A 244,164-nucleotide genomic window follows, 5' to 3' on the forward strand; every position below is an offset into this window, starting at 1 on the left:
TGGACCTGATTGCTTCACTGCTTTAGAATGTATGATGAAGGGACAATCGATGTGTTATTTCTAGTTTTCTATTAATAAATGTAACATTGTTCCATGATGATCAAGTTCTACAAATCTTACACTTGAGTTTTCGTATTTAAATATGATTCTGTTTGATTGTTAGAAGTAATGATAGTCCGATGAACGAAACGAATAGTGCATAATCATCCAAACTTCTGTAGTATGCACCAATCGGTCATTCAATCCTGGTATATTTTGCAGACAACTCCAATTTCAATATATTCCAGTTTGTTGCCTGATAGTCTAGTAGCGAACATTTAAACTTAGTTTTGAAATGTGATTTCCAAACATCTTGTATAATTTTTGTCAGTGAGTGCTATCTGTGGACAGACTAATCACTCGTGTCTGTCGAAACTATCGGACAGTCAGACACTTGTGGCTTTAATCGAGAGTAATGTGTCTAAACACACTGTTCTATGTGTTCTGAAATATTCTCAAGCACTCAGTATGTGGTATTCATTAGCGTTGAACGTGATAAGGACTAGATGTTGAATTTTTCCCACTTATCCTATAACATTCAAAATGAATTTACATAGTGAACGAGGAGTGTGACTGGCGAGTAGAGTGACACTGATAATAATAGTAATAATAATAATATTAATAATGATAATAATAATAATAGTAGTAGGTTATCAGTCTGAATTGATGATAAGGAATTTTCTTCCTTCTGTCAGTCGAACATGAAATATTCCTATTCACTGTATTGTATGCCATTCCCACACTTCTCAGTACATAGAATCGATTGTTGTGTGTTTCCACACTGAGGGAATACTGGTAGTTACTGGATGATCAATGAATTGGTAACAACTCAAATATATCCGGAAACATTGTTAGTGTTGACATGCAGTGTAATAAATACACCTTATGTTTGCTACACAAAAGCAGGAAATGCTAGAACTGCTTTGCCCTCTAATACCAATAATTTCTTCTTATTTCTTCAAGAGTTTACATTCGAGTGTAGTGGAGACACCGATCGGATTACTGGTAGGTAAATTGCATTATAGATGAAGAAATCTGGTTAAATAAGTGCTTTGAAATGCACCGTTCGCACTGATTCTCCAGACTTCAGATAACTAGCTTGTTCTAAAATACCAATCTGTATTTTACTTTCCCGGATGCAAAATACACCTTAGTAAGCAAACTAGAGTGGAACTCTGAATAAATCATCAGATTACGCCGGAAATGAAAGACTAATGTGAGGTGAAATTTCACTGACATATCTACAGTTAACAAGAGTTTATGGTAATTTACTGTCGAGCAGAATAATGAAGGTTTGCGTAAATGATAATCGAAATTACTGGTTGAGTTTATTTGTTACTTTTTCACTGTCCAAGTGATGTGTTTCATCCAACACTGTCAGTCATTTTCGCGATCATTAGGTAGGTGAGTACTGCATATCAGAGTGTCATTCTTCATACGTGTACGATTTTGAAGATTTGAAAGTGAGTTAGTCGTCAAAATTTTCACTGTTCAATGAATTAATAGGTCAATTTAAATGAAGTATAATATAACATTAATTGTAGTTAGATGAATACGAATAAATCTTGAAAATGTGTAGTTTGACCATTTGCACTGTATCAAGCTGAATTGATGGGTCCCGGAGAAACAGCGATCCGTAATATATCACTCGTCAAGTACATGTTGTCTGAAAATTAAAAAGCAAAATGCAAGTCATTCCATGTTGAACTTGGTTCTAGATCCAGATTCATTGAAATTTGTTTTTCTACTACACATTTTTTAAAGTAATGTCAAAATCAAATCCAAATAACCTGAATATTTTCACCAGAGTAGAGGACGGCATTTGTTCACTTGATCAACTCAACACTCTTCATGATCAACCATTCTTACAAATAAAAATCAGATGAACAATACGCTCACAACTTCAAAACTAATTACTAAATTCCCACAAAATGATTCAATTGAAGGATTCTTCATGGCAGGTTTCATGGACTGAACAATATGTAACATTTCACAGTCATTGTCCACTTCCATACAAACGAGCATTGACAAAGTGCCTGTTCAGTCAAATTAACCATATCCGTACATTTAGTACTGGTGGAGATGAGGTAGTTTCTTTCACAAAATAATGCACTGATAGAGAAAAGTTATTCCTCAAAGTTTGTCAGTCGATGGAATGGTTAGATTAGAGTAAGATGAGATCAACTACACTTTCACCACCCTAAATGCTTATCCACAACATCCCATCACTCTGAGGTGTGTTCTTGTTCCGAAATAAATATCCACGTCACTTGTCGACAAATTGTACTATGTAGTACTATCCATCATCATTGAAATGCGAAATCCATGCTTCACCAGGAAGCTTAGTATCGTGAAATCGATTGAGTGATTTCTCACTGTGTTCACCGATTTCCATGTCTGTTGCGACATACATGCACAGAGAGGAATAATCGTGACCCACAAGTTAAGGTGGCTGTGCATGTAACAAAACAATTGAGAAACAAGTGAAATCGAATAAGTTATTAAGAGCACATGACCAATACCCATATTCCTCAATTGCTAATCATATACATGTAATAAAACATTAGATTGACGCTAAACTATTTCTCATATAACATTTCGCTGAGCATATACCACCCATTTCCCACTCATGTCCACTCACATCATTACCTTCAACTCTACTGTGAAAAACAAACAAAATAGTTCAAACAGCATCAAATTCTCTTTCGTTCCCTTCTTCCTCCTCTTCTACCTCTTCAATATTGCAACATGAGCAATTTACTTCAACTTCCATGTGGTGTGTAGACTCTTCACATTGTCATGAATAAATTCAGTTGATCGACTTCAGGTTCCCATGTGTTAATATTTTTCATAGTGCAGTCCAATTAGGACAGATCAAATTGTCAATACAACTATTGTCTGTAATACTGCTATAAAAGTGATAAATTTCCAAACTTTTTGTTCTTTTGTTTAGTTAAGCTACTTGTATGTACACTGGGTGTGTGATTTTCAATATCTATTTATTAATGTTTCTGACATTTCTGAGACTTTTGTTCAGTTCGATAAAGATGTAATGTGTGTGTTTATGAATTTATTTGACGAATTATTGACGTTTTATGTGCCATCTGTTGTTATATTTGTCAAATGTAATTCTGTATTAGTGGAGGATATGATATAGAATGTGAAATTCTTTGTTTATAATATTATGCATTTGTAATACTTATAATGCACCAGATGTTTGATAATCCTTTCAGCTCATAAAATTCAACATTGTGCATTTGAGATTTCCTTCAACTTCTTGTTATATTCACAGTTATATAATATATCCTTGTGGGTCAGGGTAATTTTACACTAGTTTTCAGGAGAACCAGACATCATCCGGACTTTCATGTGACAACCAAAACAGTACAGCTCAACCCCGTTTAGGGGAACCAGACACCGTATAGGCTTTAACGCTACAATCTGAATAGTACAGCTCAATCCTGTAGCGCAACCACACAGGTACCAAGCATCCTGGTGGACCATTCAACTTCTTGTAGCTATATAAAATAGACTACTTATAAACCTTTTTATAACTATCAGTTGCATCAAACTCCACAAAAGATATGTTTCAAAGCAAGAGTTAAATACTAAAAACAAAACATTTTACTGCAATCAGATACCTGAAAGAAAGGGGAGAGATTTGGGAAATCAGTGAGGAACAACAGCAATGGTTGATGTGCTGTGTGTACACTAAGTACTATTGAGTAACAAAAAAGATACAGTTATCTTCTAATAAAATCAATGAAAATTACATTAACTTTCGTGACAGAATATCAATATATGGAAAGCAGGTAGTTCGAGGACAATACGATTTTATGTAAGGTAAAAAACGTTTTATAAGGTTTTTTAATTACTACATTGACAGATCGTTACCATAAGCTGCTGGAACTTAATATTCCTACTTTAAACATTGAAAGTGTATCTAACCACAAGATTTACCTTATTAGGTTTGCATAAACATGTTTATTAAATACCATTTTGTTGTACCAGTGAATTTTGTGAAATAAGTGGTTAGAAAAGCAGTTGGAATATAATTTAAATTTTTTAGAATCATTTTACCATGTCTAAAATACATTCACGAAATATCATTGTGTTTGGCGATTCAGTAGTCTGTTTTGAAAGTTGCTAATAGTTCAGGTGAAACGTTACTACTAAACTACATAAGAAAATTGTCCAATCCATGCAATACATTCTTGAATTGATTCGATAAAGCAAACAGCTTTTGTGGTTTGTGGCGGTCGGTATTTGGTATAATTCTTAAACTTCGTATACTGCTCTCCCTGATAACCGTTACTAGATAACGCTCAACAGTGTATAAATCAGGAGACGATGCGTTGATTACGTTTATCATCGCACGACACATAGATCACTAGAACCAAGAGCAAGCGGGCGAGTGAGTGAGCCGAATAAACAGGAATAAAATGTACATGTATATATACATAGGAAAATGAATGCGACGTCGAATCATTTAAGCGACTAACATTAAAGCTAGCAGAATGATTATATGAGTAGGCCGTAAACAATTCTCAAGTATATATGTTTGTACAAGCGCAACAATAATAAAGGTACAATGATATAGATAAACTGTTGTTGTACGAATGACTCTGTCTGTTAAATAAGTTAATAAATGGTCTGAAACAAATTAAATGTGAACAAACTCAAATGTATGTGAGCTGCTATATATTCTAACCAGTCAGCCTACAATAAATATAAAACTTATTTTATCATACCTAACAAGCTAATTAGATGGTACGATAATTTTTAAGGATATATATTGATTCGTTGGTTTCTCAAATATGTGGTAAATAGGGTGGACGCGAACTTATTGGTTTCACCCTTCTTTTTCAATTTATTGTATTCTATGAAGTTAACCTCTCAGTTTCTATATATTTCGTTTCTCTCTTATTTCATCACAGAGTCGTTTGCAACTAATAGTTTGTAATTTAAATAAGTCTTTGAGTACTAGATTCAATTTACTATTACCGGTTATCACGATATTAGTATCATCACTATTTTTAAACTTAATCTAAGGAATAATGATATACGTGAACAAACACTCTAACATCATAGATCATTATACAGCTTCTGTGAATTTAACACTCAGTTCGCCGTTTACAGTACTCTGTACAGCACTCCTAGACGTCAACTGTCAAACGATTCACAGTGAGAATGAATATACGCAAAAAAAGATTTTGATTTGAAATCTAGCGAAACCAAGCAACATTGTTGGGAAAAATTATATGTGAACCAATCATTACCATGTAATCACTAACATAACAGATCTAGGCCCATGGAATCTACTTTTTTCGAGTAAAAGTTTTTGAAAGTGAAATTCTATGTGGTGTACATCTTGATTTTCAACAGTAGGAGTGTTATATCTGACGTTCCTTTCATTACTGATTTCATCCGGATTACAGCTGATTATCCTCTCACCAGAAATCACCGGTCATATTTCCATGTATCTGACATAATAAAAGAGCTTATATATTCGCGTCACACTACTGTTCAACAAATTTTAACTTCAATAAAGCATTTGTCTCATTCATTTTTGTCAATTTTCAATTATCCACGATCATATTGGGTTTCCAAATCACGAAGCTTTGGATTATTTTGATCATTTCGAAATTTCCGTATAATATTCTACCTAATAATAATATTGATCACTGTAAGGGTGACCATAGAAAGTCAGAGATGAGTGCACAGATATATTGTTTTAGTATAGGATTTTATTGTCTATTCAACTCGAAAAAATCAGGTTTCCCATTAACAGAATAAGCTCCACATAAATAGCTCAGGTGTTACCGTAAGATACGTAAAAGTATAATACAGAAAAAGTTTAGTAAAATTTATAATTGACTGGTCACTGGATAGTGACCAATGTCATGTATGACAGGTCCTTCTTAGTGTAGATTGAATTCTATCGATTAAACTGCAGTGTGACCATTAGTCGCGACCCTGATAGCTCTATGTTAACGTCTCTGACTGTGAAACTGAGTGATACGGGATCGAATTCATCAGGGAACTCTAGTCACCTCAAGATTGCAGGTACACACTTTGTAAACAAGTGCTAGATATCATGAGATTTAGATCTAGGGTTTCCTTTCGATTACCTCCAACCATCACTTTCATGTTCAATAAAATGATAAATTAAATTTTCGCTATTTTATCAACAAAACAAATTTACAGTTCAATATACTATTTACATTTCCAGTGATAAATATTACTTAGGAATATGTTATTTCCATTACATAACAATATTCCGTTTATTTTTACGATATATCTAATGAGAGTATATCACAAACTATTACATAGTAATTTCTTTGAATAATGGAAAGTTATTACATAATAACATTCAATGAAATACATTCTAATGTGAAGCTGAGTAGTATCAAGAAATGTGTAAAAATTTCAAAATGGTTAATAAGTTTGTGATGATGTAGTTTAATCAGATGAAGTAACAATAATAAAAATGATAATAAGAGGAGACAAGAGAATAGGATTATTGTTTGTATGGACTAAGGTCTAACTATGGTAATAAAAAACACTGAATTTTCAGATCATCTAACTTAATACATTGAATATGAAAGCAATGATGGAGACTAATGAACTTTATGGACGTATATATTTTTAAAAATTAAAGATGTATCCAAGGAAGGGAGAACTTTATCATGAAATAATAGATAATATGGATTATTGAGATGAGACAACTCGTCTTTAGTAACTAAGTAGATTTTATGCAAATGAATAGTTATAAATTTGGTATGATAGATCCGACTCTCGGTAACTTCAAAATGCTCACAAGAATTTTACGATACTCATGTATTCGAGTTATATAAATAACGTTGTTGAAAACTACTTGCAGTGATACTAGGTTCTATAAAATGTCTCCTATGAATAATGTTACCAGATACATGTATCATGCTACAATTGGATTATTTATGATAGCATTAAATACATTTATAAAGTAGCTCACACTACATGGTATTGATGACAAAAAGATAAAGAATAAAATATATAGGAGAATGATGTTTCCTGACAAGTTCTTTCGACTGCATTCTGTTTTTTCTCCTACAAATCGATGTCGTTTACGAAGTTATAGATATATTTTGGTAAACAACACAAGACGTCCCATACTAGGATGAAGCGACCGTTCAGTGCTTCCAGATTTTCCATGGTGGTCTAGCTTCAATAAACTCATGAATTCAACTATTGAAATTAGTATGACATCCACAAAAACCCCTTCTCATACTAATCAACATATGCTCACTAGTGAATGGCTTCAAGAGGTATTTCCTGGAGTTCTAGTGAGAAGCAGTGACCACTGGAGTTCAACTGGATCTGTTGTGAGACAGTAGTTCACTAAAGACAATGGTGGATGTGTTGCTCAATTTCGTATATTAGTTGTAGTTGGACATTAACAATATTGGATGCCGGTTCAGTGGTCTGAAGGTTAAACTTTCGCGTGCGAGACTGATAGGTCCTGGGTCCGAATCTCGCGAAACTGGATCTCGGATGCTCGCTGCTGAGGAGTCCCACAGTAGGACAAAACGGTCGTCCAATGCTTCCAGGTTTTCCATATTGATCTAGCTTCAACTGACTCATGAATTCAACTATTAAAAATAATTTTTATTTTGAAATCTCTTTTAATTCATTTAAATAACAGTTTGTATTCAATATAGTAGGCAGGCTTGAAATGTAACTGGCATCTTTCAATATGTACATCCTGAGAGCATTGTCATGATGAAATGATTAGGTCATAAATTATTGGTCAATTAAACTCTGTAGCTTATTGGATAATTTATTGAGTGTTGAACATCGAAAAAATTGGCTTTCAATCCAAGATTGAATTTAAACATCACAGATTGGGTATATTCAAGAAAAACATTAGAAATAAGTACAAAATAAGGACGTAGATTTTAGAGAAATCCATATCCCATATTAAAGTGAAACAGAGCAAGTTAAGAAATATCATAAACACTGATAAATAAATATTGAAAATCACACACCCAGTGTACATACAAGTAGCTTAACTAAACAAAAGAACAAAAAGTTTGGAAATTTATCACTTTTATAGCAGTATTACAGACAATAGTTGTATTGACAATTTGATCTGTCCTAATTGGACTGCACTATGAAAAATATTAACACATGGGAACCTGAAGTCGATCAACTGAATTTATTCATGACAATGTGAAGAGTCTACACACCACATGGAAGTTGAAGTAAATTGCTCATGTTGCAATATTGAAGAGGTAGAAGAGGAGGAAGAAGGGAACGAAAGAGAATTTGATGCTGTTTGAACTATTTTGTTTGTTTTTCACAGTAGAGTTGAAGGTAATGATGTGAGTGGACATGAGTGGGAAATGGGTGGTATATGCTCAGCGAAATGTTATATGAGAAATAGTTTAGCGTCAATCTAATGTTTTATTACATGTATATGATTAGCAATTGAGGAATATGGGTATTGGTCATGTGCTCTTAATAACTTATTCGATTTCACTTGTTTCTCAATTGTTTTGTTACATGCACAGCCACCTTAACTTGTGGGTCACGATTATTCCTCTCTGTGCATGTATGTCGCAACAGACATGGAAATCGGTGAACACAGTGAGAAATCACTCAATCGATTTCACGATACTAAGCTTCCTGGTGAAGCATGGATTTCGCATTTCAATGATGATGGATAGTACTACATAGTACAATTTGTCGACAAGTGACGTGGATATTTATTTCGGAACAAGAACACACCTCAGAGTGATGGGATGTTGTGGATAAGCATTTAGGGTGGTGAAAGTGTAGTTGATCTCATCTTACTCTAATCTAACCATTCCATCGACTGACAAACTTTGAGGAATAACTTTTCTCTATCAGTGCATTATTTTGTGAAAGAAACTACCTCATCTCCACCAGTACTAAATGTACGGATATGGTTAATTTGACTGAACAGGCACTTTGTCAATGCTCGTTTGTATGGAAGTGGACAATGACTGTGAAATGTTACATATTGTTCAGTCCATGAAACCTGCCATGAAGAATCCTTCAATTGAATCATTTTGTGGGAATTTAGTAATTAGTTTTGAAGTTGTGAGCGTATTGTTCATCTGATTTTTATTTGTAAGAATGGTTGATCATGAAGAGTGTTGAGTTGATCAAGTGAACAAATGCCGTCCTCTACTCTGGTGAAAATATTCAGGTTATTTGGATTTGATTTTGACATTACTTCAAAAAAGTTAGTAGTCGAATCATAATTCACGAAATAATCGTATTGCGGTAATATTATGCATCTCTTTTAATTTGTAGCAATCATATTTTATCACTTATTTATATACGTTTATTAAATTTTTATTGATGATATTAATAATACAATTTATATGGTAAATTTGTCTTGTTATGTCTGCGGACGACTGTCTACGCAGATTAATGAAGTGGAAATTGTTTTTGTGGGAGTTCTTCAGATTTATCTCTTTTTATGTGATGAGAATTAATGTAATAAATCTTTTTTTACGAAAATGTTCAGTGTGTCATTAAGAAGCTTATTCGTCCTAGGAACCCTCCTTAACGAGCTCACTTTGAATATGCGGAATCGGTTTACGTGTATAAAACTTGTTACAGTCCTAAAACGTTTAGTCGACATATGAATATGTAATGGGCAAATGAGTTTAATATGATCAGAACACTTTCTAATGAGAATCTTATCTTGGTCTTCAATAAGCTGAAGAACTGTTGAGATCCAGGAAATATTAAACAATGATGTTGTTTTATTTATGAGAATCCTCAGAATTAAAGGAAAATATGATCACACGATATCTTAGTCATCAACACACATCACACTAAATATATACCTTTTATATTTATTGTATAGTCGAAGAAACAGTATTAAAACATGAAAATTAGAAGGAAAGGCTGAAAATTTATGTATGAGAAAGTTTACATCAGTATTTGTTTGGAGTGAACTGATGTAGTAGTCATTATGATAGGTTTGAAAATACTATGAAAAACATGAAACATCAGAATATTTTGACATCGTCTTAAATGAAAGCCACTATTTATGCTAATACGCAACACGGATGAAGTCAAACAAATAATTTCGTGAGAATTCAATTTAAACACAGGAATATAAATGCAGATACAGTTTGTAGTTAGTCGTTATACATCGTTAACATATAGAATTAGGATATATTAGCTTCGAGAGAAAATTCTCGGAGTTCTGGTGAGAAGCCGTGACCAGTGGAGCTAATCCTTGTCAGGTAGAAACAGGTGTCTACCTCATTGCAATGGAAGATGGTCGCGTAATTTCATGGATTGGTTGAGGTTAGACATTAAGACCATTGGATGCCGGCTCAGTGGTCTAGTTGGTTAAGCGCCTGACGCGAGACTAGTAGGTCCTGGGTTCGAGTCTCTCGAGGTGAGAGATCGTAGCTGCGCACGACTGAGGAGTCCCATACTAGGACAAAAAGGCGGTCCAGTGCTTTCAGACTTTTCATGGTGATCTAGCTTCAAATGACTCGTGACTTCAATCAAAAACTTACCAATCTCCACAACACCTAAACTGATATAGTAAAGTAGTCTAATCGCATCTTAACGAAGTGACCTGACACTGTTGTGAATAACAAATACCCATCTAATTATTCGGTGCATGCCACTTATCATTTTGTAAGGTTTTTTAACTAAAATTCTCTTACATGTCACCAACTCACTCCCCTTCGTTATCCATGATATCAGAGAAATCATTCAATATATTTAGTATTGGGTAGTTTGTGGTAAATAAGATTGACGATTTTGTATTAAACATCAGTGAGCGATGAAGTAAACTCGGAATGTTTTTACTACTGTATACAAGTTGATTTCATTCAGAATTAGACCAACAAATTATTTCTACTACATTTGGAACTTTTTCATCATGGCCTTTTAATTTACTCTTTCATGACTATTGTGGATACTCAGTAATGATCAATAATAAATTATGATCCATTTATCTATGAATATAATAACCAATGATGGCAACCCAATGATCGCTGCAATCACTGTTCAGATTGAATGAATTACTTTCCAAATTTACTAAGCCTCACACTCTGTTACATATAAAATAATAAAATATACATAATTTTCAGTGTTGTGGATTGATTGAGGTTAAGCACAGACACCGTCGGATGCCGGCAGAGAGTTTAAAATGCTAACAGTCAAATGCAGTGCACGCGATTCGAATAATGTGGGGCTCCTACAGTTAGATGTACGTACATCCCAGTGTTATTATTCATTCCTTTGTGTAAAGACAGTTCCGTACACTTCAAATAATATGACTATTATATCATTTCAATAAGTTCTAACCAACTTTCAATGGTTTAGAATTTAAATAAGCAATAAATACCAGAGGTTGATATTTTAGAACAAGCTAGTTATCTGAAGTCTGGAGAATCAGTGCGAACGGTGCATTTCAAAGCACTTATTTAACCAGATTTCTTCATCTATAATGCAATTTACCTACCAGTAATCCGATCGGTGTCTCCACTACACTCGAATGTAAACTCTTAAAGAAATAAGAAGAAATTATTGGTATTAGAGGGCAAAGCAGTTCTAGCATTTCCTGCTTTTGTGTAGCAAACATAAGGTGTATTTATTACACTGCATGTCAACACTAACAATGTTTCCGGATATATTTGAGTTGTTACCAATTCATTGATCATCCAGTAACTACCAGTATTCCCTCAGTGTGGAAACACACAACAATCGATTCTATGTACTGAGAAGTGTGGGAATGGCATACAATACAGTGAATAGGAATATTTCATGTTCGACTGACAGAAGGAAGAAAATTCCTTATCATCAATTCAGACTGATAACCTACTACTATTATTATTATTATCATTATTAATATTATTATTATTACTATTATTATCAGTGTCACTCTACTCGCCAGTCACACTCCTCGTTCACTATGTAAATTCATTTTGAATGTTATAGGATAAGTGGGAAAAATTCAACATCTAGTCCTTATCACGTTCAACGCTAATGAATACCACATACTGAGTGCTTGAGAATATTTCAGAACACATAGAACAGTGTGTTTAGACACATTACTCTCGATTAAAGCCACAAGTGTCTGACTGTCCGATAGTTTCGACAGACACGAGTGATTAGTCTGTCCACAGATAGCACTCACTGACAAAAATTATACAAGATGTTTGGAAATCACATTTCAAAACTAAGTTTAAATGTTCGCTACTAGACTATCAGGCAACAAACTGGAATATATTGAAATTGGAGTTGTCTGCAAAATATACCAGGATTGAATGACCGATTGGTGCATACTACAGAAGTTTGGATGATTATGCACTATTCATTTCGTTCATCGGACTATCATTACTTCTAACAATCAAACAGAATCATATTTAAATACGAAAACTCAAGTGTAAGATTTGTAGAACTTGATCATCATGGAACAATGTTACATTTATTAATAGAAAACTAGAAATAACACATCGATTGTCCCTTCATCATACATTCTAAAGCAGTGAAGCAATCAGGTCCAGTATGATTCCACCCTGATCAGCTTGCGGCTTCTCAACTTTGGTCGCTACTACTGATCCGTTTGTCGACGACGTCTTCCTACCCTGTCCTAATCGTCTCCCTAAATGAAAACAAAAATAATAATTTACGGATTCACAAAATACAATAATAAAATATTTTGATGAGCACGATTCATGAAACCAAAATACTGGTTACATGAGAGAAAATGATACAATCAAAATATAATAACGATTCTTCGACAAATTGAGTTGTGTGAATCATACCTGGTTTCTGCAGCTTTCCACTTGGTTTGGAAATTTTCTTTGATGCTACACTTTTTGGTGTAGTGGCATCATCTAGAAGGAACGAATTAGTGTAAATTCACACATCGTGATCCACCTTTTGTGTCAGCCTCGATCTCGTTTAGTATCGTGTATAAACACATGCAAATGAAGAGTACCTATATTTCGCAAATAGTGTTATGCATTCAATCACTTCTCACCTTGATTGCGTTCATTGCCGGTGTACAATTATGACGACTGTTCAAAGTAATATGTGTGTATTTATATACATGAGTGCAGTGAAGTGAGAACAGGAACGAATGAATTGGAGCAGATTGGCACGTGTCCATCGATTTGTTGGCAATAAACTGTCAGCTGTCACACAATATTACGGTCATGTGTTCCAATCGATTTCTACTGTGGTCGAAATAAGGAACTGTAGCTTCCGTAGTAGGTGTCAAAGTGGATAAGTTAGTGGATTGGAAATTTCAGATACGGATTGATATTGATATTCTGTATTGTGCTTTGTCTATAAACGTGTCACTGATATTCAATAGCAAAATACATCATTCGAGTCACGTTTGATATTTGTAGTGAGTGTTCATGTGGTGAGTATGAGTCCGCGTTGCAAAGTCACTGCGTCGTTAGTCGGATGACGAGAATGTCATCCATCTGTGATAAGATGAGCCGCACATTTACATCCTAAATTAAATCAGATAATTTGTCACACGCCGTTATAATGCTAGTTCACAATTTACCGATGTTGCTTCTCACGACTTATCATTCACCCGTTAATGTTTTCTCAAAGTCACAATTTCGTGAAACGTCCTCTATTATCACTTTTCAATTCAGAAACTTGTATTCATATGAAAATCCCGACTTCAGTGTAGAATGTCAATATTTTCTCTATCTATGAAAGTGATGTGTGTTGAAATGTTGACAAAAATATCTCTACTGAATGTGATTTTGTTAACAGTCAGCCTCATTTATGGAAACGATCTGTTTCACTTACATCGATTTTCCATTCATTATTATTCACATAATGATGAATTGAAATATAGATAGTGAAGACTGAATGGTGAATTCTGAATTTGTATTGATGTGTTGTTATCATATGCGAGCACACTGCACTCCCTCAAATTCAATTGAGTGAACTGGAATTATTCGAGACTATTTTGACACACTGAATCGTACCTCAATCTGATGCAATAATAACATAAATTGAGAGAGACCAATTTCATGGTGTGATGACTTGAATGATGTATTTCCCTAGTGAATATCAGTGACACGATAATAGTCAAAACACAAAACATAATATTAATGTTATTCAGTATTTGACAAATTATCTGATCAAGAATTATCGTGGACAGTCAGGATTCAGTGAGAACTATGTTTGAATTTGAGTTGAGACACACATAGTTTGAAATTGAATACAACAGTTAGTGAACACAACGGTTGAACCACATGAAAACAACAACAATTGCAAGAAGTGAAAAATTGTGCTTTCCAATACCAATAGTTTGTTCTCATCTTGTTCACAGTTTACATACAAGCGTAGTGCAGACGGCGATTGGATTACTGAAGAGTGAATTGTATCATAGAAGAAGAAATCTGACTAAGTCTGTACTTTGAAAGGCATCAGCTGCATTGATTTCCTAGACTTCAGTTATCTTGCTTAATTTAGGATGTCAATGTGTGACTTATTTTATCAGAGATGGATGACATTCTCGTCATCCGACTAACGATTCAGTAACTTTGCAACGTAGATTTATAATCACCTCAATTTATTAGAGATTTCATTACTATATTTTGGTTGTATCGTTTTCTCGTGTGTAATGAGTGTTTTGGTTTCATGAATCGTTTTCATCAAAATAGGTTACCATTGCATTTTGTGAATTCGTAGATTATTATTTTCGTCTTCATTTATGAAGATCATTAGCAATGGTTATGAATAAGTCGTCGACAAACCAACCAGTAGAAGCGATCGAAATTGAGAAAGCGAAATCTGATCAGAGTGGGATCATACTGGACCTGATCGGTGCACTGCTTCAGATGTATGATGCAGGGTCAATTTACGTGTAATTTGCTTTATTCGAATAATGAATGCATCGTCTTTCCATGAATTTGGTCTTCTTATTCAGAGGTTTTGATATTGAATATAGCTGAAATTTTTTAAAGATGTTTCCTTAGATTATTTTGACGAATCGGTTCAAATTTCCCTTAAATGTATTTGTTTCTTTCTGTCATATTGTGTCAAGATGTTTTGGTCTACTATGTGTTTTGATCTTTTGGTCATTGATATTCTCTGCATATTTGCCTCTATTACTTCTTATGAATGTCCCTACATCTTAAACTGTTTAAAATAATCTCTCTTATTTAGCTACACTAAACACTTGTCTGTTAGCAGGTAATCAAATATTATACAGTATCATGCAATTGATATAGCTTTCAGAGTTAAGTGTTTCGCCTATAAATCGTTTCAAATATTTCGGTTAGCCATCTGCTGAATCTGTGAACTTAAATAACCAAAATAGACCTTAATTTTGTAACTATATATATGTATTGGGAATTGACTTTTTAAATGATAAGTATTTGTATCAAATAGAAAAGTAACTCATTATCTTTTGTACATGTAATCCATCGTACGGAATATTCAAATCATGTTAAATTTATTATATTGGCAAATCAAACATGTACAATAATATACACCATGATACACTACTTTCCATATCTTAACTATTGAAATCATTGAGATTTATATAATTTCAACAGTTGAGATCATGAGTCAGTTGAAGCTAGACCACCATGGAAAACCTGGAAGTACAGTACGGCGGTTTCGTCCAATTGTGGGACTCCTCAGTAGTACTCACCTACGACCCCGCCTCGTGGGATTCGAACTCAGGAACTATCAGTAGGTCGCCGGACGCTTAACCAACTAGACCACTTAGCTGGCCATCATCCCACGGTGTTTATGTCGAACATCAACTAATTCACGAAATTGAACGACACATTCACTATTGTCATCAGTGAGTTACTACCACACAACTAACTTGGCTGAATTCCATTGGTCACTGCTTCTCACTAGACGCACACTGGGTGTGCACTGCTGAGGAGTCCCACAATGGGACGAAACGACCGTCCAGTTCTTACAGGTTTTCCATGGTGGTCTAGCTTCAATTGACTCATGATCTCACCTGTTGAAATTACTAAAATCTTCACAAAAGCTCTTCTAATATTTATATTATTACTTACATTTAGACATCATATTTATTTATCAGTTACTATTCAACCTTATTTTTATATTATTATTATGTTACTTTTTAATATTAATGTAGTTGCACATTGCTAATGTGAAACCACCACCACCCTCCACCCCCCGAAAAAAAGGGAAAAGAAATCAATTTCTATTATTCTACTCCTCAATTATTATTTCCTCCTTATTCAATGTCATGAAAGTTTATTAATTTCGCATTAACTTATCACATTTTAGTACATTCAATCATTTTTTGTTGTTACATGTTTACATTGATTATAATGATTATTAAAACTATTAATTGCTACTAGTACTACTACTAATAATAATATTAGTAATAATAATTTCATTTCATTACTATGCAAAGAGAAAAAAATTTTAAAAAATAATAATTCCCATTCCCTAACTTCAATCAATTAATTGATAAAATTAGAAAAAAATATTTTTTCCTTCAAATATCCGTTTCATCTTAATTATTTAAAGGAGAAAAATTTTTTTATTATTTTTTTGTTTTTTTTCGTTTTTTTCTTTTTTCTTGTTTTTTTCTTCAAATAACAAATATAAAAATGTATTTCATATTGTACATCATAAATACTACAATTAAAGTGCATAATGATAATTCATTTTTACATCGAAAATGATTATTTATTTATATTAAGTGCATAATTACCAATATATATGTGACTATTATCTATTATTGTAATGAATGTATCCTCTTTCAAGTGTATTTATTTGTTACAATCATGGTATGCTTTCTCTCTATTCAGTAAAGTACAATACAATACAATAAAGAATGAATTGGCTTCATGTATATTTCTTTATTGTTTTATTCTATTCATCAATCTATTGTAAAAAAGATTATAATACTTATGAAACTGATGAAGAAGAAGATAATAAACGATTTAATTATTTAGATAAATCATTAAAAGAAGATATGATGAGTGAAGATGGTTCATATTATGGTTCAAATGATAATGAAGGACAACAATCAGAGAATAATGGACAAGGATCTGATAATACAGAAAATAATTATAATACAAAGTATGAAGATGGAAATGAAGAAACAGAAAATAATTCAGGTAATTCTGATTCGAATGAATCGGAAAAATATTCTGATAATGAGAATTATGGTTCAACATATCAAAATGATTATGATTCCAATTCTAATGATGAGGATAATAATAATAATAATAATAATAATAATAATGATAATGGTGATGGTAATAATGGTAATAATAATAATAATGATGATTATACTAGTAGTAATAATAATGGTGATGATAATGATGAAAACAGTTATAATAGAAAGAAATATTTGAAAAACTTGTTGAAAAAGAGACAATACAAACAAAACGAGAAGAAATACTCTTCTGATGAATCAGATGACACTAGTTATAATGATGATTACAATAAACCAAATCGTGACAATCGTTACAATAATAATAATGGTGAGGGGAATTCGGATGACTACAATGAATATAAAAGTAAAACGAAAAAAGGACCACGAAAAAATAAATATAGGAGAGAATCAGATGAAACAGACGAAAATGATGCTAATAATGATGATTCATACAAAAAATATTCAACGAGTAATACACGGGATAAATATCCATCAAGGAAAAAAAAACCTAATGGTAAACGTAACGAATACTATAACAATGCTGATGGTTATAATGACGAGGATGAGGATGATGGTAAAAATAAAGAAAACAATGATAATTATAGGAAAAAATCTAAAAAACCAACTAGACGAAGGAAAAAATACACAACGAATAATGATGATAATGGTAATGAGGATAATGATAATGGGGAAAATGAATATCGAAGAAAATATAAGCCAGTCTATAGGCGGAAAAAAAGGAATTCAAAGAGAACTAACTATAGACGTAAAAACTACGAGTCAGATACCGAAGAGTATGTTCCACAGAAGAGAAGTCGTAAAACGAATTCTTATAAACGTAAATATGATAATGACAATGGAAAAGATGATGGTAATGATGATAATTATTATTAAGCAAATGACAGCAGACAGTAATAAATCAGATATCATAATAACATATTTAGTATTAAAAATGATCTTTTGATCAAAATGATAAGTAATTACTTCCAGTTTGTTTTTCTTGTTGTTGTTGTTGATAAGAGCAGCGTAGTAAAGACCTTTTACTCCAGGACATATTTAATTCAATATACTCTAAGCAAATTAATAAACTTATTATGTAACAATATTCATCAGCTGCTGTACACTTTTTAATTTTACCCAGTAATCATGTTATAAATTTGAGGTAGGAGAAAAGCAATAGACAACAATAATAATAATTACTCGTCTGTTTTGTTTCAATAGGACTTAATAGTTAATACTACCTCGTCTTCATTTGGTACTACTTAACAATACACATTGAGGTTAAGTAAATATCAGTATATATGTTGATAAGAAGTACTCTACTCATAATTTTCTAGGTTATTATACATGTATATATGAACTGTATTCAAGCTTCAATTGTTCTTGTGTACATAAATAAATGAGTTTCAGATTGTATTTGACTAGAAATATGAACTTCACTAATTATTTATTGATTGTTTCTATTAGTCATTCACTTACAGATATTTAAGATCTCTAATTAAAGGAAGAGTTAGGAAATTAGTTTGCGGTATTACGATTACAATAGTTATTCAGGCGAGACTCTAATTTATGGACGACTTTTGAACGAGTCTTAAGTGACCTTGAGAAATATTAGTCAATCAGCACACAGTCAGTATAGGGTAAAAATATATTATATAAAATCAAGGAAATAAAGTGGATACACTTCTTATACGTGGTTCAAAAACTTGTCAAGGTTATAAAGATGTTCAGAGATTCTGAAATCGTAATGCATGCAGAAGAGGAAGTCATCCATATGGCTACAGAATAGTCGGCCTCAGAAGCCATGATAAAGTCTTAAAAACTCTTTCAGCCTCGACCACATAGTTTCAATATTGTTTATGTGCACTCCGGTTGTGGAGTACACAAAATGCTACTTTTGGATAACGACACGATGCACATAACCAAGCCTATGTAGGAGTCTGTACTCTTTCCAATCATCCGTATATATTATAGTACCTGGCTGCAGCTAGTGTTCCTGGTGCTTTTATTATCCAGTTCACAATAATTTGCCTTAGTTAGGAATTATATATGGGGTTTTCATCACGAACTGACATCAGCTATAATGCCAGAAATTTATTTAGCCAAATGGATGAAAGGCTTTCGCGTTAAAATCAGAGATCTATTATCCTATACCTGATTAATTTGTCCACAAATTATAGTCTCGCCGTTTTATTTGTTATAGCCGCTCAATTATCACGTTTTGTACAAGATTCCTTGTGAACCGATCGTACGTTAGCCTTAAGCACTTAAGTTGGCGCCGTAACCTTGTAATCTCTAAAACGCTTCTGATTGACTCGTCCATAAACTAGAGTATCGCCGTTATTCAAACGTTAGAAATACTATAAAGGAGAATTTCACTGATTAAATTTGAATAGACTATTTGATAAGCACATACTTTTTGATAAAACAAAACAAAGAATAATGTGATAGATTTGGAAATGATTTGAAATGCCTGACATGTTGTTGAGAAATTAAAGAAAAAACAAAGGATTAGTGTAAACACAAAGATCTTCATGGGTTTTCTACATGGATGGTTATACAGTGTTTGTCTGCTTTTTTTCCAAAAATCTAATCTTAACGAGAACATGATCATGTTTAATATCCCATTTGAAATATTTACTGAATTAACTTAAATCATAATCATCATAAATATTATCTGCTAGTGGTTATTTATTCTCTAAAGAAGTGGCTTAAACTAAGTCACGAAACGTCGGAAAACTAATATTTCTTGTTATTAGGATAATACAAATATATTATTTATTTATCTGTTAGTGGGTTTTCCTTTAAATATTAAAGCAATCAGGACATAAGCAAAGATAGATAGTAGTTAGCAGTGGAATCCAGGACGCATGTTTCGTCCTATTTAAAACTCGTCAGCTGCATGTACCTGTAGGATATAATTCCATCCATCAACAACGATAAGAAGCTTAAAAACTACTAGTATGTTACTAGTATTTACAATTAAATTACTTAGTTTACCTATACATTATTCAAAAATCACTAAATCATGACTAAGAAATTGCATCAGAGTAGATTACATAAAAAGATTATTGTTTAGAGTGAATAAGGTCAAATTGTTAGTTGTCATTTCTAGTTAAATATAAATTTAATATCAGCCATCATATTTAGTCGGTCCATCAAAACGTTCTAAAAAATATATTGGAAAACTGTACTGTAATTTGCTGAAAATTCCTGGAATTCTGAATTTGAATTTAAACTGCGTTCCCAGTGATAGTGTAACAATGTTGAGAGTAGTGAATCAATTTCTCACTTCATGAAACTATCTATTTTTATTCTAGAATTCTTTAGTTGAAAGACTATTGATAATTATCCACAGAAAAACGTTTTTGTGGATATAGTCTTTTACTAATTGAGTTTATGAGTCAACTGAAACTAGACAACCATGAAAAACCTGGAAGCACTGGACGGCCGTTTTGTCCTAGTGTGGGACTACACAGCAGTGCGCATTCACGATGCCACCCCGCGGGGTTCGAACCCAGAACCTATCGGTCTTGCGCGTGAACGCTTGACCTCTAGACCAGTGAGCCGGTCAGCATCCAACGGTGTTAATGTCTAACTTCTACTAATCCGCGAAATTGAGCTACCATCCACCACTGTCTTCAGTGAGTTACTATCTCACAATAAATAAAGTATATCATGGATTACGATTACTAGTTTGCCTAAGGTTACTCGAATGTAACAGTCATAATTGCACTGTAAGAGATCGTGCGTATTCTGACGACATATATAAAAAACTGTCGAAACCATAATGCTAACCAGTCCTACTGGATCCACTTCTTCTATTGGTTGCTGAGCCTTTTATTTATATTTAGATTCCTGTGCTTTATGAATAAACAATGCAAAAGTAAAAACAAAACGAAAAACAGCTGTAAGTATTGACTGTTTATACTTATAAGCAAAGATGGTTAGTGGCTAGCAGTGGAATCCAGGATACACGTTCCGTCCTATTCAATACTCGTCAGTCGGATGTACCTGCATTTCAGAGCTGATGTTCACTATAGGACTCGAACCCAGTACCGTTCGCCTCAAACGCCATCGTGTTATCCACTTAGCTACTGAGTCCTGATAGCCACTTCCTTGTGCAATGGGGTGAAGTTTAATTCACTTGATATTGTTTTACTTAAATCTTCCCATTGATGTTTTACATAACTTTGTATAAATATAACATAAAAATCGACAATTATGTCACTATACATTTTGCACTTGTAATCCGTAATATCTTACAGAGTTCATTGATTAAATTTAATACAATAATAATATGAATACTTATTAAAAATAAAAATATCCTTTGTACACCCCCTAGATTTACAGTGTGTATTGTATATCATTGATTAAGAAAATTCCATCTATCAAAAAAAAGAGAAAAAGAAAAAAAAGAAAAGCAAACGACATACTAGATGGTGTATTAAGTAATATAGAACTTGCTCATTATGAATAACAGAAGATATAACTATCCACTTGTGGAGAGAACATTGCCTCGATATTGTCCTTATTCACAAGCATTCCAAGCAAAGATGGATAGTGGCTAGCAGTGGAATCATGGACGGACGTTTCGCCCAGTTGGGGCTCGTCAGATGGATGTATCTGCATTTGAGTTGATGTTATATATATGTTATAATCGGTCGTCCCAAGTGTTGTGCCGGAAAAACGCTGATCACTTATACTCGGAACGAGGGACCTCGGCAATTCCCACGATGTGAAAGTAAGAACACAAAGACTAGTATAAGTGAAGATTTATTAGCCCCAAAACATTATGACGACGACGAATCGAATCTAGTCTAAAATACACTGGTTTATATATTGATTGTACACCCATTTTGATTAATAATTAGGATTACATCACATACTCAGTTATAACAAATCACTTACTAAGCATAGTTCATGTCAAGTGAATGCAAGAATATCGTATATTATACAGAAGAAAATATCATACTAGAGAAACAATCAAATACTACACTGAATGATCCTCATGTTGAATCAAAACGGATGTAATATTGAATAAAACTCATAATGAGTAATTCAATCGAAAATTGACTTTTCTTTCCATCATATCAAGCCATAATTAATCTACTGGGTATAACTCGGGTCCTAACAATATATATGAGTATACTCTTTATTTCAATTAGTTAGAGGATTAAAATACAAGTTTGGATTTCATGTAGTATAATTCACGAATAAAGGGAAAAAAAAACTGTGAAACCTGAGGATAATATTTTGACTTCGTATTTGTATACAAAATTCAATGTAAATTACTGTATGCACTTGATTATAATGACCTGCATAAATCTAGAAGTATAAATATATAGTCGAATTTCGAGACAAACAGGTTTATACTTGACTTGTTATATGAATAATACAATTATATATTCCATATTTATTCGCTCACACAATAGTCTAGATGGTTAAAGCGTTTCCTAGTCTGTTTGAAAATAACAAATATTCACAAGGGCTGGTTATAAAAATCCAAATCATATGTTTATAACATTGTAGTTTAAAGACTTGCTGGACGCTGTTAGACAAGCACGTCTTACGTTTGACTTAGTATTAGGTCTTAGGTAACGGTTATAAAGGTTCTCAAAACTAGAAGCAGATAAATTCTTTATGATATTATGTTAATTGACTTATCAGTTTGTGAAAATCTGGAAAATTTACTGATTGAAATTCCAAGAAAGAAGTAACTACATACGGCATGAAAATATTTGTGCCCTAGTCAGTGATCATTAGATTACAGATTCATTTAGTATAGTTTGGGCTTTGTAATATTTTCAGTTGATATTAACCAGTTACTTAAATCACTTTTAAGTAGTTAACTTTAACTCTAGTTTAAGATAGAAAACAGTTTTACGTGGATGAATCGGAGTGAACTGTCAAAGGTTTACTATCTCTCATTGTGCACATACTACTGATATTAAAAATTTTTCTTAGGCAGATTTGATGTAACGAGATCTTAGTTAGAGATGTAGTAGATAATCCAAATTGTATCAACATGACTTTAAAAATCGAATTTTAATGATTGATGACACACGTTAGAGATCAGTGAATTTGATTGGAATACATATAAATGAGTCGATATGCCAGTTATAAACAAATAAATTTACCCTTAATTTAAGATTCGGAATATAAAATAAAGTTTCGACAAACCATCCTATGCTTGACAAAAGATGAGAAGGGTCCTATAAATAAGCAAAAGTGGTTCAATATAAAAATCATCACTTTAAACATACTAGCAATACTTAATTTTGTAAGTTTAAGCCCTCTATCAAAAGTAAAGAATCTTTTGCTTTGAATCACAAGTATGAACTATGTTTTGATTTGTAAAACACATATTGAGATATCAGAAGTGATTTAACCACCTTCTCGGAACTTGTACTGAAACTCTGAAGGCAAATACTACATATCAAGCAATTATTTTTTCATACTTTAATACATTGAGACACAAAGACGTAAATACAAAATAAGCCTATTCCGAAATCAATCTTGAATTTACTTGTAATCTAAGAATTACAATTTAGTATATGATTAGTTTCGGTTAATTTCACCTTATTCATTTTCTTGTCTGTACTCGTCATGTATAATATCTCGTGGTTTCCCTTCCTCAAGTATTAAATATCGCTTTCCTTTTTCAATGACTTCATTCACCTTGATGATTGTACAAAGCTAAGACGAGATCCTACACTGAAACGAATATATTTCTTCCATACCTAGTTTTGATATTTTACTTTTTATACTACTTAGTAATTATAAAGTAGCTTCATTCCATTACTACGCATTGAAAGTCGCACTGCTTGTCAATTGGCTGCTGTAGCTGTCTTCAGTTTGCTTACATAACTACATCTCATAGCTTCATACTCCCTTATAACTATAAATAAAACACGGCATTCTGGATTCAGAGAATGTTACTTATTAACGCTACGTGAGCACTTATGTGTAGTCCGCTCCTATGACGTCTTGACACTTTTAAATTTTCATCTACATATCATGTTAATGAATGTAAATCCATGTAAGATAGATCAAATGATTTCACGAATCTGTAGTTTTGTTTAGGGATGAGGAGTAATAATTTTTTATGCATTTAAACAAGTTTTTTCTGACGAATGGCCAGAAATTCATGCAAAACCGAATTCACAAGTAAACAATGAGTTCTTCTTTACTGAAGTTATAGTCGATAACAGTAAAGTGTCTTTGATATAACGGAGGTTTAATTCAATTTTTCGATAACCTCCTTCAGAAACCCATCTTTTAATTTTGCTGGAAATAAATAAGATAAGATAGAGCAATAGCGTGATCTTGTAGAGTCTAGTTTCATGTAAAGCCGACATGGGTTATTCTAGCTATAAGAAATTCTCTCTTGAGTTACACTTTGACCTTGTTAATTATTCGCTTATCAAACTTGACTGTTTTTATGTGAGTGCATGTGTGTGCATTGCTTATCCTACTCATCACATGTCTGTAGCTTATTTTTGTTTGACTATAAATATATATTCAAACGTGGTTAAATTGAGTTGACTCACAGGCCTTCTCCACCGTGCATCATTTCATTTCGGTTCTCTCGCTCCTCTTTGGTCTCTTCGCATTGTTTCTTTGATCGTCTGTCTGGATCAATAGTTGTGTGAAAGATACCTATTCGAGATGCATTCTTGTATTTGACCTGTTTAATTTCGTTGTTCACTAACACGATTAAAGTCGATAATTACTTACAAGGAAAGCTAGGATGTGTATTTCAAGATGTTGATAACAATCAGAAACAATCTAACTGAAGTCAGATATAGGGTCACTAAAATCTTAAATCTATATCACCAATTTCTTTATAGTTTATATTACTGAAGATAAACGAACATTCAATGCATATCATTAGGACCAGGAATTTCAACAGTGATTTGTTGTCCTGATTTTTTAATACTCTAGGTAAACTAAAAATTTACATCTAGAGATATTATATGTTACCACATTGAGTTCACATATCCTTCATTCAGTTGTTTGCAAACTTCTAATTTAAACTTGTGGTAATTCGATAATGATTACTTATTTTAATTCACATCATGAAATGAAACGTCGGAAATCAAATTTTTCTACTCTTTAAAATACTACCAACATATTATTATCATGACATTTGTCATTTATTTTTGGAGATTAATTTGTGGGGCCCGTAATGTTGTCGTCGTTTAGATCGAACAATGTTGTCGAAAGGGCTCTCCACTTTAGTGGCCCGAGATCTGACTAATTCGATCGTGTGAATGATTGTTATCGACTTAAATCGCGTTAGTCAATAACGAAATTAAATAAGTCAAATAACGAGAACAGACTTTTGAGTACATATATTTTGTATATGAAGCGAATGGAATAGAGAGAAGAGAAACGACGCGGAGTGGAGATGGCTAGTAAGCCAACTCCCATTTAACCAAGCGTTAATCAATAGTTATGGCTACACAAAGTAAGTTACAGACATGTGATGAGTAGTGGGATAAGAAGTGTACACACATCTACGCTCATATAAAAACAGTTAAGTGAATAAATAACAAGGTCAGAATGTGACTCAAGTAGAATGAATAGAATGGGCTTTCCGAAAGCTAGAATAAGGTATATGGGTTTAACATAATAAGTGACACTACAAATTTGTCTAACAAGGTGATTCGGAACGTTCATCGCTAGCAATCACTTGTATTAGATCCTCGGACAGGATCTGTTTTATTTTTCCTTTTTGTTTAAAGATTTTCTCTTTACAACTAGAATCCTATTAAGTCTTATTTAAACAGTGTACGATAAGTGAAATATGTTGGGTAGGCTTCCGGAGAACTTCAACTGAGCCTCCAGAGGCCCAAAAGGAGCCGAAGGGTCCTAGCCAATCAGAGTATGATGGAACGTTCGAGAATTCCAGCGTGGCGTGCTACTATTGGTCGGTAGCATAATATGTCGTTAACGCATCGACTGAAAAATGATGTTTATTTAACAGACGCCAACATCTATAAATACCCATGATTTTCTGTACAAAAATGAACTTTGGGATAAAGTATTTTCTCTCATACTTGTGTCTTCTCTCTGGTGTACAAGTCGCTGTGTAGTTCTAGACTGCGGGTTACCAGAATAGCTTAGGAAAACGAATATAGCGTTTGATCGACAAGACTAAACAAAATAATTTCAATCAACTTATTCAGTTATTATTATCATGATTATTATTCTTACTACTAATAACTTTGAAATTTTAAACCGTTATCTCAATTGACTAATGTGAAAACTTATCAAAACTCATAATTCATTAGATAAGCTTGAAAAATATTATTTACGTCAACCAAGTCGCAGTAGTTCCATTTTCTTCATTAAATATAAACTCTCCAACTTAGAATTTACATATATACTTTAGACTATACGGAGACAATGTAAGAATCTAGTCTCCAAGTTATGATAAATTAGGCTTTTTAGTTTCTAAACTATATTGTGTTGATGATTTCATTTAATTATATTCTTATTTAAAACAAAAAGATGTAACAGGGTTAAAATCATCATATACGTTGTTAAAAGATTTTGTTTCTTTTCTATTGCAGGACAACCAAGAATAAATGCTTTAGAAGAAGAAGAAGAAGAAGAGCAAGCCCTGAATGCACTAAACTTATAGGATGACTCATAAGACCGTTTTGTAAACTAGCTCTCCTTTCTGTACATAACCCGCGAGTTTTAATTTTCAAATAAACGACTGGTGGTCTCCATTCCGTGTTCTCTCTGTGGTGTGAAGTGCTCAATTAACATTGTGTGTGTTGTGGCTTTAGGTATTACCGCTTTCCAGTGACTGCTGATTACGCGTGTTACAAAGGTACAGAATCTTTATTAATCAACATAACCTTTATACAACAGTCACATTGTTATGATTTTCACAGAAATGTTTTTTTATAAAAATCTTTAATATTTATTTCTTTATTCAATTAGTAAACAATCGATAGAAAAGTAAACAATAAAGAAGAGAGAAAGTTTAATTTGATTATCGTATAAAATTTAGTTTATTTCCAAAATTATATATATATATATATATATATATATATATATATATATATATACAGAGAGAGAGAAAGGGAGGGGGTAGGAAAAGAGAGAGCACTATTGAGGTTCGAACTTAATTATTAACCACCCCTTTTAGTATTATTGAATAATAGAGTAGAATTGATATTTTATATCATAAAAACAATTTAATATTGTAACTATCGTGTTTATTGATTTTTTAAAATCGATTTAACACCTTTATATTCAGTTGTCTACGCATAATTTTGAAAAAATGTTTCATAAAATCTTTAGTTTCCAATTAAATTTATTAATTTATTTAGTATGCATTGTTTTAATGTCTGGTGTATTCAATGTACAAGGTAAGTTGATAACTTTAATTTTGTATATTCAGCTGCAAAGTATATAACTGTTCTCTTTTTCTGAATGATGAGAAGTATAGGTTTATCATATTTTTTGTTGCCATTAATAAGACTTATGTGAATTTCTGAGATTTTTGGTTAGAAAAAGTGAAAGAATTGAGCGAAGAAAAATTTTCTTTTCGACGAAGTCATTTATTTAAGCTATACATTCATATTTATAGTTCTATAGACTATTAATCTAAATTCTCATCATTCCTTGACCCTACTTCCTTTTAGTGGTATGTTTCGGGTTCTTTTTTCCTTATTTTAATCTGATTATTATTGATTTTTTTAAATTATTGTTTTGCAATTTTTTGACGCTAATCATTTATTATTATTCGATGCTGGCTTAGTGGTCTAGAGGTTAAGCGCTTGCGCGCGAGACCGATAGGCGGGATCGTGGATGCGCACTGCTGAAGAGTCCCATACTAGGACAAAACGGCGGTTCAGTGATTCCAGGTTTTCTATAGTGGTCTAACTTCAATTGACTCATGCTCTGAATTATTGAAATTATTATTATTACCGTTAAACAAATTTTCTTATTATTCAGTTTATATTATTATGACCTTTATATTTGTCGTTTTTCTTCATATCTGAAGGGGTTTTGTGAAAAATTTTAGTGATTTTATAGTTAAATTCATGAGTCATAGAAAACGTGGAATTACTAGATGGCCGTTTCGTACTAATATGGGACTCCTCAGTAGTGCACATCTTCTTATCTGTCAATTGGACAATTATCTGACCCATAAATTCTTGCTAATCCCTTGATTAGTACATAACCTCATTTGATAACAAGAGTTTTGAATCAATTTATGATGCAAATATTTCTATTCTACTATAGGCATATATTTTCCATATAACTATAAATACGAATGTACAATTTAAGTAAGTGATTTCGTCGAAAAGAAATTTTTTTCGCTGAATTCTCTTATTTTTATTCAATGACACTATGGGTTATTTTTAATGTTTGAAATTATCTCTGATCCTTCTGATCTTTCTGTAACTTGTTAATATATCCAATGTTTCACTCTGGAATATAACTCTAACATTTAAAGTTGAGATACATTACTTTGTTTAAAGAATCGGATTTATTTATTTATTCCTTATTTCTATTTCTTCGTAAGTAAGTGGGAAAATCTATCTTATCTTGATATTTTGAAATAATGATAACGAACACTGTAGCATAAAATGAATTCTTATTGTTACGTACAACGATCTGTCGATCCGTTAACATACAGGAGAGAACGTGTCTCAAACTAGGCTATGGCCTTAACATGGTAGGCTTACTAGCTTGATATGTTGGCTAGAAATGAGTGAGTTCGAATTGAGACTACCGGTCCAAGGCAGAGAGATGAAAACTATCATCAGATTAATTGATAAGCGATAGAGAGAAAAACGAGTCAACTAGAACGAATACCAGTTATCTCACAGGTTTTTTGTATCAAAAATTTTTTCATCTCGTTCTCTTCAATGAAATGATTAGTTTCAAAATGATGATTACGTAAATTTCTGATATATTTGATCAGATGTTCCTTGAGAATTAAAATCATTTGTAGAAATATTAAAAACCAATGAAGACTGTACGCCAATTTATTGTTTGTTAAACCCGTTCGGAAAAAAATGCATGTACAACTACTTAAAACAGAGCAGACACACAATTCTTATTTCTTAACTTTGTCACTAAACACTTTCATGCTTAAGTTGCTATAACTAGAACGATTTTAATGTATAATGATTTATATCGGAAAGGGGTTTTTGTGGATATTTTAGTAATTTAATAGTTGAGATCATGAGTCAGTTGAAGTTAGACTACCATGAGAAACCTGGAAGCACTAGACGGTTGTTTCGTCATTCATTTTCGTAAATTATTTGGAGTTAGACATTAACACCGTTGGATGCCGACCGGCTCAGGGGTCTAAAGATTAAGCGTTCGTGCGCAAGACAGACAGGTCGTGGATTCGAATCCCGCGAATCAGGATCGTGAATGCTCACTGCTGAGGAGTCGCACAATAGGACGAACCAGCCGTCCAATGCTTTCAGGTTTCTCATGGTAGTCCAACTTCAACTGACTCATGATCTCAACTATTAAATTAGTATAAATATTTGTTAGAGAATAATATTAAATTCTATAGAAAAATTTATTACAATAATGTATCAGATGAAAAATGGATATTATGGAAATGAACTAGAAGGTAATATGAAAGTAGTTTAGATAAAGATTTATGCAATTTAAAGTCTAGATAGTTTGGTTAAAATGTTAAGCAATTCATATCTCTTCAAATTTCAGGCTAGACTATATTTCTAACAAATGTGTTTTTAGTACATTGGCAATGTTAAACTAGGTAGCCGATTTTACTAGATCCGTTCATTTAATGTATTGAACTGAAAAGAAGAGAATACTTCAAAATAAACTAATATTAGTTCGTCGAATAGTGTATCTTAGAAAACGACTGAATGATTCAAAATCCAAGACGTTTTTATGAAAATCCCGTTAGGATATTAATGTTTGACTAGTTGGAATAATGTAGGCTTTTTCATGATATTTACATAATGGAATATTATATCATTTTTCAACAGGGAATTTCATTAGTTCTTCTTTATTTCTCTAGGTATAAGATTACTGAAGACACGTGGAGACGACAGTGAGTTTGTCATTCTATATGGTTCATTAAATATCTAATGAAAGTTATAGCAAATGTTATAATTCACTTGAGTATCATTATGTTTATATAATGATGAAGTCAATTTCATACTATATAATTAGAAGTCCAAAAACTTTGTTAATGAAAGACAATGTCTCCAATACCGTTTTCATGTAGTATTCTTTAAACTGTTCATATAATTACAGGAATGAAATTAAAATCAAATTTATTTTGTATATTTAGTAATGTAGACAGGTCAAAGTATATAAAATGCTACACTAGTCTACTAACTTTCCATGGTAAAAGATTATCTAACATTTAAGATTAGCCAGAAAATTGTATTAATTGAGGTTAAATATAGTATCCAGTATTCACAGTAAAATCTTGCAGTCTATGTTTTATGTCCTTAGCTTATACGATTATCGCGAAATACGATTGCCAATTTATATACACTGACTTATATGACCAAACTAACAATGCATACATCAGTATAGTTAGCCTAGAGTTCTTTTTAGTTCTTTTTCACTTAGCTCTGCCTGTTGGGTCCAGAATGCCAATCCCAAACTCTGCGATAAGAATCATATATTTCAAGCATACTGGGTTTATGCAAAAATAAATCAAACCATATTACACCATAAAATAAGAAATAAAAATTGTACAAGATCAAAATAAAAGTAGCTAAAATTGTGAGAAACTGTGACTAATAGATTGATATCACCTTGAGAATAACAATACCAAATACGTCGAGTCAAAGCTTATAATGAAAGGGATATGAATATACATATAATATAGTTACTTAATAGTCATGCAATAATAATATTATTGTTTGGATATAACACTATATGTAAACTTAAGCTTGACCGAATCATTCTATTCATGTCAGTTAAATATCGTAGGAAGTTTTGGAATTCCACTTACTTTGCTCTAAGATCTCTAAGATCTAGCTACATTGATTCTTCACTCAGGTTGTCTGCAAAAATATATTGCAAAGCCTTTGAGGAATTAACTAATGTTTTATGGGACCTAGATATACAATGAATAGTGGTTTTTAGTAGAAATGAGCCATTCTAAGGTCATAAAAATAAGTAATTTGACTAAAAACAAAAACACCAAGTATGTAAAACCAGCATATGCATTTGGTTCTTTTATTGCACTCATCGCCTAATGGGGACATCTCCACTGACTGACAGACGGAAATTGTTTATCCATAATAATTACTTGAAAATGTAACTAGAAATTATCCACAGCTATGTGATTTGTTGATTGATCAGTATTAATATAGATAATTAAGGTTTTAAAAAGATAATCTGTTAGATCCCGACGAGAGTTATGAATGGTACCTTTTGTGAACTATTTATGGACTAATACTACACGTATATTTTATTATATAATTGTTAAGTAACTAAAATATTCATATTCTTGTTTCTCTTATTATAAGCATTATTTTGACCTATGAACTATTATTCTACCATTTACCATTCTTGAATTCTGCCCAGTCTATTCATTAGTCTCCCATATTCATAGCCACTTTTGACTAGATCTTGTATAGATGTCGTTTTCTATTTTGTGGTACGATGTGGTCTGCTTGGTTTGTATATAAAAACCCAGTATGTTTGAAATACATGATTCATATCGCAGAGGCTGAGACTGATGTACTGGACTTAACAGACAAGCTTAGGCTGGAAGAAGAACAGATAATTCACTGTTCACATGACTACAAGTTATGACATAATCCATGACTGAAATTATTACGGGTAATCATAAAATGTTTATTTACGCTTATATTATCTTTTGAAACACAATATATATGTATTTCGATTTGCAAAGATTTTTAAACGTTTACTTAGATTTCAACTGACTGATTGATTGATTCTCAATATTATCTAATGCGTTTTTTCTTGAAAGTTCTTCATATTTAAATGTAAATAAAACTGAATTCATAGTATAGTGTCAATCGTTCATGCTCAAAAACTAAGGCCTCATATTCCAGTCTAGCGTTTAGGACTGTGTGTGTCTGTTTAAAGGAATCTCATACTGTGACGAAACTGTAGCCTTGTGCTACCACGTTTTAAATCAGTTTATGATCTCAATGAAAAACTAGATTTATTTGTAATCATTATATGGTAAACAATAATGTTGAAATAGATTTTGGTCGTTAATGATTTAAACTATTCACTTTCATTCAATAATTTTAACAAAAAGATAATTATGGCAACACTTTTAGTGAGGGACGAACCAATCACGTATAAAAGAACAGGTCTCAGATTTTTGGCGCGAAATTCACACATCCATTAGGATAAATAAAGTTTTTGCATAATTCCTCATAATTCGAATTCCTCACATTGGTTTATAACACTCATTTGGTCCTAGTTATTAAGTGGACGCTCTCAAGGTTAGTTTATCGTCGCTCGAAGGTCGTTCATAAATTATGGTCTCACTATAATTATTATCAAGTAGTTTAAACATTTTGAATTAATAAATATTTCTGTTGATCAATATACTTAGCAAACAATCCTAGCATGAAAAAAACATTTATTATTTTTTTAAAATTATATTCCACTTTTTTATTGAAATTAATGTCAAACCGAAGGTCCTGAGTTCGAATCCTGTGGGCATGACCGCCCAAGCTCACTTTTGAGGAGTCTTATCCTAGGACGAAACGGCCATCCAATGCTTCCAGGTTTTCAATGACGGTCTAAGATCAATTGATTCATGATCTCAAACAAAAAAATTAACAACTTTCACAACCTCATACTGATATATCATTTTTTATTGATTCCAGATAATGAAATTGAAGATGATTTTGAAAAAATTATTGATATGATAGACAAGGAAAAATTTGGTCCTTCAGATGAAACAGGTATTTAAAGTCATAATAACTCATGTGTGAGTACTAATATTATTCAACACTTATCGGCATTTAATTTATGGGGCTATATTATAGTGTGTGTGCTACTGATGTCGACAGATATAAGTAGTATGTATCATGAATCGAAAGTGAAATGTTTCGAGGCACAAGACTAAGACGATTGAAGAAAAGAAAACAAGAACAAAGAATGATTAGTATGGAAATGAAAGAACGATGAAGTCTGAGTCGATTGATCAACATTTTGCAAATGAAATATTTACTTAATAGTTCTCAGATTTTACTAAGAAATTCTGTAATTTATGTGTTAAAATACATTCGATTGTCTCTACATGTTCACTACGATGCAACTATGACATAATAAATGAAAATTGGTTGCCTGTTCAAACATTTAAGTCACTTATACTCCAATTGGTTATTTTAATAAAATAATTATGAATCTCGGTTGTATTTACTTTAGCAATATCGTGAAAGTCATGAAATGTGTTACTATGTTTAAAAATTGAAAAGTTCAAACCTGAACATTACATTTATTGGTATAGTTTCCACAACATTTCCCCATTTTAAAAATTCAGGGAAATTTCTTGCATTGAATAATTGATGAAGGGCAAATAGTTATGTAAATGAACTGATTGTCAATTCTGGTCAATGAAGATGAGTGTAAGATATTAATTATTAAAGAAAAACATATTTCGAATAATCACAGTTCAGAATGTACGTTAATCAAAAATCTATTATGATCCTGGACAATCAATGTCAACAATTCCTCCATGTAACATCATTTTTCATGATGAATAAAGTTACTTTGTAAGCCTTGTTTAGAAATGTGAAGTAATTTTAATTAGGATCATGAATCGATCAATGTTAGGCCACTATTGAAAATCTGTAAGCATCTGACGGTTGTTTCATTTTAGTATGGGACTCTTTATCAGTGTGCACCCACGATCCCACATGCAGGACTCGAAACCAGGTTATTCGATCTCGCGCGAGGATGTTTAACCTCCCGACTAATGAGCCGGTATCAAACGGTGTTATAGTTTAACTTCAACCAATCCACGATATTATACGACGATTTCAACAATCTCCACAACCTTATATGGATGAAATAATTTATCAGTCTTTAAGTTTGGGTGAATTTCGTTTTACAAAATCAGCTCTTCACATTTTATAGGTTGATAGTTGACAGAAAGAGACAACTGGTTGGATCCCAAGGTGGGGAATAATATTTTTTACAGTTTAATGCTTAAATGAACACTAAATTTGTTGACACCTGTTGTTTGAACTTAATCTATAACTGCATAACTAGTTTCAAGGAGAAAAAAGAACAATTTTCTTGTTTATTTCAGATCCTCCAGGTTGGGAATCGGATACCAGATATGAAAAAGAAATACGCATTGGTAAAGTGAAGAAAGGAGGAAAATTGGGACCAGGTAAATTTTAAATTGTTGTATTATCAAAATGAGTCTATTTGTAACCATATCTCATGTAGCTAAAATCATAATTACTACAATTACTGATATAATACAGGAGATAATTATACTGTCTACCTACATCTAAAGTATCTGAATGAAAAATTGTTGAAATTAGTACATTCCAAACAGTTAATCCAATAGTGATTAGTCAAGTGCTGTGTTTCATATTCAATGAAGTTTTAAGTGTCAGCATTTCACCTAACAGTTAGGAAAAAAACATTTACAAGTTAGATTAAAGTCCTTCAAACACTAATTCTTTAAATACTATAATGAATTCCACTGCTTCAACAATAAAATACAGAAATGTCTGAAGACAAAATGAACTACAAGCCAACATCAGTAAATAGATAGTCTCTTTAACTCGTTAATATGTTATCATTTACCTCAATTTTAGCACACGAAAGAATATGAATGTGAATAGTCAGTGGTCTTATATGTTCTTTCTTTATACGATACAACTATACCATAAACTGAGAATCTCTATGCTTTTTCATATGAGTCTTAAAGTCAGTATATAGTGATGATGGACAGTCGTGTAAAAAATCTCCAGTTAGCACGACATTATCTCCTAGACGCGCTTTGCTGACATTGACTATACTTTTCTGGATCTGGGCTACATTCCTTCAGAATTTAGGTAAGGATTACTTAAAGAAACTCTGCCTGGAGCCCCTGTAGGGTTACTACCGGTCCCAAGCCCAGATAAAGAAGGAGGGTTGGGTATGTGATTAACGGCTTCATTCCGCAGAAAACTAGCTCGCTAAAAAACGTTAACCAAAAAAGAAAGAGTTCAAACCATTTATACTCTGCCCTGGCAGTTAGAAGGTCTTCACTACTCAAAGAGATTATCACCGCAGTTTAATATAATTTTGCTGAAATCTGATCTGAAACAACAGAAAAAACTTTTAATTATATCTATCTCCACTTTATCGATTGATGTTATACCATAGTCAGCAAAGCTGGGATTTTTACTGATATAAATTTTCAAATAACCAGGATAGAAAGCAATTTTAAACGATGAATAATGATCTCACATTGACAAAAAAATAGATATTGAAACAGTCCGAACATACAAATAGATTCACCTGTTAATTAAATGCCTTACGTTCAGCTAGAAGAAATAGTTTCCGAAATCCTATAATAACCAGATATCAACAATCCAGTGACTTGGGACTAGTTAAACAGGACCAAATGTATCCAACAAATACGAGTTGCTGATTATGAGTAGCATTGAAATAAAGTGGAATACATGGTCAAAATTCAGTGAAATAATGCAGTACATATAACGTTCATAATATGTGAGGATTGGTATGCAAGTTAAGTGGATTATAATCTTTATTCTCCTCACTGGTACTCATCACTTTTTCCCTCGGGGCTGTGATGATGTCCTAGTACCTGGTCCGAAGTAGGTGATTTTCCCAAAGGAAACACTTTTCCAACCTTTAATCTGAAGATCTAATATATTAAGCATCTGAGTAACGTGCGACAATGCCGTCGCATGAAAGTTAATCACCTGAATACGTACATACGCAGCGTTGATTCTTAATCAACTACATCTCTTAAACAAATCTTCCGTGATAGTCGATCAAATTTAACCATTGTAAATCAAATGAATAATATCATAAGTAAATGTATTCACTGAGCACGCTGAAGAATATAAAAGAGACTATACTTTATGGACGGGCCCATCAGAAGCGTTTGAGGTAATTCAAGGTCATGACGCCAATTTCAGTACCTGATGCTCACGCACGATCGGTTTAGAGAGGATTTTAGAGAAGACGTGATAAGTGAGTGGCTACAACAAATGGGATTACTGAGAAGTTCCGTTATTTGTGACTGTGGTAATGAAATGACTGCTGTACCATATGCAGACTACCGTGATGAGATTGTCTTTCTAGGTTGTTTATGTTAAAGGAAGACGCCTGCTAGAACAGGAACTTTCTTCGCTCGATCCTGATTGGAACTAAAACAAATCATGATAGTTGTTGTGAATCGGTTAATAAAAGCACCAGTAACGCTGGCTGTAACATTTGCAGAAGTTACTGAAGCTTCAGCCGTTCAGTGGTATGAGTATTGTAGAGATATATGTGCCATAAAAATGACAGGCTTACACGAGTCGCTTGGAGAATCGTTGAAATAGACGAATCAGTAGTCAGGAAGCGAAAATTTAACAGAGGACGTAGTATTAAAAAGGACTGAGTAGCACTTCCATAAACATACTTCATAGGTCCTTAAAATTTAGGACGGGTCAACCCAAAATGGAAACTTCCAACTGGTCAGAACCCGACAGGCAATGAGAGGTCGTCCATAAATTATAGTCACGCCAACTTCATTGTGAACTGATGAAAGAACTGTTTGTCTTATTAGCTGATATTTCATGAGCTGTCTTTATTTCAATAATTGTTTCTATAAATCTAAACTTCTCAATTAGTTAAAAACATTGTGATTTCAATGAATTTCATTTGGTGTCATTATCATGAAATATGAACTTACTTTTTCTTTATTTCAAAAAAGGTAAACATATAGAGCGTGTAATATTAAAGAAGAAGAAACCTTTCGGTAAAAATGATTCTAAACCAGGTGATATTTTTATATTGTTCGTAGTTTTTCTTTTAAATCTATGACTGAAGCACTAAATATTTATGTATTGGAATAGCTTCCTTATTGTAATAAAACGATGACAGTATTTTAGATAAGATTTATCTAAGAAATAAAACCTCAGTTGATTGGTCACTTGGTGGTGATAATTGTCATGCATATTAGGTTCTTCTTAGTGAAGATCGAATACTATCGACCAAGTTGCGATGTGGCCACTTGTCTAGGTGAATCGACATTGCGTGCATTATGTTGAGATAAGATGGTGATTGGAGATAGTCAACAGGAAACCCTAGACCAAGGTTTCGTGCTACTTGGCATTCGTCAGCAAGGTATACCTGTAATCTTGAAGGAACTGATGTTCCCTGACGGATTCCATCACGTGTCACCCAGCTTAACAGTCAGAGACCTTACTATTGGACTAACCTCAGTGTTAGCAAAACGAAAATTTGAGATTAAATAAGTACAGAATGTCTTAGTAAAATCTGAGAACCATGCAGCAAATAGTTCATTTAAGAAATGTCCATCAACCATCTCAGATTTTATTGTTCCTTCCTTTCCATAACTATAACTCTCTGTTCCCGTTCTTTACTATTCGATCATTTCAACTTTCTACTACCAAGATTTCCACTTTTGATTGATGTTACATACTGTTTATATCTATCTACATAAGCAGCACACACCACAATACTTCCTGAGAAAGTAGTAAAGTAAAGCATGATCACACAGTGATTTAGTAAAATGAGAAAATCACATCTCCGATACATCGTTTGCACATATTTTTTCAATCGTTTCTTATGAGAATAATTGTCCCTTCATTCATGCCCTTATCTTGATTGCTTTCAATTTCCTTCTCTTTTATCTCTACTTTAATCTTCTCAAACTTTTGCTCGTATACATTCCACTGTCTACTAGTATTACATGCTACTTATATATGAAAACATAAGTAGTATACATTACACTTACTTATTTACACCTGTTACTACTAATGGAGCATAGGCCACCGACCAGCATTCTCCAACTCACTCTGTCCTGGGCCTTCTTTTCTAGTTCCATCCAATTCTTGTTCATTTTTCTCATGTCTATCTCCATTTCTCGGCGTAATATGTTCTTTGGTCTTCCTCTTTTCCTTTGGCCTTCAGGATTTGATGTGAGGGATTGTCTTGTGACGCAGTTGGGTGCTTTCCTTAATGTGTGTCCTGTCCACTTCAAGCTCTTCTTCCTGATTTTTTCCTCCGCTGGGATCTGGTTTGTTCTCTCCCACAGTACGTTGTTGCTAATAGTGTCCGGCCAACGGATCTGAAGTATTTTGTGTAGACAACTGTTAATAAACACCTTTATTTTCTGTATGATGGCTTTCGTAGTTCTCCAGGTTTCCACCCCATACAGTAGAACTGTCTTGACATTTGTATTGAAAATCCTGACCTTGGTGTTGGTTGACAGTTGCTTTGAGTTCCAGATGTTCCTCAGTTGTAAATATGCTGCTCTTGCCTTGCCGATCCGCGCCTTCACATTTGCATCAGATCCACCGTGTTCATCAATGATGCTTCCCAAATATGTAAAGATTTTTACATCTTCCAAATCGTCTCCATCAATTTTGATTGGATTGGTGCATGCTGTGTTGTATCGGAGAATCCTGCCTTTCCCTTTGTGTATATTGAGACCTATTGTTGCTGAGGCTGCTGCCACACTGTTCGTCTTCTCCTGCATTTGTTGTTGCGTTTGGGACAGAAGGGCCAGATCATCTGCGAAGTCTAGATCATCCAACTGCATCCTAGGTGTCCATTGTATCCCATGCTTTCTTTTAGATGTTGACGTCTTCATGATCCAGTCGATCACCAGGAGAAAGAGAAAGGGTGAGAGTAAGCAACCTTGTCCGACACCGGTCTTTATTTCGAACGACTTTGTCAACTGTCCTCCATGCACCATTTTGCAGTGCAATCCATCATATGAATTTTGTATGATATTGACTGTCTTCTGAGGCACGCCGTAGTGTCGAAGAAGTTTCCATAGTGTTGTTCTGTCCACGCCATCAAATGCTTTTTCGTAGTCAATGAAGTTGATGTAGAGTGATGAATTCCATTCAATTGATTGTTCCACAATGATCCGTAGTCATAAACATTTCTCCTCATGTACATACGGTCGCATACATATGTTTATATAATAAACACAGCAAGATATAATGGAATTCGTTAAAAACTGAGTCTACGTTATAGCAACCAATTTCGATTGTGGTTAATTTTGGTTAATCCCGTTTATTAACTTAACAGACAATGTTATTTGAACAGTAACAATTCGCATAATTCTTTGTACCATTATGATCACTAGAACAAGTGAAAGACTAGCTAAAATGTCGATTGTTTAAATACCACTTGGTGATTCATCCTCCTCTCCATGTATGTATATACTCAAATCCTATTTTTAGTCCTTGCTTTGCCTTGCTGCGCCCTTATGCGATTTGACTATAAATTTGCCTATGTAATTGTTTGCATATACTTATTCACCTTTCCGCTTCGAATTCGCTCGGTGTGCTTATAGCTTTTTGATCTGCACTATCCGGTAACAAACTGTAGTTGCTGCTTCTCATTGCCTTTTGATTTAAAACACCATTGAGATTTATATTATAACTATTATCGAGGTGATCGATTAACGAAGCAAAGCCACTACAATATAAAATATACACTGTCATTTTAGTAACAATAATTTAGATATTATTAAACATCTGTTCAAGTTGGCTGTGATATTTTTCACTTGAAATACAATGAATAACTATTTTTTTAACTATATGTATATCAGGTTTCTCAGATTGGGAATATACAGAGGAAGATGAGAGAGAACTATTCGTCAAGGAATAATCAACTATAAGAGATTTCATGTAAGTATTGTTAAAATATAATATAAAGTTAGTAAACTAACAAAATCTATTTTTTTTACGAACCAGGTCTTATTATTATATTCTACAATGCATAGTGTTGAATTGATGATTTTTTGACGAGACTATGATTTATGGACTAAGCAATCACGTATAAGATAACACGTCTCGGATTTTCGGCGCGAATTTCACTCATCCATTTGGTCAAATTGCGTTTTGACATTATACTTGATGTCATTTCGTGATGAAAACCTTACCTCTGATTCCAAACCTTAACCATCAACTGTAAATCATAATTCGGATTCCTCACACCGGTTTATAACACACAATTGGTCTTAGTTATTAGGTGGACATTCTCAAGGTTAGCTTGGCGTCTCTCAAAGATCGTCCATAAATTATAGTCTCACCGATTTTTTTAGAAAAACTATAAAAGTGTATAGAAGAAAATTCATATCTACTTCATGTCGATATGTGCCATCTTGTGACATGCTTATGTTTCGATGAGTTATTGTCACAAGATTTATAACTAAGTATTCTGATTGATTTTTCTCAAAATGGATCCTGACCATTTAACTTAGTAGTAAATGATGTTAGGGTTGAATGTCTAGATTCATTAAAATTTATATAACTCAGCATTTATTATAATGTCATAAATACATCTACTCAATGTATACTAGACACAATCATTATTTTTATACTTCCGAATTCATTTACATACGGCAGTTTAGATTTATCAGCTTATATAATTCACTTTATTATAAAATTGTATAAACCGTGTTTAGGTTGAACTGTAAGACAGTATGTTTGTATTCTACATTCACAAAAACTATGGTATGAGATAGTAGTATTGTGGTATGAGCTACATATATCCACATAAGTAGTACATAACGATAGTTAGGAATCGAATGTATTTCAATAGAAGATCGGAAAGGAAAGAACGGGAAAGGGGAATTAAATGATATGAAAATGCAGGAATAATGAGATCTAAGACGATGGACTGATATTTGCAAAAGAAAAAGTTGGAGACAATTGATTGATATTTTGCAAATAGTGTATTTACTGTATGGCTTTCAGATTTTCGTAAGATGTTCTGTAATTTCGTGTCCAAATACATTCGATCGTCCTCACTTGTGTTCTTGTTCACTACAGTATCAGCAAGTGTATGGATCTTCATTTCGGTGTTCTACATTTAAAAAAGGTTTTATTAGATAATCGATTTTACGAAGTGATTATCCTTAGAGAATGAAGTTACCTGCATGTTCACTAATTACTAGATAATATCGTTCAACGACATGAAGATCTAAGGTTATATCAGTGTGGTATTATTAGTGTGCAACACTTTATATATGTATTTGAAAGCTAACTTCTATTTGTCTATTTATAGTGTATATTTAAAATAAGGGTGACTCTTCTCATAAGTTATAATTGAACATCCAGCACTATTTCTACCGATAAAACCTGGAAAGAATAAGAAGAAAGATTCTAGAAGAATAGTATGTATTACTTTTATTTCGTTAGTTCTCATCAGCTGCTTACAACTTGTGATATTTAAGGGTCATAATTATATAATTGGTTTAAATTACTGAACATATTCAATAACTCAATGAAAGGTTGACAAGAACCCCTTTCATGTTACCGCCAACTGTACTTATAAATTTACGTGTACCTGCCAAAGCAGCTACATTGATTGAACAGAAAGGAGAGCATATCTAAGACTTTTCTAAATATATTCTAAAAAGACTTGTTTCTGTGTCTTCGATATAACTTCCAAACAAATCCTTTCATATAAGTCATTTCAATCCGTTATTTAATAATGATTTTAAATACCACAGGTTGTCAGCAGCTGACGAGAACCAAACGAAGTAAAATGAATTCATACTATTCTACTAGAATCTTTATACTTACTCTTTTCATAATGGTAAACGGAACTATGTATATATGAGATATTCACATTATAATAAGTTTACAAACTATCATATACAACACTAAAAACTAGTTAAACAGAATAGAATTGAATATGAAAAATGTGCCATAAAATAAAGTACTATGGAAATATGAAGTAACTTTGCCAAAAAAAGTACACAACTACCTTTAAAATTAGAATGAAGATAAAAAGAGAAAAACTGTATTCTGTCATCTTCATAGAACAGCATATTCTATAGACATTTTATGTATAGATAGTAAATTCTTAGTTGAAATGAGATATATACCATAAAAGAAGATATTGAGAAATAAAAAAGTTAAACTATTCAACAATAGTGATAACCATTCTTTTTCCTATATATTCAAAACATAATTTATTCTACCCTAATATACTATGTAATAGCTCCGCCTGGAGTCACTCCGAGGGCTACTGCTGGTTCCAAGACAGAATAAAGGAGGAGAATTAGGCATGGGGTTAGCGACCCCATCCCGTAGAAAAGTAACTCGCTAAAAATACCGCTAACCAGAAAAAGTTATTCAAACCATTTAAAATCTACCTTGAGATTTAGAAGGTTTTCATTTGGAAGAGTTATGACGCCTCATGGTGAAAGCCGAGTTCCTTCGGAAGTCACGAGGCTGATGCCCCTTCTGAAAACCAGAACAATCAATAATTTAAGTACATGAAATGCTCGTACAGTGTGAGAGGTTGGGAGAGTCTTCTAAATTGCCGCAGAAATGAAGACATATCATGTAATAAAATTGTCTAATTGTTAACAGTTTTACAAAAATTCAAAATAAAATAGATTATAATGTAATAATGAATTGTCTAAATGAAACTGGTTAAGTGATCATTTGGAAATCGAATTATTGTACTTTAATGACACATGTAGGTTTTTATTATTATGATATTTTTTTGAATTTGTATTATGGGTTGGTAATGATGCATTTAAATACCACAGGTTGCAAGAAGCTGACGAGAACCAAACGAAGTAAAATGAATTCATACTATTCTGCTAGAATCTTTATACTTACTCTTTTTATAATGATAAATGGAACTATGTATATATGAGATAGAATTTGGCATCTTTGTTTTGTTTTGTTTTAATGTTTTAGAGAATGAAGAGAATACAAGATGAGAATCCTACATGATATTTAATGAAAGAAGATAACATTTAATGAGTTATTTGAATATAAGTTAACTTTATTAGTATTTTTTTCTTTATTATCCTAATTCATTTTCCCCTGAATTATTGAATTTATGGTAAAATGTAATCTTATTATTGTCATATAGTTTTTCTGTTCATGTTTTGATCTGGGCACCCAGACAGTATCATAGCCTACACACGAATCAAGTGATTTATGTGGAACATATGTATTCGGTGCCCCTTTGTATCATAATATATGTGTTTGAATAAATAATAAATAATAATAAACAAATTTATAAACTACTGACAGAGATTTACTTAGGTATGTGTATAGGTTAGACTGGTAATTTGTATTATCTATAATTAAGTAGTAACTTATGAAAAGCCTAATTAAATGATTCAGTAGTTCAACACATGACACCAATCACCAACTAAGAATTATATAAGGTGCTGTTCTGCATATAGAATCCTTCACATACCTGGGAAGCATCATCGATGAACAAGGAGGTTAAGATGCAGACGTAAAGGCGAGGATTGGCAAAGCAAGGGTCGCATTCCTACAATTGAAGAACATATGGAACTCAAAACAACTTTCAACCAATATCAAAGTGAGAATCTTCAATACCAACGTCAAGGCAGTTCTACCGTATGGAGCTGAAACTTGAAGAACTACAACAACCACCCTCAAGAAGGTACAAGTATTCATAAATAGCTCTCTACGCAAGATACTCGACATCCATTGACCGGATACCATCAGCAACAGCGTTCTATGGGAGAGAACAAATCAGCTTCTAGCTGAAGAGGAAATTGGTAAAAGATGACGGTAATGGATAGGACATGCATTGCTCAAATCATCAAACTGAATCATGAGACAAGCCCTAACTTGTAATCGTGAAGGGAAGCGGAAAAGAGGAAGGCCAAAGAACACGGCGTCGGAAAATAGAAGCAGATATGAAAAGGATGAATAACAACTGGAAGGAGCTGGAAAGGATTCCCCAGGACAGGTTTGGATGGAGAATACTTGTTAGTGGCCTATGCTCCTTCACGAGGAGTAATAGGCGTAAGTAAGTAAGTAAGCTATTCTGCATATACATTTTGTGTAAAGGATATAATTCGCTGATTTAAAGACTGAATAAATGATAAATTATCGAAATGGAATTTAGTTTAGATATCTTAGTCTATGTTAATTCGAACAATTTTGTGTTGTTCAAAACCGCTTAATTTTGCCATCGTTGCTTACCTATCCGAAGGACATCAGATCATTAGAAGTCTATTAACTTAAAAGTTTTTGAATTCTCTTAGTTCTTTGAAACTCATTTTGATATAGTTAATGTATGAATAATTCTTAGTAAAAGTGTTATTGGAGGGTCCAAATGTTCGAGTGCTCACGTTGTACGCAGTATAATCAGAATCTAAGCTCTAGATATAACAACTGGATACCGAGTCAACTTATCAGGATGTCATTTACCTTTGACCAAGTTGAAGAAAAACGTTACGAACAGTTACAGATTCGTATTCTTGAAGCTCTAACCCAACAAATGAACCCAAATCAAAAGGGGATTACAGATGATCCGTTCAAATCCCATGTCGACCACATCTTTAATTTCATCCATGAATTTCATTTTTTTGGTTGGCTGGCGTTACATTTGAATCGTGGTTCAAGAAATACAAAGATGTGTTCAAAGTCGACCTAGAAAAATTTGATAATGCCGCAAAGGTCAGAGTACTGCTGCACAAACTTAGCACGGCTGAACATGAACGCTACATTCCTTGACAGTTGTCGATTCGTGCATCATGTTTGGCCACCGTATCGTTATCCCCAGAAATCTTCGACACCAAGTCATTAAGCAGTTCCACAGCGGGCACCCGGCGATAGGCAAAATAAAGTTACTAACTTGGAGCTACGCATTTTGGTCATCAATGGATCGTGATATAAAACAAGAATGCCGAAGTTGTTGGTCCTGTCTAGAGGTCGCAAATAATCCGACTGGAGCTGAACCACAAACATGAACAATACTGGACGGACCTTGACAAAGAATACACGCTGATTTCACCGGTCCAATACAAGGCAGAAATTACTTGGTTGTTGTCGATGCTTTCACAAAATGGCCAGAAGTGTATGACACACAACAAAAAGATTGCCAGGATTGTTTGCTTGTTTCGGGTTTCCAGAGATCTTGGTGACTGACAACGGCACCCAGTTTATGTTATCTGCTTTTAAACGCTTTTGCAGTGAAAATAGCATATCGCATCTACAGTCTCTTCCGTACCATCCTGATAGGACCCGAGAAACATGATAAATGGTAACTTTGAGATCGTTTTATGGACCAATACTAAACGTATTTTTCTATTGTATAATTATTAAGTAACTAAGCTATACATATTCATATTCCTCTTAACATAAACTCTATTTTGACCCATAAATTATTATTATACGTTTTACCATTCTTGAGTTATATCCAGTTTATTAATTACTACCTCCCTCATTCACAGCCACATCTGGCTAATCCTTGTACAAATGTTTTTTTATATTTTATTGGTACGTTGTGGTCTGCTTGATTGGTATATAAACAGAGTATGTTTGAAATACATGATTCAAATCGCAGAGGCTGAGATTGGCGTTCTGGACTTAACTGGCTGGGCTAGGCGGAAGACATGACCAATCAGGACTCTAGGATGCTCATACGGGTTTACGCGTCAATGTTCCTATCGATAAGTCACTGCTCTCTAATCGGCGGTCACAAGTTATAACACATCCTCAGTCGAATGAAAAAACAGAAGGATTACTGAAGAGGATACGATGAAAAGAGCTCTGGTCAGAGGGGGAGGAGAGGGTTTCCCAGAACAAGTAGTTAGTAAATTCCTGATGTCTTACAGGGTTATCCCCAATCCGGAAGTGCCAGAAGGAGAGTAACCATCTGAGTGTATGTTCGAAAGGAAAATTCGGATGGTCACAGTATTTTTCCGCCCAGTAAGACAGATAAACCTACGAACGAGTATCGTACGGTCACTTGCAGTTTCCAAGTGGGTGGAAGGGTACTTGTAAAGTCGTATCAAAATAGTAGGAAGTGGGAACCAGGTATTATAGAACGTCAGATTGGAAACGTACTGTACCTAATCCGAAGAAATGTCGGAACGTGTATAAGACACATTAGTTAAATTTAAAGGGTTGGCCAAAAATTGATCACACAGTGCCGGCTCTCATTTCAAATGCTCAAGGATTCATATCGAGGAAGCCCTAAGGAGAACGAATGTAAAAAAGATAAAAGACAAAAGGGCAAAGTGGCACACCCTTCAAGGTTGATGGACAGCAAGAGGAATGAGGTAACCAAGTTCCAATTGGAACCGAGGAGGCTCTAAGAAGCTCAAATAACGCAGAAGATATTCCATCCAATCATCTTTAGAAGGTATACATCAGAATCTATACGCGTAGCTTCCCTTTTGAACAAATACTAAAACCCCCTGTATTCGGATTAGATGACTATAATAATTATTTCGTTTTTACTGATAAACTATCAATACCTGCTAGTTTTGTACCATATTTGACACTGTTTGGAATAGCATTCCTTTCACTTGTCTTCTGTCTTCTCATTTGCAACTTGGAAAGTTCTACCGTTCGGCTGCTCACGTTGTACGCGGTATAGTAAGAATCTAAGCTGTAGATATAACAGTTATGAGTGGCTAACATGTGATAAAATTACATAATACAGTTGTTTGACAAAATCTCTAATGAAAAGAGTATACTGTCAGGTATTATTTTTATTATAGATAACAGCCATTACAATGTTGAAAACTCTTGTTAAATATATCAAGTTGTTTAATCGCACACGAGAATATCAGACTCCCAAATAATGATCTCATCAAGAAAGCAGTGCTGTGATTACATAAAAATTTGCAAGATAGTTACGAATTTCAATTTTGATACCTGTGCCGTTAAACCCACGAGTGTATGTAGAAGGGAAACACGTTCCTTGAAATAATTACAATAAAATAATTTCAATAGTTGAGGTCATGAGTCAATTGAAGTTAGACCATCATGGAAAACCTGGAAGCACAGGATTAGTTGAAGCTAGACATTAACACCGGTGAATGCGGGCTCACTGGTCTAGTGGTTAAGTGCTCGCAGCGAGACTGATAGGTCCTAGTTTCGTATTTCGCGAGGCGGGATCGTGGATGCGCACTTCTGAGGAGTCCCACAATAGGACGAAACGGCCGTCCAGTGCTTCCAGGTTTTCCATGGTGATCTAGTTTCAATTGACTAATGATCTCAACTAGTGAAATTATTATATTATCCACAAAAACCCTTCTGAAATAAAATAATTTACACGATACAATAGATAGTATGAATAACAACAGGTAAATGTGTTCAAAGTCAAAGATCGAAAAGACAGCTGAGAACATGAATAAAGCAAACACTTACACACATAAACATTCACTGAATGTAAAAAAATACTGAAAATTAAAATTGTTTACTGCATATGATCTAGTAGTATAATGTCACATATGAAAAGATTATCGATTAGGATCGAATGTGGGTCAGACGCATAGATTGAATAATCAACAAAAGAAGTAATCACTCAGTATTTTTGCAAAGAGAGTACCAAGCAATTTCTTATCATACATAATAAATTCCATTTTAAAAGCTTTCTTTTCTATAAACAAAAGCTTAGACAGCCCTATTTAGTTCTATCTGCCTGAACTCACGAAAAAGACTAAACTTACTCAGCTGTCAAAAATTTTGGAATTTAAAATGGCATATCATATTTCAGTTTTCAAATCGACATCATATTATTCAATTATTTACTTTTACCAAGCATCAGGAACCTAATAAATTCAGTTAATTCTCTTGGTATTTGGATTACACCCGGTTGCACAAGCAAGTGGCTATCAGGACTCAGTAGCTAAGTGAACAACGCGATGGCATTTGAAGGGAACAGTACTGGGTTCAAATCCCAGGATGAACATCAACTCTGAGATGCAGATAAATCCAGCTGACGAGTGTTGAATAGGACGAAACGCGCGTCATGGATTCCTCAGCTAGCCACTATCCATCTTTACTCAATTAATTCTGTTAAACGTGATCCAGAATACCAAATCATTCCAACTGATCGTTCGGTACATTTTCAATCTTATTAAAAAATTATATATGCGGTTGTGGTATATATGTTTTGAATACTTCTTTCATAGTGCCATTATTTAAAGAACTGAACAAGATTATTTAAATATAAAACTGCTGAGAAATAAAGATATATAAGTTATCAGTATAGGGTTGCGGAGATTGTTGAGTTTTAATTAAGACCATGGATCAATCAATGTTAAAACATCATTGAAAACTTGGAAGCACTGGGCGGCTGCTTCTTTTTTGGGATGGGACTGCTCAGCAGTACGCTTCCGTGATCCCACACATGGGACCGATGAACGATTAACCTCTAGATCACTGAGTCGTCATTCAACAGTGTTAATGTCTAATTTTAACCACGACGACCATCTTCCATTGTCCAGCAATTTATTTTCCCGATTTTAGCTTATTTTTCAAAGTATTTAGAACGATTATTCTCAAATGATGACGCTGAATTAAATCGAGTTAGTTTGTTGGATTTTATCTCTTATCCAACAGATGTGTATTACAATATGTATTACAAATGTAAACCAGACGGTTTAAAGTCAAATGTTTCACTTCTCACTATTTATTACTAATTTTACAGAAGCTTTATGCAAGTTCAAAAATTCAAATCAACCAATCTCTAAGTTTTAATTTAATTATTAGCTAAATTTGTTGGATGAACTTCTTATCAAACACTATGAACTAAAAAGGTTAGAGTTCCAAATGATCAGCATAATTTGACCTTATTCAACTTTCATTTGTAAATACATTTTCGAAAATAGTTTTATATACATAATCTATTATTATTGTAGTTAGGGGTGGCCAAACCAGAAAGTGGCATCAGTGCTTGAAGTCACTAACTTCTAGTCTGAACCATGTTGGTAGATTCAGACTACTTGGTTGGAGTCCACGCGACTATCGTAACCAATGGTTGGAGACTCTGGGTGACATGGCTCAGAATCGGTCACATTGGCGAAGATGTATATGTAGTGTCAGTTATTATGCCAAGCCCATATACCTTATTCTAGCTTTCGGACATCCCATTTTATTCATTCTACTCAAGCCATACTTTGACCTTGTTATTTATTAGCTTATCAATCTAGACTGTTTTTATATGAGCGTATATGTGTGTGCCCTTCTTATCCCATTAATCACATGTCTGTAGCTTTATTTTGTCTAACTATAAATATTGAGTAACGCTTGACAAAGATGGAGTTGTCTTCCCAGCCATCTTTCATACGTGTCATTTTGCTTTACTGTTTCATTCGCTTCATGTACAAAATATATGTATTCTCCAGTCAATTCTCGTTATTCGACATATTTAATTCCGTTATTGACTAACGCGATTAAAGTCGACGATGATATACGAGAATAGGCGATAGCAAACATCCATACGATCTAAATAGGAATCAGATCCATGGGCTACTAAAATGGTGAGCCCTTCAACGAATATCGTCAATCTAAATGAGGACAAAATGAAACTACGGGCCTCCACTAAATATACACTCCTTGTCCTCCCTTAAACTAAGAGACTAAAATCGCTTCATATCTTTCCTTCTTTACCATGTCCTTACATAAAATCTTTCATTTATATATGACACCATTGAGTTAACTGCTTCCATGAATCCAGTGTTCGTCTTGCTGTACTAATGGGGTGTGTCAACTTGGAACGATGAATGTATGTGTCTGGTCCTACGTTGTAGCTGACAGACTGACTGAACGAAAACACAACTAGGGTCAATCGAATGTATTTGAACACACAAATTGTTTTCACATCAATCACTCTCTATTCTCGTTCTTTATTCTTTGATCTTCTTAATCTTCTGTCACCAGACATTTCACTTTTTGTTGATGATACATACTACTTATATCTGTCGACATCAGTAGCACACACCACATTATGACTATTATTGAATTAGAAGATGAAAGTATTTTATTTTGATCTCATTAGTTGAACATTATTGCGTAATGTGAACATAGATCACAGTACCATTAATAACCTAGAGATATTCATGTATTCTTTTAGTTACCATATTAATTTGTTAATCAATAAAACATGTATACTACCTTTCATTTTTATTTATTACCAACCGTTTAAACAAACCGCTTAAATAAAACATTAATACAGATTTCTTTTAAATGATAACTTTAATTTGAAAACTATTAAGAGAAAATATTGAAGATTTAAAACGTTATTTTTCCGTGATTTTCTTCATGTGAAAAACACTTGTGTACACCATAATATTGTTTTTTCTGTTTTCCTTCTTGTGTATCTCTTCTAGTTCTTATAAAAAGCTGGATCGTCTAGTGTTTGTTCAGAAAGAAAAAAAAACAGATGAGTAAAGTATGACTGCTCTGAGTTACATAGATTAATTCTATGTAAGAAAAATTAAAATTATCTTATAGATTATATCTATGCCGCCTTACCGTATACGCATGCTTGTATGTGTTCAAGAGGACCAAACATTTTAAACTGTATGGTATGAGGATAAACTGTTATTTTAATACTGAATAATTTGCCTACACTCTTTTATAAACGTACCTTCTATGATTGTGTACGTATTTACGAAAATTGCCCGCTTCTTTACCAAAGCACTAATCGTTTAAAACTATCGATATAGTACATAAATGAAATGACTTATTCATTTATATGAAATAATTAGAATAGTAATTATTGTTCCTTCCGTTTCCCCCCCCCATTGATCCTTGACTGCTGGTTGCATCACATAAGTTGTGTACTTGAAACAAATCTGTCTTATTGCTATATTTCACCTTCTGAAGATCAAATAATGTTTAGAGCTATCGTAGTAACACTTATCAAAGTTATTAGTAAACCAAGAATAGAATAAGCTCTCCAGAAGTGAAGATAAGTTTAAATAATATGCATTAGTTTTAGGTTTTCCATGCTCATCTAGTTTACAAAAATTTTGATTTTATTTAATCAAATAAATACTAAAAACAATCTCCTGTAAAATGACTATGAACTAGACACTCATTGAAATGAAAACAATGGTTTTAATAGACTTATCATTGCCATAAATCAGTTAGGAGTTTGTCTTTACAATGTGCTAATATATCTTAGTTTTAAGACTGTTAATAGTTATTATAATTTAATTATACAATAAATTGAAAACGGTTTAAGAGTTTATAGATTAATGAACCAAATCATCCCGGCCATTGTTGCTACCTTGATGTGGTGGTAGGACTTGCCTATCGTGACGAAGCAACCGAGTTACACTGGCTGGAACAACCGTTCCTCAAGGTCCTACCATGTCAGATAGCTCGGTTGAAGAGCGGTAAGACTAAAAGCAACAAACCCAAGGTCCGAAGGCGAAGTCGTACTGCTGACTGTACAGAGGTGTGACAGCAGTAAGGTGTCTCCTTCAGACAACCAGCATGACAGCGATGCTGCCTTCCCACAAGGAGGGGTGGGGTTAGAAAAGGTCGACCCTAAAAGTGCACACCTCACCTTATCCCATGGATATCCGTCTCCGGCGATAAGGTCTCAACAGGTACGGAGCTAACACAGAAATTACTCATAAAAAGGTCGTGTGTGACCGACCTCAAGCAGTTGTTCCTTGAGCACTACGGTCACGCTCTCAGGTCACTAAGACCACCTCTAATCCGATTTCCTTTTTAGGTACCTCCAGAAGAACCCTTCCACGGTGTGGGCAACCAGGAAGTGATAACCGCCCTCATACCTCCAACAGCACTCAAGACAACTGAACCAAATCATTGAGGTTTTATTTGATAAATATTGAGTACTTAACTTTAGAATTATTTACAAATGAGTTATAACAGTAGAGATATTTTATATAAAAACGATTGTTTCCATCAGAAGGGGTCTCGTGGAGATCATAGGAATTTCAGTAGTTGAAATCATGAGTCAATTGAAGCTAAACAACAGGTGAGGAGTCCCACAATAGGACGAAACGGCCGTCCAGTGCTTCCAGGTTTTTCATGGCGGTCTGGTTTCAGTTGACTTATGATCTTAACTATTGGGATTATTTCTATACTTTAACAAGCCAAACAAAAAAGATTCAGTTTAAAACTACTTAGTTAAAATCATTCTTTTATATTATTTGCATAAAATAACAATAGCACATATATATTTGAAAAGAAGGTTTGTAGTGGTTACTGAACTTTCAAGATAAGTTTCACTTTAGAGTAACTCTAGTTAGACAACTAGTTAGATAAGACTAGAAAGAACTGAAGGACTGTTTAGTTCCAATATCAGATTCCTTATCAGTTCAAATCAATTATGACGTCAAAAATTGTTTCAAGTACCTAAAAGCCTCATCTTTAGAAAATTACATCAAGACGATTGTATCAGTTTCAATTAGATTCGGTATGTGTTATAGAAAAACTCATAAATGGATCAACATAATGAAAGATTCAATCTTTAATTGATTCATATAATAATCATTTCATAATGTGTTATAAAGATATTAGTTTGTGAACAACAATATATCTTAATAGACCGACATTCTAACTGTTTATGTTGTCAGGCAGAATTTTAATAGTCCTAGGGTTTATAAACAAAAAGGTACAAGTATTTGCAAATAGGTGTCTATGGAAGATACTAAATGTTTTTTGGCCGGATACCATCAGTAACAGCCTACTGTAAGAGAGAACAAACCAACTTCGAAATGAAGAGAAAATTTGGCAAAGACCTTGGAAGTAAATAGGGTACACATTTAGGAAATCAATAAAATGCATCATTAGGCAAGCGCTATTTTGGAATCCTGAAGGAAAGAGGAAAATAGGAAGGCTAAATAACATACTTCATAGGGAATCGGAATCAGACATTAATATAAAGAATGGCAACTAAAAAAACTGGAAAGGATTACCCAGGACAGGGTTGAATGGAGAATGTTGGTGGTCGGTCTATGCTCCTCCACGAGGAGTAACAGGCGTAAGTAAGTAAGTAAGTAAGTAAGTAAGTAAGTAAGTAAGTAAGTAAGTAAGTAAGTAAGTAAGTAAGTAAGTAAGTAACTTCAAGTGAATTCTTTCAATCCGTACATCGTTTTATATTTTATAGCCGACAAAATAGCATGTAATACATTTTAAACTTACTAATGATAAAGGAACTATTAATAAATTATATGATGAAGAATAACGTAAATTACTTGACTTCCGAACTTGTTTAGGTAATTTTATTGAAACCTCTTCACCAATTTTTTTGCCTATTATTATAAGAAAGATAAATAGTTTTATATTAAAATAGATAATATAGGAGAAATTGTAAACCTTTTTTTCTCATTTACCTTGTCCCTGAAAAACATTATTACATAATATATTGTATTAAGATCTGTTAATTGCAATTTACCAAAGCTGGCTGTCCCGTGCTTTCTGGTTTTCGATGGTGGTCTAGCATCAATTGACTTATGAATTCAGTTTTTAAATTACTACAATCTCCACGAAATCCCCCTTCTGATTGTATTCATCATATGCTCACTAGTGACTGTTTCCAAGAGTTATTACCTGAAGTTCTAGTGAGAAGCCGTGACCAGTGAATTTCGATCGGGTTTGTTGTGAGATTGTAATTCACTGAAGACGATGGTAAACGGTGGCGCAATTTCGTGGATCGGCTGAAGTTAGACATTAACGCTGTTGGATGCCGGATCAGTGGTCTAGACGTTAAGTGTTTGCTGAAGAGACCGTTAAGTGCTGGGTTCAAATCCCGCAAGGTGAGATCGTGGATGCGCACAGACTAGGAGCCCCATACTAGTATGAGACGGCCCTCCAGTGCTTCCAGGTTTCCCATCTTGATCTAGCTTCAATTGGCTCATGAATTTAACTATTAAATTGCCTATTGATAACTTTTAGTAATGACAAACTAAATTGTAATAAATATTCAATTAACAAAATAAAACCTTTTGGTTTGTAAATAGTGTAAAAATTACCTTTCTTTTTGCGTCCAATTCTGATTTCTCTTTGAAAGTCTCGTTCATACTCTAGTGAAAATAAAATTTACATAAGCAATAATAAAAAAAATCGACAAGCCTATAATTTATAGACAAATCAATCACGTATAAAATAACAGGTCTCGGATTTTGGTGCGAAATTCACTCATCCATTTGGATAAATAGAGTTTTGACATCATAGCTGATGTCAGTTTGTAATGAAAACCATAAATCTAATTACTAGCCTTAACCATCAACTGTAAATCATAATTCTAATTCCTCACACAAATTTATAACCCTCATTTGGTTCTGGTTAATAAGTGAATACTCTCAATGTCACTTTAGCATCACTCAAAGGTCGTCCATAATTTATATTCTCGCCAAAATATCAGTATAATCTGGTGGTACTTAATAAAATGTAGAACTAACTAAGCATAATTTCTTGTTGGAAGATAGTATGTACTTTTACAGTTCTAACTCTATTTGTATAAAGGCATAGCTCAGAAGAAAGATTTAGGTGTTATTATATTATTCATAATTTTTTCTGATTAGCGTTTTTCTAGCGAGTTGGTTTTCTACGGGACGGGGTCGCTAACCCTATACTCAACCCTCCTCCCTTATCCAGGCTTGGGACCAGCAGTAGCCCCAGAGAGGCTCCAGGCCTATGCTCTATTGAGAGTAGCAGGCGTAAACAAAACATTAAACAAACATATTATTCATAATCAGTGTTCGAATAGGGAAATTTCCATCGACCATTTTTTTAGATTATCATCAGTGTTTCCTTCAAAAATAAATGAGCTATTTTATTTACGTCACTTGTAACTAAAATGTGATAATTTTAGTAGTTAATACCTTTCGCAACCTATTTATTCTAATCTCCATTATGAACTACGACCAAGGGTTATTACCTGAAGTTCTAGTGAGAAGCCGTGACTAGTCGATTTCGATCGGGTCTGTTGTGAGATAGTAACTCACTGAAGACAATGGTAGACGGTGGCGCAATTTCGTGGATTGGCTGTAGAGTAATGTGTTCTTTTGTGAATCAACGGATATATTTTCTTTATATTCATTCTGTTTTTAATATTTTAGCATAGATTGTTTTCAGTAGAATTCATATATTTGTCTATATACATTGATTATTATATTCAACGTTGTATCATGAAGCTTTTTGATGTATTCACTCATTAATGTTTATGTGTGTATCATACTTAAGTAAATTTCAAAAATATTTCATTGCTCACCTGGACCTTCATCATCATCTTCTTCTTTAGGCTTTTTAGTATGTTTCTCCTGTATTGGTTTCTCATCCTCTTCATCTTCTTCCTTTTCTAAATTAAAAATAATCATAATTATATATATAGTGTTGTTCATTGTTTAAAGTAATCCACAATTTCAATCGTTGTGATCATGAGTCAATTGAAGTTAGACCACCATGGAAAACCTGGAAGCATGGTGGTCTAGCTTCAATTGACTCATGATCTCAACTATTGAAATCACTACAGTCTCCACAAAACCCCTTCTGATACCAGTCCATAGTTGCTTATTTTTCGTATAAATGAAATGTTTCTTTAATTTGTGATCATTGCTGTCACCAGACAGCGTTAGTGTTTTACTTCAGAAGTTTTCGTATCTAGTGAATAGCACAAAAATCTAAGTTATTATATGTTCGACAAGTTTATTTATGTCTTAATAAACTAAATGTGTATCAGCTCAAAAAGTTATCATATTGAATGGAAAATTATTTTGGTACATCTAATGCAAATAACTCAATTTTATTTTAATTAAGATCATCAATTTTCTTTTTTGAATGATTACAATGTGGTATATGCTACTGATCTCGACAGATATAAGTAGTATGTATCATCACTCGAAAGTGAAATGCCTCGAGGCACAATGTTAAGAAGATCGATGAAAGTAGAATGAGAACATAGAGTGATTGGCGTGGAAACGAGGGTACAATGAAGTCTGAGACGATTGATTGAAATTTTGCAAATGAAGTATATACTGTATGGCTTTCAGATTTTACTAATATTTCCTGTAACTTGTGTGTTCAAATACATTGGATTGATCCCACTTGTTTTCTCGTTCACTACAACAACATAGGTCTTGTTATCAACTTCTTATTGCCATAGACTATTATGACATTCATTTAACTAACAAACAAAATTTCTATTATCAGTTTAGGTGTTGTGGAGATTGTTAAGTTTTTGATTGAAATCATGAGTCAGTTGAAGCTAAATCCCCATGGAAAACCTGGAATCATTGTACAGCCGTTTCGTCCTAGTACGGAACTCGTCAGAAGTGCGCATCCACGGTCGCTCACCCCGCGAGATTCGAACCCAGAACCTATCAGTCTCGCGTCAGGCGTTTAACTAACTAGACCACTGAGCCGAAATGTCTTACCTCAGCCAATCCACGAAGTTGCGCGACCATCTTCCATTGTACCGAGATAGACCCCTGTTTCTACCCTACACGGATTAGCACCACGGGTCATGGCTTCTCACCAGGAGTCCCTTAATGGGACGAAACGGCCGTCCAGTGCTTCCAGGTTTTCCATGGTGGTTAAGCTTCAATCGACTCACGATTTCAATCAAAAATTTCTATTCCCTGATCTGTTATATTAATTATGTTAATTAAATATGTTTAACTTAAAGCATATACAAGACAAAAGATGATTCCATAAAGAAAGACATCAAATATGTCTTATTGTTATTGAGAAATAAATTGACGAATAAATACATAGCCAAATGAACACAGTAACTTAACAATAATCAAAAATGATATAGTTCATTACAAAGAATTATTCACATTCAATAGATATTTTCATATTTGTGGCAAACTTTCAACAACTAGATTATTACACAATCAATCATAAAGATAATCGATTGTTGAAGAAAGCAATACAAAATTGTAACTGGGTAATTTGTTAATTAAATGATCACATAACAATGATCAAATATTATTACTGTTGAAGTCATCTATTGTTATAATTTAGTTGATTTTATAAGTCATAAATCTTTTCGATATATACTTATTAATTTCATTTACCTGGTGTCGTTCTTGTAACTCTTCTATCAACTTTAACTTCTGCTCTTGACTTTCGAGTTGTTTCTTCTGGAAACATTGAAACAAACAATTATATTTTCAATTAATTCTTTCTAGTTATTACTTTAATATATATATATATATATATATATATATATATATATATATATTAATTGAAAAGATCATGAGTTCATTTAAACTAAACCACCATGGAAAACCTAGACGGCCGTTTCTTCTCAGTTAGGGACTCCTCATCAGTGCTCATCTATGATCTCGCCTTTCGAGATTCAAGCATATCGGTCTCGCGTGCGAACGCTTAACCCCCCACTAATTTATTTAATAAGACTTGAGGCTTGATAGTTGTAATAATATCTAGTGATCAGTTAATATTTGTAACTAGATTGGTGTTATTATAATGTCAAGCATACTTGTAATGCAGAAAAATGTTTCAACTGCAATCATTAACAAACATGTTCCCAAGGGATAATTTTCTTGAAATAACGATGAAATACATCAAAACTGAATGAATCTTAGCTGAAAAACACCTCGAACGATTAGAATATTTCAGATCAAGATTTCTTTTATCTATAGTAAGTTGTGTACTACTTTACATACTGAGATGAGTGTAAAATAAGAAACTTCCAAATTTTTGATAGATGTAAAAGTATTCAGAAGCAAAATGCGAGAATTTGAATTCTCTTATCATTTAGAGTGTATTTTAGGTTAAATAGGTTATGCTTCCATATAAAGACGAAACTTCTCAGTCATAAGACATAAACTACAAACAATATTCAGATATATTTGTCTTTTCATGACTTCAAATAAACAAATACATTTTATGAACCCTAGAACGATTCAACTTATTGGAAACCTGTTCATGTAATATTTTGTATGAGATCTTAAAATACATCAGACAAAAAAGATTTATTCAGGACTAAAATGATATTGCTTCTGAATAGTTCATCGAAAAATATATCAAAACAAATCTGTTTCATAAACAAAGATGGATATTGGGTAGCAATGGGATCCAGGAAGCGATTTTCATCCTATTCAAGGCTCGTCAGCTGGATGTACTTGCATTTCAGAGTTGATGTTCACTCTGGGACTCAAACTCAGTAACGTTCGCTTCAAACACCATCAAATTTTCCATTTATCTACTGAATCTGTTTCAAAATATGACAATATCATGAAAATTTCCCATCACTTGTTTAATTATCAAGACTTTAGGTTGAAACTTTTCAATGTATCAGTTCTCTTCAAAGTTTTCAATAAAATTCAGGCAAATAATGATATTTTACTAGCTATTAACTTAAAAAATCAACAGGAGAGTGCTGGTTGGCGGCCTATGCTCCTTCACGAGGAGTAACAGGCGTAACTAAGTAATTTTAATTAAATATTTTGATTTGCCGAACCAATAGTAATTGAAAAACTCAAATCTGATTTATGTATCCACATAAAGAGATAATAACCAACTTATCATTACTTTGATAAATTCACAGCTTGGACTAATATCACCAGAAACCATTACCTTTTTTGTTATTATCATTATTATTATTTTATTATCAGTGTGAGGTTGTAGAAATAGTTGATTCCTTAATTCAGATCATGAATCGACCAATATTAGAGCACCATTGAAAACCTTGAAGAAGTGGATAGTCGTTTCGTCCTAGTACGAGACTCTTCAGCAGTGCGTAATTAATTAGTAGATATTTTGTTATGAAGTCTTTGCCAAACTAATTCTTGTACACCGAAATCATCGGTTTCTTCAATTAATTCAATTCTTTGATCTTAGATAAACTTTTTAAATTTTGTATAACTACTATGTTACACTTCAGTTTCGAATTCTAGTTAGTTTCCTCATCATTTTTTTATATCTTCTATATCTATATTTAAATGATATGAAACTTATGTAAACTTTTATCAACCTTTTTTCTCCTCACACATTCATCTTATTTGTTCTTGAACTTTATTTAATTTTTACCTCAACCCTCATATTTTGTGGATTCTATCTTCAAGTGACCTTACACTTACTCGTGTACAGATATGTATGTTCAACCAGGTCTGTTGGGAGATAACAACTCATTGAAGACAGTGGTGTACGGTGGCGCAACTTCGTGGATTGGTTGAAATTAGACATTAACACCGTTGGATGCCGGCTCAGTGGTATAGTGGTTAAGTGCTTGCGCGCGAAGCCAGTAGATCCTGGGTTCGAAACCCGCGTGGTGCGGGATCGTGGATGCGAGCTGCTGAGGAGTCCCATGCTAGGACGGAACGGCCGTCCAGTGCTTCCAGGTTTTCCATGGTGGTCTAGCTTCAGTCGACTCATGATTTCAACCTGTGAGTTATGTATATAGTCATTATTTATAATCTTCATTATTCTAATATAATTCATCATCAATGTTGATTGCTTCATATCATATGATTATCTCGATGTTACAATTTAGTATACATATATATGGTTGTGATCAACTAATGGTAAACCATTATGTAAAGGCAAGCAACTGTATCAAAATTGTACGATATTTTTTATACATATAGGACGTACCTGTCGGAGGCACTGTAAAGAAATTTAGTTAACGCAAGAAAAAAAACGATATTATCTTAACAAAGAAGGTATTTCTACAAGTTTATGTCATTAAAACAATTGAACTCAGTAATGGCCAATACTTGACAGCTATAATGAAAAATTGTGTTTTCCTATTAATATACTTATTTCCACAAACAATTGAAGGGCGGTAATATAATATGGACATACAAATATATATGGTGATTATGTACAGTCATAATAAATTACAATCACTTGAATACTATTATATTCTAGTGAAGATTAAATTGCAGTTAACTTTTGAAACCTAGTAATGGACTAATATTATCTATATATTTTTATTGTATAACTCGATTATGCACATCTATATTCCTCTTATTATAAGCTTCATTTCGACTTACAGACTATTATTAGACGACTTATTGTTCCTAAATTATGTTTAGTTTATTGATTACAGTTTCTTACATTCATAGCCACTATTTGCACAAATTTTATTTCCTATATTATGGTGTGATGTGGTCTATTTGGCTGGTATATAAACTAATTATGTTTGAAATAGATGATTCGCATAGTGGAAGATGTTATTGCCGTTCTGAACTCAACTGGAAAAGCTAGGAGAATAAAAGGACCAATAAGGATGACAAGTTGTTCATACAAGTCGAAAGTCATTGGTTTGGCACAGTATTAATATTGTATAAGTGACATTTCGATTAGCGAATAAATCAGGTGATAATTAACCAGACTTAAAGTCATAACCAATATCATCAACTTTATGATTAAAACTTTCACTGAAATTAAAAATAATGTTCCTCATTGATATTTGCCACACTTTTCTAAGCTTTACTATTTGTTAATTATTTTTAATTTCATCCCTTGAATGTCTAAATTCTAACGTTCAAACTCTAGCGAATGAAGGAAAATTCTATTCTATAAATACTTGCTCATGAACTATGTAAATAATTTATAAATTTTAATAGTTGAATTCACGAGTCAATTGAAGCTAGACCACAATGGAAAACCTGAAAGCACTGGACGGTCGTTTCATTCTAGTATGGGACTCCTAGGCTGTGCTCATCCACGGTCCTATCTCGGGAGACTCGAACCCAGGCCCTAGCAGTCCTGATTATAATCATCATATGTTCACTAGTGAATGGCTTCAAGAGGTATTTACTGGAGTTCTAGTAAGAAACAGTGGCCAGTGAAGTTCAACTGGGTCTGTTGTGAGATAGTAACTCACTGAAGACAATGGTGGAGATTGATAGGTTCCGGATTCGAATCTTGCGACGCGGTAAGGTGAGTTCTCACTATTGAGAAGTCGCAAACTAAGATGAAACGGTGGTCCAGTGCTTCTAGGTTTTCCATGGTGATCAAGCTCTGACTGACTCATGAATTTAACTATTAAAATTATTATAATATCCGCAAAATCCCCTCTGATTATAATTTATAAATTACTAAGTACGTAATTAAGCTGAATCGGGGGAAATGGTAATCAAATGATTGGAGATTAAAAAATCAGATTAATTAATGGAGTTTATGATTGGTGATGAATGTTAATCATTCCATTTTAAAGAAAGTATCCATACGAAAGTGTATTTTTTAATTAAAGAGGTTTTGTAAGGACATATTTTACATATTACGTAATGTATAAAAGAAAAATATTATTTACTCAGTTGGACAGTAATAGGACTTACCTTTACGTGGTGCTTTAGTAATTTTTATAGTACGTGGTATTATGGTTTCTTCACTCTCGATTTCTGTAAAAACTTCCCATCCTTTTTCTAAAATAACGGAAAATAAATTAAGACATCGATTAGTTTCATCCAACCATATACTGGTAATTCTGTATGATTATCCTGTACCATCATGTTAACCTTTGAAATGATTTGATTCATGTAAAATAGTAGTAAATACTGATAGATATATGATAAATATCATCCTAGTTATTAAAAGATCAGAGTTGACTATCATAGAGTGGCTATACTCAAATATATGGACATTTGGACTTTGATGAAATGATAGCACGTCATCTGAAGTAGGACTTGAAATTATTGAGTGTGATTACGTATAAAACTGTAAAATGATACTAAAGAAAATTCCTCAAGTAACCATTTAAGTCCTAAACGTTAATGGAAAGATTCAAACAACCAAAACAGAATGAATAAAAACTTCACCCCATTACACAAGCTAGTGACTAACTGGACTCGGTAGCTAAGTGGATGACATACTGGCTTTTGGAGTGAACGTTAATGGGTTTGAATCCTGGAGTGAACATCAGTTCTAAGATGCAGGTGCATACAGCCGATGAGTCATAAGTAGGACGAAACGCACGTCATGTATTCTACTGCTAGCCACCATTTATTTCTGCTTACATTGTTCTTTATATTTTGACAGTTCTCCAATTAATGTTTATTTGTGATGAAAATTAACCTTATGTTGTAGATGATTACTTTCTAATACTAGCTAGATTACGAGAAAAAGAACGTAGAACTATTTGAGCAATATGAAAACAAACATATCAATTTATTACATTTCACCTTGAGGTACTGTGAACTGCATTGTTCTTTCTTGTTTGCCTCCAGTTCCAGAAATATTGTACTCTTTTATTGTATTCCAGTCACTCCAATCTATTTAATTCAGAATATATCTGGTGAAATTCATTTTACCCGTCTCTTCTTCCACAAATGAACTATTTTCGTCACCACCACTTTTAACCTTTAGCCTACCTTTATCGCAAACATAAATAATAAAATATTAAGTAAATGTTGCAGTTTATATTTCATAAATAGTTTTATGTATATGACATTGTTGATTAACGATAACAATCAAATCTATTATACAACTCGTTATGATAATTAACATTAAAGAGTATAAATTAAGAATGGCGTGGTGAATGTTATGTATGCTTATCGACATAAATAGTGTGTAACAATAATCGGAAGTGAAAAACTTGGCAGCAGTAGGCTATGAAGGTTGACTTGATAACAACAGGATCGGAATTCGAAAGAATCATACAGAATGTGAAAGACAAGTGATATGAATTTGAAAATGAAGTATTTTAGTGTATAGTTCCCATATTTTACCAAGATATTCTGTTTTTTCGTGTTAAAATGCATTGGTTATCCCCCACTTGTGTTCCCGTTCAAAACAGTACTGGTGTGGTGTATGCTACTTATATTGACAGATATAAGTAGTATGTACCACTAATTACAAGTGAAAAGTCTGACAGCAGACGATTAAGAAGATCGTATTAAGGACAACAGGAATGTAAACAGGATGTAACTGTAATAATAAAAAGAATGGAGGAACGATAAAGTTAGTAAGAGACAATTGGTAGATCATGTGCAAATGAAGTTTTTAATGTACGGTCTTCATATTTTAGCAAGACATTCTGTTCGAAAATGTTGGTCTTTATTTTCTACTAACATTTTACCGATCATTGTATAAGTGTAAGGTTTTAAAGTCACATTCAAAGTTGATCGATCACTTCAGATTGAATGCAGTACTGGGAAAATTATATCATCGTTTAAATGTGCTATTGTATAATGGTTGATTGAACTGTTGTATGATTTTACTTCGTAATTTGTTTAAAGATAATAACGATGGAGTAATCTGAAAGTAGATGATAATCCTTAGAGTAAATAAATTCTAGCTTTTATCTCAAATTTCTTTAATCAAATATTTTATTTGTATATTCAAAATCTTTAAAATATTCTAACAGTAAATCCAATCAATAATACTTTACTTGATATGAACACCAGATTGAAGTCTATCATCGTTTAACCCTGATAACAGCAGATGACGATAGTTTTATAGAAAACTAATAGTAGCTTTAAATTCACATAGTATTGTTTACTTGAATCGTCTCATTCATATTTGGCACTGCAATTGATCAGTCTGTTATTAGCATATGTGCATACTCTGTGTATTGCTTCGATATTGGCTATCAGGACTCAGTAGCTAAATGGATAAGGTGATAGCGTTTGAAATGAACGGCACTGGGTTCGAGTCCCAGAGTGAACATCAACCCTGAGCTGTAGGCACACCTAGTTGACGAGTCTCAAATAGGATGAAATGCGCGTCTTGGATTCCACTGCTAGCCACTATTCCTCTTTGCTTATAACAGTAGCGAGTGAAATAGAATGACATTTTTAGTTTAAGTATGGATTAAAAACTTGTGAACAATCGGTTATTTTAGTCAAAAGAATATATTACAAATGGAAAATAGAACATAAAAGATATTTTTATCAAATTTCTTACCTGCAGTAACATAAAGATCAGAATTCAAAAGTGTATAAATAAGGCATATCCATAGTAACCACTGGAATAAGTTGTAGATAGTATGCATTATTATCAAATGAATACCAAAAATGCTTTTTTTGCTACTTATTCACCATGGTTTATATACCATGATTTTCTTTTCTATTAATTGACTGTCAAATCGATTCCCTGTTGATCGAATGTGTTGGCAGTTAAGTTTTAGAAACAGTTTAACCTTATGTATAAGCATTGAAAGCTGTCCATATAGTTCTGTCATTTTGTAAATTATATTAATTTATCAACTTTTGACCATTTAGTCGATTTGACGATTGATTAAAAGAATTATACATTATTATGTCATTCCATGCATGGTGACTACATTATCCTAAAAGCATTGGAGTAATTTTCACCGTTATTTTTTGTTGTTGTTGGTAATTTGGATTGTACTATTCAACAAATCTATTTAGGGAAATAGTCAGTTCTAGTCATTAAATGAGAAGTATTCATAAGCATAGTTATTCTTAATGTTCAGTGGAGATTGTCATATAATACACAATCAAGTATTCATAGATCATGAATGCTTAAGCATTCAACTATCGCAAAAAGCACGGTAAATATTCGATCACTTATGTTATATTACCAACTTCTGTCACTTTGGTGTTGTCATTTTCGATTGACAATGATGAAGAAAGACCATTTAATGAAGTACTTTGACTTTATAACTAGAAGTTTCCACTAAGATTTCTTAGTGAACGAATTTGAAGCTGGGTACTGATAGCTACAATAATATAATAGTTATTTTTTAAAGGATTATTCATTTGTGAACAATTCTTCTAGCTGACTTATCAATATATTTCAAGCTTAACTCCTAACAACAAACAAAAGTGTTATTACCCCACTTCACTGATGTTGGAAACCATATAGGATATAAAAATCATAGTGTATAAATAATTCAGAGTTATTACTTCTTTTCAAATATCAACTGTCACTGTTTAACATCAAGAAAGAATAAGATTTATGAATATTTCAAAACTGATCCTCCAGTGAGTTTGTTAGTTCGATGTAATTACAATGTAATAAAACAAAATTGTGATCCTTCAGCTTGAGTTAATAAGTCACCGCTTCATTTGACATCAAAAGATATCTTATTCTGGTTTGATATCGATCTCTCATCCTTCTGATCTTTCTGTAACTTGTTAATATATCCAATGTTTCACTCTGGAATATGACTTCAACATTTAAAGTTCCGATACATTACTTTGTTTAAAGAATCAAACTTATTTATTTATTTCTTTTCGTAAGTAAATGGGAACATCTATCTTATCTTGATGTTATGAAATAACGTTAACGAACACTGTAGCGTAAAATGAATTCTTATTGTTACGTCCTACGATCTGTCGACCCAATAACATACAGGAGGGAACTTGTCTCAATCTAAGCTATGATCTTGACACAGTAGGCTTACTAGCTTGATATGATGGCTAGAAATGAGTGAGTTCGAATTGAGACTACCGTCCTGAGCAGAGAGATGAAAATTATCACCTGATTAATTGACAAGTGATAGAGAGAAAAAAGATGGGTCAACTAGAACAAATACTATTTATCTCACGGTTATTTTTGTATCAAAAATCTTCTCGTTCCGTTTTGTCCAATGAATCGATTAGTTTCAAAATGGTAATTACCAGTTATCATTTTCTGAAATGTGATATAAAATGTAAATACTCCTAGAGTGATCACCTGTTCTCCAAACTACGAAAGTAATTGACTTATCAAGTACTAGCTATCAGAAATAATGAAAGGGCGACATTATTCCATTAAGCGGTTCGTGATTCTTATTTTCATAAACACCAGGAGGATGCCTCAAACACCGTTGACGATATCCGCGGCACCTGAGCTTAATATCAAAGCCCTCACTTCTACAGATGAAGAAATGGCAAGAATCCAACTGGACCTTCGGTCTTGTGCGCGAACGTTTAACCTCCAGTCTAGGACGAAACAGCCGTCCACTGTCTTCAGGTTTTCAATGATGGTCTAATATTGATTCATTCATAATATCAACTAATCACTTGATCAAGTTACTCATCAGTAAACTGCATGGCATATAATAGACAGTAATGAATAAGCGAACACTAATTTCTCCTATTTCAAATAATGAAAATGTTTCGTTTTCATTATGAAATTAAGCTGAAAAATTAAGATAATGATTCAGTCTTACTGCATACTTATAAAACACTTACTATTGACATTACGTGAAATAAATCTAACCATACACTTCACAAGCGCAATCACAGATTCACACTATTACATATACAGATAAGTTTTCTTATCATAATTATATGCTAGTCAACTATTTAAATTAGACAATATATAGTTGAAAACTACTTATTTAACTATGGACTACTATACTCATGAATACAATATTTCATTCATTGTCGAAACCTTTTCAAAGCGAAACGAAACACATCCATTTTATTGAAAATTACCATTTGCAAGTAACCCCTATAGATAAATATTCTTTGGTTCTTTCTCTTAAATTATTATTCATTTACAAAAGTGTAAACTGTTATTCATTCACCGTTCTTTGACGTTAAACGTGGTCTTGTAACAGTGATTTCTTCATATGTTTACACACATACAAAGACCATTACTAGCTCAAATGATGTGTTAAAATAATACATGGAAACGCTAAAATGGAAATCTGATTTCTTTTTATTTATAGTATGGTATAGTATAGTACGATAGTCTAATAGAATTGATGTGCCTTTTATTCAGAAGTTACAATTCGATATCAAAACACGGATAGAACAGTCTGACAGAAGTTTGTTGTAAACTAGAATTCAAATGTGAAAATGCAAATTTTGACGTCCAGTCAAGCAAACGTATGCTACTTTGATTTCACCTAATCAGATTACAGTGATGCATAATTTACAAGCACAATTTACAAATTATTATAGACAAAAATATGTTTGTTAATTATTACATGGGTTCACACTTTCGAAAACAAGTTAACCAATTACTTATTTTTAAATAATTAAATAATTAGTATCAGAAGGGGGTTTTTGGGAATATTGTAGTAGTTGAGATCATGAGTCAATTAAAGCTAGACCACCATGTGAAACCTGGAAGCACTGGACGGCTGTTTCGTTCTACTGCTCACTGCTAAGGAGTCCCACAATAGGATGAAACGGCATTCCAGGGCTTCCAGGTTTCCACGATGGTCTAGCTTTAATGGGCTCATGATCTGAACTATTAAAATTAAATAATTATAAACTGAATGGAATTCTTCAATTGGACACACAACCAAAATAAAGATGTAAACAATGACAGGTTAAAAGACAATCTGTAACCAATCTACATCGAGGTCTATAGAACAAGCTGTGAGCCATATGTGGAGAAATTGTGCTGATGGTTTCGTTCAGAATAACGATGAAAAATCCACGATCAAACCTTCCTGCTCAAAGAACAAAACTCCATCGAAATCCTTTTAAATCTACATTTCAGTATTATCTTAAAACAACCGCTAATATTGAATTCTATGAAATTATTTTTCTTCACAATACATACATAATTTATTTCAGCCTGGAGCGTCTCCGGGGCTACTGCCGGTTCTAAGCCCGGATAAAAGAGGAGGGTTGAGGATAGAGAAAGCGATTCCATCCCATAGAAAACTAACTCGCTAAAAGAACGCTAATCAGAAAGATAATTTTCAAGTATTTAGTACTATTATTTTACACACATAACTTCCAATTCCACTTGGTAGTATAATTAAACGAAAAAGATGGTTTACACAGAAGATATACGCAGATCGGTTATTAATTACAAAAACAATAAATATATATCTATTATAACAGTGACAAAATCATAATACCAATATTGTTTTTAATAGTACAGTTAACTATTGATCATAATGATATGATAAACTAAAAACAGTTGGATAATATGGTTGAATTTCAAACACTTTTGAAGTTTTAGTTAAAATAACACAGTTGATAATGGTGAAAACAATAGGATTTACATAAATGAATGATGGATAAGTGTGAATATTAAAGATAAAGTATGTATGATGAATATTTAAAACGATATCAGTCAAAAACGGTGGTGTGGTTGTGGTACGGTGTTCCAGCCATTTAAGGTTGGTAAAGCCTTATCTGGTAAAGTTGGTGTGATTTATCTGGAATTGGACTCAATATTGTCAAGGCTCATAAACCCACCGCGTGGATGTGATTGGTTGAAGATATCGTTAACCCTGTGTCCTGGCACACAGCCACCATATGGGAAGTAGGGTATTGTCAGAAGATATACTTACCCTGGACTAGTATAGGCTGTATGCATACCGGTAATACACAAGTTTTCACCCATGTATCCCATGGAATACACATAGTTATATTCGCACATCTGGAAGGGTAAATGGTCACCTTTCCCTTAGAAACGTGTTTTCCACCACAGACTACCACGTACACATTATAAGCATATCACTAGTACTAAGACTTTTGCCACAACACTTCATGACGCACACATAAGCATAGGCAGTCTTTTGGGGAGATTGGTAGTTACCTCTTCCTAGTGTTTGCTACCATATTATGTCTTCAACTTGAAAAATTAGGCCGCTGATTTTGTTAGACATAATGCAGACACTTTTTCGGCTAACGTTTCTTTTTGCGAGGCCACGAGCGCACCCATTACATATACCTCAATATATGAAATACATAAGCAGAGACTCATGCAATTTGTCCACATTATCATATACATCGGGCATCCCGCAAGAGTTAGTGAGCCTCAAGTTATAACTCAATTAATCCAGTTTTTATAACAGAGTGGTGAATTAATCGAATCATCATAGACCGTCCAAGTTAGCTAGCAAGGTTTTCCCTACTACTCAGCAGTGCCGCGAAGAGGCCTTAGGTCAAATTTTTCTGCCATCGATCAAAAACAACGTATTTTAAAAAAACGTTGTAGCATAGATGGTTAATGGCTAGCAGTGCAGTCCACGACGCGCGTTTCGTCCTATTCAACACTCGTCAGCTGGATGTACCTGCATCTCGGAAGTGATGTTCACTTTAAAACTCGAACCCAGTGCTGTTCGCTTCATTTAACTAATGACTCTTGATAGCCACTTGCTTGTGCAATCGGATGAAGTTTAAATTCACTTGGTATTATCTACTTGAATCTTCCCATTGATATTTGGGACTGCAATTGATCAGTCTCTTATTGGCATATGTGTATACTGTGTGTATTGCCTCGATATTGTTTTAATTGTCTTAATCAAAGTCATTGGTTAAAATTAGATCACCTAACTAGTGACCAGTAAGACAAATTTTATTTTTATTTACAAAGGTTATATCTGGGAGGACAAATAGCCACATTACTCTACAAAAGGTTACAAACTACAAGTGTTATATCTGATGGTTATTCAATATGTTTTATTCAAATATACCATATGACTTTTTTAATCAATTAAATGGATATCTATGTTACTACCTAATGTTTCAGTACTACTGTATATCATTAACTTAGTTCACGACATTCACTTCTCCATGGAAATTGACTTAAACTCAAAAATTGATTAAATGCAACTATACCCATATAATCCATAATAATAATAATCATAATCATAATGTTAATACATGATTAAATAACATAAATCCAGTTTATACAATCGACATCTTTGACATAGAATCATTTATTCATTAAATCTAAGATAAATCTAAGATTATAAATAGTAGGTTTATACACAAACTATTCATAACCCTTCATAACCAAGTAATCCACAAATAAATAATCATAGCTGACAAAACATCATCAGCAACAACAGAAAAGAAGAACAAGAAAACACTTTACCAAGTCACATTTTCTTTCAACTAGAATATGAGATTATCCTTCGTAATTTGCATTACGGTGTATTCTGTAATCGGTATCATCTCAGGTAACTACTATGAACGGTCTCTTTTTTCAGTTTTAAACTGTTATCAACTAAAGTAACCTCAGGTTACTTCATATAAATTACTTTTAATTATTTATTTGATCATTGAATAGGAATATATCCTAATTGAATTAAATCTTTCTAATTGCTATAATCATTAAATCACGTCCATAGTAATTATTGTGATAAAATGTATTCTGTTCAAGTTTAAAAAAGATTTCAATTTGAGATAAATTACAGTTTGGTTGCTATTTACATTTCGGTTACGTTGTAACTAAGTAGAGTTATGGTATAACGCTAGTGGATGGTAATGGAATAATGAATTACAACATTATACAACGTTATTAACAATAAATAAATCTGTGTAATTTACAAATTAAATTATTATGTTTATATCTGTTAGTACAGTCAGATGACCTAGTTATTCTATCCCATACACATCAACAAATTGAGATAAAGACAACCAGTGTAATAGTAGTCTCTGAATTAGTAGGCTTCAACATATACAAAGGGAAAGGCAAAATCCTCAAATATAACACGGAGAACATCAATCGAATCACATTTGATAGAGAAGCTATCAAAGAGCTGGAAACTCTCATGTACCTGAGTAGCATCATTGATGTGCAAGGAGGATCTGATGCAGATGTAATGGGAAGGATTAGCAAAGCATGGGTAGCATTCTTACAGTTGAAGAACACATGAAACCCGAAACAACTGATAGCTGAAACTTGGGGAACTAACACAACCGTCATTAAAAGGGTATGTTTACACAAGATACTCCAGATCAGTTAGCCAGATACCATTAACAATGGCCTACTGTGACAAGGAACAAATCAACTTGCAGCTGAAGAGGAAATTACGGGAAGACATTACAGGTGGATAGGACATACATTGATGAAACCACCAAAGTTCATGACGTGACAAACTCTAACTTGCAATCCCGAAGGGAAGAGGAAAAGAGGTAATCCAACGAACAGTGATTGGAAGAATACGTGGAAAGAATCAATAGAAACTGAAAACAACTGTAGTGTTGCTAAGGACAGAGCTGGATGATGAATGCTGATAGTCGGCTTATGCTCCTCCACGAGGGGTAACAAGAGTAAGCAAGTGAGTACAGCCAAGAAAGAAATAATTCTATGGAGATTATAGTTTGCTTAGAAAATAATTCATAATTTATGGTTTTATGTTAATCTATTACTTTCATTATAAATGCAGTCTTATTATTTCACAAAAGTAATACGAGACAACGCATCGACAACTGCTACTTCAACACTGCCCATCATTTCATGTAGGAATTCTTATTTTCAAACAATATTATTGGTGCCAATGCATGTTGAAAAGTGTAAAATACGACAATATTAGCAGGAGGTATGCATATATATTGTGAGAAGCCACGAAGCGTTTACATGTACATAACCTTCAATTGTCCATTTGCATCTTTTGGTGTGTTCTACCATCTGAATTTTCTTCTTGTCTGGTCTTTAAGTGTTCCGTCACCGCCGTACTTTTAATACGCCGAAACTTTTCACTCCGTCTGATAATCATTACAACCGTAATAATGCGTTCTACAACACATTACTTGTAAACATCCTCGTGGGTAGTAGTATCTACTACAGTAGTTTATAAAAATTGTAATGATAACACAAATTAGAAAATCGCTTGTTATATCTATACAAATACTGAATAAATATATTGAATAATGAATGGTACTGGATGACAAATGAAAATAGGTAAACCTTTATATTTTATAAAACATACAAGAGCTTCTCAATCTTTCTTATGAATGTTATTTTTATATTTAATTGTCATCTTTAAACTGTGTTTATTTTTCACTCTTTTTCTTAATCATAGTGACGAAGATTGATGCACAGACGACTACTACTAAAAAACCACCTGCCTCATCAGGTAAAAGTTATTAAACACATAGTAACAAGATATTTTAAACCAAAAAATCTTATATTAATGTGATTCATAAATAAATAATACGTTAAAGAGGAAGAATATATTTGTACAATCTCAGCCAATGAATTCGAAGTAAATTCAACTTTCAGCCTGTCAATCTGATCCAATCTTTTTCATGGAAAGCTTGTACCAGATTGCCAGGCAAAACGTTTGATTTGCTTTGAATTCATTCTCTGAAATTTTACAAATATATTCTTCCTCGTTAATGTCTCACATCAACTCGGTGCCCAAATACTGTGAAGTTATTCGATCAAATTTAGACGAAAGTTCTTATTTAAATAATACATTATTTACATCCATTGGCGGAAAACATTCATTCCTGGATATAAAATTCACTTGATGACAATAGTTGACTTACTATTGAACCTCTCTTCGTTTTGTTTCTTTCTTGTAAAACAGCAGTCCTCATAATTTTTTATTTTATTGATTAATGTAAAAATATAATGACAAAGAATGTATGAACGAACAATTATTGGGATACTTTACAAAGACTACAATAAGGCATGTTTGTGCATATGTGTCAAAGTGGTTGGGAAAACCAGTCACCAAATCTATAAACAACGTTATTCTTTCTCACATTGTTAGATAATGAACATCATATTAAAATAAATGACATCTTCCCTGTTTCATATCAAGTTCCTAACAACCTATCTAAAGGAGCTAGATTATGTCACATCTACATAGCTGAATCCATCCAGATCAACTCCAGGAAATCTAACTTATGTATCCAGAAGAGATATATCTAGCCTCTATGTTTACGTTAATCTACGACTAAATCACCAGATGTCTAAACTTCTTATCCCCCTTCTAAATTCATTTTGTGTTTATATCTTTCTTAACCTACAGATTCCTCTTTCCCAAGTCAAATGAATTTTTTGTCATAATTATATCGATGATTCCTCTCTTATTATATATTATATTCACACAACGTTATTATTATTACCTACATTAATGAGGCCATTTATTTTATTTGTTTATTTGAACACACAAATATTAGTACAAAGCGGCACTAATTACATATGCTCCACACAAACGATTCGATTTGTATGGACTGTGATGCTGCTCGGGTGCCAAGATGGAAGCAAATGGTTTTCTTAGGGGGTCACATCCGGAGCTTTCGACATAAAGATCCAATCCAAAAGGCAGTGCAGCAACATCAGGAGATGAAATCCCGTAGTATTCGGTGACCAACAACAGGTTCATACGCCATTTTTTCACTCAGGATCTTAGAGCCCATGTACACCATTGGATTGTAATCAAAGTTTTCCAACTCCACTGAGTGGACCCTCCATATCCACTAACCCGGTTAAAGCGCCGGATATTCGCTTTCCGTCCTCCTAATTTCGTAAATAATACGTCCGTCGCGAGATGGCAGTGAGTAGGACTTCCCTGGCAGTGGTTATTTACTCGTCACCATGTGAGAGCGTTTCAAAAAAGAGAGCGGACTCTCCCCACTCTCGGTCGTACCAAAGCATTTGAGGACTAATTCTCTTACTATACATTTTATTCACATGACTTATTGTATTACTGTAATATAACTTGACACATTTTTGCGAATCATTCTGATAATTATGAAATAACTTTTCCAATTTAAGTACTTATGTCATAACAGATGTAAAAGTTCAGTACTTTCAAAATATAACATTGTCAGATTCATTAATGCATAGCTTATTTTGGCCTTTGTAAAATATCATAATAGTTATAACTGTAGAGTCTGATGATGAAAACAATTGTTCACATAAATATTCTTTGGTTTTTTTAAACTGCTAAAAATATGATTTTGTGAAAAGTTCTGATCTCAATTTTACTATTAAACTTACCTGTTATTTATCTTTTTGGCTTTTTTTTATAAAAGGAAAGGGCACCGGATCTTTAACGACTGATAAATCGGGAAGATACATTTATTCAGGTAGGATTTATCAATAATTGATAGTTCAACTATGTTGGGTATGAGACAGTTATTTACCACAAGGAATAGAAGATAGTCTTGATATATCGTGATTTAGTTTAGGTTAGAAGTATATACCATTACATACTGTTTTTGATATATCTGAGTTCATTGTTTTCGCACACGATCGAAGGTCGTAGATTGGATTCCAAAAGGTAGTATCGTGGATACTCAATACCGAAGAGTTCCATACTAGGAGGAAGCAGTTGTTTAGTGCTTCCATGTCTTAATTGACAGTCTAGCTATAGTAAATTTAAGGTATACACTATGACTACTGTTGTAAACGGGAATCATCATATCTATATTTGTACCATAGAATGGAGTGAATGGGAAACCGAGTTTGAATACGAAGCAGAAAGAGAGAAAAGCAAAAGAAAATCATCAACTGAAGAACCAGGTAAAACAGGAAAATACATCTTTTTCTTATTCCAGTCTCATGTATTTGTAGTTTTACACATTTTTTTACTGCTACATGTATTATATATTCAATTGTTTCTTAATAGAATGGGAAATTATCACAGAAATTTTGACAGAAAAGATTAAGAAAAAGACTGAAATCGGTAAGCTTTTGAATGATTAAGATGAATCACCATATTAAGAAAATAAACTTCAATAAATTACTATCTAATAAACAATTAAAACTAATTTCAGAATAATGTGAATGATCATATTCTAATACTTGTATGATATCAATTACCTGTGAACTAGTCAACAATTAGTATTTAATAATTATTACCATTCATCTTAACTCTCCAGTATACGTACAAATCAATGCACTTCTGAATAAAATGTTATATATATATATATAACACCATTGGATGCCGGCTCAGTGGTCTAGTTGGTCAAGCGCCTGGCGCGAGACTGATAGGTCCTGGGTTCGAATCTCGCGAGGTGTGGGATCGTGGATGCGCACTGCTGAGGAGCCCCATGCTAGAACGAAACAGCTGTCCAGTGCTTCCAGGTTTTCCATGTTGTTCTAGCTTCAATTGACTCATGATTTCAATCGGTGAAATTTCTAAAATCTCCACAAACCCCTTCTGATAATGATCATCTGCTCACTAGTGACTGACTTCAAGAGATAGTCCTGCAGTTCTAGTGAGAAGCCGTTACCAGTGTGAGAAATTAGAATTATGATTTACAGTTGATGGTTAAGGTTAGATATTAGATTTCGGGTTTTCATCACGAATTGATATCAGCTATAATGTCAAAACTCTATTTATCCGCATGAATGAGTGGATTTCACGCCAAACTCTGAGATCTGTTATTTTATGCTTGATTGATTCGTCCATAAATTATAGTCTCGCCGAAATAACTTCATCTGAGTAAATAAAATAAGGTATAAACTTATGTACAAACGGTGCTAGACAATAGAACAAATGAAAATCATTTAGAATCAATTATCAATAATCAAAGACTGAATACATAAAGAATAATATGATAACTAATAAAGTAAAAATCAAGATATTAAGAATATCAGAAGGGGTTTTTGTGGTTATCATAGTATTTTAATAGTTGAAATCATAAGTCAATTAAAACTAGACAACTATGGAAAACCTGGAAGCACTGAACAGACGTTTCGTTCTACCATGAAACTCCTCGGTTAATAAAAACATGTTCAGTGTAAAACATAGTCATTAATATTGTTTTAAAAGACAAACTAAATATTAAATAAACATAAAAACAAATATTTTTTAGAAATAATCAGTAAATTAGAGACAAATCATACGAAAGTACAATTAAAAATAGTTTATTTAAAGCAGTATAAAAGCAGTTAAACGTTTCTTTCACAGTTGAATTCATCTAGAAGTACTGAACGACTCAATGGTCTAAAGATCGACCGTCCATCCATGAAACCTAAGGTCCTGAATTCGAGTTTTGTGTTCGACTACCTTAGACGCACATTGTTAAAGAGTCCCATACTAGGACAACTCTGGTGTTTATTATTTCCAGGTTCTTAATAGTGATCTAGCTTAGATGAACTCATGAATTCAATTGTAAGAATACTACAGTCTCCACAAATTCTCATACTGAAAAAACTTTTTCTTGATAAATCCAACTAAAATCTAGCAATAACTTAATCTTGGATTTACATTATTATCTTAGAGACTATAAAAAGAAATCACAAAGAAGGAAGTTGAAACAGGCATAATTTATATAACCACAATCATTACACATTTTTACACGCACAGCTTTGATCTACACATATGTAGATTGATAAACATTCACTTTTTAGAACTGAACTATTTATTTAAATTGTCTTACGTAGTGTATTGTTTCATAAAGAATTAAAGGGGGGATCATCAATTGTTTGATTAGAAACAGTTAAATAGTAACTATATGATGTTTCAATCATTACAATTTTTGTTTCTCAATTAACAAATAATGTTCAGTATAATTAAGAAATGATAGAAATTAATGATTAAACTGTTAATTGCTTTGAGTTAAACAGAAATACACAATCCCAGTATTTACATAGTAAACATTATGAATATGAAGTCTAACTATTGAATACTTTATCATTAATTGATGTTAAAGTATGTAATTTTAATGTTTCAATTGATTTGCTTTCGTAGAAGAAGAAATCACGAAAAAAGGAGGCAAAACTGATCCGAAGACGAAAACAGAAATTGGTATGGTAGTATATTTTAGATTCTAAGCATAATTGGGTGATGGTTAATGATGAAGCACAAAACGTGCGCGTTATTCTACTTGTAAATCCTAGTGCTATTGTTCAGACTGGAACTTAAACTCAATACCTATAACTTTAAATGGTTAGAGTGTTATTCATTTTGCTACTGTGTCCAGAGAGGTATTGTGTTGAGCAATCGGAATAAATTTTAATTTATTTGTAATTACAATTGCAATCTTTTAGTTGGTGTCAAGGTTATCCAGCTGGCGAGTCCAAAATGGCATGAAGCATGTATCTTATATAACACAATTGTACACTATACAAATTTGCTTGAAGTGTTTGTAGCTTAATGAGAATATAGTGACAATCTGATCTAGATTTATATTTGTCAAAGAAGACCAATGAAAATTTAGTTACTAACATCAACAGGAAGATCCAAAGAACAATGAGAAGACGGAGTTGATCTGAAAAATGTGATGTATTTGTGCTATACATTTCGAACAATCTAGTCACACATATACTTGCCAAGTCATTTTATGAAAAGTAAGAAAGGTCGATTAAATGAAAGTTCAAGTAAGAAAGTAACAAAGAGGAGAGAAACAATTTTACTTCGTATAGAAAGAATAAGAAATTGTGGAGTTATCCTAGGCTATAGAATAACTTAAGTATTATCAAGATAAATTCAATGTAACGACAAATTGTCTTTGTACACTTAAGGTGTACTTTCATGTAATTGACCTTTATTAATTTTCATATAAAATGAACTAGATTGTTCGAAATGTATAGCGCAAATACATCACATTTTTCAGATCAACTACGTCTTCACATTGTTCTAACGGAATTTATAAAAGGGACTAATTGCTTCAGACTCAAATAACCCTTACAAATAAATTGATATTTGAAATTAATTGTGTTCAACATCTTATTAGATGTTGTTGATGAAGAACTCCGATTATTTCACTTGTGTGTGTGTGTTTTGAATGCAAACCAGGCATGATGGACACGATCAATGCTGAACTGAAACTAACTATCACAGAAAACTTAGCTATATCGAGAGTATTTAAATAACCTATACGTCTATTCACAATAGTCAAATCGTTTATCCGAAAACTAAGTAACCAATGTATTCCATTAGTAAAGTAAACAAGTCAAGCAGCTGTGTATGTATAATGTTACACAGTTGAGCTCTCAATAACTACCTTTAAGTTATACTATTCATAAAACGATTCATATTACAATAAGTATCGTTTAACAGGTTGACTTTATAGTTAAAAATCTTTTTACGCATCGATTATTACTGTAATGTAAATTCATATATGTATCTACTGATTAGTTCCATATTATGTTGAATAGCAAGTATTGGGAAATTAATCCTTATTATCCTAAATATACGAAATAATATTCACTTCTGTAAAAATAAAATTACGTAAAGTATAAGTCATAGTCTATGTATTAAATCTGAGGATTGATTAGCTTATTCATAATTGTAACTGAATTATGTGATTTCATTTTACCAATGAGCTTACATTAATTTCATAGAGACCATAGAAGAAATTACGAAGAGAGGTGGAAGAGGTCCGAGGACGAGAACTGAAATAGGTAATGAATTCTCTTATACATATTGTTCTTATTGTATTGTTTGTAAGTAAATAAATAATAATTGTAGTGTAATTAGCTGTTCGAAAACTTCCTTAGTTCTCATTCATTCCTGTATAGATGCATTTTAAGTTAATCAGTTGTTAGCTAGACTCTGTATTAAAAACGAGGGGGTTTCAAAATCTCGCACAAAAGTTTAAGACATACAGGCTTCAATAAGTCACACCTAAATCATCGATAGTTTTCTAATAAATTTAAACGAACTGATAGACTATAAGATAATCATCAATTCTTATAATTTTTATAGAGACGATTGAAGAAATCGAGAAGAAGAAAGGTGGAACAATCCCAAAAAAGACAGTAGAAATAGGTAATGAAGTATGTATGATAATTCTGCTGTTAACACAACTGCTCTCCAATTTCCTTTCAATTCTCATTATTTTAATCTTTCATTGGTACGCATTTCACTTTCGATTGCTTCTACATACTACCTAACTTTGCCAGCATATATAACATACACCGCATAATGAACTTCTAACTCATTACTATTGTAGAGAAAATATTAGTAAACTGACCATATTCACTATTGGTTTCGTTTAAAACTGTACAACTTTTACATTAAAAATAATTGAGAAATAGATCTAATCACTAAACTTGAATTTACAATGAATTTTTGGCGAAGATTTATCACACTCAAGTTTGTAATTTGTGATCAGTTTTGATCATAATCATGAACACCATATCAATTATGTTGTTTTATCTATACCTCAGAAACGATCGAAGAGACGAAGAAGAGAGAAGGTGGAACAGTCCCGAAAAAGACAATAGAAATCGGTAATGATAATATGCATGCTTAACCGATATTCTCTCAATCATGTCTTGATAAATTCGTTATTTATCATTTATGTTTTACTTTGTATTATAGAAACAATAGAAGAGACGAGGAAGAGAGGAGGTGGAACAATCCCGAAAAAGACAGTAGAAATAGGTAATGATAAGTGTATGCTTAACCGATATTCTCTCAATCATATCTTGATAAATTCATTATTTTCATACAAGCTTCAGTGACAAGTACTTTCTGTGTGCTCATATCTTTTTGTGTTCTCAATTAGTAGACTAGGATTAATGAAGGATCTAATGATAGTAATATTGAAGTCAATAAGTTAGAATGAAATCAATATGCTTGAAATGTTTTAGAAATTGTTTTGATTATTAGACTCTTAACTGTCGGTTAAGACCAACTGATAAGTAATAGTTGATATTATTTTAATTGTATATACACAAATGACTTTTCTCTTTATTACTTCTAAAATTAAAAAAAAATTCCCATGTTGTGATTTAGAACAACATATATAAGCGGTCAATATCGTTTTCGATTAGATCTTCATCAGGAGATGTACCTGTTCATGTTCTACGTGATAGACTGACTAGAGTAGTTAAGAGAATGTTTTATGCAGCCAATATCTGTCTATTGTACTCGACCCTATCTATGGTAAACCCTCAACTAGAGGATAAGTTACCTGTTTATGTTACTTCTAAGTGTATCTACGAATTCAGCTGTCTCTGTGGAGAAAGCTATTTTGACGCACTACCAGACAACTGAGCCAAAGAGTTAGTGAACAACTCACTTCGTCGTTTGGAAAAGTTACTGTCAAGACAATACGCAGCTCGATTCTATCACACTTGATCGATAGCGGTCATGTAGTAGGCAGAAATAAGTCATTTGAAGTTATTTATCGTATTCCTACCAGTTTTCCTTATGGGATTCGATCTTGTCAGTTACATACAGCAAAAGCCATAGGAATTTCAGCCAACAACCCAAGACTTTGTGTTCATAAGAAATTTGTAACGCCTTTATCTCTCCCTCGATCTTAATAAATGATTTTATTAATCATTATCCACACTCCTTCTTCGTTTATTTTTCTTCACACCTTCTCAACGTTTTCTTTTTTTCTAAAATATACGTTTCACTGTCCAATTATCTGAACACTTCTTATAACGTAATCTTTGGATTTTTATGAATGGTAATTCAGTGTCCATATTTTTCAAATCATTGACCTATTTCCGACTATGTGACATTGATTCAAGCCTTTATGATTCTTATCATTACTAGTAAACTTGTCATCATACTACCAATTTGTGCTTTTCACTTATCATGTTTATTTATGTAATTTATTCCACTGTTATGATTGACTTATAAACTTCCTTGATTGTAAGCAACGATGGATAGTGGTGAGCAGTGGAATCCAGTATGTGCGTTTCGTCCTATTTGCGACTAGTCAGCTGGATGTATCTACATGTCAGAGTTGAGAAAACAGTAGTAAACTGACCATATTCACTATTGGTTTCGTTTAAAACTGTACAACTTTTACATTAAAAATAATTGAGAAATAGATCTAATCACTAAACTTGAATTTACAATGAATTTTTGGCGAAGATTTATCACACTCAAGTTTGTAATTTGTGATCAGTTTTGATCATAATCATGAACACCATATCAATTATGTTGTTTTATCTATACCTCAGAAACGATCGAAGAGACGAAGAAGAGAGAAGGTGGAACAGTCCCGAAAAAGACAATAGAAATCGGTAATGATAATATGCATGCTTAACCGATATTCTCTCAATCATGTCTTGATAAATTCGTTATTTATCATTTATGTTTTACTTTGTATTATAGAAACAATAGAAGAGACGAGGAAGAGAGGAGGTGGAACAATCCCGAAAAAGACAGTAGAAATAGGTAATGATAAGTGTATGCTTAACCGATATTCTCTCAATCATGTCTTGATAAATTCGTTATTTATCATTTATGTTTTACTTTGTATTATAGAAACAATAGAAGAGACGAGGAAGAGAGGAGGTGGAACAATCCCGAAAAAGACAGTAGAAATAGGTAATGATAAGTGTATGCTTAACCGATATTCTCTCAATCATGTCTTGATAAATTCGTTATTTATCATTTATGTTTTTCTTCATATCACAGAAACAATAGAAGAGACGAAGAAGAGAGATGGTGGAACAGTCCCGAAAAAGACAATAGAAATCGGTAATGATAATATGTATCCCTAAACGAAGTTTTTTCAATCATGCCTTTCTGTGTTGTTCGATGAATACCATATTTATATGAAAAATGATAACTGAGTTCTCATATACTCATTTTTGTGTTCTCGATTAGTACACTAGGATTAATGAAGAATCAAATGATAGTGATATTGAAATCAATAAGTTAGAATGAAATCAATATGCTTGAAATGTTTTAGAAATTGTTTTGATTATTAGACTCTTAACTGTCGGTTAAGACCAACTGATAAGTAATAGTTGATATTATTTTAATTGTATATACACAAATGACTTTTCTCTTTATTACTTTTTGAAATAACTATGACCTCTATTTCCTTCTATGAAAAAAATTGTTCGTTGTATATATGTATATAATGAAGGAGAAAGTAATCAAGAGAAATGTAATGGACAGTGGTTTTGGTAGATATTGTGGTAATTTCAATAGTTGAGATCATGGGTCAGTTAAAATTAGATGGGCATGGAAAACCTGGACGCACTGGATAACTGTTTTATCCCATTATGTAATGATTGATAGCAACATTAATCATTATTCATTTGTATGGTGTTTCAGTTGCTCTATCACACACTCAATAACACCATATCAATTATATTTTTTTACTTATACCATAGAAACAATAGAAGAGACGAAGAAGAGAGAAGGTGGAACAGTCCCGAAAAAGACAATAGAAATCGGTAATGATAATATGCATGCTTAACCGATATTCTCTCAATCATGTCTTGATAAATTCGTTATTTATCATTTATGTTTTACTTTGTATCACAGAAACAATAGAAGAGACGAAGAAGAGAGATGGTGGAACAGTCCCGAGAAAGACAATAGAAATAGGTAGTAACCTATCAATTGGTAAAATTTTTGGAGCTTATTATATTCATTAAGTTTTAAGTTTTTACTAAATATGAATAAACACATTTACTGACAAAAGAAATCTTATTGATGTAAAGACTACAGAGGTTAATCTTCCTAAATTGTACTTTGTCACAATTTTACAACATCTTGATTGTGGTATTGATTTATTTTTCAGAAACAGAAGATATTTTGAAAAAGAGAGGAGGAGGAATTCCTAGAAAAATAATAGAAATAGGTAATAAAGTGTATTAATGCATTGAATATATCCTCAAGCATAGTATAATAATGATTTACTATTTCATTGTATTTTATGACTGACATCTTGACAACAATGTTAAGGATCTTATGAAGTACATGAATTGTCTGTGATCCCCTATTGTCAAAAGCAATAACATAAAGCAAAATATATGATCATATAATAATTCGATTCTTGATTTGTTTATTTGTATGTCAGAGACAGAAGAAACAAAGAAACGAGGTGGAACAGGACCAAGAAAGACAATAGAGATAGGTAACGACATGTACTATATAAACAGATCGTTTTTTTTAATGAAGATCTCTTTCATCTATTTTCAGTCACATATCAAAATCTTTTGGGGGTTTATTACTCCATATATTTGAAGATGATACACATCGACATCTGTTGTTTTTATTGTCATGCTCATCAGTCAGAATGACATCAGCGAAATTAAATAAATAGAATACATAACTCCAGTTCACATATTCAATGGAATACAATTTGGAGATATTTCTTTTTATTATTAGATGTATTTGTTATTTACTGTGGAAATAAGGCATTACACGTATTGAAGTAATTTAAACCTGATTCTGTCAAAGTTTACCAATACACACTGTCAGTAAATTCCAATGGAATGTTTTCACATTACACCCACTCTGATCATTTTATTTAATTTTTCAGAAACGGAAGTGGAAACCACAAAAAGGAAGGGTATACCGATTCCAATCTAAAAATTCACACCCCTATATTTTATCGAATGTTATTTTTCAATAATTTGGGCTGATGTATCAACTCCTATGAGACAAGCACTCTTTATCAGAGATGCTACGTCGTTAAAACACAAGAATTCAGTGATTTGACTATTTCCTTATCTGAGATTATAAACTGATGATATTTAAAGCTCCTTATTTACCAGGCTAATCAATAGATCCCTATATCTTTTGGAACGATATTTTCTTAGTTGAAAATGATCAACAGAAATATACATTTGTGTAGCGGAACCTTTATAACTAAACAATTAATAGAAAATTTATCTTATTTACTATAATTCATGAATGATTTTAGTATTAAAGTTTCTAATTAAGTATGACTTTTATTCATTTTTCAGAAACTGTAGTAGAAGATACGAAGAAAGGAGCCCCACGTATACCAAGAAGAATAGGGATAGGTAAGATCAAACTTTTATTTTACTTTCTTAATGCTTCTTTCTATCTCCTTTTATGGTTGCTCAACTTGACTCCTAATTGCATTTTTGGGTAATTTTCTTGTTTTATTATATATTACATTGATTTATGTATGTATCGCTTCTCTCCATGTTGAATGGAGAGATAAATTTTAAAATTGTGGAAATCTTTTCAATCTGTCAATAATTATATTACTAATTCACTATGATTAAATACTAGTCCAGAATATATTTCAAGCTATACAATATGTTCGAGTCCTGTATACGGTATTGTGGATGCGTACTACTGATGAGTCCCATACATGAATGAAATCGCCATCCAGTGTTTCCAGGTTTTCAATGGTAGTCTAGCTTACATCAACTCGTGAATTCAACTTGTAAAATCATTTTAATGTGTTTAATATTAGTCTTTGACATAATATTGTATATAATAATTTACTTATTTGGTGCATTGTTTATCTTTTATATTTTCATTTCTTATAGAAACTGTAGTGGAAACAATTAAAAAGGGAGTTCCACGTATTCCAAAACGTAGAATTGGAATAGGTAATCAGATATTTCTCGCATTAGTTTTGTTTCTTCTTCCTCTGAATTTATTCCAATTTCGAGTGTTAATTTACTATACATCTGATTGATAATATTTTATTTGAACAAAACCAAATATTCAATTAACAACAGTAATATAATTCATTACTATTATTATCCACACTGATTGTAATAAACAACTTTCTCATCACTAAAGTGCACTATTATTACATTGTTTCTATGTTTGTTTTTCTTTTGTTTGCATATTCGACTGTCATTTTCGTATTGCCTTAATTCACAAGTATTCCAAGCAAAGATGTATAGTGGCTAAGTAGATAACGCGATGGCGTTTGAAACGAACGATACTAAGTTCAAGTCCTAGAGTGATTATCAACTCTGAGCTGCAGGTACATTCAGCTGACTAGTCCCAAACAGGATAAAATGCACGTCTTGGATTCTACTGTTAGCCACTATCCATCTTTAATCCTTCGATTGTTCCCATAAAATAATATTCGCTGTTTTTATATGAATGTAAACTGAATTCTAACTAAGAGTTTGTATAAGTTATATACTTCTCTTAACCAATACAACATTAAAAATATTTTGTTATATTGAAATTGTTTCTGTTCATTCCTTTTTTCATTGTTAATTTATTTTCTTTACACAGAAACTGTAGTGGATACAAGAAAGAGAAAGAAGAAAATAGGTGATGGTTCAAGTCATTATTATTATAGTCACTGAACAAATATTAAGATTTATATTTTATTGAAATTCATTTACATATTGATTTCTATTTGCATGATACTAGATTTTGATGGAGTTTTGTTCTCTGAGCTGGATGGTTTGGTCGTGGAGCTTTGATCGTCCTTCTGAACGACATCATCAGACTTCTATCTGACGTTTTTGCTGATGATGTCGTCTAGAAGAAAGATGAAAGCTCCACGACCAAACCATCCAGCTCAGAGAACAAAACTCCATCAAAATCATCCACTTGAGCTACAAATCTTCTCCACCATCTCAATATGATACTAGTAAAATTTTTGTTCCTTTATTAAATATGATTCATGTAATTAATTGGTTTGTACTGATTATGTATAGATAAGCTGAAAAGAAAAAACGATAAAATGGATACCAGTTAACACGAATAATCAAATGGATACAAAGTTATCTATCGCTTCACATCTTTCTTTCTACGAACTAAATCTTTCTTCCTGTAATATATTCTTAGATGCAATCTTTCTTTTATATATTACCACCACTGAATTAACTACTTATATGGGTCCGGTGTTGATCTTGTTGTGTTAATGAGGTATGGCGATTTGGACCGATGCACATATGTACCTGGTCCTGCGTTGTAGCTAATTGACTGACAGAATTTTATTTTGTATGTGGTTGTGTAACACATTTTTTTTCATATTTTTAGATAAAGTTGTAGACACAGTCAAAGTTTTATTCCGACCACCAAAACGAAAACCAGTAGTCATGCGTAGAGGTAGTATTTCTTAATATATAATTTTATTTTAAATTATTCATACGAATATGTATGATTTATCGGTGAGATGCCACAGTGATCTCGAGAGTGTTCATCTAATAACGAGGACCAAAGGAGGGTTATCAACTAGCGTGGGGAATTAGAATTATGATTTACAGTTGATAGTTAGAGTTAAGAATTAGATTTCGGGTTTTCATCACAAACTGACATCAGCTATGATGTCAAAACTCTATTTATTCAAATGAATGAGTGAATTTTGTGCCAAAATCCAAGAACTGTTATCTCAAGTCTGATTGGTTCGTTCATATATTATAGTCCCACCGATTTATCTCTTAAAATGACTTTTTTACTTTTAAAGAAAATAAGCACACTGAGAAACTTTGAATTTCGGTATTTTATTAGTAGATTTTTTTATAAATAATCATCCTCTAATGTTTCATATATGATCTCAATGATACAACAACAAAAACGTAAGTATAAATACACTGAGATCCAATTTTCCTCATAGTTTAATCTAGAATAATACGGCACAACTTCTAAATTACTAATACTGAATGATTACAGCCTAGTTAAGCGCCTGGTGTAAGACTGATAGGTCTTGCATTCGAATCCCGTGAAGCGGGGTCGTGGATGCGCACTGCTGAGGAGCCCCACAATAGGATGAAACGGTCATCCAGTGCTTCCAGGTTTTCCATGAAGGTCTAGCTTCAATTGATTCATGATCTCAACTATTGAGATCACTACAATCTCCACAAAACCCCTTCTGATACTTATATATATTTGTTAATTTTCAATCAATTTAGGAAGCTCTAATAACTTTCTTAAAATACAAAGAATTGGTTTACTAAACCGGTTATTTTGAAATATAATTCACAATGGAACAGGAGTCAAACGACAAACTATCATTCTTGGATGTATTAATCACTAGAACTGATTCAGGGAAACTGGAGACTAAAGTATATAGGAAGTTAACCCACACAGATCAAATTCTCAACTACAGTAGCAACAACCCAAAAGCTCACAAAATCAACTGAGTACAAACTTTGTTCAAGAGGGCGAAGAAACATTGCAACACACTGGCAGCACGAGAAAATGAAGAGAAATACCTGAAGACCCTCTTTCGAAAGAAATGCTACCCAATCAACTTCATCAAAAAACACCAGCTTCATGCATCATCAGAAACAAATTCAAGTACAGAAATCAACAAACGGATCACCCTACCATGCATAAAAGGCATATCAGAAACTACGACAATGATGAAACCCTATGGAATAGGTGTTGCAAACAAACCAATATAATCACTACAATCACCCCTATGGAAACTAAAGGATGAAATGATAAAAGAAAAAAACCAAACATCGTCTACAAAACAAATTGTGCCAACTTTAAAAAATGCGACATCGTACAAAGTGGACGCCCTCTTTATCTTCGCTTGCATGAACACCAATTAGCGTTCAAACGCCATGACATGTCCTCAAATGTATCAATGCACGTGAACTACTGCAGACAAACATTCGACTGGAAGAAAATGTGGAAATTTTAGATAGAGGCAATTCCAAAAAGACCAGATAATTTTTAGAAGCTTGGCACTCAGGTCAATCAGTAATCAAAAAGCACGTTGAAATCGATCCAATTAATCAACCAATCAGGAAAATTATAGACAAATATTGGACCAAAAATCAAACCGATGGGAGACGCAACCACGGCAAAGAAGTAAACAATGACAAGTTTAAGATCAACAAGAACCAATCAACATCGAAGTCTACAGGACAAGCTGTGAACGACATGTGGAGAGATTCGAACACTTCACTTCTATCTGAAGTTTATGTTGATGATGTCGTTTGGAAGAACGATGAAAGCTCCACGACCAAACCATCCAGCTCAGAGAACAAAACTCCATCAGAACCTTAATGTAATAAGTGGAAACTAATCCCTTCAATGTTACTGACTCGTTTTCACTCATCACTAATATAAGTAACTTAAATCTCTACAAAACTATAAAATACAGAGCCAAAATCGAAAACTTACACATAAATTAACAAGATGAGCAAGCTATTATTAAGAGAAACTGAACACAGATATTATATACTTAGCATTCGACTTAGAACAGTGGTTCACATAGTGATTTTCTGTTTCACTCAATTGGATACAATTGCCCATAAACTGAATTGTAGATTTATGAATTGACATCTTTTTAACTAATCGCTGTATATCTGTCTGTTTACTTGATTTTTAGGTGGGGGTATTAAGGTACATGTTGGAGGGAGAAGGCGATGTGGTGGTGGCATTAGAATACGTCGAGGAGGATGTTGTAGAGTTGGTGGAGGCTGTAGGGCTCGTGGATGTTGCCGAGTTCGTGCATGCTGCAGGACTCGCACATGTCGCCGTGCTGGTGGATGTTGTCGCGTTGGTGGGTGCTGCCGAGCTCGTTGCTGGAGTGGCAACTTATAAGGACTGTTATTTTCTACACATCATTCAATGGAGTTCCGTTGTTCATATATATGCTACATATAATTGTTATTTAAATAATTTGTAGCGGTTTTGAGTTACTGATTAATAAAGCAACAATTCATTTTAAAGTACTTGGAGCTTTTTTATCTGATAAAATAATAAAATATCCAAAATGGAAATCAACGAATTTAGTGGTTACCAGTATAGATCGGAACCCTTGATCATCCTGAAAGAAATCAATCCACAAAATGACCATAATAGTTATAAACTGGATACCACAATATGTGGATAAATACATATTAGAACTTAACATTCCTCAGTAACTTTCTTACGACAATCAACAACATTATCACTGATCACTGAGTTATTAAAAATCTTTTGGAACACTTATTAGATGATCTAATGTAATACAGAGCTATTTCGTAAACTTACTACAATCTCGCATATTAGCTTGCCGTTTGCTATGAAATCTAATTAAAAAGAAAAGTTAAAGAAACATATCCCTCCATATACACCGATTATGCACACTAGTCCCACCCTGCACAGTTTGAGACCACCTTGTTAGGCTTGGGACTAGTGCAATTTTCGTTATGACTGATGACGATATCCCAGACAATTAGGATATGCTTATTTCTCGTGAAAGTATTTATGATGTCCATGAAGATAGATGAAACAATGAGGGTCGAAATCCATTTTAAAGAACAGACAAAGAAAATTGTGTTTATCAACGAAATATGATTGAGAGGCAGGATACCATGAGAAAATAGGAACATATTGTTTGCATATAAATGAAGCAGATGTATGATCCTTTTGTGTATTTGTTCGCATGTGTGTGTGTTTGGTTGTGGAAATTCTCTTCACGTATGGATTTGATATGAAAATAAACCTTTGTTTCGGTTCCTTCACTGCAATATTCTGTTTGCGTCTTCACTCCAAGTAAAATTATTATTATTCATTTAACATACAATTTTGTTTTGCTTATTGTACTACTATTACAATTAAAAGTATTTGGAAGCAGTATGTTAACCATTAATACACAGGACTGTTCTATTCGTACTCTGGTAGTCACGTATGGACCAGTATTCAAGTCAAAGAGAATTATGTGAGCAAAGTCCAGAGTAATGTATTCGGAATTCAAAGCAAGAGTGGAATAGCATACAAAGGAATCATTGTTGTATACAAATATCACGTTTACCTTATTCGTTGGCTTCTACTAAGTTCATTTTGTTTCCACGGCTGCTATACTGACTCTTTGATTCTCAACTATTGCCACGTGAAATTATGGGAATAAATTACTTTATAATGGTAATATAATATTTCCAGGTTGTTGGGAGTGTTTCACTTTTTAATTAAAAGGTAACTCACATTCATTCTACGTGGATTAACTAATAGATTTTGTACTGAATTCATGAACTGATCTAAGTTGCACCATAACTGGAAACCTGGAAGAACTAGACGGTATTTTTTATCGCAGTATGGGTCCCCTTAACAGGACACATCCACTAGCCCTCATGCGGAATCAAACCCAAGAACTCCAACCTCACCTGCAAACGCTTAATCTGTAGACCAATAGGCTGGCATCCAACTGTGTTAATTCTTAACCTCAATCAATTCACAACATTTAGTGTCTAACGTTTAACTAGAAATTATAAGAAATCTATATGACAAAAATTTGAAAGCTAAAACGAACAATCTATTACTTGCGCTAAAATATATACTTGGTAAGGAAAATGATAATGTCAGAGGTGGATTATTTTTTTTCTAAATAAAACAAGTAGAAACAACAGGTTTTCTTGGAAATCAGATTGGGGAAATAAAGAGACTGTGTGATTTCCAGGGATGATTTAAGGTGAAATTATAGCAATATTTGTGGAGTCCTGGAATCCAGTTCATATGATCTTCAATAACTTAGCGCAGACTAACTTCAGAAAAAACCTTTAGAGGTACTGACAGGAAATATTTTCCAATACAAAAACGTTGGAGAGAGATTTTTTGAAGTCATAGTGACATTTACCATCACTATGATTTTTCATAATATCCAATAATGTTTTTGTTCAGTAGCACCATGAAACATGTTTTTGACTTGTAATACTTTATGAATACCCAAAGCAGTTGTAAGCAGTAACAACACAACAGGTTGGACGTACATGCTGGGAGCTATTATTGTAACGGTTTCCGAATACACCTGTTTATATTATCTTTTAATCTTTTACATTGTTTACATCATTAACAGAAACTCTCAAATTGCCATGGTCAAAAACGTTTGCGCTAGATTTCAATGAGAGGTTTTACAATATATGACATACTGATAAATCTCTATGTTGCTTGAGAATGTTCAAGTTCTCCTTGTTTAAAGGGCATATATTTACACTAAGTGAACAAGAATACAATCGGTAAAATTTTCTGACTATCCAAGTGTGATAATCAAGAGTATTTGAATTATAGTATGAACTAAGAATCCCAGAAATAACGTCTGTCCGGCATTGTATTGGGTAAAAACTCTGTTATCTAGAATGCAGTCATTAGTATTAGAATTGACAACCGAAATCGGAACAGACTAACCTGCTTCCTGGGATTGTGTAATCAGCGTGTCGGTTGTGTACTGAAACCGCTGATACCTAGAATTTGAACCACAGACTTTTAGACTATCCTCCCCCACGAAATAATGTTGTATCTTTATATCTCCAATTTATGAATGATGTGGCTTCATTCAAAACATATTTCTCACATTGACTAGAGTAAACATTAGAAGTGACTTCGTGATAAGGATAAACAGCAGTTGATATGAAATCATCCGAATTGTAATTAAAATCGAGCTCATTTAGTACTCGTGCTTCACATTGAACAAGTTTCCCACAAGAAACAAATGCATTATGAGAACAAATAATATTTGGTATGACATCAAGATTTGACTCTTTTGAAATAGTTTCCTCGGATTTATTAAACATGTCATTGCAGAGTCAAGGATCATTAGAAAACTCAGCATCCATCAAAACCACATCAGCTTTTTTATCATGACTAGGTCAATTTAACATATTTTCCTCAGATTTGCAAGGAATTTCGTCAGAAATAAGTGAATGATTAGGAAAAACCATATCTGGTTTTATAACATGAAAAATCTGATAAGTCGATTGATTAGAAACTGTTGTCTCGCAAGAATTCTGAGTTTCATTGAACTCTGAACTGCTATATGACTCTACACTGTCTTTTGAAATCGTTGATAAAGATAAATGATCATTATAAATACTCAACTTAATAGGATCAGTACTACAAGAATTAATATTAAGTGCAACAAGATGGACATTAGTATTACAGACTGACTGAATATGTCCAACATCATCACATTTAAAGCACTTAGAATCACGAAATTTACAGAAGGTAAAAGAGTGGAACTTGCCACAGGACAAACATTGACTAAACCTATGCCCATCTTCATGAGCTGCATCGCAACTCCTCAATGAATTATCTGCATAACCTTGAGTATGCACTGGTTTGGGTTGACATAATGCATTGGAATTTTTTATATCCTCATGAATCATTTTACGAAATCTTGTATACTTTGTATACTTAACATATTCTAGGAGTAGTTCCTTGAGAGCTGTATAAGGAAGCGGAATAGGCTTCTCCGGTAAAGTAAGAGTTTTTAATAAGCTATATGCCTCTTTTCCGGTGGATGTGAGGAAATGTGCTATAGTATTAACATCCTCATCATCTTCCTTGGTCATAGCCCAGATTTTGAACCTTTCAAAGTAATCCTCAAAGGCATCGAAATCTGAATACATATCCACCAATTCCATCACAGGCTCCATCGCGATGCCAATGTGATAATCAAGAGTATTTGAATTATAGTATGAACTAAGAATTCCAGAAATAACGTAATCGGATCAAGAAGTACTAGATAACCACAAAGGAATGTACTGTATTTAGAATTCGAAATCAAGCATTAAACAAGTACAATGGTGTCATTAGTTCATTCAAACACCAAAGTTAAGTGGGGCTGGTCGATTCAAGAGTTCCTTGAAGTGTTCTACTCACCTGTTTCGTTGCTCTTCAATGTTGGTGAGTACCTTGCCTTCCTTGCTTTTCACTGGTCTTTCTGGTTTAAGTTGATTTCCAGAGAGTTTCTTTGTTATGTCATACAGTTCTCTCATGTTCCATTCTCTTGCAGCCTCTTCCACATATTTACGTTTGTCGGTTCTGATGCTCCGCTTCACTTTTTTGTTTACCTCTGTGTATTCAGCTTGTGCCTTGGCTTTTTCTGCTCTTGTTCGACTGGTATTGATTGCTGCTTTCTTGTTCCTCCTTTCTTGAATCTTATCCAGTGTATAAACAGTGACCCATTCCTTGCGATGGTGCTTCTTGTGGCCCAGAACCTCATGACATGTTGAAGTGATTGCCTCTTTGATCCCCCTCCAGTTGCTCCCCATAGTAGTTCCTTCTCCATTGAGTAGATCATGAAAGGCCTGGAATTTATTGCTGAGGGCTATCTTGGATTCGTTGTGTCTGTCAGTATCCCGAAGAAAAGCCGCATTGAACTTTTGTGATATTGTCCGCCCCGTTGTCCAGTACTTCTTGAGTTTCAATTTCATCTTGGCGACCAGCAAGTGATGACCTGGTGCTATATTAGCTCCTCTCTTGCTTTTCACATCCTCCATTGTCCTCCTGAACCTTTTGTTGATGCAGATATTGTTGATCTGGTTTGTGATCCGGTGAAGTCCATGTGATTTCGTGAATGCGTTTATGTGGGAATAGATGGTGTCGTCTATGACCGGTTTATTGAAGGCACATAGGTTTGCAAACCTCCCATCATTTTTGTTCCTTTCTCACAGTCCGTGTCGTCTCATGATGTCTTCATATTCAGTGTTGTCCGTTCCAAACTTGGCATTGAAATCTCCCATCAGAATGGTCAGGTCGTTTGTTGGGCACTTCTCGACGATTGACTGCAGCCTATTGTAGAATTAATCTTTAGCGTCTCCATTGTAGTCGTTGGTAGGCAGTTTTCATCAGGTGTCGTCATAACTCTTCCGAATGAAGACCTACTGGCTCCCAGGGCAGAGTTCAAATGGTTTGATAAATTTTTCTGGTTAGCGTTTTTTCAGAGACTCAGTGTTCTACGGAATGGGGTCGCTAACCGCATGCCCAACCCTCCTCCTTTATCCTGTCTAGGGACTGGTAGTAGCGCCCGAAGGGACTCCGGGCGGAGTTAAATAGTTAATATAGGTGATCTGTTTTTAGTATCGATCGAGCTAGTAAATAATGAGAATTGTTCAATATAACATTACGATAATACATGTGAGCATTATTCAAAGGATTAATAGAATAATGGGTTTACTCAAATATAACCGATCGAGAAAGTTAATGCGGAAATACGGATTAACAACACTAGGTTGCGTTTCTTTAGTTGGGCTTACCAATGGTCTACTATGATACTAGTACTGCTCTAATAATAGACCTAATCCTATAATTGTAGATTTGTCATGAAATAACTGCCTAATCTCTAAGATCTTACGAGGAAGTCACATCATCCTATACACCAAATTACCACATCATAACAATTACCGACATATGATAGAGAACAAACTTAGGCTAGAGATAGAACAATATATTTAATACAGATAAAAGATATAAGGTAACATTCAGAAGGGACCATACGATCAACTGTCATTCATTCAACTCATTGTCCCGGCCTTTTCTATCGTTGGGCATTTCTCCGCGTTAAATATTGAGTATCTGTTTTCCGAGTAGTCTCGTGTTCAGCCTTGAGGATTATTTGGTTATGGTCCAATGACACTACAACTTCTCCTGGCCCGTATATGGTCCATTCCGCCAAACTGACGGAAGCAGCTTCAATCGTGACAACACCGCTTATCGTGACGCTCTCACATTCTCTGAGACGAGGTAGGGTACCAGAAAAGCAGGCACTGGCTCACGTCAGACTGATCTTTAAAAAACACCGACGTAGCGAACCTTGAAGCAACAGTCATTCTTGTATGACCGACCAGCTGACCGTGGGGAACAGACGGATAACTATCTTTGATCACAAGGGGAAGGCTAATGTCAAATACTTTGACTTCTGACATCTTTTGACAGGGTCAACCAAATATGTCTTAACAATGGGCCCGAACGATTAGGTTGATTTCTCTAAGGTTATGAAATGTCATAGTGGGCCCTCCAGGGTTCAGTGCCAGGACCCGCTTTTTTCGTTGATATTAATAACCCTCCATAACAAGTATAGTCGGATTTGTTACTTTTAGTTAGTGATGTGAAGCTCTGTAGAAAAGTTTGCAATGAGGATTATAAGCCTGCACTTAAGGAGGATCTGACTCAACTTCAAAGTTGTACGGGCAACAATGGGATTACCTTAAACATTTCAAAGTGTAAAGCAGTATATCTAGCATGTTGCAGACTACGAATAAACCAGGTAAATCCTTTCCAAAGGTATCCTAAGTTGAAAAGGATATGTCTTACGCTAACTGCGTAGAAGAACTTTCCACCTGATCTTCAACACTTTCATTCGACCTCATCTAGTGTATAGATACATAGTATTTCTTTTCCTCCACTCCAAAAGGATAAGGACACATCAGAACATATCCACTGGCGAGTCACGATATCAGATCGAGGACTCAAAATCAAACCTTATGAAGAAAGCATCAAATCACTGAACCTTTACTTATTTGAGTATAGGCTACCTAGAGGTGACCTTCTAACGACTAACAGCATCACCTTAAACACTTATTTAAGCTCAATCACAATACAAACCTTAGGGGTAACACTTTGAAACTGGAGACACAACACGGAGGAACGGACTATAGGCACACCTACTCCTTAAGAGTGGAATTTGTTGCTGACCGAGCAAGTCCAAGAGACTTCCCAGGAGTCCGATGAGAGAAAACTTGGCATATTATTGGGGAACAAGGACAGCGTTTCACTATGATTTACTATTTTCCTTTCCCATCTACCGTTAAATATACATAGGTTCTTACCTAGCAGGATCGGTGATCCACTGTCACTAGACACGGAATCCTGCCCAGCGATTTCCTATTCTGTTTCCCTTAAAACCATTTGAAACGATTTAAAATAATTTACTAAGTATTTTCGTGGAAACTATTTCAGATTTCGCAGTTTTGTTTTTCCATTTAGAATACCTGATAACATTTATGACCTTGATTGCTGTTATAAGCGGAGAACTTTCAAAACTCGACATATGTAGGCACTCGTAAACAAATGGTTAAGGGGATTGCTGTCCTTTTTGAATATGAAACGCCAAAACTTGTACAGATTTCCAACATTAGAATTGGAGTTACTCAACGCCTACTTCAATTGGTTATTCTTATATATGTCGTTTGGTAAATTGTTATTAAAACTTATGGTTGTTTATTTAAAACAGCTGGGTTATGATTTATGAGAAGGGATATCAAGAGAATGATATAGCTAAAAGTGCGGTCACGACTAAAGTAAAAGGTGTCGGCTTTACAAACTTTTCGCATATCCCGGGGATCGGGATACGGAGTTGGGACGTGGCGGATTATATAGTACCGCCTTTGGAAAATAATGCACTGTTTGTGATCACCAACTTGGTTAAAACTGAACGTCAGTCACTTTCCAAGTGCCCAGAGGTAGTTTCTTTGGCATAATACATTTTCTAGAGTTCATGGGTCCCCGAGGCAGCTTGTTATAAAGACTCAGACTGTAAACCCTACTTTATTACCCATCTTGGCAATGGTAAGTTGGTAGTGACATCCATATTTATCCTTTAAACTGATTTTGACGTTCAAAATTATCATATATTGCTGTATAAAGTTAGAACTTCAATCATTAAACACAGTCTTTATCTGTTACATAAGATCTAGAAGCGCTTTAACTTAAATTTACTTCTATCATTTTAGTATTTATTTATTAAATGATTCCCTAGCTAGTTCATGGATTTTTACGAATCATTTTGATCTCTGGCTGAATTGTGGTTAGCAGGACTGTCGAGGAGTTCTGATTTTTATCAAATATCACAAAACATATATTTTATTGGACTGGTATCTAGATTGTTAGGTTCTTGTCAAATCTGAATTTTCAAATCACTTGGACAGCGTTTTAAAATTTTCTTCGAACAAGTTTTTGGAGACACTTCAATCATCAGGTCGTAATTGTGTATCAGTTTTAAATCAATAATCAGTTGATTGGAGGTTCTATAATTTATGATTACTATTCTAGCCATACTAAACCATATCAGTTAGGATAACATGTTAGAGCATTCATTTCAACTAAAATTTCATTAAGTCCACCTGTTTTTACATATATTGTCTTCAATAATGATTTGATCCGCATCACCTTGTGTCTTAGAATAAAATATTCTCTAGGTTAAACTGATATAATACCTTGTTTTAACTGTCAAAATCAAGACTCCATTTCAATCCATGAAAAAATATGATATCCCTCCAATAGAAGTTGTTCAGAATTAAATATCAGTTGAATCAACATTTACAGAAAGATTCCGCACTTGAACACAATTTTATGTTTTTTCGCATCTCTAAATTCTTCTTTACATATACCTTTCATGGGTTAGGCAGTTATAAAAGCAAGTAATATATTTCTCAGTTAGCTTTACGGAGTTCATGGTGCTGTATCTGCGACTAAACCACTGAATGTAAGGATATTTGACTTTAACAACTGGTAGTTTGTTAAAATTAAACTGTGGGATGTAAACAAGCACAAACAAAAAATGAAAAACTATTGTCTCGATCTTAACGAGTTACCCAGATTGATCTGAATACGCTATGCTGGAAAATGTTTGTTTAACAATATGAATTGGAAGCAATTATTTGAAGCTTGTAGTCTACGCTAAAAATGACAAATAAAAACCCATATTAATGTTTATAGATACTTTGGAATAAGGTCTTTTTAATTTGTTTAATTTTTTTACGACAGTTTTCGTCCGTTTGTCAATTTTATATAGGACAGAACTTATGATATCATTTACTAGTTTCGTAAAATAAGAGACTTACTTACATTCGATTGTTTGCTCTTCAATACGCTGTTATTACTACCTAATTACTAATTTTTCTTGAAATATTCCGCAGTACAGTACTTCCGTTGAGACTTTAATACAGCTATTCGTTGATAAAGAACTGTCTGTTTAGCAATTTAAAATACTTCGCTTTCTCTCATTTAAAAACAAAATTTTGTCAGATTATGATCATTCAAAAAAATTAAAATACAACAGATTTATCAATCTGTATCTGATTTTTCATGATTGTCTTTTGTTACAGTTATTACTAATAATTTATTACAAACGACTGCACGAAACATGAGTTTAACAAGCTCATAACTGTTTGTATACTCAATATTTAGTAGAATGAAAAACCTTCTCTTATAGAATTGCCATTTTGGACTTATCTTCAGTTTTATTTTGGTGTCCCAACAACTAGGCACCTTTCCACTTATTACAATCCAAATATTAAAATTAAGTACGGAATAAAGATAATTTGTCAGTCTAAAATTCATATTTAATTATGGATATATCGAATTAAAATAAACATCCTAAGTTTCACGCTATTTCCTAGTCATCAATTTTAAGATGCTTATAAAAATGTTTTATAGCATATGCTTACAGTAATTTCATGTACATAAATTCAGTTAATAATATGTTATTAGCATCGACCTTTCATAATTTCATAATTAATTATAGAAACTATGAGTTTTCCCTTGTTATCGAGTTTGATTATTTCATACCTTGGGCTCTTGAATAAATTAAATACCATGTAATAGAATTTTTAAAGATCATATCTAAAAATGAGTTACCTGTTTTCAGATAAATTATCTTCACGCTGAAAATAATTCTAAAATGTCCGTTCAGTGGTACTTGCCACAATTTCATGCTCATTAAATATAAGACTACAAAATACAGTAAGCTTTATTAAATGTAATTGCAGACATTATCTATCAACTTTAGCAGTATAAATATGTCGTCAGACTTTAACATCAATAGTTACGAAGTGTTAAGTAAATTTGACATCTGAATAATACCATGTAACATTGTTTGAAGGTAAACAAGTTTTTGAAACATGGTTTAGTTGGTAACTGCGTTCATAATTGAAACGATATAAAGATCTTTTTTTTCCTGGAAATTCTGTCTTAAAGTCAATCATTTTATATATTTTGATTGCCCAATCAATTTCATTTAGACACTGAAACATTTACATATTGTTGATATCATTCTATCTTTTTTATTTGTAAGGACAAATGAATTTGCAAAAACGTTTCTAGGTCTGTAGGTTTCAATTCGCATTCTTAATATACGTCGTTAGTGGTAGTCTAGATTTTATTTAAAATACTTATGAACATTAAATTCACTTGGTGTTATTTTACTTGTATCTTCCCATTGTTATTTAGGACTGCAATTGATCAGTCTCATGTTGGCATAAGTGCATCCTGTGCGGATTGCCTCGATATAGCCTTAAGTCACAAGCTTTCTAAGCAAAGATGGACAGTGGCTAGCGGTGGAATCCAGGACGCGCGTTACGTCCTATTTGGGACTCGTCAGCTGGATGCATTCCAGAGTTGATGTTATACAAAATGAGAATTATTTTATTGATTACTTACTTACGCCTGTTACTCCCAATGGAGCATAGGCCGCCGACTAGCATTCTCCAACCCACTCGGTCCTGGGCCTTCTTTTCTAGTTCCATCCAATTCTTGTTCGTTTTTCTCATGTCTATCTGCATTTCCCGGCGTAATGTGTTCTTTGGTCTTCCTCTTTTCCTTTGGCCTTGAGGATTCCATGTGAGGGCTTGTCTTGTGACGCAGTTGGGTGCTTTCCTCAATGTGTGTTCTATCCACTTCCAGCGCTTCTTCCTGATTTTTTCCTCTGCTGAGATCTGGTTTGTTCTCTCCCACAGTTGGTTGTTGCTAGCAGTGTCCGGCCAACGGATTCGAAGTATTTTGTGTAGATAACTGTTAATAAACACCTGTATCTTCTGGATTATGGCTTTCGTAGTCCTTCAAGTTTCCGCCTCATACAGTAGAACTGTCTTGACATTTGTATTGAAAATCCTGACCTTGGTGTTGGTTGACAGTTGCTTTGAGTTCCAGATGTTCCTCAGTTGTAAATATGCTGCTCTTGCCTTGCCGATCCGCGCCTTCACATTTGCATCAGATCCACCGTGTTCATCAATGATGCTTCCCAGATATGTAAAGATTTTTACATCTTCCAAATCGTCTCCGTCAATTGTGACTGGATTGGTGCATGCTGTGTTGTGTCGGAGAATCCAGCTTTTCCCTTTGTGTATATTGAGACCTACTGCTGCTGAGGCTGCTGTTACACTGTTCGTCTTCTCCTGCATTTGTTGTTGCGTTTGGGACAGAAGGGCCAGATCATCTGCGAAGTCTAGATCGTCCAACTGCATCCTAGATGTCCGTTGTATCCAACGTTTTCCTTCAGATGTTGACGTCTTCATGATCCAGTCGATCACCAGGAGAAAGAGAAAGGGTGAGAGTAAGCAACCTTGCCTGACACCGGTCTTTATTTCGAACGAGTTTGTCAACTGTCCTCCATGCAAAATTTTGGCAATGTAATCCACTATATGAATTTTGTATGATATTGACTATCTTCTGAGGCACGCCGTGGTGTCGAAAAAGCTTCCATAGTGTTGTTCTGTCCATGCTGTCAAATGGCTTTTCGTAGTCAATGAAGTTGATGTAGAGTGATGAATTCCATTCAATTGATTGTTCCACAATGATCCGTAGAGTTGCGATTTGGTCTGTACACGATCTATCCTTACGGAATCCTGCCTGTTGGTCACGAAGTTGGGCGTCTACGCAGTCCTTCATCCTGTTTAACAATACCCTGTTGAAGACTTCCCGGTATTGAGAGAAGAGTGATGCCCCTGTAGTTATCACACTTGCTGAGATCGCCTTTCTTCGGTATTTTGATCAGGAGTCCTTCTTTCCAGTCTTTTGGTACTTGTTCCTCATCCCAAATTTTATTGAAGAGAATGTGGAGTATCCTTGCAGTTGCCGCTACGTCTGCTTTTAGTGCCTCTGCTGGAATGTTGTCCGGTCCTGCTGCTTTGCCACTCTCGATTTGCCTGATGGCCATGCTGATTTCTTCAATTGTTGGTGGGCCAACATCGATTGGGAGGTCCGTGAGTGCTGCTTCGATGTTGGGTGGGTTCAGTGGAGCTGGTCGATTCAAGAGTTCCTTGAAGTGTTCTACTCACCTGTTTCGTTGCTCTTCAATGTTGGTGAGTACCTTGCCTTCCTTGCTTTTCACTGGTCTTTCTGGTTTAAGTTGATTTCCAGAGAGTTTCTTTGTTATGTCATACAGTTCTCTCATGTTCCATTCTCTTGCAGCCTCTTCCACATATTTACGTTTGTCGGTTCTGATGCTCCGCTTCACTTGTTTGTTTACCTCTGTGTATTCAGCTTGTGCCTTGGCTTTTTCTGCTCTTGTTCGACTGGTATTGATTGCTGCTTTCTTGTTCCTCCTTTCTTGAATCTTATCCAGTGTATAAACAGTGACCCATTCCTTGCGATGGTGCTTCTTGTGGCCCAGAACCTCATGACATGTTGAAGTGATTGCCTCTTTGATCCCCCTCCAGTTGCTCCCCATAGTAGTTCCTTCTCCATTGAGTAGATCATGAAAGGCCTGGAATTTATTGCTGAGGGCTATCTTGGATTCGTTGTGTCTGTCAGTATCCCGAAGAAAAGCCGCATTGAACTTTTGTGATATTGTCCGCCCCGTTGTCCAGTACTTCTTGAGTTTCAATTTCATCTTGGCGACCAGCAAGTGATGACCTGGTGCTATATTAGCTCCTCTCTTGCTTTTCACATCCTCCATTGTCCTCCTGAACCTTTTGTTGATGCAGATATTGTTGATCTGGTTTGTGATCCGGTGAAGTCCATGTGATTTCGTGAATGCGTTTATGTGGGAATAGATGGTGTCGTCTATGACCGGTTTATTGAAGGCACATAGGTTTGCAAACCTCCCATCATTTTTGTTCCTTTCTCACAGTCCGTGTCGTCTCATGATGTCTTCATATCCAGTGTTGTCCGTTCCAAACTTGGCATTGAAATCTCCCATCAGAATGGTCAGGTCGTTTGTTGGGCACTTCTCGACGATTGACTGCAGCCTATTGTAGAATTAATCTTTAGCGTCTTCATTGTAGTCGTTGGTAGGCGCATAACATTAAATGATGTTCATTGAAATGCCCTCGTTTTTTGTTTTGAAGGAGGCTTTGATGATGCTTGGTCCATGAGATTCCCATCGTATAAGTGCCTTTTGTGTTTGTTGGGACAGCATCAATGCAACTCTTTGTGTATGTTGGGCATTTTCTTCATCATGGCCGGAATATAACAGAAGCTCCCTTGAAGCTAGTCGTTGTTGTCCAACTTGCGTCCAACGTGTTTCACTGATCCCATGCACCTCTAAGTTGTATCCCCTCATTTCTGCAGCAATTTGAAAGACTCTCCCGGTCTCCCACATTGTACGAGTATTCCACATACCTAAGTAAGTGGTTGCTCTGGTTGTCAGAAGGGGCATCGGCCTCGTAATATCCGAAGGAATTCGTCTTTCATCATGAGGCGTCATAGTTCTTCCAAATGAAGACCTTTTGACTCCCAGGGCAGAGTTTAAAAGGTTGGAATAATTTTTCTGGTTAGCGTTTTTTTATCGAGTTAGTTTTCTACGGGATGGTGTCTCTAACCCCATGCCCAACCCCCCTTCTTTATCCGGGCTTGGGACCGGCAGTAGCCCTTGGAGGGACTCCAGGCGGAGTTTTTATTAATTAGATTGAAGTATCATTTCAATTAATGAACTATTTAACAATTTCGGACTGTGTATATAATATTTCAATAATTATTTGTCATTGTGTTTTGTTCATTTAGAAAACGATTGTAACTTAGATATTTTAACCCATTCATTGTCTATTCTCTGTTCAGGTGCTCATACAGGCAAATGTATCATTAAACCAGGGAATGATATTGGATCATGTGAAATATATTCTTGGTGTCCATTAGAAAATGATACTTTACCGCTTGGTAAAAAATCATATTTATTCCCAATGGTTTATAATTACACACTACTTATCAAAAATGATATAAATTTTGAAAAATTCGGTATACATCGGTAAGTTGTATCAAATAAGAAAAATAGTATTGAATGTTTTGTTTCAAAGAATTTATTAAGTGTTTTCGATAATTAGACAAATCTTTTTTTCCTTTTAACACTACTGTATCTTTTTGTCACAGAATGTCTACGTTAATCATTTTCAACAATCTTATTACTATCTGTTAGTTACTAAACTTATTCTGAACACGTTTCTGATATAGTCTTCAGTTTGATTCAGTCACAATGTACCCTACCTAACCCTTAGCCGACCATCGATGTGCTGTGAGAAGACAAAGAACTTGTGAGTAGCTGGGTCGCTAGATCTAATTATATATGTACACAAATCCAGTTACTGGACCGATTCAGACAATATGTGTGAGGTGACCTTGACCATACCACAAATTTGCTAACTCACAATAGCTAGGCAACAACTTAATTTTTCAATTACCACATGATGTTTGCGATAACAACTTATTTTTTGCATTTGCCTTGCCTGTCATCTCAGACTCCTGTAAAAATTTCCCCCTTTGTATTCAGCTAAGTTATGGCTACATGAAGTTCCATATTGTTCACATTTAAGTCTCAATTCAACATCCTAACAGTTTGCTGTATCATACACTTTCAATTATCTAAAGTATGTGGTGAAAAAAACATTGACATTAGTTACTGTGCTTTTGTCATTATTTTTAAACCGTCTTTAACATTTTAAACCGTTTCGTGGTCGAAGTACCATTTGCTGGTAAGGATCATTTATGTTTCGAAGGCTGATATGTTGATAACATGTGATATTAAAGTCATAATTATATGTTATAAATTAGGAAAGATATTTAAACTTTAGATGTTTCACTCAAATGAGCAAAAATCCCAAGCAGATCATCAAAAGTGATACTTTCACAATGGTTTTTCTCAGCATCTTATGAATTGACTTCATAGACTGAGTTTGATTTTTAAATCAAAATTAAATAAATGAATATTTGAAGTCTTAGAGAAAAGAGAAGCTCATATAATAAATATAAAGGTTTTCTAAAATCACTGGGTACTGATTTTATTACTTACCACATACAAATTACTTAATCAACACACTAAGTAGTTTATACAACAAGAGAAATAGAATAAAGTAAACCAGAAGTTAGTTATAAATTACCTAATGAATAATTTCTAATGAATAAATAGAATGTTAAGTAAACAACTTAAAAACCTCACTCCTTGAAATCATGAGTCAGTTGAAGCTAGATCACCATTGAAAACCTGGAAGCACTGGACGGCCGTTTCGTCCTAGTATGGGACTTCTCAGCAGTGCGCATCCACAAAACCCCACCCCGCGAGATTCGAACCCAGGACCTATCAGTCTCGCGCCAGGCGCTTAACCAACTAGACCACTGGGCCGGTGGGCATCCAACGATGTTAATGTCTAACTTCAACCAATCCACGAAATTGCGCCACCGTACACCATTGTCTTCAGTGAGTTGATATCTCACAACAGACCTGGTTGAACTCCACTGGTAACGTCTTCTCACTAGAACTCCAGGAGTATCTCTTGAAGTCAGTCACCAGTGAGCAGATGACGAAACGGCCGTCCAGTGCTTCCAGGTTTTCCATGGTGGTCTAGCTTCAATTGACTCATGATTTCAATCTGTGAAATTTCTAAAATCTCCACAAACCCCTTCTGATAATTTAAAAATCGTTTCATTCTGACAAAACAAAGTATTTGATAATTATACTTATCGACCTGATCAATTTATTGTTGCCTTACGATATCACTTAGAAGAGATGTTTAACGGAACTCTTTCTTTGTCTGTATATTTGTTATATTTCTCTCTTATTACAACCCAGCTATTCCTACTGTTTACTATTCTTGAACACCAATTTACTCGACAAGTCCCCATATCAGAGCACAGTTGGATAGGAAAGAGATTATTTTCTAAGTAACAAGCTTAGATGCGAGTAGGAAGCACAATAGGAAAAAAGTTAGTATATTTATAGCTTTTACATGAGAAGATCCTATAGTGTCCTCCAAGTATCGACTCATAACATTAGGAAACTAGTCAATAATCTTTATTCACTTAATTCGGTTCCAGTAATAAGACAGTATTAACAGTTATCATTAAAATAGCTTAATTCACAACTGATTACACAAAATGAATATTTGTTTAATAGTTGAATTCATTAGTCAGTTAAAGCTAGACCAACATGGAAAAGCTGAGAGCACTGGACGACCGTTTCGTTCTAGTATGAAACTGTTCAGCAGTGTGTATCCATGATTCCACTTTGCGAGTTTTGAACCCAAAACCTGTCGGACTCGTGAGCAAATGCTTAACCTCTAGACCACTGAGCCGGTTGGCATCGAACGGTGTTAATGTTTAACTTCAACCAATACATGAATATATTTGTTTTTAGTCAAACAATTAACAAACAATCGTTCAGTGCTTCCAGGTTTTCCATTGTATTCTAGCTTCAATCAACTAATGAATTCAACTGTTAAAATTATTATAATATCCAAAAAAACCCACTCTGATTATAAAAGTATACATTTTTCATTATTTATTAAAGTAATTCTCATTAAGTTTTAGTTAGGGTGACACTATAATTTATAGACGACCAATGACAGACGCTAAACTGACCTTCAGAGTGTCCACCTAATAACTAGGATCAAATGAGGGTTATAAGCCAATGTGAGGAATTAGAATTATAATTTACAATTAATGAATAGAGTAAGGAATTAGATTTCGGGTTTCATCATGAATTGACATCAGCCATCATGCCAAAACTCTACTTAACCAAATGGATGAGTGGATTTCGCGTCAGAATCTGAGAATTGTTATCTTATACGTGATTGGTTCATCCATAAATTATAATCTTGCCTTAGTTAGTTCTTCTACATCACTATCTTTGTCTATCCTAAACCATTAAATTTGATTCAATATGTCTACTTTTTATTGCTTTCAACGTTATAGATATTATAATTGAATGCATTTTATTTTTAACTCTATCTACTTAATTAATATGAATATTTGTTAGTATTTGAATGAATAGTTTGGTAGGAATTGAGCGCCAGATGTATAACAGGTATTATGTGTAAATATTATATTTGAAATCATCTCAATAATTGTAATGTAAATAATTTTAAAGTTTCGTCCAGTGATGTTGTATGAACTTCTTCAGAGAACTGCCACAGAATTTATACCGTTTAACAAGCAAACAAATCTTCACTGAAAGCTTATCTAATGATATTCAGGTGTTGATTTTATCAAGTAAGAAGATATTGGTCAATAAGATGTGAATAATATGCAAAAGAATGAATGAGTGTGTATGTATAGGTTTATGTTATTAATAGTTGAAGTTTATTACATAAATTCAGTTTCTGTCTATTATCAATTACACGCAAATCATTTTGTTTACTTCAATAAAAAATTTAATCTCAGTGGTTTAATGTCATGAGTATCCATTCGTCTCTTCACATTTTACATAAACTTTGAAGATAAAAAAAACTATTGATTTGTACTATCATTTTCAATAAACAAAATGATCAACATGTATTTAAAGCTACTAGGTTCTTTGATAAATTTCGATAGTGTAATAGGAAGATGAAGATTATCAGAACTATTGAAGTCTTAACCATACGAAAATTCAACCCCCCCCCCATGTATTCAAAGAACAGTTTGTTTACACCTTAAACCTAACCTAGTAATATTAGCTTATTATCCAGAATGATGAGGTTTCAAATTGCTTTCACATTATTATTTTTTTAATTATCCTTGTCTCCTTTTACCCTCCATTTCTAGACTAGTTGACCTTTTATTTTTATAATATAAATGTTCTTAACAAGTACATTATGTATGATCAAATTGTTCGAAATATATTGCGCTAATATATCATTACATAGTTCTGATAATCTTCGTCTTCTTATTACACTATCGAAAGTAATACATGTTTGATGATAGACAGAGACTGAATTTATCCAATAAATTTTAGAACAACATATATAAGTAAACAATATTGTTTTCGATTAGATCCTCATCAGGCTATACGCTAATATACAGTAATATTTATATGCATATATGAAATTATTAAACCAATGAAGTCAGTTTATTGAGTGAATAATAACAGTGGAATAGATTACAAAAATAAGTGAAAAGTACAAATTAGTACTGTGATGATAGGTGTACTAGTTGTAATAAGAATAATAAAGGCTTAAATCAATGTTACATAATGGGAAACAGGTCAATGATTAGAAAAAAAATATAGACACCGAATTAACATTCAAAAAAATTATAAGATTAAGTAATAAGTGTTCAGGTAATTGGACAGTGAAACGTATATTTGAGAAAAAAAGAAAATGGTAGGAGGGGATGAAGAAAAATAATAAACGACGAGGGAGTATGGAAAATAATGATAAAGTTTAGCTATTAACAACATAAATCTATACATACATATTCATTCATTCATTTTCATATTCTAAACGTTCCACACTATTGATATCTTACTAATCCCCTAATTGACAATATTAACATTTGAATATGAATTAATAAGTGTTTATTGATGATTTGTTTGCTTGTTAAACGGTATAAATTCTGTGGCAGTTCTCTGAAGAAGTTCATACAACATCACTGGACGAAACTTTAAAATTATTTACATTACAATTATTGAGATGATTTCAAATATAATATTTACACATAATACCTGTTATACATCTGGCGCTCAATTCCTACCAAACTATTCATTCAAATACTAACAAATATTCATATTAATTAAGTAGATAGAGTTAAAAATAAAATGCATTCAATTATAATATCTATAACGTTGAAAGCAATAAAAAGTAGACATATTGAATCAAATTTAATGGTTTAGGATAGACAAAGATAGTGATGTAGAAGAACTAACTAAGGCAAGATTATAATTTATGGATGAACCAATCACGTATAAGATAACAATTCTCAGATTCTGACGCGAAATCCACTCATCCATTTGGTTAAGTAGAGTTTTGGCATGATGGCTGATGTCAATTCATGATGAAACCCGAAATCTAATTCCTTACTCTATTCATTAATTGTAAATTATAATTCTAATTCCTCACATTGGCTTATAACCCTCATTTGATCCTAGTTATTAGGTGGACACTCTGAAGGTCAGTTTAGCGTCTGTCATTGGTCGTCTATAAATTATAGTGTCACCCTAACTAAAACTTAATGAGAATTACTTTAATAAATAATGAAAAATGTATACTTTTATAATCAGAGTGGGTTTTTTTGGATATTATAATAATTTTAACAGTTGAATTCATTAGTTGATTGAAGCTAGAATACAATGGAAAACCTGGAAGCAGTGCGCATTCACGATCCTGTCTCACGAGATTCGAACTCAGGACCTATCAGTCTCGCGCGCGAACGCTTAACCACTTGACCACTGAGTCGGCATCCAACGGTGCTAATGTCCAACTTCAACCAATCGACGAAGTTGTGCAACCATCCATCATTGTCGTCAGTAAATCACTATCACAGGACAAACCCGGTTGATCTCCACTGGTCACCAGAACTATAGGTAATACCTATTGGAGACCGTCACTAGTTAGCACGTAATGATAATAATCACAAAGGGGTTTTGTGGAGATTGTAGTAATTTTAATAGTTGAATTCATGGGTCATTTGAAGCTGGAATTACTTTTATCCTTTGAAGATAGAAGTGATTGATAATAACTCAACACGTAAGAAAACTATGCTGACAATAATAAAATGTATAATGAAAATTCTAGCATGTAAATACAGAGAAAAAGGATATAACTTTACACAAAAGTACTTCTTATCGAACTTCATATTTATGTTACTATAAAATTTATAAAGTATTATGGATTTGTATAGCGTATATATTATATTTAAATAACAAAGCCAAAAGCATAAAACCCACAGTTGCGGTTGCAAATGCCCTGGTACAGCCGAGAATGGGAAGAGTTATCTCGCCCTCTCGAAATCCTTTCACATGGCCACGTACATGCAACCATTACCAGGAAAGTCCTACTCACTACCCTCTTCCAGCAGACGTGTTCTTTACGAAATTGAGAGGACGAAAAGCCAATGTCCAGTGCTTTAATCGGGTTGGTGAACACGGAGGGTCCACTAAGGAGAGTTGGAAAACCCTAGTTTCAAACCAATGGTGCACATGGGCACCAGGATCCTGAAGGAACAAATGACGTATGAACTAGATGTTGATCACCTTCTACCTGACGTTGCTCCACTGCCTTGTGGGTCATCCCTTTAGGTCGAAGGCTCTGGGTGTGGCCCCCTAAAAAAACCACCCGCTTCTGTTTGGGAACTCGGACAGTATCCTAGCCCTCACACAAATCGAATGATTTATGTGGCGCATATCTATTTGATGCCTACTTGTACCAGTGTTTATGTATTTAAGTAAATAAGTAAATTAAATAATCTGAGGTGTAGTTAATATGTGCTGAAATCTAATCTCAATACTCTACAACGGTATCATGGATTGTTGTTATTTAGATTAGTAAGACCTAATAAGGAGTGATGAATGCGAAGTGAATGAAACAAGATCAGAAAACAAAACGCCTGAGCTACAAATCTTCTCCACCATCTCGTGCATTGGGTAGATTAATAATGTTTAACCAATAATAATAATAATAGTAATAATAATAATGCAAGGATTTGTGAATAAAGATAACAGTGACAATTACAATGAACTACGAAAAGTCGTAAGTACAATAGTCAAATTAGGTCATTCAATAGCTAAGATTACTATTGATTAGTTGGCTTTGATGTTGGCCAGGGAAGGAGGAATGGTTGAAGATATTTCTTTTGTATGCATAGCTCAGATTTCTTCATCCGGGTGTCTACTCCTTCAACCGTTTAAAGGACTTTAAGTTTGACAAGCCTTGGTAAGAAATTACTGACCCTATAAATAATTTGAAAGGCTTGGATTATACTGGCACTATTACCAGTTCGTACTAAATGGGCCAATATCTAGCTGTTCACTTTCTTCACCAAACCTTTACTTAGCCACTCTGGAAGGTGTTCTCAAGCACGAACATGTAGATTCCTAGGACTTCCACCAATATAACTTGCTCCACAGAAGCTGTCGAACTGATAAATACAAAATGAGGTGGTCATTGTAGGTGATTCATTATTTAGCCTCGATGTCACCCTATCTGACCCATATTTATTCGGATCATGTATCTTAAAGCTTCACTTCACATATATGCAAATTCAATTTAACATTCTATATGAGTCATATTAACATTAACAATTATATTGTATTTTGTTTAACAACCCTAAATTCACATGCTTTAACTTTGAACGATATACTTTACCCTTAACCTGACCATTTTCCGGTTTATTAATTTGGATTATATATGAATTGTAGAACCTGAAGAGAATTTATTGAAAAAAATATTCTCCATTCAAAGATTGGTCTTTTAATTTTATTAGTAAATTGAATAACTTAACTTTCATTGACATGAGATTGTATTTTTATTCGTTACATTAATAAATAGAATGTTTTCATTGAACTATTGTATTGAACGAGATTTCAGGTGGGGAAAACCATACATTAAATACATTTTCTATACATCTTCCTTCAGTTGTACTTTACATACTTCATGATTCTTCCTTGTTCTGTTGTTAATAGACTTACTGTTCTATTTATATTGTATTTTCTTTATTTTAATCTTTTGTTGACAAGTGTTCCATACTACTTAAATATGTCAGCATAAGCAACATACACCAGAGTATTATTTATTTACGCCAAGTCTTTTGATAATGGCGAGACTCTAATTTGGGGACGACCTTTGAACGAATCTTAAATGACCTTGACAATTATTAGCCAATCAGAAGACAGTTAGTATAAAGTGAAAATATAAGAAAGTAATGAATTACAGTGGATATTCTTCTTTTACATGATTTAAAAACTTGTTAAGGTTTGATGAAGGTTCAGAGGTACTGAATTCATAATGCAAAAGATATAGAAACTCGTCCATAAGGTTAGTGTTTAGAGTTAGGGTTAGGTTACGGTTAGGGTTTAGGGTTAGGGTTTGGGTGCTAACATACGATCAGTTTACAACGGATTTTAGGGAAGAGGTGTTTATCGAGAGGCTACGACCTTTACCCTAACCCTGTCCTAACCCTAACCCTATGGTTGTACTTTTTTTCCAGATGAACTCACTATATGGGGTTTCATAATGTTATTCTACATTCAAATTATGGTAATACATTGTATTAATCTTATGCAAGAAATACTTTGAATCGAAAAACAAAAAAGAATTTGTTTATTCATAATAATTAATTTTTTTCTTTAATTCTAGACGAAACATTCAAAACTGGGCATCCAAAAAATTCCTTCGTACATGTTTATACAATAAAACTGATCCAGAAAATCGATTTTGTCCAATATTTCAGTTTGGTACTATATTTGAAGAAGCTAATGTAGACCAATCAATATTTATTAGTGTGAGCGATGTATGATTATTTATTATTAAAGTACATTGTTTTCAGTACTATAGAGATATTACTCTAAACTATTTATCAGTATAGGGGTTGTGGAGATTGGTAAGTTTCGATTGAAATCATGAATCGATTAATGTTAGACCACCATTGAAAACCTGAAAGCATTGATCGTCCGTTTCGTCATATTGAGAGACTCCTCAGGAGCGCATATCAAAGATCCCGCCGCACGAGCTTCAAACCCAGGATCTGCCGGTCTCGCACAAGAACACTGAATCTCAGTGGTCTAGATGTTAGGCGTTCGTGCGCGAGACTGAAGGGTATGGGTTCGAATACCGCGAGCTGCATCGTGGATGTGCACTGCTGAGGAGTTCCACAATAGGACGAAACGGGCGTCCAGTGCTTCTAGGTTTTACATGGTGATCTAGCTTCAGTTGACTCATGATCTCAACCATTAAAATATTATTTCTGCTTGAATTCTACTACAAATTGGATATTGAATTTCAATTTTTAAACAAACAAAAATACTTGGAATCACTACGATAGAAATTTATTCATGTGTGAAATAAGTATTTAATAATTTTTATTTTTTACTTTAATATCTGGGTAATATTTACTTGTCTCCAAGTGATTATTTAAAATGTCAATTTAATTTAGCTTAAATTTACTATAAACTATTAGTTATGATATTTTAAACAGCTTCATTCATTCATAAATTGAAATTAAGCCAGGAGAACAAGATTTACAGAATAATAGGAATTCATAATATTTCAAGGCTACACATTCAATGAAACCGGTTCAATTTTACATTAGTAATTTTATTGTAAAACATTTTATATACTGTAATCAATGACGTTTAATTTAAAACAACGGTATGTTTGAATATCTGGGGTACTTGTTCCTGCCATTTAGATATTTCAACAAGTTACATCTTTTTTGTTTGTTTGTCTTAACACATCATTATGTCTATTAATCGCATAACCTTTTCAAATGACTTTATGGAAAGTTTACGACTTTTCATCATACACGTTACAGAAACGCCCAATCAAGGATATTGTGGTTGCTGACGATATGTATCGAAAAGAATATACATTATTTAGATATTGATTCCTGACGATTCCTGCCAACATCTGACTGGTGACCACTTAATACTTATTGCCAGGATCAATCAAGAAATATAAAACAGAAACTTGCTGAAATACTTTGTGCTGACCATTCTATACTATACCGAAAATATATTGAATAAAGCTAATAATAATAATAATAATAATAATAATAATAATAATAATAATAATAATAATAAATGAAACATAAGGAAATAACATATCTAATAAAATAGTTAAGATCGATCAGCATTTATATTATTGAAGATGAAGCCATATAAGGAAATCGTTAAAATTATTAGCGATATTGTGGTGTGGGTTACTTATATTCACACAAGTGGTATATAACGGTGGTTAGACATAGGATGTATTTCAGTAGAAGGTCGATAAAGAAAGAACGGAAACGGAACGCAGTTGGTATGAAAACGTATGAACAATGAAATCTGAGACATTGAATTGATGTTTGCGACAGGAACAGTGAAGTTTGAGATGATGAATTGATATTTTGCAAATTAACGACTAACTATGATGATTCTCAGATTTTATTGCGATGCTCTGTCCCCACTCGTGCTCTTGTTCACTACAATTTTAAAAAGACAATGAATAAAAACAAATTATCAACAAATGAGTAACAAATCAAGGTATCTAGTTTATATAAAATTCAAAGTAACATCTTGGATGAATATCAGGGGAATTTATTTTTAAGTTATGACATAATTAATAAAGAGATTATGTACTTGATAAAACGTTAGAGTAACATAACTGTTTTACTATGGTAATAAGAGATTCATTACATTCACTTTCTGTATACAAAGTTAGGTCGAAAGAACTTGATGGAAATGTTTTCAAAGTGAAATAAAGTGGTGTTCACTGCTTGTTGATAATTTTAAGGGCTTCTGTTATGTTTACACTGTTTCTACTGTCCATAAAGTGTTTAGTGATTACACTTGTACAAAGTATAAAACATAAAAATAGTTATGATAATAAATATTTCAGGCTCTTCAGATCGTGATCATATAGCTATTAGTGTAGTGAACGAGAACACCAGTGGTGAACGACCAAATGTAAATGTATTTTATTAAAAAACTACAGAATGTCTTGGTAAAATCTGAGAACTATGGAGTAAATACTTTATTTGCAAAATGTCAATCAGTTGTCTCAGACTTGATTGTTCCTTCGTTTCCACACCAACCACTCTCTGTTCTCGTTCTTTTCTCTTCACTTTTCCTAATCTTCTGCCACCAGGCATTTCGCTTTTGATTGGTGATACATACTGCTTCTATATGTCGATATCCGTAGCACACCACATTAGTACTAAAGAAAGAATGAATGAATGAAAAAGATGCAATTGCATAAAAGTGGTTAGTCTGTTAGCGATAATGGATTTTTTGGTAGATGATAATTCGTTAAGGTGTTTAAAGAGATAGTTTAACTTTTTTCCAATGAAAGTAAGACTTTTGACTAAAACAGGTTTGGTGATAACAATAAGCTAATAAAGAAGGAACGAATTGAGCGAAGAAATTTCTTTTCAATTAATTTTTAATCATGGCTCTACACTGATATATATACGTTTTACAATAATAATATAATACTCATCGAGTGGATACGTTACGTAATAATTACATAATGACATTTAAATGAACATTGATTAGTTGGAAGAAAGAGGATTATTAATATTCAAAGTGATCAAGAAGTTGCTAAGTTGCGTAATGTAAGAAACAAAGAAGGAACAGAATTTTAACGGATGGTCAATAGGATGGTAGTTACGTAAGAATCAAGAGATGAATGTTGAGAAGTTATTAAATTCAAAAGCAACAGAAATAAAAAAAGTGGGAGAAGTATGAAAAATAGTTCTTTTGAAGGAAATCTTAAACTGATGGCCAGGGCAGGGAAAGTGGTTGTACGAATCTCTTTTGAATGCAAAGGTCAGGTTTGTGAACATGGATTGCGATGGCTTCCGCAATGTGCAAGAGGCGCACTCGTAAACCATGTGGCAAATTAGATGGGATATTGTAGATAACCTAAAAAGCTTTATTCAATTCGACTTGATGACCTGTGTCAACCAAGTGAGAGAGAATAGAACTTTTAATCACTTTCACCTGTCCTTTGTTTAACCACGACGGATGATGTTCAATAATGCGATGACGGATTTACCGAATTGTACGCCCAATATAACTGGCTCCACAGGAGCAGTTGAAACGATAGATACACATAGATTTGGAGAATTCAGGCAGTCTGTCTTTGTTGACTGTTCTTATTTTGGGATAGTTGTAGAAAATGGCATTTAATCTGGCAGCATTAAATGTTTTTTGTACGGCTCTTCTTAGTTTCTGAGTCAAGATTTCTTCAATGGTGTCATTTATGAATAGTACCTTCTTATGGACGGTGGGTATCTTTGTCCTTGTTTTCTTCTCCATCATATGTTTGTCGATGAATTTCATGGGATACCCATTCATACTAAGTAGGTTTCGAATATTATTCAATTCTTCTTCGATGGTGTCTTCAGAGCAAATCATTCTAGCCCGATGTGTCAAGATTTTTATCAAGTTCCTTTTGTATCTGATTGGAACTGCACTATAGAAATGAGTGTATTGTCCTGCTGCAGATTTTCTGTGTACCCCTCTTTTTAAAGTTCCGTCTGCTCTTCTTTTTAGTTGGACATCTAGAAATGATATGCTGTCGTTCTGTTCGTCTTCTGATGTAAAATTAATTGATGGATGAACGTTATTAAATGTATTAAGTAAATTGTCCTTATCATTTTCTTTTTCTAGTACTATGAAGGTGTCGTCTATATAGCGATAATAAGTTGGTAAATGGCTAATTATGCTTTTAAGTGGTCCGTTTTCCAGTTTTGCAAGGAAAATATCAGCCAGTAGAGGGCCCAATGGTGATCCCATGGCAACTCCATCTAGCTGTCTATAGTATTCGTTGTCAAATCTGAATTGTGCATTCATTGTGCATCTGAGAATTAACTGTTTTATCGCGGATGCTGGAATCGGGGTTTCTATGCGTCTCTCTGTTAGTTCATTGCAAATAAAATCAACTGTTTCTTGTAGTGGAATGTTAGTGAATAAAGATGATACATCAAGTGATAACATGAAATTATTCTTGACTGATAGATTTTTTATGTTCTCAACAAATTCAAAGGAATCCTTGACACTATGCTTGACAATTTCTTTGTGTAAGCTAATAGAGTCACTTCCATATATAACTAAACTTCCAGAAAATGTGGTAATCGTTGTTATTCAATTCAATGGTAGTTTACATAAGAACACATATGGTGTTTGCAGTGCAAAACCAATTTGGAGCATACTTTGTATGAAAGTAATAAAATCTATAGCATAATCAGGAAGTTAGAAGGTGGTATCATACTAGATGTTGGAGAAGATTTGTAGCTCAGGCGGATGATTTTAATGGAGTTTTGTTCTCTAAGCTGGATGGTTTGGTCATGAAGCTTTCATCGTTATTCTGAACGATATCATCAGAACATACCATCCAGCTCAACAAGCAAGACTTCATCAAAACTAGACAAATAATTAATTAATTATTAATGGTTCATATCGTACGTCATATTTACTATGACATTTGAAATTTTCTCCGAATTAATAAATTAAATAAATCCTTATGCAGCTCTAAGTTATCTCTGTACGATACATTATTAGAAATTCCATCAAACTAACCATTGTGATGAATATCAAACCACCTTTGAAAACCTGAAAGCACTGGCCGACCGTTTCTTCCTAGTATCGGACTCCTCAACAGTGAGCATCCATGATCTCGTCCGCAAGATTTGAACCCAGGTTTTTCATGGTGATCTAACTTTAATTGACTCATTATAGATTTTAATTTTTTAGTCGCAAGTTTTAATACTGTTACATCTAGAGCTTATATTCTTGGTATAACGCGAATAACTTGAGCACTAGAACGCTAGAACCCTTCCAAGTTGCAATGAGAAGACAAAAGACTAGTGAAACGAATGTTATTCCAGACAGTGTCAAATTATGGTACAAAACTGTCAGGTATTTATGGTCTTTCGTTAAAACGAAATCATGATTGTAGCTAACCAATCCGCACACAGGGGGTTATCAGCATTGACCAATCGGGAAGCTACACGTAGAGATTCTAGGATATTCTTCCAAAAGATGATTGGATGGGATATCTTCGGCTTTTTCCGAGCTTCTTACAGCTTCCTCGAGTTCACCTGTGGACCATCCTCACAAATACAAATAAAAAACTGATTTCAAAATTCTATTATGAAATGAATAACAGTAATATAATAGAAATTTTTATACATTTTTCAAAATATCAGCAGTCATATACTTACTATCCTCTTCTAGTTCCTTCTTTATTTAAATAGTTTACCATTATTAAAGTCATATTAGATGAATTTTTCTTAATTTTTATGATATCATTAGCTCTTGATAATTTTGTCCTCTTTGTTGACTAACTTTAAAAAACTCCCTTGAATTCTAGGTAAAATACTATGATATACAAACTTCAACTATTCATTTGGTATTGTTTGCTTGTATCTTCCTACTGTTATTTAGGATTACAATTAATCAGTCTCTTGTTGGCATATCTGCATCTTGTTTTCGAACTTCCTTGATATTGTCTGGTATCCCAGAGTTGATGTTTAGTTCGAGACTTGAACCCAACACCTTCCACTTCAAACACTATCGGGTTATCCACTAAGCTACTGAGTCCTAATGGCTGCCTGCTTGTGCAAGCAGGATTCATATATATCCAGCTGACGAATCCCGAATAGGATGAAACAAACGTCCTGGATACCACTGCTAGTCATTATCCATCTTTACCTATAAAACTTCAACTTTGTTAACAGCGAAAGAAATATATATAATTACATAATAATCTTAATATCATTGTATTGCCAATGTGTAGCTTCAACTTATCATTAATGCTATGGATTGTTAGTTTAATTCTGTATTGATTTGTAAGTGTACATCATAAACGAGTCTACAGAAAAAAACGTTTACTGCTGGTTAGTTTTCATTAATTTTCAGGATAATATCAGTTTTTGATGAGGATCACCATTTGAAGGAGTCTATCAAATCAAATGTTTAAGAAGCCTATATTGACACTTTTGTTAATTCATTATTAGAACAACATATATAAATGAACAATATTGTTTTCGATTAGATCCTTATCAGGCTTTACTCTAATATACAGTAATATTTATATGCATATACAAAATTATCAGAAGGCGTTTGTGGAGATCTTAAAAATTGAAATCATGAGTCAGTTGAAGCTAGACCACCATGGAAAACCTGGAAGCACTGGACGGCCGTTTCGTCCTAGTATGGGACTCCTCAGCAGTGCGCATCCACGATCCCGCACCCCACGAAACTCGTACCCAGGACATATCAGTCTCGCGCCAGGCGCCCAACCAACTAGACTACTGAGCCGGCACCCAATAGTGTTAATGTCTACTCGAAATTATTAAACCAATCAAGTCAGTTTATTGAGTGAATGATGACAGTGGAATAGATTACATAAATAAATATAGTAACTGAAAAGTACAAATTGATGCTGTAATGACAGGTGTACTAGTTGTAATAAGATTAATAAAGGCTTGTAAATGCTCAAATAACATAAGATTATGTAAAAAGAAGTATTCAGATAATTATACAATGAAGCGTATATATTTGAAAAACAGAAAACAGATATGAGGGATTGGAGAAAAATAAACAAACAGATAGTATATAAAATAATAAGATCGTAAGGGAGATAAAGTTTTACAAATTTCCTTATTGTTTACATTGTTACTCAACTATGAAGAATATTGTCTAGTTAAATGAAAATTACTTTTAAGTCAAACTCATTAAATTATAAATTACATTATAAGCAAAGATGGATAGTGGCTAGTAGTGGAATTCAGGATGCAAGTTTCATCTTATTGAACACTCGTCAGCCGGATACACTTGCATATCAGAGTTGATGTTCACTGTGAGGCTCAAACCCAGTACCGTTTGCTTCAAATGCTATCACGTTATTCCCTTGGTTACTGAGTCTTGATAGCCACTTACTTATGCAATAGTTTCAAAATATAAAAAAATTAATAATGTTCAAAGTTGAATTTCCACAAATATCGTTTATTAAACCTTCGTTTAAAACTTCCTAAACGATACTTGTTTTTTAATTTATTTAAAAAATGTCGTGGATTCGAATATCGCGAGGTGGAATCGTAAATGCACACTGCTGACGAGTCCCATACTAGAATGAAACAGCCATCCAGTGCTTCCAGGTTTTTCATGGTGATCTAGCTTTGATCAACTAATTGACTCAACTATTCAATTACTAAAATATATTTATATTAAAATGAAATAGTCATTACTTTTGTGTATTAAATGTTCAAGATGAATCAATGTCTTGGGCAATAGTCACTTATTCTTAAAGTTCCAACATGAAGTAATAATAACGTTCAGCTTCAATTAACTATATCATTACGTTTTTTTCATTTGAATTGTCATCTATATTAGTAATCTCATTGCAATTAAGTATGTTTTACTCATACTTATTGTCAGTATTTACCTATTACGTAATAACTTGTTTCTAGTCTTTTGGGCTTTTGTTACTAGAAACTTTGTAGAATATCCTTTTACATACGCTATACGTGTATTTATAATATATCATTTAAACTATTACAATCATTTTCACCTTCTCTATACCATACTGATGTGCGATCATAACAACTTTCAATTGAACTCTTTCATGTAAGTAACTGAAATCCATTTTATCGATATTACAAGTTGTAAACAACTAACAATAATATCAGATGAGTTTTGTGGGTATTATAGTAATTTTAATGGTTAAGATCATGAGTCAATTGAAGCTAGACCACCTTGAAAAACCTGGAAGCACTGGACGGCCGTTTCGTCCTAGTATGGGACTCCTCAGCAGTGCACATCCACGACCTCGCCCCCCGCGAGATTCAATTCTAGGACAATAACTAAACAAAATAAAATTTCTAATTTGTTTCTAAAGTAAATTATTTTAAACTCACTTGGTATTGTTTTACTTATATCTTTTCAATGTTATGTATAACTGCAATTGATCAGTCTCTTATTGGTACATCCTGTGCGGATTGCCTCGATAGAACCTTAAATCACAAACTTTTTAAGTAAAGATGAATAGTGGCTAGCAGTGGAATCCAAGAATTCAGCACCATTCGCTTCAAATGCCACCGCGTTATCCACTTAGATAGTGAGTCTTGAAGCTAACGGCAGTGGGTTCGAGTCCCATGGTGAACACCATCTCTGAGATGCAGATACATCTAACTGAAGAATCTTGAATAGGATTCCACTGCTAGCCACTATCTATCTTTGCTTAAATTATTCAAATTGTTTTAAATAGTAAAACGGAAGATTTTTAAAATTTCCTTTTCAAACAAAACGCATATTGTTTGTTGAGTACTTGGTAAATCTATTTTTTCAAACCAATTCTATGTTAAATATTCTGATCTTTTTCTTTTCTTCTAAGATTGAATATATTTCATGTAAGTACAATAATATTTCTTTGAAGGATGTAGCAAAGTTTAACGGTCATCTTGCAAAAGTACATTTCGTATTTTGAAATTGTAGTACATTTTATTTATAGAAAAAACATATTGAATGTTTTAAATAGTTGACATTTCAGCTAATAAGTTATAATGGTTTCTTATTTTCTACTGAATCTTTCTTAAGGCTAAGTGTTTAAATCATGTCAGCTTGACCACTTTAGTGACCTTATATCTGATTTCTGTTTGATAGTTTCTGATTGTTATTGAAATATACATGTCACCAATGATCGTATATCATTATCGACTGAAATCGCGTTGGTAAATAACGGAATCGAATAAGTTAAATACGAGAATGGATATCGAATACATACATGTTGTACACTCATTGATCTGAGTAGACAATCAGAGGAATGAAGCGAAGAGAAGATAGCGATGCGAAATGACACGTAGTGGAGAAGAGGTGTGAGCCAACTCGATTCAATCAATTGTTGATCAATATTTATATTCACACAAAACTAAGCTACAGATATGTGATCAGTAAGATCAAATGTACACACACATACACCCATATAAAAAAGTCAAGGTTGATAAGTGAATAATTGACAAGGACAAAATGTGACTGAAGTAGAATGAATAAATTGGCCTGTGCAGAAACTGGAATAAGTTTAGATGAACTCCAGATAGTAACCGACACCACAAATGTATTCAATGAGTCTCAAAAGCGGAATAATTGTAAAATGTTAACTGAGATGCTTTTATGCAGTATAGTAATATATATTATCACATTTAAATTTATCTTGGTCCTTTACATAGAATGACATTGTCAAAAGAAATGTTGAAACCTTGTGAATGTTTGATAACAGATTGACGTTAGTTTTTGATGCCTCAACATTGTGAACTCGCCAATAAACAGATGATAAGAATGATCAGATTTCGATCTCTAGGTGAGGATGCTATTCTCCTACCATAAAATTATCAACAGTTATACAACTGATATCTTTCTTTAATTAAAGCTAGTATGAATAAATGTTCTATTCACACTAACATATGTCAGCTACATGTATAACATAATGACATCTCGTTTTTGATAGGTTTGTTCATTGAGAGATAGCAACTCTTTTTTTCTAGAACCGTTTAATTATAGATTTATTGGCTTTGATAGTTCGATCATATTTACCAATGTGTGTCGAATTTATTTCGAAAAAAAATGTTTGTTCCATTCATATTCTTTCACAGATCTCTCAACTCATTAACTTTGTGATGTTGCTATTCGTTTGTGATGTTATACATCTGTGAGTAACCATGCTATAAACTACACCTTAAATATATACTAATCTGTTCGGTATGACTTTAAAATTAACGGACGTAAAAGTCGGCTAGTTTGTAATGTCCTTTTATAAATTCATAGTCGGTTCGACTGTTATTTATAGTGATACAGTAAGTCTGTCACTGATAATTCTGCTATTCGCTTTATTGCGTTATGCATCCACATAAAACTCATTGCTTTTTTTTAGAAAAAAAACTTGAATTTTGACAGTCAATTCTGAATAGTGGAAAGTGGAAGTTTTTAGTTTGATTTTAATGTATTTCTGATGATTCGAAACAGATAAACTAAAGGACTGTGTATTTTAATTCTTTGCTGATATTGTAAAAGATTTTAAATTGATTATGTAGAGTAATGAACACACTAGGAGATAATCAGTTATCAGTTTGGGCTTGTGAAAATTGTTGAATTTTGTTAAAATCATGAATCAATCCACGTTAGGCCACCGTTGAAAACTTGAAAGCACTGAACGGTCGTTCTGTCCTAGTATGGGACTCCTCAGTTATGCCCAACGACGATACCACACTTGGAATTTGAATCCCCAACCTTCAATCTTGTTGGTCTAAAGTTGATTGATTCACAATTTTAATGAGATAATAGTTAGCTGAATATTTCTCACTTCAAAAAAACATTAGTACAGAATAAAAGTATAATCATTTTAAAAGTCTCTTTTTGAACGATAAATCAAGCACTATTTTGTTTGATATCATTGTAGTAAAATTACTTATACACTTATAGTTACCATGTTGAATAGATAAGTGCATCGGGATTTAATAAATAATGCTTACCAAATTTACGCTTCGAAAACAAGTTTAAATAACAAGATCTGAATGTATTCTATTGTGTAATGAACGAATCATATGAATGCTAAGGAATCTATGATATCATAAAACTCAATCATAAATACTATTAAACGAAAGTGATTGAAACACGAATTCTCAAAAATATTCTTGAAAGATATCTATAACTCAGTGGTCTAGTGGTTAAGCACTCATGCATGAGACTGATAGGTCCTGCTTTCGAATCCTGCTAGGTGGGATCGTGGATGCGCACTTCTGAGAAGTCCCACGGTAGAACGAAACGGTCGTACAGTGCTTTTAGGTTTTCCATGGTGGTCTAGCTTCAATTGACTAATGATCTCAACTATATATATATATATAAATGTTTTTGACGAAGTTTTGTTCTCTGAGCAGTATGGTTTAGTCGTGGAGCTTCCATCGTTCTTCTGAACGACATCATCAGCAAAAACTTCAGATAGGAGTGAAGTGTTCGAATTTCTCCATATGCGTTTCACAGCTTGTTCCGTACACCTCGACGTTGATTGGTTCACGTTGATCTTAAACCTGTCCTTGTTTACTTCGTTTTTTGGTTGTATCTCCGATTGGTTTGATTTTTGTTCCTATGTTTGTGCATAATTAGTATATGAGTGTTACGGAGATTGTTCTTTGCACCATGGATTGATCTTAGCTGTTAAAATCCAGGATGAACTAGATAACTATTTCGACCTAGTACGGGATTCATCATCATCCACCTGAGCTACACATCTTCTCTACCATCTCTGAATTAAATGTTTCATTATGGAGAGCAATGATCATGTCACATAAATCACATTCAAATAAGTTGGAATTAACAAGTTTCCGTTTCATATTTCTTGATCGATCTTGACGATAAGTATTCAGTGATCACCAATTAGATGTTAACAGTTGAAGAATCGACATTTGATTAATGTTCATTCTTTTCAATGTATATTTCCAACCACCACCATGTCTATGATTATATTTGTTTTTGCAATTTGTACAGCGAAAAGTTGTAAACTTTTCATAAACTCACCTGAATAGATTGTGCGATCAGTAAACATATTGATGTATTAAAATAAACTCCAACAGTTGAGATCATGAGTCAACTGAAGCTAGACCACCATGGAAAAACTGGAAGCACTGGACGGCCATTTCGTCCTATTGTGCGACTTGTTAAAATATCTAAATGGCAGGGACAGATAGCCTAGATATTCGAACAGTCCACCAGTTTGATAATCATTGAATGGTATGAAAAACGTGAGACAACTATTTTGTCCTAGTCTGAAATGTTTTACCAAGTTTACATCTATGATCTTATTAATTAACATGCATTGAAAATGGTATCAGTTGGCAACTGTTTCAATATCTTACATTCGCTAGCATTTTTATATTTTATTAGTGAAAAATTATGCAATAGTTTCAAAATCAATAACTAATGTAATTGTATCTGAAAAACTAATTGTTGTCGAGAGAAAAAACTAACTTTACATTATAAGTCTTTTTTTACAATAGATCCATAATAAATCTTACGTTTTTTGGCTAACGTTTTTTTAGCAAGTTAGTTTTCTACGGGATGGAGTCGCTAATCCTTCTCCTTTATCCGGTGTTGGGACCGGCGGTAGCCCAAGACGGTTTCCAGGCGGAGTTATGAATCGTTTATTGTTTAAATGTATTATAATAAGATTCCAATACATTTTTGTTTTCTCTTATTACTATTTAGTAGAACTGTATACATTCATCTCAACTATGTGAATAAATATGTTCTTATCAGGTTCTACTGTTATACATCTAAACTGATAATCCGAAAGAATAGATAATCCTAAAGTAAATCCATCGTTTAAAATAATAGGTTATGAATTTAGAATTCTTAAAAAAAATTTAAGGAATGCATTTACTTTGAATCTAGCCATCAAATGTGCATGTTGTAACTCTGTGTTATCCGGTCATTATACCCCCAGTGTAATTCGTTATATCTACCTAAATATGTTATTCGGCTTTTTCTATTCAGATTTAAACATGATTTCTTCTAAAACTATTTAGACATTGTCTTTCAAAGCATCAAACAGACAATGGTTTAGATATAACAATCAGAATTTAAAGATTAACAAATTAAGCAAAGATGAATAACGGCTAGCAGTGGAACCTAGGATGCGCATTTCGTCGTATTAAAGACTCGTCAGCTGGCTGTACCTGCATCTCAGAGTTGATATTCACTCTGGCACTCGAACCCAGTATCGTTTGCTTCAAATGCCATCGCGTTATTCACTTAGCTACTGAGATACAAGTAAACATCAAGTGAATTAAAAATCTAGTTTAAATATTCTATGAAATACGATGCATAACTTACTAACAATTAGATATCTACAATTCGATCTCGTACTGCTATATTTTTTTATTTATAACAAAAAACAAATTCATGAATATATCAAATGAGCCAGCTGTACTGGTTCTGAACATGAGCTAAACTTTGAGTAGACTAGATTTGAACATCAAAAAACATTATCATCATTTCAAGTATAAATTCCAATAGTCACAAATTATACAGTTTCTAAGGGAATTTTTTAAAAAATAATAAATTTAATTTACATTTTTAGTGGCCCGGTATCTTGACACCAATTAGATTGAACAATGTTGTCGACGGGCTTACCACTTTGACAGCCCTATATCTGACTCCAATGAGATGGTATGTTGATCACTATTGAAATATACATGTTGCCAATCCTCATATATAATCATCGACTTGAATCGTGTTAGTGAATAACGGAATTAAATAAGCCAAATACAAAAATGGATTTTGAATATGTATAATTCATGTACTCATTGATTTGAACAGACAATCAGGAAGACGAAACAAAGAGGGAAGATCGAAGCAAATTGAGGAAGGCAAGTGAGCTACTCAAGTGATGAGTCCGATGACGAAGAACCTAACGCAGTGAACTATCAGTATAGGGGTTGTGGAGATTGTTAAGTTTTTGATTGAGATCATGAATCAATTGATGTTAGACTACCGTTGGAAACCTGGAAGCACTGGATGGCCGTTTCGTCCTAGTATGGGACTCTTCAGCAGTGCACATCCACGATCCCACTCCCTGCGAGATTCGAACCCAGGACCTATCGGTCCCGCGCCAGGCCCTTAACAAACTAGACCACTGAGCCGGCATCCAATGGGTTCATGATATCAATCAAAAACTTAACAATCTCCACAACCCCTATACTGATAATTAACATGTGCTCACTAGTGACTAGCTTCGTGAGGGAATTCTCGGGGTTCTAGTGAGAAGCCGTGACCAGTGGAGTTAATCCTTGTCGGGTAGAGACAGGTATCTACCTCAGCACAATGGAAGTTGGTCGCGCAATTACGTGGATTGGTTGATGTTAGACACTAACACCATTGGATGCCGGCTCAGTGGTCTAGTTTGTTAAGGGCCTGGCGCGAGACCGATAGGTCCCCGGTTCGAATCTCGCAGGGAGCTGGATCGTGGATGCGCACTGCTGAAGAGTCCCATACTAGGACGAAACGGCCGTCCAGTGCTTCCAGGTTTCCGGCAGTGAACTATGTTGATGAATAGCCTGTGCAGTACGACATGGACATGCTCAAGTAGTATTATCTTATCGACACTTTGTCCTCTTGACACTTCTACTCACTGATCTATCTGGTGGATGGTTTCCATTATGAATCAAAGAATTATCATTGTTTCCTTATCACATTAATGTTACATGATCATCTAACGTGGAATAATTATTTTTATTCCTACTGACATTGAATTATGACATTCACGCAATCATGTTACTAACGGAATAAATTATAATTTTATGAACACTCCACATTATGACATTCGAAACGATCAAATTGGAGTCAGATAAAGGGCCACTAAACATTGTGTAGTTTTTTTTTTAAAGAAATAAATCATATAGACAATAACACTCCTGATAAAATGAATAAATTATCACCATTCGAATTGATCATATAATGTAGTAATGTAATGTAATGCTCTTTTAAGAAAGAAAATGTTGTTTGGTAGATGTATATTTTACCTAAAATCTTTGCCTATTAGACAAAACAACAGACATTATTGCATGTGATAAATACAGGTTTACAAAAAGAAAGTGTTGACAAATGTTTTAAAAGGTAAAACGATCAAATTTATACTGGTTATGTTTGAAAAATATTCAAGACAATTTTTTTCAGTGTTTTCTATTGAACTAATCGAAATTTATCGATTGTTAACATTGTTGCTGGGTTACTAGTTTTTGTATGAAAGATAAAAAGAAAAGGTTTTCAACAATACAAAATTAATATCAGAAGGGTGGTTTTGTGAAGATTTTAGTAATTTTATGTTTGAATTCATGAGTCGATTGAAATTAGAACATCGTAGAAAAATTGGATGCAGTGGACGGCCATTTGGTCCTAGAATGGGAGTTTTCCGCAGTGGGGATCAACAATCCCACCTCATGAGATTCGAATTCAACTATAAAATTACTAAAGTCTCCACAAAACCCCCTTTTGATAATAATGATCATGTGTTCACTAGTAACTGGTTTCAAGTGGTATTTCCTGGAGTTCTAGTGAGAAGCAGTGACCAGTGGAATTCAACCGAGTCGGTTATGAGATAGTAACTCACTGATGACAATGGTTTACAATGGCTCAATTTGGTGGATTAGTTGAATTTAGATATTAACACCGTTGAATGCCGACCGGCTCAGTGGTCTAGAGGTTAAGCGTCCGCGCGCGATACCGATAGGTCCTGGGTTCGAATCTTGCGACGTTGGATCATGGATGCGCACTCCTGAGACGCTTCATACTAGGATGAAACAGTCGTCCAGTGCTTCCAAGTTTTCCATGGTGGTCTGGCTTCAATTGATTCATAAATTCCACTAGAAAAATACAAAATTATCTTGAAAGGGATTACAAACATTCATAAATATTATTACTGTAAAATTTTATTTATTCACAATGAATAAACTTGTTTTCCATTACACACCATATATACAGTTGAATAGAAAATTTGTTTTAACTAATAAGTGAATATTGATCTATAGTTGCATAACTAAACTGGTATTATTTATTTACTAACCTTATAAACTAAACTTGTTTTGTCTATCACAATCTCATAGGGATATAATCTACTTGGCATGTGTGTTAATTTGCAAACCGTTGATTTGCGTAGTATTTTTTTTCTAATATGTTGTTGATTCATTCCATAGGTTTAATATTTTGCATAACTTTTGATTAGACTGATTAAATCATTGTCATTTCCTTCGAAATAATCGTCGGTTTAAATGGTTTCCATCATATATATGAAGGTAATGGAAAATGATTGTGTAATATTGTGAATTAGTTGAAGTTGGACATTAAAGTCTTTGGATGCCGTCTCAGTGGTCTAGTTGTTAAGTGTTTGCTCATGAAACCGATAGTCTTGAGTTTGAGTCCCCTATGTGGAATCGTGGATATGCACTGCTGAGGAGTCCCGTATTACGACAAAGTGGCCTCCAGATTTTTAATGGTGGTCTAAAATTGATCGGTTTATGATAATCTTTCGTTACGCGGAACATTTTTGGTTACTTTTAAAAATATTATTAGTAGCGTTTTCCCAATGACATAAGATCAATACTCAGAAGTCATGTAGAGAATTTACTACAAGTTCTTTTGGATTCAGTGAAATAAACGAATATTTTGAAACACTCAGGGTCACTTATTTGTATAAATCTCATGAGAAGCATTAGTATATACATTTGTATATTGTGCGTGGTTTAAGACTGAATAAACTGTTATATTGGAGTAACGATTCTGATTTCGTGAAATTAAATAAGTCTTACTACTCTTGTATCTTCAGTTAATGATATGATAAATTTTTGTGCTTAAGTTTGCTTTCAGAAACTGCAGATCTATTCTCGGCTCTTTGTCAATGTTTCACTGTTTTCCAAACGTTTCTGTGGGGTGAATAAACGCTTAATACAGATAGTAACAAGGTTTAGATAAAAAAAAGTTAAAAGTAATATAAAAAAGTACTAACTTCTGAACCAACGAAAAACTCTCTAGTTTTCAAGTTTTCAGTATTAAACACTTGATGTTAGATACTTGGACGTTAAATATCAGCCAGTTTTGATATAACATACTATATCGATCCAGTACTCTATGTAGCTCGATATCTAATGCACTTAATATAGATATGAGATAGTTTGAGATAGTTGAAGCAAAAACCTAAACCTTGCTTTCGTGATATTTTGTATTTGCTAACACTGGGTACCTGCACTACGAAATTAAGAAGTCATTTGAGTAATATTTTTATAATTAAAGATAGTTATTCCAGGTTAAATTCTTAAGTCAATATAAACTAGTCATAGATCAATACTTAGTTCACGATCTTACAAAAAAACATTTAATGAACTGGAATAATTGAAATACTCATAACTATTAAATGACTGATTAACTAATCATTGGACTTAAGCTACTTATTTTCCAAAATTTACAAGTCACTGATTACATAATACTTTATTTAGGAACATTTAACTATGGGTTAACATTTACTGAATGACTTTCGATTTAACTTATGGTTTAATTTATACTATTAATTAACTTAAAATTAGATCTAAAACCTTGATCTAATTATGATTAATTAGTTAAATTAGACTACTTAAGTAAGTGGGTTAATCTAGTTAACTAGAATAAGAAATCCTGTATTTTTTTTTTAAATAAATAAATTGTACCTGAAGTTTGTGCTGATGATGTTGTTCAGAAGAACGATGAAAGGTCCACGACTAAACTATCAAGCTTAGAGTACAAAACTCTATCCAAATCATTGAATAACAGTAGATTGTATTGTCTAATTTACATTTGACATCTATTTTAAAATGGTTAAATAGATTTTAACTCTTTCAAATTGTCATTTGTTTTACATGATCTGAACACTTTTATTGTATTATAGAGAAAAAAAAACAAAGGAGACATATTTCACTACAATAATTATGAGTTGCTAACATTTCCAAAAGCGTTTTCATATCAAATAATGGAGGTATATAGAATTAATATCATTCATCCATTGTAATAATTATAAAGCGGATATAATGTTTTTTTATTGGAAAGAAAGTAGAATAAATGAAATGTAGATAGAAATGGAATCCAACACTATCGTTTCGTGCTATTTGGTACTCGCCAACTGGAAGTACCTACATCTCAGAGTTATTATCCAACCCGATACATTTGACTTTAAATATCAATAAGTTATCCACTTAACTACTGAGAACAGATAGCTACTCACCTGTACCATGTTCTATGAATTTTTAAATGTAAATTGAAATGATTTGAACAATCATTTTATTGATATTTTGACTGAAATTTGATCCAATCATATTTCATTTATTCTACATTGACTTCTGTTATAATGTCTATATCGAGACAATTCACCTAGAATAGACATATGCCAACGGTGACTGATAAATATCATAAATATCAACAACGGGATAGTCTAAACTATTTCAAATTGAAATTTATTTGGTATTGCTTACTTGAAACTTCTCATTGATGTTTAGGATTGTAATTGATCAGTCTCTTATTGACATATGTACATACTGTGCGTATTGTCTTGATATTGCCTTAAGTCACAAGCATTATAAGCAAAGATTGATAGTAGCTAGCAGTGGAATCTAGAGTGATCACTAACTCCGAGATGCAGGTACATCCAACTGACGAGTGTTGAATAGGACAAAACGCGCGTCCTGGATTCCACTGCTAAGCACTATCCATCTTTGCTTATAATGCTTGTGAATTAAGGAAATATCGACGCAATACACACAGTGTGCACATACACCAATAAGAGACTGATCAATGGCAATCCTGAACATCAAAGGAATGATTCAAATAAAACAATATCAAGTGAATTAAACTTCACATCATTACACAAGCAAAGTGGCTCTCAGGTCTCAGTAGTTAAGTGGATGACGCGTTGGCATTTGAAGTAAACGTTACTGAGTTCGAGTCCCAGAGTGAAAATCAACTTTGAGTAGCAGGTACATCCAGCTGACACGTTTTGAATAGGACGAAACGTGCATCTTGAATTCCACTACTAGCCACTATTCATCTTTGCTTATTTCAAATTGAATTTGTAATTAGAATTACGGTTTTTTTTTCAAAAAACTTTGATACATTGATATTTTCTGTAAAATTTGTTATCTTGTATTAGATTTACTTTCCATTACTGAATTACCATTGTTGTTTTGTGTTTGTTTTCTTTTAAGGCGCTAAACTACTGAATTCTTCTTCTTTATTCTGTTTAGTTTAAAGGTTCTTTTAAAATCTTTTTAAATAAACCTAAAGAATACCTTTATTTATATAGATGTAATACAAATTAGAGTATGTAATGGTGTCCAAATAAATGATGATTTTTATTGAAGGTACTACTTAGTTTCATATTTCTCATGTTCTTTGTCACCAGTGTTAATTGTTTTACTTAACAAAACAAATTTTTTTTCATTATTCAACTACTGTTTAACGGAAATAGTTAGGGATTATTTAATAAATTTAATCATATATGTCACCAAGGTATTCATTTCCGTGTAATAAAGTTTATTATCCCGTTAATATGATGAAATAACAATGTGTATTGTTAATTCTTCAATTTCAACAGCTGAGATCATGAGTCAGTTGAAGCTAGATCACCATGGAAAATCTGGAAGCACTGGGTGGCTGTTTGGTTCTATTGTGAGACTCCTCCACAGTGCTCACCCACGCCCCCACCCCACGAGATTCGAACTCAGGACCTATCCCTCTGGCGCTCACGAGGAGTCCTATAATAGAACGAAACGGCCATCCAGTGCTTCCAGAGTTTCTATGGTGATCTAGCTTCAATCGACTCATGATCTCAACTGTTGAAATCATTATAATATCCACAAAAACCTCTTCTGAACAAGATAGTTGTTCCTAATTTTACTATAAAAACTATTACATAATTGAAATATCATACAAATGTTTCTTGAAATATTCGATAAGATGTTTCATTTGACCTGTTAGGTAACTTAATTTATTGTTTAAGTAAATTAAATTTCTTTTTACTGAATAATTTACGAGTTTCTGCCATTATTTATGTAGTTTTCTTCAAGTTACTAAAAGTATTGTCCGACTACAAATAAAACAATAGTTTAACCTCAAAATGTTGACCATTCTTTTTATTCACAACAATCAATCTATGAAGAGATTACTGTTTAGATCCGTATTCCACTTATTGACGAACTATGTCTTGTACTTAAAAAAACAAACATTTGAAGTCAAATTTCATACGACACTGAACAAACTATACATGATGTGTATAATTTTCCATTTGTATTTATACAAATTCAGTATCATTTAAGTAACAACTGTCTAGTCTAAGTTAATATAAATGCTAGAGCTAATAAACTTATGTAAGTAAAACGGTAACACTAATTTAGTTCAGATTAAAAACGTGCTATCATTATTAGGTTGTAGAGATTGTTGAGTTTCATTAAGATCATGAACCGATCAATGTTAGATCATTTTTTTGTTAGTGTTTAACTTCAGTCAATTCACGATATTGAGCGACCACGTTCCATTGTCTTAGTTGGATGCCGGTTCAATGGTTTCGAGGATATGAGTTGGCGCGCGAGATCAAATGTCCTGAATTAAAATCACGAGTGCGTTGTCATGGATGTGCACATCTGAAGAGTTCAGCACTAAAAATGAAACCACTGTTCAGTACTACCAGGTTTTCATTGACGGTCTGGCAGTGACTGATTCTTAATCTCAAAAGAGCATGCTAAAATGAGTGTTCGTGGTCATTAGTTTAGCTTAAAAACGAATTTTTACGACGGATTACTCGTTAGAAACCACGAAGCATTAAACTGTTTATGCAGATTGTTCTTGGACACTCACCAATAATACCTGAAAATCCTGACTGTGATTCCGTATAAAGTCATGGTTGTGCATTTCTTATCAATTCAAAAACAATACAAAATAAATGTTTTTTGTTTGTTTGCAATTAAACAAGTCTGTAAAGCAAAATATTTGCAAACTATTGATCTTTTGTATCATGCGAATGTTAAAATCAACTAACTTGGTCATTTTATGGAAACATTTCTAAACTATTGTTACTAGTCTGAAATTGTTTTGAACACTTAAATACTATTTGTCTTAGTACAACAATCAGATCAATAAATTTATGTATGTAATTTGCTAATAAACCTCACATAACAAATTACGTAACACTGTATCATTTATCTAATGAAATATCTATTCTGAACTAGAAAATATATTCAGATAACAAATAATTTCCTAATCAGAGAAGTGTTTTTGTGAATATTATAGTAATTTAATAGTTGAATTCATGAGTTGATTAAAACTAGATCATCATAGAAAACTTGGAAGCACTGGACGGCCGTTTCGTCCCAGCGTGAAACTCCTCAGCATTACGCATCCACGATCCTGCCTCACGAGATTCGAACCCAAGACCTTGTTGGTCTTACGCGTGAGCGCTTAATCATTAGACTACTGAGCCGGTCGGCATCTAACAGTGTTAATGTCTAACTCCAACCAATCCATTTTATTTTAAATTAATAATTCAATATGATAACTAATTTTTGAATAATCAAACTGCTAAGATAGACTATGCGTTGAATAGATTGGATTTATTATTATAATCATAGAAAAATTGTACATTCAATTAAATAGAACCCTTTGTTAAGAACAATAATTATGTTGTATTCTACCTTTAATATAATTATTTATAATAGATTGTAAAGAACAAAATGTAGATACTTTGCTGCTTGATTACATTATGGCATGATAAATGTAGAAATCTTATTAAGTACAGTAATGTTTAGATAAATAGGTGACATATTTATGTTAATAAGTAAATCATATGAAAGCTTCTTTACTAAACAGTTTTAAATATATAAGAGAGACTAATCAGTTGCAGTGCTAAACATCAATGGGAAGATTCAAGTAAAAGCAATACCAAGTAAGTTAAACTTCACCCCATTACACAAGCAAGTAGCTATCAGGTCTCAGTAGTTAAGTGGATAACGATATGGCATTTAAAGCGAATGTTACTAGGTTCGAGTCCCAGAGTGAACATCAACTCTGAGAAGCAAGTACATTTAGCTGACGAGTGTTGGATAGGACGAAAGATGTGTCCTGGATTCCACTGATAGCCACTGTCCATCTTTGCTTATAGTAGTTCAAACTGCTCAATTTAAAAAAAGTGATTTCTAAGAAATTTACAATTAGTAATACTTAACTAAATAACTAATTCGTCACTTAACATTATACATTTATGAATATTTTATATATTCTAGTCAAATTTTCAGTAAAGAGGTTTGTGAAGACTACTGAATATTATTGTTATCACAAATTGAATTATGTTAAACATCCACTGCAAACCGGAAAGAAGTGAATAACTGTCTCATCCTAGTATGTGACTTCACAGCAGCATGCTTACAGGTTTATAGGTTGTGATACTGGTTGACCGTTTAAGCAGTTACCTTAAAATTTAGTGTTTACTTTAAAATTCAGCAGGATAAATTTGACTTAGGTCTTCAGACTATTCATCCTTTTGTAATCCTGTGGTCTACATATAATTGAAGCTTTATGTAAAGTCAACGATGAACTGGGTTTTATAGTAATATCACTCTCATTTCTCTGAGGCAATAAACAGGACTTTCGTAACATTATTTCTTGAAGTTACCTCATAAGCTGAAAAACGACTGTGGTTATTTCTCTCTGACAATACACCTCAATACTAAACTTAAATCGACAAATCAGTTTTATCAAGCCAAATAGGCAGCAAGAAATTCTAATGATGGCTCAAATCTGACTGAGTTATTTCAACGCAAGTTATCTTCCTAAATGGGTTTAAAATTACGACGTTTTTTCCGGTAAAGCTGAGTTTTTATTATCATATGCCCATATAATGAAGTTGTTTAAATTTAAAAAAAATACTATGGACAGTAATTATTTACGTTTGTTTGTCTAAACATTTTAAAGTGAGAACTCCTTCAAATATGTATATGTACCGCAAAAGCTTCATTTTGGGTGCCCGGGCAGTATCCTAGCCCTCACACAAATTAAATGGTTTGCGTGACATATATATATTCAGTACTTCCTTATACCAATCCTTATGCGTTTAAATCAATCAATAAAATTTACCATTAACTGAATTTTTGTTCATTCATAAATGAACATTTCGTTGTTTTATCAATAAAATCTTATTGTTCACTGGAGAATAAAGTTTCCAGTTAGTTAGTATGTGATTGCAAGTTATTATTCATTAAACTTTTACTACAGATTGAATCATACAAATAAACATGTTACTTCAATTTTTACAATTCTGAATAGTTTTTTTTGATGGATAAATAAAACATCATATAACATGTTCACTTCTGCTTTATACAAACAAAAAAACAGAGCTTACGAGTTTTAAAATCAGCTTCTTGTACATTAACTTTCCAAGTTACGTGTTATATTAGTATTGGCTTTGTTCGCAATATATACTAAATCTGTCAATTGTTTATTTTAACTAAACAAACATTAGTCACTTTTAATATTAGTTTGTAATTGAGAACATGAACCAATCAATGTTAGGCCATCACTGAAAACCTAGAAGCACTAGACGGTCATTTCATCCCAGTACGGGACTCTTCAGTAGTGTGCATCCACAATCTTGCATACGTGGTTCAAACCTACGGCCTTCGGTCCCGCAATCTGGATCGTGGATGTGCACTACTGAAGAGTCGCAATTGATTGATCACTGGGTGTTGATCAATGTCATGTGTGTCAAGTACTTATTTAGTGCAGATCGAATGCCATCGACCGTGTTGCAATGTGGCCACTAGTCTAGGTGACTCGACACTGTGTGCACTATATATTGAGATTAGATGATGGTTGGAGGTAGCCGACAGGAAACCCTGGACCCGGATTTCGTGCTACTTGGCACTCGTCAGCAAGGTGTACCTGTAATCTTGAGGAAACTGGTGTTCCCTAGCGGATTCGATCCCCTGTCACCCAGATTCACAGTCAGAGTGCCGAGTCACCTAGACTGGTGGCCACATTGCAACATGGTCGATGACATTCGATCTGCACTAAATAAGGATTTGACATACATGACATTGATCACCACCCAGTGATCAATCAATTATGATTACATCTCAGTCCTACAGGAGGTCGGTCGCCGCCCGGATAGCTCAGTGGTAACGTCTCTGACTGTGATGCTGGGTGACACGGGATCGAGTCTGCCAGGAAGCACCAGTTTCCTCAAGATTACAGGTACATCTTGCTGACGAGTGCCAAGTAGCACGGAACACGGGTCCAAAGTTTTCTGTCGACTACCTCCAACCACCATCTAATCTCACTACTGAAGAGTCCCATACTAGGATGAAACGGTCGTCTAGTGCTTCAACGGTGGTTTAACATTGATCAGTTCATGTTCTCGATCGTAATTCAACAATCTGCAACATCATTTTGATTGTAAGACTTTATATAACATAAATACAACATCAATACACGAATAAAAAATTCACAGTTACGAATAAATAACAGCTGGTTATAATGATCATTACAAAATAAATAGTTATTGTAAGCTACACTAAAGTCTTAGTCTTAATTATGCCTTCATTTAAGATATGAATGATTTTATTGTCTCAGATTTATAAGCTGACGTTTAAACAGCTGGTCATTTATTTTGTTTGGTCTTTCATCAAACTTGATAATTAAGTTTAGTACTTAATATCTACAATTAACTTACTTTTATATGAAATTCAGACCTATAAACTTTAAAACATGATAAACTTTGTCGGACTAACGATGAAAAATGGTGTGACAGTCAAACTTAAATTTGATCAAATGAGGACCAACTCAAGATAACTGGGATCTAACTACGCGATTACAAAGCTTATGGTTTCACCTTCGATTCATAACAGTATCGATGTTGAACGTTTCTAAACAGTTCCAAACTATTGTGAAATAGCTTTTTTCAGTTTACTTAGGTTTCCACTGGTTGTCTGTTCGAAATCAGTTTATTTATATTCTTAAAAATGATAGTTTTTCTATCATTCGTCTTTTCTCATACAATAATGGACAGAATTTATGTTTTTTGGTAAAACAGAAAATTTATGTTAATAATGAGATCGAGTTCATGAACCAATTAATGTTAGACCACCACTGAAAAACCTGGACGCACTGGACGACCGTTTCGTCCTATTGTGGAACTCCTCAGCAGTGCGCATCGTGGATTGGTTGATGTTAGACACTAACACCATTGGATGCCGGCTCAATGGTCCAGTAGGTTAAGCGTTCGCACCTGAGACTGGAGGCCTTGTGTTTGAATCCCGCGAGCGGGATCATGCATGCGCACTGCTGAGGGGTCCCACAATAGGACGAAACGACCATCCAGTGCGTCCAGGTTTCCAACGGTGGTTTAACATCAATCGGTTCATGATCTCAATCAAAACTTAATAATCTCCACAACCTCTCTAATAATAATGAGATCATTGTTAAAATGACGGTTATATTATTTGAAATTCTATCATAAACACATTCAGCAGAAATTCTGATCTACCGATCAACAAGTAAACATTTAATTACTCGTAAGCAAACACTCAGTCAAAGCAACCACTTGAAATAAAATTAAAAATAGTTTACAGCCATTTAAATTACAATTAAGGTGATGAGAATAAAAGCTGGTTTACTAGGTTGAAGTGAAACGTGAAAATCATACTTCTGCATATGGTTAGTTGTGTTATTTAGGGAAATAATGAAGAATTCAGAATCAAAACTTTTGACTTAAAAAATATAATAACACCATAAACTTTCGGTTATTTGAAATATCAATGTGATTAAGATTGATAAGTTCTATTTTGTCACAACTGAACTGATGGCTCTTACAAAGGCCTAATTAAACGAATCTTAAAAGTAATGTAATATAATTTTTACTGAAGTATTGCTATAACTTGTGGACTTGTGTCCTATTAATATATAACGTAATGATACCGCCAATTAGAGAGTAGTGAATTATCGAACGGACCAATGATGTATAAACGGTCCTTCTCCCTGCCTAGCTCTGCCTGTTTAGTCCAGAACACCAATCCCAACCTCCGCAATATGAATCATGTATTTTAAACATACTAGGTTTATACACAAACCAAACAAACCACGTCGAACCACAAAATAGATAATAACATTTGTACAAGTTTTAGCCAAAAGTGGCTATGAATGTGGGAGATAGTAGTTGATAAACTGGATATAAATCAAGAGTGGTAAATCGTATGATAATAGTTCGTAGGTCAAAATAAAGGTTTTAATAAGCGAAACATGAATATGAATAGTTTAGTTACTTAACAATTGCACAATTAGAGAACACGTATAGTATTAACCCATAAATCGATCCCAACAGTTACCATTCATTATTCTCACCGGGATATAACAATTATATTCTACCATTCAACACATAACGGTATATCAACTTGTATATATTAGATACTTTTCTTGGCACCACTAAACATATATTAAACAGAGAGCTTGTTTTCAGTTCTATAAAGAACAACTCCATCATAAACCACATAACTGACGTTGTTTTCTTAACTTTAAAAAATATACACATACCAGTATACTGGCTAGTAAACTGACTTTAATTCTGTTAATCTCCATTACCAAAGTTTTTTATCTGTTCGCCTTAAAATATTTAAAGTTTTACTACTTGACTGGTTCGAATATGAATGTTCAATATTTCTAGCATAAACCATTTACACAATCGATTGACCACTGGCTGATAATCAATGTCATGTGTGATCGAATGCTATCGACCAGGTTGTAATGTGGCCACTAGTCTAGTTGACTCGACATTGTGTACAGTATATTGAGATAAAATGGTGGTTGGAGGTAGTCAACAAGAAACCTTGGACCCAAGTTTCGTGCTATTTGACACTCATCAGTAAGGTATACCTATTATTTTGAGACAACTGATGCTCCCTGACGGATTCGATCCCATGTTACCCGTGTTCAAAGTTTGCAGTTGACTACCTCCAACCACCATCTTATATAGACCATTTGCAATATAATAAAAACAAACGAAGAACTATACATCAAAACTATCATTTAATCCAATAAATAATTATGAGAATTAGCTAGAAAGTTTTGATGGTATATCATCATTAGAAACGATTCAATCATAACTTGTAATTAAATATGAACAACTACATTAGGATAAATGATACTAATAACAATCTAAACCAAACATTTATTCAGTTGTCGTTGTTGTTTTTTATGTTCTAAATTAATATGAGACTAGAAGAATGAATGTATAAAAGAGTTGGTTCTTATTAGTTTGTGTATTTAGTTTGTTTGATAGTAATCATAGCTTGTCAACAACAAAAAAGCGCAGAAATTCCATATCAATTATTCTACTTTTAAATAGTTAAGTAAATATGACCACTTAGTAAATTAATAATGATTACAGTACTTACGTCCTACGTTGTAGCCGACTGACTGACTAAGTGAGTGAGTTCACTTGATTAGCATTTTGTAAACTTCTACCTAATATTAACTTTGTATTAGTTAGGATCATTAATGTGACTGTACTAAAAAAAACAAGGGGGTTTATTAGTATAGGGGTTGTGGAGATTATTAAGTTTTGATTGAGATCATGAACCGATTGATGTTAAACCACCGTTGGAAACCTGTAAGCACTGGACAGCCGTTTCGTCCTGTTGTGGGACTCCTCAGCAGTGCACATCCACGAACCCGCTCGCGGGATTCAAACCCAGGGCCTTCAGTAACGCGCATGAACGCTTAACCTATTGAACCACTGAGCCGGCATCCAGTGGTGTTAATGTCTAACTTCAACCAGTCCACGAAATCGCGTGACCATTTTCCATTGTACTGAGGTAGATATCTGTCTCTACCCGACATGGATTAGCCCCACTGGTCACTAGTGAGCACATGTTAATTACTAGTATTGGGGTTGTCGAAATTATTTAGTTTTTGACTGAGATCATGAACCGATTGATGAGGTTTCCAAAGGTGGTCTAACATCAATCGGTTCATAATCTCAATCATAAACAAAAGGGTTTGTTTGACATTATGATAAAAATGAAAATTTTCATTGTTTTTTTTTCATATACTCGTTGAACGAAATTATTCAACTATTCACATGTATTGCATCAACCAAAAGTATCGTGATACTCATTCATCTTTATATTAGTCCAATCAATGAACTGGATTTCCAATATAAGAATACCTTTGTTACAGTATTACAGATGTAAAATAATGCGAAATTGAAAATCATTAATATTGTGACTTATTCATAACTAAACAAATGGTCTAAATAATTTTTTTCTGGTTAGTGGGATAGAGTCTCTAACCCCATGTCCAACCCTTCTCCTTTATCCGGGCTTGGAACTGGAAGTAGCCCCCGAGGGGCTCCAGGCGGTGTTACTTATTCATAACTACTTATTTCAAATATTTGTTAAGAATAACATGGTTTTAACGGTGATAATATAATTTATGGACGAACTAGGTCTCAGATTTTGGCGCTCAATCCACTCATCCATTTGGCTAAATAAAGTTTTGGCATTATAGCTTATGTCAGTTTGAGATGAAAACCCTAAATCTAATTCCCAACGTTAACCATCAACTGTAAATCATAATTCTAACTCCTCATATTGGCTTGTAACCCTCATTTGGTCCTAGTTATTAAGTGGACACTCTCAAGGTTAGTCTAGCGTCGCTCAAAGGTCGTCAATAAATTATAGTTTCGCCGTTTTCACATACCAATCTTTAATTGACTTAGAATATTTACTTTTTACATTTGAACAAATTTCATTTTTAAGCAGGAAATTTCAATGACAGCTGTCTTTCTGTAAACAGGATAAAGGAAGTGTTATCACATTCATATAAATGTAGGTCAAAATTTATCAATGTGTCAGTCACAAAAAATTTTTAAACTTGAACTTACTCATCATCTCGGTATGCCTAACATTTAGAAATACGGTATCGGTTACTATGTTAAGCTCATACAACCAAACTATGAAAGTCATTAAATCAATAATTAAAAGATTCTAAAAAGGGGTATAGTTTCTCAATGAACAAATCTATCAAAAACGAGATGTCATTATGTTATACATGTAGCTAACATATGTTAGTGTGAATAGAACATTTATTCATACTAGCTTTAATTAAAGAAAGATATCAGTTGTATAACTGTTGATAATTTTATGGTAGGAGAATAGCATCCTCACCTAGAGATCGAAATCTGATCATTCTTATCATCTGTTTATTGGCGAGTTCACAATGTTGAGGCATCAAAAACTAACGTCAATCTGTTATCAAACATTCACAAGGTTTCAACATTTCTTTTGACAATGTCATTCTATGTAAAGGACCAAGATAAATTTAAATGTGATAATATATATTACAATGCAGCATAAAAGCATCTCAGTTAACATTTTACAATTATTCCGCTTTTGAGACTCATTGAATACATTTGTGGTGTCGGTTACTATCTGGAGTTCATCTAAACTTATTCCAGTTTCTGCACAGGCCAATTTATTCATTCTACTTCAGTCACATTTTGTCCCTGTTAATTATTCACTTATCAATCCTGACTGTTTTAATACGAACTTGTGTGTGTACATTTTATCATACTCATTACATATCTGTAGCTTATTTTTGTATGACTAAAAATATTGAATAACACTTGATTGAATCGAGTTGGCTAACACGTCTTCTCCAGTGTGTGTCATTTCGCATCGCTTTCTTCTCTTCACTTCGTTCCTCTGATTGTCTGTACAGACCAATGAGTATATAACATGTATGTATTCGATATCCATTCTCGTATTTAACTTATTCGATTCCGTTATTCACCAACGCGAGTTCAGTCGATAATGAGCATTGGTGACATGTATATCTCAATAACAATCAGAAACGATCAAACAGGAGTCATATCTCGAGCCACTAAAGTGGTGAATCCATCGATAACATCGTCCGATTTAATTGACGTCAAAATGAAGGGCTCCACTAAAACAGGTAAACGATATTTTGGATAGTGTTACATATATTACGAATATGTGTAATTAAGCTTAAACACCAAAATATATCTATTTAATCCCTGGTATTTTAGAATGTCCAGTAATTGAAATATAAACCCTATTCATCTGTATATTCACTAAGAAGCATCCTTAGTACATAAATTAGCTTTTGTTTTTGATGAAAAATCATAAATATACATTGTACCAAAAAGGTTTCTAGTTTGCAAACAAGTATCACTTTAATTCTTTTCTCTTAACATGTCTATGTAAGCTGTGATTTAACCAGTTGACATTTAATACATCCGTTTGCATATGAACAACAATAGTAGAATTTTGGCTCATATTTTTCATTTAAAAAGAAAATCAAAATAATAAGCATATCTAAGCAAAGGTGGATAGTGGCCAGCAGTGGAATCCAGGACGCGCTTTTCGTCTTATTCACGACTTGTCAGCTGGATGTACCTGCATCTCAGAGTTGATGATCACTCTGGATTCCACTGCTAGTCATTATCCATCTTTGCTTATAATACTTGTGACTGAAGGTAATATCGAGGCAATACGCACAATATGTACATATGTCAATAAGAGACTGATCAATTACAATCCTAAACATCCATGGGAAGATTCAAGTAAACTATACCAAGTGAATTTAAGCATATTTATTTATTTTTTCACTTACGAAGGTAACTACTCTCTTTTTTATTATTTAACGAAAATATTAAGTAACTACACAATAATTGCATTTTTAAAATCATTCTATTTACATGGAAAACTATATGTTCACAATGTGTTTTTCACTGAAGTGGCTTTTTTTTACAAAAATAAAATATGCCGAAATCTGACAATATAGGTATTTCCAACAATTGGCAAAATTTACAAAAGATTAGAACCAATTAATTAAATGACATTTAAAATACATTATTTTATTATAAGAAGTGTTCAATATTAATTAAAGGTCAACTAAACTTACTTTGCTAATCGGCTTCGGATGCCCTAGTACGCCAGAATTTCTGGCGTCTTAATCGGGTTTGCGGATATGGAGAGCCGCCTAGGGAAGTTGAAAAACCTTGATTCCAAACCAATGGTGCACATGGGCTTCAATATCCTGTAGGAATAAATAGCGTATGAACCTATTGTTGGTCACCGGCTACCATGGGCATGCATCTCCTTACGTGGCTTCACTGCCTTATGGATCAGACCTTCAGGTCGAAGGCTTCGGGTGTGACCCCCTAAGAAAATCACCTACATCGGACTAGGGACCCAGGCAGTATCACAACTCAAACACAAATCCAGTGACTTGTTTGCCGCATATGTATTCGAAGCCCCTTTGTACTAATATTCATGTGTTCAAATGAATCTAAATAAATAATACCTTGCTAATCAAAGAAAAGGATATTTTGTTTTATTGTAGTTTAAGGAAGCATTATGAAACATACATTTCACAGGTTCATTCATTATCATAAACTTAACTGAAAGCTTTGTAAATCATCGCTTATACAATGCCAAGTCAATTCAGAAATTAAAACTAGCTAAAATATTTATTAAAATGTTTTGTGATTTAATGGATTATTCTTTTTATAAGTTATTTCAATACAGACTCATCTTAGTTATTCCTATTGAAGATCTGATTCAACCTTTTAAAGTCATTTAGATACGAGAATATGCACAAAGCGCTATACTGATATTATGTATAACTTATTATTCAAACTCTTAGTAACAGAAAAAGAATGGAGAACGAACAAACTCACTTAACTCAAGGTACTAAATAATCTTTGAATTATTTTGTGGTTAGCGTTTTTTAGCTAACCAGATTCTTCAATACAACATAACATACACCAATCAAATCACACTTGATGGTGAAGCTTTGAAAGATGTGAAAAGCTTTACATATCTGCGCAGCATTATTGATAAACACGATGGGTCTGATGCAGATGTGAAGGTGTGGATCAGCAAAGCAAGAGCAGCATATCTACAATTAAAGAATATCTGGAACTCAAAACAACTGTCAACCAACACCAGTCAGAATTTTCAATACAAATATCAAAACAGTTCTACTGTATGGGGCGGAAACTTGAAGAACTACGAAAGCCATCATCCAGAAGATACAAGTGTTTATTAACAGTTGCCTACTCAAACTACATCGCATCCGTTGGCCAGACACTATTAGCAAGAACCTACTATGGGAGAGAACAAACCAGATACCACTGGAGGAAGAAATCAGGAAGAATCATTGGAAATGGACAGGACACACATTGAGGAAAGCACCCAACTGCGTCACAAGACAAGCCTCCACCTGGAATTCCGAAGGCCAAAAGAAAAGAGGAAGATCAAAGAACACAAACGGAGACAGACATGAGAAGAATGAACAACAATTGGATAGAACTAGTAAGGAAGGCCCAGGACAGAATCGGCTGAAGAATGTTAGTCAGTGGCCTATGCTCCATTGGGGGTAACAGGTGTAAGTTAGTAAAAACACTTCAAATTAATTGATTATTTTGACAGTTTTGTATGATAAAAGTAAGATACATTTTATAGCATCTTGAAACGATAACTTTCTACTTTTATTTCTTTTGAATTCATGACAATACTACTATCATTCGTTATGTGGTTTGTCTACTCAATATCTTATTTAAAGCTTACAGATTTAATAAAAAATGTGTATATGTTTTGTTTCTTAAAAATAATTATGGTGAATAATCAATCTATGATAAAAGGCTTACTATAGATATATTCGAAACCTTATTTTTATAGTAAAAAAAATCGAGGATAATAAACCGTTCGACTTCCCATAGAATAAATGGCTTAAGAAAAATAATTATAAACCTGGTGGTTTAAACTGATTATAATTAGCATAACATCTGGGGTGAAGAAGAAGAAGATGATGATGATGATGATGATGATGATGATGATGATGATGAGGAGGAGGAGGAGGAGGAGGAAGAGGAAGAGGAAGAAGAAGAAGAACAACAACAACAAACATATTTTGTAACACAGTAAATTACTAAAGAATTTTAGATCACAGTGGTCAGTAATCAGCTATACATTACTTTCAAGTACACAGTACGCATGTACACAGTAAAGTATAGATAAATCAATATATAGTCAAGATAATCAGTAATTTATTATCTATTAAATGATATTAATGTATATTTAAATAAACCATATATCATTAATTATAAATTATGGGTTTATGGAAATTAACATTTCTATAGGTTACTATAACTATGAATCTTATCATCGCGGTTCTTTGATTTTGGTGTGTGTTTTTTATCAGTATGGGGGTTGTAGAGATTATTACGTTTTTGATTAATATCATGAACTGATTGATACTTACCATGTGCTCACTAGTGACTAGCTTCGTGAGGGAATTCTCGGAGTTCTAGTGAGAAGCCGTGACCAGTGGAGCTAATCCGTATCGGGTAGAGACAGATATCTACCTCAGTACAATGGAAAATGGTCACGCGATTTCGTGGACTGGTTGAAGTTAGACATTAACACCACTGGATGCCGGCTCAGTGGTTCAATAGGTTAAGCGTTCATGCGCGTTACTGAAGGCCGTGGGTTTGAATCCCGCGAGCGGGTTCGTGGATGTGCACTGCTGAGGAGTCCCACAACAGGACGAAACGGCTGTCCAGTGCTTACAGGTCTTTTTTATCTCTTTCAGATTTATGATTGAATATTAACATGTAAATGTAAATATATATTTGTTTATTAGCAGATAGTTATGTTTTCTTATAGTTAATGTTCAAAATTAGACAATTGAAAGATATAAATTCTTACGTATGATAATCATACATGTTAAAAATATTATTAAGTATCTATATAGTAGTTTGATAGGTCTATGGTTTGACTTTTAAAAAGATAAGTAATAGATTTCAACCCTAGTTTGCATATAAAGTGAAATTTAGGTACATTCAATTGATGGATAATAAACAGGACAAAACGAGAGTTTTACATTCCATTGTTAACTACAATTCGGATAGATGCATTGTACTCACTTGAAATTGTTTACTTGAATCTTCTCATTAATGTTGAGGATTGTAATTTATCAGTCCCTTATTGGCATGTGTGCATACTGTGTGTATTGCATCATTGTTTTTAGTCATAACCGTTTTAAGCAAAGATGGACAATGACTTGCAGTGGAATCCAGAATGCGCGTTTCGTCCTATTTGTAAGCAATACCAAATGAATTTAAAATCCCCCTGTTTCACAAGCAAGTGGCTATCAGGACTCATTAGCTAAATGGATAAAGCATGGCGTTTAAGGCGGACGTTACTGAGTTCAAGTTGCAGAGTGAACAACAAGTCTGGAATGCAGGTACTTCCAGGCGACAAGTCTCGAATAGGATGAAACGCGCATCCTGGATTGCACTGCTAGTCACTATCCATCTTTGCTTAAAATGCTTGTGAATTAAGGCAATATCAAGACAATACACACAGTATGCACATATGCTAATAAGAGACTGATTAACTGCAGTCCTGAACAACAATACCAAATAGATTTGACACTAATTAGTTTTATCTTAGTGCACTAAGTGTAATATTATCAATCAACGTTTTTGATATTTTTCACTCAACTATCTAAACAGTGAAAAAATTTACCAGTTTTATAGAATAATATGAAAGTTAAGATCATCATTTATTCAACAATAAAACATAAGATGCAACAAACAATGACTCAAAGCTAAAACACAAGTTTATAAAAACTTATTTGAAAGTATAATTTTTTTTATCAGGAGGGGGTTTTGTGAAGATATTTTAGTTATAGTTGAATTCATGAGTCAGTTGAACATAGATCACCATGGAAAACCTGGAAACACTGGACGACCGTTTCGTCCTAGTATGGGACTCCTCAGCAGCGCACATCCATGGTCCCATCCCGCGATATTCAAACCCAGGACATATAGATCTCACGCGTGAACGCTTAAACTCTAGACCACTGAGCCAGTCGGCACCCAACGGTGTTAATATTTAACTAAAACCAATCCACGAAATTGAGACTGATAGGTCCTGGGTTCATGAGATCATGGATGCCCACTTCTGAGGAGCCCCATTCTCAGACGAAACAGTCGTCCAGCGCTTTCAGGTTTTTCATAGTAGTCTAGCTTCAATTGACTCATGAATTCAACTATTCAAACGACTATCGAATTGAAAGTCTCCTAAAATAACGATTTGTTATTTTCAAAAACAAAAATTGTAAATCAAATATTTTAGTAAAACTTCATTCAGTTTAGTCAATACACCATATTCTTTTCCTGATTCCCAGAGGAAACTTAGTATAATAAATCATAAATGTATACGTTAGTTTCTTTTGTAACCTTTCTTTCAAATATCACCATTAAATTATACAATGATCTTCTTATCTGATATTTCAAGATTATTATGAAATACGATAGTGTTAGTTTACTAGTATAAGAGTAGTTGGCAAATATAGACTATTATAACTTTTGTAAACTGTTTATTATCCAATGAATATGTATTACATAATGTGAGTAAATAATTAGACGAAACTATTAAATTGATATATTTAATAATAAGAATAAAATGCAACTTTTTTAAAATTCTAAGGTCAATCTGAGGTAAATTACTGCATCAAATCGTTCATAATCAAGTATGTAGTAATAAACAAATAAGTGAAATCAGGAGTCAATTGAAGCTAGACCACCATGGAAAACATGGAAGCACTGGACGGCCGTTTCATCCTAGTATGGGACTCCTCAGCAATGTGTACCCATGATCCTGTCCCGCGAGATTCGAACCCAGGACCTATCAGTCTCGTGCGCGAACGCCTAACCTCTAGACCGGCATTCAACGGTGTTAACGACCAACTTCAACCAAACCATGGCGGATACCATCTCAAAGGTTAAGATTTCGTGCATGAGACTAAGAGTCATGGGTTCGAATCCCATGTGCAACATCATGAAAGCACACTTCAAAGGAGTCTCATACTATGACGAAATAGCTCTCCAGTACTTCTAGGTTTTCCTACGTTATCTAACATTGTTCCATTCATAATATCCATTTTAGTTTTTATTTTATTCTGTTCAATTTAATTAGATTGTACTTATTTTAAGAGAAAGTAAAGTAACATTTTTAACTATTCATAGTGTTTAGAGACTTTACTGGCTGATGATATGAACTACATATACATAAATGGTGGTCTACCTTCAATTGACTCATGATTTCAACTTTTGGAATTACTACAATCTCCACAAAACTTCTGATAATAATCAACATATGCTCACTTGTGACAGTCTCCAATACGCATTTCCTGGAGTTCTAGTGACCAATGGAGATCAGCCGAGTCTGTTGTGAGATAGTGATTGACTGAAGATAATAATGGACGGTGGCACAATTTTGTGGATTGGTTGAAGTTAAACATTATCACCGCTGAATGCTGACTGGCTCAGTGGTCTAGTGGTTAAGCGCTCGCGGGTGATATAAATAGGTCCTGAGTTCGAATCTCGTGGGGGGCGGGATGGTGGATGTACATTGTTTAGGAGTCCCATACTAAAACGAAACGGCCGTCCAGTGTTTCTAGGTTTTCCATGGTGATCTAGCTTCAGTTGGCTCGTGAATTGAACTATTAAAATTACTAAAATCTCCACAAAACCCTTTCTGATATATATATATATATATATTAAAATTGCTGACTTTAAATTATCGTTTTTTTATTGTTCAAAGCTGAACAACGTTATGTTTCAAAATTCAAGTGATCTATTCATTATTATCTCTTCATACCTGACTTCAAAAGTCATCACTGCATCATAGATGCAATGTTAATATGTAGGTATTCATTGTGACAACATCTTTATAAAACGATATTTTTTTCTAAAAATAAAATTAATCTGTCCATTTTTTTTCCAATATACTTTTCAAACTACTATCTTCTTTCAACTCCCAGGGCAAAGTTTAAATGGTTTAACTTGTTTCATCTGGTTAACGTTTTTTTTGTTGTTTTGGTTTAGCAAGATTTTTTTCTACGGGATTGGGTTGCCGACTCCTATGCCTGATCCTTCTCCTTTACCCAAACTTGAGATCAACAATAACTGTAGAAGAACTATAAATGGAGTTATACTTTTCAAAGATTAAAATTTATTGAATTCGATTAGCTTTCATTATTATGAATCCGCTAGAGAATAGTAATAGCGTTGAAAATGAGTACATGAAACCATCAAACAATAATAAACCGCCAATTAAAAAATTAATTAAGTTATGAAATATTATATTTATAATTAAACCAATTGTTCTACAGAAAATTGAACATTCAATAAAATAATTAAATTCAATAATATAAATATATAAATATATATAACCTACCGATTATACTACTTATTACAATACTACTAATATGAATTATAAATATTTACCAACAGGAAGTCAGCATTTAATTATAATTATTGTTTTGTATAATATCGAATAATCCAATGATATTTATTACCCTATAATTAATGCTCCAGAATCTAATCAGTAATACTATTTACATGATATCAACTAATCTATATAAAATATGCATAATCAAAGAAATACCATACATTGATATGATTATTCATTTGAAATCATTCTTTTCAGTATTTAGTCTTAATATAAAACTTTCATTTGACAAAATACAATTCCGATTAGTCTGTATAATAATAATAATAGTAATTATTATTATTATTACTAACGTATTATCAAATCTGATTGTTACTTCCTGTCTGAGTAAATGAATTATTATCAGAAAGGGATTTTGTGGAGATTTTAGTAATTTTATAGTTAAATTCATAAGTCAACTGTTGTAAGATAGTAACTCACTGAAGAGACAATGGTGGACAGTGGCTCAATTTAGTGGATGAAAAGAAATTAGACATTAATACCGTTGTTGGTCTAGTGATTAAGCGTTCGCGCACGAAACTAATAAGTCCTCGGTTTGAATCCCGAGATGCAATATGATAGATGTACACTGCTGAGGAGTCGCACAATAGGAAAAATGGCCATCCAGTGCTTCTAGGTTTTCCGTGGTGATCTAGCTTCAACTGACTCATGTATTCATCTATAAATCAATTATTCGTAAAATATAAAATCTTCTAAAAATAAGCGAAATTTAAATGTTCCATTGTACTCACACAAAATTAGTTAGAAACATTTGAAACAATGATTTCGTTTACACTATGATACTTATTCGTTTAAACATTGATTTAAACAATCCGATAAGATCAATCTCTTCTATATGTGGTCAAAAAATAAAGGTATACTTTATTACTATATTACTCCATTGAAAATTTTCAAATGTTGACCACAAAGAAAGTATAACGTCTTTTTTTATCCTAAGATCAAAACAGAATAAATAATACACTAGTCTACCGTGATGATTTGTAAGGAAAAACAATTTATCAGAATGGGGGTTTTTAAAGATCATATTAGTTTTTTAATAGGTGAATTCATGAATCGATTTAAGCTAGATCATCGTTAAAAATCTGAAAGCAGTAAACGGCCGTTTCGTTTCAGTATGGGACTCCTCAATAGTGCTTATTGACGACCCTACACACGGGATTTAAACTAAATCACTAGGGGCCAGTTTCAAGATAGATTTCCTGAAGTTCTAGTAAGATGCTGTGACTAATAGAGTTTAACTGTCTGTTGTTAGGCAGTTACTCTCTGAAAACAATGATGGACGGTTGTGAAAAAAAGTGGATTGATTGAAGTTACACATTAACACCGTTGGATTGGTCTAGAGGTCAAGTGTTTGCACGTGATACAAAAGGTGTTGGGTTGGAGTACTGCGTGCGGCATTTTGTATGCGCACTGTTGAGCAGTCCCGTATTATGGCGGAATGACCATACAGCATTTCCAGGTTATCAATGGTGGTCTAGCCTAAATCAATTCATGAATTCAAATAGTGAAAAATTATTTTAATTATCTAAACAAATATATTCCCCCCCCCCCGCCCTCACCCCGCAAAATAAATTACTCAATTACTCTTCATTGTATCAAAATGTATTTATGAATCTAATTTTTTTCTCGACTTTCTCTTCCACAATTTCATAACTTCATCTTGAAGAATATCCTAACTCAATTGATCTACGTTAGGAAAATGTCAGAATATATTTCTTCATAAAATAAATAATCATGGTTACGTATAACATGATATCAGTTAGACGTAATAAGAAAACACCATGATAAGAAGAGAAGAAATCAGTTACCATGTCAGGAGAAAATCAATAAGTGTAGCCTTTATAATCATACTTAAGATATAGTTCCTAATTGATTGAATTGAACAAGGGTAACAAAGATGATAAGCATTTTAAATTATTATTCTAATCATTGAACAATGTTTCAAAATGAAACAATACTGACTATTAAATTACTTACATTCAAGTAGACAACTGGGATAATCATCAGATTTTTTAATCATTTCCCTGAAAATGATTTTAACAAGTTATCTGTGTGACAAATTCAATATTTTAAATATTTGTACTAGATTGCGTTTTGTGGATATTATAGTAATCTAAATGGTTGAGATTATGAGTCAGTTGAAGCAAGAACACATTGGAAAAACTGGGAACACTGGACGGCCGTTTCGTCCTATTGTGCGACTTCTTAGCAATGATCTTCCATGATCCAGTTAGCGCATACATGATTCCACCTGGCGAGATTCGAACTCAGGAACTATCGGTCTCACTCGCGGACGCCTAACCTCTAGATCACTGAGTCGGTCACCATTCAGCTGTTTTAATGTCTAACTTCAACCAATTCACAAAATCGAGTGGCACATCCATCATTGTTTTCAATGAGTTACCATCTCATAACAGACCCCGTTGATCTCCACTGGTCACTGCTTCTCACTAGAACTCCAGGAAATACATCTTGAAGACTGTCACTAGTGAGCATATGTTGATTCATATCAGAAGGGGTATTGTGGATATTATTGTAATTTTAATAGTTGGATTCATGAATCAATTGGAGCTAGAGCAATAGTGAAGAATCTCTGCTATCTCTTCTATGCGTTTACTAAATCTAATGAGTTAAAAGCGAATCAATACATAGACGAAGATTATGGAGGAACAAACTCTATTTTTATCAATCACCGATAATTTTTGGTTGAAGTTAGACATTAACACCGTTGGATGCCGACCTACTCAGTGGTCTAGAGGTTATGCGTTCACGCGCGAGACTGACAGGTCCTGACTTCGAATCACACCAGGTGGGATCGTGTATGCCCACTGCTGAGAAGTCCCGTTCCATGACGTAACGGCCGTCCAGTGTTTCTAGGTTTTTCATAGTGGTCTAGCTTCATTTGACTCATGAATTCAAGTATTAAAATTTTTATAATATCCACAATACCCCTTCTGATATGAATCAACATATGCTCGCTAGTGACGGTCTCCAAGAGGTATTTCCTGGAGTTCTAGTAAGAAGTAGTGACCAGTGGAGTTCAACCGGGTCTGTTCTGAAATTTTAAATATTAATTGAAGTTATCACTTTTTTTGATAGATGTAAATTTGAATAAATAATGATTTATGTAAGAAATGGGATTAATTAGATATGAATTTCCAATTTACTAATCATTATAACCTTTTTTTTATTCATTTCACTTGTGAAATTTTATTTTCAAATTCTAACTGGTAACAAATAGAAAGAAAAGTATTTACTAAAGTAGCATTTTATCGAGTCATTCGTGTAAGTAATATAATTGTTATAGAAATAGGTTATCTGTTATTTGATTTAAACGAAACTTTTGTTTGTTAATAAATAGATGAATATAATGATAATGGTGTGTGACTAAATGATGGCTACTGATAAGACCGTAACATTGACTTGGTCCCGCTCCCCAAATGATTATTACTTAGAGATAAAATCACTAACCAGATTTGTAGGTCATTTATTCTTCACTCAATACAAACCTGAGTGTTAGACCTAATCTTAGAGCATTGTATCAGTAACAGATGATTGTTTGAATAATTGCATCATACAGCAAATCTACTGTTATTACGAAAAGAAATCAAAGCTATCCGTGATTACGTTGGTTCGAACGAACATTAATTAAAGTTTAATTCATTTTGTATTGGTTGTTTGAATCTTCTCATTGATGTTTAGGACTGAAAGTGATCAGTTTCTTATTGACATATGTATGTCCTGTGCAGATTGCCTCGATATTGCCAGGACGCGCGTCATGGATTCCACTGCTAGCCACCATCTATTTCTGCTTATATTGATTAAAGTTCCTCACAGAACATTTGATTAAAAACAAACAGATCTAAGTATCTATTGCACAAAGCGAACTGCTCTTCAGAGTTATCATAGACAGAAGGATATTTATAGGTCACTCAAATAATACTGACAAAAAATCCAACTGAACAACAATTGTTTCTTTATTCTATAGTTATCATCTATGAAGCTGCCAAGTTTCTTTATGCCTACACTTATCTTTTTCTAGATCTGAATGATTTTTTTCTTTAACACTTCATGTAAACTATGATAATATATCTATTCTACATAAATTGCCAACAATACTCATCATACCCACTGTCAATTTTTCTAATAACAGGGTGGTGTAATCGGGATTGATATCGATTGGAAATGTGATCTTGATTGGGATGTTCAATATTGTAATCCAACTTATTCATTTCGACGATTAGATGATGCAAATGCTAAAATAGCTTCAGGATTTAATTTTCGGTAAATTTAGTTTGTGTAAATTGACTTGTTCATGTTCACGATATCTGTTCTATAATAATAACAATTATTATTATTATTATTATTATTATTATTATTATTATTATTATTAGCCAACAATACTTCCAGTCAACATACATAATGGGTTATCTATATCTTGTACAATAAATTCATTTCACCTTATCTGACCTTTTATACTTTCCTTTTTTTATAACAGATTAGGAGGGTACTTGATCATTTTTCTAAAAAAAAGTATTTTTAGTTAATTGACCGATTAGAAGTAAATATGAACGTATTTCAGCATATATCCGTTCAATATACAATCATTAATATTTTTCTGGGGAATTTTAATTCTCACTCTGAGAATAGATCATCCGTTTCTTTTTAAAAAAAAACAATGATAACACCAAGACTATTGTTTATTGATTGGTTAAAATAAGTTTATCTTGAAGTACTTACTTATCCCTCATTGGGGAGCATAGGCCACCCACTAGTACTGTTCATCCAACCCTGTCCTGAGTAATCCTTTCCTGTTGTTTCCAGTTGCTATTCATCCTTTTCATATGTGCTTCCATTTCCCGATGTAGGGTGTTCTTCGGCCTTCCTCTTTACCTTGTATATAAAAATTTGAGCAGAATTATTATTATTATTATTATTATTATTACAAGCTTTATTCAATATTATATTTTTGGTACAATATAGAATTCTCAGCACAAAGTATTTCCACAAGTTTCCGTTTCTTACTTCTTGGCCAATTCTGACGATAAATATTGAGTGATCGCCAGTTAGATGTTAGCAGTTCAGTAAATGAACATCTGAATAATGTATATTCTTTTCCCTGCATATTGCCAGAGACCATATTATCTCTTATTGGTCTTTTTGTAACTTTGACAACGAAAGGTTGTACACTTTTCAGAAATGCGCCAGGATAGATTATGCGGTCAGTAGACATAATGACATATTAAAGCAAACAAAAATAGATAACTTGTTGAAATATCTAAATGGCAGGAACAGGTAGCCCAGATGCTCAAGCAGGCCGCCTTACATGAATTCATCTTATTTCGTTAGATTATCATCGACTACTATTAATCTATACAATATTTTAAAATCAGAATTCACATAGAAATTCACATATTTTATTGGACTGAAAGTAATTAAAAGGGAATGTACATTTTTATGAAGGAGTTAAGATATCGATAATATTAATGAAATTTTAAAGAAATATTACTTCAGATAAATACAGTATCAGAGAGAAAGTTCTAGAGCATCAACCTAATAACTAATCATTAAAGCTGATGACGTAACGAAGTAACTGAATATAAGTTAATGTTAGTAAAGAATAACAAAAGGTAATGTTAACCAATTAGAAATAAATGAGTTTTTCAAAAGAAACTTCGAAAATGATGAAATTAAACTATACGAAAGAGTTGGGGATAAAAAGAATGATATAACAATGTGAATATAATTTTCCATGGGAAAGAAAAATGTATCACTATTGCTTTTATAACATATTTGTCGAATTTCCAAAGCTTGATATCTATGCTTTCAGTAAACTTCAGAAGATTGGAGTTTAATTTTGTATGAATCAATTTGCAATTTAACATTTCTAAGTAGTTAACTTTATTAAACTGTTATATACACATCAGTATAGGGTTATAGAGATTGATGAGTTTTAATCGAGATCATAAATCGATCAATGTTAGATTACCATTAAAAACCTGGAAGCACTGGACGGTCATTTTGCCATAGTATGAGACACTTCGGCAGTGCGTATACACGATTCCACATGCACGATTTGAACCCATGACATTCTGTCTCGTGAGTAAACACCTAACTTCAACCAATCTACGATAATGCACGGCCATCTTCGATTGTCTTTGGATAGTAACCGTCTCACACCTGACAAGACTGAGCTCCACTTGTCACGGTTCCTCACTATAACTCCGATAATTACCTCTTAAAGTCAATAACTAGTGGATTGGTTGAGGTTATACAATAACAAAGTTAAGTCTCGGCTCAGTGGTGTAGAGGTTAAGCGTTTTCACGCGAAAGATAAGGTCCTGGGTTCGAACCTTGAATGCAGGATCGTGGATGATCACTGACGAGGAATCCTATACTAGGGCAAAACTGCCACCCGGTACTTCGAGGTTTTTAATAGTGGTCTAACATTGATTCGTTCATGATCTCTATTATGTACATAGTTTAAAACGTTTGGTATTAATAACATTTCATATGAGATTTTATATAAGTAGATTTCAAAATAAACAAAAACAAATGTTACAAGCTATCGTAATCAAGTTTATTGAATGACTAAGTGTTCGTAAGTTATAATATCGGCTGTTGAACATGACTAACATTATCTCTCTTCGGAAAAAAACTTGGAGTTGTCATTCATTCAATTTCACTTTTTAATCTAGAAATTTTATTATGTTTAAACATCTAATGATTTACAGTGAATGTAGATCAATCAAGTAGCGAATTTCTAAAGAATTATTCTTCTGTAATGCATAGGTTTATTGTTAACTGTTTTACTGAAATAGGCGTAAAATATATTCGATGTTATCTAAAACAAACTGGTATTAGTTCCTAGTAAGACGATTGATTTTATTTTTATCCGAGAAACATGATTTACTTGTATTATAGTGAAGAGCATCTATAAGTCTGCCTGATCGTGTATAACCTCAAATAAATAATAATGGATGCTAACTCCATTCACTAATATCTATGGAAAACACCATTGAAACTTAAAAGCACTGGACTACAATTTCATTCTATTATGAAACTAAATAAAAACTCCAACGTGTCTAGTGTAGAGAAGATACTCACCGAAGACAGTGGACAACAGTCGCATAATAACATGGATTGATTGAAGTTGGATTTGTATTCAATTGAGCCATGACTCGGTCATCTAGAGGTTAAACGTCTGCATACAAGACCGAAGGTTCTGTATTCAATCCACGGTGATGAAGCCATAGATACCTACATCTAAGAAGTCCCATACTGGAACAAAACAGCTATACAGTGCTTTTAGGTTTTCAATGATTGTCTAACTTATAGTGACTTTGATTTCAGTAAAATTAAACCAACGAAAATCGATTATTACTATTATTATTGCTATTGTTATTATTACTATTATTATTATTATTATTATTATTATTATTATTATTATTATTATTATGGTTAACTGATGTATTCACCATCTTTATATGTTTATTTAAATGAATATGATCATTGTGATTGATAAACATAGTCTAATTCTATTTTTCGAGCTTACAATAACATGTAACATTGAAATATAAACAAATTATACGAATTACGTCAGATGTAAAATGAATTTACCCAACAAAATAAACAGTGAATAATAAAAAGATGAATTCATGGAATTTAATTTCTAAGACTTCATTTGGAAATGTATTATTTTAGCCTACCACAGACAATTATTTGGTACGTAATAATGTTTGATTACATATGTAATCACTTTAAATTAATTCATCCCTATAGGAAAAATAAATAAATAACAGTCTTTTATTCACTTGGTATTCCTTGGCTTGTATCTTCTCATTGAGGTTTAAAACTGCAATTGATCAGTCTGTTATTGGCATATATGCATACTGTGTGTATGCCTCGATATTGCCTTAATTCACAAGCTTTTTGTAAGCAATGATGGATAGTGGCTACCAGTGGAATCCAGGATGCGCGTTTCGTCCTATTCGAGACTCGTCAACTGGATGTACCTGCATCTCAGAGTTGATGTTCACTCTGGGACTCGAACCCAGTACCATTCGCTTCAAACGCCATCTCACTATTCACTTAGCTACTGAGTCCTGATATCCACTTGCTTGTGCAATGGGGTGAACTTAAATTCAGATACATCCAGCTGACGAGTCCCAGATAGAACGAAACGCGCATCCTGGATTCCACTGCCAGCCACTATTCATCATTGCTTACAAAACAGACCTTTATTACTGTAAGTAGACAACAAATGGTTTCATTATTTTGTAGAATAATTTGAATGTAATCTTTAAATAAGAAAAATATATGAATGCTTTTAACTAACAAAAATCTCATAGGTGTAAAGATTATTAGAGATTGTAATATTTCAACAATTGAATTCAAGTTGAATTCATCTCCGCAATTCCCCATACTAATAATCATGTACTCATTGATGATTAGTGGATCGTCTAAATTTCTAGCAAGAAGTTATGACCAGTGAAGTACAATCCATGTCAAGTGGATACAATTATCCACTTTCGACAATGGGTGAAAGGTTTCGTAAGATCATGAATCGATCGAAATTAAACATTAACAACTTTTTGATGGAGTTTTTTTCTCTGAGCTGAATGGTTTAGTATTGGAGCTTTCATCGTTCTTCTAAACAATATCATCAATACAAACTTCGGGTAGAAGTCATCATCCACCTAAGCTACAAATCTTCGACGTTTATAGATTCAGGCTCAATAGTCTAGAGATTAAGTGATTACGCGCGAAACTGCAGATCCCAGGTGTAGATATTTACGCGGCTGAAGAGTCCCACACTAGGACGAAACGGCTGTATAATGCTTCCAGGTTTTCATTAATAGTCTAGCTTAGATCAACTAATAAATTCAATTGTTTAAAAAACTTTTATTAAACTGTATCATATGATCTTGTCTGCAATTTTGTTATTGTAAAGCATTCACTATTTATCACTAATTATTTTATATTTACTAACAATAAAATAAAAGTAGTAAAATATTATTGATAAATTGAATATTGAATAATTCGTGTTTTAATTAGATTTTTCTTTACAAAAGAAAAAAACAACTTAAACAAAAAAAAATTGTAAAACCTTTTTTCTCTCGTTTTCTTTTTTCTTTTTACTTCATCTCAGAATTTTATTAAATTATGTCACTATTCGAAAAAAAACGGTGTTACTAGGGGAGATGAAAATGTTAGTTTCTTTTCTTTTCTTTTTTTAAAAAGAATATCTTAGTCAAAAAATCTTACAAATTTATTTGGAGGACATATGACTTGTAGGGTAGGGAGAGAGAGAGTGAGAGAATAAAGTAATTTCTTCCTAGATTATAGTCTGTATTATAATTGAAATTAATTTATTAAGAAAATTATTTATTTCACTAAAGACATTTCAATTATTAATAATGGGATTTGTGAAGATTGTAGTATTTTCAATGTTGAATTCACGAGTTGATCTAAGTTAAAGTGTGGTGTGGGTTACTTATATCCAAATAGGTAGTATATAACGGTGGTCAGGTATAGAATGTATTTCAGTAGAAAGTCGATAAAGAAAAAACGGAAACGCAACGCATTTAGTATGAAAAAGTACTGAGACTGAAATCTGAGACAATGGATTGATGTTTGCGACAGGAACAATCAAGTTTGAGATGATGGATTGGTATTTTGCAAATTAACGATTTATTATAGGATTATCAGATTTTATTGAGATGCTCTGTAATTTTGTGTTCAAATACATTCGATTGTCCCCAATCGTGTTCTGTACACTACAAGACCACCATTGAAAATTTAGAAATATTAGATAGTCGTTTCGTCCTAGTATGAGATTTCTTAGCAGTGAGCATTTATGATTTTGTACAAGAGACTTGAATTCAACACTTTTGGTCCTGTACTAGGATGGAAAGGTTATCTAATGTTTTCAGGTTTTCAATGATGGTCTAACTTAGATATCGACTCGTGAATTCAACCTTGAAAATTTCTAAGGTAATCTAATATATTCAGATAATATGATCGTCCTGGAAAACAATACTGAATGTAATGAATAACCTTTGAAAGTTAATGATTTTAGTTATATAATCAAATGTTTTTTATGAACATCATCTCTACCTGTGTTGGGGACGATAGATCCCCAAAACTCATATTTTGTAATCTTATCATATCGATTAACTTATCGATTAAATGTTTAAATATTTGAATGGCTGTCGATTGATCAACTTATTGATTAATGTTTAAAAACATTTTACCATGACAATATCGATTATAAATATTCGTATAAATACGCTTGACTTGTATGCCTGATTGACCTGACCTGGTATCTACTGGTTGCCTGTAGAATACAATTCTACGTCTTACCAAGACTTCTTGATCGAGTTAGATGAGTCGAGGACAACGGACCAGAATAGCCTATCGAGTCTCTGAATCCTTGATCCTTCGTTCTGTTCCGAATAAGCCGAATCAGTAGTAGAGCATTCAAACTTTATAAACATAACAACCTGGTAGAGCTAGTAGTTAATCATAACTGATGTCCAAATTAGATTTCAGTAAAAATAATAATAACATTTTAAAAATTGTGTATTTAATTTTAGAATTGCATTGATCAATAGCTCATTTTTTCGACCTCAATATTACGCAACAATTATACCTTATTATTAGTAATACATGATATTATTCCTAACATAGTTAAACTCTATTAGTCACAATCTCTCTTTTCAGAATTCATCTTATAAGTAGTCTGTGGTTTGTAAAGAATTAATAAATTAATAAATTTTAATAATCAAATTCATAAGTCACTTATAACTAGACCACCATAGAAAACTCCGCCTGGAGTCACTCCGGGGGTTACTGCCGGTCCCAAGCCCGGATAAAGGAGGAGGGTTGGGCATGGGGTTAGCGTCCCCATCCCGTAGAAAACTAACTAGCTAAAAAAACGCAAACCAGAAAAATTATTCCAACCTTTTAAACTCTGCCTTGGGAGTCAAAAGGTCTTCATTTGGAAGAACTATGACGCCTCATGATGAAAGACGAATTCCTTCGGATATTACGAGGCCGATGCCCCTTCTGACAACCAGAGCAACCACTTACTTAGGTACATGGAATGTTCGTGCAATGAGGCGAAAGTAAGTAAGTAACCATAGAAAACCTTGAAGCACTGGATGGCCATTCCGTCCTAGTATGAAACACCCGAACAGTGTACATCCGCGATCCCACCTCGTGAGTTTCTATATAATTCTATATAATATTAATTTTATACTATATTTCTGATATACATTCATTATCCCTCTCATCCATGATAAATTACAATTCATTTATTAATTATATAATACTGATTAAAGATTGTCATTATAAAAACAAAACAAAAAAACACAACAGAAATCCATTAACATTAATCACAATTTGGGGATCAGAAAAAATAAATCAATAAAAACAACTGTCATTCTAGAAACAAAAAAAACGAAAGAAAAAAGCCTCAGAATGTATGTCTAGAATAATACAGACGATCTCCCTGTTTGAATAAATAAATCCAAAGAATATACAACATTCATACCCTTTTTTTTCTTCTTCCAGTCCTATACGTAAGTTACACTGAGTTGTGTTCTAGGAAAGAAGAAGAAAACAAACAAACAGAGAACCAACAGAGACAAAGATTGAAAATTATCATACTGTCATGATTAACCTCAACAAATTATATGTGATAACTTTTCACTGATAAAATTAATGTAATTATTATGAATTACATAGTTATGTCATGTGTATAACTGATATTCAAATAATAATATATGCATATTAGAATGAAAAGTAATTAAGTATAATTAGAGAAGAATTTTGTAGATAATATAGTGATTAAATTGTTGAATTGATGAATCAATTAAAGCTAGACCACCATGGAAAATCTGAAAGCATTCGAAGACCGTTTCGTCCTAGTGTGCGACTCCTCAGCAGAGTGTAATCATGATCTTACCCTCGGGATTCGAACCCAGGACTTATAGGTTTCGCGCGTGAACGCTTAACCGCTAGACCACTGTGCCAGTCGGCATCCAACAGCTTGACGGTTTAACTTCAACCAATCCACGAAATTGGGACGGATAAGTGCTGGGTTCGAATCTCGCGAAGCGGGATCATGGGTGCACACTGTTGAAGAGTCCAATACTAGGATGAAACGACCGTCCAGTGTTTCAAGGTTTTCCATGGTGGTCTAGTTTCAACTGACTCATGGATTCAATCATTAAATTAAGTAATCATCTGGATAAAAAAAATCCACATATTTTTTGCTACGTTTAAAGAGTTAACGATATTACCCAAACCGGTGAGCGTAACTAAAGTCAGCAACATAACAACAGGAAAAGCTAAAGTAATCATTCAGTTACAGCCCTTATAACTATAGAGGAAGAAGGTCAAGTTCAGCGGAGATAAAAATGTTGTAGTGTCGGATACTAAGTTAAGCCTATATAACTTACTCTAGCTTCTGCACACGCCACTTTATTGAGTCACGTTTCGACCTTGTTATTTATCCACTTACCAATCCTGACTTTTTATATGGGTGTATGTGTGTGTGTACATTTTATCATACTCATCAAATATCTGTAGCTTATTTTTGTGTGACTATAAATATCGATTAACACTTGATTGAGTCGAGTTGGCTCACACTTCTTCTCCACTACGTGTCATTTCGCTTCGCTATCTTCTCTTCGCTTCATTTCTCTGATTGTCTCCTCAGATCAATGAGTGTACAACATGTACGTATTCGACATCCACTCTCGTATTTCACCTATTTAGTTCCGTTATTCACCAACGCTATTTAAGACGATGATTATATATGAGGACATGCGATATATATATCTCAAACACAATCAACCGTATTATCTAACTGGACTCAGATGCCGGGCCATTGAATTTTATTCCACAAGCACTCGGAAGCACGAACGAAGAAGCGCACAGATTAAGCGTATATATATATATATATATATATATATATATATATATATATATATATATATATATATATAATGAATAGGTAGTAGAATAAATAGTTTCACATAGAATAATTCCGTTATATTATATATAAATAGTTCCATTTAATTAGTTTGTAACTAATTAATTCCATCCTGAAAGAAGTAAAATAGAATTACAGTCTTATTGATGATTTTCACTTATCTACATACCATTTGTATTATGTTTGTTAAAAATACTGAAATCTTTGACTACTTGCATACTGTTTGGTTTGTATATCTTGATTTAGATTATATGTAATTAGTTCATTTCATCATTTCAAATTATGTATAAATGAATGGAATGAATTTATTATATTTTATTGTTACAGCATCCGCAACTAATGAAATAAGTTATGTAATTCGAAAGTTCAATAAATATAGGATGGATGAATTATCAAAGAATAGTAGAATATTTTAATAGTTGAATTCATGAGTCAATTGAAAACATGGATACACTGGGTGCCAGTTTCGTATTAGTATGGGACTCCTCAACAGTGCGCACACATGACTCTGTACGCAGGACTGCAACCCATCACCTTCGATTTCGCATGCGAACACTTAACCTCTAAACCACTGAGCAGGCGTCCAACGCTGTTAATGTCTAACTTCAACCAGTTCATGGAATTGCGCCACCGCGGATGCGCACTGCTGAGAAGTCCCATATTAGAACGAAACGGCCTTCCGGTGCTTCCACGTTTTCCATAGTGGTCTGGCTTCAGTCGTCTCACGAATTCAACTATTAAATCACTAAAATCTCCAAAAACCCGCTTTTGATGTTATTATCAATAGTTTAGAACTTTTCACATGTAAAACTGTTACAATTGACTGTTGACGTTATATATTTTCATTATGTAGAAAATTCGCAAATATTTATCATTAAGTCCTCTACTTGATTACGGCAGATTTAGATATTACAAAAAATGGCACTCAAACGCGTAGAACCCCACAGTTGCCAAACAACAGACGGAGGATGCAAGGGTAGTGATTATTGGGTAAGAATCAAAAATGTACAGAAAAACATAGGGATTTATCGTTACCATTATTTTTGGCTATAATATCATTGTAATCCAGTCAACCCTCATGCAGGCAAGTTATGCAACCGTCCAATCGTAGCATGTCACATTATTAAGTTTCTGACTGGACGGAATCTCCTCATTTTTAATCGATTAACGGTCTTTAGATTTCTGAATATATAAAAGTGAACGGAGATTTATTCTACCAATTGTATAAGATATAAAATATTTATCAAAAGTCGCTTGATTTTCAACAGTTTGTCCATTGACTTCAGTTTATACTGACACGTCGTCCTATTTTAGACTCGTCAGCTTGATGTGTCTGTATCCCGGCGTTTAAATTATTTCCTGGACTTAAACCTAGAAACATCTAGCTGACAAACCTCAAATATAATGAAACGCATGCCCTGGCTTCTACTGCTAGTCACTTTTCATCTATTTTTATATTAACTTGTGTCGTAATGGCCATGTCGAAGCTTTCCTCACAAGATGCATAAATGCCAGATGAGACTAATCGATTGTAGTCCTGAATATCAATGGGAAAATTTAAATAACCAATACATATGAATTCACTTTAAACTACTTTTTTTAAACAATTTCATCAATCAGCTAGAAAATTATTCAGAATCCGTTTCAGTGTTGTGTTCGTGTGACTATGTACATGTATTTTTATGAACAACAAGAAGTTTAGCCACTTTTTTTCCCTTAGCAATTAACAAATTTACCTAAACATATGTTGACATGTGGTTTTAAGCCAGATTTCTAAAGCACAATATAAAGACAGTAATTGATTTTACTGACATGGGAGAAGTTGTAAAAAAACCCAATAACCTTGACCTAATAAATGTAAAAGAATGTGATAATCAAATAATTTGAATAATGATTGGTTCTGTGAAATTATTGAATGAAAGTTGTTTTTATTGAAGTGAATTTTATATCTTCAACATTTGTTTCATTTTCAAGTATAAACAGGATTTATGACTGATCAAGTAACTGATCTACAAACCTGAACGTTATTATGATAGTTACCAATAGTCACCCATTTATAGCATTATCTATACACTTATTAAAAAAAATACCATTTATCTTGGCCTAATTTCGTGTAACCTTCTCGTTTATAAATGACTGATGATTGATACATTATGTGGGACTAATATTTGTCGATCGATATTCATCAAGACATATCGTTAGATGAGTAAAATATGAACACTCTCTAGTGCATTATAAATTGTGTAATAACAAATGCTGTTCACTATGTAATAGCAGTCAAATATCCCATTTTTTTTAAAGCTGATCCAATTCAAACGGTTAAGTTGTAGTACGTTCATTAGTCTATATGACTGATCATTGAGTTCATCTTGTTTTGATGATAATTAAATGGAAGTAATTATCAGATAGATCCATACCTAGGTCGACAAAATTTCATCAACACCTTAAATATCACTCATTACATTACATTACAAAGTAAGCAGTAAATTTTTTTATTCGCGAATATTGTCGAGTAAGAAAAAATACCATATGACATAATCAAATTATAATTTCCGTATTGGAAATGTTGAAATCATTGTTTGTTTCAATGGTTGAGATCATGAGTCAATTCAAGCTAGACCATCATGGGAAACCTGGATGCACTGGACAGCCGTTTTGTCCTATTATGGGTCTACTCAACAGTGCACATCTACGATCCCGCGCGCGAACACTTAACCTCTAGACCATTGAGCTGGTGACTAACGGTGTTCATGTCTAACTTCAACCAACCCATTTTATCGAGGTCCTGGGTTCGAATCTCGCGGGGTGCGGGATCGTGGATGCGTACTGCTGAGGAGGTCCGCGTGACTATCGTAACCAATGGTTGGGGACTCTTGGTGACATGGCTCAGAATCGATCACAATGGCGTCGGTGTATACACTCCCTGTCTTCCCTTAAACTAAGAGATTAAAATCGCTTCATATCTTTCCTTCTACGAACCAATTCTTTCTTCTTGTACTATATCTCTATATGCAATCTTTCTCTTATATATTACTACCTTTGACCTAACCACTGCTATGAATCCGGTGTTCATCTTGTCGTGCTGATGCGGTATGGCAACCTGGACCGATGCACATATGTGCCTGGTCCTACGTTGTAGCTGACTGACTGCTGAGGAGTCCCACACTAGGACGAAACGGCCATCTAGTGCTTCCAGGTTTTCTATGGTGGTATAGCTTCAATTGACTCATGATTTCAATCAGTGAAATTTCCAAAAATCTTCACAAAACCCCTTCTGATAAACTTAAGGACATTCGTTATGTGTGACACAATACTATAGTTTTGTGATTTTAAGTGTTAAAAATCTAACAACTACTTTATCGGTCTCATTAGGATCCTATTTGACAAATCAATGTTCAAAAAAGAACTTAACATTAAGTTTGACTAGTATTACCCATTTAAACTTACTAATATGGAAACTGATAAGATACCATATAGTCGAATATTAACTCATTGAAAAAATCAATGAAAAAGAATAGTTAAAAACAATGGCATTCTAGAATATTTGAAGACATTAACTATATGTAATCATCAGAAATCAATTTGAGGTATTATAACTTACATTATTTGATAAATGGAATACACCCATTAAGATATTATATAAGAAAAATTAGTTCATCGAAGAGTTCTCTTCTCGTCAAATTCATTTTCAAAGTGGTACAATCGCTTTGAAACAAAGATGGATAGGGGTTAGCAGTGGAATTCAAGACACATGTTTCGTCCTATTTGGGACTCGTCAACTGGATGTACCTTCATTCCAGAGTTGATGTTCATTCTGGGACTCGAGCCCAGTACTCTTCGCTTCAAACGTCACCGCGTTATCCACTTAGCTACTGAGTCCTGATAGACAATTGCTTGTGCAATGAGCGTGAAGTTTAAATTCACTTGGTGTTGTTTTACTTGTACACCCAGCTGAAGAGTCGAAAATAGGACGAAACACGCGTCCTGGATTCTACTGTTAGCCACTATCTATATTTCCTTATATGCCAACATGAGACTGATCAACTGCAGTCCTAAATAACAATGGGAAGATACAAGTAAAAAAACACCAAGTGAATCTCTTCGAAAATCAATTCACCGAAAAGAGAACTCTTCGTTAAATTAATCTTTTTTATTATTTAATAAGACACTTAGAACTTTACTATGAAACCTATTTTTATTAGTATAAAATTCAACAATCCGATATGATGACATTTATTAAACATTAAAATATTCTATGTGATTTGGAAAGAATGTAATGTACAATCCTGTAAAGAATTCTTTACCACCCAGATGGTTTTACAATTTAGACGAGTAAAAGACATCCGACACAATTAGTCTCTTTGATAAATTACGATAATACAATAAAAAGACGAAGGTTATTTATCAGAGTTATGTGATATATTTGCGCAATACATTTCGAACAATCTGATCACACATATACTTGTTAAGATATTTTGTATGAAAAATAAAGGTTAACTAGACAAATTAGAAGGATAAAGGAAGCAAAACTAATAATGAAATACACAAGAACAGTATTTAGACCACGCTGGATAACAAATCAGTATTACTAAAATAGGTTAAGTGTAAGAACGAAATGTTTTTGAACACATAAAGGAGGTTTTGGTTTTTGTATATTCAGGGCTTCAATGTACCTTAATATAAGCCGTTGAAAGCTTATGCGCAAAACTATAAAAGCTGACCGGATATCAATCTTATGACCGGTTTCAACCAAATGTTTCACAATGAAGATTTCTGTTTATCCTGTCATCCTATTTGATCATTGGAATCCATTTGTTTTTTGCAGCCGTTTAGGTATGTGTTCATCCTCATTTACGTGCAGCTCATGATTGCTCCTCCTTATGTACGTGTTACTGCACACACATCTAAATTGATAGACGCAGTGGGGTGTGTAACAATTGCTTACATACTGTTTTTGGGTTTGTGGTGAAACATAGACCTTGAATTTCCAATAATGATGAGTTGGGCTGCATAAAATATCTTATTGATTGCTAATTTAAGTCTCCGTTACAACATGAGACCGTTTGAGTCAATTCTAAATGTTAAAGTAATGTAGGCTCGCCTTTTGCGTGCCAAAGACGTCATAGGTCTCATCGTATTGCAATCTTCTCAACGGCTTATAAACTTCAGTGGATAGTCGTTATTCATTAATATTTCCCTTAAGAGCTTCATATCTCCTTCAATAGTATCACTAGTACAAATATGACTGATCCTACTGAATAGGACTTTTATTAACCCACGTTCGTAATGGATTGGAAAATGACTATGAAAATTAAGATTTTATCCTATTTGTGTCATCTTTATATATACAGAAAGTGTGACGAGACCATAGTCTCTCCTACTGATCAGTATATCTAGAAAAGGAAGCTGATTATTCCTCTCTTCTTCACACTTAAATGAAATATGCTTTTGACTTGTGTTGAGTTCATTTAAAAAGCTGTTCACATCTTCACTCTTATCACTTATGATTATGATCCCATTCACATACCGCTTATACAGACACACCTTTCGAATTGAGTCTTCAGCTAGATTTTCCACATATACCAACAATGATCCTAAAGAGCTACCCATAACTACGCCATCAATCTGTCTAAAATCCCCACCCTCAAAAGTGAAATTCACATTGTCCGCATATAATAATAACAATAATAAATCTTTAAGAGCTTTTTCAGAAAATGGTAATGAAAGGTTATTTAACGAGGTATAATCACACAACATATTGATAGTCTCCTTAAAAGGTACATTTGTAGATACTGTTTACATCAAAGGAGCAGATTGTTTTAGCTTTTCTATTCATATCCATTAACTACTTAATTAATCCAAATAACTCTTTCAAAGAATACTTACATACTTGATTTCGGATATGGTTTAATACTTTTGTCAACTATTTTGCAAGATTACATATAGTTAATCAACATATTGATAGAATTGAATGTAAAGGGTTATTGGGCTTATGAATTTTGTTGTTGTTCATATAAATTAGGATACATTAAACCCATAAATTTTAATAAATGAAATTCCTCTTCATTATTAACATTCATTAAATTCGAATTGATTTTCCTTTCTAATTTATATAAATCATCAGAGTCACTTTCAGCCATAAATTTGCTTTCATCACTGAGAATGGATTCCATTTTGACGAATAAACAATACAATAGAGGATAAATTAGTGACATATCTATCAGAATTGATTGGGAATGCATTAAAATGAATATTATTATTATCATTACTACTATTATTATTATTATTATTATAACAGCAAAATTTTTCTACCTTTTTTCTGATCTCTTCTCCCGTTTTCAAAATAACATTGATGAGATTGATATAACAAATTATAGACATTTCTATCAGATGGGTTTTGTGGATATTATAGTAATTTCAATGGTTAAGAACGGCCGTCCAGTGCTTGCAGGTTTTCCATGATGGTCTAGCTTCAACTGACTCATGATCTTAACCGTTGAAATTATAGACATTTCTGTTAATTCAGGCAAATGCATGAGTATACAGTTCGAATTAAATTGGTCAATTTATCATGGCAATTATCTATATAGAATATTATCAGTTGAATAAGATTTGGAATATTTGTTTGTCATTTTACATGAACATAAATTCTTACAAAGCTGATTCGGAAATATGTGACAACCGTAACAACAATGCTTCATTAAAACTTTTTTTTAGAAAAAATACTTCATTTCTACAGAATCTATCACAATTTATTTTTTTTTAAAACCAGTGAAACTGAAAGGATAGTTATTACTACACTCTTTATCTGCTGGTTCTCTTTAAAAGATTCATTTATACAGTAGAATTGGTCGAATTCATGAGTCGATTAAAGCTATATAACCATAGAAAACCTGGAAGCACTCGATGGCCGTTTCGTTCGAGTATGGGACTCAGCAGTGTTGATTGGTTGAAGTTTGACATTAACACCATAGGACACCGGTTCAGTGGTCTAGAGGTTAAGTATGCGTGCACGAGACCGAAGATCTTGAGTTCGATTCCCGTGGGTGGGATCGTGGATGAGCACTTCTGAGGAGTCCCACACTAAAACGAAACAGCCGTCTAATGCTTTCAAGTTTTCCATGGTGATCTCGCTTTGATCACCTTATGAATTCAACTACCAAAATCACTACAATCTCTACAAAATCTCATTTCTGACAGTAGAATTAACTAGGATTGTAGTTCATTATGTCATCTATATTAACATTTTTTTCTCTTTTTTACTATTGAAATAATTCCTTTTTTAAGCGAATTTTCATGTTCTTTTGTGTTTTCTCTTAGCCAAAAAAGCTCATCTTCACCAATAAAATAATAAATTAAATATCACAGATTGAAATCATGAGTCAATTGAAGCCAGATCACCATGGAAAACCTGGAAGCACTGGACGGCCGTTTCGTTCTAGTATGGGACTCCTCAGCAGCGCGCACCCACGATTCCGCACCCCGCGAGATTCGAACCCAGGACCTCTCAGTCTCTAGCTTCAATTGACTCATGATTTCAATCTGTCAAATTTCTAAAATCTCCACAAACCCCTTCTGATAAAATCCAATATCATTAAAAACTTATGCAATAAAATAAACTTCTATTCAATTAAAAGTGGATAGACTTTTTATAAGTAGTAATACCTGTATATGACTTTTACTTAAATCTTACAAATGCAATTAAATATAATAGTCTATAATGACACTACAATCTAATTCATACAGTTGCAAATATATCCTGTGGACCAGATATTGTTCAGGCTTGTATACAACCTGAACAAGATATCTCAACCATGTGACGTGCAACTACACAGTCCTAAGATCCCTAGCGAAATAATGACTGTATGATAGACATTAATATACAATTTAATCTGAATGGCAATAAAGATTTATATGAAAAACTCTATGAAATTAAAACTATTAACATCAAGATATTAAAGATTGAATTAAATAAACCATATTCTCAAATTGATAACATTTAGGATACTTGAATTAATGAAGCGATTGCCATTAATCATTAGTCTATTACAGGTACGTTAAGATGGTATTGTAGTAATCGATAAAAAAAAATAGAAGAACATGGATCATGTTTAACTCACGTTTCAAAAATATAAATTTTCTATTACCATTAACTTATCTTTTGATATCAGTTCAAACACTTTCGATCTAATCACTAGAGTATGTAAGCATTATTACATTAATAAACAACTTCAACATAACAACAAGATGATTAAGGTAAGTAAAGCAATATTTGAAAATATTTTTCGAATTATAGATTAACAAAACACAAACATTGTTCATATTAGGAAAGTTTTGCTGTATTAACTATTTCAGAATTTGATCAAATCATTTAATTCATTTTTGTATTGATTGTTTGAATCTTCTCATTGAGTGAATATCAACTTCGTGATGTAGGAACAACATCCAGCTGACAAGTTCCAAATAGAACATAACGCGAGTCCTGCATTCCACTACTAGCCACCATCCATCTCTACTTATTGATTACATTGTTTCTCTTTTCTTTTAAACTACTACCCCCACAACAAAATCATACGGTTTTAAGTCAAACAATTAAAAAAAACCTGTTTAATGATAAGTCGACGGCTGATATTGATAATGTCTTGATGTATTAAAGTTAATATTCCTAACAAAAATAAATAAATAAAACTTTATGAATCTTTTACCAGACACCAACTATCAATCTCCTGTACCCAAACGAAACTATATATATGATAATCTATCATACTTTGCTAAAATCACCATTTTTTTAAAAAAAACGAATTTTTTATAGTTCTTCTTCAAGTCACAAATCGTTTCCCACATTCCATTGTTATTTCGACCTAGATACATTTTCCCATGACTTCTTCAAGTGAATCCATCAAATTAAATATGTCAAAAGAAAAAGAAATTATCCTATTCATATTTTGAAATAATAATAATAAGATCCTCAGTGGGTTACGTACAAATAATTAGATTAATTCTCTGTGGATAATATATGATCATATTACTCACTATAATAATTTATACGATATTATTATTAGTTAGCCTAGTTTACCCAATTTATTATTTTTTTAAAATACAAATTTCAATAGTTGAGATAATGAGCCAATTAAAGCTAGACCACCATGGAAAATATAGAAGCACTGGACGGCCGTTCCATCATATTGTGGGACTCCTCAGCAGTGCACATCCACGATCCCGCAGCGCAAGATTCGAACCCAGGATCTGGTGGTCTTGCGTGCGGACGCTTAACCGCTAGACCACTCAGCCGGTCGACATCCAACGGTGTTAATGTCTAACTTCAACCGAAAATTATCAGTGATTGTTACAAATAGAATTTATCCTTCTGTAATCTTCGTCTATGTATTGATTCGCTTTTAACTAATTAAACGCACAGAAAAAATAGCAGAGATTCTCCACCAGTGCTCTAGCTTCAATTGACTCATGATCTCAACTATTAAATTTACCATAATATCCACAAAACGCAATCTAGTACAAATATTTAAAACATTGAATTTGTCACACAGATAACTTGTTAAAATCATTTTCAGGGAAATGATTAAAAAATCTGATGATTATCCCAGTTGTCTACTTGAATGTAAGTAATTTAATAGTCAGTATTGTTTCATTTTGAAACATTGTTCAATGATTAGAATAATAGTTTAAAATGATTATCATCTTTGTTACCCTTGTTCAGTCCAATCAATTCGGAACTATATCTTAAGTATGATTATGGTATCTATAATTATTGATTTTCTTCTGACATGTTGATTGATTTCTTCTCTTCTTAACATTGTGTTTCCTTATTACATCTAACTGATATCGAGTTATACATAACGATGATTATTTATTTTATGAAGAAATATATTCTGATATCTTCGTAAAGTTGATCAAATGAGTTAGGATATTCTTCAAGATGAAGTTATGAAATTGTGGAAGAGAAACTCGAAAAGAAAGTTGGATTCATAAATACATTTTGATACAATGAAGAGTAATTGAGTAATTTATTTTGCGGGGTGAGGGCGGGGGGGGGAATATATTTGTTTCGATAATTAAAATAATTCCTTAATAGTTGGATTCATGAATTGATCTAGGCTAGACCACCATTGAAAATCTGGAAATACTGGATTACATTTTCGTCCTATTGTAGGACTCCTCAGTTCTTCCAGGTTTTCCATGGTGATCTAGCTTCAATTGACTCATAATTTCAAGCATTGTAATTACTACAATATCCTCTAAATCGCCTTCTTTAATATTACATAAATTTCTACATAAGGTTTCTGGAAATCAAATAAATTAGTTTTATACCGTAATCATTTTGGTTAGTTTCTGATCATCTTCAAAATTGATCAAACAAATCAATTGAGAGAGAGCTTCTGAAATAAATAATTTATAAATTTACAAACTAATTTAATTTATCTGGTTAACTTCGATTGTTACATTTTTTTCTAGACTTCATGACATACTTGATTATGACGTGGTATTTAATGCAATTAGTCCCTTTGATAAATTTCGTATACTAACGTTTATTGAGGCCTTAGCTATACGAACATTCAACCCCCCCTCTATGTATTCAAAAAACAGTTTTTTCTCACCTTAAACCTACCCTGGTACTATTATCTTATTATCCATAATGATGAGGTTTCAAATTGTTTTCACATTATTATTCTCTTTATTATCCTTGTTACCTGTTACCCTCCATTTCTAGTCTAGTTGACCTTTTATTCTTCAGATGTAAATGTTCTTAACAAGTACATTATGTGTGATCAGACTAATCGAAATGTGTTGCGCTAATATCCCATCACATAGTTCTGATAATCTTCGTCTTTTTATTGCACTATCGAGATGTGGTATTTGTTTCACGATCCCTTTTTATGCTCAGTATCAAAAATTAAAAAAAAAAACATAATCTTTGAATCAAATTATATTTAATTCTGTCAAATACAAATTTATTAATTTTATTTAAAATGGGTTATATTTTTCGAAAATAGTCTAATAACATTCTAACGTTATTTTCTAATCTTATAGAAATAATCATAATCAAACTAATCTCTCTGTGTTCTGTTATGAGGTTATGTGATTAATTTAAGATAAAAAGAAAGATTATTTCATTCAGAGAGGGGTTTTGTGAATATGATCGTAATTTTAATAGTTGAATTCATGAGTTAATTCGAGTTAAACCACCATAGAAAACCTGGAAGCACTGAACCACGGTTTCATCCTAGTATGGGACTCCTCAGCAGTGTGCATCCACGATCCTGTCCCGCGAGATTCGAAGCCAAGACTTATCAGTCTCAATTCTGTGGATTAGTTTAGGCTAGACATTAACACCGTTGGATGCCAACTGGCTCAGTTGTCTAGTGGTTAAGCGTTCGCGCTCGAGACTAATAGGTCTCGGGTTCGAATTTCGAGGGGCGGGATCGTGGATGCGCACTGTTGACGAGTCCCATACTAGGATAAAACCGGCTTCCAGTACATCCAGGTTTTTCATGATGGTCTAGCTTCAGTTGACCCATGAATTCAGTATATATATGTGACGATAACGTTAACAGCAGAATTTCGGTCATCTCTACTGACTAGAAACATTCTAGTTCAAAGAGAGTAATTTGAATATATTTATGATGCCACGACATAGTGCGACACCTGATATTGTGGTATTGTGGTGTATGTTACTTATGTCGACAAACACAAGTAGTATGTAACGCTGATCAGAAGTGGAGTACTTAGCAGCAGAAAATTGTGAAGATCAAATTGAAGAGAACGGGAATGTAAACTGAGAATAATTTTATTAGAAATGAAAGAACGACGAAGTTTGAAACAATTGGTGGAAGATTTGAAAATGAGGTATTTAATGTATGGTTTTTCAACTTTTATGAAAGAACCCTGCAATATTATATTGAATAATAAATTTCTTCTGCCCACCTGAGTGTTCATTCACTGCAGTATGACAACAAGCATAAGACTCAAATCAAAACATTTAATCGATTAAATCCAACTACCTAACACTAAACATAATACATCATAATGACAGGTAACTCCGTATGAGTTTAAACGAAATCATTGAACATGAGATTAGTTATTACCATGTAGCTCATCACTTGTAATTATCCTGTATAAAGAAAATCTAGGTTCTTGTAAGAGCATTTAATCATTTTCAATTGCGATCATGAACTGATTAATGTTAGACCACCTAGAAGTACTGGACGTCCGTTTCGTAATAGTATAGAACTCCTCAGCATTGATCGGTTCATAATCTCAATAAAAACAACTCCACAATCCTACACTGATAGTTAGTCTTATTTGTTTTTACTAAATTTTACTTGTAAAATAATTTGGTTTAATTCAGCTTTGATTAAATGTTCAATAGAACGTGATCTAATAAATTACAATGTCCATTTTAACTTTATTCAGTTTTAATGTTCTAACTTCATTCCTTTTATGTTTATAGTTAATATAAATGTAAACCAAACCCTTACAATGTATCTTTCATATGTGCATGATGAGTTTAATCATTCATTTGGGCATTTTAATTAATTAAATTATACTATTCTTTCTTATAGTTAAAGGAATAATAAAAGTGATTAATTATAACCTGTTCTGTTTGTTAATAAAACTTGGCTGAAATTTTCTAATTTTATGTGTATACATCATTGTTAGACTTTTTTTTGGTACATACAAAAACGCAGCCTACTTGAATATCTGGGCTACTTGTTCCTACCATTTAGATATTTCAAAAAGTTATCTGTTTTCTTGTTTGTTTGCCTGTTTGTTTGTTTTAACACATTATTATGCCTATTAATCACATAACCTATTCAGGTATGTTTGTGAAACGTTTATGACATTTCGTTGTACAAGTTACAAAAGAGCCCAATCACAAACATCTTGGTTGCTGGCAATATGCATCGAAAACAATCTATATTATTTAGATGTCGATTGACTGGGCTGCTAACTGCTAACTGATGATCACTCAATATTTAACTCAAGGGTCGATCAATAAATATGAAACGGAAACTTGTTGAAATATTCTGTGCTGAGAATTCTATATTGTAGGAAAAATATAGTACTGAATAAAGCCACCAATAATAATAATAATATTGCCTAATTTTGTGCTTTTATTCAAAAGCTTCAATTGGTCCATTAGTGATGATCAATAAAAAAATAAATACTGAACATAGTATAGTCAATCAATTCAAAAAAGCTAACTGTTTGAATATTGAATACCTTAATATGAAAATTCTACTTGTAAACAACACTATTCATTTGAGACACTCCTAAGTTTTGACTGGGATCATGAACCGATCAATGTTAGATCACTATTGAAAACCTGGAAGTATGTGATGTCAGTTTCGTCCTAGTATACGACTTCTCAACAGTGCTCATCCAAGATTCCTAAGTGTCATTTTTTCGTATAAATATGTACACTCTAACTCCTTAAGTAATTATTTGTTTCAGTACTGTTGGTTTCAAATCAATGTTATGTTTCTGCATATTATTATTATTACTATTATTGGTTAAACATCATTATTAATCTCCCCTATACATGATTCATTCACTTCACATTCATCCCTCCTTATTATATCTTACTAATTTTCCACACAATATGGTCTTCCACTAAATATTTGATCGAATTATAATTGCACTATTATTCACCTCACCCTATCTGACCCATATTTATTCGGATCATGGATCTTAAATTTTCACTTCACATATACGCAGATTAAAGCTAACATTCTATATGAGTCGTATCAGCATTAAGAATTTTATTGTATTTTAAGCAAAGATGGATAGTGGCTACCAGTGGAATCCAGGACGCGCGTTTCTTCCTATTCAACACTGATCAGTCGGATGTACCTGCATCTCAGAGTTGATGTTCACTCTAGGGCTCGAACCCAATACCGTTTGCTTCAAACGCCATCGCACTATTCACTTAGCTACTGAGTCCTGATATCCACTTGCTTGTGCAATGGAGGTGGAGTTTAAATTCACTTGGTATTGCTTTTACTTGAATCTTCCCATTTATGTTTAGTGCTGCAATTGATCAGTTTCTTATTGGCATACATACATACTATGCGTATTGCCTCGATATTCCCTTAATTTATAAGCATTATAAGCAAAGATGGATAGTGACTAGCAGTGGAATCCAGGATGCGCGTTTCATCCTATTCAATACTAGTCAGCTGGATGTACCTGTATCTCAGAGTTGATGTTCACTCTAGGACTCGAACCCAGTACCGTTTGCTTAATTACGCACAGTATGCACATATTAATAAGAAAATATATCTTTAAGTAATGAGAAATCAACATTGCCAGTTATTTGTACAAATTTATTTTATTATTCTGTCTAGCGTTTCTATTTTGTATTAGTTTAAACTAGTGGATATTGCGGAGAAGAAAAAGAAATTAAGTGTCAACATTCCCTTCCTGACAACAATTTATCTGGTATCTTTTTATAAAATTAAAACAAATAAGAAAAAACAATCTTTATACAACTATGTTGACAATGTGTGTTAATGTGTAATTAAATAATACTGATATTATTACTGTCTAGGTGATAGATTAAAATAATGATAAATTAATAACTGATTAAAATGTCACTTTTATATAACTTTCTATATATGAAAATCATCAATAGTTACAATTACTGGGAAAAGAAGAAATAGAGGTTGTAGCGTAAGAAGTTGTGATATATATAAAATACTTTCGCAGATTGTATTTGTGTTTTCATGGCATAGTAACACTTGTGTTTTCGAAAAAAAAGAATTGAGAACAGATAAAAATTTAATCAATCGCAATTATTTGGTAACCTATCATCTATGATCGCATAAGGCATAAACAGTTTAAAAGAAACTATAAATTAACTTATATATCAGTATGAGGTTGTGAAGATTGTTGAGTTAAGATTGATATCATGAATGGATCAATGTTATACAACCATTATAAAACTGGGAGCACTGGATGGCTTTCTCGTTCTAGTACAGTGAACATCCAAGATCTCGTACACGTCACTCGAACCAAAAATCTTCAGTCTCGTGCATGATCGTTTAAACTCCAGACCACTTAGCTGGCATCCAACGGTGTAGGATGTGCACTGTTAAAGAGTCCTATACTAGGATGAAATGGCCGTTCAGTGCTTCCAGGATTTTATCGGCAATTTAACATTGATCCATTCATGATATCAATCTTAACTCATATATGACAAACCTTTAGCTTAAATAATACAAAAATTTAGAAAAATAAATGTAAGAATGTAAGTTATTGTATAGTTAAACTTGAAATACCCTAACCTAAAGGTATTTCAAAGTCTATTAGCGTTATTTACACTGTACATATTAATTTCACTTAGAAGTAGTTAGATTTATTAATTTTAAACTTTCTAGCAGAATAGCATGAATTCATTTTTATTTCGTAGGTTCTCGTCAGCTGCTTATAACCTGTGATATTTAAAATTATAATAATGGGTTTAAATTACTTCCATGAAAGAGTTTGGTTGGAAATTATATTGAAGACATATTCGTATAGTATAGCAAGGGTGTAAATGAAATTAATAGACTATATATTGTGAATATATACCTTATATGAAAGAACATTCTACAACATTGATTGTGACAACAGTTCAAACGGCTAGAAACAAGTGATCACATAATGAATAAATAAGACTATAGTGAGTAGAGCTCAGTTGATAAAATAAGATTATTAATTTGGAAGATAGTTGAAATAAAAACCCAATGATGCAATGAATGTGAAAAAAAGTTTAAAGAAAAATAAAAAAATTTAAGATGTAGCGAAAGACTATTTGTCACCAAGGCAAGGAAAGATTAATAACCATCTCCTTTTGAACACATAATTCGGATTTTTGACACCTGATGGCAACCGCTTCAGCAAACTTTAGAAGACTGGAGTTTGGCTGCTTACTTATCACCTTAAACGTTTGCAAGGTCTTTTATCAAGGAGATGTTTGGTGATTGCACTGTTCAAAGTTTTTCTTTACCTTGTTCTGAGACTTTTTGGAACATATTCAAAAATGAATTGTAATTTTTAATATCACAGTTTGTAAGCAACTGACAAGAATCTACGAAATAGGAATGAATTCATGGTATTCTGCTAGAATCTTTGTTCTTGCTCTTTTCAAAATGATAAAAGGAACTATATGTGTGAAATTTCAATCTTGACTATAAAATTCGTAAGATTTGCATTTATTACGTTTTTTCAGTCCTTATGATTGAATGTATTGGATACTTCAAATATCCTGGTATTTCAACCTTCCTAATATGATGTGCTAAGATAGACAACTGTTTTGAATACAATTGCAACCAAATAAAATGATTTAATGATTAAAATATATTTTAAAAAAGCTTACGTATTATTGAAAATGATTTATTATTAAATGTATACTTCAGTTATAAACGTTTATTCATGTTTTTGATTGAAATCACGAGTCAGTTGAAGCTAGACCACCATGGAAAACCTAAAAGTACTGGATGGCCGTTTCGTCCTAGTATAGGACTCCTCAGCAATGCGCATCCACGATCCTACACCCCGCGAGATTCGAATCCAGGACCTACCAGTCTCGCGCCAGGCGCTTAACCAACTAGACTATAGTTACTCATGTGGCTTACTACAACCTATATTCACCTTTTTTTCAATGGTTCTAGATAAACTTCATAGTTTCGGGATAAAGTATTAGATAGAATTATTTTAGTAGCAAATACTATGCATACATTATGTATTTCATTTAGTTACAAATCAATCATATCAGTTTATCAACTATTTCTAATGTTGTACTGATATGAAAAAGTAAGAAAAGGTTACTGGAATTTTCTCTGTTAGAAAATGATTCATTAAACTGTTTTTATTTCAAAGTTTTCCAATGAATAGTTCCTGATAAAGTTTCCCAATTTCATGTTCTGATATGAAGAATCTAATGGAACAGTATACTTTGTTATTAGTCAATCCGGTAAATAAATATAAATGGCCATACTTTTTCTGAGTTACTAATCACTGTATCCATTGTTAAGGCAACATCTTTTTCTTCAGTGAGAACTATCTGAGAGAAAGGGGGAATAAATAACTGTATTTGTTGTACATTTGTATTGTATTGTATCAAACTACTTAGATGTATAGCTTTATTTATTTCTACATACAGAGAATTCAGTGTTAGAAAATTATCATCGTTTTCCACAAAGATAATTCATTTATTATATCTTGTTTAAAAAATCCCATCTAAGACAATTCTCAATCTACGGTATAATCATTTGATTTCTATTTGGTGTAATCTATATTTTCAGGAATCATCATCTCCTGTATCAATCGATGTATCCACAAAATAGATGTTGCAAATCGTATTCAAATATTAAAAAATCACTCTAGTTACGTATTGAATCATATTTATACTGAGTAAAGAATGACCAACTATGTTAACGTTTGATAAGGATATGTATGACTCAATTAAACTGTTCATAGAGTATAACAGAAATTTCCATTAATTATTCAATAACTCAGTATATTTGCTTACATACTTATAACAGGGGAAATAAATAATTTATAAGTTTTTCATCAATGTACTTGTTATTTGAAGTTTTAGAATGATTGAATTAGAATAGATGTCACAATATGTATCTATGAGTTAATTTACAGATAATTAAACTTTAGTTTGAAATTATTATTTTTTCTTCAGTAACAAAAGTAAACCATTTATTTCATTGTAATCACGAACCGATTGAAGTTGGACCACCATTGAAAATCTGAAGGAACTAGATAGCCGTTTTATCCTCGTATAGAACTTCTAATAAGTGTAGATTCTTTACCCTACCATTAAAAACTGTACCCAGATCCAAGACCTTCAGTATCGCATACGAACACTTAACTTCTAGACCACTGAGCTTGGATCCAATGATGTATGGGTTTAACTCCAATAAATTCTTGACATCAAGTGGCCATCTTCTACTGCCTGAAATGGAAATCTGTCTCATACTAGACATGGTTGAACATAACTAGTCACGATTTTTCACCAGAACTCTGGAAATTCCCTCTCAAAGCCAATCGTTAGTGAGGATATGATGATTATCAATATGGGGTTATAAAAAAATCTCATTCTATTTCAGGGGCTATTATCACCTGAAGAAACATTAGGGTGTAATGTTTAAAAAGAAACTCTAGTTAATTTCTAACATTAATCATTAGACTCATGGTACTGTACCTGCTCTCGATATCTTCAAAATATATTATAGCAAAAGACCGTATGACAACTCCGTATGACATACTTTCTACTCGTTTATTTTCAATTATCAATTTATTGTTATTCTAAGTTACTTTTGTTTAATCTGGTTGACGTTTTTTGGAAAGATTTTTTTTCTACGGGATGTGGTTGCTGACCCCATGCCCAATCCTCCCTCTTTACCCGGACTTCGGACCGGCAGTAACGCTAGAAGAGCTAAAGGCGGAGTTAGAGCTGCAAGCGAACAAACGCAGATGAAGACAACTAGTGTAGCAGCATCCTCTGTATTAATAGGCCTCAGTATATAAAAAGAAAAAAGTAGGATCCTCAAATACAACACGGAGAACATCAATCCAATCGCACTTGTTGGAGAAACTCTGGAAGATGTGAAATCTTTCACGTACCTGGGAAGCATCATTGATGAACAAAGAAGATTGGAAGCAGACGTAAAGGAGAGGATTGGCAAAGCAAGGGCCACATTCCTGCAGTTGAAGAATATATGTAACTCAAAACAACTGTCAGTCAACATGAAAGGCACGATCTTCAATACGAAAGTCAAGACAGTCCTACCGTACAGAGATGAAACGTGGAGAACTACTACAACCATCAATAAGAAGGTACAAGTATTTATAAACTGTTGTTTACGCAGCATACTCAATATCCGTTGACCGGATACCATCAAAAACAACCTTCTGTGGGAGAGGACAAATCAGCTCCCAGATAAAGAGGAAATTAGGAAAAAACATTGGAAGTGAATAGGACATACATTAAGAAAATCACAAAACTGCATCACGAGACAAGCCCTAACTTGGAGTCCTGAAGGGAAGCGGGAAAAAGGAAGACCAAAGGACACAATACGTCAGGAAATGGAAGCAGAAATAAAAAGAATCAATAGCAACTGGAAAGGATCGCCCAGGACAGGTTTGGATGGAGAGTGCTGCTAGGAGGCCTATGTTACTCTACAAGGAGTAACAGGTGTAAGTAAGTAAGTAAAGTTTTCATTTATAAAATATTTAAACCACTCTCTGTATGAGCAGATTGTTCGACTCAATGTAACATAAATAAATCAGATTTTTCACGTTAAATCCATCTTCTTATTGCTCTATCATAATATTAAAATGCCTTAAAAAATTTTGTGTATTATTCACTGTTCAGTATGTTGTTTTTTATTTAGTTATTTCCAAATATGAACTTTATCGTTTTGTTTTGCTAATTACTGATGTTACTACATCAACCGGTGAAATTCCTTTTGACCTACATTAGATAGACCTAAAAGTATTATTATTATTATCATTATTGTTATTTTCACTATATCATTTCCTGTTTTAACACATCCGGTAGGTAAATATTTACGTAAACATATGAGCATATATAATAATATAACTAAACTCCCCGTAAAGTACGACTTTTGTCGTACGCCTCTTAACCGAAAAACTATCAATGTATAGTAACCTTGAATGAAAGCAAAAAATGTATACTAACATGAAGTATTCAATTACTGTCTATTTATTCATCTATATTATCTTATATCTTTTATTATATTAGAAAAATGAAATGACATTTACACCGCAAAGGATTAATATGACTTTCAAGCTGGTTTCAGAGAATATTTCCTTCCGCTCACATTAGGACCATACGGAAATCCATATATAATTCACCTGTTCAATGACTTTTGTCATTTTTCCTACATTTTACGCCAAGATAACCAACTACATCACTGGCAATTCTCAAAAGGAGAGATAGTGAACAGAATTTGAAAAGAAAAAAAAAACTAAAGACAAACACAAGCTCTTTGCTTATCCCTTTCAATCACCGGACATTTAAATAAACCTGTTTCTTTACAGTCTGTCGATAGCAAACATTCTGTCTCATAAAGAGAAAACACATATGAAGTGATGTACAAGCTTAATGTGTAGCGAACTAAGCCGATGATAAACTGGTTTGATAACATCAATGAGACTGCATCATATGGACGACGTTTGAGCGACGTTAAAGTGACCTTGAGAAAACAGACCAACTTACTGTGGTCAAAAGAGAGTTATGATTCGCATGAACAATTTGGTTTAGGATTCAAAGTTGAAAGTTAGGGTTAGGAATTGAAGTAAGAGTTTTCACCGGGAACAAATATCAAATATAATTGCAAAATACTACTTAGCCATATGGATGAATATATTTCGTACCAAAATTCATGACTTGTTATCTTTGATTTTCTGGGTTCGTTCATAAATTATGGTTTCGTCAATACTACTTCACTGACTAATTTTAACATGAATAATTCAAAGTCAAGCGTGTGACCCTAAAATGCATCTTTCACCGTTTATTTCCTAAAGATCTATAGAAACTTAAAATCAATACGCAAGGATTTATGGAGATTGGAATTTTCATGATTTAAATCATGAACTGATCTCGAAAGCTTTGTAGCATCGAACAACTGTTTCATTTAAATATAAGAGTTCCTAGCAGTGCGCTTCCACAACGTCGTCCCAAGAAATAGAATCTAGGGCCGTCAGTTTGGCAAGTGAACACTCAAGATCTACTCGGAATCCGACAGAGTTCAACCATGTCAAGTGTAAGACGGTTACCTTTATGAGGCAATTAATGAAGATGGTTCAGTATTGTGAATTAATTTAACTTAAACATCCACGCCATTAGATGCTGAACCAGTGGTCTAGATTCTTTGTGGTGGCGTCGATGATGTTGACAAGACGAAACAGCTGTTCAGTATTTTCGGTTTTTCAAAGGTAGTTTCATTAAAAATCAGTTAGGTATTAAGAAGTCTATGTTTGCATCAAAAATACCTCCTACTAAAATATATCATTAAAAGGTATAATCTATAATTCGATAACATAGATGCTAACTGGTGGACTTCTCTGATTAAACCAGAATGATCTATATATTCAGAAAACTTTCTTTTTATTTGAATACAATTTATTATTTTTATGTCAAGTCACTCTCCAAATTATTTTCTCATATTGTCTGTGAACTACTTACACAAATTGTTTATCTGATGTATAATTTACCACAGACCTACGGTAAACTAATTAGATCCGATTACCTCAAAAATAAATAAGTGTTTTGGTTTGATTCTTATCTTTATGTTGACTTAAGTCATTTAGCTAATTACATCTGTTTTATTAAACAAATCTGTTTAATCATGATTATTTTACACTTTCTTCCAACGGTTTATAAAGCACCGAATAGGTTTTAAAAATTATAAAAATGGCTGTTTTGTCAATAAGGGGTACGGAAATGCAGATACTTCTTCTAAAACTTTGAGTACTTGTGCAACCGATGAATGGTAACTGCTAGGAATCATTTATGGACCATTATTATATACACTCTTATTGGATAACTACTAAGTAACTATATGATACGTATAATAATGATCCTTTTATTATGGGCTTCCACTTGATCTATTGATTACTACTATATGACTTACTATTCTTAATTTATGTCTAATTTATTAGCTACAGTCTCCTAAACTCAGCCGATTTTGGGCTTGATATTTAATGGTATAATGAGGTCTGGTTGCTTGTACAACCAAATATGTCCGAAATATATAATTGATACGGTGGAAACTGAGATTGTGTTCTAGACTCAAACGGACAGGGCTAGGCAAGAAGAACCAATAAGGACTCAGAGTTGACTCTAGACTGCTCATACTGGTTAACGTGTCATTGATTTGGCATAGTGCCAAAGTCGTATAAGTTAGTGTTTTGATCGGCGATATAGTCACGCAATAATTGACGGGCTATAAGACATAACAAATAGTTAATGTTGATTCTAACTATTGTTATTTGTCAAAGTTTATGAAATCAATAAGTGAAGAAACCAAAACGAAACAAATTCTATGTCATATTGAATGTCTAAACTAATCATCATTTTATTCTATATTTTATTTTTATACTTCATTTTGTAGTTATGCTCATTTTTATAGTGAAAATGGAACTAACTATCGAGATTTGATAAAAGCTTATGGTATAAGATTTGTTATTCACGTTAGCGGTGAAGCTGGTAAATTTCATCTTCTCCCATTGACAATGAATATTGGTTCAGGTTTAGCTTTACTCGGTTTGGTAAGTAATTTTAAATAATGAAATATACATAATGTTTTATGGGCTTTAATAACTAGTGGTTTATATATTTTTTTAATGATAATAATGTTAAATAGCTTGTGAAAAAACTTTTATGGCTTTAGCATCGTTTATCGTTATCATGTGTTAAGGTCATGAATTGTAATTTTTCCAATACGCTTTGTTCAGTATTTCGTCTACGGCTTTCTTCCAGACTTAATCAATTACATGTCTGGTCTTCACTATCAGGATTGAACAAACCCTAGCTGAGCTCTTATAGGTCTGTTATACTCTCTCCTTTCTCTATCCTATACCATAGATCCAAAAATTTAGCAGTCAGTTCCTATTAAACCCAACTCAATTACACTAACTGCATAACAAAGCTATAAACGGGAAACAATGAAGTTATAGGCCCGTAATAAATCAATAATAATGTAGAAAAAGTTTAACATACAATAACAGTTCATGTATCACCGGAAAGCTTACAAGCAGGCGAATACAAAGAAACACAGAAATTCAAGTATTTATAAATTAAAGAATAGAAATATAAACACAATAATCTTAAGTAGGACAGTTCTGGTAGTTCATCTTTCCCAGGACTTATCTCGTGATAACAAAAATGTATTTAAACAAAGTGTAAATGCGGAAAATGTATTTGAAATAATTTCAGTGACTGAAGTTTAAATAATCCCGACATATCGTTCAACAAACATATCTGGGCTTACACAGAATAATTTTTTTTTCGATTGCATACTATTACTTTCACTATTTTGTTTATTCTCAAACCGAGTTTATCCAATCAAATTAGAACTTAAATTAAGTAGTAATAAAGTAAAATCACATTACAACAGTTGAGATCATGAGTCAATTGAAACTAGACCACCATGGAAAACCTGAAAGCATTGGACGGCCGTTTCGTCCTATTGTGAGACTATTCAGCAGTGCGCATCATATTACATTGTTTCATATGAATGAAAGGGAACCTGGGCAAATAAATCAGGATACATTTTACCTGTAATAAATATTGACTTGTAGTTATTTTTTTAACAATTAATCCCTTTGATAAATTTGAATAATCCAATGAGAAGACGAAGGTTATCAAACTTACGGGATCTATTTACGTGATATATATTCGATATAATATTTTTGGTGCAATATAGGATTCTCTGCACAAAGTATTTCAATAAGTTTCCGTTTGTTATTTCTTGATCGATCCTGACGATAACTATTGAGTGATCGCTAGTTAGATGTTATCAGGAATCGACATTTGAATAATCTATATTGTTTTGGATGCATGTTGCCAGCCACCACGCTGTCTCTGATTCTAATTTGTTGTAACTTGTATAGCGAAAAGTCGTAAACATTTCATCTGAATAGATTATGAGATTAATAGACATAATTATGTGTTAAAACGAACAAAAAAACAGATAACTTGTTGAAATATCTAGATGGCAAGAACAGGTAGCACAAATACTCAAGCAGGCCGCCAATATATGATTACTTATTCACCCCTGCTATTCCCAATGGAGCATAAGCCGCCGATCAGCATTCTCCAACCCACTCCGTCCTGGGCCTTCGTTTCTAGTTCTATCCAATTGTTGTTCATTCTTCTCATGTCTGTCTCCATTTCGCGGCATATTGTGTTCGTTGGTCTTCCTCTCCTCCTTTGGCCATCGGGATTCCATGTGAGGGATTGCCTTGTGACGCAGTTGGGTGCTTTCCTCAATGTGTGTCCTATCCACTTGCTCTGCTGATATCTGGTTTGTTCTCTATCACATTAGGTTGTTACCGATAGTGTCTGGTCAACGGATCCGAAGTATTTAGCGTAGACAACTGTTAATAAACACTTGTATCTTCTGGATGAAAATAATACATTTCGAATAATCTGATCAGACAGTATATTTATTCACAATATTAATAAATGAGAAAAAAATGAACAATTCAATAAATTAGAAGGTAAAAGAAGACAAAATTAATAACAAAGTACACAACAACAACATGAAAACATAAATTATCATATAAATCAGTATTATCAGGATAGTAGGGTAAAGGTAACAACAAATTGTTTTTGAACAAATCAAAGAGATTTCAGTTTTCATATAATCAATGAACACATTTATAGAACACTACAAAAACCTTATTTAATATCAGCCTTATAACCGGTCACAACTAAATGTTTCATAACGTAGGAAAATATTTGTCTATCCAAGTAATTTTGTATTGTCAATAACCAATTCAATGGAAAATCAGTATGAATAAGAGGTCATATTTATGTTAGTAGTATGATTGGTCAGGTTAGATTTACATATTATTTACAAAATTATCAAATTGTGATCGAGGAGATTTGTGTAACCTTGACAAAGTCAAACTTTATTATTATTATTATTATTATTATTATTATTATTATTATTATTATTATTACTAAGATTTTACACAGTACTATAAAGAAAGAAGCCCAAAAACTAATGTCACCCATCCAATAAGCGCTCACAAACAACATTTTAAACGATTGGTTACTAAATATTACAGATAACGAATATTAGGAAAATACAAATGTAGATATTTACACAGAACTACTACTACTACCACCATTATTACTATTATTATTATTACTACTAAATGTATAATGTATATCATTTTGTATAAAACTTAGACTACATTAATACAGAAGATTTATTTTATTTATTTAAATACAAAGAGGCACCGAATACATATGCGTCACACAAGTCACTTGATTTGTGTGTGGGCTGTGATACTGTACGGGTGCCCAAACCGCAGCAGGTGGTTTTCACGGGGCACCACTCTCGGAGCCTTCGATTTAAAGGTTTGATCTGCAAGGCAACGGAGCAACATCAGGAGATGCAGTCCCATGGTAGCCGGTGACCAATAATTGGTGCATAAGCCATTTGTTCTTTCAGAAAACTGGAGCCCATGTGTACCATTGGTTTGGAATCAGGGTTTTTAGTGGCCCGTGGATCTGACTCCAAGATCGTACGAATGATTGCTATCGCCTATTCTCGTATACAATCGTCGACTTAAATCGCGTTAGCCAATAACGGAATTAAATAAGTCGAATAACGAAAATTGATTTGTGAATACATATATTTTGTATATGAAGCGAATGAAACAGAGCAAAGCAAAATGACACGCAGTGAGTTGGCTTCCCAGCCATCTTCCCGACGTGATTCGAACATCGTCCGATCTAAACGACGACAAAACTACGGGCCTCCACAGGTTTTCCAACTCCCGTAGATGGATCCTCCTTATCCACTAACCCGGTTTAAGAGCCGGACATTCGCTTTCCATCCTCTCAATTTCGTAATATAAAAGAACCCTATACCAAATGATTTTTATAAAAGCAAAGAATAATACAGAATAGAAAACGTACAAACATTAAGATAAAATGTAATTTTGTACATGTTTATCTCCATCTAACATTTAGTTAATTACTGAAATTTTTGTCATATCATTAACAATATTTACTAACTACATACAATATGGAACACATTGGAATGTAAAACAATTAGTCCCTTTAATGAATTTCGATAGTATAATAAGAAAACGAAAATTATCAAAACTGTGATGCTATGTTAGCGCAATGCGTTTCGAACAATCTGATCATACATATATATACGTGATCAGATTATTCGGAATGTATTGCGCTAATATATCAACACATAGTTTTGATAATCTTCGTCTTCTTCTTACACTATCGAAACATAGTAATGTATTAAGAAAAATTAACATTTATTATTAATCATTCATTGTTCTAATTAGTTTTAAAAATATTCAATAAAATTACCTCCGATCTTTTTAAAAACTCTATTTTAATCCATTTCATTTTTAAAGTTATAAAAGTGTTACTAAGGAAAATATTCTCAATATTCATATAATACACAAAAGAAAGTGTTTTTAAGTGTGTGTGTGTGTGTGTGCTTTTTTACGTCTTATCCTGATATATAGATCTATCTCTATGCCGTATAACTGTAGCAACAATAAAAACAACAACGACAACAAGAACAACAAAAATAATAACAAAAAACACTGTTCTAGTAAATTTCTGTAGGATCTATTTTTTTTCCTTTAAGATTCGATTATGAAATCACTGGAAATATTAATCATAACTTTTTTGTCGATAATACAACAAGTAAATTAGAAGTAAGGGGTTAGTTAATAAAAGAAAAATACTACAGATTTAATTGTTCATTACTAATGTCCATTTGGAAATTGATTTATAATTATTATTGCCTATTACCTTGATTATACTTCATATTAGTTGATAATATACAATTTCTATTTATATTATGTTTTAGGCGCCAACTGTCTGTGACATAATCGCATTAAATCTTTTAAGATCAAGAGATATTTATCAACGTGCAAAATTTGAAACAATTGCTGAAGAACAAGCTCATTTATCTAGTCGTCGTGCTGATAAAGCACAACGTAAAAAATATGGTTTATCTAAACGGAATACAGATACAGTAAATGAAAATTCAGATGAAAATGGTAAAATTATACAATGGAAAGATGATCAAGAATTTATAGTAAATGATACACAAACTATACATTCATCAACATAATCACTGAATAATTGTAAATTCAAATGGAACGGTACGTTTTTGTTGTTGTTGTTGTTTTTTCTCTCTGAAATGGTTTCACTCATCGTACATGAAACTGTTGCACATTGAATGACTATGTAATTGAAGCTATGAAGTAAGAAAGAAATGGTTATATATATATATATATATATATATATATATATATATATATATATATATATATATATATATAGGATCATTTCCTTCAATATTCATTCATATCTCTTTTATTGTTATTCACTCGTACATATTTGACGTTATTTCAAATTATATCTTAGCTTCTTTAACTATTGGTGGTTATGCTTTTGGTTTTTTAGAACTTCCAATGTGATAAATGACAATCGTTTACATTTTTAATATCTACATTCATATTTCTTTACAAACTATTACTAACATAAAGCAAAAGGATTAACATACATGAAAAGTTATATCATACTTCTAGATCTGTTGTAAATGTTTACAAATTTTCATTAATTATTGTCATTTGTCTGCTTTGAATGTGTTCCCTTTTGTTTTGTCTTGTTCTTTTGTTTTTCTTTTCTGTTTTGTATTCAACAATTTCTATTCGGTTATCTGTTTTCATTTATAATAAATTAATGTATTTCATTCCTGTTAGAAATTATTTGTTGAAAATGAACAACATTGCATTTCCCTCAGCAACCACCATCCACCCCCACCCCGAAAAAAACACAACGAAAACAAAAATGGATCCATTTCATCAGAATGTGAAAATATTCAAATATCAATTGGTTACTATCATCTTAAGAAATGATGTCCATTTAGCGAGCGGAAAAATGGATTTTGAAAACAACCAGTATTTTCACATTTATATACTTCAATTTAAAGTTATTGAGAAACTTTTTTTCTTAAATGATAAACCAACAAATTGGAACTACTCATTTGGAACTTTCACTACGTTCATTTTGATGTAACTTTATTCTGTTTGTTTGGTGAAAGAATATAATTTGTGATGTTTTTCTCTCTCCCTCTCTCTTTCTCTCTTAATTCCTTAGTCTTTTTTTATTATAAAATTATTTTACAAACATTATCTATGATAATCTTAATGTATTATGCATTTGTCAAAAGTACACATCTGTGAATTATTATAAGTATATATACATAGTCTAAATCATGAAATAATCTTAGCTAGAACACTACTGAAAACCTGAAAACTTTGGACGGACGTTTCATCCTCGTATGAGACTCTTAAAAAGTGAACATCCAGGAATCTACCACGGGGAATCGAACCTAGAACTTTCGGTCTGTCATGCAAATGTTTGACCTTTGGACCACTAATCTGATATCTGATGTTGTGAGTGTCCAGCTTAAATCAACTCATGATATTGCACAACCTTCATCTATCGTTTACAGTAAATAACAATATCACATCTGATATGGTTGAACTCTATTGGTCACAGCTTCATACTAGATTTCCTGGAGTTGCATCTTGAAACTAGTGAGCACATGATTATTTTGAGTATATATGTATATGTTACGTGTTTTCTATATATAATTCCTATTCGAAAAAAAAATATTTTTGATTTATTTTGATCAGTAGCTGGGGCATATTTGCATAATCCAGTCCAAACTGATAGGTGATAACTTCTCTGGATGGAACAGTATGTAATATCGCTATGAATCCAGCGGAATTATCGGCTGTAACATAAACGTACGTATACCTTGCTAAAGAATACTAGATAGTACGAATTTAACTTGACGATTTCTTATCGACTGATATCATCCGTTTAACGTGGATTTCCTTTCGTGAAACATTTGCTTGGTTAAAAAAGCGCTATTTTTAGAATTTAATGGATGTCATACATTGAGGAAAAAGAGGAAAATTCCGTAAATCTTTAATAACCAATTTTATCCACACTGAATACAATTATTTAAAATCGTATGTAGGTAACTTCTGCAGAAAAATGATTACATAACACTCAATAAAAAATTTACAGTAAATATCATTAGACAATGTAGCACACAAATGAACTGAAAACAAACAGTGAATATAACTGAAATATCTAACATACAACATCAGTGATTATTATCAGAAAGACGTTTTTGTGGATATTATAGTAATTTTAATAGTTGAGTTCATGAGTCAATTGAAGCTAGATCGCCATGAAAAATCATGTAATCGCCGGATGGCCGTTTCGTGGGACTCCTCAGCAGTGCACATCCACGATCCCACCTGACGAGATTCGAACACAGGACCTATCGGTCTCACGCGCGGACGCTTAGCCTCTACACCACTGAGACAGTCGGCATCCAACAGTGTTAATGTCTGATTTCAACCAAAAATTATCGATGGTTGATACAATTAGGATTTATTCTTTTGTAATCTTTATCTATGTATTGATTCGCTTCTAACAAATTAGGCTTAGTAAATGCATAGAAAAGATACGAGAGATTCTTCACTAGTTGAGGAATATTTTCACAGCTTTTCTTAAATTTTGTATATTAACGCCCATGGGACCATTATTCCAGTAGTGTGTAACTTTTAGAGGGCAATACGAAGTCTCTGCAACAGCTTTTTTCTGTATAACACAAATTAAACGATCGGCATACACGCATCGTGAGAGATGAATTGGATTAATTAATTGACTAATATAAATTAATGGAATTTATTAAGCACGTACATATAAAAGGATGCGAGTGAGTCATCAAACACGTTAGGAGTGAAAAAAGTATATGGGTGGGCTGTAACAAGTGACCAATCACATCTATTTATGTACGCGTGCGAACATATTATGTAGACGAATATCCTTAAAACATCTGTGGCTTAAATTTATTATTCATATACGCCCCCGCGACGATAAAAACTTTTTCACCCCTTTCCCCTTTTGCACTCCTCGAACTTGTTGTTTAATAAAGAGGAAGAATGGTATTTGTAAAATCTCAACGAAAGAATTTGAAGTAAATCCAGCGTATCACCTGGCAATCTGGTCCAAGCTATTTCGGCACCCAAATATTGTGAAACTATTCGTTCAAATTTAGATGAAAGTTCTTATATAGCGACTCACGTGCAAATGGGTTTATTCTCATTTAACTCAGTTAAGCCCTTTTGCTAACTTATTTAGCGGACAAAGCCATCCGCACTATAACAATTTATTGTACCCTTATTATTATTTTGTGCTTGTATGAAATACGCATACTTGAATATTGCTTACGGCCTACGCATTTATTCACTCTGCTAGTCTCACTACTAACCGCTTATTTGATTCGATTACTCATTAATTTCACATGCTATATATATGTCCACGTTATTCATATGGTTGACTGCTTTCTCGCTCGCTTGATTGTACTCGATTACTTACATTCGCTCAGGCGCTCGCTTGCCTGTTTGCCATTCGACACAACTCTTAATGCTCGTTTAATGCATCTGTAATTTTGGACATCTGTGTGTGTGGTCTCGAAATAAACGTAATCAACGCTTCGTATTCGCCTTCTGAATAATATACCGTTGGGGTTAAATAGGACGATAATCAAGACGAATTGTATACGAAGTTTAAGGGATATATCGAATACCGACCACCACATAATTGGCGATCCCGACGCGCGAACACGAAACAATCTTAAACGACATAATCCAATTCCTAAAATCCAACGTATTCGATTACAATTGTAACTATCATTTGGATTATAATTATAACTGTGGATTTATTATCTCATTATTCTAATTATACGTACATTATCTCACAAACATTATAGAACATAACGATAATATTCATAATAAACAACGATATTTTTACAAACAATTGATATTTTGGTGCAATTTAGTAAGTCCGTTCTTTGTTATAAATTGTACCATTTGTTTTTATCATTGTTTTTATCGACTCACTTTTCTCTGTGACATTCGCATTATATTCGTGTACTTTTTGATCTTTATAAATATGTCTTTAAGTAACGATACAATAGAACTTTCCCAAACGCCGTCCGTGAGGTCCATTAATGTAACTATTCCTCCTTTTAAGGTCACAGATCCTCAACTTTGGTTTATCAGACTTGAACATTACTTTGTAGCTAATCGTGTTCATACACAGCGAGATAAATTTGGCCACGCGAGCTCGCTACTTCCAGATGAAGTAGCAGATAATGTACGAGAGATTTTAATCAAGCCAGACATAGAAAAGCCATACGACGCATTAAAACAGGCAGTGATTAAAGCCGTCTCATTAAGCGACCGGCAAGCCATCGAACAACTTCTCAGTCAAGTGCAGATAGGAGATAGGACTCCATCTCAACTAAAAAACTACATGAGAAGCATAATCGATGACAGAAAAGTAGATAAAAACATATTTTATCAGTTGTGGTTACGACGACTTCCAGCGAACGTGCAGCAGATCCTTGCGGTTGAGGACAGCGATGTCGATATAGACAACATCGCTAAAATAGCCGATAGGATTTATGAGAGAATGAAACAAACGAGTCCGCAAAGGCATAGTACCACAATAGATGGACGAATCGATGCATTACAAAAGGAGATTAATGTTTTATGCCACAAGCTGACGAAACTAAATCAGAGCGATACGCAAAGAGGATGGTCACGAAGTAGATCAAGGGAAAGAAGTCGATCACGTTCTAGGAGACGCTCAGCTCCTACAATATGTTGGTACCATCAAACTTTCGGCGATAAAGCTCGAAACTGTAGATCACCATGTAAATTCAAACGAACACACCGATTTTCGATAACCGCCGCAACAACTACAACAGCTCCTAGAAACAGTCGTTTATTTTACGTTCAGGATAGAGTAACAGGCGCTCAATTCTTAGTGGATACGGGAGCAGAAGTAAGCGTTGTGCCTCCAGTAAGTAACGAAACACGAAATATCGATACAGCGCTAACGCTTAAGGCAGCAAATAAATCCGATATAAAAACATATGGCAAGCGAAAAGTAACCTTGAATTTCGGTCGTACTACCTCATTCCGCTGGGAATTCATTATCGCAGATGTATCCGTACCTATAATTGGTATTGATTTCTTAAAGAATTTTGACTTACTAGTGGATACCCGACGAAACCGGCTCATGAACGGCGACCATTCAGTAGTGATAAGAGGAGTGACGACTGATCACGCATCCATGAATTTAGTAGTGTCAAAAGACAAAAGCGAGCCATATAGATCGCTTCTAAACGAGTATGCCGATCTGACTGACGAAGATATCATACGATAACAGAGATCTTAAACATACGGTACAGCACCATATTATAACGAAAGGTCCACCGACTAAATCAAGACCACGAAGGCTAGACCCGAAAAGGTTGAATGTCGCGAAACGAGAGTTCGAAAAGTTAACGAAGCTTGGTATCATAAGACCTAATAGTCCCTGGGCGTCCCCATTGCATATGGTTTCGAAGAAGAATGGGGAAATCAGGCCATGCGGAGACTATAGAGCCCTTAACAAGCAAACGATAGCAGACAGATATCCGATACCACATATCCACGACATTACTACCAATATGGAAGGTGCCACGATATTTTCGAAAATCGATCTCGTTCGAGCTTATTACCATATTCCCGTAGCGGCAGAAGATATATCTAAAACGGCTATAACTACTCCATTTGGGTTATTTGAGTTTTTGCGAATGCCCTTCGGATTAACTAATGCAGCCCAAACCTTCCAAAGATTCATCGATCAGGTCGTCAGGGGTTTGACAGGAGTTCACGCATATATCGATGATATACTAGTAGCTAGCTCTACCAGGGAAGAACATCTACGACAGTTGTTTACGAAACTTCAAGAACATGGCGTCACTATTAACGTGGAAAAGTGTGAATTTGGGAAGGAATCATTGCAATTCCTAGGTCATATGATAAATTCACATGGTATCATGCCAGTTCCGACAGAAGTTGCTGCTATTCGTAATTATCCGTTGCCCGATTCACAAAGAAAATTACGAAGATTCTTGGGGCTAATAAACTATTATAGACGATTTATCCCAAACTGCGCAGCAATATTACAGCCATTGACGGACGCCTTGCGAGGACATACTCGAACATTCCGTCTGTCAGCGGACGCTATACAGGCTTTTGAGAACGCTAAGCGAGCGCTAAACGAGAAGATGATGTTGGTACGACGAAAGAACGAAGCACCATTAGCAGTAATGACAGACGCATCGAACTTAGCAGTAGGAGCCGTTTTGCAGCAGTTAGTAAACGGTGCATGGGAGCCACTTTCATTTTTCTCGAAAAGATTAAATCCTACCCAAACGAGATATAGTACGTTTGGAAGAGAATTATTAGCAATCTACTTAGCAATAAAACACTTCCGTCATATGGTCGAAGGCATAAGTTTTACCGTCTATACAGACCACAAACCACTAACGAAAGCATTAAGCGCAAAGCAAGACAATTATTCCCCGAGAGAGATCCGACAACTAGAGTTCATTTCACAGTTCACGTCCGACATACAGTACGTTAAAGGACAAGAAAACGATGTGGCCGACGCATTGTCACGAGCAACGATAAGCACACTTATGGCAAGTGGAATTGATTATAACGGTCTAGCAAAGTTGCAGGAGAGAGACATCGAGCTAAATAAACTCAGATCCGGTGGTTCAACATCATTCGTACTCGAAGAGGTGCAGTTTGATAACACGAAAGTAGTTTGCGATACATCAACAGGCCGACCGCGACCATTTATCCCGAAAACGTTGCGACACAAAATATTCGAAAGCATGCACAACATGTCGCACCCAGGAATAAAAGCCACGATAAAGCTGATTAGTGAACGATTCGTATGGACAAACATGAATCACGATGTACGTAATTGGACACAAGCATGCATGAAGTGCCAAAAAGTCAAGGTACATCGTCATACTAGCTCTGCAGTAGGTCCGTTTTCGCACCCAGACACTAGATTTGAACATATATACATCGATATTGTAGGACCACTGCCCGTTTCAAATGGATACAGCTATATCTTTACATGCATCGATAGGTTTACACGATGGCCGGTAGCAGTGCCGATAAAAGACACCTCAGCTGAAACGGTAGCTAAAACCCTAGTTGAAAATTGGATTTCTTACTACGGTGTACCAACGATTATCACAACTGATAGAGGAGCACAATTCGAAAGTCGACTCTTTCAGCAGCTTACAGAACTCCTCGGTATTAAACGAATCCGAACGACGTCGTACCATCCAATGGCAAACGGAATGGTCGAACGCCTACATAGGCAATTAAAAGCGTCCCTTACAGCCGTCATCGTTAACAACGATTGGTCTAATAAACTTCCTCTAGTAATGCTAGCCCTAAGAGCAACAATTAAACAAGACATGGGGTGTTGTCCAGCCGAGTTAGTATACGGAACTACTCTGCGATTACCCGGAGAATTTTTCACTTCAAGTAGAAATGTCCCGACTGATGTAACCGGCTATGTGCAACGCCTGAGAAAGCACATGAGCGATTTAAAAATAACACCTCCCAGACCACAACAACGACGGGTATTCATACCACAGGAACTGCATAACAGCTCTCACGTATTCATCAGAAGAGATAAAATACAACCACCTCTTCAATCGAGTTACGATGGCCCATTTAAAGTGATAGAGAGGACAAATAAAACGGTCACCATAGAAAAAGCTGGGAAGACAGATGTAATTAGCATCGATCGAGTAAAGCCAGCTTTCATCGATAGCGATAATCAATCAACAAGTACAGACTCATCTAAGATGGTCACACCAGCGAAACATGAGTCCCAAAAATCAACAACGTTAACGCAACAAAAAGACAAGACTCCGATAACAACAAGATCCGGCCGCAGAGTAAGATGGCCCCAACAATATGTCGCTACGATTTTTTATTAATGATCTTCTACTATTTTAAATATTAATTATAACTTCATCTTAATTTTGTATAAGCCATTTTTTTTTCAAACAATTGAAACTACCCTATTCAGTCTACTATTTTTTTTATGCAAACATAGACATTTTCCATATATCTTTGTTTGCAGGGGGGAGCTATTATAGCGACTCACGTGCAAATGGGTTTATTCTCATTTAACTCAGTTAAGCCCTTTTGCTAACTTATTTAGCGGACAAAGCCATCCGCACTATAACAATTTATTGTACCCTTATTATTATTTTGTGCTTGTATGAAATACGCATACTTGAATATTGCTTACGGCCTACGCATTTATTCACTCTGCTAGTCTCACTACTAACCGCTTATTTGATTCGATTACTCATTAATTTCACATGCTATATATATGTCCACGTTATTCATATGGTTGACTGCTTTCTCGCTCGCTTGATTGTACTCGATTACTTACATTCGCTCAGGCGCTCGCTTGCCTGTTTGCCATTCGACACAACTCTTAATGCTCGTTTAATGCATCTGTAATTTTGGACATCTGTGTGTGTGGTCTCGAAATAAACGTAATCAACGCTTCGTATTCGCCTTCTGAATAATATACCGTTGGGGTTAAATAGGACGATAATCAAGACGAATTGTATACGAAGTTTAAGGGATATATCGAATACCGACCACCACACTTATTTATTGTTTTTCAATAGTATTAATAATTTTAAAAGTGATGTAATTGAGACATTAAAGAGGAAGAATGTATTTGTAAGATCTCAGAGAAAGAATTTCAAGTAAATCCAACGTTTCGCCTGGCAATCTGGTCCAAGCTTTTCCATAGAAAATATGATATAATTGGTTGGCTTATATTAAACTGACTGTGGATTTTTTTTGCACTTCTATTGATAAATGAGGGTATGACCATCAATAAATAGGCTTAGACTACAATTTATGGACGAACCAATGAGATCAAGGATAACAAGTCATGAATTTTGGTACAAAACCCATTCATCTATATGGTTAAATAGCGCTTTAGTATTTTAGCTGATGTCAGTTCGTGATGCGAACCGTAAATGTAATTCTTAATCCTAACTTCCAATTCTAAATCACAAACTTAATTCTCCATACGAAATCTAACCCTTTTATGACCACAGGAAGTTGACATATTTTCTCACGATCACTTTAGCGTCGCTCAATTGTCGTCCATATATTATTAGTCTCCCCATACTTTGTGATTGGTTTTAGTGTTATAGAAATACGTGCTCACTTTGTCCAGGTGAACATTATTTTTCGCTAAAATGATCATTTAGTTAATTATAAATCATTACACAGATTGAAATCATAATTCAATTGAAGCTAGACCACCATGGAAAATCTGAGAGCACTGGACGGCCGTTTCATCCTAGTATGGGACTCCTCAGCAGTGCGCACACACGATCCCACACCCCACGAGATTCAAACCCAGGACCTATCAGTCTCGCACCAGGCACTTAACCAACTAGACCACTGAGCCGGCATCCAATGGTGTTAATGTCTAACTTCAACCAGTCCACAAAGTTGCGCCATCGCATACCATTGTCTTGGCTCAGTGGTCTAGTTGGTTAAGCGCCTGGCGCGGGACTGATAGGTTTTGGGTTCGAATCTCGCGGGGTATGGGATCGTGTGTACTAAACAATATGTAAAACGTGTAGTAAAAAAATAAATACTAACGGGATGGCCATTTTAACATAGTATGAGACTCGCCAGTAGTGCTCATCCACAATCCCACACACGGGACTCGAATCGATTTCGCGCGCCAACGCTTAACCTTGGGTTGGCACGTCACAGACGGTGGCCTATCCGAGAACGGCGAGCAACAGTCAGGATGCAGGTTGACCCCAGGAAAGCCCGCTATTAAAGGGGAGGAGTGTTGGGGACGATAGATCCCCAAACTCATATTTTTAAATTTTATCTTATCGATCATCGAATCGATTAAATGCTAGATATTTTTATTGGGGTCAATTCATGAACTATCGATTAAAGGCGCAAATAGGTCAATTGATGAACTATCGATTAAATGTACAAATAGGTCAATTGATGAACTATCGATTAAATGTTCAAATAGCAGTCAATTGTTGATTAATGTTCAAAAATCTTCCATGACAATATCAATTGTAAATATTTGTATAAATACGCTTGACTTGTATGCTTGATCTGATCGGCCTGCCTGACTTGTTATCTGCTGTTGTCTGTAGAATACACTTTCTACACCTTACCCAGACTTCTTGATCGAGTTAGCAGAGTTGGGGACAACGGACCAGAATAGGCTATCGAGTCGCTGAATCATTGATCCTTCGTTCGTTCGAGTAAGACGCATCAGTAATCGCATTCAAGCAATAACGAAGCATAACAAATTGGCGACGGTGGTTTTGAATTATGGACCCTGCCAAACTTGAACTGTTACTTGAACAGCAGCTAAAATTGATGCAAATGTTAATGGAGACCAAGGTTACGCCTCCCTTACAGCCAAGCACGTCTAGTTCAACCACGGCACCATCAGTAGATGGCATCGCAAATAGCATAGCTGAATTTCATTACGATCCTGATTCTAATGTTACTTTTGAGATGTGGTTCAGGCGATATGAAGATCTATTTAAATTTGATTTCGCCAATCAAGATGATGCTTGGAAAGTGCGGCTGCTACTTCGTAAACTGGGTGCAAATGAGCTGGACAAGTATTGCAATCTGATCTTGCCGTTGAACCCACGTGACCGATCATTTGCAGACACAGTTCAAACATTAATCCAACATTTCGGCGATAACTCGTCACTGTTTAATACTCGTTATCGTTGCTTGAAGCTAACTATGAACGAAGATGATGATTTTCTTACGCATGTGGGCGTCGTCAACCGCGAATGCGAACGCTTCCGGTTAAAGTCCTTGACTGAAGATCAGTTTAAGGCCCTGATACTTATTTGCAGCCTACAGCACCAAACGTTCAGTGACTTACGAACAAGGCTATTAAGTCGTTTAGATCAAGAGCCAAAACTCACCCTGAACGATATAGCTAATGAATATCAACGTCTCATCAATCTACAACGAGACACTTCTATGGTCCAGAATGGTGGGTCTAGCCGATTTGAAGTACGAGCGGTGCAACAGACACCTCACAAAAACAAACACGTCCCCGCTTCATCCAGTCCATCTCACTCCAGCTCTAGACGACAGACTAAAGCAACTCCTCCTGCTCCTTGCTGGCAATGTGGTGCATGGCGCTACGTTCGAAACTGCCCATTTAATCAACATCGATGCAAGAAGTGTAAGGTTATTGGTCATAGGGATGGTTTTTGTCTGACGAAGATGACTCCAAGTCAATCAAGAAATACCAAAAAGACCCTTCCTAGATCCCGCACCAATTCATTGAGCTTAGTATCTTCGTGTCAAAGCTCATCACCAAGTCAGAGAAAATTTATTACTGTTAACATTAATGGGCATTCATCTAAATTACAAATAGATACAGCATCAGATGTCACTATCCTTTCTCGTAAGACTTGGATCAAAATGGGCAGCCCAAACTTGCAGCATACAACGCAAAAGCCTCGTACTGCGTGTGGTAACTACCTTCACCTGCTAGGACAAATGGAATGTACAGTCACTTTCCGTGATTTGGCATTTGTTGGGGTATGCTACATAACGCCAGCTGACCTAAATTTGCTCGGGTTAGATTGGTTCGACCACTTAAATTTAGCTGATGTCCCGTTTGGATACCATATGCAACCTGGTATCACAACCCCAACTACGACAACAACCACACGACTTGGAAGCTTATACGAGGAACCTAATGACGCAGTTTTCGACTATTTTCCAACCTGGATTGGGTCGCTGCTCTGCCATGAAAGCAACACTTCGATTGAAAACTGGGGCTAAGCCTGTTTTTCGCCCAAAGAGACCTGTCCCTTATGCAACATTACAAACAGTAGATGAAGAGTTGAACCGCCTTCAACAACAAGGAGTTATCACTCCCGTTTCCTACTCTGCATGGGCAGCACCTATTGTGGTTATTAAGAAGGCCAACGGCACGATACGTATATGTGCTGACTTTTCAACAGGTCTCAATGCAGCTCTAGAACAACATCATTATCCCCTGCCTGTTCCCGCAGACCTATTTACCATGCTGAATGGGGGAAGATTTTTCGCTAAGCTGGATCTAGCTGATGCTTATTTGCAAGTGGAAGTAGATGAAGCATCAAGAGAGCTGTTAACTATCAATACTCATCGTGGTTTGTTCCAGTATAACCGTCTACCTTTCGGAGTCAAAACTGCACCATCTATTTTCCAGCAACTAATGGATACCATCCTATCAGGTATCTCGGGAGTCGCGGCTTATTTGGATGACATTTTAATTGTAGCAACGACATTAGAACAGCTACGAGAACGCACGACATTGGTACTGCAACGCATCAGTGACAACGGTTTCCGGTTACGCCTAGAGAAATGCCAGTTTTATTTGCAGTCGGTAAAATACTTGGGGTTCATTTTCGATGCCGACGGCCGCAGGCCGGATCCTGAGAATATCCGAGCTATCAAACTGATGCCAACTCCTACTAATGTCTCGTCACTACGTTCCTTCCTGGGACTTGTCAGCTATTACTCAGCGTTCGTTCCATCGATGCATGATATTCGCGCCCCACTGAATAGCTTACTGCAGAAGAACAGCTCTTGGAACTGGACTAAACAGTGTGACGCTGCCTTTTGTAAACTGAAGTCCATTATTAGTTCGGAATTGCTGTTGACACACTACGATCCAGCCATGCCGATCATCGTAGCTGCAGACGCTTCCGCCTATGGCCTAGGCGCTGTTATCTCCCATCAGTTCCCGGATGCATCGGAAAAAGCCGTTATGCATGCTGCCCGCACACTAACCCCAGCAGAAAAAAAATACAGCCAGATAGAAAAAGAAGCGCTTGCACTTGTGTTTGCTGTGCGCCGTTTCCACAAGTTCCTGTACGGTCGGAGATTCACGCTTCTCACAGATCACAAGCCTTTACTCGCAATATTCGGGTCGAAATCTGGCATTCCAGCTCATTCAGCAAATCGCCTTCAGAGATGGGCTTTAGCACTCTTGGGGTATGATTTCGAGATCCAGTACCGACGCACTCAACAATTCGGTCAGGCGGATGCCTTATCACGACTCATTAGTGACCAGTTGGCGGCTGAGGAAAACACGGTAATCGCATCTCTGCTAGCGGAAGACCACGCCGAATGTTATCTGATGACCGCAATACGAACTTTGCCGGTATCTGCAGTGGACATACAAAATGCTTCTAAGAGCGACCCCATCATCAAGAGAACTATGAGCTATGTCACCAACGGTTGGCCGACTAAGAAGTTTGATGGTGATATAAAACAGCTGTATCAGCGGCGGGATTCTCTATGCATTGTGAACGACTGCTTGATGTTCGGAGAGAGAGTGGTTGTGCCAGAATCCCTTCGTGCAAAAGTGCTGAAACAGTTCCACCTTGGTCATCCGGGGGTTAGACGAATGAAATCCATAGCCAGGAGTCATGCGTATTGGCCGCTAATGGATCAACATATAACAGAATTGGTTGGGAAATGTATGCGGTGTCAGCAAGCGGCAAAAATGAACGCCAAAGTTCCACCAGTTTCATGGCCACAACCTGATCATCCTTGGTCCAGAATACACGTCGACTTTGCAGGCCCGATTAACGGAACCATGTATCTAGTTGTAGTCGACGCCCTTTCGAAATGGCCTGAAATCAACCCTATCATACCGCCAACGACAACTAAAACAATACAGATCCTCACAGAAATTTTCTCCCGAAATGGTATACCAGATGCCATTGTATCTGATAATGGTTCACAGTTTACCTCAAGCCAATTCCAGTCATTCTGTCAACGACTAGCCATAAAGCACTTACGCTCACCACCATACCACCCGCAGTCGAATGGGCAAGCAGAAAGGTTTGTGGATACGTTCAAAAGAGCCTTGGCTAAAACAAAAGGGGAGGGGACGCCAGCAGACGCGTTGCAAAATTTCTTATACGTGTATCGAACAACACCAAATGAGACGTTGCCTGAGCGAAAGTCCCCAGCAGAGATCCTAATGGGAAGAAGACTGAAAACGATCCACAGTCTGATGCATCCAAGTAATGCACCGACACCAGTACGGACAAAGTTTGAAAAGCAATCCACGTACGAAGTGGGATGTCCGGTGTTTGCCCGTGATTACAGACCGACCCATAGTCCATGGACAGAAGCGCGAGTGGTCAGAAGAATTGGTCGAGTCATGTACGAAGTAGAGGTAGGCAGCGACAGGTGGCAACGCCATCGGAATCAGTTACGCAAACGGTTAGCACCAGACTGCCCATCAACAGAATCAAGTATTCCTCTTGACATCCTGCTAGACACATTCAACTTACTGGCAAACCCACCAAAAGAAAAACCTCAACAACAAGCTGAAACACGTCACAGACGGTGGCCTATCCGAGAACGGCGAGCAACAGTCAGGATGCAGGTTGACCCCAGGAAAGCCCGCTATTAAAGGGGGAGGAGTGTTGGGGACGATAGATCCCCAAACTCATATTTTTAAATTTTATCTTATCGATCATCGAATCGATTAAATGCTAGATATTTTTATTGGGGTCAATTCATGAACTATCGATTAAAGGCGCAAATAGGTCAATTGATGAACTATCGATTAAATGTACAAATAGGTCAATTGATGAACTATCGATTAAATGTTCAAATAGCAGTCAATTGTTGATTAATGTTCAAAAATCTTCCATGACAATATCGATTGTAAATATTTGTATAAATACGCTTGACTTGTATGCTTGATCTGATCGGCCTGCCTGACTTGTTATCTGCTGTTGTCTGTAGAATACACTTTCTACACCTTACCCAGACTTCTTGATCGAGTTAGCAGAGTTGGGGACAACGGACCAGAATAGGCTATCGAGTCGCTGAATCATTGATCCTTCGTTCGTTCGAGTAAGACGCATCAGTAATCGCATTCAAGCAATAACGAAGCATAACACACTTAACCAACTAGACCACTGAGCCGGCATCCAATGGTGTTAATGTCTAACTTCAACCAGTCCACAAAGTTGCGCCATCGCATACCATTGTCTTGGCTCAGTGGTCTAGTTGGTTAAGCGCCTGGCGCGGGACTGATAGGTTTTGGGTTCGAATCTCGCGGGGTATGGGATCGTGTGTACTAAACAATATGTAAAACATGTAGTAAAAAAATAAATACTAACGGGATGGCCATTTTAACATAGTATGAGACTCGCCAGTAGTGCTCATCCACAATCCCACACACGGGACTCGAATCGATTTCGCGCGCCAACGCTTAACCTTGGGTTGGCATCCAAGGGTGTTAATGTGTGATGAGGAAACTCATACTAGGAAGAATCGGTCATCCAATGTTTCTAGATTTACAGTGATGGTCTAACTTACATAGACCCATGAATTCAGCTATTAAAATCACCACAATCTCCACAAACAGCCATTCTAATAATAATGTAAAAGTAAATCACTAATAATAATTATTGTCATTAGTTAAAATAATGTCTTAAGCTGTATACAATCAGTAATGATCTCAATGAGACGATATTCAAGTAAGTGACTTATGATTTTTGCAATTTAACATGTTATGCAATTAAATAAGATGAAATGAAAGTATTCGTTATCCACTAGTTTTTATTCAATGAACATTGTATGTTATCTATGGATAGTGTGTGAATTAATAGATGTTTATTTTAATCATAACAAAACCACAGTGTTTAAACAAACATGTTCATACAAAAAAGGTCGTGATGTTAGGTTTTTTGCGGAAATGGAGTGAATGGTGTGATAATTATCATCTATTTAACTGAATTAAAGATAACTGGAAAGAATGTAAAAGTGTGAGTAAACTTTACCTTGACAAATTATCTTTAATATATGGATATTGTGAAGTAATAATTAACAAATAATAATAAGGGATTTGAAGGTTTAATGTATGTGGTGAACCTAATTAGTTTACAGAAGTATCCAAGTGGAATTGTAAAGTTAGTTGAGTTGTATTTATAAACCATTATTCTCTTTCCTGTTATGAATGTACCTAGTTAGTTCACTGAAAACTTTGTTTACCGTAAAGTTGACCAAATTATGAATGGTAACCTCAAAAATACTAAACAAAATTATGTAGCTCATCAGGAGAATATTTTTTGGACAGGTTGATAGTTATTGTAATAAGTTTGCAAGCGAATAAGAAGTTTGATGTATATTTTTCCGACTATAATAGTTAAGTTTATTTTTATAATTAATCTGGTAATAGAACTTTTAGTCTAAATATTTTAGTGTATTAAGTCTTTGAAATATTTTTAACGAAATTAATGGTAAACTTCTAGGAATCTCACTGGAAATGATGATGACTTTAAAGCCTTGTATTTTCAAGGGTATTTTGTCACGATATATACTCTTTATTAACAGCAAATGTAAATTGTACATAAGTGAAACGACATTAAAAACCCATCCATTAATTTCCAGATTTAAAGGTTAAGTGTAATAAGAAAGAAAATTATGTTATGGTAACGAATTTCTAAATCAATGTAACATAATATTGTTTCGATTGCAGCAACAATACTAACCATAGGACTGGTAGTAGATAAATAGAATGTATAGTCAAATCATAATCCAATGGGTATTGAGTTAAGTAAACAAACTTTATATATATACAAGTGGAGTTCTTGGATATTCTCTTCTGTTGTACCATATATTTATCACCCAACTTTATAAAGTAGGAACAAAAATCAAACCAATGGGAGACACAACCAAAACAAAGGAGTAAACAATGACAAATTTAAGGTCAATAAGAACCAATCAACGTCAAGATGTGCAGAACAAGCTGTGAAACACATATGGAGAAATTCGAACACTTCACTTCTATCTGAAGTTTGTGCTGATGATGTCGTTCAGAAGAACGATGAAAGCTCCACGACCAAACCATCCAGTTCATAGAACAAAACTCCATCAAAATCATCCGCCTGAGCTACAAATCTTCTCCACCATCTCAGTAGTTTAACGTACTCCACATTTTTTTTAATTTAAAGGAAGTATGAACGGACAATATTTGGTTCCCATTTAGTATCAAGAATAATACTAGATTGTTATGGCCCCGTCGCCAGTTGTTATGACCTTGAATCGCTTTTACCCCGTCGATACTTTGTTACGACTTGACGTTGATCTGTCTATTCTAGATTATGACCTCGGCGCAATAGACTGAGCGGCTTAACCTTGAGGCTAATACGCGTGAGTTCGAGATGGGGTAGAGAGAGAACTATTCTAGAACCTGATTGGTTGGCAAGCACGCAAGTGAGAGAAGACAAGACAGTTGGAACACTGAATTTTCTGAATTCTCAGAATTCGGATCAGTGCAAAAATGTACATGAATAAATAAGTGAATATCCTGACCACAACGTACGATAATTTGGAAAAATACAATTATGCCCGAAACTGGGAATTAGGGTAGAAAATAAGATGCAAAATATTATGTTTAAATTACAATATTTTCTGAACAAAAAAGGGTATGAAGTGAATGATACATAGAACGAAAGCTCATGTTTTGTAGAATAAAATAGGGACAAAAATAAATATGTGTTTTACAAGGTTTGAATAAAATGAAATAACGTCCCAAGAGAATAGCTTTCGTAGTTGTCTGGGCTTCTTATTTCCCTATTCACAACATAGATAATAACAAACGATTAATGGAAAGTAAAGATAATTTGTTTTAAAGTACTTTCGCCTAATAATAACATGTAATATAGACATTAATCAGACGTGATATAGATGACCTTCGATTTGTTTGCGTTTACAAAAGTAATATATTTCGTTGACTTTATTTGAAGTGAGCATGATTTACCAAAAGAAATCAACATTTTATATATAAAGAAACATATTTTCGCACAATTCTGTAAAGATACAATTGTGTTGAGCCATAATCTTAATAATATGGATGTTGGTTACTTTTTATCAAGTAGATGTTATTCACTGAGCCGGTATCCAGAAGTGTTAATTTCTAACTTCAATCGATTCACAGTATTGGGCGATTACCTTTCATTGTCTTTACGCTTGACATGGTCAAACGCCATTCATCAAGGCTACTCACTAGGAATCCAGGAACTAATGCTTGAAACTAGTCACAAGTGATCACATGATAATTGTCAATAGAGGGCTATGGAAATTGTTAAGCTTCATTGGAATCATGAAATGATCAATTTTAAACGACCATTGAAAACCTGGGAACACTAGATGTAAGCTCAGTGGTCTAGAGGTTAAGCATCCGCACGCGAGACCATAGGTGCTGGGTTCGATTCCCGAGTGCGGTGTCTAATTGATGGCCGTATCACGTGATATAATTAATCAGGCATAAAGACATAACAGATTCAATAATTCATTTATAAAGAACTAGTAGGTCAATCAGAACTATTTAATATTCATGTAATATATTCTGAAAATAGTAATTACAGAATTCATGCCAGTTTACAGTCATGATCAACTTGATATGGCTAGTAATATTAAATGAAGAGAACAGATATGTGACATTAGATTGTTTTAAGTGTTCTAGTTCAAAATTTTTTTAGTGTATTTTTCACATGTATTGCAGCAATGAAAGATATCAGCCCGGAACTTTTAATTCTCTTTAAGTGAACATCCTGTTGATGTGTGATCGGTGGATTTCAGGTCACTTCCTGCGCCATAGCGAATCGATTCTAATCATATATAACGAGAAAATAAAACGGAAACAGAGGGCACAGAACAACAAAAGCAATAATTACTATGATAGGTTAGCCAGATCTACCATAATACATATCCTGGGCTACTTTATGATATACTGTTTGTGTTAGATATTATTCAAATTGGTCAAGGTTGCCAGTAAAGTGACAGCAGGTAGGTAGGTTTACTTAGTGGGGTCAGTAATAAAAACAATTAAACATTTAGAGTTCCTATGATTTCACTTGTCGAATGGGATATACTTACGAGTGTAAGCACATTTAGGACATTTTCATGGGACAAGTAAACATCGATTCATTTATTTGAACACAGATATTGGTACAAAGGGGCGCCGAATACATATGCGTCACACAAGTCACTTGAATTTTGCATGGACTATGATACTGCCCGAACCGAAGAATAGGAGTTCATTTCATAGACAGATTATGGTAAATTATCCCAGTCTGGAAAATTTACTGGTAAAATAATTCATATGGAGAAAAGATTTAGAATGAGATTATTCCACCAGTGACAAAGAGTTACGGATGCCGTAACTAGGAGTTTCTTCGTACTGAATTGCTTTATTGGATATAAAAGGTAGCTTATAAAGTATTTTGAATAAAAAGATTAGATTTAGTTTGAGCCTCCCTTTCCAGTTCAAGTTAATTGCATCTGAACTTACAATTTAAGTTACAATTAGTCCCAAGAATAAGAAATGTATATTGTCTTTGAATGGATTCCAGCTTTAATTGATCCTTTATGTGAACGCTACTAAGAATAAACTTTCAGTATCCTAGAACTTGTCGAACTCACTTTTTACATTAAAATACGTGATTCGTTGTCATGGAGGTTATGTATATACACTTTTCATATGCAAATTTGACAATATGAATTCAAAAAATGTTGTAGCATTTGACTAGAGGAAGAAAATTTCGTTCCAATATTAAAATCTATTTCTAAATATCTTTTTCTTGTTTCTACTGTCATAACAATAATAAAATGACACTTCTGATCTGTTCTATAATCAAAAACGGTTACTATTGAGTAAATTGTCATTAACTACGCCTGCAGCCCTTCTAGGGTTACTGCTGATCTTAAGACCAGGTAAAGGAAGAGAGTTGGGCATGGGGTCAGCAAGCTCACCCCGTAGACAAAAACCTTGTTCCAAAAACGCTAGCCAGAAAAAAATAATTTAAACCATTTAAACTCTTCCCTGGGAGTTGACAAATATTCATTTAGAAGGATAATGATGCCCCATGATGAAAGGCGAGATTCTTCGGAAGTCAGGAGGCCGAGAACCCTTCTAGCAATTAATCGATTTGCAAGCCGGATATACCTGCTGGTGCTCATACCAAAACATGAACCCAGTTCTATAATCTCTTTTAAAGAGATCATTATTGGTAGATAAATGATATATATTTTTAAGAAATATTAAAGATTTCTGAAAACTATATTTCAGACGGTGTACTCCCAGCTTCTCATAGACTGATTCTTATGTTTTTGCGATTGAATGTCGGATTTTTGAAAATTACACTTTCTCTATCTAGAGTTAACCAACCATATACAGCTTGTAAAATCCCTGTTGATTGAAGTCTTAGTATATGGATCTGGATGACCCGCTTGGCTTACTATAACAGTACTGTAGTCATTTTGTTTGTTGTAAAATTATTACCTCAGTTAAACCATTAGGTGGTTTTAAGTGACTAATTCTTCAGTTCATTGTAACAGCAACCGAACTCTTGTTTGCTTGCATTAACAGAACGCTGGTAATTACTGAACCTAGGATACCCTTTAGAGGTTATTCGCTGACTTTGACTTCTAAACGTAATGAATTGTTAACTGTTTTTCTTAGCAGACTAGTTCTTTTTATATTGCTATGAATTCACTTCAGGATATTCAAAAACCAGAATACCAGTTATGTTGGGAGAGTGTATTCTTAATAATTAATTAAACCCACATGCATACGATGGATAAGCATACCGGAAAGCGAAGAATGTATGCGTATTTTACGGGCGCTAATACGTGAGTAAAATTACTGTGTGTTAAGATGAAGACATGCGTTCAGTCAAACTGACATATACACATATACATACTGTGTCGAATGATTTCATGGATTATGTAGACTCTAAATGGGAGATTTGCGATCAAAGTTCAAGCTGACAGAGTTTTAAATAACTGTTGTCCTAGTCACATACAAAACAGCTGCATTAGGGATGAAAAACTTCCCACATTGAATTTCTATAGTTTACACCAAAATGAGATAAAATTTCTTAAAAGCAAATGAATTTTTTATTAAACAAGTGGGCGGATAGACTATTATAACTATAACTAGACTTTATAATCCTTCATTTTAAAACAACTTGAATAAAACCATTTTGAGAGGTTATATAACTTTTATTAACAATTATCATTGGTGAGGAGTATTATTTCTTTATGAATGAATACGTTTCTCATCGTATGCTTCAAGATGGACCTGTTGGTTTACTTTCTGTTTGATTCAGCTCCAAAGTCACATGTCAAGTGATTGGGGAAATCACCAGGATGTTCTGCTCAACCAGGTCCCACGTGGCTCTTTTCAAACAGAACATATCTACGATCTTGGGGGTACTGATGCTCTTTATTGCATTTGGATTTGGGTTACCCAGTGTTAAATTTAGAGACGTTAACACTAATTGCTTATTGTGAAGTGAACCAAAATGTTTGTTTTATCCTTTGCATTGATTGTTTAGTATCGATCAAGTTCTATTTTAGCAGTATATGTTCTTCTTTAACCTGCTTTATAATAAAAATTATGAAGAATCGGTGATTTAAATCAACTGTTTCCAAAAATGAACCACATCAGTACAATAACAATTTGTTACCTATAAGAATAAGCTACATGATCCTTTTCATTTTATGCTTTATACTTAATAAAACCATCATTAAAACTTATTGAATCCAGTTTTCCAATTTGGTATCTTGTAGCATGCGTACTAATTGTTTCATACTTATATTCCAAAGTACCTTGTCGTTTGAAGGCACTCGAATCTTTTAAAAAAATGTTTTATGATTAGATATTGTACTTTTTGGGTGAATTGTTAGTGATAATATATATAAAACGATTCATTTGTGACGTATTCTTTTCATTTACCTTACCGAACAACAAATTGGGAGAAACTACAATGAATGTGAAAATTACCAGTAAATACATGGTAATTACACAAAAATGTATCCTAAAATGAGTTCGATAATTTGCCATGCATTTACTAATAATGCAACATTTTATTTACATCTAACAGGGGCAGAATGTCTACATGACACTCAAAACTTCATGTTCGGGACATTGTGAATGCTATGATTTACACCTAAAATACAAAACATTAATTGGCAAATTAACAGCAAACATTTTTTAACGATAGAAATTCTAAGTTGTCCCGTAACTAGGTACTTATATTACTGTCAACATTATGATAGAAATGAAAGTGTTATTTAGGTAAATTAATAAAGATGTATTACTGATTATCAATAATATGGACGGCAATATTCTGTATCAGGCAAACGATTAGTTAAGTTAATTACCGTAGTAAACAAACATCTATTAGACTACTTTACTTAGAGGGAGGGAAAATATTAATATGTTTAATACTGATTGTACGTAACGCTGTGGAGTAAACTCGTCCTATCCCACAAGTTATGCGAGTTGACGAAAGTCAGTCGAGCTTTCTGCTAATGTTTAATTTCAAGTAATCCATGACACTGCGAGACCATCTTCCATTATTTTCGTTGGATGCATGCTCGGTGGTCAGGAAGTTAACTGTTCGCGCTGGGTTCGAGTTCTCCATAGAGGTCGTGGATACTCACTGCTGACGAGCCCCATACTATGACGAAACGGCCGTCTAGTGCTTCAAGGCTCTCAATGGTGGTCTAGCATTGATTAGTTTATGATTTCAATGATACTCAAAAACCTCCACGACCCTATACTAAGAATGTCTTGTTCAGTCAATGAGGTGGTACCGTCATATGGTAAAGCCTTATGACATGCTTTCGTAATAATATTTAACTACAGTACGATGTGTAGTGCCTGCACAGCGCTCAACAAAAACTGTCATTTGTGCCCTGTTTACATAAATGAGAGGATCAAGCGCAGGGAGAATATAAGTTGCTCAGGAAATAACTACTTCTCAGTTCACAAGTCGTTATTGTATTATATTTTTCGCAGAAGGATTGAGTCCAAAGTTGGGTTAATTAATAGAATTAGTGTAAAAACCTCAGAATAAGACATGTGCATTAGTGAAGTTGATTGTAGTCGAAAGACAAATATTCTGATAAGCACAACGTTTAAAACTACAATGAAAAACGAATGAATAGCCAATTACTACTGACATTTATTCTTACCGGAATAAACAAAACTAGTTGTTTATACAGGATTGTAGCTACATTGAGATACTTTAAAAGAAACATCTCTATTTGCCCTTTTATGGTCATAACTTTAACAAATACACGCAAACATATAAATATAACTAGACATGGAGTGGACAAAACAATTATTTTATCTAGATTTACTGAACAGATAATGTAGTGAACCGACGCTGTTTTGAAGACATGAAATCCCGATCAGATGAAATTCCACAATAGCTAATCCATAAATTAAGTTCGAATATCTTATGCATAGAGAAATAACAACTGATTCAAATCATTTGCAGATCTTGTGATCGATCCAAGCTGTGTCAATTGTTCTGTATATCAGTGAAACCGTAAGCAGTAGTAAAATGCTGTGAGAAACCATGACCCAGATCTCAAGACACAATGTCTTTGTTGATATAGAGAAGGTGGTAAACTTGAAAGAAACCAAGTCGTAAAAAATAAACATAAAAACGCTATGAGGAACACGCTACAGCGGAAACACTGTAAGAGAGGCATACAATAAAAGCGTTGTATTCTACGGTTCGATTCATATTCCAAACGTTTGATTAACCTCTCTACAAGGGAAGAAAACGAACACAATATAGAACACTTTACTGTTAAACCCCGAATAATTATTTTTAATGTTCATGAATGAATGATTCACTTGCAAAAAATCAACCTACACTCAAGCATTGTACTACCTTTAGAATATGTTTGACTGACATGATGGTATAAAAAGGCAAAATTACATTTTGGTTCATTGTGATTGTCGGTCAACATTAATTTCATTTTTAATTCAATATGGTGATTACCCAGTGTAATATTTTGTTTGATTTCCAGTGTGATGTTTATTTAAGATATGATATTCTTGGTATTGAATTAACGCGAACTATGTTCAGTGCGATAGGCAGCATATGATTTTTAATAGTTTGGTCACTTTTCATATATATGATTTTTCCCTAATAAATAATCAAATACATGTATCAATCAATATGTAAATGAGTGCATTTCCGACTAGGGTCGTCGTAATTATTTAGAGTCAATAAATCTTCACTTGTACCAGTTTCTTTTGTGTTCTTACTTCGTATCGTGGGAACTGTAGTTTCCTCGTTCCCAAATATAAATAAATAGCGACGCGGACATAATACTGACTTGTCTACTTTTGTCCGGTATACCACACAAAAGCGTATTCCAGGAAGCTTTCTTTAATTAATTAGATTTGATATAGTGGGCCCCAACAATTTAGTTGATGTAAACTCAACACATATACTTGAATTCAAATAACACCCATATATTGTTCGATATACTTCTTAATCAGTCCCCATAAAGTCCATACGAAACTAATACTTCAATTAGTATTTCAAAGACAATAATAACTACATTAAATATTTAAAGTTGAAATTTATCATTATGTAAATAATAACCAATAAGCCGTAGCACAGTTTTGTTTAAAAAAAAATGTACAAGTTTGATTATAAATCGTGTAAAAAATGTGTAACAAAAGATAAGAAAACAAGAATGGGAGAAAGACTGACAGACAGTTGTTGATCCACAACAACAAATGTTTCAATCAACAAAACCATTATAATGAAAAACAAGCCAATTTAACAAACATAATGAACGAAGAACATTTGTGACCGGAAAAAAGTAAAAATACAAAAACAACTGTATCGTAGTGACTACGTGCAAAGTAGTTTATAAATTAGAATATAAGTTATAATCAATATATGAGAATTATGAAAGATATTAAGATGGGTGAAGTAAATCCACGGATTCATGAATTGAATAAAGTGTTAGTGGCATGATGTAAAATACCGGCAAAATGGAATAAGAACTTACCTCAAAGTTAAAGCACAATCTCAATGGAATAATTATATATCTTTGTTGTCTGATGCAAGTAAGAAAATATCAGAATTTTCAAAGATATACACATTTTTAGGTAATGATTTTTCTTGCTGTACAGATAAATCAGTTTTTAATTTTGAACTAAATGGAGCATTAGCCATAGCCTTTGCAAGGATATCAATTGGTGTTGTTAATAATGTAGGTGCAAGATATGCGAAAGGTTTCAATAAATTTTGAAAAGCTCTTTCCGCTAGTCGTGATTCAACACGTGAACATAATAAAGTAGCTGGACGATAAATTGCAAGACATTTAGGAAATAAATTAAGTGATATTAAATCTGATTCTGTTTCACCTTTAAGTTGAAGATAAAAAAAGATACTTGTTTTATTTGCTGCCTGGACAAAAACAACAGAAAAAATACATTACAAAACATTAATAGAAAGACAAGACAAACTTAGATAAATAGTCATTCCTAAACAAAAAATGAGGAAAACTTTTGTTGAGATTATAGTGAAATTAAGAATGAATAATATATTTGACTGTCAACTAACGAGTGGTGAGTTTGAAAGTTATTTTCCATGTACTTCATTTGTGAAGTATGAAGTCTGGTGATACTATCCGGTTGCCTAGACTGAATTAGATGGAGTGGAGTTCAGAACTGGGACTTTATGATCGAAAGTTGAACAGCTTAACCACTGTCCCAATTCGTTTATAGGCAGTCATAACCTCTCCTAATAATTATGTACAACTGAAAAATATTCAAGTTATAATTAGCTATAGTAGTACTACATACTTTCGACAACCATTAAAATCAATATTTAAAATATCAGAATAATTAAGAAAAGCTTTATCGACCATAGAGAAAGACGTTTTTGAGGCGCTTTTATATACTGTTAAATGTCCGTGTTCAATAATAGAGTAAGGGAAAACTATCAATTCACGTTGGACTAATTATCCAAAATTAGTTATATTTATTCCTCATACATATACAGCTTCAAATTTACTTTTTCATAATGAAAATATCGCTTTTTTTTCACACTCACTAGGGTATACACAAATACACACAATTATATCGTAAACATAATTTACTTTGATCGAAACATGACGTTGACATGGACAGACTTATTTTGATTATACTGTGTATTCTATTTTTACCCTTTGTATCCATTTGAAGTTGTGTTAATTTAATTCGGCTATTCAATTTATTCACTGAAGAAATAACTTGCACTAAGACTTGAGACGTCAGGAATTTAATTTTCTACTAATTAGAACATTACATATACATTATTTTATAATCAAAAGCTGTATATCGTGTAGCTTCAAACATTAAACATAATGTACACAAGATTTCATATTACAAGGCAAGCTATAGTTGACTAAATTATTAAGGACCTATTGAATAACATACAACTAATGAATATTGTTTTTAGCATCATAGTACCGTAACAATTCCGATTACTACATTCATTTACAAAAACTCATTTAGTTATCTGGGTGAATTAGATGATAATAATCAATGATATTCGATTGTGTCATCATTGGACTACTCTGAGACTTATATCACGTTCAAACTAGCTCCATGATAAAACGAGCACCTACATTTAGAAATTCTCTCTTCATTGTTAAATGAATAGTTGAAAGCAAAAACATATCAGTAATATACGGAAAAGTGGGATTACATAAAAATAATTCTGGTAAGATTTATGTTTGGTAGAACAATTAAAGTATTGAAGAGTTGATATAATTTAAAAATATTGAAACATTGGGGGAAAAATGCCCAAACCAAAGTGGAAGAAATTTTTAAGTACATACAAACATACTAAATTTGGAGAACTATAAGAAACAATCAAAACTATAAAAACCGAATCAACTTTGAACAGTATTCCTCAGTTAACCTGTCTTAATAACAGATCACTACTTAGATATAACGTAGAACTTTTAAAAATACAAATCTACTGTGCGTTATACAAAGTAACACAAGAAAGTCAACAGAAATTAAAGGATATCTGGAAAATCAGGGAAAGTAAGCAAATTAGAATAAGATGTTCCAGGTCTAAAAGAGAAAACAAAATATTAGATGGTGGTTGGAGGTAGTTGACAGGAAACCTTTGACCCAGATTTCGTACTACTTGGCACTCGTCAGCAAGGTGTACCTGTAGTTTTAAGGGAACTGGTGCTCTTTGACGGATTCGATCCCGTGTCACCCAGTGGTAACATCTCTGACTGTGAAGATGGGTGGCACGGGATCGAATCCGTCAAAGAGCACCAGTTCCCTTAAAACTACAGGTACACCTTGCTGACGAGTGCCAAGTAGCACGAAATCTGAGTCCAGGGTTTCCTGTCAACTACCTCCAACCACCATCTAATCTCACAATAGTGCGCACAGTGTCGAGTCACCTAGGCTGGTGGCCACATTGCATCATGGTCGATAGCGTTCGATCTGCACTAATAAGGACTTGACATACATGACATTAGTCACCACCCAGTGACCAATCAATTGTGAGAAACCAAAATATATTTAAGTTATTGTGATCATCTTCGAGTTCATAACCATGGTGTTCAAAAAAGTCTACAGTTTAAGGATGTAAATGAGAAAACATTCATTTAACAGTGACTAAACTTAACAGAATGACCATGCAAAGTTTCCTTATTAGGTTGAAAAAAATCACCAGAACATACGGAACTAAAACCCTTTAACGAATGAAATGTGTACGAACCTATTTCAGCTACTGAAATATCATGATGATAAATACTAATTCTATCCACTGTCATGTTGATCAGAAAGTTAGGTCAATGACTCAAGGAACGTTCAACAATTTGACCCATTGATTTGGTTCAGCGACACGAGTCACGGCAAAATTACGTTACTGTTTGTCCGCTTACCTGCCTACCGATATTAAGTGAAGTACGATCATTTACGAGAAATAAATAACTAGTTTTATTTGCCGTCAGAAGTCCTATGTCACTTGTACTGGTATTTAGCAATAACTACATAAGAAATGAAGCGATAAAAAATTAACAATATATTTTGTCGAAATTTTGCATAAATGTCTCAAAATTCACGACTTACTTTTGAACTGACAAGATGAAATTCTTTACAGCCAGCTGCAGAACTTAACTTTGCAATATGAATTACATAGTCATGGTCTATTATCCTCATTTTTTCCTTTCCTGATTTTTTTAAGGTTGTCCCAAGGGCACAAAAACCCACATCAGTATCTTGAAATACTTCTTGATAGTCATCTAAATGGTCGAAATCTATAATAATCTGAGTGAAACGATTTTCAGAATCTTTGTTTTCAAAACCATAATCAACATCTGTTTTACGCCTTTGAATTAATTTGATAGAACTGTATCTTGTATCTTTAGCTAAGGCTTTGATTAACGCTTTTCCTGTTTCGCCAGTACTACCAACAATAAAAGCTCGCAAATTAGCCATATATTTTGGTATATTATTCTAACAGCAAGGGGTTTCCAAGGTCTTCGACCAATATTAGTACAGTTGAGTGATTAAGAACAAGTGATGATAGTACAATCTTAATACACAATTAACTAATGTACTGAAGAACATCAGATACTGAGTTGTAGAATAAAATATAAAACAACAAACAATAATATAGAAATAGATTGAACATTTGTTTGTGGGTAGATTTATTTTACAAACAAAAAACATCACTCATACGATTTCGCAAGATATGCTATTAACATATAAGATTTCTATTAGCTTGGATATTGAGAGCAGCTATACGTTTCCTTAATCAAACAGTCATAAAGGACGAAGAGTATAGTATAAATATTCGTTAATCAGTATCAGCTTTATAGATAAAGGGTTCAGCATCCGAACACTAAGTCCTGAGGTTGAACGCTGCTCAACAAGCATCGTATTGAGCGACCGGGTAGAATCATTAGCTCTCAAGAAGTGTGTGACGAGAATTCACGAATTAACTTCCAAGTAAAGCATAACTAGTAGGTAATTCTGGTCTCATAACTTAATTATAGAAGAAACCCATAGTTTTACAAGTCTGTTCTCCATATCTTCTTGCTGACGACATGTTTTCAGTTTTCAATACCTCCAGTTGATAGGGGAAGAAAACTGAGATAATAATCCGGTGCCACCAGGTACACTATTGAAGGACGGATTTATTAATGGTAGCAATAACAGTTTTACCTATATTCCTATTCACAAAGAAATCTCATATTTGGCGAGGCCTTAGTAAATCAAATACAGTGTCCAAAGGGAAATCAGACACTATGTTAATGTTTAATATCCAAAAGTCAGATTCTCAATGATGATGAATAGCTTGACTCTTTAGGTAAAAACCTTAATCACCCCACAAAATACATTTGCCATCATACCGTTAAGACGACGTCCCCTAACTACACACCTACCATAACTAACAGTTAACTCAAACTTCAGAATAAGCCGGCGAGTCAAGTATGACGGTGACTGACTCGACAGAAACATAACCGTTAGACGTTTGACCATAAAGCTCAAGGTTTCCCTATTGTATATATTTGGAAATCGTAAATGAAATTATCTGACTGAAGTTTGAAGGATTATTATAAACACTATAAACACCGGTCATGAAGGTATCATCAATCCCTCAAGGAACAATTGAGCCTAACTGTTCATTCAAATTGCTATTGATAAACCATTAACATTCATTTGTACATTGGATAACCCTAGCTCAACGTACCTAAGTAGATTGATTGGTAATCCAAGGTGGTAATAAGCTATAGTGATGATGAACTCTGGTTCTACATTGTCGCGAGTTCACAGTACACTTCTGACACATAGGTAAACCAAGCACTACTTCTCCAAACAGATTCAAAATACAGTGTCAAAGCGGAAGGTGTGAATGAAGATGCGATGGATTTACCCTTGACCAGTAACGCACGAGTCCACAGCGACAACCTACACGGTGCGTGCTGCTCTACTGTGGATCTAGAGTAGCCTAATCAGCAAAGTTATTATTCCGAAACTAGAGTTCGCGGCCCCGGTTCTAGCTGTAAGGATGTATGAGGTCTTTTAAAATATCTGGCAGGTTTGTTATGCAAGATCTATTTTTAAAACTACTCAATAGTCCGAAATGCCTTAGTACAGTCGAGGGTAGGGAGAGTAAGCTCACTATATCTCTCTGTAATCGTCTATACTGTGATGATTAATTTTTGAAAACAAATTATGCTATACACACACTTCGATATTCACGCCTGTACGTGATGTAAGGAGACAAATGAGGAGGTGTTAGAAGTTCGTATAAATTAGTATCCAGTGTTATTCCTTGTATATATAAATGACCTTCCTCGTCTACTATAATCATCAGTCGATATACGCTGACGATGTCAAGATATGGAGAGCGATACGAAGTAAGAGTGATAGCTTAGAACTCCAAAATAACCTGGAGAAATTATCTGAGTGGTCTCAAACCTGGCAGTTGCCGAATAATACTTCAAAGTGTATTGTGATGCATATCGGCCATCAAGGTACAGATACATACACGATGAATAACACTGAGCTACCTGTTGTCCAGACAAAATGACTCGTCAACCAAGACTTAAAGACTACTGCACACTGTCGTGCAATAGCCACCAAAGGTTTTAGAACTTTATGGTCAATACGTAGGGCCTTTAGTCATGTCGGCGCTAAAACGTTTCTGACTTTGTACACAGTGTTTGTGAGTCCTAAACTTGAGTACTACATACAAGCGGCTAGCCCCTGCTTAAAAAAAGACATTGAACTTTTGGAAAAGATTCAGAGAACAGCAACTAAGCTGATCCCCGGAATAGCGAAGCTCCCGTATGATGCTTGACTGGCCAAGCTAAACCGATCCCTGTTGTCATATTGGAGAACTAAAGGCTGCTTTATTACAGTTTTCAAATCGCTAAGTGATAAATTCGCACCTGATGTGCCTCCATTTTTCTTGTCATCCCAAACAGAGAATTTACGAGGACACTCCAGAAAAGTTCACAAGCCCAGGAAAAATTACTTGTCAGCTGACTATTGAATTTCCCATCGAATCATCAACGAGTGGGATTCATTACCTCAGCACGTGGTTGAGGATCCATCCGTCGACTCTTTCAGAAGAAAGTCGGATCAACTGAAAGACCATCATTGCCAGGACTAACACAGGCCATCAAGCCTCCTGTCCCTTCCAAACCGAAACTGGTTCACAATAAGAAACGAACTTATTTAAGAACCCTTATAAACTGCTAGATTTTTCCAGATATTAATCGATGATAAACATACCTGTTACTCAGAACGTGTGACTGGCACTCCAATGTTGATGATATTTATGTGGACTGTGTTTATAATTCCTGTAAACAAATTTCATGAACCGTTCTTCATCATAAGGCCAAAGGCGTGCGAATTCGGCTTCCCTAGGTAAGTGATTGATGTTCAAGGCATTAGGTAGTCAGAAGGTGGATTATTTAGAGTAGATTTGGGTAAAAGTAAAGTTTTGAGTTTTGATATATCTCGCGACATATATCTTAAAGCGCGCTTTAAGATATTCAGACCAAACGTCTATTCCCATAGAGCACATGCAAATGGAAATATCCTGGTGCAATTCAGCGTAAGTTCACACTAAGTTTTACGGGCATTCGCCTTTATTTCCCAGATAAGCTCTGTTTGGGCATTGTAACTTAAGTTGAAATACCTGACCAATTGCAAACTAATGTGACAAATCAAAGTAATTCCCCAGACAACCGAAAAAGGGGAAATAAAGCGGACGAAAGCGTAAATAAAGGGAAATGTCGCTTTTTCGCCTTTACGTCGGTTATTTAGGGAAAATGTCGCTTTTTCCCCCTTACGTCGTGTATTTGGGGGAAATTTGTCGACAATTATACATAACGTACAGTATTTGAATAAACCGCATCCAGAACTTAAGTTTTCATAAACTCCGACGAATTAAAGCACCGCTTAATAAAAAAATAAAAACAAGGTACAAATTACGGAACCAGGCATTCGGTTGAGACGCATATACACTGACTTCGTTCTTTGTTTAGCTAAAGTGTTCAGACATGCTTAGGAGCCATCACAAAAAAACTTACGTGATGCAGGTGAGTGACGTGCTCTCAGATTTTCTTGTTCATTGTGACTGATTACCTTATTAGGCCAATAATATGAGTTTTGTTGAAGTCAGTGAGAATGTTCGTAGACGTAGGGCCACTGTGAACTTGTCACGTTCCCTTGGTTGTCATAGATCCACTTATAACAGAAGGTGGAATAAAATGAGAGCCGCTTTCATGAAAAAATATGACTTTCTTTCGTTCAGTGAGTTTGCTAATGAAAGCACCCTAAAAGGTAACTGAGTTCAACAGTGTTGTTTATTAAATTGATAGAAGTAAAGAGATAAATCAGTTGTAATGACAGTACTTCAAGTGTTACACCATCCACTAGCAACATCAATCAAAGGCTTTCAGATAATAGTGGTATGTACATTGAATTCATACGGGAATATATATCTTATAGGATGTACTGAAGTGAACTTGTGCTCTCAAAAGTTCGTGAATCGCAAAGAACTGATGAACGACTTAATGATGTATATAATGTCAAATACATCTCTGAGCATAAGAGATGCTGATCGGGTTCTGTATGGTCTACGATTTCTTATCCCGGACATACCGAAAAGCATCAGAGGTGTCCTAAAGACGTGTCCAAGTGTTCAACCAAAGTTTATCGGCAGTGGGGTTTACTACCATCTAGGATTGAAAACCAATCTGCTAAGAGACGTTGAGCTTTGGTTGCGTACTATTGATTTTGACTCTTTACATTTATATCTCAATATAGATGGACTTTCTATGTCTAGAAGCTCCAATCAACAGTTATGGCCTACACTAGGACGGATCATTGCCCCTAGGTTTGGTGACGTGTTCATGATAGGGATCTACGGAGGTAATAGTAAACCGGTAGAATTCAACGAATTTTCTGCGGACACAATTTCTGAAATAAAAGAAATGACTGACGTTGATCTTTTTAGTGTCAAGTTTAATAAATGCATAGCTATTCGGTTGGCGGCTGTTATATGTGACGCACCTGCTCGTTCTTCTGTTAGGTACACTGTGAATCATAACGGTAAGGCAGGTTGCGATAGGTGTACTGTGATTGGGAGATGGCTGGAGGGGAAGACGACCTTTCCAAATGGAGTATATACTTTAAGAACAGACGACACCTTCCGTCGTCAGTCTCAATCTATTCACTATCAAGGACATTCTATTGCGGAAACGCTTTCTATTAACATGATTATAACTTTTCCTTTAGATCCTATGCACATGGTCTACCTTGGTGTTACAAAAAAACTAGCGAATTTATGGATAGATTTAGCACGCAGAAGAATGCTGGACTTAAACTCATGTGCAGTTAGGGACATAAATAATTTAATATCAGGTTGCGTGGCAAGTACTCCTACCGACTTTTCGCGTAAATGCCGTACACTAGACTTTGTATCGGCATGTAAAGCTTCGTAATGTAGGTTGTTCCTTCTGTATTTAGGCCCAGTGCAATTATTATTGCAAACAAGTGAGCACTGGATCTGGATAGTAAAATTATTCGAGGACAATTAGTAATTTTAAAAGCACTATATCAAAATACCCGAACACGCGAAAGAAGAAGGTAAAAAGAAACTTCGGGTACGGGAAAAACGTCAGAGCCGTTCGAAGCGATCCGCACTTTCGTTTCGACGACCTTTAACCGCCTGACAATAGGCGGCCATTCCGTATTTCATTTGCTGTGGGTTTGTTGGATTGTATGAGTATCAAGTTTTTTCGCATTTAAGTCATCTTTTGCTGTATTAAAAAGCATTTCGGGTGAGTCACAATCAAATCTCTGAACGTCAAATTTGTTCATCATGCAAATGGCTTAAATAGTTGTGGACGGAATAGAAGTTTTTGCTTAACGGGCTTCCGTGTTTAGTAGCAGTGGGTCACCAATACCTCCAGACAGGAACCTAGGTATTGTGACGGACCAGACAATGTACGAGGTCATTCACTTAAACAACACGTACAGTCGTTTAATGATAAATGTACATACAGTGAAAAATTGACAAAATAAATACAAATAACATTAAAAACTATTTACAAAATAAGCTTATCAGGCCTACCTTCACAGTATATTAACGATAAAAAAGAGGCAAAAGGTACTATCCTTAGTACTTACATGTAGGTCAAGTTTCATCTTAAAGGACTCCTAGGAAGTCCCTTGGACTAGCTCAACCAGCAGCGAACTCCAGCATTGGACAACTCTTAAGGAGTAGAAGTTGTGTCTATAGTTTGTTCTGCTGCGTTGTGTCTCCAATTTCTGGGTGTTACCCCATTGGTTTGTGCTAGAGCTAAACCTAAGTAGGTGTTTAAGGGGATGCTGTAAGTCATTAAAGGTCACCTCTAAGACGCTGTTTTATTGTCGATAAGCGACCATACTTCGGTCTTCAGTAATAAGGATAGTAGGTTGGTGAACATGCGTTAATTCTGACAGACTGCCTTCCAAAGAAGGTCCAGCTTCTCTTTGAAAACATTCACTGATGGGGCTGATACCACTTGTTCGATTAAGGTGTTCTAGTCATTGACTACTCGATGAGAAAAACGGGACCTCACTTTAAGTTTATTAGATCGCAGTTTGTGAGCCTTCTTGCTATGACTTCGGAGATCATTAGTGCTAAAGGGGGCAAAAATATGGGACATATTAACACCGAAGTAATAATTAAAGGTACGAAATACCACTATAAGGTCACCTCACGTCCTGTGATACGACAAGAGAAAAAGGTTAAGGCGTTTTAAGCGTTCATCGTAAGGGAGTTTAGAAAGACCCTTCATTAATCTTGTTCCCACACGCTAAACACACTCAAGTGAGTTAGTATCATTTGTCACACATGGGACAGCCGCTTGGACACATTACTCTAAGTGTGATCTTACATGGGTGGGATATAAAATTCGAAACATCTCCTCGTCAAAGCATTTGAACGCTCAGCGAAGTGACCAAAACGCACGACAACCTTTGCCAGCAGCTGCGTTGCAATGTTTAGTTGTTTTTAAGTCATGACTTATCATTACTCCTATGTATTTATGTTCTTGAACGCGTTGAAGAAATGTACCATCACTAGTATAATGGTAACTATTACTGTGTCCGATGTGCATGAGCACACTCTCCCTAGAATTAACTTCTAAGCCCCAACCTCGAGCCCATCTAACGAACTCGTCTGAGTCAGCTAAGAGATCAAAACGATTAGTCTCACCTCTTATCGTTCTCCAGATTTTGACATCATCCGCAAACAATAATGTCGATGACTTAAGCAATAGCGGTAATTTATTGACGCAGAGAAGGAAAAGTAGAGGGCCTAAGATGGTGTCTTGGGGTATACCATTTTTAACCGGCTTCCAATCGGACAGCGTCCCGTTGACCTTCACTCTCTGTCTGCGGTCATATAAGACGTTTCACAGCACCTGCTATTCCGAAGCTCAAGAGCTTCTGTATAAGACCTAAGTGTGAAACGTTGTCAAACGCTTTGCTAAAATATGTGAATATCACATCGACAGACAGACCGTCATCTAGGGCTGCTGTCTAATCCTCTTGCAGAAAGTAAGTTAGTCAAGCATGAACGCTTGTTACGAGACCCATGTTGCTTGGGAGTTAACATATTGTGTGAATCTACGTGACTTAGTAACTTAACTCGAATTGTCTTTTCAAGAAACTTAACGACTATGCTGGTTAGACTGACAGGCCGGTGCGATCTAGATACGATCTGTCTCTGACCATCCTTAAACGTAGAACTGGCTATAGCGTCTTTCCAATCTCTAGGGCTTTGGGAGAGTGAAAGAGACATGTTGAAGAACGTGGCGATCGGTCTTGAAATGATGTCCGCAAGAGATGACAGCAGTTGTGAATGAAACCAATCAGGGCCCAGTATCTTACAAGAATTGGGGTTAGTTATCAATGGAAGAACAGTTTCCTCAGTCACCTGTACAGATTCAGTGGCTGGTATCTCGGTGTGAGAGGGACAAGTATTTGTTACAATGAACGTGGAGTAGACTTCGCTAACACAGTTGGAAAGTGTCTCAGCTTTTGCCCCATCTGATTAAGCTAGGAAATCTGAATTTTCATTTAACAGTAACGGGAGATTACCATCACTATGCTGTGTTCGCCGTTTAACAATCGTTTCGCATGTGTACGGCCATCATATGCCAACTGTTGTTCATAAATAGTACGATGTTCAGCTATGGCCTTTTTACAGTAAAAAGCATAATCTCCTTTCTTCGGTATCTTGATGATGTGTCCTTCATTTCAGTCCGTCGGCACCTGTTTATCCTCTCAAATCTTCCTGAATAGAAGGTGGAGAGTGTTTTCAGTTACTTCTATGTCTGACTTTAGTGCTTTGGCTGGTATATTGTCACGTTATGCCCCTTTCCACAGTTAATCTGTCTGATAACCATCCTGATTTCTTCGATCGTTTACGGAGTGACATCTATGGGAAGGCTTGTAAGTGCTGCTTCTGCGTACGGTGGATTCAATGGAGCTGGTACATTCAAGAGCTGAACAAAGTGTTCTACTTATCTGTTCCCCTGTTCTTGAATCTCAGTGATTGTCGTATCTTCTTTGACCGTGCCTGGTCCTTCTGGCTTATTATGTCTCCCTGGTAGTTTCTCCGTGATATCACGTGATTACCTCACATTTCCTTCTCTTGCAGCTTTTTCCACCGTCGTTGCTAGCTCTTTCACGTATTTCTGCTTGTCCGCTCTCATACTCTTCTTCACTTGTTTGTTTGCTTCTATGTATTTAGCTTGTGCTTGGACTTTCTCTGTTCGTGTTCGGCTGTTGTTAATTGCTGTCTTCTTGTTCTTCCTTTCTTTGATCTTGTCCAGTGTTTCTATAGAAATCCATTCTTTATGATGATGCTTCTTGAGGCCCAGAACCTCTTGACACGTTGAAGTAAATGCTTCTTTGGTACCTTTCCAGTTTTCCTCCATATTATTTTTTTCTTCCTTCAGTAGATCCGTAAGGCTTGGAACCCGTTGTTGAGAGCTATCTTGAATTCACTGAGTTTGTCAGTATCTCGAAGGAAGGCTGTATTGAACCTTTGTAATGCTGTTCTCCAGTTCTTCTTTAGCTTCAGTTTTAAATTGGCTACAACTAGGTGGTGATCTGAAGCTATGTCAGCTCTTCTCTTGGTTCTCACATCTTTCATTGCCCTTCGGAATCTTTTATTGATGCAAATATGATCTATCTGGTTCTCTGCAGTGTGGTCCGGTGAGATCCATGTAGCTTTGTGTATACGTTTGTGTGGAATAACCAGTCTGAGAATCTGTCCCCATTTTTGTTTTTCTATCCCAGTTAGTGTCGTCTCATGTGATATCTTCATATTCGGTGTTGGCCATTCCGATTTCGGAGTTTTGGTTTCCTATCAGGATGGTGAAAACCTTTCTTGGGCACTTCACCATGATTGATTGATGTCTTTATTGTCGTCGCTGCTATCATTGGTGGGTGCATAAAATTGGATAACATTCATTGTGATCCCCTCCTTCTTTGTTTTGAATAATATTTTGATTATTCTAGATCCGTGAGACACCCATCCTATAAGTGCATTTCATGTTTCTTTAGATAGCATTATAGCAACTCCCAAAGTGTATGGAGCATCTTCCTCTTCGTGACCGGAGTACAGTAGCATCTCTCCTGTACCTAATTTTTGCTGTTCAGCTTTATTCCAGTGGGTTTTGCTGATTTCGAACACTGCCAAGTTGTATCTCCCCACTTCCGCTGCTATTTGACTGGTTCTCTCAGTTTCCCACATTGTCCAAACATTTTATGTACCTATATCCTCTGTTGCTCTGATTATTAGAAGGGCAATCGGCCTCGTGATTTCCAAAGAATTTCGGTTTTTATCCTGACGTGTCATAATTCTTCCTTTAACTCCCAGGGAACAGTTTAAATGGTTTAATTTGTTTGATGTGATTGGTGCTTTCTTTAGCAGGATTATTGTTTACGGGATGCGATGGCTTGGGGCTGGGGCCAGCAGAAGCTCTAGAAGAGTTATAGGTGAAGTTAGACAGTTTCTAGTAATACTATAACGATAAACCTAATCCCAACATTGTAGATTTGTCATGATGCGACCACCTAATCAATAAGATTTTACATGGAAGTCCCATCATCGTCTACACTGACTTGTCCTGTTGTGACCATCAGTAATATGATGTCTAGAGCTTCTGAAGAACATATTTATATTGGAGATAGGACAATATATCTAATGTGAATAAAAGAGATAAGTTACGCAAGAATGAGCACTCCTTCAAGGCTGAGCCATGCCATCTTATACATATCTTCCCGTGTTCACCACTACAGACCTCCTCTCTGTGTTGCATAATGAGTGTCAATCTTTTCAGCAATTATATGTTCAGCTTCCAGAATGGTGTGGTTAGGAACCAATATCGCTCAAAAAGTACTATGCAAAATAACTGCAAAAGGATTAAAAGGAGATTAACTTCAATGTGGCAAGAGGTTCGGGGCTATAAGAGCCACCAGCATAAATAACGGAAGTCTAATGATACGCTTGGTAAAAAGGAGACGAAAATTAGCAACAGTCAAACGGGAGCAGAAAAGGTCAAGTTACAGGTCAAGTACTCAGAGGCAGACAAGGAAGTGAGGATGAAAATTGGAGCCGGTAAGTAGAAACACGTGGAAGAACTGTCAATGAAGGTGGAGAAAGCTGTATATAAAAGAAATATGAGAAAAGTATACAATGCAATGAAGAAACTAATAGGAATATATAGTGATCTGGCGTGACTAATCGAGTACAAAAAATAGAAACAATCATTTAGATTCAAGAACAGAGGAATAGATGGGTAGAGAACTTTGAAGAAAATCAACTTACTTGACTATGAGAAGTCATTTGACGGAGTGAATAGGAAATCCTTATGGAACCCTCTCCGAAACTACAGTGTACTGAGAAGTTCACCAACATCACTCAGAATTCATACGATGGACTGCACTGAAAAGGCGTGCATGGCAAACAGCTGACAGACAGAAGACTGCTCACTCTCCAGTCTTCTCTTTCCTCTGATGGTTGACTGAATTACGAAGACCACCACATTTGAAGAGATCCTGATGAAGACCTACGCTACTATGAGGGGTAACCTGCGTAAGTAAGTAGGTAATCAATTAATTGAACAATAAAGTGAGTATTCATTTTTGTAAACATTTCTCTTGTAATACTCCGTCACGGTTCTGCGTTGTGCAACAGTTTATTTAGCTGCTTTTGGCCAGTTAATTCACCTCCCACCAGAAACGTTTCGTCAACATTATTATCAAAGGTGTTATACTGGGGTATATACAGTTATTTTTGGGCATTTATTTTTCAGCGACTGAGAGAAATCAATCACATGAGCTGACCATACTGTGCTTACATTGCCCAAAATCAATCATATCAAAACACAAGTTTTGTGTGTAATATATACGGTACTCAACAATACCGCTAAACCACTATAAGATCAAAATTTTTTCTGTTACAAAGTAACTTATTGAGAATCAACAAGAATATTAACAACAACGGGGGGCCGAACTTCCATCTGCAGGGACTTAGTAGAGTGATAAACACCTCCAGAATATGGTAAGAGAGCAACTACAACCACTCAATTCACATAATAACACTGTGTTCAACCAGGCAAGATCATGTTGTCATTGTTTGTACATCACGCAACAAACATATGCAGCGATATATGCAAATGCTAACCGAAGTCAACGAATAAAAGTTTAGTGACAGAAGATTACGAAATATGAAAATATGATTGAACAAGTCCTCGATAAAAGTCAACATGAGACGTTCAAGAAATAACAACACTGTCAAGCAAAACAATATAAAGGGATTTTCAGAGCGCTGATTTTGTCACAGGGGACATGGGGACTGTGGTTCGTCTAAGTTCGGATATGTATTTGACGTAATCAAATTTAAAATTTGTGTGAAGTAAAAGGATGAAGGAACAAATAAAATAATGAAATTGCATAAAATACATGTGAAAGTTAAAACAAGGGTTATATTCACAGAGTTTTCGAGAAGATAGTTTCGGAGAGATTCATGAGTGACTCTTCCCAAGACGATTGCTACTACAGAGAACACAAAGACTGATCGATAGACAGAACCTATAATGTTTCGAATTATTTGAATTGTAGTACGAACTAAGAGTCCCAGAAATAACGCAACTGAATCAAGAAGTACTAGATAAGCACAAACGAATGTACTGTATTTAGAATTCAAAATCGAGCATTCAACAAGTACAAAGGTATCATTAGTTCATTCAAACACCACAGAACCCTCAATCTTATTGGCTTCTCATGAAAAGGGTTTAGATTCATATTTGTTACAGGTAGTTTACTCTCAGTAACTGAATACTCGAAGTAAGTAGAAAAATAGGAAAAATATGTATAAGTGATGATTAGGAGTATTTGAATTATTGTAAGAACTAGGAATCCCAAAAATAACGCAACTTAAACGAGAAATACTAGATGAGCACGAACGAACGTATTGTATTTGGAATTCGAAATCAGGTGAATACCAAGTACAAAGGAATCAGTAGTTCATACGAACACCACAGTATGACCATTCCCTTAGAACTCAGCTGGATTCATGCAAACGACCAAATTTACGTGATTTCAATTAGCCTCTGATCTCTTCAGTTTTCAAGCGAATAAAACCGCTATGTATATGTTACTGTGAAAAGATCGGGGTGTATGTGAATGGGTAAGTATATATGGTTAAGAGTTACATTGGAATACCCCATCTTTATTGTGAAAGTTATGTCTCTTTAAAAAATTGCGACCTGGAATTTTCAGTCTCGAACAAATTTTTCTCCGTAAATATATAAGTTACCGTAGCTTGCCGTATATTTAGTCAAATGAACTGGATTATTTGTTCCTTCACTGTATTAACATGAAAATGCAGACGCAATTAAGATAGGAAGCAAGTCAAACCAATTCAATGAAATCTATTAAAGTTGTCCCAACGTTAACAATTTATGGTAATATTAGTATGATATAGACCATGTAACCAGTGTTACTGATTCAGGACTCAATTCTTCGATATCCTAACAGCCTAAAAACTGGTAAGTCGCTAGGTCCTAACAATCTATAGCGTTTGTTGACATGTAAAATTCTTGGACTCAGCAAGCTTCCTGTTTCACTAACTTTTTAGTGGCTCGTAAAAAATGGTGCGCTCTTAAGGATCAAAAGTTAACTGTAGACGTAGACCCCAGAAAAGCTTTTTACGAAGTAACGCACAACCGGCTGTAATATAAGCTACGAAGGGTCGGGGTTAGAGGCAATCTATTGATGTGGATAAAAGACTTCTTAGTTGGGCGCCGACAAAGTACGGGTGAACTCCAAGTGGTCTAGCCGGAAAACTGTGCTTAGTGGAGTGCCCCAGGGTACAGTTTTGGGGCCAGTGTCATTCCTCGTATATATAAATGACCTTCCTCGTCTACTATAATCATCAGTCAATGTACGCTGACGATGTCAAGATATGGAGAGCGATACGAAGTAAGGGTGATAGCTTAGAACTTCAAAATAACCTGGAGAAATTATCTGAATGGTCTCAAACCTGGCTGTAACGACCGAACAGCCAATATTCGATTGGAACAACGGACTGACGAACCCAAAATTTATTCGATTAGACCAGACCAAGTTTCTCTGTATAGCTCACAACGCGTCTTTGAGATACTCGTATTATATTATATCAAAACACAAACTCTGTGCTCAATATAAACGGTTCTAATTAAGAAAACAGAACAAATTACGTCAAAAATACAAAATACCTCAAACGGTACAGCCTGTGCTATACAGTCAGAAGTTTCTCTAACGCAAAGTAGCGCGCTAAACAATGAAAGAGACAGTTAATACTAAAGGGTTTGATACCTGAGAATCAATACAAATATTCCCAATAAGATGGGATCAAATATCTATCTGCAGGGATTGTAGCAATTCTCCCAAGCAGACAGTCAGAAGGTTAACAGTCACAAACTGAACCACGCCGTGACCTTGAGCTTAGTCAAACACGACCTTACTGTCAATGGTCCGGCAACATGCAATAGAAAATTAGGTAACAAAAAATAAGTCTTTAATCAAAATCACGTAATAAAGGCTCAAACGGGGAAGACTGAAGAACAAAAGACAAGGTTAAACGAGATCGGAACAAAGGTTGGAATACACAAAAGGGAGAAGGAACAAATAAATGAAAATACTGTTCGACAAAAAAGCTGCAGAGGGATTTTCACTGTCCTCTTTCCGTTACACTGGCCCCCAAAATCCTTCCAGCTACGCAAAGACACCTTAGAATACATTTTTGTCATGGCTCTCTTTACTAACTGCTCTATATCAATGGGAAGCGCAGGACTTACAACAGTACGCCTGTACTTCCATAAACCTAACCTACAATTACTCGGCTCCCTCTAGAAGGCAGAGCTTTCGCACATCTCTTCTTACTACCCCTTCTCCCATACGCACCATCACTGTTCTTACCAACCCATCTCTATCTGTCTCGCACTTATCGACTCGTCCCATTGGCCATGAGCTCCGAGTAGTTGCATCGTTAGCCACTAGAACTACATCCCCTTCCTTTAAGTTTCTGTGTTTGCAAAACCATTTCTGCCTCACTTGCAGTAAGGGGATGTATTCTTTCATCCATCGACGCCAGAAGGTGTTGGCTAAACAATTCACCTGTCTCCATCGCTTTGAATACCTATCCGCAATACTACACTCCATCCCTAAACTATTACGGTCTTTTAGTAATAACAAAGTGTTTGGCGTGAGCGCCAAATCATCCTTATCATCTGATGTCACAGGAACGATTGGGCGGTTGTTTAAAATTCGTTCTATCTACACAAAATAAGTTGCTAAACTGTCATCGTGTTAGGTTTGCCCGTTAGAAATAGGTAGTAATATCCTCCGAACAGACCGTATTAATCTCTCCCAAACTCCGCCTCGATGGCTAGCTAGTGGGGGGTTGAAATGCCAGCGTATACCTTTCGATGCTGTTAAGTCGTTTATTCTATGCTTGTCCCACACACTCACATTAGCTCGCAATTCGGAAGAAGCCCCGACAAAGTTAGTACCATTGTCGCTATAGATTTCCTTAGGAGTCCCTCTCCTTCCTATGAAACGTATTAAAGCCATTATAAAAGCATCAGTACTCAAATTGAAAGCTACTTCCAAGTGTACGGCGCGCGTTTGGAGACACGTAAATAGGCATCCATATCTTTTTTCCTTACTTCTTCCCCGACGAACTACCAGCGGCCCGAAATAGTCTATCCCTACGGAGAAGAAGCAGAACCAGCCTTGCTGAACTCGACATTCGGGGAGAGGTGCCATCATCTGTTGGCCCAAAGTGGCCTTCGCACGTATACACCTCACACATCTACCTATTACTCGTTTAACTGCACTGGTTCCTTTAACAATCCAATAATTTCGTCGTATGGCAGCACTTGCGATGCCCCGGTGTGACCTTCTAGGTGGTGGTAGTGTCTAATAATTAGTTCTGTTACGAAGTGATGGCTGGATAAGATTACCGGATGTCTGACTGCCAGTGGATAATCCGAGTAATTTAATCGTCCTCCGACACAAAGCAATCCATCGATTAGCGTAGGTGAAAGATTTTTTTGCTCTTTTATATCAGTTGCGCTTACGCCATTGCATCGAGACACCTTTACTGCTTCTCCATACACTTCCTTTTGCACTAAGGCTAATACCTTGTGTTTAGCTGCATCCAATTCATCAACTGACAGATAGCCCACACTTAGGGACCTGTCATCGTGATGGGAGTACATGATGGTTAAATAGGTCACGTATCTTCTGAGCCATGCTACCGCTTTAATCAGCTTTATCCAATTTGAGTGATATAGCAGAATTGGACTTAAGCTGTTTTAGCGCAACTGCGTTGGTCGTGTGACATCTTTTAAATTCAACATTTTCTGGGGGGTTTTCGCACATAAGCGTTAGTGTTCCTACAGACTCCCTCTTCCTTAAGAAGGAAGGACCCTCAACCCAGTTCTTTAAATCTAGCTCCTTCCGTATACCTCGTGATGTCCAGTCAGCAGGATTTTCATTGGATTCGACGTGCCCCCACTGGTCCACAGATGTTGAATGATGAATAACAGCCAGACGATTAGCCACAAACGTGGAATACCTACTCTCTTTATTTTTTACATAGTACAGAACTATCATAGAATCCGTCCAGAAGTGAGTCTTGTCAAACACCTGAGGAAGGTTCCTATTTAAAACTTCCCCCATTCTAGCACTCAATACTGCCGCTGCTAGTTCCAGTCTAGGCACAGTTACCTATTTTATAGGTGCCACTCTAGACTTACTATAGAGTAAAACGCTGTATGGTGCTTGGTGCTTAGGGATGGTCCACGAGTAAGCTACCGCACCGTAACCAGATTCGGAGGCGTCACAAAATAAATGCAACTCAATCACCTTAAAGTTCTTTCGGTTTCCATTTATAATGCTTCGAGGAACACTGATCATTCCAAGCCTCCGCACAAACGTGACCCATTCGTTCCACGAGGACACAACACTATCAATCGGAGGCTGGTCCCAACCGATACGCGTTTTACAAAGATTCTGTAAGAGTTGTTTAGCAGGAAGATATATTGGAGCTATTAGGCCCAGTGGATCGAAAACAGATGAAATGGTGGATAGTATTCCTCTTCTAGTCGGAGTTTTTTCCCCTGGATCAAAACGAAAATTAAAAGCATCGCGTGTGGTGTCCCATTCAATCCCGAGGGCTCGATGTGTCGGCCCTTGATTCAGAGACATATCAACAATCGCTTCCATACTATCAGATTACGGAAAAACTTTCCTTACCATTTCCGAGTTAGTCACCCATTTTTTCAACTTGAAACCTCGAGCCATCAATTCATTTAGTTGCACTACAAAACTTTTTGTATCTTCATCATTGGGAAAGGACACTGGGCAATCATCCACATAAAAGTTGTTCAGTACCGATTCCCCTACGCTGCTATCACAGTCACTGGAGAATTTTTGAGCCGTCTTCATCAATGCAGAGTTTGCACAGAAGGGTGAGAATATTGCCCCAAAAGGGTGTGATGTCATCTGATACTCCACCGGTTCCTTCTCGATATCACTCTTCGGCCACCAAAGGAAAGGTAGCACTCCACAATCGGGCTTCGAGACCTTTACTTGCATGAACATTTCTTCCACATCCGCGGAGACGGCAACCGGTCCCCTGCGGAAACGTAACAGGATCCCAACTAAACATGCTGTAGTATCTGGACCTTGGTAGAGGAGGTCATTCAAAGATTTACCAGCCACCTTAGCAGCACAATCCAATACCACTCTCACTCTGCTTGGTTTTCTGGGGTTAATCACTGCATGATGGGGCAAGTTCCCTTTTGAACGATAACCCGGACCGAGTTGCATACCTGGAACCACAACCGCATACCCTTTGTCAATCGTCTGCTGCATGGCACAAGTTTAGCTTTCCCGAAAGTCCTTATTGCATATGAGTTTACGTCTTAGACTTTCTAATCTTCGTCTAGCTAGATCATAGCTACCGGAGACTACATTTCTCTCCACCCTCCAAGGTAAAGGAACAATCCAATGACCCTCGTCAAAATAAGTGTCGCGCTCCACTATGCCAACTGCTTTCAAGTCATTTAAAGATAATGCTTTATCGGAGGAGTGCACGTCAGCAAATTCGTAGTTATATATTTCCTTTAACTGCTCTACAGGGTTGTCAGATTGAGAAATATAATTTACCATCCTTTTACTGTTTTTGCTAAAGCCTGCCGGTCCAAACAGAACCCATCCTAGGAGTGTCCTAATAGCTTATGGGCTTTTTCTTCCACCCAATCTTTGATCTAGGACCCAATGCGCTTCAGGCACGTCACAACCAATAAGCAACATAACTTCACCATCCACTGATTCTGTCCAGGGTAAGTCAATAAGATGAGGCAATTTCTTGGCGCTGTCCTTCACAGGTACTCTTGGTCGATGCACCGGCAAATCTTCTACTACAACAGCCTGTTCAATACATATACATTCGTCTCCGTTCAATGAGTAAGCTTTAAAGGCTTTAGTGGTCGATCTGCTTAACTTATTTCCGTTGACCGCTTTGATGGTAATCGACGCACTACCTGATGATAATCCTAAACGTCGTACGGTACTTAACTTGATTAGGGTTGTATCTGAGCCATTGCCTAGAAGCGCATATCCAGAAACTTCCTTGTCCCCAGCTCTAAGGTGTACAGGGATCAGACCCAGAAACACATCCTCTTTTAATGACTCTGTGTACCCACAATGACTTTCTTTTAAGCACTCACTCGAACCACTCTGAACTCGGATGGTTTTATGCAACGATGGGTGATGCCGATCCCGACAACCTTCGACAGTACACACAACACGATCTTTACAATCCACAGATCTGTGGCCCCTTCGAAGACAACATAAACACAAGCCTTTTTCTCTTGCTTTTGCCCACTTATCGTTGGCCGCTAAGGTTGAAAACTGGAAACATTTATCCACACTATGAGTTTCTCCTCATATAACACAAGGTGACTTGCTAACGATTTTACCGAACGACAAACCTTGTGTGGAACAAGCCACCTTGCTTGCAACTCGTTTACTAGCAGTTGCAATCTGTCCGAATCTGCTAAGCAAAATTTCCGCTCTATATGACACAAATTCTGTTAACTCAGCAAAAGTAGGCTCTCTTCCACTTAGTGTTACCTTTCCTACTGTCTCAGCCCATCTCGTCTGTAAAACCGTGGGCAACTTCTTTACTATACTTTCTATTGTCACTACGGAGTTGAGATCCGCCGAATAATCCATTTGTTCTAAGGTTATAGAACAGTTTTCCATCCTTATCGCTAGTCTAGATAGACTTTCTACGTCATTATGCGCAATATCAGGACCTTCAGTTAAATCTTTCATCAAAGCCCGACATATTTCGTGTGTCCTACCGAACAACCGTTTCAATATATCGCACGCTCTACGATAACCCGACGATGGTGGAAGCATTATGCATTCCTCTATGGCCTCTCGAGCCTTGCCTTTACAATAATGTAACAAGTACAAGAGCCGTTGACCATCGTCTTCGACCTTGGAAACCGCATATAAATCAAATTTTCTGATAAATTTCCAGTATTTAGCTGGTTGTCCATCAAAGGTACTTAGCTCTACCTTTGTACGTTCAAGACCTACACTTAGAGATTCCAAGGTCACTTCCTTCTTCTTCGTTCCTGGATAATCCAGCAGTTTTGACTTTTCTGGAGACTTTATCCTAAGGTCATGAGAAGGACTTACGAACCTGTGAACGTGCTCCTTTTCTCTGTCATCACAGTTAGAAACAGAAGATAACTTACTGCATGTGCTTTCGTTCAGCCTTAACGACCCAAAATCTCTCTGGAAACACAGTAGTTGTTTCCTCTGTCTATCTTTCAAGTCTTTCATTTCTAATAACCGTCTTTCTTTCAACTCTGCTAAGGTAATCCTAGAGCTAACTTTACTACGTCTACTTACTAAACTAACATTAGAGCCATGACATGAAAATGCATCTAATTTGACTTGCCGTACATTTGGAGGTGCATCCGATTGCATTTCTCCGTGGCCCAATGCCAAGTTTTCGTTGGCCTCATTGCGCTTTCCAGGCATTCCAGAATTTGTCACTTGAGATCGCTGTTCGTTTGAGAACTGTAACGACCGAACAGCCAATATTCGATTGGAACAACGGACTGACGAACCCAAAATTTATTCGATTAGACCAGACCAAGTTTCTCTGTATAGCTCACAACGCGTCTTTGAGATACTCGTATTATATTATATCAAAACACAAACTCTGTGCTCAATATAAACGGTTCTAATTAAGAAAACAGAACAAATTACGTCAAAAATACAAAATACCTCAAACGGTACAGCCTGTGCTATACAGTCAGAAGTTTCTCTAACGCAAAGTAGCGCGCTAAACAATGAAAGAGACAGTTAATACTAAAGGGTTTGATACCTGAGAATCAATACAAATATTCCCAATAAGATGGGATCAAATATCTATCTGCAGGGATTGTAGCAATTCTCCCAAGCAGACAGTCAGAAGGTTAACAGTCACAAACTGAACCACGCCGTGACCTTGAGCTTAGTCAAACACGACCTTACTGTCAATGGTCCGGCAACATGCAATAGAAAATTAGGTAACAAAAAATAAGTCTTTAATCAAAATCACGTAATAAAGGCTCAAACGGGGAAGACTGAAGAACAAAAGACAAGGTTAAACGAGATCGGAACAAAGGTTGGAATACACAAAAGGGAGAAGGAACAAATAAATGAAAATACTGTTCGACAAAATAGCTGCAGAGGGATTTTCACTGTTCTCTTTCCGTTACACTGGCAGTTGCCGAATAATACTTCAAAGTGTATTGTGATGCATATCGGCCATCAAGGTACAGATACATACACGATGAATAACACTGAGCTACCTGTTGTCCAGACAAAATGACTCGTCAACCAAGACTTAAAGACTACTGCACACTGTCGTGCAATAGCCACCAAAGGTTTTAGAACTTTATGGTCAATACGTAGGGCCTTTAGTCATGTCGGCGCTAAAACGTTTCTGACTTTGTACACAGTGTTTGTGAGTCCTAAACTTGAGTACTACATACAAGCGGCTAGCCCCTGCTTAAAAAAAGACATTGAACTTTTGGAAAAGATTCAGAGAACAGCAACTAAGCTGATCCCCGGAATAGCGAAGCTCCCGTATGATGCTTGACTGGCCAAGCTAAACCGATCCCTGTTGTCATATTGGAGAACTAAAGGCTGCTTTATTACAGTTTTCAAATCGCTAAGTGATAAATTCGCACCTGATGTGCCTCCATTTTTCTTGTCATCCCAAACAGAGAATTTACGAGGACACTCCAGAAAAGTTCACAAGCCCAGGAAAAATTACTTGTCAGCTGACTATTGAATTTCCCATCGAATCATCAACGAGTGGGATTCATTACCTCAGCACGTGGTTGAGGATCCATCCGTCGACTCTTTCAGAAGAAAGTCGGATCAACTGAAAGACCATCATTGCCAGGACTAACACAGGCCATCAAGCCACTTGTTAATTCCAAATAGAAAACTGAAAAGGATAACTTAATCAGCTCTTTCTAAGCTTGAAAATTGACGTATCTAACTACTAAAATGGTAAAGAATGTGTGAAAATTTATTGGGCTTGTCAAGAAGAAGCAAGTATATAATTCAGTAGTTTTTGGTGTCGCTAGTTAATTCACTTAAACTAAATATTTAAAACAGTATTACGAATTAATAATAGTTCTAAATGAATTAATATATCAACAAGACGCAATTAAGAAGTCGAATTCAAAGTAGAATGAGTGAAATGATATTGTTTCATCATAACGAATAAAACACACAAAAAATAAGATTTTTACAGTGGTTGTAATAATTACTCATTACATAAATCCATTAACACTGTAAATGATAAGTATACGTTTACCCATTCATTAATTTGTACCAACTACTGACTAACTCGATATATGCAAATCCAACTACTGACCAGATAGGTTAATACAATGTAATTCAGTGGATTTTGTATTATTGGTAGTCGGTGTTTGATCAGTATTTGGACCACTTGTGGATTTGCGGTTCATGCTCAAATAAATCTTATTCTACAGTCGTCTGCTTGCTCATGTCAAGCAATACCAGTCTTGTTTTATTGTAACAAGTAGCAAGTGGTAATCTTATGCAATCGAAACTAATAGTCTGTAGTAAGCCCATTTAACTATTGTATTATTTGTCTGCTCACTGTAATTTAGATATTTAATCCATCATGTAAAATTATGCGTGAGTCTGATTGAGCGCGTGTTTGCTCATCAATCTTTAATCTATTCTCCAATTAGTTGTAACACACATACAATCAATAATTTATCCACAACCAAGTAAAACTCATAAAAATATATAGATTTTTAACATTTACACACACTTGTTTCCCTGTGTGCTTGCTTTCTGCACGCTTGCGGATCTTAATAATCTTTAACAATAAACTATCTTTGTAACCGATGTTCAGGATTTTGAATAATCTCGAGTAAATCTATAGTTCTACTAGCCTGTATTAAATGCTCAGTTAACGGGATACTATTTATTGGAGTCAGATATGGAGGAAATTAACCTCTACAAATCATATCAATAACATATCAGTATATTATCAAGTTATAACACAGGATAAGCTATTTAGACTCATGAAAATACCAAACTTGCTCAAAGCAGAACTATACGCTTTCCGCTAAATCATTTCTTGGTTGACGATCTGTGGTGTTTGCATGAATTAATGATTCTTTTGTACTTGATGTGTACCTGATTTTAAATTCCAAATGCTTTACGTTCATTTATGCTCACATAACTCTACCTGACTTAAATTGCGTTATTTCAAGGATTCCTGATTCGTATAATAATTCAAATACTTCTAATTATCACACAAACACATACTTTGTGAGAGAAGACTGAGAGGTGATGCAAGACAAAAGACTGGCTGTTAACAAAATGTGCATAGATTTTAACAAAGTTCATAATCAACAGTCCTAAATAGGATTTAAAAAACAGCTTTCCAATTTCGTAATAAAAGATACAAAATAATTGCAGATCGAGACTTTTCTGTGTGATCGAAGAAACAGTAGAAGTGTACAACAAGATTTTACTATACTATCCTTACTATTTGTGCTGATGAAGCAAACTGGTGAAACTTTTAAGATTATCATCGCTCTTATTCAAAGACGATATTAAACGCTTCTGGAGGTGTTAAGTATTGATTTTGATAGGCTAAGACACGAAACTAATTATGACTAAATTATTAAATACTCTAAAAATTGACGCTTAACAAGAAACTTCATTAAAAGTCCATTAATACAGAATGGAAACTCTAATATCATTACTTGGTTACTTAGAGACGTGTAGTTTCAGTTATTATGTTATGCCCATATACTTTATTCTAACTTTTGGACAGCCCAATCTATTCATTCTACTTGAGTCATATTTTGATCTTGTTAATTACTCGCTTATCAGTCTTGACTGTTTTTATATGAGCGTATATGTGTGTATACTTCATATCCCATGTCTCATCACATGTCTGTAGTTTATTTTGTCTGCCTATAAATATTGAGTAACGCCGGGCTGAAAACGAGTTGGCTTACGCGCCATCTCCACTCCACATCATTTTCGCTTTGTTCTATTACATTTACTTAACATACAAAATATATGTATTCAAAGGTCATTCTCGTTAATTGACTTGTCTAAATTCCGTTATTGACTAACGTGTTTTAAGTCGATGGTTGTATACGAGGATAGGTGATAACAAACATTCATACGATTTAATTAGAGTTAGATCTCGGGCCACTAAAGTGGAGAGCCCTTTCGACAACATCGTTCGATCTAAGTGACGACAAATTACGGGCCTCCACAAAAAAACGCATAGACTGAGAGAAATGTTGATTAATTTTAACCTAATAAACCTTTAAGTTATTACAATGCATTAGTTCATTTACAAAATTATTGAGAATGCATCAATAATATCTCATCATATTTTTGTTACTAACAATTAAAGATAAATTACATTTTTTAAGAATAAATTGAGGATAAATTCATTTTATTGATTTAATTCAACCAAAAAATCGTATCGGTATATCGTTAATTTCAGCATTTGCCAATTGAATTCTCTTATCATTTATCTCATCATATCCTGAGTTTAATTTGACAGGTAACCATGGTATACCATATTCATAATTAAAATATCAATAAAGTGAAAAACAATTTAATCGATGAGAATTATTCAGTAAACAATAAACTTCTTATGTTACGTAAACTCTTTCTAATCATCAATTGAAATTTATTGATGTAGTGTTATATTCATATACTACTGAAATGTGTTATTCATAAAATACTTACTTACTTACGCCTGTTACTCCTCGTGAAGGAGCATAGGCCGCTCTCCAGCTCATGAAATACTATGTACAGTAAATTTTTAGATACTATGATAAAATATCTAATACTCACTGTTTAGTTATAAATAACTATATCAGAAGGGTTTTGTGGATATTACAGTAATTTCAATGGTGGTCTAGCTTCAATCGACTCATGATCTCAACCATTGAAATTACTATAATATCGACAGAATCCCTTCTGATATGAATCAACATATACTCACTAGTAACTGGATTCAAGAGGTATTTCCTGGAGTTCTAGTGAGAAGCAGTGAACGATGGGTTTCGACCGAATCAGTTGTGAGATAGTAACTCACTGAAGACATTGGTGGATGCGTCACTCAATTTCGTGAATTGTCGGAAGTTAGACATTAACACCGTTGGATGCCGGCCAGCTCAGTGGTCTAGTGGTTAAGCGCTCGAGTGCGAGACTGATAGGTCCTGGGTTGGAATCTTCTTGGGTGGGGTCGTGAATGCGCACTGCTGAGGAGTCCCACAATAGGACGAAACGGCCGTCCAGTGCTTCCAGTTTCTTCATGATGGTCTATCTTCAATTGACTCATGATCTCAACCATTGAAATTATAAATAATTATCAACTGATATCACTATACAAGAACGATCAATTGACTTTGAAATATGATAATGAATAGTACACAAATTTCAAGAACAGCAAGTTTCAATATCTGAATAAAATATCCATAATAATGAACATAAAAAATATTGTGATATATATTTATAAAACAACACTTGATTCACTGATTCATCCTCTGACATGCTAGCATAGTATATGCTCTCATATCTCAATTACAGAGTGATATATTAAAATTTTTAAGGAAGTATAAACTTCTACATAGTCGATTAAACATGTTATTGAAAGATGATAACAGTATGGAAGTTTGTAGGTAAATGTGAATGGTGATTATTGGTGGAATCCAGGACATTTGTTTTCATCCTATTTCGAACTCGTCAGTTGGATGAACGTGTATCCCAGAGTGAACATCAATTCTGGGATGTAGGTTCATCCAGCTGAAGAGTCGAAAAATAGGACAAAAAGAAGCGTCCTGAATTCCACTAATAGCCATCATCTATCTTTGCTTACAATGCTTGTGATTTAAGGCAATATCGAGACAATCCACACGGGATGCATATATATTGCAGTCCTAAACATCAATAGGAATATTCAAACAAATAATACAAAATGAAGTATGAAACTTTAATTTAATTTTTCATCATATTCACATACTACCAACTATACACATTAAATTAATATGATAAACTGAAAATTATTCTCAGATGGGTTTTTGTGGAGATTGTAGTAATTTCAATGGTTAAGATCATGAGTCAGTTGAAGGAGTCCCACAATAGGACGAAACGGCCGTCCAGTGCTTCCAGGTTTTCCATGGTGGTCTAGCTTCAACTGACTCATGATCTTAATCATTGAAAATTATTCATTTATTATTGTGATAATATTTACATTCTGAGTATACTCAACAGAATAGTACGAACGATTTAATGTATGAAAAATAATTATCTACCCGGTTCATCCACCGTTATTGGTGATTCATCTGGTTCTAGATCATGTTTATCCCTAGATTTTCTATCACCTAGATACATTAATTTTGACAAATATAGAAGTGTTAAACCAAATTACTCACCATATTTATTCATGTGACGACATTCAACACTGATGATTAGAAATATACACAAATAAATTGAATAAGTGAAGATAATCTAACAAATAAAATCACCATATTATTTGTTTAAAATATTCTATTGTCATTACCTTATTCCCTTGTTGAATTGAGAACATTTTGACACAATTAATTAACGATTACTCTTACTTAAATACATAACTTGAGGTAATTACCTCCTTCTTGAATTCCTTCAATGTTCTAACTATAAATCAATCATCAATGTTGTAATCAATTTATCAATGATCAGTAATTAAATATACTGAATGTTTTGTAGAATACTTTCAAGTTTATATTGTAAAGTGTTAGAATGAACAAACAACAACAACAAGATCAACAAATTAGGTTTCGTGAAGTAATTTTCCTACTTACAACGTGTAGATCAATTCAATCAATCACCAAGTGTTGTTAATAATGAATTCTGCTTTACCAGTCGATAACTACCCTTAATATTGGAGACTAATGATTTTGGTTTCAGAAATTTGAACGAAAAAAATATATCGATCATTAGACAAAACCGTGTAAAGTTGAGTCTTCTATTAAATGAATTAGAATAAACGGTTATAATTATGTAATTAAGAAGTGAATTTGATCGCTGTTTCTACTTCTACTCTAAGATGATATATAAACGGCCGTCTAGTGCTTCCAGGTTCTCCATGGTGGTCTAGCTTCAACTGACTCATGATCTCAACTACTAAAATTATTTACTGAATGTTGATGAGTAGCATAAAACAATACACAAAAAAGTTGGTCGGAAGCGAATTAGGACAGAGTATAAACAAACTTAACAATAATTTACAATAAATAGCTCCCAACTGACCTCGGAATGTTTCGAACAATCGAATTTATCATAATCTTAACTAACTGTAATCATTCATCAACTCATTATGACGAGATTCCCCCATATTCTGATGCGGATGTACTTAGTATCATAGTAAGTGAAGATTTTTAGACTACCAACCAATCCTTTAATTTTATTAAAAGCGTATCTATCATCAGACTCAAGTTTGCTTACTTTTAAGTTTCAAACGGTCTCTCTACTAGAATTATGAGTAGTCTATTGATTATATATAAATGCTACTCAAGGATTCATGTGTGGCTATTAGAGTATGATGAATAAAAGTGGTTTTGTGGAATATTAGAGAGACGAAATGGAAACGAAAGAAGTGGTCTTTCGACTTACTAACGCTTTGTTTGTATTGATAGACGAACTGTAACATTCAATTGAGACCATGTTTACATTTTCATCTTGTAACCAATAACATACGTCGTGTGCCTTCACTGATAGATTACCCATGGATTGTGTACAATAAACGATAACATAAAGATTTCAAACATCATGGAACAGATTCGAAAAAACTATCTGCTTTGATAATTTTGTATGCAATAAAAGGGTCATTTTTGTAGAACATTCTCTGAAAAAGTGGCTTGCATTGAGTCACGAAACGTCAGAAAACTTAATTTTTCTACTCATTGAGATATTAAAAATTTATTATTTACAGAAAATCTCTTCTAAATGTTTGCGCAATTCAAAGTGATTGTGAAGGTTAATACACACATACACACTTGACAAGAGTGAGAGACCATGGTAATTCAAATTTCTATGGAATCAAAAACTTGATATCCACCAAACACCAAGTATTCTACTTTGATTATAAATGTACCCAAGTCAGTTTTGATCACCACCTCCGTGACTAGTCAGCATTCTATTTCACCAAAAAACCAATTGAATTCTAGTATATTCATTCAACTAGTTGCTTGTGATTAACAGCCTATGGTACTCTCAACATACTTCTATGGATAAGCCGTATAAACATTGCGATGACTCGATCCAATCAAAAGTACAATTGATGCATAGATACTTTATCCGAACAACAGAAAATCATCATGTATATGTGTTTGGTATCACGTTGTTAAAATTCCTCTAGATCGCAGTAGGGTTCACAATTAATCAACACCTAGTTTTATTGCTGGTTAACATTTATCAGAAGGTTCGACACACTTAATAATTGCACGGTTCAATTGTAACTTCAAGATCTTTGCCTTAATCGACATTTCTACTTATCATATAGAATTAACGTCTTCACAAAAACACAGATGCCTTTTATCAACGAGTTTCAACAAGCTTCATGTCCACATATATGTCTACTTGATTGATGACAACATCTTCATAATTTTGATAACATGTAATGACCATAATATTGTGAATAGATGATAATTGAAAATTCAATGAAATATTTTGTACATGGTTTTGACAAATTCATAAGACGGAAATATCTTGACGAAAAGAAAATTAAGTGATCTATTCAAGTTTGTAAGTTGTCTTATCCTAACAGAAAAGTGTATGATTCTTGACTTGTTAAAGTTGACTAACACTTTCAATCATGAAAAGATACGCTCTGTCACAGCCACAGATTATTGTGTTTATTTAGAGCTTTTTAATCTTCCAACTTCTATTTTGAAACCAGAATCTATCGGAATCAAACGTTTTTCTTATCAGCAAGCTACCTATCGGACTGTAGTACGACTTATTACCTGAATATAATAAATGCGAAAACCAGAAAATTAGGTTAGTAGTAAAAACTTATATTCATTATGGACATGAAGATTTCATCTAAACAGTCTTCAACTATACACTGAAAGTAGCAATTCCCTTTCTCACTAAATCGTCGGACACAATGATCACATGGAATATCTTAAATGACAATAATATTTGAAAACTGGTCACTTTATTCTGAATTAATTATTTGAAAAAGATAACGATCACGATTTAATCGAGTAGTGTACAGTGTAGAATAAAAAAATAGTGATTTTAATACATTGAAACATAGTTTTGATTGAAAATCATACAATCTTGTTTGCATGTTTCATTAAATGAATAATTACACAAATCATTGAATTCTTGTCACCAACATTTACAGAGAAGTCTACACTTTGAAGAAAAAATAATCTTTAGTACAAATTACTTTTATCGATTCAATTCAACGAGATGATTTTTCCTAGATCTGGTTCAGTCTGATGTGTTGAGTGCCCTCGCACGAGATGTCAGACACAATGATAACACAACCACCACACTTCGTTTTCTGAATGATCGTCAACTGATGTCACTACACAAAATAGGAATAATGACTTTTCAATATATTGGCGAGTTGTACAAAAGTTCCAGGTGTAACAAGTTTAGACATCTCACCTAAATATATACACGGATGTAGCATAGTAGGATATATATGTATACCCATGGTTG

At 34.2% G+C, this 244,164-nt stretch overlaps 7 protein-coding genes across 8 annotated transcripts; 3 read left to right on the forward strand and 4 right to left on the reverse strand.

Annotated features, from left to right (window-relative positions):
- Nucleotides 1-16,894: 16,894 nt before the first annotated feature.
- On the forward strand, nucleotides 16,895-18,420 carry MS3_00005714 (uncharacterized protein; the record flags this gene model as incomplete). The annotated part of the gene is made up of 1 exon (XM_035730242.2): nucleotides 16,895-18,420. One exon carries the CDS (start codon nucleotides 16,895-16,897, stop codon nucleotides 18,113-18,115), a length of 1,221 nt encoding a protein of 406 aa, XP_035586733.2. The 3' UTR covers nucleotides 18,116-18,420.
- Nucleotides 18,421-27,524: 9,104 nt separating this feature from the next.
- Nucleotides 27,525-40,078, forward strand: MS3_00010664 (uncharacterized protein; the record flags this gene model as incomplete). The annotated part of the gene is made up of 6 exons (XM_051219059.1): nucleotides 27,525-27,612; nucleotides 30,261-30,293; nucleotides 33,076-33,153; nucleotides 34,506-34,589; nucleotides 37,143-37,208; nucleotides 40,020-40,078. 6 exons carry the CDS (start codon nucleotides 27,525-27,527, stop codon nucleotides 40,076-40,078), a joined length of 408 nt encoding a protein of 135 aa, XP_051069819.1.
- Nucleotides 40,079-41,473: 1,395 nt separating this feature from the next.
- On the reverse strand, nucleotides 41,474-68,399 carry MS3_00005716 (uncharacterized protein; the record flags this gene model as incomplete). Its single annotated transcript, XM_035730241.1, has 8 exons — nucleotides 41,474-41,553; nucleotides 43,051-43,159; nucleotides 43,643-43,720; nucleotides 53,344-53,453; nucleotides 55,415-55,501; nucleotides 57,222-57,287; nucleotides 61,455-61,541; nucleotides 68,327-68,399. The coding sequence occupies 8 exons, from the start codon at nucleotides 68,397-68,399 to the stop codon at nucleotides 41,474-41,476; spliced, it is 690 nt and encodes a 229-aa protein (XP_035586732.1).
- Nucleotides 68,400-95,045: 26,646 nt separating this feature from the next.
- On the forward strand, nucleotides 95,046-190,032 carry P2RX4_1 (P2X purinoceptor 4). 2 transcript variants are annotated; one of them, XM_051213809.1, is made up of 8 exons: nucleotides 95,046-95,241; nucleotides 95,283-95,511; nucleotides 95,542-95,617; nucleotides 101,825-102,011; nucleotides 110,302-110,446; nucleotides 151,734-151,864; nucleotides 182,738-182,894; nucleotides 187,205-190,032. In XM_051213809.1, exons 1-8 carry the CDS (start codon nucleotides 95,120-95,122, stop codon nucleotides 187,469-187,471), a joined length of 1,314 nt encoding a protein of 437 aa, XP_051069821.1. In that variant the 5' UTR covers nucleotides 95,046-95,119; the 3' UTR covers nucleotides 187,472-190,032. The 2 variants fall into 2 exon arrangements, with proteins under 2 accessions (XP_051069821.1, XP_051069820.1); XM_051213810.1 differs by lacking the exons at nucleotides 151,734-151,864; nucleotides 182,738-182,894; nucleotides 187,205-190,032 and adding an exon at nucleotides 122,735-124,215.
- On the reverse strand, nucleotides 99,979-101,352 carry MS3_00005719 (uncharacterized protein). The gene is made up of 4 exons (XM_051213811.1): nucleotides 101,175-101,352; nucleotides 101,060-101,153; nucleotides 100,775-100,894; nucleotides 99,979-100,747 (listed from the first exon to the last, which is right to left on the reverse strand). The coding sequence occupies exon 4, from the start codon at nucleotides 100,722-100,724 to the stop codon at nucleotides 100,101-100,103; it is 624 nt and encodes a 207-aa protein (XP_051069822.1). The 5' UTR covers nucleotides 100,725-100,747; nucleotides 100,775-100,894; nucleotides 101,060-101,153; nucleotides 101,175-101,352; the 3' UTR covers nucleotides 99,979-100,100.
- Nucleotides 190,033-205,243: 15,211 nt separating the features above from the next.
- Nucleotides 205,244-219,287, reverse strand: HTATIP2 (Oxidoreductase htatip2). Its single transcript, XM_051213812.1, has 3 exons — nucleotides 215,347-219,287; nucleotides 212,271-212,671; nucleotides 205,244-211,006 (listed from the first exon to the last, which is right to left on the reverse strand). The coding sequence occupies exons 1-2, from the start codon at nucleotides 215,713-215,715 to the stop codon at nucleotides 212,303-212,305; spliced, it is 738 nt and encodes a 245-aa protein (XP_051069823.1). The 5' UTR covers nucleotides 215,716-219,287; the 3' UTR covers nucleotides 205,244-211,006; nucleotides 212,271-212,302.
- A 9,713-nt stretch (nucleotides 219,288-229,000) lies between these two features.
- Nucleotides 229,001-234,283, reverse strand: MS3_00005721 (uncharacterized protein). Its single transcript, XM_051213813.1, has one exon. It carries the CDS (start codon nucleotides 232,726-232,728, stop codon nucleotides 232,087-232,089), a length of 642 nt encoding a protein of 213 aa, XP_051069824.1. The 5' UTR covers nucleotides 232,729-234,283; the 3' UTR covers nucleotides 229,001-232,086.
- Nucleotides 234,284-244,164: the final 9,881 nt, after the last annotated feature.

This window comes from Schistosoma haematobium, chromosome 3, assembly GCF_000699445.3.
Source record: "Schistosoma haematobium chromosome 3, whole genome shotgun sequence".
NCBI lineage: Eukaryota > Metazoa > Platyhelminthes > Trematoda > Strigeidida > Schistosomatidae > Schistosoma > Schistosoma haematobium.

Coding starts and splice junctions, on each gene's coding strand:
- MS3_00005719 (XM_051213811.1), bottom strand. CDS start 100,724: ATGGAGGATGTGAAAAGCAAGAGAGGAGCTAATATAGCACCAGGTCAT.
- MS3_00005721 (XM_051213813.1), bottom strand. CDS start 232,728: ATGCAGCAGACGATTGACAAAGGGTATGCGGTTGTGGTTCCAGGTATG.
- P2RX4_1 (XM_051213809.1), top strand. CDS start 95,120: ATGGTTAAGGGGATTGCTGTCCTTTTTGAATATGAAACGCCAAAACTT. Junction 95,618..101,824: donor TATTACCCATCTTGGCAATG/GTAAGTTGGTAG, acceptor TTCTCTGTTCAG/GTGCTCATACAGGCAAATGT. Junction 110,447..151,733: donor ACCAATCAATATTTATTAGT/GTGAGCGATGTA, acceptor TTCTAATAACAG/GGTGGTGTAATCGGGATTGA.
- HTATIP2 (XM_051213812.1), bottom strand. CDS start 215,715: ATGGCTAATTTGCGAGCTTTTATTGTTGGTAGTACTGGCGAAACAGGA. Junction 212,672..215,346: donor TTCATCTTGTCAGTTCAAAA/GTAAGTCGTGAA, acceptor GTTTTTGTCCAG/GCAGCAAATAAAACAAGTAT.